Below are 230,687 nucleotides of genomic sequence, written 5' to 3' on the forward strand. Positions count from 1 at the left end.
GGAGCCAGCTTTCCGGGAAAGACCTCAGGATCCCTATGGAAATGCAAAGTAGCAGCCAGAACTCCTCCCACCACCCTCAGACTGTGTCCATGGGACCCCCTAGAGTCGCACAGAACCCGGGAGGGGTTCCAGCCCTGTCCTTGCCAGCTGTTGGCCTTGAACATTCATCTTCATGACTCTGTGCCTCAGTTTCTTGTCTGTGTATCACAATTCCTACCTGACAGGGTTGAGTGAGGGCAAAGTGAGTTATTGCATGGAAAGGACTCAGAACACAGTAGGTGCTCAATAAATGCCAGCTGTGGGTGTCAAGAGGCGGAGGGCTTTGGAGACCCTGGTGAATGTTTGCTGTGGGATGAGCTGATTATAGCCAGCCCTGGCCTACTTCCGGAAGCCAACCCACCCCCACCCAGAACCTGGGAGAGGTGCCCATGGGGGAGCTCCAGGGCCGGCCCAAGTAGGCCACCTACTGCCTTATCTAGGGCAGGAGCTGGCCCTGTTTCAGGCTGCTGAGCAGCCGTCACACACACGATTCCCACAGCTCGCATGCTCGGCCCCTGCCTGAATACTTTAGTTCTTCCCACAGCCCCACCCAACCCAACACCCCTGGGAGTTGGGGTAGGGGTGGGGATTTACCTGGGAATGTGATCCCACGGCCAGCTGCTTCCACTCTGGGGCCAGCCGCCTGACCTGGCAGCGACGTCAGGGCACGTTGCCTGGGCAACGTGCCGGGTAGACTGGGGCGTGGACAGATGGGGAGAATACCTGGCACACCCAAGCCAGGTGCAGGGCAAGAGACCACAACAACCAAAACCCTGGGAAGAAAGAGCAGGAAGGAGAGAAGCACGCAGCTGGCTATGCCACAGCCTTTCCAAAGTTTGGGATTTATTTCCACTGCAGGTTACCACGACTTGACACCACCTATGGGCCAGGCAGTGCTCGGTGCTATTTATAGCACCGATTTCCATCTCCTTCACCTTCACAGCGACCCTGTGTAGTCTATGTGATTATTATCCGCATCTTACAGCTGAGGAAGGCCACGTGACTTGCACAAGGTCACATAGTGACAGAACCGGATCCCAAACACCAGCCAGCACCCCTGACCTTGATTTATTGCACACAGCGCCAGCCACTAATTGACTGGGTGTGACCTTGAGGGCAAGTTTCTTCTCTCTGGACCTCAGTTTCCTCTGCTGTGAAATGGAGGGCGGGGCTCATAACCCAACCTACCAGTCGGACTCTGGAGCTGGCACCCCCCTCCCTGCCTTAGCCGTTTCCGAAGGCCCCCGTGTTATTTCAGCGTACAGCCGGGCCCCACTACCTCTGAAGTCTGAGAATCCATGATGTGTTAATAGTGGGATTTCAGGCAACAGCAGGTTCCAAGGTGGCTTTGTAGGTGGAGGGGTGCCCCTCCAGGCAGGTGAACACCACCCAAACATGCTCAGTCATGGGCCTTCACTTACATCCCACCCCATGCACTCACCCCCAATGACACCCCCCCACATGCCCGCCCCCTTCCCTTACTCCTACCCTCAATCCAGCCTTCCCTTGCTCTCGGTTGTGTCCAATAACTCTACTTTATGTGAATGGAGACAGTGTCGAGATGGATTTGCCACGGTCCACAGACTGATCAGGTGGGCGGGCTTCTGAACATTGGCTCTGGCCAGGGGTCCAAGAGGCCCCGAGGAGGCAGGGGACATAGGGCACCTGGTTCCTCACTGCCCCTGTACGCTCCCTACACATTAGCCTTGCTGAAATACCTGCACATCCTCTCAGGTGTCTCTTGGACTTCCAGCCCCATGCTGTCCCTCTCCACCCAGAATGTCTTCCCTCCAGGTAGTTGATTCTTGCTCTTCCTTCAGATTTCAGCTAGGGTGCCACCTCCTCTGGGAAGCCTTCCCTGACTGCCAGTCTCCAGGTTAGAGTGCTTCCCCATTTAAAGATACACTCAGTCTGTGTTATAATGGCCCACTTATTATTTGTCAGTCTTCCCCACCAACCTAGGGGCTGTGTGTGGGGAGGGGCTGCACTCACATTGTTTTATCCCTAGCACAGGCCTGGTGTACAGTCAGTGCCCAGTAAAGGTTTGTTGAATTAATCTCTGAATCAATGAATGAATATGCCCCTTCATTTAGTTTTAGTTTTGTTTTCTTGTAGGTAGGGAGGGCAGGGAGAGGATGAGGGGGAGAACCAGACTGACTGGTTTGAACCCTGAGTCTTCAGGTTATTAGCCATGTGCCTCATCTGCTCTACGTCTCAGTTTTCCCATCTGTGAAACGGGGTTAAACACCACCTAGCCACTGCTCAGGGGGCCTGGAGCCTGGAAATTTGCTTCTATGAACGTAAGGTCAGTCATGCCCTCACTCCGTGAGGCCTGCCCATTCATTCATTCATTCATTCATCATTTCTTAAGGGTCTGCCCTATGCCGGCCCCTAGGGATTCAGCAGTGACCCAGACACAGCCTCTGCCTTCACAGAACCCATGTTTTGTGGGGAACAGAGAAAGCAGCTAGCAGTTACTATCCAGGGTAACAGGGAAGGGAAAAGCCCAGAGCAGGCCCCTGACCCAGCAGCGGGGCTAGCGAGGATGAAAAGGCTGACCAGCCGCCCTGTGCAGCATGCGTAGGAAGTTACTAGGGGGAAAGGGAAAGGAGAGCATCTCAGGAGAGAAGACTGCTGTCTCGAAGGCCTAGTGTCCCAAGTGAGGGAGCTGGAAATGTCCCAAGAGTGGAGGGAGGTCAGAGGCTGAGCTGGGCTGGGCAGGGAGGCAGGGAGGCAGACGTTGAGCCTTTATGCTGGGGGGGGGGGGGCAGGCCTGCCCCAGCCTCCCTCCCCAGCCCCCAACTGCCTGCCTTACCTGCCCTCATTGCTGTAATCTAGGCCAGAGCCTAAAGGGAGCCGAGCCCCCATTGGTGCACACCACGTAGATTTTTCAGAGATAATTTAATCAGAGCTATTAATAAGCAGAAAAGAAAGAGCTCTTTATGTTCCTCCTGGAGAAAAGGGAAAAGAAGAAGCACGTGTAACCTTGTTATTCACCCAGCCTCCCCCCTACCCCGCCAGTACCTGGAGCCTCTCTCTGGGTCAGGCCTAGGGGGATGGGGCAAGGAGGCCAAAAGACAGGGGCCAAGGGAGCTCCGTCAGCCTCAGGGGCTGGCCCCTGCCAGGCTCTCTGACCGCAGTCCAAACTCACACCCCTTTAGACACCTTGGCCTCTTGGTTACTTGAAGGTGCCAAACCGTTCCCTACCTTGAGGACTTTGCACACACCGTTTCCTCGGCCCAGAACACCCTTCCTTCTGCTCTTTGCATGGCTGGCTCAGTAGCATACTTTAGGTCTCAGCTTAAATATCACCTCCTCAGAGAAGCCCTCCCTGACTACCCCATCTGAAGTTATTCTTTCCAAAGCATCATCTTTTTGCTTTTCCCTTCTCGGCATTTATCAATGTTGGCAACTCCCTGAGCACTTGTGGGTTGACTTGTTTATTTTCTGCCTCCCTTTCTAAACTGTCAGCTTTGGGAGGGAAGGGACTCTGTCGCCACTGCTGTGTCCCCAGCACCTTGCATAATCACTGACATAGAGCAGATTTTATGTCAATATTTGTTGATGGAGTTGGGAGGAGTTCAAGGGGCCTTAGTGGTTGGGATGGGAACCAGGAAGCGGTGGGGGTTCCTTCTACCTGGGAGAACCCTCAGAGAATCTGGGAACCGTGAAATGCCCCTCCGTGTTTCGCCACTGGGGATCAGAGGTCCAGAGAGGGGAATGCACTTGCCCAAAAGTTCTGTGGCGAGTTTGTGCCAGCGCCTGGACTTGAACCCAGAGCCCTTTCAGGAGTGCAGAGTTCCATACAAGTCTCATCTCAAACGCCAGCTGTGCGCCGTGAAGGGAAAGACGGCTGGGCTGTCATGGGTTAGTAATGTCAGCCGCCAGCTGGGGTTGGGGACTAACCACCCGGGCTGCTCCTGTGAATGGGGTCAGAGAGAGTGCTGGGCTGGAGCCAGAAGGCTCGCTTCCTTCCGTCAATGCCATCATCTTGTCACGTGACCCCCTAGACAAGTCAGCCCACTTCCCTGGGCCTCAGTTTCCTCGTCTGAGACTTGGGCCTGTCTACCCTAGGCCTGTCTATCTCAAGGACTATGGCGAGAAAATAATGTAACATTTCCCAGAGCCTAACACACGGGCTTTGCACATATGATCCATGATCATTTTGGCAAAACACAGCTACAAGAACACCAATAACACCCACCCAGTGGGGTCCCACTTTGGGCCAGGCAATACCCCAGGTGCTTCTCCTACGGGACCTGTGAACCTTGCAATCAGCCCACGAAGAGGGACCAGAGGTAGACCTTGAGCCTGGGGGTCAAGGTGGCACAGAGCTCCTGAGTGGGATGATAATCTGAGTCCTGGTGGATCTCTTTGCCATAGAGGGTTTCTGACTTAGCTGTCAGCCTTAAATAACAGGAAACAGTGACTAGAGGTGGGGGTGGTCCCCACGACCCCCCAAGGTCATCTTCCAGCCAGCTGGGCCTGGTGCTCCCAGGCTCTGAGCGGCAGGGAGATTTCCAGGGGATTAAACACAGCCCGCGCCGCCTCCCCTCTGGCCTGGAAAGGCCGGCAGGCAGGCCCCTCCGAGCCCGCCCGGCAGAGCTCCTTTTGTATGAAAAGTTATTGACTTATCAAGGTTAAAATACATTTGGTGCAGGCCAATGAAACAGGGATCCCGCCGCATCCCCGCTGTCATGTGCAGCCCGGTTTTCATGGCAACAGCCTCTTCTGCACACGCAACGGTTCAGTTGTGCAAAGTTCAGGCGTTACATAAACAGAGAGTTAACAACAGCAGCAGAAATCAATGTCTGGCCAGGCATGGCCTGGGGAGATAGCATTGATTGGGCCTTCGTCATCGATAGGCCGGGTCCTTGCTTCCTACCCGGTCACCTGGGGCTCCCTCCTGCCGCCCTTGCCCTTGGCTCAGACCCAGAGAGCTCCAGGAAGGTGCCTTCGCCCTTGCCCCAGAGCCCCTCTCTGGCTGGGAGCCAGCAGGGAGGGGGCTGCTCAGCTGTCTGCAGCTGTTTTTATAAACCGTTATTGCTCAGAGCCCCATTCCGTCACCTTAAAAAATGTTCGTGCCATTGTTCGTGGAGAAAGCATCCCTTTGCCTCTTGCGCTATTCTTGCGACGAGGACCAATCCCACTGCCTCTATGTTTAGCCATAAAAACCACCCACCCAGTAAGATGTGCCCCGATGAGGTCGGGTAGACCAGGATATGAAACCAGACTGGCTGTACGACCTTGGGTAAGTCACTCCACCTCTCTGAGACTCGGCTTCTTGTTTCCTGAAGTGGCAAGAATAATCGCCCGAACGCCACACGTGCAGGGAGGAAGCAATGAAAGGACACACGTGAAGCTCCCGGCTTAGGGCCTGTGTCAGGGAGGGAAGCTAACCCTCTGTGTCTCTCTTCCACTGCAGATTCCAACAGACACCCTCGTGGGACAGGAAAGAGCGGGGATCAAGGAAGTGCTGTTTGGGTCCAAATCCCTATCTGTGGACTTTCAACAATTTTCTAGGAAGCTGGGCAATTTAGGAAGACGCGCCAGGCACTGCCAGCTGTGGCGAGGGCGGGCGGAGGAAGCTCCGGTCCACTCTCTGCCCTCCACCTCGTCCACATTGACGTTCAGTTTCATCTCTTTTTCCCGGTAGAGCTCAGTGTGTGATTTACCTTGTAAAAGGGCCTCTGCTGTTCCAACAACAAAGGTTTGAAAACAACAGAGCTCAATTCTCTCCTGTTGCAGATGTGGAAACTGAGGTTCTGAGAAGGGAAGGGGCTTGTTCAGTCCCAGAACGAGCCAGTGGCTGGGCAGGGTTCCAAATGCCAGTCTCCTGGCCCCCAGGGCGGAGTTTGCCTCTGTGGTTTTGTAAAGCTTCTCTGGGGGTCTTTATGCTGGGGACTGCTGCAAGGCCAGGAGGTTGGGTCAGGCACCAGGCAGGACCCCCTCCCACCCTGCACCTTCCAGCCAGAATCTTCTGCCTTTGGCTGTCTTACAGGTTGAACTTCAAAGTGATTGGCCCAAAAGTTCTGCAGGTGGGGAATGGCCATGTGGGAGGTGATGGCAGGGGGGGTGGGGGGGCGTCACTGGAGAGGACGTCAGTGGGGCCAAGAGCTTCCTGGAGTGGGACCCCTCCTCCATGACAGCACCACCCCTTCTCTCTAGCTGTGGTGGAAGATGGATGGAGGGAGGCAGGGCTGGGACAGAGCACTCAGAAATGATGGATTTGGGCCCCGACGAGAAGCCTTTGGAGTCATCTGGGGTTGTGAGCAGAGGTGAGAGGTCACCTAGCTGGGGCAGGTGGGTCAGAAAGGGCCAGAGACAGAGTTAGTTTGGGGGCTGCAGGGCTGATGATGGAAAGGGTGGTGTGCGCCTAAGCCTGGCTCCCCTCTAGTACTAGCTGGCTCATTCATTCACTCATTCATTCATTCATTCATTCATTCCATGGCTCCTGTGTGCCAGGCCCTGGGCTGGGCACTGAAAAGGTCAGAATAAACGGGCACCATTCCTGCAGGTGAGGAGGAAGGGGAGAGTGAACAGTGCCCCCTCACCCCACCCAGCCAACAGCCAGCCTGTGACCTTGGGCAGGTCCCATCACCCCGCTGGGCTTCGGTTTCCCGGTCTGGAAATGAGGACACCTGCAGTTCCAGGCTGATGATGCATGTGACACATGCACGTGGCCCAGAGCCTGGTGTGGAGAAATGGTGGCTCTCTTCCCCAGGCTAATTAAAAGCGAAGAGAAGGGTCACGTGATGCCATCTAGACTGCTGGGGTTGAGGCAAGACAAAGGCATGAGTTCAAGTCTTGACCCCAGTTATAGCTGTGTGACCTTGAGTCAAATCACTCCCCCTCTCTGGGCTTTGGTTTTCTCCTCAGCAAAATAAGCCTGATAATAACGCTAACTGCTGTATCTGCTTGTTATGAGGTTTTAATGAGTTGGTCTATATGGAAGCATTTAGGATGGTGCCTGGCCCACAGCTAACACTCAAGCGAATGTTAACCTTGGCCGTGAGTGCTCTGATGAACTCTGAGCCTATGGTGGTAGTAGTAACTCAGTGAATATTGACGTTGTGCTAGAGGAGCATTGGCAGAACATCTAAAACCAGTCTGGTGCCTCTCTGTGCCAGCTGTAACCTATCTGGAGGGGCCTGGAGCTCTGGCTTTGATTGGTTTTGCTATCCCATCTGGGCTCAGTGAGTATAGTGCTGCAATCGATTAGCAATGCCTGCATGGGCAAGGGAGCTAAGCGTTACAGGAGGCATGCCATCTATTAGCCATTCTTGAGGCTAGCCTGAGCCCCCTCCTTGTACAGATGGGGAAATGCTGGCTCAGAAGAGGAAACAAGACCTGGTTAAGGCCACACAGGCAGTCACAGACAGGGCTCCTGCGCCAGCCTCCTTGATTCCTCACTGGGCCCTGGTCTGTGTCATTTAATCCTGTGGAGAAAAGTCATTATTGTGCCATTACATTTCCCAGCCCATTTTCTGGAAGGGAGTTAATTGATTTAAACTTTTCCAGGATGATTCTCCCTCCTCCTTCTCTCCCCTGGGCCTCCTGGAAATGAGCAGGTGGCATCTGTGAGGACAGGCATGGATGTTGCTAGGCAGGGCCTTCGGGCCGGTGTGGGGACTGCAGGCCTTGCCCGGGGCTGGGCCTCCTGGGGCTCCATGTTTAATGACGGTGGCTTCCAGAGCTCAAGCACGTGGTGTTGATAATCCTCAAGCAGCTACCTCTTGGGCTGCATGCTAGGCATGTCTCAGAGCATTCACTGGCTCTTCGCAACTACCCAAAATACAGAAGAGGAAACTGAGGCACAGGGATGGTTCTGGAGCTGGGATTCAAACCCAAGATGGCCTGGACCCGAATTCTCTGTGCTTTACTCTTCACAATCAAAACCCAGTTACCCCAAACGTCCTTTTCGATTCCGACCCCAGAGCTGTGAGCCTGGCTAAGAGGTGGTCATTGACACCCCATGTGATGGAGGAGGAAACTGAGGCCAAAAGGTGGGGAGTGACTGATCCTGGGCCACCCAGCAAGTGGGGCGAACGCTCTGTCCTTTGCCCCCACGGGGAAGAACAACAAGACAGGCTCAGAGCAGAGCCGGTCACCATAGTCCTCCTGGCCTATTCATCTTCCAGGCTGGAATATTTATCTACGCACCCCATTTAATCAGGATACGCCGTAATTAGCAGCAGCTTTGTGCCTCCCGCCCGTGGTATTATTTATTTCGGGTTCCGGGCAGCCACTTCCCAGGGCTGAGTGTGCACTGGGCCTGGGTTTCAATCAGACGGGGCCACAGCAGAGCTATCCCGGGGGACCTCACAGAGGCAATGCCCCCCTCGGAATGATAAATGAGCCCGCAGACAGCAGACATGCTGCCCAGCTGCTCTGGGGGGTCGGTGTGCACGGCGCGGAGAAGGGGGTGTTCTCACCAGTCCCAGGATCCTGCCGCCGAGGAACGCCCCCTCCCCCAGTGCCAGACAAATAGCCTGGCACTCCCCAAGCTGGGAAGAAACGTGCAGGAGAGGTGGCGCTGTGCAGGCCCCACTGCAGTCTCGTCTCTAGAATCCTAACGCGGCAAGGAACTCGGAAGGGCCGCCTGCCCCTGTGGCTGTCTCCAGACGGGTGTTTATCTCAGCATCTCTCAGCCTCGGCCGTGGGAAACACACACGCTCTTCTGCTCACAGCCCCCACGGCTGGGAAGTTCCTTCTGCAGTCTAACTTTACTCAAGGTACAAGCATGTGCAACTCTGCCCCCCAGGCGATTCCACAATGATACCCTCTGACCCTCCGTCGCTCGCTGGAAGGAGGCGGGACACAGGGGAAGGGCAGGGAGTGTGGGCCAGGGTTCTTTGGACACTGGAAGGAGCAGAGCAGGAATAAAAGCCAAACTTTATTGAGGCCTCCCGTGCCAAGGCCTTAACTGTGTGTGGGTGAGTTTCTCCACCTCTCGGCGCCTCTGTTTGCTCAACTGTAAAATGGGCATAATAGCCAGCATTCCTTCTCGAGGTTGATACGAGGATTAAAAAAGTTTCTACACACAGAGCCCCCCCTAAAAGTACCTGACACACAGTAGGTGCTCAATAACTGTGCACTTATTATTTGGTGGTTAATTCTCTTTTTTTAAGATTTTATTTATTTTTTTTTAGAGAGGGAAGGGAGGGAGAAAGAGAGAGAAACATCAATGTGCGATTGCTGGGGGTCATGGCCTGCAACCCAGGCATGTACCCTGACTGGGAATCGAACCTGTGACATTTTGGTTCGCAGCCTGAGCTCAATCCACTGAGGTACGCCAGCCAGGGCTGGTGGTTAATTCTTACGCTAACCTGCTAAGTCAGATCCATACCATTTTACAGATGAGGAGACTGAGGCCAGTGCTTTCCTTGCCCACAAAATGGGCCTCATCACCCCATTTTCTAGACGAGGGAACCAAGGCTCGGGGTGCCACCACATGGCAAGGGCTCTGGGAGAGGTTCCCCCTGCCGCCCCAGCTCCTCCTCTGGAAAGCGGGGACCTAAGTACTGACCTCACCAGGTGCTTTGGGCACCCAGCACGGGCACCCAGCACAGGCACCCAGCGTGGGCCGAGCAGGAAGCCACGTTCCGGCCACAGAGGAGCTGGGGCCTGGGACCAGCTCTAGGGAGCTCCAGGCGAGTGTCTCATGGGTCGAGAAGTGATCAGAGAGAAGCTGGCACAGCTCCCAGGGGTCCGCTGCCAATTAGGCCAGGTGCCCACAGGGGGATCCCATTGTCCCTGGCCTAGTTGGGACAGGGTTTGTGGTTGAGCCTTCCCCGGGGACTGCTGCTTCCAGGCCAACTTTCCTAATGAGGCCAGTGAGAGAGATGTGGCTGTTAACAGGTAGGGCGGGGGTGGGGGCTTCACCTGGGTCTCATTTTGCAGATGAGGAGACTGAGACTCAGCTAACTCACCGAGGGCACCAGCTGTAACCACGGAGGCTCCGGGAGGGCCCCTGATACACAGTTCCCCAATGCCCACACCCACCAAGCTGATCCAGATCCAGAGTACATTTGCTGTGTGGCCTTGGGCGAGTTACTCAACCTCTCTGAGCCTCCCTTGCCTTAGGTGTCATAATGGGAATAATGGGATGGGAGTGGAGGACACAGTGGATGTGAAGACCTCAGGGTGCTGGACACACCTGCCACTTAGAGGGTTCTGACCCTGAAACAGGACAAGGGAATGCTGCCAGGGGGAGGCCCCTTCCGTGTCCACAGCTGTGCCTTCTCACTTTCCCCGGGCTGCCGCCTCTGCCGGAAATGGCCTTCCAGGCCCCCTTTCCCAGGCTGGCTTGTCCTCATTGTTTGGGTCCCAGCTCTTGCTGACGCTCCTCCAAGTATGGGTTGAGCTCCACCTCTCCGCTCCCAGCCTTGCCCTGTGTCACCTGCTTCCTCTCTGCCAGCTCCATGGGGCAGGGGCCCTGGTGATCTGGTCTGCACTCGGTGATCAGCATGGGGCCTGGCACACGACAAGTGCCAATTCAGTGATGGACTCGTCCACTGAATGGGGCTGATGGGACCAATGGGTGGAATTCACCGGCGTGATGCCGTGGTCTGAATGTGTGTGTCCTCCCCACATGGTGAGAAGCTAACACCCAAAGCAATGGTATTTGGGGGTGGGCTCTTGTCATGAATGGGGTTAGTGCCCTTATAAAAGAGGCCCCAGGAGCTCCCCAGCCCCCCAGCCACGTGAGGACGCAGCGAGAAGTCTGCAGCCCGGAAGAGGGCCCTCACCCAACCACGCTGGCACCCTGATCTCAGACTCAGAGCCTCCAAAGTGGCAAACAATAAAGTCCCACTGTTCATAAGGCACCCAGTCCCTGGTCTCCTGTTAGAGCAGCCCAGACACACCAAGGACGACCCACGCCACCTCTCCGGGCCCCCCACCCCTCACTCCTCTTCACATAGAACCGGGAAGCTGGGGTGGCGACAGCTAAATCTGAATCCCCGGTAACAGGAGCTGAACAGATGGAAAGCCAGGTTCTCCGCTCTGGGACCTTGTTTGGTTTCTCTGGAGTGGCCAGTCAGGTGGATGCTGCTGGGCCCAAAGCCGCTTTGGGTCTCCCACCTTCGGCACCTACAGGTGCAGTGAAAAAGGCTGATCTGGAAGCAGCCAGGCCTGGGTTTGAATTCCAACCTTGACACAGTCTGGCCAGGCGGCCACAGGCAAAGACTTCCCTGTCCTGGGCCTCAGCTTTCTCATTTATGAAATGGGCTCACCACCATCCTGAAGCTGCCATGCCCACTTAGGGGGGCCTTTGACGGGGCAGGGTATAGCCTGTCTCACATCTTGACCTCCTCGTCCAAAGGACAGCCCAGGCCCCAGCTCCCCGGGGACTGGGTTTGAGGGACACTCATCATCCGCCAGTCCTATTCCTTCCTCTCCTTCTGCACGAATGCTGTGCGGTCCCTCTGGAAATTTCCACCATGAGGAGAGCCAAAAGTGTCCATGGTCATTTACCGAGCACCAACTACGTGCCAGGCATAAGATATTCCTGCCCTCATTGGCTCCTGCCCAGTGCCCCCATTTTATAGATGAGGAAACTGAGGCTCAGAGAGGGAGAACCGGGCGCGTGGCTGGGAAGTGCTGGGCACAGGCTTGCGCTCGCACCCCTCCCCACCCCACCAGTCCCCCGGCTCTGGAAACAGCCTTTCCTTGGGTAACCGCTCTTGGCCTCCATGACTTTGCAGAAAATGTAAACAAAACCCATTCCCAGTTGGGCCCCCTCCCCCCACCCCTGCAGACAGAAGGACAGAAGGGGAAGTTATCTGGGTGGAGTGGGAGCCAGCCAAAGGACAGAAGGCCTCTGGAGAGACCACTGATTAGGATATCTGCTGTCTGGTTAATAGTACTGATGGCCCACGTGTGAGCCTGAGCCACGTGCCATGTCCACTGAGGCCTAGTGATGACCCCCTTAGGACAGGTTCGAACTGTACCCCCATCATCCAGACAAGAGCACCGAGTCTCAGCGACGTGAGGTGGTTTTCTGTGTGTCACTCAGTTGGGAGGCGGCAGGGCTGCGATTCGAATACTCGGGATGCCCAGGCCTGGGCTCCTTGGCTGGGGGCCTTGCACAGGGAGGACATCGGGATGACTGACCGACTGAATGACTGAAAGAACAAGTTAAAGGCCAGCTCTAGGGTGCCTTTTGGGGACGGAGGGGGCCCAGAGGAGCCTTCAGATGCAAGCCAGGCCCTGCAGGCCTGCCCCCTGACCTCCCTCAGGGCGGGGCCTTCCGTCTTCTCCTGCTTTGGTGGAGAGGAAGAGTGGCCATCTGGTGGGCAGAGCACGGGCAGGAGCCAGACTCCCCCCGCCTGTCTCCGGCCCCTCAATGCTCACACTCTTTGTGACTTATTGTTTAACTTTACAAGCCCCTTGGCTTTTATGAGGGTTATTTATAAAGCTCTGGGCTTTGATCCGCAGCATAAAAAGCAAACTCCTGTGTCTGAAAATGTCACCAGGGATTAGGGGAGCCTTTGAAGTCCCCTCCTCACAGGCAGCACCGGCCCAGCTTCCCCCCTCTAAAGCACCTCCAAGCCTGGGGGCCCTGGCCGGGACCTACGGGCCCTCCCTTGGGGCAAAGTGGCCCCTGTCCACATGAGTGACGGGTAGGGGTTCCCTCCCCCTGCCGCACTGTTCCCAGCTGGGCGCTCTTCCCAGTTCCAGGCAGCGCTGGGCCTCCCTGGTCTCCAGATGTTGGCAACATCTGCCTCTCATGTTTATGCACAGCCACAGGCTGCTACATTGTGTCCCTGGGCCCAGCAGTGGGGACTGTGGGGCTTTTGAAAATGGATTACTAGTACTGGCTTATGGGGAGGGAGGCGGGCAGGGAATGTTAACAGGCAGGTAGGGTAGAGAGAACAGCTAGTAATGAGGCAGGGGGCCGTCCCCTGCTTCCTAACCCGGGGTCTAATTTGTGGCTCTGTGGGGTAGGGAGGGGCCCCTCATTTGTTTCTCCCCCTCTGTTCAGTCAGGCGGCAGCTGGAGGGGCCCAGGCGAGCTCACAGGGGCAGTGGAGAGAGGGGCCCAAGTGGACAGTGCCGGTAAGCAGCAGGGTCCCTGCTCCCAGGCTAATTCCCCGGCGGTGGGAGGCCGGAGGGATGGGCAGGCTTACCTTGTTCGCCCCAGGCAGATGAACACAGTGGCCTGAGGGTGTTTTCTCTCTCCCTCTCTCTGCATCTCACAGGACCTCTAGGCATGTCAGGTGCCCGTAGCAGGTGAAGAGGGGAAGTCGCCCCTTGTCCCCCTCCGAGTTGTGTGATCTTGGCAAGCCCTTGACCTCTCTGAGCGTCATCCCCTCTCCTATTTCCGGAACAGCAAGCTCGTGCGGAGGATGAAAGGGGGTCATTCCCGGGAGTGCGTGGGATGCTTGCTTGCCCTGGAAGGAGCCAGTGGGCGCACCTGCCTCCTTCCCCAGACCCAGCTCCCTTTCTCAAGGCCCAGAGGAGGAGAAGCTGGGAGCCCAGGGGAGAGAGGCCTCAGCCGAGGTCCCCTGTCTCTCCCTCAGACCTGGCCTCAGCTAGTGGAAGGAACAGTCACTAGCTGGCCTCACGCCACCATCTTCACTTACACCTTTTGAAGGTCACCGAGGAGGGATGGGGTTCTTCCCTTTATGGGGGGAAGGCAAGAAGGTGGCAGTGGGTGAGTGCGGGCCAGGGTGCTGAGTATGAGGGCGAAGGGGTGGTGGGCAGGACCTCGGGGAAGCCAGGATGGGAGGAGGCGGACCCCGTGAGCGGGTAAGTGGACAGGCACTCAAGGAGAGTGAACTGACGAACAAATCAACTAATTTTGATTCCCCCTTCCCACGGACAACGACTCAGCAACAGGAGGGAACGGACCCCAGATATAAGCAGCAACAGGCGTAGATCTAAAAAAAAAATTATATATTTGCACCTGCTTTGCCATCTGCCTGCAAAACTTCCTCCCTCTCTGTGCATGAAATTCTAGAAAGGGCAAACATGTATGATGGAAAGCAGCTTGGCGGCGGCCTGCAGGCCGGGTGGGGGATGGGACTTGCCCAGGAAAAGGCACGGGGAACATTCGGGGGTGATGAAAATGTTCCTTGTCTGTTTTTTTCTTTACCTTACATGAAATTGATTTAATGCACTGAGTCACTAAAAGAAGACAGTAAGGCAGGGACAAGAAAGGATGTGAGAGGGTTTATGCAGGAGATCCTACAAAAGAAAAGGTTCCGTGTCCTCACTGTGGGTTTGTGTACTCGGTCGTGTACATTTGGATGCAAGTGGCATGCATTTGCCTGCATCCGTGTACACACAGAGAAGGGCTTGTTCACAGGGTAAAGTCCTGTGGGTTAAAGAATCTTGACATTTCAAAATGGATAAGATTCGAAATGCAAGTCTCTCAAGTTGGCCCTCTCCTTGACATTTACGTGCATCCGCACTCCTCCCAGGAAATGGAACCAAATCCCCACCCACACGGACCAGCCCCGTGGTGCCAACCCCCCCCCCCCCCCACTCCTCCAGCTTCGGATAATGCCCTCTCTGCAAAGCTTCCTCCCTCCCCTGCCCCCTTCCCCTGACTAAACTCCCTCATTTTCAGAGTTCACCCTAGAGGAAACACTACTTCCCCCAGGGGGCCCTCCCTATTGCTCTGCCGGTCAGGCAACTCTGTTAGGGCTCCCCGAGACCCCGCCCCTGGCCCCACTGACTTCCTGCAGGGCACTGCTCTCCATTTATAAGGACATTCGCTTTTCCAGGGTCTTGTGAACCACGCCTTCGTCCCCACTAGACTGTGAGCTCCATGGGGCAGAGACGGGGTCTTGGGTTGGACCCTGGGACGAGGACCGGTGCACGAGGGGCTGTGGAAGGGAGTGACCCCCACAGGGGATGAGTAAGGGACAGTGGGAAGCAGGACGAGGAAGAGGAGGAAGCCAAACAGGGAGCAATTTCAGGCAAAGCCCCACGGAGGGCGGCTTGAGGCCGATCCCACACGGGAGCTCCAGCGCTATCCTGCCCTGCCCGGGCAGGTGGGTGGGGCTTAAACTACGCTCCCTGTCTCCCTGCACGTGCCAGCGAAGCAGCCCGAGGAGAGCTCTCTGAAGGAGTCACAGCTGGGGGCATTTGAAAGAAAAGTACCGGAATCTGGCGGAGGGACACAGAGAAATGGTCAAAGGGGCAGAGGGGCCCTGAGCGGGCGGGGGATGGGTCCCTCCCCCCCACCCCACCCCCCGCACCGCCCCCCACCCCACCCCGCTGGGATCAGGTCTGTTTTCTTCGCTGTCCCAAACACCTACCACGGGGCTTGGCGCGGAGCGGAAACTCAAGGAAGACTTGGTGAATCACTAACTAAGTGGATAAAGAAATAAACAGGAAGGCTGACGTGGCTCGTTGGTTGGCGTGTTATCCCGTAACCAGAGGGTCGCCAGTTTGACTCCCAGTCAGGGCACACGCCTGGGTCATGGGCTCGATCCCCGGCTGGGCGCGTGCAGGAGGCAGCAGATCCATGCTTCTCTCTCTCATGGGAACAAAATAAACCTTGAAACAAACAAACAAACAAACACGAGTGTAGGGCGGGCGTTTCGGCAGAGGGAACGGCACGCGCAGAGGCTCAGAAAGGGAACGAGGCGGTGGCATGTCTGCCGGTCCGATGACAGCCAGCGGTTACAGTTCGGGAACTGTGTGAGCCAGCCGTGAAACACAGCGCAGGAAGTCTCTACTGAACATCAGCAGTTAGGTTCTTGGAGCTGCAGAGAGGCGACCTACGACAAAGCCAATCTCGCCATAAGTTACATAATATAAATGCGAATTGAGTTCCAGCGGGGTCCCATCAACGTTGTAACAAAACATTGTGAACGAAACGATGCTATTCAAGGGCCTGCTAAGTCCGGACACCAGCGGGGGCCCCGCCCCCACGGTCGGCCTCAGACTCCGCAGGTGAAGGGGCACAGACCCCGCCCAGCAAGCCTGCCCTCGCTTCTGACAGTGGCTGCAAGTTCAGAGGTCCCTCCGCTTAGGACCAAATGGCTAGAAGTTCAGGGGTTCCCCTACTCCCCTCAGGTCTGATATTTACTAGCACAGATCACAGGACACAGGAAAGCACTACATTTGTGGTTATAATTTTATTATAAAGGATGAAATCAGGACCAGCCAAATGAAGAGAGACACAAGGGGAGGTGTGGGAGGGTCCGGAACTGAGCGCTTCCACGGCTCTCGCCTGTGGAGTCAGGGCACCTCACCCCGCCCCGCCCCTGCGGCAAACCAGTGTATTTGCCAACCAAAAAACTGCACCGAGCTTTAGTGACCAGAGTTTTGCTGGCGTGGCCGATTGGATCATTGCCCACGTGATTGAACTGAATCTCTGGCCTCACCCCTGCTTGAGGGGTGGAGGCCGGGGGTCGGGGGCAGTGTGTGCCCGCAAAGCCCCACCCTTGTAATCACCTTTCTGATAAACAGCACCCCCCTCACCGTCCTGAATCACCTCATCTCTGAGCATTAACTGAGGTGCGAATCCAGGGGCTCCTGGCTAACGAAGAGAACCCGATGGCTCCAGAAATCCCAGGTATTTAGAGTCTCCCTCCCGGGAACCAGGGACAAGAGCCAGGCACACTCTTTTCGTCCAGCACACAGTGATGACTGAAATTTAAATTATAGCAACGTACAGCCAAATAAATCAGAGCATAACAGTAATACTCCGAACTCATTATTTCATAATGTTTCACTGTGTTTTGCTATTATCTATGCTCTTGTGGTTACTTCCGTCCTCTGCATCTATACAGTAGGAATACTGCACGATGCTCTCTGTGTCTCTCTCCCCGGCTCCGCGTTCACCACGAAGTTGGTAAGTTTCAAGTCAGAGCGTGGACACCACGGAAACCGGCAGGTGCTGCAAACCCGGGCGGAACTTAGGAATGTGTCGCTGAGTGTCTAACCTTAGAAAGGAATGGGGGAAATGCTAATCACACAGATGAAACTTCAAAGTGTGTTGTGCTCATAGCCATTACCCGTGATTAGCACAAAAAAAATTGAGGCCATACTCTCCCAGTGTTCAAAAACCACTTTGCAGTTCAGCAAGGAAGTTGATCAGGTCGCTGACGAACGAGTGAGGTCCCGACGCATCCTCACGGCTTCCCCAGTAACACTTCGATGAGAGGATCAACCCGCATTCACGCCTGAACGAGACGTGCTCGTCAGTTCCAACCGTAGGTCGGCTATCTATACCGGAGTTTGGCAAAAATCAAGAAAGGCCCTTTATGAGAGTCAAATTGTCTCTATGGAACTTACTTGCTATAAAGACTATTGTAGATTTTACTATTATTTTTAAATGGTGGGCCACACGTTGATATCCATACTCTATATTTATCAGTAGAAGTTATAACCAGGCACACACATGTGCATATAATGTGCACACTTTTCTCCCCAGAGAGCGGGGGCTCAGCCACCATGGGAGGGCAGGTTGGATGGCATGGAGGGGACAGGGTGCCAGAGGAACTGGGCAGACAGGGCCCAGAGCAGGCCGTGCAGGGGCCCGAATGCCAGGCCCAGAGAGGCTCGCAGTCGCACAGCCAGGACGTGGCTGAGCTGAGTTCATCAGAGGGCTGTGGTAGGGCCTTCCCTTCTGTCCTTTGTCCCACGCCCACTCCCCCAAGGCTCCAGCTCACTGATCGCAGGTACCAGGGGGAGTGTGGGAAGTGAACCCATCCCAGCCCTGGATGGGTTGGGTCATTTGTCAGGTCTTGAAGTGCCAGTTATGGGGCACGGGCCTGATTAGTCACTGTGACACGGCAGATATAGGGGAATTAATCAGGCCGGAGGTGGTGGCAGAGACGGGGAGGAGCAGAAGAGGAGGGGGACAGGGGAGCACGGGGGCTGAGTGCTGGAGGCCCTGGGTGGCCAGTCCTTACAAGGGGCCATCAGACCTGCCTGGGAATGAGCAGCCGCTGCTCCTGGGAGATGCCAGTGGGGTGGGTGGGGGGACAGGAGGGCCTGTCCATCTTCCCTAGAAACCCAGTGTCAGTTTTTAGATCGATGTGGTTTTATAAATGACCACCGATGGGACCCTGTCTCTCGTGCTTGGACTTCAAGGGTTAGAGCCAGTGGGAGATGGGGGCTCGAAGGGGTAGGAGGAGGAGGCGCCCCAGGGCACCTGAGCAGAGTGGACAGGGCCCTAACCCCCCTCCTTCCTGGCCCTGGCTAGCCTGGGAAAATGTCAGGAACAGTCTCCCATCTGCTGGGGCGGAGCCGGCTGCTCGGGCACTCAGGCCCAGGGGACCCCACCTGGAAAGTGTCATCCTAGATGCTGGGCAGCGTTTCTTGGCTCAGGCCAACAAGCTGCCTTTTAAAACATGTTTCCACCAGGACTGCAGGGGGGCCATCTGCCGGCTTTGTTGGGATTAGGAAAAGGCATCCCCTCTGGGCAGGCCAATTAGGAAAAGGCCCCCCTCCGGGAGCAATCATCGCCCAAGGCTCCTCTTTCTTCCGGCCACTGAAGGCTCTTGGCACAGACCTCAGCTAATGGACGTGGAGCTGAATTTCGGATGCATTTCAGCCTTAATTGCACCCCATCCACCAGGTGCCCCTGGGCAGGGTACAACCTGAACAGCTACCTCTTGCGGTCCTCTTCCCATCTCTGGACCCCCAAGGGCTCCCGGGGGCCCCGTGACACAGTAGAAAGAACTCGGGGCTGCAGAATCAGCTAGCCAGGGTCCAGGTCCGCTCGGCTGATCGCTCTGTGTGTGCCCTCCTGCTCCCTCTCTGGGCCTCAGTTTCCTCATCTCTAGAGTGGGGATGATAAACTGCTCTTCCATCCCCGGGGCTCGGGACTCACAAAGATGACCTGTGCAGCCACGTGGGGCCCCTCCTATGTGCTCAGGACACTTTGGGCCTTTACTCCCCGGCCCCAGCCCAGGTCCCAGGCCACACCCTCCTGAGAACCAGGTCTGCCCATTTCCCTCCCTGTGGCTGAGGAAGACCCCGGGCTGTGGTCCAGTGACTAAGGGGGACTGGCAGATGACCTGAGGACTTGTGCCCGCAGTCTGGGGGCTGGGTGAGCCCATGACAGGAGGCTAGACCCAGCCCTCAAAGCAGTGATCCTTGGCTTTTGGGGGTCACAGACCCCTTGGGCATTTGATAGAAGCTATGGGCTCCCAACCCAGAAGAAAGCACCTGCACACAGTTTTTGCGTATTATTCAGGGGTTCGTGAACACAGCAAAGCCTGTCTGTGGACCCCAAAGAACCCCCACCCTGGGAGCAACAGGCTCTTCTCCCTCTCCCTGCAGGGGGGCCCTTGGGGCACTGGATTCTTCCACAGGACAAGGAGAAAGAGAGGGGGGGGAATCGGTGTCTGCTGAGCTGACTTCACACGTATTGCCTCACCTAAGGCCCTGCGCTCTCAGCAGCCCACGGGGTGGCGACTATTCCCATGCTGCACCGATAAGGAAACTGAGACTCAGAGAGGCTAAGAGGCTTGTCCAAGATTGCACAGCTGGTGACAGAGCCAGGCCTTGAGTCTTGGTTGTCTGATTTCCAAGCTGTTCTACTAGACCGGGCTGAGGCCTTTTCCTGGTGGGCAGATGCCCTGGTTGCACCTTTGCCAAGAGGAAGAGGGGAGTCAGAGGCTCGGTTTTGCTGGTGTGATCCTGACTGCCGGGAACCGTCAGTTCTCTGTGCCCGAGTCCTCACACACCCTCTCCTTGCTCCCACGGATGCCGGAGTCCCGTTGGCTGCTGCCACCGTGAGACATTCATCCTCTGTCCTCCAGATTATCCAGGCTTTGTCCCTGGATCAAGTCACATCAAATTATCCTTTTTTCCAGGGGAACCGTCCACCCAGAGCCGCAAAGCGATGGTGCCCTTGACAGTTCAGGGTTTATATGAGAAATAATCTCATGAGGGTCTCTCTGCAAAATTGGTATCAAGAAAGTGGTCTGTAACGTTGCCCATGGTCATTCTACGTAATATGTGTTCTAGAATGGCCCAGGGGGACACATCCTTCTCAGGATTCAGCCCCGAGAAAAGTCTCTCTCTGCACAACCCACAGTTTTACCTCCCTTAAACTTTGCTTTTGGTAGATAATGAGAACTAGGAAAACTAACTTGTTTGCCCTTTTGCCATGGCTGCTAGGAAGCTCAGAGCCAGGTTTAGATTCAATTGCCACCATTCACCTTACCCAAGGTTTTTCTGGTATAATTTGTTTCCTCACATACTATCCGGGGGAAAGGTGCCTTTTAAACAATTTCTAAGGGAATATGTGGACCTAGTAATTGCCTTGCAAGACTGTGGAAAACAGAGAGCGGGTAGGCAGAGAAGGGAGCCCTTTGTTGTACGTATCTCCCTGAGCCCCATTCAACAGCGCAGGCCTCCCCCCTGCCCACTCTCTCCGGTACCAGAACCTGGCTACCTCTCTCTGTTCCTGACTCTCTTTGTACCTGGCTCTTATATCTGATTTCCAGTTGCAACAGTGTAATTTTAACCAGGGGTGTTTTACATGGCAATCATTTTTTGGAAGCAACCCAGTTAGCTGTACAAGACACTACCCGTTTTTGAATGCACAGACACACACGTGCACAGAGACACATGCACACACCTAGGGTCTGAAGGCCTCCCTACGCTTGGCTCCTGGGACTCTGGTTCGTTTACACTCTGCCCTCCCTCCCCTGGAACATTCTGGAACCTGGTGCTGGACTGGAAGGTAAACCCCACGTGCTGCCCTTCCTCCCCTGGAACATTCTGGAACCTGGTGCCGGACTGGAAGGTAATCCTGCAGTGCCGCTTCTCTCTTCCCCAGGCCCCCGAAGGCCTCTCCCGTTTCCCCACTGGCCCGGGGTGGCACAGCAGAGGGAGTCAGAGCTGATCGCCGGCCTGTGGACTCGGGGAGTAAAGACACTTAGCTCTCAGCTCCAATTCCCGCTCCTCCACTGTTTACTGCCAGCGGACTCTGTCCAGGTTTCCTGACCTTCCTGATCCTCTGTTCCTCTCCTTGAATCGTGAGAAACAATGACACAGACTCTTCTGAGGAGGAGCGAGGATGGAAGGTGGCTGGCACGCAGTCAGGACGTAATAAACGGTCACGACTTTCCCTGTCCTCTGTCCACAGGGGGCAGTTGTCTCAAGCCCTGAGTCTGGAATCTCGCGGGTGACTGAGATGTGAGGGAACATTCTTAGTCCTAACCAAGGGAGCTACCAAAAGCAAAAGTCAATAGCTACCAGTCCACTCACGTACAAGTCTGTCTGTCCATCCATTCAGCCAGCCAGCCACCCATCCACCTACCAATCAACCCCCCATTCATCAATGCATGTACCGACCCCAAATCCTTGTGTCTTTATCTGTCCGTGTATCTGTCCGACCCACCCTTCCATCAGCTGGCGTTTCAGCGCCCATCCTTCCGCCTATCCGACTTCTTTTCCTTAGCGCCTGCTCAGTGCTAATTTCTAGCGATAGAGTAAAGTGTAATCGTCACTCTAAGAGCTTCTGGTCTCCAGGGAGAGACGGGATATGCCGATTATGCTCTCCTGCGTGTCTTCCCTGCCCCACCCCAGAGCTCGGGGAAAGAAACGTGGCAAATGCTGCCTCTCTGAGCCCCCGACCCCCCACTATTAGCTCATTAAAGGAGCTGACAGGTCCTGCAGCGGAGACCTACTTTGGGTCCTTCCCAGCCACCGTTACCCCGAATGACCTGCCTCTAGAAGCTGTCTGAAGATTGCCTGTTAACAAATCCCACGGAATGAGATCATCCTGGAAGAGATTTGGGGAAATGCTGAGGAACCAAGCGTCATTTTAAAAGCACAGAACAGTAGTGGGTTATCACCCACAGTGCAAAATAAAGATCCATGGGTTCATCCTGATACAAATAAATGACTGGATAGATAAACAAAAGGGAGAATACACAAACCTCCTGTGCAGAAGAATTCCAAATAATTGTTGGGGATACTCTGCGCTCAAGCAGGGTGAGCATGCCTCCCCACTCGTGAAGTGTGGGCTGTGCATGGTGGCGTCTTTCTAAAGAGGTCAGCATGGAAAGGAGAGAAGGAGCAACTGTGGTTCGCAGCCCGAGCTCAGTCCATTGAGCTACACCGGCTAGGGCAGAAAAAGCATCTTCATAGGAGAGAAGCCTGGCAAATGCTCCCCCAGCCCTGGGATCAAGGCTAAGGTCAACAGGGACATGTCCGATAGAGTATACAGCCTTCATGGGATGGGATGGGGGATGATGTGATGTGATGTGATGTGATGAGAATGGCACTTCACAGCTGGGGTCTTCTCCCCCAAGACCCAGACCCTCCGTTTAATGAGAAAAATGTCGGACAAAGGGACACTCGACACAGCACCTGACCGGTCTTCCTCAAAATCGCCAAGGTCGTCGAAGACTCGAAAAGCCTGAGGAACTGACCCAGACACGAGGAACCCAAGAAGAAGTGAGGACGAAATGTAATTTGGGATCTTGGAACAGAAGAGACACATTAGGTTAAAAAAAAAAGTCTGAATAAAGAATAGACTTAAGTTAATAATAATGTGTCAATATGAGTTCATTAACGGTGACAAACGTGTCACAGAAACGGAAGGCGTTAATAACGGGGAAACAGCACGGGACATACGGGAACTCTCTGTGCTCCCTACGTGTTTTTTCTGGAAGTCTAAACTTGTTCTGAGATGAACAGTTATTTAAAAACAGGTAAACAGACAAAAGAGTAAATAAAACAAAGTACAGTATGAGGCTTGGGGACCCACTCGGGGCATGCAGCGTGTCCTGGTCAGGAAGGGATTTCGGAAATCAGAGAGGCTGGCGTGGCCTTCAGAAAGATACTTCATCTTTCTGGGCTTCAGTCTCTTCGGCGGGAAAATGGGGATGTTATAATGCCAACTATTAGTCGATTTAGAATAAGTGAGGCAGTGCATATAAAGAATTATTCACCAATAAACACTCAGGGACTGTTGAATTGACCATGTCATTATTTTTGCCAGGTAAGTGGGGGGTCTTGGAAGGCTTCAGGGAATCGAGCTCCTGGGACCAAGCCTTGCAGAGCTGGTAGCAGATGAATGGGGTTGGGAGTGGGAAGTCCGCTTCCCCCAAAGCTAAGAGGTTCCTCCTTCAATCCTTCAGTCCTTCCCTTTGGTTTCAGGGCTAAGGGGCCTGGGAGGAGTTAGAGACCTCACAGATAGGCTCCTGGCTTCTCACCCGAGCCATGGCCCTGGCTGGCTCTCCGTCAGCCTGTCTGCCAGGGTCTCTGGGCTAAGTAAGCGCTAATCCCTCCCTGATGAAGCACCTGTATCTGTAAGCAAATGAGCTGGCAGGTGGTGGCCCGGATAAAATATGACCTGCTCAGCAGGGGATTTGCTTACCAGTCGGGAGGCAGCCCATCCTGCTGCCTGCAGCCCGGAGGCCTCCCGGATACAGCATAAATCACCCGTGCCCCCAGGGCAGGTGGGATGGCGGGAGGCACCCACAAGAGTGGAGAGTGAATGCCCCCTGCTCAGCCCCCTGCTGCAGGCCTACGGACACTCTCTCAATGGCTTGTGGGAAAGAACCAGGACTGGGGATCATTCTGGCTCCACCACATACTTGCTGGGGAGCCTTGGGCAAGTCACGTTCCCTCTCTGGGCGTAGTTCTCGACTGTCTCAAACATGATTCATGGTTCCTCTTGCCCTCAAGGGTTTGCTCTAAAGACCATAGGAGAAACTGTATGGAAACCCACAACGTTTGTTATAATCTTCATTACTAGTCTGTTGTTACTATGTCAGAAGTCCCAGTAAGCAAAGCTCAGGGGCTAGCAACTTTCTGGCGGGCTGGTAGCTTTAGGGAATTACCTTCAAGGCTAGAGTATCAATTGGCAGAACGCTGATCAGAGACTTTCCCGAGATGACGACATGATAGATGGCAATGTGCAGAACTTCGTTTGAACCCCACAACTGCCTCCTGTTAGCTGGAGGGACTTGGGCATGTCACCTTTCTGCTCTGAGCCTCAGTTAGCTCATCTATAAAGCAGAGAAGAGAATACAGTTTTGGGGGTTGTGATTACGAGGTTGAAATGAGAAGCTTCCTCCCGGCACATAAGAAGCTGCCTGAGGAAGGTTAGTTCTTCGAGGCTGAACCAGGTTTACCAATTGGATTTCCTAACTTGCTACTCAGCTCTTCGCTGCGACCTCAGAAAGCCTTGGGGGACTCTCCGGGCCTCCGTGAGCCAAATCACTGCCCACCCCCATCCCCCGCCAGGAGACTTCTGCAACCTGGACCTGGAAGAAGACCCCTCGGGAAGTGCTCCAGCCCGGGAGCTGCGGGGGACTGCATGATGAAGACAGAGACGTTTGCTAATGCCATGTGGCTGCTGTGACAGTCTGTTAATGCCATTTACAACGTGCCATAATTATGTCTCACACATGCTGGCGGCCCAGCCAGCAGGAACGTTCCCTGGGAGGGGCCTCGGAAAGATTCCTTTAGCAGGGCCGGGGGTTGGGCTTTCTCGGGAGGCTGGGGACTAGGGGGTTAGAAGCCTCCGTGAAGCAGATAGGATTCCTCCCCTTGCACAATCCTCTTGGCTGCCCTGGGCCCCTGAGACAGAGCTCACCCTTGCTTGCACAAGTGGAACCCATCCTGAATTGCGGTGGAACTTAGGACAAGTCATAGCTCCTCTCTGAGCCTCAGTATCCCCTTCTGTGAAATAAGGATGTGGGCCCTGGCCAGGTAGCTCAGTTGGTTAGAGTGTTGTTCCCAATACACCAAGGTGGCGGGTTCGATCCCTAGTCGGAGCATATACGAGAAGCAACCAATAAATGCATGAATGAGTGAAACAGCCAATCAACGTTTCTCTTTCTCTTTCTCTCTCCCCTCCTCCCTCTCTCTGAAAGCAATCTGAAAAAAATTAAGATAAGAATATGGAGAAAGAGGAGAGAAAACTGTATTAAAACATCTTCTGGAGCGTCACTCCAGAAAGATGCACATACTCACATCCAATCACAAAGGAGCCTACTTTTCGGGGGGCTCATGGGTCACTGAATTCCATCATAAAGCTCCAAGACCCCCAGGTCAAGCATGTCAGTCTAGGTTATTTCACGGACCTACCACCAATGTCTCCACCTGGATTCTGAGGCTGGTGTCTGCTGGATGTTGCTGCCATGTTGTTTGGGACGTAGGTGTTCACCACAATTAACCGCTCCCTCTGGATGGGGCTGCGCACCCTAAGTGCCCGGGCTAGCCTCCTAAGGTTTTTTTGCCTTGAACTTGCCCTAAGGCTTTCTGGGCCAGCTCATTTCTGTGATGCTGCTAAAACTCTGACATTCTAGGATCCTTGCAAGTTGGTGATGCTCATTATCCTTGGGGTTTGGTTTCTAAAAAGCCAGACAGCTTTAGAGCCGACAAGTCCGAGTTAGAATCTCACCCTCCTTCCGGCTCCCCCGAGCCTCAGTCTCCCCTTCCAGGAAGCGGGTTGTCACGAGGGTTAAACGCATCAAAGCCCCTCAGGTGCCTAGCACAGAGGAAGCACCCCGTCCCTGCCATTCTTCTGTCCCTGTCACCCCACCACCACACTGAGAGCCCCCCACTTTCCTGGAGGAAGCCGAGAAGTCTTGGGGAAACGCTCTCGGGAATGGAGAAGCCTATTTCCAAGTCATTAGTCCCCCAGCGTCGGGCTGCAGGATGGATTTTGATCACGAGTGGGGTGACATTTGGCAAAAGTTGCTGATGAGGGATTGAATGATTAATCGTCATGACAACCGGGCTGGAGTAATGACAGGGATGCGATGGCGCCCGAGTTAGACACAAAGCGGCCCCGCGAGCCGGGGCGGTAAATTACTAGGCATGTCACCGCTGCGCTTTTGGAGAAAGCGGCCGTGCGTTCCTAATGAGAGGTTAACTGTGTCCCCAAAGTAATTACAGCCGATTGAAGAGGTGGCTGGTAATTAGAGGATTAGCAGTGATGAGGCTCACCTGCATGGTTGCCATGGTGACAGAGGGTGGGTGGGGTAGGGAACGGACGAGGGTCCAGGCTCCTCCCCCAGGCAGGTGCCAGAGGCTTCTCTAGAGGCGCTAGCTATGGTGTCCACCACCCATGGGACAGGCCTCGGGGAGCCGGTGGGCAAGGCCCAAGCTTCTGCCTCGAATGGCTGGGCCTCAGTCTTCCCATCTGTGAAAGGAGGGCTTGAACCCATTCGAGAACATGGACTAGGGAAGCTGAAATTCTGGAAGGTGCTGGCTGAGTCGAGTGACTGCTCCTTCAGAATCCAAATAGTCTCAGTTTGCCACCTCGCCCACACCTAGCATTGCTGGGACCCAGGGAATCACCCACAATTCCCCTTCTTGGCTGCGTGACCCTGGTCAAGGATCTCAGCATGAGTCTCACTTTCCTCACCTCTTAAGTGGGAAAAACAATGGCTCCTACCGCCTGGGGTTGTCTGGAGAATACAGTGGGATCACAACTGCGGGGGCACCTCGGACAGGGCCGGGCCACAGCCAGGGCTCTGCGCGTGCCAGCGGCTACAACCCCCTTTATAGTCACCCCTTCTCTCCGCTAACCTCAGGGGGCTGAGGCCAAGGAGGCGACGGAGACCACGACCTCTTGTTGGGAAGTGGGCTGAGCCCTCCCACAGGCGACAGATGACAGAGCAAAGAGATGTCTACTTTGTTCACTTGCTGTGCATCCTTAGCCAAGAATCTTCGCGTCTCTGAGCCTCTGGTTCCTGCCCATCCGTCTGCTCTGCTGGGAGTAAGAAACGAAGAGCTGGATTTGTGGGGCCCTTGCTGTAAGCCAGACCCTCGCTCCATGCTTTGTAGTTATTATTTAATGCAACCCTCCATATGACCCATAAGACATATCATTTTGCCCATTTTTGGGAGGAGAACACCAGAGAAGGGAAGTGAGGACTCCAGAAGCACAGAGTGGTTCTATGGCGTGGGCGAGCCGAGAGGCGAACCCAGGTTAGTCCAAACGTCTCACACTTTCTACCACGTGAGGCGGCCTCTCTGCACCCCAAGGGGAAGACAGGCCCACCGCCTCCATCTGAGGGGACTGGGCATCACCCCCTGCAGGGGTGGGCCTTCCAGAGGGGTCTCACTGGGATTCGCCAGGGCAGAGCCCCCACGACCGCTGTGGGTGGAGTGCGCACACCCCAGGGCCTCGTTCGAGATGCTGGGAGTTCCGAGGGCGACAGCCAAGACCCCAAACTGGTCCCTGGCTCAGCTGCAGGTGACGCCTGGTGTCTGGGTACGGGCCTGGGTGAAGCGCCGAGCGCAGGGGCTTAATTATTCCATCCATAAATGATGAGCCCCGCTCATTTCCAGGCCTTCATGACAAATTTATGACCTTATTTAATGTGCTCGCTGCCCGACCTGCCTCGGGATCGCAGGGAAAGCGGGCGCCTTCTGGCGGGCGCGGCAGGTGGTTCCGGCTGCCATGGGTGGCCGCTGGACCAAGTGTCCCCTCGGAGCACCCCCGGGAGCAATTGAGGTCTTTGCCCTCCGGTCTGCTGGCCCTGTTGCCATTTGCAAGCCCATTTTTCTCCACTTTGTTTCTTTGCAGCTTAAGAAAGAGCAGGGGCTCAGGAGTCAGCGAAGCCTCGAGTTCAGGTCCCAACTCTGCTACTTCTGGGTGGCATGACCTTAAGCATGCTTCTCTGCGTCAGCTTCCTAATTAAGAGGATGAAATGAGATAAAGCAGACGCTTGGTGTGTAGTAAATACTCAGCATAGGCTAGTGGTATTCACTGCTACCATTTTATTATCTGGGGGAGCCCAGGCTCCCGACCTCCAGCGCCAGTCTCACCCCCAACTCTGGGCTGGCTGTGGTCATGCCCCGCCCCTCCAGTTTCCTCATTTGTTTGTCACAGGGCCTCCCGACACAGTGCTCGTAGTTGTCACACACTGGAGATTCCAGGAAAATCCAGGAAGCGCAGAATCACAGTTTCTGGAACTTATGCGAGGCCTCCCACCTGGGTGGCTGACAGGCTCTGAGTGGGGGTGGGTGCACCCCACAGAACCACAGGGCCTTGGAGCTGTCGGGGAGCTCCAAGAGCACCTCCTCTGGCCTCGCACTTCACGGATGAGGCTGCCATATATTAGAGGCTTACTGTATACCAGGCCCACGGCCTTAGCTCGTCACCTATTGCCCCAGCCAGTCCTCACCGCAACCAAGTATGGGCCCGGTCTGACTACTCCCGTTTCACAAAGGAGGAAAGCAGAGGCCCAGAGAGGTACAGAGACTCAAGCAAGGTCGCTCAACACTACCCACCTCCAGGTCCAGGCCCCTCCACATAGCTGCACCTTGTGTGTTTGCACACTCGTGCACATGGATGCATTCCTGTGTAAGTGCATATATGTGTGGAGGTGGTGACTACACACATGCAAGCATGTACACGCTCTCCCTGTGCATGTCATCCACGGAGCACATCTCCCAAGTCCCTGTCCAGGGCCTTTCAGCAAAGAGCTGGTTGGAGACTGGAGCCTTTCCACTTGGGGTGTGTCTGACTTCCCAGTCCTAGTGAATGGATTTAATTTGCATACTCATTTGCATAACAGTGTCGCCACACCCTCAGCAGGGCCCAGCCTGGCCCAGGCCCTACACTGCCTGTAACTCCACCATCAGCCACCCATTGGAGGGTCAGTTCCTGTGAGGTCATTTCTGTCACTGTCTCCATCGGGGAGATCATGAAACTGAGGCATAGAATTGTGGGGCACCAGGGTCATGCTACCAGCAGGTGGCCCAGCCCAGGTCTGGGCCTTGGTCTGGGGACACCACATTCAGTGCTCTGTCCCTAGGCCCATCCTGGCTGCAGCCTTGAGGGAGACAGACAGGAGGACTGCGAGGTCAGGAGAGGCTTCGGGGAGAAGGGGCACGAAGCCCCGGAGGCTGGGGAAGCAGGGATGGGGGAGGGCAGGAGGGGCCCCGTATGCGTGTTTGTGTTATTTGTGTTACAAGCGCAAGGGTGTGGAAGGGTGTGTTTAATCATCTTTCAACAAAGTGACTCAGAGCCCATTATGTCGCAGGCACATAAACAACGGTAATAATAATGCCAGCAAATCTGTATTTAGTACTTACAGCGCATCGGGCAAGCGAGTTCCACGGACTCATTAAATCCTCGCCACAACCTTATGAGATGGTGATGTCATCACCCCCATTTTACACGTGGGGACAGAGAAGCAGGGAGAGGTTTAGTCACCTGCTCAAGGTCACACAGCCGGTAAGTGGCAGAGCCTGGGTTTGAACCCAGGCCACCTGGACCCATGGGCGCACACCACTCTCAAGTCGGGAGACCCTGGCGAGCGGCTGTGCTGCTCCCAGCACGGTGTGACTGCCAGTGGGGTGTGTGTCTCAGTCAGCTGGGACTGCCCTGAAAACGCCGTGACCTGGGCAACTCCAACAACAGACACTTGTGTTCTCGGTTAGAGGCCGGGAAGCCCAGTTCAAGGCGCTGGCCAGTCCAGCTTCCCGAGAGAGCTATCTTCTTGGCTTAAAGACAGTCGCCTTTTTGCTGCGTGCTCACACTGCCTTTCCTCAGGTCATGGGCACAGAGAGGGATCTCTCTCTGGTGTCTCTTCCATCTAATAAGGGCACTAATCCCAGCAGGAGGCCCCACCCTTGTGACCCCACTGACCCCTGATTACTTCCCAAAGGCACATCTCCAAATACCACCACACTGAGGCTAGAGCTGCAACGCATGACATTTTTTGCAGGGGCACATGGACATTCAGTTTACGGCTGTATGCATGCCACACACACACGTGCACACGCACGGGTATGCATGTACACATGAGTGTGTTAACATGTTCACACATGCATTTCAGATATGTGTTTGTGTGAAGGTGCCTATGGGCATATAAGGATGTGGGTGTATGCACACATATGAGTGTGTGCATGTAGGCACACACTGTGCCTTACACATGTGCCTCTGAACATGCGTTCACACATCTATAAGAGGTCGGGAAACCTCGTCCCAGGTCAGCCCCTCTGCCAATTGGCCCAAGAGCCCCATGAAAACCAGGGGCACACGGAGCAGGGTAGGAGCTAGCGTTTCCTGGGTTGGGGGAGGGGGCTCCCCAGCTGCTCATGCCTGTCACATTGGCCTCCAGGAACCATTAATAATAGATCAGCAAATTCCAAATGTAAATAGGGCAATCAGGCCCGAAAACACAGACATTCATCACCCAGATACAAATTGCGCTGCTGGCCCTGATGCAATTACTGGAGTTCAGCTCGAGGCATTGAGCCTCCCCCAGCCTGCACCTCTGCACGCGGCTCTGTGCTGGTGCTCTTCCCGGCAGAGGCCCCCCAGGCCCCCTGGCGTCTCTGGCCACAGCCGAGGCCTCTGGCTGTCTTGAGCAGCTCGGAAGACAGAAGACCCGTGAGATCCTCACACTCTGGGGGCGGAGCTCCAGACCACAGATCTGCTCCAGTTCCGGCTCCAGGTTTGAAATGACTTGGTTTGTGGCCTGGGCACATCACTCACCCTTTCTGAGTCTCAGCTTCCTCCTCTGCCCAGAGGAGCTAACAGCATAGTATGTTGTTAGGGCTTTGGGCTTTGTAATCAGGGGGATGTGGGTTTACAACCCCAACCTTCCTGTTCTTGAGTTGAGAGACCTTAGGTGAGTTTCTTCCCCACACTGAGCCTCAGCTCCTTCATCAGCAAAGTGGGTATAAGCATGCCTATCTCAGGGGAGCCTGCGAGTAAAGAAGAAAATAATATTTTCTCTTTTACTTGGTAAATTTAACTCATTCACATTTATTGTGGTTATATTATAATATATATAAAATATATTATCACTGTATCAAAAATTTTATATCCATGTGTACAGAGATGATATAATTATGTGGTTACGTGGCTGGACTCTTCCTTGCCACACTTGTTTATGTTTTCTATTCATCGAGCTTTCTTACGTTTCTTTCTTTCCCACGGCTGTCTATTGTGCCAGGGCTTACTGGCTGCCCACAACAGCCACCGAGTCTCACAGTTTCTGTGGGTCAGACGCCTTGGGGGAGCTTAGTGGGGCGGCTCCGGCCCAGTGTCTCCCGGGAGGGTGCAGCCGTGATGTTGACCAGGGCCGCAGTCTCCTCTGAAGGCCTGAGCGGACTGGACCTTCCATTCCCCGAGGTGGATCCTCAGTCCCTCCCCATGTGGATCCCCCCACAGGGCTGCTGGGGAGTCCTCATCACGCGGCAGCTGGCTTCCCTTACAGCAAGCGACTGGAGGGAGCAAGGCAGAGGCTGCCACGTCTGTAACGAGCCCCGGAAGTCACAGACCGTCACTTCTGCAGGGTCGGTTACACAGGTCCGTCTCTGCCTGTGGGAGAGGACTATGCCACAGGAGAACAGCAGGAGGCAGGGGGCCACCTAGGAGCCTGTCTTGTATCGGACTGTGTGATAATGTACATAAGGCTCTTATCCCAGGCGCTGGGAGAAATTCATTAACCCCTGCGGACCCCAGTGCCCAGCATAGCATAGCGCCCGGCACCGAATGGGCATCAGCGGTAATGGCATGGCTGTAGCAGAATCTGGCCTCCTTTCCCCAAAGCCATTTCCCAGAGGCCAGCGGCCCAGGAGCTACTTGCAAGCCCACATCCTCCTTCCCCGCCACGGCCCGGGCCTTGGCTCGGGACAGGCTGCGCCTGGAGGACCAGGAGCTCCCACCTTCGCTGAGGCCGAACAGAGAGTCTAGACCGAAAGCTGTTCCCAGGCCTGTCTCGTCCCGACTTTACATTGATCAGTAATTAAACGCAGCCTCCAATTACTATAACGTTTGGCGAGGCACCAAGCTCGTGTGAAACCTTGCAATAAACATCTGCTTTATAAATTGGCTCTCAGCGCAGTGCACCAGCGGGGTTCTTGCGGGCTGGGGGGAGGGAGATTGGAGAGCCGGGGAAGAGAGGAGAGGCTGGGGAGGGAGAGAGACAAAAGGAGAGGTGGGCGGGGGAGAGGGGAGAGGCTGTCCTTCCGGGATCTGGTGGGATGGGGGGCAGGAAGGGCCCGATTGCCCTCCCTCAGCCCTCAGCGCCCTCTAAGGTGGAGGCCCAGAATCCACCCTAGAGCCGGGGAATCCTTGTCTCTTGAGATTTTGTCAAGCGCCACACACATATGTAATGCAAATCACTTTTCTGTTGCTTTTTATTTTTCCAAAACCTATAACATCCTACTCGCCTGCCATTTACATTTAGAGGGAGAAACATATAGATTTATATGCTATGTCAGCAGCCCTGTGAGGGGTGAGATTTTTCCGCAGGCTGCGGAGGAAGGGGGGCGGTCAGTGGGCTCCCACCAGAGGCCCGGAACTCCCTCCACCCTGCACTGTCCCCTGAGCCAGAAATGCGCTCACGCACGCCACTGTCTGTTTCAGGTCTTGCTCAGACAGGCCACCAGGAGAGGGGAACCCCCAGAACTGGAGGTCAGGTGACATTGGGCCAAGGTATGGCTCAGCTCCTGGGACACTTAGGGTAAGTGACTTTGCCTCTCGGGGCCTCTGTTTCTGTGCAATGGGCATACAATGACCCTGGCAGCTTTGGGGAGGATTCTGGGAGTTGTGGAAGCAGGGTGGCAGCGTGGGCAGAGAAGGAACCCAGAAGCCAGATGGGCCTGCTCCTTGGGTGAGACATTTTGCCCCTGGAGCCTCAGGCTTCTCATTTGAAAATGGGAAGATCAGCGCGTCACCTCACAGAGGTGCCAGGAAGACCACGCTGGGTGTGCCACACAGGAGCCACCTCACACGTGCTGGCTGTTGTCCTTGCTGCTCTTACTAGGCACACGGAGCATGTTCATGGATAGCGGTTTCACTCTGGTCCAGGGAGCGCACACTCTCCGGGGACTAGACTCCTGTCCCCCTGCCTTGTCTCCACCCCTTGCCTGATGCACAAAATGACAACGTGATTGATCTGCCATCCCTGCCCCTGGCACTGCCGTCTGCTCTCCAGCCTGCCTGCTTGTCCACCCAGTGCTGGAGGAGCTCACGATCTTCTAGGGGGTGGGGCTGGGGACAGAGGGGAGGACTGTCTGAGTCCAAACTGCCACCTGAGAGACCCCCAGGGCCAGCCGAAGGGAGATGAGATATCACGTGTCACATGTGTAGCCAGTCACATTGTTATGATTTGAACCCCCCTCCACCCTGGGAGGTGGTGGGGCATGTCCTTCTCTCTTAGTCCATGCACTTTGGTTATAAGGTGTGAGTCCCAGTGACTGGGGCCACCTACCGTCACTATGCCCGGTAAGCTGCCCAAGTGCCCTGAAGTCCACCCTCAGAAGCCCATCCCTTAGCATTAGCACTGACACTTGATCCTCTGCAAAAATGTAAACAGCCCCCCAAACTGGCCGAAGGCGTCCCTCCTACTTTAGCAAGAAATCACCTATAACATGACCTCATCGGAGAGCTAGCCGGGATTGTCAGCCAAGCTCCTGGCTGGTGGTAAATATTGGACGAGTGAATGAGTGAGTGAGGACTGTCTTCTGTCTGCAGCTGGCATTTCTGTCACGGTGCTCACCGCACGCCCTCCGCTCCCGCTGCCAATGCTCTCCCGACGCAGGAAGCTCCTCGCCTAGAGGGCAGCCTGGTCCGTCTCCAGACAACGCCAGGCACTGGCGCTTGCTCCGTACACTGAGCTCCGACTCAGTTCCCCAGAACTCCTCTAGAGACCCCTCCCCCCTGCGGCTGGGCTCCGAGGTCACTGTCCAGAAAACCCTAGGTCACAGGTGGTACACTGTTGCCAGTGAGTTCTGCAACCGCTTGCCCTTCTGTCTCAGGATGCTTGTCAGTGAAACCGACATAGCAGGCGGAGTTTTATTCCCGTGAAGCCGCGGGCCCGGGGCAGCGCACAGGTGCGCCAGGAGCGAGGATGTGGCAGAATGACAAGAGTGCACCCATGCCAGGTGGGAGGCACCATCTGAATGCTCCCACAGGCAGCGGCTCATCTGCTGCTCCCAACCCTCCCCTGAGGGCGGCCCTGGGGACCTGAGAGACGCAGCAGGGACAGGATGGCCCAAGTTCCCACAGCTGCTGAGCATCAGGCCAGGGGTCCTGACCCAGAGGGCCTTGCTCCAGAGCCTGGGCACCTAAGCCTTACCACAAACAGCTACAATACCTGCCTGTGAGTCAGGATTTTCTTGGTGCTGGGCAACCAAAGCCAAACACGGAAATAAACTGGATGCAGAACTGATACAGGCAGCGGCCGTGATCCCTAATTCCCGATTTCAAGTGTTCGCGTCTGTCAACGCGGCTCCGTGGCTCTTCCTAACTGGCTTTATGAATAAATGCATTGATCACTCAGCACTCCTCTGGTTACAAGCGACAGAAACCCCAGCTGGTGGAGAGTAATGGCTCCTGGGACAAAAGCCCTCCAGGGCTGGGCTGGCTTCAGGTACGGCGTGAGTCAGGGGCTCTTGGGATGCCACGCGGGCTCACGTTCTTTGCCATCTCTCAGCTCTGCCCATCACAGTATTGGCTTCATCAGTATAAGACTCTAAGGGAGTCTGGGACGGGCAGCTCTAGGCTCGTCCCAGCCCCGTCCGACGCTCAGATCCAGGAGAGGAAGGAAGCTTCTTTCCCTCTGCAGTTTGTGTGAACGTCAGGAGCTGGGGTGGCCCACCCTGGTCACCACCTGCTCCCTGGACCTTCCCCTGTGGCCGAGGGATGTCTCTGGCATTGGGTCTATGCCCGCCTCTGATGTGGGGGTACGGGTGGGGGAAGGTTTGACGGGGACTTTGAATGGGGAAAGGACAAACCTCCTGAAAGAAGGTCGGGGGCACTGTCACCAAAAGAAGAAAGGATGCAGGACAGCCAGAAGCTGCAAACGTCCACTGGGCACAGACGTCACACTCCGAATGCCACTAGGACGTTTCTGTTCCCATCTGACGCACGCCGAGCTTCCACCGGAGAGGCCACGTGACAATGAATTACGTACGGAAAAGCTGTTTGAGGCCGTCTGGCCTGCCACGGTTTGAATAGCTGCAGAGGGTGTGCTGCAGGGGCGGCTGCTAGTTCGCCAGCTGGGACGGCATGGGAGGGTTTGCCAGCTCTCGATGGGATAATACTAATTATTGTGGTAAAGCGACCATGCGCTGCATGCCGGCTCTATACGCTCTCGCCACAGCCAATACCGCTGGAGGGAACGGATACTCAGAGCGGTGAACGGGCTGCCTCACGCCACTCGGCTCACAAAGGGAAGGCTGAGAACGAGAACCAAGTCTCCTCACCACCACAGCCAGTATTTTCTTGTTTAAAAAACTTGTATTGCCCTGGCTGTTGTAGCTCAGTGGATTGACCATGGGCCGTGAACCAAAGTGTCACAGGTTCAATTCCCAGTCAGGGCACATGCCTGGGTTGCAGGCCATGACCCCCAGCAACTGCACATTGATGTTTCTCTCTCTCTTTCTCTCTCTCCCCCCCTTCTCCCTCTCTCTTTCTCCCTCCCTTCCCTCTCTAAAAATAAATAAATAAAATCTTTTAAAAAACCAAACTTGTATTATAGTTTATATTTACAGATATAATTGTTGTTGGGAAGAAAACCCCTCAAACAATAGAGGATATAAAGGAAAAAATTAAAACACCTTCTTAAGCAGAACATTTTAAAAGATTCTTAAATTTTTAAAATTATAAAAGTCATACCGCATACAGCAAAAAAGCCAATTAAACTAGCACGGAAGCGAATGAAATGAAGACCAAAAGTGGGGCGCCACCCCCGGTTCTTTAGTCTAACTTCCCAGAGAACCGTTGTGAACAGGTGTTCGTGTAACTCCTCCCCTACACGTTTAATGCGCATCGAGCACGGGAACGCTTTCTCTTACATAAGCGGCAGCACACTATACGCCGTCCTACCATTTGCTTTCCCAGTCAGACGTATGGGAAAGCGTAACAGCTCATGTCCATTCTTCTCTATTGGTCCACACGGAACCACCACATTCTTTTTCCTAGCTGCATAGTACTCCACTTAAGTGGGCGTGTTATCGTTTACGCTTACTCAGTCCCCTGTTCATGGACACTTAGGTCGTTTACAGTTTTACGCTCTTTTTTTTAAGATTGCCACGGACATCCCTGTACTTTTCTCTTGCCCATCTGGATGCACAGAGTCGTCTTCTGTGCTGTAACCACCAGCTACGCTGCCCTTGGGTGCTGGGCCCCCCTCCCCTCGGCCAAGTGTGGGTCTTCCTCGGGACTCAGCTTTGGGAAGGCCCCCAGCCCAGCTCCGCCCACCTATGGGTGGGGCGTGAAGGAGCCGCCCCTCCTCACGTTCCAGCCCGTCCCTGCGCTGTCTCCTCTGAAGGTCCAGCTCAGAGCTCTCAGCATCTCTCCATGATGACACAATTTACGTCTTCTGTTATTTTTCTTTTTCAGCAAAATAGGGAGTGCTTAAAGTGAAATACCTCTCGCCGCACCGCTAACAAGGACTCATAAAGGTGAACCGCTCGCCTTGTCTGCCAGTGGCGGCGATGGGAGTTCAAGAGCACACAGAAGGACCCCGTTCCTCCCATCCGGTGCTGTCTGTCCAGTGGTGTGGACAGCAGGGGCAGCCTGGCCTCCTCGAACGGGCCACTGGAAGCCTGGTGGGTCTGCACATGTGGGACCCCTGGGCCCGGGTGACAGACAGCCCAGATCAAAGGCCAACGCAAGTGACCTGTCATTTGGGGCAGAAAAAGCTGCCTGGCCCTACACCTTAACTGCTTTCTTCCCTTTGCCACCATGAGAGTATGGCTTGAATGTCACATCTTCTAGGAAACCGCTCCAGAGGGACGGGCTCACTCAGTCACTCAACAAACACACACTGGGGTCCCCTACTCTGAGGTCAGTCTGCGCTGGGTACCCAGAGGTGGCTCCACATGGGCCCTGCTTTCTACAGCAGTGAGGACAGACAAGTAAACAGGGGCTCACCAGAGAGACAAAGTGGAGTGTGCTTTAGCAGGGGATACTTGGGGACTTCTGGGGCTTGGAGGGGGGCCCTAGCCCAGCCTAAGGGGTGCGGGTGCTCACAGGAGGCTCCCCAGAGGGGCCTATATATCTGTGCTCAGAGCCCAGGGAGCCTGGGGGCCAGCCAGGCCGAGTACAGGAGGAGGGCCCTGCTGAGCTGGAGGAACAGCACGTGCAAAGGCCCAGAGGCAAGTGGAGGGAGGGTGAGCAGGTCCAGGGGTGTTAGAGGTTTGGTCCGACTGCAGCACATGGTCCAAGAGAGATGGGATGGGCAGATGGGCAGCAGCTGGCCGGGGAGACCCCACTGAGCAACGGGGACCTGATGGGGACTGACACCTCTGAGTGGTGGTATTTGCGGGTGGGTTTTAATTTGTGAAATTATCTCTAATTTCTTAATTTTTCTACAATGGCCATGTATTACCTTTTAAGTGCTAATAAAAATTACTACAGAAGGAAAAAAAGGAGAAGGCAGAGAGGTAGTAAGAGTGGTAATAGTAGCAGTAGTGGTAGGAAAAGCAGCAACAGTAATGGTAATAGTAATAGTGTCTTACTGGTAATAGTAATGGCAGTAGTAGTAACAGTAACAGTAGCGACAGAGGTAGCAGTAATGCTGGTGGTAATAATGATAAAAGTACTTAAAGTAATAGTGGAGGCAACAACAGCGGTGACCGTGACAGTGACAGTAGCATTAGTAGTGCTATCAGCAATAGTGGCCATGGTACTACTAATCTCACAGTGGTACTAATGGCAGTACTGGCAGCAACAGTGACAGTGGCAACGGTTGGGGCTCCGCCTTGTAGGCAGAGGAAGCCGCTGAAGGGAAGGATGAGAGCGGGAGGTCCGGGGAGACCCAGAAGGCGACCCGTGTGGAGGCAGCGTTGAGAGGGGCCCTGTCCCAGCTCCGTGAAGTCGGGGGCCCTACTTGCTGACCATCCCTCTTAGATGATGGACCTGAAGTGAGCTGTCTGGTCCCAGAACATCCCAGCACCCCACTGGCCGCTGGGCTGTGCAGCCCACCAGACTCGGCCGCGGCTGCGGGAAGCGGGGGCGAGGGTCCGGGCTGACAGGGCTCACACCATGCCGTCTCCAACACCCCGAGCCTTGCTTGTGTCCCTCTTCAACACTTGCAGTCCTCATCAGTCAGAATTAGGTTCTTCTTTTTGTTTTCTTCGTCTATCCGCCCACTACCCAGCTACCCATCCATCCATCCACCCATCCACCCACCCACCTGTCACCCAACATCCATCCATCCATCCTTCTATCTTTATTTTTTGGCGTAGCAAAATTCCTTGATTAAGGCCCACCAAATGTTAATTTCTAGATAGTTGAATTTTGAGTGTTTTTCTGTAATCTTGGCACTTTCCCTTACTGTTTGACTTTTGACACCACACATCCATCATTTGCATTTGTATAAAAACAAGGTATTCACAAACCCAAACAAGCCTACCAACATTAAAAAAACACAGACACCCACACAAGATTTCCAAATGCTTACTCTGAGGCAGGTCAGCAGCCACGTGAGAAGTCTGACTGCTCGCTTGGAGACGGCCATGCTGTGAGGGAGCCCAAGCGGGCTAAGTGGGGAGGCGCGTGGCGGGGAGGGGGAGATCCCGCCAGCACCCGCCGTCTCAGCCAGCGAGCCCAGGCCTCAGGCGTGAGAGTGCAAGGACCATCCCGGACACTGCAGCCCCAGGCCAGGCGCCTTGGGGAAGAACCAGGGAACTCCTCTGACAGCCAGAACTGAGGCCCTAGACGGATGTCCAGCTAGTTAAGCCTCCCCAAATGAGGGCCCAGTCATCGGTGAGCACACATGAGCTGTCCCCGTTACGCCCTGCATAAGTCCACGTGCTAAATAAGCACACGCACACGCACAGACCTGGCCTGATTAGAGTCAAAAGGGCGAGCAAGAGCCAGATTAAATATGTTGATTATGCAAACTTGCACGCCTGTTTATTTCTCATAAATAAGACATGAGCCCTACTTTCTACCCCTCAAAACACACACACACAGACTTCTTGGGGGTGATATTTATTTTATTTTGTGCAAATCAGAAATTGAACTGGGGAGAGAAGTCATCAGCTGCTTATCAGACGGCCTGTGCACCGGGCAGGCAGAGAATAATACCTCGGGGCAATGGCGCCACACCCGTCTGAAAGGCGGTGATGAAGACCCGTGTCTGGATTTACCGTACTCCGGACAAGTCAAGGGCTGGGCCCTCTGCGTGGTCACCTCAGCCAGGACCCCTCTGCTCATCCCAGTGGCATTTTCCTCTAACTGGCGGGAGGACAGCTCAGGGTTGGGGTCGGGAGGGGCAGCCACCTGCTGCCTGCCTGGACTGGGCCGCTGTGTGCAGGAAAGACGATGGGCCGCAGGCAGACCTGGTTCAGATGCAGGGTCTGTTGCTCCTAGCCGTGCGCCCTTGAACGTGCTGCTGCGCTGCTCTGGGCCTCCGTTTCTTCATCTGGGAAATGACAGCCGTGCTAATTCCAGTCTCGGAGGATGCTGGGAGCATGAGAAGACATGGGCCTGTCTGGAGCAGGGCACTGGGGGCCCCCAGAGATTCTTGTCTCTTCCTTCTCCGCCGGCTCTACCTCTGAAGCGTTGCTGGAATGTGCGCACTGCCCGGCACCCTGTAAGTGGCCGTGTCGTTGTCCCGTCATCACTGAGGTCTCACGGTCTCTCGCAGACCGATCACCTCGTGGGCTTCTCTCAATCTTCTATAATCTGTTCCTCACCCTGCAGAGCGGAGAGAGGACTCTTTCTGATGTCAGAATCCCAGCATCGCCTTGCTCCCCTGCTCCCAAGCCGGCTGCGGCTCCTCAGCGCCCTCCAGACGAGACCTCCACCCTCCTCCCTGCGTCCCGGGTGCACTCCTGGTCTGTGGTCTGCGTGCAGCCGACCTCGGCTGCCTCCTGGCTGCCTCCCGCACCACGCTCCAGCCTCTGGGGTCTTCTTCAGGTCCTTGGACATGCCGAGCTGGCTCCTGCCCAGGGCCTTTGCCCTTGTGTGCCCTTCATCTGCGACCTTCTGCCCCGGGCTCCTTTTCCACGAAGCCACTTAAATGTCACCTCCCCAGGGACACGGCTCCATCTGAATTAGGTCCCCTGCCGGCTATTCGTCCTCTCTGGGAACCTTGTCAGTTTCCTTCATGACACTGATCACAATCTGTCATGATGTTATTTGCTTGTGTTTGCTGGATTGGGGCTGTCTCTCCAGCAGTCTGTTTTGCTCACCACAGTAACCCCGTGAACTGGCGCACAGGTCACCGCTTCACGGGTACCCTTTGGAGCGTCAACTGGCAGGGGGACAGCCGGGGTGGGGGGTGGGTGCCCTGGGCTGGGGGCTGTGTGCCCTGGAGGAGAGGGGGCTGGGCAGCAGGCTCCTCGCCCCCGCCGCCCCAGCTCCCTGCCAACCCCAGGGCCCCCCGAGGAATGTTTTCCTGCCTTCCCCTAATGGCCTGACACACAGGGTCCCCGTGATAAAGCTCCCTCTGATAAAAGATGCAAAACTAACATCTGGCGGTTAATTAATAAAGAGCAGCGGTGGCTGGCTGGGGCACGCAGCTTGCTGACGCTGGCGTTTTCTTCACCTGCCCCAAGAGATGCTGACGCAGGGTACGGAAACGGCGGTGGGGGGAGATCGATTTGGAGTGGGTCCTTGCTGACAAGGCTCCCGAGGGGCAGGACACCCCTTTGTCCCTTCTGCAGGGGGCTGACTCTCAGGCCCTGCACCGGAGGGATCTCATTTATTGAGGACCTGTTACAGGGCAGGCCCCGAAGCTCATTCGTTCCTCCTGGGAGCCCCGAGAGGTGAGCGTTGGTTCCCATTTGCATACAAGGAAAGCCAGGCTCAGCCGCCTGCCCCAGAACCTAGGCTCCTCTGACTTCTCTGGGAGTCAGGGGTGCTGGACAGTGCCCGCTGGGGTGTCACTTGGGGCACCTGTCACAAATGCAGATTCCAGGGCCCCAGCACCCAGACAGGGCCCAGAAGTCTGTATTTTGTAACCAGTATCCCATATGCTTCTGGAGCAGGCAGAATGGGAATCTCGCCTCGGAAAATAATGGCCTTGTGAATATCATGAAACAGTTATGGAGCACCTACTGTGTGCCAGGCCCCTGGCTAATCTCAGTAACACCCTGAGGCGGGAAGGACGATGTCTCCAATGTACAGGCAAGGCCCAGAGAGCGGGAGAGACTTGATTAAAGGCACACAGCAATGCAGGCAACCTCCAGCCCAGACCCACCGAAGGCTCCTGGCCCCAGGGCTTCCCAGCTGGCTCCACACGGCTCCCTGGGGAGACAGAGGACCAGGCCCCGCAGAGGCGGGGACTTGCCTGCCAGCACTGGGCCACTGAGAAATGAATAGAGCTAATGTTTCAATTATCATCTGGGGCAGCTCAGCAGGGCTGGCCCCCAACCTCAGCGGAGGGCGGCCTTGAACAAGTGGGGCAGGGGAGGGGGGCTCACCTAGGAGCCTGTGGCTGGTTCCCTAGGCTTCTTGGGCCAGGCAAGCAGCTGCTGGAAGTTCTGTTTGAAGAGATCGGGTAAGTGGCATCTGAGCAGCTCTCTGCAGTGATCAGCAGGCCACAGGGGGTGGGGTGGGGGGGTTAGGGTCAAGGTGGTCCGCACGTGGGCTAGAGCATGGGAGGGTCTGGCACTCCGGAGAGGGGCAGGCAGAGGGATGCCTGAGACTTCCTCCTGAACCCCAGCTCCTTCCCCAGCTCTCTGCGGGTCTATGAGGGGTCACGCCTGGAGCCAGGACCCCTAAGAGACCTTCCAGTGTTGTGCTGGGGAGAAAGCAAGCCTCTGGCTGCAGACTGAGGCTTGGATACAGTGCGGGGTTTCTGCGAGAGGCTCGGGTTGCAGGCAGACAGGTTCAAACCCCAGCCTCACAGCACTCGGGCTACATAAACTAGCCTTCTCGCCGCTCTGGGCCTCTGTTTCCCCCTTGACCCTGATCACGGGGTTCTTAGGACAGTTTAAATGACATAAAATGCTCGGCACTGGGCCTGGTACCGAATAAAAGCCAGCAGGCACTATTGTGCTGATAAATCACCACTGTCCTGTAACTACTATTCTGTGATATTGAGGAGAGCTCACGAGGGCACGGCCCTTGTGTGATTGGGGTCTCCTGTCCCGGCCAAGTCCAGCCAGCGCTCCTGTGGCCTTCCTGCTCCAGGACACACACTCGCTTGTGTCTGCGGGGCCGTGTGGCCATCCGCCGTGGGAGGGGCGCCAGCCAGACCAGAATCTCTCCTCGTAATCGAATTGTTACTGACTTGCCCTTGTGACTCGCGCCCACAGACACAGCAACACTCACAAGCGGCCGAGGGGCCCCTCTCACAGACCTCCTGGCACCCCGGAGGGCGACAAGGTCAGTCTGGGAGTTGGGAGCCACAGGGATGATAGGACCCGTGTGTGCTTGGGGTCCCCGGCTCCACCACTGACTTGCTATGTCATCTTGGTCAAGCTCCTTCTCCTGCCTGTGACCCGGTCGCCACCCCGTACGTCAGCTTCTATGGCTATGACAGGGGCACGGAAGGGGAAAGGGGCCCCACGTGGGGCTCGAGGAGGTTTTCCTCCCACCTTTCCCAGCCATAGATGGTCTCCTTCCCTGGCCTGTTCTTAGTCTTGCTTCCCAGAACCCTTCCTTAATCACAGGGAAGGAGACGTTGGCATTAACCCCATTTCTCACGAGGGCAAACTGCAGCTCAGACAGTAAGGTGACATGCTCAAGGCCCATGGCCAGGGAGCGTCAGATCCTGGACTTGAACCCAGATCCTGGACTTGAACCCAGATCCTGGACTTGAACCCAGGTCTGTCTGACTTTTGAACACGTGTTCCTCCCTTCCCTACTGCCCTGCCCTCCTTTCTACCCCATCTTCTCCTTGGCTTGAACTAGAAGTTGGGGAGCCCTGCCCCCCCCCAACTTCCTGCTTTTCCCAGTTACCAACCTCCTCTCCCACCCCCTCCTGGGTCCTGCCCAGGGCAATCAGGTTCTTCAGCTATGATTTGGGATTCTAACGAACAGAATGATTTGGCATTTAAATAATTACCCACTCTCTAACTGTTAGCGCTGCTGAGTCGGGAGAAATTTCTGCATCTTATTTATGAATATGGTTTTTCCCCTCATCGGTGGAGATTCTGTAGCCCACCCCCTCCCAGCCTCCTCTCTTAAATGCCTTTTCAGCAAGCCTTCCCCGTGGCCCCCCCCAAGAACCCCTAAGTGCCTATTAACAACTTTTCCCTTCCGCTATCAGCACCCGTTCACGCCCCTCTTTATCTTTACATTTCAATATCATTACAAATCCTAGTGTTATTCAAATTGCATCAATTATTCAATTTCTCCTCCCCGAGTGGAGGCAGCGGCTTCCCAGTGGCTGAGCGGGGATACACCAAAGGTCTTTCAAGGAGGGTTTGAAATTCACGGGGGATTCGGCCAGGTTCCATTAACCACGAACCACGGGATTGATTAAGACACGCGCACAGTTTCGGCCGGGCTGGGGAGAAAGCCTGCTGCCGAGAAGCACTGAAGGGGCGGTTGGGGAGATAAAACGCTTTTGCGACCCTGTGATGTTCATTCGAGGAGCATGCATTTATTGAGTTCCGGCTGTAAGAAGAGCAGCCAGCATTTATTGAGCACTTACTGCATGCTAGATATCACTGCAAGCTCTTTCCAGAAGGCACCTCCGCAGTCCCCAAGACAACCTGATGAGGAGGCTGTCATTATAGCCACCCTCCCTTCTTACAGAGGACACTGAGGCTCAGAGAGGGGAAGGCCTTGCCCAAGTCTGCGTGCTGGTGGAGACTGGTTTTGTCTTAGGGTTGGGCTTTTTAACCACTGCACACCATCAGTCACAGTTATGGGGTTTGGCTGACTCCCCCACATAGTAGCTAGAGAAGGGGCTGAGGGAGTAGAAAGGGGAAAAAAATGAACATTTCTTCCCATAGGGCCCATTTTTGAAAAATCACATGAGAAATTGCTCACATCTCATTACCAGGAAAAGCTTTTCTTTTCCTTAAGAAACTAGGAGTTTCTTGGCTTATGGGCACCGGGAGTCACCTAACGGTCACGTTTCTGCTTGTTCTGGCTGCTGGGGACGCGGAGCCCGACGAGCAGCCCGCCCACCACTCACTGCTGCCCGGGACCTCAGCCCGTCGCCGTGCTGTCGGCCGGGCCCTCTCGGGCAGGGCCTCCTGGCTTCAGCGTTGCGGTGCGTGGTCGTGAACCGCTTCTCGGCCACTTTGAAATGAGTCCAGGCGTAAGTACCTTCTAAATGGCTTTGAAGCATCCATTCCGAACCTGGCATTTTTCACAGGTTCTCATTTCATCTTGGCCGAGGGTTTGTCCCCAATTTATAGATGAAGAAACTGAGGCCGAGGGAGGCTATGTGACTCACTCAAGAGGCAGAACCAGGATGGAAAGGCAGTCCGGAGGCCTCCAGCACCATCCCCTCCCCAGGGCCCAGCGGACACAGAAGGTCACCTACGTCCCTGCTCTGCCTCTCGGCCTGGCAGGAAGGTGTCGTGGAAAGAACACTCAATTGCGAGTCAGCGGGAACATGGGTCCCACCGCTTTGCTGTGTGACCTCCCTCTCTCTGGGCCTCAGTTTCCCCACTGAATACTATTGTGCTGCCCTTCCAGGCCCCATGAAGCTCTGGCCTGTTATCACTCCTTTTCTGCCGGTTGTACCCATGCAGCCACCAGCCTCTGACCTGGTGGCACCTCTGAGTCACAGCTGCCCCTCCCCGAGGCAGGTCATTGACCTCAGGGCATTGTCTTAACACGTTCCCAGGGTTTCCTGATTCCACAGACAGAAGGAGGGAGCAGCGTGGTGGTGACAGGGCTGCAACAAGCACCTCTTACACCAGCCACCCGTGTGCTTCATGGCCCTGGGTCCCCAGTCAGGTAGAACCTTCCTAGCAAGATGGGACCTCCAAGGATAGTAGGGACAGAGGAGGGGTGAGGATGGCCGGAGGCTCAGATATGGAGAGGGCTCAGCCCCTTCCTGAACTCGAGGGTTCTAGAACTTGGGTCCCAGACCCCAGCTAGTCTAGGAAGGTCTGAAGTCGAAGCGGCAGGTGGCTGCATAGAGACAGATGAGGGAGGGTCCTTGGAGACAGGCAGAGAGCAGCACCTCAGGCAAAAGGGACCTCGTCTATTGGGCACCTACTAAGTGCATTACCTTCTGCCAGAGGCGGAAAACTGAGAGCCCGCAGATCAAATCCAGCCACCCCCATGGCTTCTTTGACCAACCTGGTGGTTTCAAAGGGCTTGGATTAGTTCCTTACACTCACAAATAGGTAAATCCTACAGCCAATCAGGATTCAGGGTTCCCTTGAGGAGCTGGACTGCCAGGCAGGGCTGAGCCCCCTTTCCCACGTAGCCTTGCTGGGTGTGGCTGCCTCTCTCAACGGAGCTCGAATCGTCCTAGCCCCACAGGTCCCTCCCAGTCCTCTCATCTCCTTACCCCGCCTGCCCGGCCCCTGTGGGCACCCGAGTGTCCACTCCCTCTTATCACCACGAATGCCTTCTGGGGAGGTGTTATTATCCCCATTTTACAGATGAAGAAACTGAGTGCATCTACATTGCATCCATCACACCAAATAAATCCCACAATGGGTAAGTAACGTAGTCAGGACCTAACCCCACGTCTCCATCCCCCCAAACCCCTATTGTTTCCACTGCTGCACCCTCTTCCACCTGAGGAGGCCAGTGCAGGCAGCCTCAACGGCCCCCTTTACAGTGGATCTCTCTCAAGTCCCTGGTGCTCCTGTCTGGGGACTTTCATGTGAATGACTAAAATGAATGATTTCTGAGGTCCTCTTCAGCGTTAATGTGGGGCGTGGCAAATTGAATTTGGCCTCCCTTGGGTTGGAGTCAGGGATCTAATCAGTCATCACGCAAGCTTCGAACACACCATCTCGTTCTACTCGCCCACCTTTGCAGGAGGTAGGTTCTACCATCATGCCCATTTAACAGATTGGGAAGCAGAGGCTGTCCCGTCAGTCTCCATGGTCTGCCTCTGGCTTCCTTTTAGCTCTTTGATGGTGCCCTGCCCCCTTCCTACCGCAGGGCCTTTGCTCATGCAGTCCCCTCTGCTTGGAACATTTTATACCCTAGCCCATGCAAGCCTCTGTCTTCCCTCAGGTTTTCCCTGGACCCCTGAACAAAGTCTGGCTCTGCTATTGTATCTTAGGGTGCCCCGCACACTTCCTAGTATTAATAATGCCGGTAAAGCTAGCTAAGACTTATTGAGCACGTTCCACAAGCCAGGCACTGTTCCAAGCACTTTAATTACATGAGCTCACTTAATCCTCTCACAGCCCTCTGCAGTGGCTGTGGGTACTACCTTCCATTTACAGATCAGGCACCGAGGCACAGAGAGATTAAGTAACTGCCCAAGGCCACACGGCTAGTGGCTGGTGTTGAAAGTTTTACTTGAGGTTGTGTGATTATTTCATTGACATCTGCAGGAGCTACATCATGGGGAACTGTTCTCGATGAAGAAATACCCTTTAAATGAAGGAATACACCAGGACCATGGTCCCAAATGCCGTGCCCATAACCGCAAGGGTCTACAACCGTCTCCTCCCTCCACCTCCCCTACCAGGGTGTCTCACCACCAGAGCTGCCCCCCAGCTCCCCTCTGACTCCCAGGGTCATGCTGAGTTCATCAGCCACCCCCATCTCCACCCCCATTGTCCTCAGTGAAAAAGAAGGGGGCAGGTGGGGTTCAGCACCATGGACAGCGCCCCACACCTCACAGGGGACCACCTCTCCCCTCCCACCCAAGTCTTGGGGCCCTGAACTGGCCTTTGAGAAATCCCCAAGGAGACCCCCACCCCTCCGTGGTCCCCTCCTTTCTCACCACCCTCTCCCTCGCCAGTTTACTGCCAATGACATTCAGATAAATGGCTGCTGTCAGCCAGGCCGGTCCCACCGAAAGGCGTGTCGGGTGATGTATGGCACCATCTCCCAGAACCACAGGACTCACTGCTCGGGAGCTCCGAGGGGCTGCTCCCCCACCCCCATCAGCTTCCGACCCTGGGCCACATCTGGGCTTTGGGGTCCCCCTCCTCCCCAGCCCTGGGGATGGGTCCCCCGTCAGACACGATTACTAGGGTCTTTAATCACACGCTGGGAGCCCGGCCCACCCCTGCTCTCCGGGCTGCTCTGCAACCCCACCCAACCTCGCACGGTTCCTGTGGGCTCTGGGGAAGTTCTCCTGGACTACAGTGGGGCACGGGGGCTGCGTCAGCAGCGGCCTCCAGGCTATTAGCTTCTGGGTCCAGAGAGAGGAGACCTGTCCTCATACCTCAGAGGGCACCAAAATGCCCTCTCCAGCCCCTGGGCTTCTGCCACCTGCCAGCTCTGGCACCAGGTTTGTCCTCTTTAACAGGGGACTTGCGACAGTAATAGCTAATGCTCACACAGCACCGCTCGAACGCTTCACAGGCAGTAAAACCCTGCTGTCATATGTCACACTGGGGCCGAACTGCTCAGCTGCAACAGCAGAGTCACCTGTGACATTAACCAAACGACTGGGGCCAGCCGACGGGGAGCAGACCCTGTTACACCCAAACGCACACTGCCAGGTTTCGCATTTGGTCTTTGCCACCACAGCTGGAGCCCTTGTCACAGACAGGGTAGAATGAGGCCCAGAGAGCTGCAGAAACTTGGCGGAAGACACACAGACAGCAAGCTCCGGGGCTGGGATTTGAACCCAGGAGACAGAACTCCGGAGCCTCTGCTCTAGCCCCCACTCCAGGCCGCCTCCTGGAGCCCAGGGGACGATTTGGCAGGAACTAGCAGGCAGAGGGGTCTCTTCCTGTTCTCAGCACGGGCGCCAACATCACCAGCCCCTCTTAGGGGCATCGGCAGAGTCCTTGTCACTCTCTGGGGCTACCCAGCCTCTTTCTCCTCCTCCAACGCCTCTGGTAGACTCGGGTGCCCTTTGCACTTCCGGGTCCTGAACGGTGGGGGGTCTGCTTCCGCACCCCTCAGGAACCTGTCTGGTCACCCCTCCTAGCAGAGGGGGACATGGGAAAAAGCACTGCCATGGCTTTAAACTTTTGCGGGTGGAAAAACAAGGAAACCCTACCAGACTTGCAGGCAAATAAAGATAAATGCCCCCACAGACCCTGTTCTTCCTTTGTGATGATTTCTTGTGCACCTACTATGTGCCTGTACTCTGCTGAAGGGAAGGAGGGAACTCAAACAGCTTTGAAACGCTTTCGAGAGCATACAGTGTGTCTTCATCATTCGGGGCCGCCAAAACAAAATCCCGTTCACTAAGTGGCTTAAACAACAGAAACTGATTTTCTCATTAGTTCTAGAGGCTAGAGGTCCAAGGTCAAGGTGCCAGCAGGGCCAGGTTCCAGCGGGAGGCCCCTTTCTTGCTGTGTACTCACACGAGGGAGAAACGGAAAGCAAGCATCAGGGTTTTCTAAGAGTGTTAATCCCACCACGAGGGCTTCTCCCTCACGTGGCATCACGGCCCGAGTCAGGGCTTCGACAGAGGAATCTGGGGGCTGGGCCATTCAGCCAACAACAGTACCTGGGAGGCAAAACTCACATGGGGATCAGGGAGGTTGGGTTCCATTTCTGGACTCATGCTGGCTCGCCGACGTTGTGCGGAGCCCCGACAGGAACGTGACACCTCTGGGCGCTGAGGCCACAGCAGAAAACAAGACAAGCAAGGTTCCTGCCTCTGGTGGGAGGGGGCGGCAACACACACACACACACACACACACATACACACACACACACGGACCAGTGCTGGGCACAGAAGAAGACAAAATGCTTCCCTGGTTTCCTCTTCTTAAGCCTTCCCAGCAGCTCCACGCAACCAAGAGCGAAGGCGGGGTCAGGAAGGACCCCTGCCAGGAGAGACGGGTGCGCAGAGACGTGGGGGACGAGGAGCCAGCCCCGGGGTGATGCGGCGGTACAGCACTCCAGGTGGAGGAATGTCAGTGATCTAGGGGTGGAAAGGACCCCGGGGGAGCTTGGAGAACCCACAGGTGGCTGGGGCAGCTGGATTAAGAGCAGGGGACAAGCACAGTCTGTTGTCCCTTGGACTGGCCTCGTGACCCTTGCCAGGAAAGAGGGTGAAAGGCCTGAAGTGAGAGAAAGGAGGGGGTGGCCAGCGTGGCCTACTCTGTGGTGCCTGTATGAGTCCGCTCAGGCTGCCGTAACAAAATATAATGGGCTGGCTGACTTAAACAGCAGAAACACACTAAATATTGTCCTCACAACTCTGGAGGCTGGAAGTCCAATCCAAATTGGCAGGTTGGGGTGTTTTGGAACTTCTCTCGTTGGCACGTAGACAGCAGTCCTCTCCTCCCCGTGTCTTCCCACGGGCTCCACCCCCCGCCCCCCACACGTCTGCGTCCTGGTCCTTCTTATAAGGACACAGTCACACTGGAGTGGGTCCCGCCCATACAACGCATTTCCCCCTAGTTACCTCGTCAAAGACTGCCTCTAGGTGCCGTCCCATTCTGAGGTGCTGGGCGTTAGGACGCCAGCACGTTGTCATGAATTTGAGGGGGACACAATTCAGTCCTTCATGGCACCCCGATCCTATCCTCTGACGCTTCCCAGCTGGGGACACAGGAGTCCAGCCTCTAGCTGCCGGCACCTGCTTTTCTCTGCTCTGAGGGCTTTCTCCACAGCTAGCTTTGCCCCCTGCACCCAAGCCGGGATCCACGCCCCTGGGCCCGCCCCCGTGGTAGCGAGAGCTGGTCTGGAAGCACCCCGACGCCTGGCACCTGGAGCTGCAGCATGTTCCTTTCGCTGGCCGCCCCCCTCCCTGCCTCGCTGCCCCCCTCTCCTCCTGGGGTGAGTGGACGCCTGCGGACCTGCACTCAAACCCTTGTCCCGGGGTTTGCTGCCGGGAAGCCAGCAGCTGGAAGCGGATGACTTGTCCTTCCTTGCAGCCTGGGGATAATGAAGACTGCTGGAGGCCGTCCCGGGAAAGGGGCAGGCCAGCGTGCACGGGGAGCCGGTAATGAAGCAGTAACCGGAGCTCCCATTGATAAAACGTTTCCTCCGCTTAAGCCTTGCCAGCAGCTCTATGTGGAGCAGGTACTATTCTTAGCTCCCTCTTACAGATGGGGGAACGGGGCACAGAGAAGTTGAGCCACTTCCCTGAGGATGCAGAGCCAGGCTTTCCACCGACATTCCACCTGCTGCCCTGTAAGGTGGGGACCTCAGACGCCCTTTGTCCCAACTTCCCTGAGGTGGCAGCTGCCCAGGGCACCCCCCCCTCATGGAGCTCACCGGGGGGGGGCGGGCCTGGGACAACTCCCCGACCCACGCCCCCTCCCACACACACAGCCGGGACCGTTATCTGTTTTGCACACGGCCTGCGCCCGTCAGGGTAATGGACTGTGCTTGTCCTCGTGGAGGTGGCCTCTGGCAGGGATGATGTATGAGGCGCTATTGTTTGATATGAATGCATTAGGCGACATTCCCGATAAAGACTTCACCAGCGGAGCCGCACTCGCTGGCAGCAGCCCGGGCGGAGGGGAGGGGACGGAGGCGGAAGCCGGCATCCCCCTCAGGCCTGGAAGGGGGCATGCGGCCGCTTTCAGGGGGGCAGAGGCCCAGTCAGTCTCGCGCTCAAACTTCCGGTCCTGGCCCTGCGCCCCACGGCTCACACCTTTACGAGCAGCAGCGTGCAGACAGTGGGTGTCGCCGCTGGGAAACGATCAGAATCGGCTTGGGAGCTGAGAGAGCAGGGTCTTGGGTCCTCACTGGACTCATGAAAACAGGCTCCCCCCGGGGGACACCCTGGAGTGCCGCCTCTTCACACCAGCTCCCTTCAGGCCCCCGGCTAGGTGGCAGCTCTGGTGGGGCTGTTATGGCCCTAACTGGGTCACAGGTATTCCCAGTGTCCTCCCTCAGCGACTGGGTTCAATCACCAGTTTAACTACCGTCAAACTTGAATGGCAAAATGTGGGTGAGGCTGGATGATGGGCTCATGGAAGTTCCTGGGTCTAGACTTTCCACTTCTTCATGTGTTTAAGTTTCCATAATAAAAAAAAGAAAAAATCCTCAAAAAAAAAAAAAAAAGCCCTGCCAACAGAGGTTATTTGGGGCTCCATTCTGGGGACGAGACTGCAGAGAATCAGAGAGGTTAAGAAAGCTGCCTAGACTCGCCCAGCAAACACCTGAGTGTTCAGCCGGGATTCCCCCAGGCCCGTCTGAGTCTCAGGGATGTACCTTTTCCTCTCAGTCGAGCCTCCTCAAAGAGAGCTGTTCGCCTGAATATCTCAGTGCTTCCCCGCCTCTGTGCCGCTGGACCCTCAGCGAAGGTGGCCATCCACGCCCCTGCCCATCTTTCACCCAGCAGTCACTCAATAAACGTGTGTGGCACAACTGTGGTGCGCCTGCCACTGCTGGGAGTGGGGGTTCCGAGTGAGCCAGACAGGCACAGTCCCTGTGCTCAGGGAGCAGACCCCCAAACGCCACCTCCGCCAGAAAACCTGCCTCCCAGCAAGGCCGCCCTTAACCTCCTGGGGTGCCCACCACCGCCTGCGGCCAAGCTTGGCTGTTTCACATCTGCCTGCCCCACCGGACAGTGAGCACCCTGGGGACAGGGACTGCGTCTCACCCCTCTCATGTCCCCATTGCCTGATGTGGGGCCTGGCCTCTAGTAGGTGCTTAAGAAACAGCCTGTTCGATTGCACAAATGAATGGGTGAGGGTGAACATGCTGGCCCGATGTACAGTAGGTGCTCAGTACTGGGTGACTCTGACCCGCAGGGGCCCTGCTGATTGGGTCAGGAGCCTGAGAAGAGGTCCTTGTTCCCACATTTTGACGCTGGGTTCACACATATGCTCACACACAGACATGCATGTGCACACACATGTACCTTTACATACTTATTCACACGCCTACGCTCATGCATATACATGTGTGCACACATGTGCAACACCTTTCCTTGAGCAGGTGTGAGGTGAGACAAGGAGAGAGAAGGGCATCACAGCACCTGGCTCGGGGGCGGGCTCAGACACCTGTCAGTGGTGTGGTCTCAGCCCCTCCGTTTCCCCACCTGTGAAACGGGGGTGATGTTTACACGGACTACCCTCACAAGGACGTGGTCAAGACTGGATGGAGTGCAATGAGATGGTGCGGGGCCCCTTGCTTCCTCCCCACCCCAGCACGCAACCCCGCCCCCCGGGCTGGCTCTGGGACTCCCAAGCTGGTGTGGACGAGGGAGGGGGCATGGGGACGCGTGTGAAGCAGGCTCGGTGGCCACAGGACTCTGGCCTGTGCTCCTCCCCCACGTCCTCTTAGCCCTTGGTCCCACCTCACTTTCCTTCACCCCCAGGAGGTGCCCACTGCCACTCCTCCACCCCGCAAAGCCTGTCCTTTCTGTGTCCACAGCTCGTAACACCTGACTCTGCTGTCTGGGAGAAGAAGCCTAGGCCGTGTGTGTCACGAACACAAACACACTTTAGCAGAAGCTTCCGGGCACAGGGATGCTAACCTCAGGGTTTCAGGCACGTGTGGGCCCAGCTTCTGCCCTCTCACCCGCCCCACGCCCGCCCAGGGTTCTGCAGGAAACAGACTGCAGCGTGGCGGTTCCAGATGTGATTGTTAGAGCTAATTTATGCTCCGTTTACACAGGCTCCAGATGTCACGGCCCCTCTGTGGATTTATCCAAATGCCCGGGAAGGAGGGGGCAGGGCAGGGGGCGTGGCTACAGTGCCCTCCCCCCAGCCTGCCTCCTTTCCTAGCCCAGCTCTGAGGGCAGCATCCCAACACGTGCTCTTCCCCACGCCCCCAAACCCTCACCTGCCTGGCTGAGCCCTGGCCCTCTGCCCCAAAGCTCCCGCCGTGCATTCCGGCTGGTCATAGACGGTAAGCTCCGTGTAACCAGGAGCCCCACACCTGGGCCGGCTCTACGGGCAATGAATGGGGGCTTATCAAAGTAACGGGGTGGCAGGCAGTGTGACTGGCTGCAGTGGGTAGCATTGTGTCCCCCTCAAAAAATGTCTGCTGGCCCTGGATGGTGTGGCTCAGTGGATTGAGCACTGGTCTGTGAACCAAAGGGTTGCTGGTTCGATTCCCAGTCAGGGCACATACCTGAGTTGCAGGCCAGGTCCCCGGTAGGGGGGGCACGTGAGAGGCAACCACACATTGGTGGTTGCCTCTCGCCCTCTCTTTCTCCCTCCCTTCCCCTCTGTCTAAAAAGAAATAAAAATCTTTAAAAAAAATGCCTGCTGGAGTCCTAACCTCAGACCTGTGAGTGTGGCTGTATCTGGAGAAACGGGACTTTGCGGGTGTGATCACGTTAAGATGAGATCACCCTGGATTAGAGTGGGCACTAATCCAGTGACTGGTGTCCTTATACGCTGCGGGACATTTGGACACAGACACAGAGCGGAGAATGCCATGTCATGACAGGCAGAGACGGGGGTGATGCACACGCCAAGGGACAACAGCTTATAGCGGCCGCCGGAGACCAGGAGAAAAGCGGGCAATAGTTTTGACCACAGCGCCTCCAGAAGGAACCGGCGACGCTGGCACCTCGTTTCAGACTTCTGGCCTCTAGAACTTGGAGGCAATACCTTTCCGTTGTAGTGTAAGTCACTCGCTTTGTGACACATCCTTATGGCAGCCCTGGAAACTAATGCAGTGGCAACGAGGGTGAGCAGTCCAGCTGGCCAGTTCGGCCAAGGCTTCTTCCTTTGAGAACCCCAAGTCCTCTTCCCCCAGCCTCTGCCCCAGGCGGGCCTGCCACTGTCCCCTACCCAGAGGACTGCACCAGTCCCTCCCTAGCCTCCTTGGCTCAGGCTAGTCCCCTCCATCTGTTCTCCACTAAGCAAGCAGGGGAATCTCTCCAACTCCCAACCTGGTGCCTTGACTCCACTCCCACCTCCCACTCACTCCTCAGCCCACCGCAGTCTGCTGTGGCCCGCCGTCCCTGAGAATGACCTCCTCAACCCTGGACGTGCCCCAGCCCAACCACTCTGGGGCATCAGACGCTGTTCTGACTTCCTCATTGCAGCCCTCTCCTCTCCTGGGGCTGGGGTTGGGACGCCTTCTCTTCTCCTCCTGCTGCCCTAACCATTCCGGTTGGTTTTCTGCCTGTGCAGCCTCCTCATTTTCTGTTGGCCCCTTGCAGGCCGGGGTTCCCCAGGGCTCTGCTCTTCCCTGCCTTTGCTTCTCCTCCCACACACGGTGGTGGTCAGGGTGGTGATGCTGGTGGTGGTGGTGGTGGTGGTGGTGGTGATGATGGTGATGATGGTGATGGTGATGGTGATGATGGTGGTGATGGTGGTGATATGGTGGTGGTGATGGTGATTATGGTAATGATGATGATGATGGTAATGATGATTGTAATGATGGTGACAATGATGGTGTGATGATGGTGGTGGTGATTGTGGTGATAATAGTGGTGGTGATGATGGTGATGATGATGGTGGTGACAATGATGGTGATGATAATGGTGGTAATGATAGTGGTGGTGATGATGGTGGTGATAGTGATGGTGGTGGTGATTGTGGTGATGATAGTGGTGATGATGATGGTAGTGATGATGATGGTGACAATGATGGTGATGATGGTAATGATGATTGTAATGATGGTGACTGATGGTGATGATGGTGGTGGTGGTGGTGATGACTGTGGAGATGTTTTGCTGTTAAGAGACTCTGAACACGGAAAGTGCGCTAGGCCAGACTATGCTGAAGCCTCAGTTTCCCCATTCCATGCCCTACACCCACTGTCTTTCTGCACCTCCATTTCTCTGCTCTCATCCTTCTTTCTTTCACACGCACGTGTGCACACACACTATCTCAGTGTTCTAGGTCTTCCCTACCGAGCTCCACAAACTCAGAGGCTTAAAACAACAGACACGTGTTCTCTCCCGTCCTGGAGATCAAAGACCCACAGTCACCACATCAGCAGAGCCACCCTCCTTCGGAGACACTGGGTGGAAGGAACCCTTCCTTCCTCGCTCCTTCCAGCCTCGGGAGCAGGTGGCAGTCCGTGGCGCTCCTGGGCCTACAGCTGCATGCCTCCCGTCTCCGCCTCAGTTCCCCCGTGGCCTCTCCCCGTGTCTCTCCTCCGGTGAGCATGGCCCCCAGGGTGGATTTGGGCCCCCTCTAGTGACCTCACCTTAACTGGGCTGCACCTGCAAAGACTGTTTCCAGGTAGGGTCACGTGAACAGGCAGCAGGGTTAGGGCCTCACTTTCCTTTTCTGGGTTGGTGGGAGGGGAGACACAATTCACCCTACAGCACACTCGCGCACATGTCTTTTTCTCTGCGCCTGGCTCTCACGCTTACGTCACCCTCACGCGGGATGAGAGTGATGGGATGCGGATTCCCTGTACTGTGAAATGTTGGCCTCCGGTCACCTCTCACTTTGTCTCTCTGTGTCTCTGCCTTCTTTCTTTCTTGCATCTTTAAAGCATCTATTAAGCTTTACTCTCTGCCAAGCTCTGTCCTGAGGAACAGGACACACAGAGACAAAGGTGACAGGCATAGACTGTGTCTTCAAGGAGCTCACCGTCGAGAGAGGAGAGGGAGGCCGTGCAGGTCACCAGCCGAGCAGCCTCCTGAGGGCTTGGCCGAGGCTCGCGGCGTGTCTGTGCTCCTCTGTGGCCACGCCACCACCCAGGACATCTCGCCCGCCTCCTGCCCGCCTCCACCGCTCAACCACCCACCTGCCTGCGGGGTGGGTCCAGCCCCTCGGGCCAGCCAGCAGCGGCTCCTGCAGGCCGCGCTCCCCGCCTCTTGCTCCCGCGAACACCTCTCTGCTCCCACCCTCCCACTCCCTCCGCGCATCTCTCATTAAAGAGGCTGGAGATGGCCCAGCCTGTCTCTGGGTTGTGCACTGAAAAGGCTAAATGATATGCTGACACCTTAATTAGGGCCCATTGTCGCGAAACGCGCCGGGGAAATTGTCGGAGCGATCCGGGGAGAATGGGCGCTAACAGGCCCGTCAGAGCCTCTGATTCCTCCTGGCAGACTAGGGAGTGACACGGACGGTGGCTCCACCGCAGCGCCGGTGACATGTGTGGACCACCCCTTCACGCACACACACCTGTGCGGTTGTCGCAGGCGCGGGGGCCGCGGCGGGGGAGGGGGGGGGAGCACCAGCCCTCCCCAGCCTCTGCGCCAGGGGCCTCCCGCGGTTCCGTTCCCCGCTCCCCTTCACCTCCCTGGGCTCCCGCGAGGGGCCTCGAAGGCTGAAGGAAACATTTTTCATGTTTTCTGGGCCCTGCTCTGAGTCTGGCCCCGTGCACGCAACCCTGACACAGCCTCCCTGTGACCCAGGTGGGGGACCCTGACACAGCCTCCCTGTGACCCAGGTGGGGGACCCTGACACAGCCTCCCTGTGACCCAGGTGGGGGACCCTGACACAGCCTCCCTGTGACCCTGGGGGACCCCGACACAGCTTCCCTGCAACCCTGCTGGGGGACCCTGACACAGCTTCCCTGAGACCCCCCAGGGGACCCCGACACAGCTTTCCTGTGACCCAGCTGGGGGACAGATATTTTGCTCCCCTTCGCAAATGAGGGAATGGAGGCTCTGAGAGTTTAAGTCACCTGTCCCAGGTCCCCTGCCTGGGATGGGCACAGCAGGCAACCGGCTCCCAGGCTGGGCCTGGGCCACTCTGCAGACGGCAATTCAAGGCCCAGAGCGGTGGGGTTGGCTGAGGTCACTGGGCCACCCGCAGCAGAGAGGGGCCGGGACCCAGACCCTTCCCTCCCACTCCTTGACCAGGGCAGCAATCTGCAAAGTGCCTGTGTGGGGACGTTGACAGTAATAATGACACAGTAACAGCCGTGACCTGTCACTGAGGCTGACAAAGCGTGGGCTCTGGGTCTTGCAGCCCCAGGGGAATTTCAGCACCACAATCAATGGCGCTGCCTTGTGAGGACTGTGTGAGCCGGCCCGGGGAAAGGCCAGCAGCTGGGGACGGGAGGCCTCGCACCCCCTCCCCTCCCCTCCTCACTAGCCCACAGCCCACAGCCCACAGAGGGCGGGGGCCGGTCCCTGGCGGAGCAGCCCCTGGAGATGGCAGGGAGAAGCCACGGCCCCCTCCACGCCAGGCCTCTGAGCACCCTCACCTTGTGGACACCCTTCCCTGTGCTACCGTTTCTGGGAGAGCAGGGGGTGGGGACGCTGAGCCCCTAATAACTGGACCTGTAACATCCAGCTCTCATCATAAAACCACAGGTGAGAGGACCTCCTGACACCATCAATTGGCCCTGTCGGCTGGAAAATGAGTGGGGGCGCCTCTGTGCAGAGGAGACGCCCCCTGGATGGGCGGGGCTGCGGGGCCCAGTTAGGTGTGGGGGGGCTGATGGACAGCACCAGGGCTGGGAAGACGGACAGGGCAGTAGGAGAGGGCCAGGCGCCCCCGCAAACTCTGCTAGGGCAGGAGCTGCCACCGACCGCGACTGCCACCTGAGTGTCCCCAGGAGACCCAGACCTGGGGCGGGGGCTGGTCCCCCCTCCAACACCGTCCCCACGGGGAATAAGAGAGAGAAATGGGAACTCCAGCTGAGCAGCTCGGGCCATGCACCCTGGGCTTCCACAAACACCAGGGACCAGGTGTTACCCATCATGCACACTTTCGGTAAAATTACGAGCACCCGCTCTCTGCCAGGGCCTAATCAAAATGCCAAAGGTTAAAGGCAAAGGGAGAATCTTAAGAGCAGCAAGAGAAAGGGCAGTTAGCTACCTAGCAGGGAGCTCCCATAAGACTGTCAGCTGATTTCTCAACTGGGGCCACATTGAGGGACAAAAGGGACACATTCCCAGCCCTTGGAGGACGGGCACCCACACACGGCATCTGGCTTCTTGTTCAATCTCCTACGCAGCCAGGAGGAGGCAGGACCAGGCTGGGAGCAGGTCGAGGGAGGGGACTTAATCCGACAGGCTGCAGGCTGGCTCTGTGACCTCCAGCTTCCTAAGGCCTCGGTTTCCTCATCTGCAAAATGGGTGCCTTACAACTGCTCCTTCCCAGGGCCCCAGCGTCAGTGCTCAGAGAGCCGGACTCTTCCCACTCCAGCCGCTGCAGGCAGGAATGGCGGGGTTCGCAGCTGAGACAGCATTGCCAGCGAAGGAGAACGATTCCTAGCGCATCTCCCTCCGGCCTTGTCATTTCACGTGGGTCCCCAGCAGCTCCGGGAGGTTGTCCCGGGTTGGCAGATGGGGAGGCCAAGGCTCGGAGATGGGCCAACTCGCCCAGGCGCCATGCAGCCCAGAAATGCTGCTTCTCTCCTATTCCCCCCACCCTCCACCCCCGCACCATCTCTCAGCACAGGCCCCGCCCTCGCCAACCAGGAAAACCGCCAAAATGCCATCACGAAACAGGAGCATATGACCCAGCAATTCCCCTCCTCGGTATCTACCTCGAGGAATGAAAACACACGTCCACACCAAGCCTGGTATGTGAACGCTCGTCGCAGCATTCTTGCAAACAGCCTCTGAAGAGGACGGTTCCTACACGTCACTGGAGGAATGAATAAACGAAGTGTGGTCTCTCTCCACACGCCAGAGTGTCATTCAGCCGTAAAGAGGAGAAAGCAGTCAGACATGCTGGGTGGACTTTGGAAACGTCATGCTAAGTGAAAGAAGCCAGACGCAGAAGCCCACACAGTGTGATTCCATTCATAGAAAACTCTCAGGACAGACAAATCCATGAGACGAAAGATTAGTGGTTGCCAGGGGCTGTGTGTGTGTGTGTGTGTGTGTGTGTGTGTGTGTGTGTGTTTGGGGGGGGATGCTAATGAGAAGGGAGTTTCCTTTTGGCGGAAAATGATGAAAGTGTTCTAAAATTGTGGTGCTGGTCGCAAAACTCTGAATATACTAAAACCACCGAATGATCCATTTCAAATGTGTGAATTAGATGGACTGTGAATTATAGCACGCTAAAGTCGTTGCCGGAAACAGAAACCAGTGCGCACTGGTGAGTAAGCCTCTGTGACGGACCCTCAGCCCCCGAGCTGAGGGGAGAGCCCAGCTGGGGGGTCCCCCAGGCCTTCAGAAGCCCCGTGAAAGCCACATGGCCCAGCCCAGGAAGTAACATGGGGAACCGCTCTGGAGACCCACCCTACACCTCGCTGCCAATCAAAATTCATTCAATGTCCCAGACCCTTTGATGGAGCTGGGGTCTCTGTGGGGAGCAAGAAACATGCCCCAACTCCAGCAAGCCACGGACCGGTGGTGGGGAGGGGGAGGGGGCTGACAAGAGGGCAGGAACGACAGCCTGGTGTGACACAGCCACCACTGGGGCACACAGAGTGGCAGGGCCCCTAACCCCGTTCGGGAGAAGATATAAAGCATCTTGGGGCCAAAAAGTATTTTAGGCAGAGTGGGCAGCGGCCGCGCAGGCCTGGAGACTCAGGAGGGTGTAGCGCATTCGGAGGAGAAAAGGGAGGATGGAGGGGGGAGGGGATTCAGGACCACCCCCTGACTTGTGAAGAGGGGCCTGGGAAGGGATGAGAGAGAGAGAGAGAGAAAGAGAGAGAGAGAGAGAGTGCATGGCCCCCACAGTCAGGCCTGGCCTCTGAGCGTCCACTTCCCAGAGGCGGCGTCAACTCCAGGCCGCCTGCCCTGCCCTGCTGGCCCTTCTCAGGCTGGGGTACCTGACACCCCCACAAAGGAGGGTGTCCAGGCCCCCACATAGTGAGGGCCCCCCCCACTCCCCCTCTCCATGCCCTGTGAGCCGTCCTCATAGCGGACGGAAAGACGAGACAAAATTTTACTGAGTCCTCTACGGGAGGTCTTAAGCTGCATGTCAAAGCCCCTAAGCCTCCCCTGACAGGGGGCCCCGTGTGAGGCCAGGTAAGTATTTACAGCTGTCCACCTGAAGAGCCAGGCCCACTTCTCACGTGGGATTTTAACAATATAGATCAGGCCGAGAGAGAGACATAAATAGAGGGAAATGAAACCGTGGGCGGCCGCAGTGCTGGGGCCCTGAATTATGGATATGAACCTGTCCCCAACTTCTTGCTTTTAATTAAAAAGCCCTTTTCAGTAATTCCATTAAGAGGCGGCTGTGGTTTGTGAGTCTCTCGCTCGTTCTCTTTAAATTATGAACTGTTCCGTCGGCCCCTTCAGGACGCAGGGGCCAAGGGTGGGAGTCAGGGTGTACGAGAATGCAGGAGGCCACAGGCCAGGCCTAGAGGGGGGTGTCTGGGCCCCCAGCCCCCTCACTGCTACCCCGTTTCTCCCCTGCCCCACACTTCAGCCAGACCCGTTTCTGTGCACCTACTGTGTGCCGGGGCTTCCGGCTCCATCATCTGTGGCACCACCCTCAATACCAGCGAGAGGTCAGGACAAGGATGCTTAGTTTACAGAGGAGGAGAAGCCGCGTCTCAGAGAGGGAAAGGGCCAGGCCTGAGGTCACACAGCTGGTACATGGCAGAGCTGGAACTCAGACCCAGGGCCAGCTGACTCCAAGTCTCCTGCCTCTGGCCCCTCCACCAAGAATGGAGAAGGACTGGAGCCCTCGTCCCGTCCACTGGAAAGGTCTGGTGAGGGACAGGACACCCCGGGGCCTGGATCAGCGCAGGTGTGGGGTCCAGGGAAGGGGGTCCCTGTGCACCTGCTCCGTGTGGGAACCCAGGCCGGGAGCTGGGAGCTCAGAGCTGAGAGATGCACACGGCCTGCCCCTGAGGAGCACGCGGCATCCTTCTCTCTGCTCATCTGCAGCTCACCTCCTCCTGGGAGCCTTCCCTGCCTGCACCAGCCACCGTTCCTCCTCCCATCTTCAGTCCTCTTTCCGCCTGCTACCCAGACCCTCCCCTCATACTCACCCACCCATCCTTCCACTCATCCGTTGATCCATCCATCCACCGTCCATCCGACCATCCAGAAAAAAATACACAAACTAACTAAATGCATCTCAAGCCATTACTATATGTCAGCTTACGTGTCTCCCTCGTGGAGTTCTCATAGCACCTCTGCCAAGCAAGACCTGCCATCTCCACTTTACAGATGGAGAAACTGAGGCTCTGACGTGTTTAATTAAGTGGCTTGCCCAAAGTCAGGGGAATAGAGAGCTAGTTATACACTCTTAGGGTTGGTGACAGGACACTTAGGGTGCAGTAGTGGGGCCAGGAGAGAGAGACCATCCAAATCCTACCGTGTGGGTGGGCTCCTCATCCCCCCTCACTCAGCCCCTCCCCCCGGCTCCTAAGCAGGGCACTGGCTCCCAGGGCCATCTCTTGTCCCCAGAGTGGCGCAGGGAGGAGCAGGCCCCCAAACACAAGGTGCTTATTGTGCCCCTGCCGGCGGCACAGGCTGCCCATTGTGCGGGAGGCTGCAGGTGGGCTCCAGGCCGCCCCTGAAGCCCAGCACCCGACATCCGGCTTGGGCTGTCACCATTGTGTGGCCACAGCAGCCCTTTGTCTCAGACAGGCATTTTCTCTTCGCCTGCCCAGCCCTTCCCCGCCCCAGCCTCAGGATTTGCACTCAGCATGGCGGAGGGATCAGGGAGGGCTGGCAGAGAGCTCTGGCTAGTGAGTCCGGAGACCCCAGCGCCTCACATACCCTCTTTGAGCCTCAGTTCCCCCTCCCCCGCCCCCTGTAAAAGGGGAAATCACTCCTGCCGTGCCTCATCTGTGCTGGAGACAATGGCAGGGGGTGCAGGGGTTGTTCTGGGTACAGATCTGGTCCTAACTCGGTTAGTCTCATGCTGTGTGGCCTTGAGCAAGTCATTTGCCCTCTCTGAGCCTGTTTCCACATTTGCAAAGTCAGAATAAAAGAAAATAAAAGCCTGCCTCAAGGAGACAGAGCATGGAAGCACTGACCCAGGGCCTGTGCCGAGACAGGGTTGCCCTTTGCATCATCGCCCGCGGCGGCAGCCGCCCTCGGAACACAGCAGAGCTCGGTGCCACCTTGGAGGGCTACCTGCTGCCACCGCTGCCCTCCCGAACCCTCTGGCCCTTTCTCAGGTCATCTCAGGTCTCAGCCCAGAGAACTTAATAACATCTCTGCGGTCACAGAGCCAGGGGTCACTGTCAGGCTCACAGATCCCGTCCCGAGTTCCTTCTCCTCTAATACAGCCGCTCTCAGGCAAAAGCACCTTCTGGGCACCACAGAGTTACCCGACAGGAGGTGAGAAACAGAGAGATAGTGTCACCCAGACACCCACAGGTCATTCAGACAGTGACACAGGACGTGGACAGTGTCACACGACACGCCCAGGTCACCCAGGCTGTGTCACGAGACACAGATAGATGGCGTCACACACACAACTTGGAGTCACGCGGCTGTGTCCTAGAGTCGCGGACAAACACAGTGTAACTAGGATCGTGTCACCCCCACAGACACAGTGACCATGGCGTCGGCCGGCACATCATGACCCTTCCTGGAGGGGGGAGAATCTACCCGTGCCAGGGGGACGGGCCCTCTGGGAGCTCCTGCCTGTCACGTCCACACTCGGGAAGCCAGAATCCCGAATCCCCTCCTCCAACAGCCTTGAGTGGACTCCAAGGCCTGGGGAACCCTTTCCCAGAGTCCATCTGAGGTCCATCCTCCCAGGAGAAACCTGCCACCCCCATGAGCACCCCCAAGCCCCAGGGGTCAGGGGTGGCCATGGAGGGCGTTGGTGTGGACTGTGCTTGGCGGGGCAGGCTGGTGTCTGATGTGTGTGTGAGGCCCCTCCCGGTGGCCCGCGTTGGAAAGAGAAGCCCTGGCGGTCTGATGCTGGGGCTTCCGTTCGTGCCCTGATCTGTGCTCTCTCCAGCCTTAAAGCCACCAGGCTTGTGGGACCCCAGCCCTGCCACAGGGCCGCCTAAGGATCTGGGCATTACAAGCCGAGCTCTGGACTGAGCCTGTGATCCAGTCATGGACTCGAGCTCATCCAATCAGGGTCACCCGGAACGCCTCAGGGTTCTGTCTGGCCTGGGTTCCAATTCTGACTCTGATACCCGCTGTGGGACGTCTGGACAGCCACTGAAACTCTCGGAGCCTCAGTTTCCACTGAAAAAACTGGAGGTAGGACCTGCTTCCCGGGATGTTGCTGGGATCAAATCTAACCGCGGCTTTGAATTCTCCCTGTCCCCAAAGGCGACGCAGACGGCTTTAGCCAGTCCTGGGGAAGCGTTCATTGAATGAATGCTATTTCAAAGCAGTCTAAAAAGAGGGACGGAAGGAAGCCGGATATCCCTGCCCAGCCCCTAGCTGCGGAATCCCTCCCCCCTCACAGCTGCAGCCCCGCCCTGGCCGGGACCGCGCTCCCAGCCCCGCCCCAAGCCGCAGGAGGCCCAGACACATGTTCTGAGGGGGCATTATCTGTGCTCAGTTGGCTGTAAACGTTTAAGCGGAATTGACTGTGTACTCAGCCACTTTCAAACACAACTAATCTTCATCGGGGCGACGGGAAGTGAAATATGTTATTGTCGGCGGCAGTAAATTACCCGTGCCAGAGCTGGCTCGTGAGGCATTGCAGGCCGTGGCCGGCGCACTCCTTCACCGGGCCGCCGCCCGGCCGCAATCCATAATGGCAAACAGCCCTGGTCACCTCCTCACCAGCCCCCAGGCTGCGGGGCCAGCGGCCAGCGGCCAGCGGCCGGGGGCCCCGCCCACCCCGGGCTGCAGGCTGAGAAGCGGGCTGAGGGGCGGGGCCTGGCTTTGTTCCTACCCAGCTTCCCAGGTGCCTGGGCTCCCGTCGAGACCCTTGTCCAGTGGATGCATGGGGAGACTGAGGCCTAGACAGGGAACGGGATTTGGTCCAAGGCCTGCCTGAGCCTCAGTTGCTGCATCTGTAAAATGGGGGTTCATTCGCTGCTTTCCATTTTTGCAAATCTCTCTGACGCCTGGCTTAAGAGAAGACCTCTGGGTTCTCACAGCTGCTTCTGCGTTCAATCTGTTGAGACGTGTTTTGGCTGAGGTAGGTGGAGACTATAAGGCCCCACAAACACGCCCCTGGAAAGGGGAAGAGGATCCGTCACCTTCTCAGATCCCTACGGATGTGCTCCTTCGACATCACACCCAAACCCGCTGGGTAGTTTGCTACCAGCTACAGTGTGGTACCTGAGGCCACGTCCATCAGCTTTCATACTCCGCTCATTTCAAACCGGTCCGTCTATTCTGCACTTTGAATGGATCTTTTACTCATTTTGTAACACTATACACTGGCCATTGGGAAAACACTGGTTTACTGAGGTATGCAGCTCTTCCGAATGTTGATGTATTTTATTATACAACATCAAGAAAAAAAAGTCACCACCACGAATATCACTACCAGTCTCTTCGGGAAAGCCTTGCCGTAGGAAGCTGTCGCACTCACAGTGGCAGATTCAAGTTCCCCCCAATTCGAACTTTTGCTGCAGTCAGATGTGATCACCAGCCACACTTCCTGCCGGCTGACAGGCAGCTTTGTTCATTCTCGGGAAAGATCTGCCAGTAGCCAAGGCTGAAAGGCTACCACCAGCCTGTCAGTTAATATTTCCAGTAAAAATGGTGTTTCGTGGAGAGTGGCCGGTGCAGTTCAGCCATGTGGTGCTTTTCTTTCTTTTAAAAAAAAATTTCGAAAATATATTTGAAGGAGAGAGAAGAGTGGGCAGAGAGAGAATGAGAGGAAGAGAGAAATAGCGATTTGTTGTTCCACTTATCTGTGGATTCACTGGTTGTACGTGCCCTGACTGGGGATCGAACCCACGACCTCGGTGTACCAGGACGGCGCTCTAACCGACTGGACCACCTGGACGAGGCCACATGGGGCTTTTCTGACGCAATGAATCGTACAGCTGAGAGCCTTTAGGTAGGCACTTCCTGTTTGGTTCCCCGGAATATTTAAGAGATGTGTACCCGTAGGTTGAGATTTTAAAAAATAATTAATAATTTTTACTTTTTATCAAGAACTCCCTTAAGTGAAACGGGCTTTTACATCTTTCACTGAGAGTGTGTATTAAGGCAAAGAATGCAACCCCCTCTGTGACAGTTGGGAGCCACTGTCGGGCTCATGTGACGAGAGAGACCAGCAGCGTCATTCACCTGTGACTTCCACCCCCTCGGCTTCGTGGTGCAGGAGGCCAATTACGTCTCAGCGTCATTGTGGGAATGGTGTTAGCCTCCCCGACACCCTGCAAGGGACCTGGGCACCCCCAGAGGGCTGTGGAGTGCAGTTGGAGAGCCACCGCCTGGGGCGATCGTCCCGGGGTGCTGGGGGACGCGGATGGAATCTGATGGGTGAAAGGACCTTAATAAACTGCCCTCCATCATCGGGGGCCGCCATGCTTCTGCCCTCCTCGTGCAGGGCCTCCTCCCCATCCGGGGATGAAGGTCCCCGTCCCTCGGCTCAGCTCCCCCCCCAATCCCAACTGTACCTGAGGGACGACCTGAGGGGGCAGTGAGCACTTCCTGGTCCCTTCGAAACCCCGCTCCAAGTCCGCTTCTTCCGGAGGCTTTGCTGAGCGGAAGCTCTGAGCAGGGACCCGCCTCCTTCCTCTGCAGCCCCTGACCCCTCAGGGACCCCTGCAGCCTCACCTCATGCCCAACACCTGACTCAGACATAATCAGCCCTCAACAGGGCTGGAGGGGGGGGTCCAAATGAATGAGATGGAAAGGCCAATGGCTGCGGCTGATCGATGACACTGGCTAGTTGGTTAGCAGAGCAGAGGATTCTGGGATATTCTGCTATAAGACCCCAGAACATGGGCATCACCCCAAGATCTAAGTGCCAGGGACCAGTGCCCCCAGGGGACTGGGACAGGCGGGGCGTGCAGGAGAGGAGGGGTTACCAGTTCTCTGAAGACTGATCTGGGTAAGCCGTGACCTTGGTGAAACTTACATGCAGGATCCTTCTTGCTGTGTTACCTTTGGCAAATCACTTAACCTCTCTGGGCCTCCGTTTCCTCACCCATCAACGAAAGGGTTTGGACCAATCTCTCAGCTCCCAAATTCGAAGAGTCAATGCTAGTCACAGGCTAACCGTCCACAACGCTGACCCTGACTTCCCACGAGAAGAACATTCAGGCTTTCCGGTCCCCTGACGTTGGAACACAGCGTGACGTTGACATTCAAATGCTCTCTGACATCACCCAGCGATATTGACGTCACACAGTCTAGCGCTGACACGCGAAGAGACCCATCATGTGACGTTCAAGCCTGCTGTTGCTGACATGGAACACCCTGTGCCATCAGTGTTAACTGAGTGCCAGCTGTGTGCTGGATCACGCGCCAAAGCCCGGGAAACCTATGGGTCCATCACTGTCCCTTCTCAGAGCTCTGCTTTCTAGGAATTTAGACCCCCAGGGTGGCACTACAGAGTGGCTCAGGGGGGCCTTACCTGTCCCTCTGCCCCAAAGTCTCTTACATGAAGGATTGATGCAGCCTCGACATAAGGCAAATGCAGCTTTGACACAGTCCTATGATCCTTTTTCTAACCAGATCCCGCCCCCCAAGAATCCAGAGCATCATTGCTGTCAGATTTCCCTGTTCCCTGCTCTCTGTCCAGGGCCTCGCCAGCAGGAACATGCTGGTGGAGGGAACAGACACCGAGGAAAAGTCAAGGCTCCGGGCAGGACCCTCAAATTGCCACGGGAGGGGTGTCCTGGGACTGTGGCCCAGCCCCTCCTCCTGTCCCCTGATCTCTCTGGCTGTGCTGGTGGCTCCTGGGGGGCCTCCCAGAGCAGGGGAGGCCGTCACCATGGTGACACCTGCTCCCCCCACCCCCCAGGCCACTGCCCAGGCGAAGATTCCAAGCCCCAGATTTGGCTTTGCCTCTCTTAAAAAAAAAAAAAAAAGAAAGAAAAGAAATTCCTGCAAGTTGAACAATCCTTGTGTTGGATTTGGGAGATGTTATTCCTAGTGACAGACAAGGGCAATTATCTGCAATCCGCCAGCAGTTTTAGCCTAATTTCATTACTGCTGTGCAATTCTCCCCGAGCTGCTAGTCTATCAATGTCTTGCAGAACGGATTAGCGGGCACTTTCTTCATCTTCAAATGAATTTTAGCTGCCGTGCCCTTGATGAATAGAGCGGGGACAGGCGGCTGACCTGAGCCAGGGGAGTGGCCAGGGGGCGACAGGCAGGTGGCCTCGGGGCCTGGCAGGAGGTGAGGCGGTGAGGGGGGTTGCGGGGAGGCCAGGGCGTGAGTGGACAGGGAGGCACCTGAGCGATCCGGCCTTCCCAGCGCCCCCATGTCCAGGACTTAAGGCTGCTTGGCCTCACCGCCCAGGGCCTTGTGCACACTGTGCCCCCTTACGGAGGAGACAGCTTCCCAGGTCCTGAGCTAAGAATACAGGAAGGGGGCGCTCTGTCACCCTGCAGCCTTCTGGCCCCCCCCCCCCCCCCCACTGTGGCACCCAAACCTCTGGAAACTCCAGCTTCGGGTCTGCCTCCCTGAGCCACTGTGGACTTCACGAGAATGGAGGCCAGCACTGCCGTGTCACCGCGGTGTCCCCAGAGGGGACGCTCTGTCAGTTTCTGCTGTAGGACAAATGATTCTCAGTGTCACTGCACTTGGGTCAGGGCCTGGCGCGGGCCTGGCACATGGCAGGAGGCCAGTCACTATTGGCTGAGTGGGTGGAGCCACGGGAGGCTTATGAGAAAGAGGGTGGAGAGGAGAGGAAGCAAGTGCTTTATGAAGCACCTACTATGTGTCAAGCACTGTGCTAAGGGCTTTGCTGTTATGGCCTCATCCAGTCTCAGAGGTGAAGGGGCTGAGTCCAGGACAGGAGCCAGTTGGGGTCTGGCTGTCCTCTGCAGCTCCGGGGAGCACTGGATGCAAAATGAGCTTCTTATGGGCAGTGGGTCCCCGTGAAGAGGGAGGAGAAGGTTGGGGAGAACTGATGTGGGATTGGCGATACTGGGTGAAGTCCGTGTCTGCCTAGGACCCCCTTTCCCCCACTCCCACAGAGAAGCCCCCCCCTTGCCCTCCTGCTTATCCACGTCCAGGGAAGAGGGGCTGCGGTGGGTCTGTTTCTTGTACTCCCACCTGTCCAGGCCTTACCTTCCATCCAGCCCGGCTCTGTGCCCTGGGAAGCCAACCTCCACGAGCCGCCCCAGCCCCTGGCATCCAAAGGGACCATCCGATGGAAGGCTGGAGCAGGAGAGGGAGAGGCTGGGGCACCTCCGCCCGGCTCTGCCTGCCTCCACCTGGCACTGCCGGCAGCAGCCCGTGTCCCTTCCAGTCCACGGCTCCCACCTGGGGGTGCTCCTTCCCAGGTTCCCCATTGCTGGGCGCTCCTAGTGCGTTTCTGCTCTGTCCAGGGCTCAACGTCCCTGGCCGGCTTACCCCTCTCTGTAACTCCCTTACCTGAATTCTCTTCACCCGAAGCGTTCCGGTGGGATGCTGTGTCTCGCAGGACGCCGACGGAGGTGGGTGGTGTGGGAATCCAGGAGCTCACAGTGGCAGCAGCGGCCGCTCCTCCCCATCCCCCACCACTCTGTGCCTGCCATGGGCTGGCCCACAGGCCCCCTGGGAACTCCCGACCGCTCAGCGGGGTGTACAACCCGCAGAGGAGAGCAGTGAGGCTCAGAGAGGCCAGGGGACCAGCTGGGGCACGCAGTGGGCAGGAGGGCTGTGTCAGGATTTGAACCTTTGTTCACCTAACCCTCAGGCCTGTCACCTTAACCCCCACGCTGCGCACACTCGACTCTTTGCCTCGACCAGAAACCGGCGCCAGCGGAGAGCAATGTGGGGCTGTGTGCAGATGATGCTTTAGAAAGGACAGATGTTCTTCTCTGCCCTTGGAAGGCAGCCGGGGTGAATCCTTTGCACCTCCCCAGCCCCCAGCAGGCTGCCACGTGGGCAAAGGGCAGCCAAGCCCCAGAGAAGAGGGCTCCCTCCACAGCGGCTGCCCTGCTGGCCCGCAACCCCCAGGGGGGCTGCTCTCCTCCCGGAACTCGTGGGGGCAGGAGGAAGATCCCTGGCCCAAGGCAGCCCGGCCGCATTTTACATACGGGGAAACTGAGGCTCAGTGAGGCAAAGGGATGCGCTCGACGCCCACAGGATGTCACGCAGAGCTGCCCCGCCCCAGGAGGCTGGCCGGCCTTGCTCAGGCTGGACACGAGGGAGGCTCAGACCCGCCAACGCCGGGCTTCCCGCCCCACTTTCAGAGGGCAGAGTCATGGCCCCTCCGCAGGCACCTGGGAGACTCTCCCAAGGTTATCGATCGCCAGGGCGGCTTCAAGTCAATATGGTGCACTTTGCTAATTAATCTTTTCCAGATAATTGCAGGAAATGATTGGTTGGTGTGAAGTGAGGATGGAGCAGCGGCCTCGGTCCCCCCACCTGCCCAGAGCAGCGCCTGGCAGAGCCTCAGCCCAGCCTGTCGCCCTCGCGCCTCCCTCCTCCTGGAATCCAGGGCAGATGAGCCCCGCCTCCTCCTGCCCCTGCCCAGCCCCCTTCTGGGGTCCTCAGTCCAGGGCTCCCACCAGGCCGGTTCTCATGCTGCTCTGGGAAACGCTGGTCCCCGGTTCAAACCCCAGCTCGGCCAATGACGAGCTGCGCAACCTCGGATGAGTTGTTGAACGTCTCTGCGCCTCAGATCAAAGACGAAATAAGGGTTTACGATCTCTGCACCACTGGCTGCTTCCGAGCACAAAACAAAAGACGGCAGTGAAATACCGACTGACTGTGACCTCTTCGCCAGGTGGGAGCAGCCCGGGCAACAACAGCCAGCACTGGGCGAGGGCTTCGCCACGTGCCAGGCACCGCCCGGCGCGCCGGACGGGTGCCATCATGGTTCCCGTCCCGTGGAAAGGGAAGCGGAAGCGCTGAGCGGAAGGCGCGCAGACAGCGAGGGGCGGTGACTGAATCCCCGCTCAGCACCTGGATGCCGCCCTCCACCTCACGGGGTGTCACCACGCCCAGCACAGAGCCCCGCCACCAGGAATGAGCCCTTCATGCGCTCATTTCAGGAGCCGGGGGGCCCCAGCCCAGGGTGGGAAGGAAGTAGGGGTGCAATGCTAGGATGGGCACTGCGGCTCCCCCCCCCCCCGCAGGCGCCCGCACCCCAAACCCTGGCCCCACCTCAAAGGGCCCAAGGGAGGTCTTGACCCGGGGTGGGTGCACTCAGGGCTCCCGGGGCCTTCCCCAAGGCCCCGCCGTAATGAATCCGAACCGGGCCCCCCTGGATAAAGTTTCCACCCCTTTGGGGCCTCTCCCCCTCTCCCAGGCATCATTGAATGTCTCACCTCGCCGAGCTGTACATACCTGCTCCTAATAAACCCCTAAGACTTTAATGAACTAAATAGCAAATTACTTTTTTATTCAAGAATGAAATTTCATCATATTCATAATTCATATTTTATTTCAGACATCTGCTGCTGATTACATTACATTTAACTAAAATTAGATGATGCTCAGAATGCAATTAAGGCTCTGCCAAACTCTTCGGCCCACCAATGCCAGCGGAGCTCAGCGGGGGCCGCTAGGAACCTAATATGTAATTAGGAGCTATTTTCTAGCTGTTTTTAAAGTCTGAAAATTAGCTGCCTTTATTAATCACACAGACAAATATAAAGTGGAACCAACGCGCGCTGAAATTTCTAAAAGGGATTTTTTGTTTAATTATACGCCGCAGAGCGCAGCGACTCGTTTTGCATGTTGATTTGTTGTGCGCTGACATTTTGACAACTGGTTCTCAATTTGTCTGTCGTAGTTAGGCAACAACAAAGCCGACGGTAATACTTTAACTTTCAAAACCTTCCGTGTGCCAGGGAGAGGGGGAACGGCATCCCTTGCCGGGGGCCCCGGGGCTCAGGCACTGGGAGCCGCGGGGGGCCGGAGACTCAGGGAGAGGCCAGAAGAGGCCCCTGGGGGCCGGCGGGAGGCAGCCGGAGCTCGGCCCCAGGAGTGCAGAGGCTGGGGAGTGAGGGAAACCTCTCCCTCTCTGGGCCTCAGTTTCCTCCTGGGCATGTGGAGGGGCGTGGAGCCTGAGACCTTTAAGAAGCTTTCTGTGCGAACATTCTTTTCGCCTGTGTCAGACCCTGCTCTAGAGTGTTCCACATGCAGCCCCTCGACCCTCTGAGGAGGGCGGTCTTCTTTTAAAATCTCACTGAACAGAGGCTGAAACAGAGACTCGGTAAGGTTCGATGGCTTGTCACCGGCCAGCTGGCGGTCACACCAAAACCCAAACTGCGATCTTGCCGGCTCCAGAGGACCCTGGTGTGAACTCCGGGACTCAGCAGCCCGGCTCAGCAGCTCTGAGCAGGGCGGCTCTGGGGGCCTGGGTTCCCGCTGGTGCAGCTTAGATGGACGGGAGCAGCAGCCTGGTGAGGCCTCAGGCTGACGCTGTAACTGCAGGGCCTTGCCCCTGCCCGGTTGGTAACGCGGTGCCGCACCGGTGGCCCTGCTGGGGGCCGGGAAGGGGTGAGCAGAGGAAGCTGTGGTGTGGAGCAGGGCAGGCCCCCTGAGCAGGCCCTGGACCCTGGTGCAGTCCTAGCCCACTCCCTGCCCTCGGGGGCCTCTGTGATGTCTGGAGAGTGCGTGGGACGGTGGGGGGCGGTGCCAAGGGGCTCTGTCCCGACAACAACACGACAACAGCAGGAGCAGCAGACAGCTTCTCCCTGTGCGCCATGGCCGTGTGACACTTCGTCCCGTGCTCTCCCACAGACCTCACGAGGGAGGTTCTCAGCCAGGCCTCCGGGATCCGATGAGGACTGAGCAGGAAAATGGGTGCTCGACCCAGACGCAGCCTCGACCAGTGGGAGCTACCTGCTACCACCCCATTTGACAGATGGGATCACTGAGGCTCTGCAGGGCGAAGCACCTGCCCTGAGGTGCACATTGCTGAGCTGTGAACTGCACCCGGGCAGTCCGATTCCACAGCTTGTGATCTCATCCCAGCACCCCGCTGCCTCCCTAATGGCTACCAGGGAGGGCGGGAGAAGGGCCTGAGCAACCAGGGCGGGACCTGGGCTGCCCCGTGTGGCCACTGTCCCACCATCCTCACCTGTCTCCCACTTCCCGCCTGCCCGCTGGAGGGAGCGCCGAGCTGGGCGGGAGCCCCGGCCCCGGGGGAGGGCTCCCCATGGGGTCTCCACCACTGCCAGCCCCAGGCCACTGGAGCCAGCGCCCACCACCTGCCAAAACCTGTGTTCAGGGGCCCGCCCTGCATCCCCCTCCTGCCCCCAGACTCTCCTGATGAAAACGCCAACGGAGAAAAGGAGGTTTTTTTGGGTGACAATGAAACTGTCAATAAAATCTCAAACGCAAGGATAGGCAGTGACTATTTCACTTACTCTGACAGTTGAGATTGTGCCAGGGAAGGGAAGTGACAGGCATCTGCTGACATCAACACCACTTCTTTCGGAGAAGAACCCTCAGGCGGGGGGGAGGCGGCCCTGGAGACCTGCCTCACCCAGGTGCCACTCGGGCCTGGGCTGGCTGCGGTCGGCCATCGGGGCAGCCAGAGTCAGCCGGGGGGACAGGCGGGATGCCCGGACTCGGTCCGCTCCCTTGTTCACGCCTCGACTCCCCTCCGAGCATTGGTGGGCACCAGGCTCTGCGCCGGACCTGCAGAGGCAAAAACACGCCGGGAAAACCCTTCAGAGCATTTTGGGTTCTAATTGTGTCCCCACAGAAGAGATGTGGACGTTCTAAGCCCTGGTACCTGGGAATGGGAGACCTTGTTCAGAAACAGGGTCTTTGTGGACGTCAGCAAGTGAAGACGGGGTCGTGAGGGTGGGCCCTGATCGGACGTGACTTACACGAATGTGAAGGGAATGTGAAGACAGAGACCCAGGAGGAGACGGTGGCCATGCGGTGACAGGCAGGGACGGGAGGGATGCAGCTGTGAACCCAGGGACACCAAGGACCGCCAGCCACCACCAGGAGCCGGGAGGGGAAGGAAGGGTTCCACCCAGAGTCTTAGACGCAGGATGGCACTGCTGGTGTTTCTGTTGCAGACCTCTAGCCCCCAGGACTGTGAGGGGACGTTGTTTTGAGTCTCCTGGCTTGTGTGCTATGTCACAGCAGCCTGAGGAACTAATACAAGGGCTTTCGCACCCACCAGGGGGTCAACCGAGAAGCTGCCTTCCTCCCTCCCCCCAGCAGGGACCACTGAGAAAGGAGCACACCTGGTCCCTGAGCAGGGCAGACAAACTGGACTCCAAAACCAGAAGGTCCCTCCAGGCACCTGCAAAACCCTCCCCCGTTGCCTTCTCTCCATCCGTCCCTAAAGCCGCCAACCCATTCCTGCCCTTGCCGCCCCTCGCCTCCCCTTCCATCAGCCATGCCCCAGCCCGAGGACTTTCTCAAGCGCAACGGTGACCTGCCCTCATGTGTCTAACACCCTCTCTGGCTCCCCAGGGCCCTCTGGATAAAGCTTGTTCACGACGGCCCAGGCTCCGCCCCCAACAATAGGCGCCATCTGTGGCTTCTCTGCACCTGCTGCGGCGCTGCTCAGCTCAGTGACTTTGCGGCCTAGAATGCCCTCGTTTACCTCCTGGCTCAGTCAAAATTCCACCCAGGCACTTCCTCCTCCAGGAAGCCTTCCTGATTACCTTCCTACACTCCAGGCTGGCATATGCACCGCCCGCTCCCTGGGCTCCCATGGAAATTCGGAACCAGCAGTTCTATGCTGCCGTTGTCAGTTCGCTTAGCCAGCTCTGCCCTGCGAGCCCTGGAGGGCAGGGTCAGACTTTGTTGTTTATGTGTGACCCCAGTGCAGAGTTCAAACTCAGGTAGTATGTTCAGCTGCTACCTCGGCCCCAGCCAAACTCTGGCCTTGGCCAGGGAGCTGACTCTGAGAAAAAATGCTGGCTCAGCCACCTAGACCTGGGCCAGTCAGCCTCCTGCTCACGACCCTCTGAGAGGTTGCCCGGGGTCGGGGAAGAGCAGCTGGTTTGGGTGGGGCAGAGGGTCTGGGCTGGAGCCCCGCTTAGTAGCTGCCTGGTCTCGGGACACCACTCCATCTCTCTGGGCCTCAGCCTCCTCATTTGTGAAACAGGAACAGCAGCCCCTACAACACGGGGTCTCACTGTAGTCGTTATTAACGGGTTTTGTCATTATAATGATGATTGATTCATTGCAATGGTTACTGTGTGGATTCTGTTTCCAAAACCCACGTGTCTTTCAAGGCCAGCCTCCCTGACCGGCTCCTCAGAACTGTGGACCACACAAGCACCTTGCGAGAGCGCTCCAAGTTTCTGTTTGTTGTTTAATTCTTGTAACTCTTTACATATGAATCTATCAAGCCCCCACCTGGATGACATCTCCCTTCTCAGCAGGGCCTATGTCATACTTCAGGGGCTCTTGAGGGACCGCACAAATGCTGGCTGAGTGACCTGGCCCCTCAATGCCCACCTGGGGCCTAATAAAAATCAGCGACAGTCTGGGCCCCTGCGTTGAGGGGCAAGCCACAGGGCGGAGTGTGCCAGCTGGACCTGGGGCCAGGCAGACCCCAGTTTCCACGCGGCTCTGCCTCTTAACCGGCTGAGACCGAGGGCTGACCGCCTCACCTCCGAGTCACGGTTTCCCCTTTTGCAAAATGGGGGACAGAATATCCACTTTTCAGGATGTGGGGGCGGGGGCGATACACACAAAGGTGCCTGGCACGCAGTGGGGTGAGCTGCACGAGCAGCTTTAACCTCAGGGCCCTGGGCTGCGGCCCAGCTCCACTCCTCCTGGGCTGGGTGACGTCAGGCACGCCCTGCGTGACGTGGGGCTGTGATGTTACTGCACTGAGTTCTACAAACATCCAGACCTGCACTCCCGCAGGCCTAGGGCCCCCAAGGACTGGTAGATGGAGGGAGGAGGGGGTGCGGAGGGGTGTCGGCAGCATGGCTCCCTCTGCCAACAGCAGGACACTTCCTCCTCCTGGGGCCTTCCAGCCAGTCACTTCAGAGGACACCGGACACCCTGTCTGTCTCACCGGCCCACTGGTTGCTGGGAGAGGGAGGGTGTGCAGCGTGGGGGGGGGGGGACCTTTCTTTCTCTAAGGGAAGGAGGGAAAGACTCACCTTCTTGGTCGGTCTTTGGACTGAGACTCCCACCCTCACCCACTCCTAAGCCCAGGAAGGCGGCCTTGGGGCAGCCAGGGTTCCCGAGCTGAGCAGGGCGGCCCTGGTGCAGGCAGGAGGGGCCACTTTCTGTCTACTTTCATTCTCACTCATTTTTTCACTCACTCATTCAGAAAACCTCAGGCTCTTAGGTGCCAGGCCCCGTGCTAGCCCCAGGGAGACGGCAGCGAAGAAGACAGCCGCGGCGCCTGCCCTCGGGGAGCTGCCGTTTCCCGGGGGGACGGGCGAGGTAACGAAAAATGGCTGCACAGTCGGGAATAAAACAAAGGGGAGGAGGAGTGGGGAGGCTGTTTCAGGCCGAGGGAACAGCAGAGACAGAGGGACTTCGACGGCACCTAAAGGTGCCCGGTGTCATCCCCATCATCATCATCATCATCATCGTCATCACCATCATCTCTGCCCTCATCTGCTCTGCACCCCCACTCACTCAGCACCTCAAGTGGGGCCATGCTCATCTTCTGCCCCCCGCCCTGGAATATAAGCTTCCCCACTGATGGCAGCCCCCACATCTGCCGGGCCCCCGTCACTTCCTCGGTGGCTCAGACCGGAGCCTGGAGCGGGGTGGTCCCCTGGTCCCACTCGTTGGGTGAATAGGCCAAATAACCCCCAGGCACCGTGCAAAGTGCCCTGCGTTTGTTTCCTCACGTCATCCCCGCAGTCACCTTATAAGTCAGCTGTCTCCTCATTCCAGATGGAGACACTGAGGCTCAGAGAGGTGACGTCACTGGCCCAAGGCCACACAGCCAGCCAGTGGCAGAGCCGGGATTCAAACTCAGGGTGGTCTGGGCTCTGCTGCTCCACTGTCCAGGGCCACAGTGTGGTCGGGAGGTGGGTGGGGGTGCAGCAGACAGCAGACACCCCCCAGCCCCCGCGCCCAGCACCGCCCAGAGGAAGCAGATCGAGCAGGACGGTGCTGCGGGCTCCATAAATAACGTGGGCGCCTGGGCCCTGCTGGCGGGTTAGTAGCCTGCGAGTGCGCGTGTAATACAAACAGCTCTAATCTCCTGTCAGTTAAACTGGATATCAGAGGAGACAAGCTTCCGAGAGCGGGAGGCCTAATTGAATCGAATTGAAAAGGCGGAGTGGGCAGCCCGGCCGAGGAGGCGGGATGCGGGGCGAGCAGGTGCTGCGGGCAGCTGTATGGGCCTCCCTGGCCCCAGCCCTGGCCCCGGCCCCGGGTGGGGGGGGGACCGTGGCCCCTGCCCCAGGGAGCCGGGCTGGGGGCACACCTGAGCCCGGGCACTTCGCCTGCTCTGGCCTGCCCTTCGTGGCCGGCTCTGCCATTTTCTCTCCATCGCTGACCCTTCCTCTGTTCTGTTATCTCGAATAATGTCACTGCCTCTTTAGAATCTATTCATCAGAGCAGAAAGAAGCCACTGCTGACACTGATAAAAAAAAAATACCATCTGTGCCTCCCAGGGACGAGCTCTCACCCCGGCCTCTGGCGCCACCCCTGCCAGCCCCGCTGCCACCGCTAGGGGCAGGGCGCCCAGGGGTAATCAGATTCCCCGGGGCGGGGCGCCCTCCCACAGGTGGCGCCCCCGCTCCTGCGCTCACTCTGCAGAGCCGGGGAGACAGGCTCTGAAAGAGGTCTCAACCCTGGGAGGTTTTCTGCCTGCAGAAGAGCCTGATTTGGCCATTTTTGTTTAAACATTGAATTTTTAAAAACTGGTGGACAGTATTTAAAAACCATGGTATTTTAACAAAATATCCAGATTTCTGAATTCTCTTTTAAAACAAGGTAGGAAACAGTTGGGCGCGCTGGGGTCTATCACCCCACAGGGCAACAACTGGCCCGAGCTTGGGAGGGAGGCGTGGCCTGCCTCCTCCCGCCCCCAGCCTGACGGAGGCCCCGCCAGCCAGGCCACCCTTCAGCTTCTGCATCGGAGCATTCGCATGCCATCACCCTCCTGGGAGCGGGCTCCAGTCGGCACCCCCTGAGGGCACGGCAGACACACTGGCATCTCCAGGTCTGTGGCACCCAGCCTCCCTCCCCAGCCTTGGAGTGCCCCGACTGCACCCAGCCTCCCCAGCTGCTCACAGGAACTGAGCCTGAACCCCAGCTCTGAGGCAAACAGGTTGTGTGACCACTGGCAGGTCGCTTCCCTTCTCTGTGCCTCGGTTTCCCCATCCACAGAACACAGGTCTTTATGGCACTGTCAGGGAATGCTCTTGATGGAAGGACATCCCTTCTTAAGCAGAGGACCAGCCTCTCTGAGGCAGGTGGCAGACACGGGGACCTGGGGGTGAGTGAGAGCCCTCCTGTGCCTGCACGGACCAGGCTAGCGAGTGCCCTGATGGGTACCAGTGGGGGCTGCAACAGGGCCATCACACGCATTCCTTACCGCCCCCAGCTGGCTGCGGCACAGCTCCCTGGTGGACGCGGCCGGCTTGGCAACAGAGGGCCAGTGCTCAGGTCCAGGGGAGCTTCTTCCTCCGGGGTCCCATCCCCCGACCCCCAGACCCACGACCATCTGGGGCTGGCACTTGGGAACCAGTGTCTGAGGCAGCCAGCTTCACCCACCTCGTGACCTCAGGTCTTGCCCTGTCTTCTCCCTCCTGGGCCGGATGGACGGGTCTGCAACACCCAGCCCTGCCTGCTGAGAGGGAGGGGGCCCGGGCTTTGGAGCCAGACGCTGCTGGCTTCCCATCCCAGCTCGGACCCCAAAACACGCACAACAGCAATCACTGGGAAGATGAAATGAGGGCCGGAGGTCGAGCCTCTGGCACAGTGCACGGCACCAGCGTTTCTACGGATGGGGAAACCGAGGCCCAGAGAGGGCAGGAGACCTGCCTGAGGTTACACAGGAAGCTGCCTTTTGGGTTCCTCCTCAGAGTCGGGGTGCCGCGTGGACAGCACTGCACTTGGAGTCCAGAGACCCATAACAGGGCCCGGCGTCCGCCCCTGCTGGGGCGGGGACTTCCCTCTGGGTTTCGGTTCCCTCGCCTGTCGAACAGGGCTGACCGCACGTTCCTCCCGGGTTGCTGTGGGTGTGGGGAGAGCGAAGGGGTGTGGGAGCATCCAGAGCACAGGCCGGTGAGACCACAAGGGTAAACGTAGCCCCTCCACGCAGCTCACCTCCCCAGGGGCCAGCCCAGTTCCTGGTATGTAGTCGTTGCACAATTAATGTTTGCTGAACGAACAGCGACCGTGAGCTGAGGGGCCGGGATCTGCCTGCAGCCCTTGGCGATGGCGGGGAGGAGGGCAGCAGCCCCTTTCTCCCTGGGCAGGCGGGACACCCAGGAGGCCCCAGGGGGCCTTGTGCATCGTGCATCACAGCGAAGCCACCATGCCTGTCAGCATTCAGGGGGTACCTTGGCCTCAGCCAGTGCATTATGCAAATGCCTGGAAATGGATGTTTTCCTTATCAGATTCAAACATTGTGTGAGAACAGACCCAGCTAATCTCCTGAGCCGGGGAGGAGGGGGCGGGTGTTGGTAGAGCAGACTGTGAAAGAGGTCCATTCCGTCTCTTCTGTGTGAGCGTGTAATTAGGCGACTGCCCCTTCTGTTAGCCCACGAGGACGGTGGCAACGGATGCATTAGGGCTCACCACCCCTTCTGGCTGCTCGGAGGGAGTGGGGGCAGGCGGGAGAAGAGGGAGGCCCCTGCTCTCTCCCTCGGGCTGAGGCTCCCCATGCCTGCCCCAGTTTCCAGAGAGAAGCTGAAAACCCCCACGAGGGTCCAGTAGCTGGAGGTGTGGGGGAATCACTGGGCCATTTTCCTACAGTCTTGCCACAGTACAAGTTTTATGGTTGGAAAATAAATAAACAAGACGGATGATCCTGGTTTGACTTCCCAGCCTGAGCCGGTGCCCCTGGGGCCCTGCACCCCTTGCACCTCGGGCCTGCACGGTGCAGGGCAGCGTCCAGGCCCCTGTGCAGGTGCAGAGCCTTCCCGCCTCACTGCCCCACTGGGCGAAGGCAGGTCCCAGGCGGCCCCGGCAGCCTGGGGGGTCGTGTCCACCCTCATGGCTGGGGGTCAAGCCTGGGCTTCACCCCCTCTTAGCTCTGCTGTCTGGGACGAGGCCCTGAACTTCCCTGAGCAGCAGCATCGGTCTGCTTCTCTGCACAGCGGGAGAGCCGCTCGGGCCCACGGTCCACGACGCTCCGGAGCCCAGCAGCTTGGCATCAGAATGCCCTCGGCAGCAGATGCAGCACGGGCTGACATGCTATGTACAATCTTTGTACCTTTCGCCGCAGAGTCTGGGCCGGTGCTGCCCCGGAACACAGGGTCTCTATCCCTGAAACTGCAAGCTTCTGAATTCCACATCGCAGCTGGCCCCCAGGTGTCATGAGGGACTGTGGTTCTGTCCTACCTGCACCGGAGTTGCTATGGGGCCTGAATGTGACAACACCGGAGGTGTTGAGCACCCTGCCCGGCAGTGTTCACTTGGGGAAACTGAGGCCCAGAGGGGACTCCCTGCTCCAGGCCACAAGGTCCGCAGGTGCAGAAGCCGAGCTCTGAGATGGGCCTGTGGACTGAGTACAATGCTCCCTCTGGGACACCGTGGCTGTGAGAAAACCCAGAGGGAGCTTGTTGTGTGTGTGACCTTAGGCTGTGTGACCTCTCTGGGCCTCAGTTTCCCCATTAGCAGCAAATGAGACGTTGGACTGTGTGTGACCTCCAAGGGTCCCCCTGACCCTGACCCTGGCCCTGTTGGATTCTAATTACAAGCAACTGAAACACCTGTCCGGTTGACTCTGGAGACAACTGCCCTTGTCCGTCTCAGTTTTGAGGAGACACGGGGTGTGGGGCTCGTGCACTCCGGCACTGAGGTGTTCCCCTGGAGCGGGGAGACAATGGCTCAGGCAGTCTGTGGTCTTCGGCAGTTCCATCAGCTCGCCCATCTGTTGTGTCTGCAGGGCCGCGGGGGTGCAAGGTGTGGGCAGCAGTGACGATGGAGGGGGCTGGCGGGGTGGGCTGGGCAGGTGCCACCAGGAGGATGTGACAACTCAATTATGACAAATAGGCAGGGATGGGAGAGGGGGCTTTGGGAGTCACCAGCCATCCCCCAAACAGTACAAAATAGTGACTGGGAGCAGGGCTCTGCAGGCACACGGGCCTGGGTTCAAATCCCACTCTGCCACTTGCTTGCCTTGTGACCTTAGCCAAGTCCCTTCCCTGGGCCTCAGTTTACGCATCAACAGAATGGGCATCGGAACAATACTCATCTTACTGAACTGGGTACCCCTTCACAGGGAGAAGACACTTGGGGCCATGCTGGGCAGGTTAGCAACTCGAGGGCTAGCAAAGCCACAGGGAGGGTCTGGCTGAACCACCAGCACAGAAAATGGCTCACTCTACAGGGTGGCTGGCCAGGTCCCTTGAGTAAGTCACGTGGTGGAGGGAAAAAGGTGTGTGTGTGTATAGGTGTAGGGCTGCTGTGCACGGTTAAAAGAGAATTAGGGCTATGAAACCCAGACCTAAGACCCTGATCGGGATTCTGGACATTGCGGGGACAGGTGAGGTGGGACCAGATGGCATCCTGGGCACTACACGTGCAACCTACTCCAGGCACGTTGCTTGACCTCTCTGGGCTTTGGTCTCCTCGTCTAGGACGATGGCTGGGCCTGGTGTACAGCAGGTGCTAAGACAGCCAAGGAGCTGGTCCCAAATCAGCTGGGAGCCTGGCAGGGCTGGGCCTTGGCCGTGCCCGCTGACCTGCAGCCGGCGGTCCACGGGGACCTTCTCGGAGAGAAAAAGTCCTCACCCACAGGAAGAACAGCGGTGTGACCGTGGCAGCCGCTCTGTTTGGTGTCAGTCACAATTCTCGCCGCCTGCCTCCTACCCTGAGACCCCTGCCAGGCATTTACTGTGGACTTCAGGCCGTGAGCGTGGCCGCTCAACCCACCACTGGCTGCAGAGACCGGGGGCGGCTCCGAATGCCGACCGACTGGAGGAACTGCTGGCAAAGAGGCCGCCAGAGCTACGTGGCCACCTCTCCGGAGAGGAGGCTGGAGGTTGGAGAGCCAGTCGGCGTTAGCTGTGTTTCTCGAATATTGATTGACCCCAGGGATCCCAATCCAGGGGGTTTAGACACACTAGGCCGGGCGCTTCTAACTGGCTTTGTGCGCCATCCTGAAATTCCTGGGCTCTCAGACATGTAATTTTTCAGCACAGCGAGGGTATAAAACGGAGCATCTATCGAGTACTTATTATATGCCAGGCGCTGTGCCAAGGGCTCTACGTGCATTTTCTTACTCAATCTTCATGAAACCTCTGTAAGGTGGGTAGTATCATTATTTCCAGCTTCAGATGTAGAGACTTCAGCCTCCGGGGGTGGACTGGCTTGCCCAAGGTCATCACACGGGCAGTGGGTGGCAGAGCCGCATGAGAGCCCAGGCAGAGGCGAGCGCTGAAGCGCCGTAACGGCATGCGGAAATGACCTTCGGGCTCCCCTAGCTCAGTGCCCTCAGCCCTGGCTGTGCACTAGAATCCCCTGCGAGCCAGGAGTCCTGCTGAGATCAGGTAAATCAGACAGTCCCGGGTGGGGCCGGGCATCTGTGGGTGGTTCTGACGTGCCGCTGAGGGCAGGGACCACCGAGGCAGCCCATGAGAAAGGCTGGTGCTGCAAAGGCACACTGTCTGCAAATGTCCTATCACAGACAGGCGGCCGGTGGCAGTGGCTAGCCTGAGTGGCTCTGCTGGCCAAGGCGTGCAGGTGGCTGCTTTATGGGACAAGGTAATAGGTTGGCCTCTGCTCCAGGAGTGACACCCAGTGCCCAGGGAGTCAGGAAGAGGATCTTGGTGAGCAGATAGGTTCTGGGGGCCTGAGCCTCTGGACGCCCCCCGCCCTGGATTCTACAGCTGCCATGGGCACCTCTGGGAGCCCCAGGGAGGCTCCCAGGCCTACCTCCAATGGGCTGGAAACACTGCCAACCAGCATCGTCCCCAAGAAAGCACCTTTCAGCCTGGCTGCTCATTCAAATCATGTGGGGAACTTAAAAAAAAAAAACACCCCAGCCCACAACCCATTCTAAACAAATATATCAGAAGCCAGAGGAAGTGACCAGCCCGAATGGGGAAAGCAGCAAGAATCGCAACCAACCTGCATGCAGGCAGAAGCACGCAGGGGCTGAGGGCCGGTGCTGGAGTCGGGCTCTGAGACATGAGTCCTGTCTCTGATGCTGATTAGCGCTGTGTGGCCTTGGATGAGCTACTCAACCTCTCTGAGCTTCAGTCTCCTCATCTGTAAAATGGGGCTGAGACCAGCAACTACGATCCAAGGCTGGGGTAGATCCAAACAGATGATGTGTGTACTGTGCTCCTAACAGTGCCTAGCACATGGTAAGTGCTCTGTATTCATATTATCGTTTTATGCACTGTTTTAAAGGGTGGGGGCAGGGAACTCCCCATCAATGATCCTGGGGCCATTTCTGCAAGTTAAGCTGGGGCAGGTATCCTTCCTATCACCCTTACATTCCTGGCAGAGCCCGCAGAAGCCTGGCATGGGGGGTGGGGAAGGGAAGCTCAGATTCTGCTTTCAGGCCAGCTCACTCACCCCCTGTGCAAACGCTGGGAAAAGGTGCCAGCTGCCCCCTAGTGGCTGAGGGCAGAAGCACACTGAGCCATTTTCACCAAACCCTGAAACCCCTGTGATAGACCCCCGCTTCTTGCCCTAGGCCCCTTTCCTGCGGAGAGTCTCTCTCTCAGGTCTGGGACTCCTGGAGCTTCTCTGGTGGCGATGTGCTAGCTACATGGGGTTTTGATGGACTCTGCCATTCCAGAAAGAGCCTTGACTGGTATTATAAAGTTCAAATCCTGCCAGGTAGGTGCCGGGCACTGGGCTGTAAGCCCCACCCAGGTAATTTCAGAAAGAAAGGAATATTCCAGGACCTACAGCAGGTCTGTTTCCAACACTTACAAAAGTCTGTGAATCAGTGGGTGCTCGTGATTCTGGGAGCTAGGAAGCTTCAACTTCCCCGTTTTGGAAAAGCACACAGGAGCTGTGCCAGTAGACAGAGCTTCCAATGTCCTGGTGTCCAACCCCTGTCCGACCACCCTGCCCCCCCAGACACCCAACCAGGTGGCCCAGAGCCCTTCCTCCTTCAGCTCCTGGAGAGCGCCCCCGAGAAAGTGCCTGGAGAGGAGGGGAACAGGGGAGGCAGCTGTGGGTGGGCTGGAGGCTACTGGAGCCTCATCCTTCCTTCCAGACACACGGTGAAGCGCTGTTTACTCAGAACCTTTTTATTCCACCTTTGCCATCTTTTCTGCAAACCCCTCGGGCACAGACGGGAAGAAACTGCACAATGACCCTGCCGTTGGTCAACCCTCGGGCTGCAGGGCAGAAGGCAAAGACCACCACCTGGACGCTCCCTAGGGGAGCCCACAGTCCAGCCGGAGGGAGGAGCAGGCCTCACCAAGCGCTGAAGGTCTAAAAAGACCGAAGGTGTGAAAGGAGGGAGGAGACGAGGGTCACCCTGCCAGGGGTCAGGCAGGCGTGCAGAGGTGGAAGAGGGGCAAGGCACGCGGCTCCAGCAGCCAGACCTCTGCATCTGAGCGCTCTGCCAGGTCGGCCAGGGAGCTCGAGGTGAGGGCAGAGGCCCGAAGCAGAAGGGTCTGGGGGAGCCTCCGGGAGAGCCAGAAAGAGCACCTCACGTCACGGGCCAGCGGCCTCAGAGGGCCGTGCACAGCCCCGCCGACCAGCCGGCTCGTGGGAACGCAGAACACGGACCACATCTCCTGGGCAGCCCGGTCCACTGCTGGTTCAGGTCCCACTGGCAGGACCGCAGAGGCACAGCCAGCGGAAGCGACATCATAGAGGGCTGGAGGCCTCTGTCGGTGTCAGGAGCTGGGTGCCCACTGGCCGGCACAGAGGCCAACTCCAGCCCCCAGAACAGTCCAGGAAGGGGCTCCTTGGTGGGGCTGCGGCAGCACGGGCTCCTCTCAGAGGCCATCCAGGCCTCGCTGGACGGTGGTGTCCAGGGAGGCAGCCGAGTGGATGGAGATGCCAGGCGCACCGATGCTGGTTTCCCAGCAGTCGAACCCACAGCCGATCAGCGCCTGCTTCGTGGCCTCCACCTCCAGCTCCTCCAGATCTGAGGGGGAGGGGGGAAGCAGCTGGTCACCTCTGAAACGACTGTGTGCCTGCTGGGAGAAGGTCTGCCCCATCCGAGACAACGGTGGGCTTTCGAAGCACATAGGCCTGGCCTGGTCATGTCAGACATGATCCGCCCTGAGCCTCTGTCTCCTCGTCTGCTAAGGGTGCTAATAACACCTGGTCCTCAAGGGGTCCCCGTGAGGCTTCCACGGGATAATGCAGGTAAAGTGCCTGGCACGGTGCCTGGTACCATCCAGGCTCAGGAAATATTCCCTCCCACCATCACCGACCCTGAACAAGGAACCGCCAGGCAAGGTCTGCTGGTTGGGACGTGGTGGCCTGCTGAGGCCTGGGAGTCCCACTGAGGGTGACTGCAGGCTTCCTACAAAGCAAAGCGGGCAAGACGAGGGAAAAGAAAGGAAGGAGGAGACACAGTAGGGGAGGCCACCGGGAGCTGGCGAAGGGCACAGACGGACACGGAGGCGGGCAGGAGCATTCGGTTCCGGGTCCTGAGAGCAGCGCGGTGTGCGGGTGACTGAGCAGCAGCAGGAGCCCCGGCCAGCCTGCTCACCAGCACGGGGAGGGCTTCCGTAAGCCCAGTGCTTGCCTTGCTCTTTCCCCAAAGACTAGAGGGAAGGAAACCCCCTTGTTTGTAGCAAGGTCATCGCCATAACAGCCACGTCCAGAGGTGATGGGGGGGTGGGGCGCATGTGGGTGTAAGGCTGACACGGGTGGTGACCATGTCCTGGTTATTTCTCAAGCTTGTGGGAGGCTTGACAGGTCAGAAGGTGGGAGAAACAGCCATCACAACGTGAGCCCGGCCCTGTGCCAGGCTCTCTAAATGCATTCTTTCCTGGAATCTTACAAATTAGATGTTAGCATCCTTAGTTGACCAATATGAAAACAAAGGCCCAGAGAGGTTAATTAACTTGCCAAAGGCCACACAGCAGAGGTGAGATTTGTTTATAGACCTCTTCCTCCTCCCAAGGGAAATGCCCAGGTAGAACCTTTGTGTGAGCCCAGCTGGCAACCCTGCCTACCCCCAGTACCTGGCCTGAGGAGTGTGATGCCACAGCCACCGCCACCGGCGCCAGTGAGTTTGCTGTGCAGTCCGTGGGCCATGGTCACCTGGCAAAGCTGGTCCAGTGAGCTGTGGCCCGCACCGAGGGCATTCAGATGGTGCTGGTTCATATCGATGAGCTCCTGCAGGAGAAGGAGAAGATTCAGTCTGTTCCCATTGGGCCACGTGGCTTTGCCGGCCCAGCACACAGTCCCCCTCTGCTGGTAGAGGAGCCTCTCCTTCCTACAGGACTCCCCCTGGGGCTGGGATGGAGCTAGTAGGGAGCATGTCCCAGGCCTGGCCATGGACACTTTGGTCTTCCCAAGGTTTCCTCTGCCTCTTTCCACCGGACCTGCTAAAACTGGCTGATTTCAGAGGCAGGCCACCAAAGTTACCCACCCTGCACACGGTCAGAGATTACATGGAAGACAGATTTCCAACCAGGTTGTTTGGCCCCTGGATCCAGCTATGCCTGAAGCTGCTCTTGCTGGTGCTCTCAGTCATAAACCAATAAAAACTCCTCTTCTGCTAAAACCTGGTTGAGATGGATTTCTGTCATTTACAAAAGCCCCAAGTAGTTTGCCACCCTGCAGCTGCCTCAGATACCGATATTCACAACAAAACCTGGTTGGCACTTCCTACAGGCCTTGCACAAGTGGGGGAAACAGTCCCGCTTTCTTGGATTATGCACGCTAAAACTCCTTCTCTGTGAGGATCAAAGGAGGTGCGGGCTGAGGAAATAACAAAGCCCGCAGCCCCCACAGCCAGGGCAGCCCCTATTATGTCCCCTTCACTCCAAAGTGTTCGACAAACACGGTGCGCTGGGCTCCGTGCCGGGTGCTGGGCTCCCCGAATGAGCACTGGCTGGTTCCCTGCTGTCAGGAGTCACAGCATGGCAGCTGCGGTCGGGCGGGCCTGGGTCTGAGTGTCCGCTCTGCCACTTTGTGGCCGTGTGTGCTTGGGGGAGGCCTGTCACCCTGAGCCCCGGTTTCCCTCCTGCAACAGGGTGGGAAGAGGAGCTGCCTCGTTGCCATGGGGAGGAAAGGAGGTGAGACTTCCAGGCGACACCTGGCCCGAGGTCAGTGCTCAGCAAACACCAGCAGCCATTGGTACTTTTACGGTTACAGCACCATCACCCCCATTGTCCGAAGGGGCAAACTGAGGCCCAGAGAAGATGGTGACTTGCCTGGGGTCACTGAGCTAGGAAGGCACTGAGCTGGCCCTGGAAGCCAGGGCTGCCTGACACACAGAGCTCGTGCTTTCCCTGCCTGGGCGAGGGCCCTCGTGGTCCAGCTGCCGCCCACTCGCAGCCTGTGGCCTGGGCATGCAGCTCTGCTCCAGGGTACTGGGCGCCGGCTGTGGAGACCCACCTGGCTCTCCTGCCCAGCGCTGTCCGGCAGGGCGAGGTCAGTTCCACCGCCGCCGCCAGGCCCCCTCCCAGGCCCCAGCACTTCTGACAGAGCAGCAGACGGGCATGATGGCTGGGTGGCAGCCGCAGGTGCCTTGCACCGGGCCCGAGGGCTGGAAGAGAGAGGGAAAACTTCCGGGGGCCCCTCTCTGTGCCTGGGCTCCAGGCGTCATGTTGCTGAGGCAGGTTCCAGGCACCTGTCACATTCTGATCCAAAATCTGTCAAGGACTGCATGACAGGTTGTGACACAGGAGAACAGCTCGCTGGTTTGAGCGCAAAGCTGTCCGGGAGCCGAGCTACACATTTCAGCGGCTGCCACAGCCAAAAATACACACAGTGTATAATCAACGCGCCGTGCTGCGCTGGGGCATTCTCCAGGGGCTCGGCGGGGTGTATTTTAGGCAGTACTCTATCATTATTAATTTCCCACTCCGGAGGGCTGTGTTCCCTCCTTCCTACGTGAAAGGAATTGAGAGCCAGCCGGGCAGAGGCTCGGGAAATGAGGGCAAGAGCACAGGAGGCAGGTGGAGTCCTTGTGCCTGGCACAGAGTAGGTGCTCATTAAAGATCTATTGACTAAAGAAAGAAGTCAGTGTGACCCCAGGCTCAGCCACTTGCTAGCTGGAAAGCCTCGGAGGAAGGTGCTCCCTTCAGGCCTCAGTTTTTATACCTGTGAAATGGGGCAATGTACCCACTTCACAGGCAAGGTGCTATAGGGATCAAATGAGAAATCGTCTGTGAAAAGACTTAGGGAGTAGCAGCTTCCATTCATCACAGGGGCTGTAGACTCTAGTGCTCAGAGTAGGATAGGCAGGCACCAGGCAAAGACTATAGTGGCTGCGGGCAAACTTAGGGAGTGGTGGGGACTGCGGAGAAATGGACACCACAGGGGACCCCTTCTGCGCCTCTAACCACATCAGCTGGGGCTGTCTGATCCTGTGATTCTTCAAGGGGAGCCAGATGGGTTTTTAATGCCGGCCTGCATACACCAGGCCAGATGGACCGTGTCTGAGGATGAGCCCTGGCCCCCCGGCTTACTGAGCTGGTGGCTCATCCGGCATTGTCCTTGTGCGTCACCCATGAAAACTCACTGCATTCTCCAGACACGCCAGGGGGTGGGGCCGGGCTTCAGACCCGAGCCTGATTAAATCCAAAGCACGAGGTCTTAACCTCTACACTGGGATTATGCAAAAGGCCGTGGGGATGGGGTAACAATGACCAAAGAACAATGTTAGACTACATCTGATCCAAAGCACGTGGGTGATAATGAGTAACTGAATGAACCAAGGCAGTTACAGCAACAGCAGGAAAGAGACAGCCAGGGAAAAACTCTCTCCTGGACCCACAGACTGCTCAGAAAAGTCCTGGTGCTCCTCACGTAAACCTGGCCCATCGCGTTCAGCCCGCACCAGGCACCGCCCTCAGCATTTCCTGTGAGTCCCCTCACTTCATTGCTCCAGCCACCAGGGAGGAGGTCGAACACGAGGCACGCTTGCTGGCGCTGCACGGCTGCACGGGACCCCGGGCCCAGGCCTGGCCCCTGGGGGTTCCGAGCGCGGTCAGACTGGGGAGCCCCTGCCCAAGACAGCGGTGTGGGCGAGCGGCCCCGGATCCCACAGGCGGGCACTCACTTCCAGCACGAGGTAGTGCTCTGGGGCTGGGGCCGCCGCCGCCATCTCTCCCAGCACCCGCTCGCACTCCAGGGAAATGGCGTCGATGGAGGTCAGGAGGGGGCCCACGATCTCCGGGAACTGCAGAGAAAGGAAGCAACCGCCTGTGAGGCGCAGGAGTCGGCAGGCACTGGACGGCTGCCCCGGCAATGGGGCGGAAGGAGGTGGCGTCCCCACTGCCCACACCCACCCTCTGAGGACTCCTCCCCCCTGCTGGCCTGGTCTCTGCCTTGCCCAGGTGCCCTGTGTACTCGGGGGATTCTCGTGGCAAAGCCAGCAGGATGGGTGACCCCTGCCCACCCCCAGGCTGGAGTGTGAACCAGCAGCTCTTCCTGTTCCGCCACAACTGCCACCCCAGGTCCCCATCGCCCCATCCCACCCCTCCATTAACCCACGAGGCAGAGGCAGAGGGAGAGTCCCGACACATACACACGGCTGCTGAGGCCCTACTGGACCCCTGCCCATGGGGGGACCAGACGCACCTTGAGCAGTCTGTTCTTGACACTGAGCACGAGCGCCTTGGTGCTGCGAGGGACTTTGGTGTTGGTCAACAGGATCTTCAGAGCTGGCGGCCTGCAGGGTAAAGAGGGTCCACAGTGAGCTCAGGATGGAGGGGCTGGGTCGGGGCTGGGGGCACTGCTGGGCTCCCCCCTCGCCCCTCACTGAGGAGGAGGCAGAGGCCCGGGCAGGTGACACCCACAGCAGGGAGCACAAGCTCCCAACGCCCGGGCCAATGTGCCTCCGCTTCAGCCCGGGGACAGACAGACACCTCCCCTGGCTCATCCCTCACTCGTTCATCCATTCAACTTTGACTGGGCACCTATACAGGCACGCATGCGGGCTGAGCCCAGCCCGGAGGTGGCAGAGCGTGGCACAGTCACGGAGTCGGAAGTTCAGAGTCTCCACAGTGGAGACCACCGGTTCTGTCACATGAGCCGCGCCAGGGGGCTGGGGCGGAGGGTGCTGGGGCTTTAGACAGAAAAAGCGACGGGTCCTGGGCGGGTTGCACAGAGGGCGGGCAGGGAGGGAAGGCGCCCAGTTAGCTGGTCCAGTCAACACGGGGATGCGAGAGTGCATAGGCTGGAGGAGGCGGCGGTTCAGGCCCAAGAAGCCCACCTGAGCCTGGCTCCAAAACCGGGTGTGCTGCGGGGCATCAGCCGCCCCAAGTAAAGGAGGCCCCAGTGAGCTGGCTCTCCAGCACGACCCTGTTGTCCCCGCCTGCCCTCTGAGCTAATTCCTCCTAAAGCCACAGCCCCAACTGTCCTTGTGGTGAGCTGTCTCTGGGGACCCGAGCGCCCACTGCTTGTCACCCTAACCTGCCTTTTCGAGTGCGGCTGCCCAGGGACGGCAGGCCGAGAACCTGGACGTGCTCCGGCCGAGGCAGCTGCAGACGGGCAGACCCCTTGACACCTTTATTCACTTTTCTTCTCACAGCTCGAGACCATAAAAATCCAATAGGGCTGGAGAAGGCTGCCAGAGACCTGCTGGGTCTCACCGCCCACAAGCCCATGAAATTGGTATCGATTCTCAGCCTTGGAGGCTGGCTCTTCTATTTATTTTTTTTAACTTTACAAAAGACGAACATTCTATTTGGCTTTTCTCTTCCCTTTAAAGACAAGCCGTTCCTCACAGGGGCAGCATTCTGGGAAGCCGAATCTTGATCCACTTCGCAAACAATGCATTTTTTTTTTTTTTTACACAGAGAAGGGCCATGCGTGGTTTGGTGCGAAGCGCTCCCTGTCAGCCGTCGGCGGGGCTGGTGTGGCCCGGCCCCTCTGCTGCCCGGAGAGTCGGCCATCTGCTCTCCACGGCGCTCCACGGCCAGCGGCGAAGGCCGGTTTGCTGAGGCCCCACCCGTCGGGGAGGGAGGAGTTCAGGGACGGCCCTTCATCTTTCTTAGGTAAGCCCTCTCTCTGTAAATGGTCTCCTGCCAGCCCCCCAAAACTCAGGGCTCCCATGGAATCTGTGACCACACCTGGGGCTACACGGGGCAGCGATACACGTCCCTGGCCTGGCTGCCTCCCCACCTCATCTGGCCTCGTCCTTCCCTGGCCGCTCACTCCGTGCAGCCACGCTGGTCCCCGGGGTGCTGCTCAGCGCCCCAGGCACACTCCGTCCTGCTGCAGGGCCTCTGCACTCTCGAGTCCCCCGCCAGAGACCCTCCCCATCCTTGAGAGCCCCCGACTCACACTTGCATCTACTCCATCCGGGTATCTGCTCAGAGCTCATCTCATCAGACGCCCACCCCCCCCAGCACCCTGTCCACTAGCTCCCTCCTTCACCTCGAGCCCCTTGCCCTGCTCTCTGCTTCCCGAAGGCTCGTAGGACTGCCCGATGTGCTCTTGAAGAGCCATCTCTCTGTAGGCTGTGTCCTCCCGCGAAACGTGCGTTCCCTGAAGGCAGGACCTTTCATTCCTGCCCAGGGCCCAGCACCTGGCGCAGGAGTGGCTCCATAGAAACGTGTGGAGCGAACGCATGCCTTTGGTCAGGAAGAAGCTAAGGACTTCACAGACACTGTTCCTGATGTCCCACTCAGGACCCACTGTATGAATGAGGTGGCGAAGGCCTCGGGAGACACGACCCAGCCAAGGGCACCTGGCAGCAAGGGGCAGAAGGGGACTTCTGCCTGGGCCTCATCCACCTCACCACCGCCAGCTGGCCCTGAGCACGCCGGGGCCTCCCCCCTGCCTTGGACACACTCCACCCCTCACCTCCTGTTTCCCCCAGGAGGCTGTGCGCCTGAACAGACTCACTCTTAATTGGTTTTCCCTCCCTGGGGCAGAAACGCTGGGGGAATGCAACGCCACTGCCTCCACGAAGGACCCCAAGCCCTTGGCCTGACTTGCCTCGTCCCTCGCTGTCACCCACAGCAGACGGGAGCCCTCTGGCCGCCTTCGTTCTAATGATCACGGACGAGGCTGCCTCCTCTGTGCACTGTCACCCACAGCAGACCGCGAGCCCTGAAGGGGGAAGCGGGGCCCAGACGCCTCTGCGTCCCCCCGCCACCCTGCTCTCACTGCACGTGGACTCAGCAGACTGGGCAGAGCTGGCCGGCCAGCCAGAGGCCCCACTGCCATGATCCCACAGGCAGCCAGTGCAAGCTGTCCCTGCTCCTGAATGGCTGCGCTGCCTCCTCAGTGTAGATAGAGCAGAGGCGGTCACTAGGGGGGTGTCCCCCTCCAGGGGATGTGTGGCAATGTCAGGAAATGTTCTTGGTTGTCACCACTGGGAGATGGGGGAGGGGCTACTGGCATCGAGTGGGTAGAGCCCGGGTTGCTGCTCAGCCTCCTACGCTGCACAGGGCAGCTCCGCTGTGAAGGATTATTCAGCCCCGGCCAGTGCAGCTCAGTGGGTTGGAGCATCGTCCCGTAAACTGAAAGGTCATGGATTCGACTGCCAGTCAGGGGGCATGTGTGGGTTGCAGGCTTGATTTCTGGCCAGGGCACATGCCTAGGGTCCCTGGTCAGGGCAAGTGTGAGATGCAACCAATCGAAGTTTCTCTCTCTCTCTCTCTCTCTCTCCTCCTTCCCTTCTCTTGCTAAAGTCAGTGAGCGTGCCCTCGGGGGAAGGAGAAAAGAGACCTATCCAGCCCACAATGCCAACAGTATGAGGTGCAGAAACCCCAGTGCAGCGTCTCAGGAAGGCAGGCTTGGCTCCTGGAGGCCAACACGGCTTAACAGGTAGATCCCAGAGGTGCAGGAGAGCTGCCCCTTGTCACCCCAGGCCATTGTGCCACTAACGGAGTGGCCCAGCTGGCAAGGGCAGGGGTCCAGGACCTGCTGCCCGTCTACAAAGAGCACAGCCCTGGGACCCTCACGGCCGTGAAAAGGCCCACCGGGGCAGCCACGTGCCTGGGAACTAACACCCCATGCGACCTTCAGGGCTCAGGGAACAGCCACACATCACTGGCTCCGGCGTGCCCCAAATTGCACTGCCGGCACCGGACGCTGCCACTGAGCGCAGGCAGAACACAGGACTCAGAAATCTAACGTGCGTGCTTGTAATTTGGCCACTTCAGGAGAAGGGTAGAAAGAGACACACGAAACAGGCCCTAGGTTGCCAAATGCCACCTCTGCGCTAAGCTCCTCACGAGCTTCCCTCTCGCTCCCGCCCTGGCTGCCCCTGCACTGCGGCAACTCTCGCGTCGTCTTGGGGCGGCTCTTGTGCGCGTGTCTGTCCCCGCCAGCCCAAACCGTGTCCCAGATTCATCTTTCTATCCTCGTTCCCAGCAGTGTCATCAGGGTCACGGAAGGTATCAATTCTGTTTGCTGAGTGAATGAGTAACTAAACGAGCTGCCGCTCTGGACGGTGAACGGCACAGCCACGCACGGCTTCCCCTTTGATCTCTTGGCAACGGAACAGCTGACTCTAAAGAGCCGGGCTTTCTCATGGTGGTGGCCCGCAGGGGCTGCTGGGGGAAGGGAGAGCCCGGGGCCACCTGGGACACGTGTCACGTAACAAAGAAACAGGGCTCCCCCACTGGACAGCCAGGGCCCAAGGTGCCGTTCCACCCGGAGTTACCTCTTTAAGGATGAAATCTTTCCCTGTTGGTATCGGAGCGCTCCTCCTAAAGAGAAAAACCAACAGGTCAGCAAAGCAGATCTTTCCCTCTTGGGGAAGGTGTCAAGTTTGGGGGGTGGGTTTGAGTTTCGCCCCATCCGGGGAACAGACTGAACACCGTAACTACCAGCTCAGCTCAGCTCAGCTGCAGAGGCCCAGGAGGGCACGAAGGCGCCCCAGGCCCTGCCGGGCAGCTCGTGCCAGGCCCCAGGCGGCGGGGTCACTCCCCTGCTGGTAGGGTGCCCCACTCCGCTCTGACAGCTGCAAGGCGGCATGGTGAAGGTGGGGCCCAGGACTGCGTGTAGGTCCCATAAGCAACCACCCTCACCACAGGGGAGCTCCGTCGCGTGGTCTGCAGACGCCACTGCTGTGGCTCTGCAGCTGTAACCTCAGACACCCCCGGGGACTCCACTGGAGCTGGAGCTTCCTGGCACCACCCCCCCCCCGCCCCCGAGATCTGCGTCTAGGAGGCGCGAGGCTGAAATCCATTCCCTTCAAAACAGGAAAATGCTGTTTTCCCCCACAACCCACTGACTGTATTCATTCCAAACCGACAGGCTCTGGGCATCCACGGTTGCCACAGGAATGTTCAAAAGGACAAAAGTAAAGCAAACAAGCCCAAGGCAGCACCTACCCCAGGTGCTGACGGCGTTGTCCACTCCGGAGGGGTTCCCGTGAATCACCTTCTCGCCCTGGAAGGCCCACTTGTTAATTAATTCCAAATCCTCTGCTGTCCACCTGAAGGAGACACAGAGATTTGTCTTTAACACGGCGAGGAGTGGGGGCCAGGGGTGTCTGCAGGCAGCAGAGGCAGGGGCCCTGGGCTGGGCTTGGTGGGGACTGAAAGGCAAAGGGGCTTGGGCCCTTGAACTCTGAAAGAAGAAAAACCGCTCGGAACCTCTCCAGCTAAAGCACACGCCCTGCCTGCCCTTCCCTCCGAAACCCTGCTGCCTGGCGTGGCGGTGAGAGCCCCAGTGTGGGGTGCACGCAGTCTTACTTTGCCCCCTACCGGCTGAGTGACTCTGGGCCCCCCTCTCCTCATCCGCAGCCCCCAACACATACACAGACACACGGCCCACACAGGCCACCTCCCAGTCTGTGGCCTGTGGGCAGGTGTCACGCAGGGGCCCAGGGCAGCCAGGCCTCCACTGACCGGGGCTATAATCAGCAGTTCACACCTCATCATGACAGCTTTCTCGAAGCCTCTGTCTGGAATCACGAACTTACACAGGACCACCGAATGTCAAGGCTGGAGGGTCCCCCCGGGGATCATTCAGTGCAGCCCCAGACTTTCAGATAAGGGAAGAGAGCCCCAGAGAGAAAAAGGGGTTGCCTGTGGCCAACGGCGAGGTAGCAGGCAAACCTCACTGACATTCCCGAAAACCACTTCCTGGCACCTACAGGTGCCACACCTCGTTTCCTGCTGGATTTTGCCCGGGACTGGCAGCCGCTGCTACCCAGCCCCCGCCCCCCTTCTCCCCGCACGCGGGAACCATCTGATGCAACTCCGGGAGGCGCTGGCGGAGGTGAGACATCAGCAGCCCCCAGCTCCACCGTGGCCTCGAGGACCAAAGGGATCTTGGCTCAGTCTGAATTCACCTACATTTTAACTTCCCTGTCTCAGAAGAGGAATTACTGGCCGTGACGAAACTCAAACAGGCACAGCGTTTTCAGGGCAGAGGAAGAAAACCTCAATTCAAAGCCAGACTCAGGGAGGGGGGAGTTCCGCGGCCACGGGCCAGCACACCGCGTCTGGCACGGAGGGCATGTGAGCACGGCTCTGGGAGGGAAGAGCCAGCTGCGCCCACCCTGGCAGCCAGCCCTGTCTGAGCGGCCTTCTCTTCTGCCGGCTGCCCCAGAGACCGATGCGGCCAGCAGGCCGCCCAGCACAGCACAGCGGGGCCCCCAGGGCTGGCACCAGAGGCCCTGAAGCAGGAGGACTCCCCCAACTCCAGGGACAGGGACTCTATCTAGGCCCAGGGATAAGCCTCGACAAGAAGCTGCAGAACTGGCTTCTGGGATCTTGTCCCCAGATCCTGGGGCGAGGCCCAGGGCACACTGCCTCACCCCCGTGCGGAGGCAGTTTCTCGGGGCGCAGTCCCCAAGCACAGACGCGTCTACCGGCGGCCCTGTCCTGACAAGCCTCATATGGACGCACAGTGAGCGAGACGACGCACCCTCTGCGGAGACGGGTCAAGGCCCTGCAGGGGGAGAGATGCCCTCATCCGACAGACACGCCTCCTGTGCTTCTTTCTCGATGCACTGCCGCATTCCCCATGCCCAGCTGGTGTGGCCTGGTGCTGCCTGCCTCGGCATCGGCATTACTGTCCACAGGGGAGGACACCAAGGTGGCAAGGGGTGCCGCAGCCTGGCCACGGTCCCACCCATTGTGAGCCCACGGCAGGGGCGACCCAATGCCTCATCTACCCCAGGGCCCTCTACGTCTGGGCTCCGGTTCTTCCTGGGACCCGAGAGAGGCAGCTGGGTGAGGGGCAGGGGTTGGGGCGAAGAGCTCAGGCTCTGGGCGCAGAATGCCTGGGTTCCAATCCCACTCTGCTGCCACAGCCTCTCTGTTCGGCTTCTCTGTCCCTCAGCTTCTGTAAAATGCCACGGGACACCTCTCGCCTCCCAGAGTGGCAGTGAGTTCCTGGCGGGAGAACCCATGCTCAGGACAGGGGCCACGGGAAGGACACGAGCAGGGGAAGGGTCACGAATACCTGTTGGTGGCCTCCCCGTCCTTCAGCAGGTTTGGAATCTCCTCGCACAGGGTCAGGAGGGCAGCTGCGAGGCACACAGAGTAGGCGGCACTGGAGCCCAAGCCGGCCCCGGTGGGCAGCTCCGACCACACCGTGATGTCCAGGCTGGGCAGGGCCCTGAAACACACACAGCAGGGCGCTCCCTGAAAGTGCCTCACGGACCCCCAGCCATTCCTCTGAACTCCTTCCCGCGCCCCACGCAAGCGAGGCTCTTCCGAGGCCCTGCTCGCAGAACAGGCCGACCCCCGCCCGGGGCAGCTCTGCCCCTCTCCCCCGGAGACTCCCACCGCCCCGCAGGGCCCTTCTCAGATGACATTCCCACTGGGGAGCTCCCCCAGAAGGACACACAGGGGTTGGCCTCCCCCTGCCTTTTCAGGCTGCACGGGGCCACCCCACCCCACCAGGAGCCTCTGAAAGGCGCCCCCTCTTTCTCTGGAAGGGGACACACCCCCTTCAGGCTGAGAATCTGGCAATGGCCAGCACGTGCTGAGACATTTATCAATGTGTCCTCGGCACCACGCCTGGCACCCAGGGCCACCGAGTGCCCACTTAAGCTGCGCCTGCTGCACAAGCGAAGGAGGGTTCTGGACCGAAAAACTCATTGTGACAACTCGCTGCGCGCCAGGTCCCAGGCAAGCCCCCTTCATCTGCCGTCAACCATTGGACAAGGAGAGGGTTCGGGGCTCTGACCCCGCGCAGCTGAAAATCTGCACATAAATTAGGTTTGTCCTCCGCATCCCTGTACGTGAAACCTGAGAGCTGACGGTGTATTTGAAAAAAAAATCCATGTATAAGTGGACCTGCACAGTTCAACCCAGGTTGTTCAAGGGTCAACTGCAGAGTATTTCTAATCCTCCAATAGTTTTCTGAGGAAAATACAATAGTAATTATTATAATGGGCAACAGTTACCTAGCAACATGCCAGGCTCTATGTCAAGCCCTTTAGACACATCAACTCCTTGAACCTCCCAAGAACCCTGCGAGGTAGGTACTATTACCACCCCATTTTACAGATGAAAAAATTGAGACTCAGGATGGGTAAGAACCTCAAGCAAGCCCCTAGGTGGCCATGCTGGGATTTGAACCCATGCGGGTCAGACTCTCAGTCCATGCTCCCCATCGCCACGTGACACCTCCTCAACAGGACTGTCACCCTCTAGGAGCTGGCTCCCCCAAGGGCACATAACCCAGATTTCATCATAAGGTGCACTGTGGATACAGGTTTCACCCGACTAATCACAGTGTTCCCCTGGAGCCTGCGGGCTGTGGAACAGGGGTGCCCCTCTAGACAGGGTATGGGAGGAGCCACGCAATCGACCAGGAATGGAATCCGGGTTGGGTTCTACTGAATTGAGGAGGGCAGAGATGGCAGTATGGGGTTAAGAGTGTCAGCATGAGCGGCCTGCCTGGTGTGGCTCAGTGGACTGAGCTCCAGCCTGTGAACTGAAGTCACTGGTTCGATTCCCAGTCAGGACACATGCCTGGGTTGCAGGCCAGGTCCCCAGCTGGGGGTGTGTGACAGGCAACTGGCAGATCACATTTATGCTTCTCTCCTTCTCCTTCTTTTTCCCTCTCTCTAAAAATAAATTTTAAAAATCTCCTTTAAAAAAAGATTTTATTTACTTTTAGAGAGAGATAAGGGAAGGGAGGGAGAAAGAGGGGGAGAGAATCATCACTGTGTGGCTGCTTCTTGCACACCCCCAACTGGGGACCTGACCTGCAACCCATGCCTGTGCCCTGACTGGGAATCGAACCAGCGACCTTTGGTTTCTCAGGCTGGCACTCAATCCACTGAGCCACACTGGCCAGGGTTCTTCTTTTTTGTTGTTGTTGTTTTTTAATTTAGCATTAGGATGAAAGTGAACTAAGTTGAACCCCAGCTCTGCCACTTACTAACTAGCTGCATGGCCTTAAGTGACTTATCTCTCTGAATCTCAGTTTCTCCTGTGCAAAATGAGGACAGGGCCTCTCTCGCAGGGTTGCTGTGGGCATTAAAAGCAGCCCACATAGCAGTGTCCAGCACGGTGCCTGGCACGTGGTGGGGCAAGCTGGTGGCTGGGGGCACGTGCATTCTCCAGCAGCCAAAACTGGAGAAACCCTCACCCATGTTCCGGGGGAAGCCGAACCCGGACTCCTTCCCCGGGCCACGCACACACCTCTGCTTCCGGCAGATGGACAAGTACAGGAAAAGGAAGGCCAGCACGGCTGGTCGCTCGTGGCTGGTGCAGTCCACAGGGAAGTCTGCCACCTCCTTCAGCTTCTCCAGCATCTCTGGCGTGGGCGCCACGATGTCTTCTTGCTCTGTGGCGTGAGCAGACCAGCACACACAGACACGTCAGAGAGCCTCAGGCGCTTTCAGAGAGCACAGGACGCGGAGAGCCACGCGGTCACAGCGGCCGGAATCCGCGCGGACGCGGACTCGCGACCTGAGCACCCAGGCAGGCCTGCCAGCGGACTGCAGGCTTCGGAGGCAGGAAGACGGGATCTAGGTCCTGCCTGTGATCCCGCCTGGCTTTCTGTGACTTAACCTCCCTGCACCTCGGTTTCCCTCCTTGGTACACAGGGAAAACAACAGAACCTCCGCACAAGACTGTCATGAAATAAAGTAAAATAAGGCCCATACAATCCGTAAGGTCCACAGCTTCCGGCACATAGTAAGTGCTTCATTAACTGTAGCTTTAAAACATACATACACACACACACACACACACATACACACAAACTAAAAGCTAGCTCATTCACTCGAAGGCCTGGGTTTGACCTCCACTGCACAAAACCAGTACCAAAGGCAGCATTACATTATTCCCAAAATATTTCCCACTCTCAAAACATAATTAGTGAGAACAGGACACTGGGATAAAACCAGTGAACACACAATATGGAGGCCTGCTCGGGCAGGAGGGGAAGGCCACGTGGCAGCTTCTCCTCTCGTGCCTGCGAGCGGCTGGGGCACCTGCATGGAGAGGCTGAGCACGCAGAGCGAGTCAGAGCAAGTCCCACAGGCTCACCTTGACAAATCACTCCCTGTGTGGGAGTCGGCCTCTCGGGGCAAGAAACGGAGCTGGGTGTGCCTATGTCAGGAAACCTCAGGGTGGGGTGTGTATTAAGTGCTGCACAGTGACTGAGTTAATTACACATTAAAGGCAGCCAGGCCCACAACAGTGTCACTGAGACCCCAGGCACTTCAGAGCTCCGGGACGGAGAAGAAACGCTCATTAAGAGCCCGGGCCTCGGACTGTAGGAAGATCTGGGTCTGAATCCTTTGCATATCACCGACAAGCTGTGTGACCTGAGCGACTCGGCCCCTGAACCTCAGTGTTCTCATCCACAAAATGGGGATGAATAGCCCCACACACTTCCAGGGAAGGCTGGGATTCTAAGAGCGCTGGCCTACCTCGCTCCGTGCCTGGCACACGTGCAGGCCCAATACATGCTTGCTGTGTTTCTTCCTCCTAGGAGGGGGCTGAAGAATGCTGAAGGAAACACAGTGGCAGATCCTTGCAGCCAAGCAGAAAGGCTCAGATTCCCTTTGTCTCCTTGGAGAGTCAACTAACAAGCCCCCCGGTCCACACCACACTCTGCATCACGGCCCCAGGCCCAACTCTGATCTGCTGCATCCTCTCTGAGGCCCTCCCCGGCACCAGAGCTCACAGTGTTCAGTGACCTGCCCAGGGAGTCGGAAGCAGTCTGAGATGCGTCCCCCCACACCTGGCTGCTTCCATCTGTGCTGCAGACACGGAAAAGGAGCAGCCAGGTCTCAGGGCACGTTTCCGGCCTGGCTGGGCGGCGCTGTGCACCGTGAAGAGGAAGGCTCTGGTGCTCTGCGTGGCTGCTTTCTGAGGTGTGCTCCCAATAGTGGCTCCTCACTGAGGGGTCCCTGAGGCCACCCTGGGAGCCCCTTGCAATATACACACGCCTCTCAAGGCAGGACTGAGACTGAAAATAGTTGCTCGAAAACAGGGGTTTTCATCTCTTACTCCGTCTCCCTCTGGTATTTGAGAGCGGCCGCGTGGCTTGCTGGGGTCTGATTCTGATGGGGGACAGAAGGCGTTCGGGATGAACTCCCGGAGGATTCTCGCTTGCCCCACTCTGGCTGAGAGACTGTCCCCTACAACTAGGCATCAGTCCAGAGAGGAGACGGCGAACTGAGGACCGAACACACGCCCCAGCGCTGACACACGCGGTGACTCTGCAGATAAATAAACCCCTCCTGCCCATGAGCGGACGTGACGTTCCCGCAGCTCGAAGAAGCCAGCACGGAGGCCTGAGTGTCCCAGGAGACAGTCCCGACACACTGAAGAGGGGAAGACCTGCGAGTTTCTGAGGGGTTGATGTGGCCTGATCCAGTTTTAGCTAAAAAACAAGCTATCTCCCTGTCACAATCAATTTAACTATCAACAGAAAATAATCCAGAGGGATTAACACCAAAATGCTTAAGGTTGTCATAGGGGGGTGGTGATAATAGGTGACTTTTTTTTACTTGCAATGTTCCAGTATTGACTATATTTTCCAATAATAAGCCTAAGTTACTTTTAAGTGACTGGTTTTATGTTTGTTTACATGACTTTTAATTATACAAAGTGCCAATACATTCTCCTTGTTAAAACAACATGGTCCGCTCCTGGACCTCAGGACCCCCCTGGAGGTAACGGATCGCCGCTGTCAGTTGGAGGGTATCCTCCCGGCCTCTGCCGCTGCTCTTCCGTACACACCGACACCTGACCGGTGTCAGTCCTCATCATGCTGCACCTGCTGCTGTGTCACTTGTGCTGTTTCCCTCAACAGTAGGTCCTGCTGATCTGTCCACAGCAGCCCACAGAGGTCTAGCTAGTGCATCCTTTCATGCTTTGAATTTTAAAAAAATTAGTGACGCTAAGGTTATGGGGTGTGGAGAGAAAACACCCCCAGAGTGGCTGGCCTCTGGCGCCCTCAGAACAGCTTAGAGTAACTGCCCAGCCTCTTCTTTCCTTCCCCCTTCAGGCCCCAGGCTCTGTCCACCCCTGGTTCCTCCTCCCTGCACTTACCCAGAAAGCTCGTGTCCAGCTGCTCAAGTCTGGCCACATCCCAGGCCCTCTTGACACCAACGTTTGGTAAGTTGAGGCCCACTTTCCCATTGCTGTGGGGTTGAAGCCGGAGAAATGTTCTCAAGTTCAAGGCCACAGCCAGGGCTACCTGTAGAACAAAGGGCAAAGGCCATGAGCCTGAGGGTGGGTGGCAACAACCATGGCTCCCGTCTTAGGGAAAAGGGGATGATGTCACCACACTGAGAAGAGAGAGCACCACACAGGCCACTCCCACCCAGGCCCTTGGCAGACACTGCTGATCAACCTGACACGCCCTCCTGCTGAGCCTGGGCACAACCACCACCAATCAATTAGGAGTTAATATCTACTTACATATTTGCCTTTATATTTGCCTTCCCCGTGCAAACCTTCAGAGGTTCGCAACACCAAGGAATGGCTTCCCCATAAGCACCATGCTTTCAAAGAACAGAACGTAAAAAGTGACAAAGAGGGATGGAGAAAGCATGAGCTTTGGGTTCAGACGGACTTAGGTTCACTCCCTGCTCTACCAGGGTTTATGGGACCTTGGTCCAGTGGCCAGCCCTCTCCCGAGCCCCAATTTCCACACTGGTAAAACAGGGTAATAAAAGTCTGACCCCGAGAGGAAACTGTGAGAGTTTCAGGAGACCACGCTTATCTCAGACCCCTTTGCTGAACCCTGCTCATCTTCCCGACCTCTGCCTGTTGAAGTGGCCCCAGAATTCAACCCTCAAACCTCTTCTCTCCACCCAAGCTCGCTGCTTGAGTGATCTTCCCCCACTCGCAGGGCTGTGCATGTTGTCGTTTTGCTCTACCACTGAGTGAGCCAGAGAAGCCTTCGGTGGACACGAGACCCGTCTGGTCCTTGCCTGGCTGGGGAGAAACTGACCTCCTCTCTGCTCTACTAACAGGCTGAGCCCGAAGGCTTCCTTTCAGCGTTTAAGATCAGCATCAGGGAGAAATGCTGCCCGATCCTCGGAGGCTCGGGGGCCTTTTACCTTTCCATGGACCACGGCATGTTCTCCGTGAAGGATGACCTTCCCTGGAGCGGACACCAGCAGGACTTGTGACAACATGGCTCTGGAGAATCCTGAAAGGGCAAGCCAGAGGACAGATGGTTCCCGGATCATAGAGATCTTATAAAATGCCTAGTTCAATTTCATCGTTATAATCATACTAACAACAATAACAATAAAGGCAGCTCCAGTGCAGCAGCTATTAGCTGGGCACATCAGAAAGATCTGGGTTCAACCCCCAGCTCTTCTGCTCCCCAGGGATGTCATCACAGCTAACTCACTGAAATGACTTTGAACCTCAGCTTCCTCGCATGCTACATGGGGACAAGAAATGTACTCATCCCAGTAAGTTTGGGGGAGGTTAAAGTAAATAATGCCAGGGAAACACTTAGCAGTGTCTGGCAATTCGTAATCACTTGATTACTGACAGCTGCTTATTACTGGCTCTGTCTTTGGTCCCAGGTTTTATTACTACTGCTATTAAAGGCAGAGGGTTTGGGTTTTTTTAAAAGATTTTATTTATTTCTAGAGAGGGGAAGGGAGGGAGAAAGAGAGGGAGAGAAACATCACTGTGTGGTTGCCTCTTGCACGCCCCCCATTGGGGACCTGGCCTGCAACCCAGGCATGTGCCCTGACTGGGAATGGAACCAGCGACCCTTTGGTTCACAGGCCGGTGCTCAGTCCCCTGAGCCACACCAGCCAGGGCTAAAGGCAGAGATTTAAGTGAAGTCACGGACCAGAAAGAACTCTTTCCTGGACATTCAGCCGTTTCCAATGCATCAACCATAAAGAAGGCTGCAGAAAACAGCTATTATGCCCCTTTCTGCACCCGGGAGCAAGGATCTCTACCAACAGTCCTATAAAGTGAATGGCTGGGTCTACAGGTGTACGCATTTTTTAGAGTTTTATAAGTAATGCAAAATTACTCTCTATTCAAGGCTTTACGTGCATTAGTTACCTCGATATAATAAGACCTGAACCTCACTATGGGCTAAGTACTACCGTAATTTCCGTTCCTTCGCAGGGGAAACTGAGGCTGAGGGGGGAAACCAACTGCTATTTTCCGAAGCTCAAAATCACGTCTCTCAGATTCGAGGTCCCGACCCCTCAGGATGGATTCTCAGAGTTAGGGGGACAGCCAGAGACGCCGGGAGCCCGGCTTAGGGTCGTCTTAAGTGTCGACTACGGGCTCGCACATCCCGGCCCTGCAACCCCGGCCTCTCACCTGCCGCCGCTGCAGGCACCCAGCTCCCAAGTCCAGGTCACTCCGGGACTCCATCCCCGAGCCTACAAGCCTCTTCCTTCCGCCCAGCCAATCAGAGCGTCATGAGTTTCCCCGCCCAGCTCCCCTGTGAACCAATGGGAAACGAGACCCTGGGAGAGTTCCTCCCTGGGCTGAGAGCCACTGACCAATGGAAAATGAAGGTTGAGGTGGCGTGGCTGGCGGTAGGCGGAGTCACCCTGGGACCTGGACGGGAGCCTGGCGGGGTCAACCCCGACAAAGTGGCTTGACACTCGGCTATGTGGGCCCTGGGAGGCCGCCTTGGCCTTCGCGGGTGCCTCGGGGCCGGCAGGCTACTTTGTCCCCGTTTCCAGAGCCGCGGTTCCCCGGGCGCGGAAGACGGGGACAGGTAAGTGCCTGCCTGGGAGGGTAACTTGAACACCTGGAATTGTGTTCACCATAATTACATCACACCAATGTGAGGTCACCGTGCACCTACCAGGTGACGGCCTCCGTCCTGACGTCACCGTGAAAGTGTAGGCACCTAGAAGCCAGGAAACAAGATTTCATTGCACAAGAAAAGTCCGATCGAAGCTCAGGGCAGAGCATATCCCATGTGGGCCAGGAGGGCCGCCATGCCTGGCTTCACAGTCGGAAGGGGCCTCAATTCCGATTTTCATCTTTCCCCAAAGCAGTGTGTACTTTCAGACACAGAGACACCACGTGATCTAAACAAGGCTGTCATCATACACCTTGAAACTTGCACCCCATTCAGAACCTGCAGAGTACCGTGAATTAATAATGGAGTCATATATTATTCATAGATCCACTCATTTGCCCTATGAGTAATCTTGTAATGTCATATTATAATGTGGAACTCTGAATTTCTCCTACTTGAAAATGCCAGTTCTTGAACCTTGTTTTGGCAATTCTTTATTTCTGAGTATTTTGAAGTTTCATAGAATGTAAGCAGCCTATGTTTCTTTCCCTCCAAGAGGCCCTGACTTGGTGGAGTAGAGGGTAAAAGTTTGTGCAGAGTAGAAGCAACAGTTTGGGGTCCAGAGGAAGATGGTCTTACTTGGGCATGAGTCCCAGCCCTCCCTCCTTCTCCCTGGGAGACCTAGGAAGGTGGGTGAGCTACAGTTTTCTTAACGGTAAAATGAAGGTCACAGGCAGTGCCTACCTTTGGGTTGTGGAAAGGGCTAATTTCAGGAGGTAAGGCCGGTAATCTGCTTAGCACTGTGCAGGGATTGTGGAGAACTGATTGATAAATTCTTTCAGTGAATATTTATTGAGCTTCTGCTTTGAACAATGCACCATATCAGCTACTCTGCAGACACGGATGTGTCTTGCCCAGAAAGGGCTTACAGCAAAGGGATTGGAGGGGTGGGATGTCAACAGGGGACTTGAGCCTGGGGGTCAGGGGGCAGCAAGGGTTGCCCCTGAGGCCACGAGCAGCAAACTGGGACCCACAGAGGGAGGTGCCCCACTGTGTAACCCATCCCCACTCACCGCCTCTTGGTGCCTGTTTTCTCATTAGGCCACAGCCTTCCTCGAAGACACCCAAGATCCCCAAGATTTACACCAAAACAGGAGATAAAGGTAGGGTGTGGAACAGGTGGAAAATGCAAACAGAGACGTGGAAGACTCCATTTTAAAGTTCTTCCAAATCCTTTGCAACCATTAAAAAGTATGTGGCAGATCTCAGAATACGACACCAAGACGTAAGGTGATATGAAAGAGGCCCCCAATCCACCCAGTGATAAAAGCGAGTTGCAGAACGATCCAAACACTCAGAACCCCTGGGAGGGAGATTGAGTTGTGGGAGCAGGGGATGGGCAGGAGGGCTTTCACTGTTTACTGTACCTACTTTTAGCCCATTATTTTTTCTAACCAGCATGGATTGCTTTGGTGATATAAGAAGTAGCAGGACATATTGTCGCATAGGAAAAAAGGATGTATCAGTATAATACCATTTTCTAAAGTTAAAACCACGCAGATCACTAGTGTGCATTGTTTTGTGTACACACAGCAGGTCCTCCAGTATCGTCATGTCGTTCAGTGTCATTGATCAGGTTGATGAGATGCAGTGGACCTTAACTCTTGTATGGATTAATTAGCCTATGGTGAAATTGGTTTTGTTATACATCATTTCTGTGGTGTCAAGAACCTATCCGCTATGTTAAGTGAGACCTTCCTGCGTACTTACGTAGCAAAGGTATAAAACAAAGCATAGGATGTACTTAATGCCAAAGAACTGTACCCTTCAAAATGGTTAAAATGGGGGCCCTGGCTGGCGTAGCTCAGTGGATTGAGTGCGGGCTGCGAACCAAAGTATCACAGGTTCGATTTCCAGTCAGGGTACATGCCTGGGTTGCAGGCCATGACTCCCAGCAACCGCACATTGATGTTTCTCTCTCCCTCTCTTCCCTCTCTAAAAATAAATAAATAAAATATTTTAAAAAATGGTTAAAATGGTAAGTTTTATACATATATGTTACCACAGTTAAAACCAAGAAAATATGCATAGGAATGACAAAGAAGGTGGTTAGTGTTGATGCCCTCCAGGCAAAGACCTCCAGGGACAATCTGGTCAGAAAAAGTCGGTCAGTTGGCTCATTGCAACTGGAGGTGGGGCAGCTCGGTAAGAGGACCTGGAAAGGACTTTAGGACTGGGCTTGTGTTCGGTGATTTGGGGAAAGCATTGGAGTAAGTAGGGCTTTGCTCTGGATTGGGTGATGTCAGAAGCAAGGGTAATTCTGTGACTAGGTATCTCAGTCCTTTCAGTCTAGAAGGGGAGAGGGGCCAAGAGGGGCCAAGCGGTAACTGATAAAGAAGCGGCCGTCACATTAGCCAGGAGAGGGGGATGCTTGGTCGTCTTGGCAGTTGAGACAGTGTTCCCTGCTCACACGTGATAGCCGGCGTCCCGTTTTGGTCTCGATCTGTCGTAATCACAAGGCGGCTCATCTGACGGTGTTCTGTTCAACCAGAGAGTACGGCAGCCTACTCCTGAATGCCAGGCTGGTGCCAGGCCGGCACCTGGGAGCCCCAGAGCCTATCTGATGTTGCCAGTCCAGCTCCTGGTTGTCAGGAGTGGGTTTTGGGGGAGAAAGGTGGGAAATGTGACCCGTGCAGAGATACAGAGCCCTTTGGTTTCATGTGAAATATAATTGCAATGTATATGTAACATGCATATATATGCCTTATTTCATTTTAGGATGGTTAGTACATGGCTGTTAAGTTTAAAAGCACATCAAGGAAGAAGTGCGCATGGTGGTTACCCTTGAGTGGTTACCACCCCTGAAAGGGGGTGCACGTGGGCTTCTAGGGCACTGGTCGAGTTCTCTTCCCTGACACGAGTGCCCGTCGCAGAGGTATAGTCAGTCAGCAGCAGTCCATCCACTTGTGCACTTGTGATCTGAGCACTTTTCTGTGTGTGTGTTATACTGGAAATAGGAAGTTTTCCGAACAATGCATAGCAGGAAAAAAAATGTCCTATTTTAAGGCAGCTAACCTTGTTTTTCACAGGGTTTTCCAGCACCTTCACTGGAGAACGGCGGTCCAAAGACGACCAGGTGTTTGAAGCTTTGGGAACTACAGATGAATTAAGCTCAGCTATTGGGTAAGGCAGATGGGATTGGTCTTGAGGCCGAGATTGAACTGGGCAGCCGTGGATGTAATGATCATGCAGCCTTGAGATTGCATCTGGTCTCCGAGGCTGCCGACCCTTGCCAAGCAAGACAGAGCCTGGGGAGGCAAATTCTTTTTCCTTTTGCCTCATAGGTTTGCCATGGAATTAATTGCGGAAAAGGGCCACCCATTTGCTGAAGAGCTTGAGAAAGTGAGTAACATTGCCTCGCCCCAAGGTGGGTTTTTTTTTTTTTTTTTATCCCTGAGGCCTGGTGACTTGTAACCGGATTTGCCATTCAATTGTCACCTCCTCTCTGTGTCACTGGGACTAGTCACTCTTCCTCCGAGCCTCAGTTTCTCCGTCTGTAAAATGGGGACATGGAGATCCTCCTCCCTCCAGTACAAGAGAGGGCAATGGAAAGGCTAGTGCTCTCTGCGCCCCTGGGGACACCTGGGCATGTCTGGACACATGTTTGGTTGTCACAGGTGGAGGTGGACATTCTGGTGGGTAGAGGCCAGGGACACCGCTAGACATCCTACAGTGCACAGGACAGTCCCCACCACAGAATGACACGGCCCAAATGTCAGTAGCAAGGAGGTCAAGAAAGGCGAGCCCTCCGCCAGGGAGCTTTATGGTCCTGAGCATAACCGTTCTGCTCCTGGGCACCAGAGGCTCTGATCCACAGAGAGGAATCCGGAGATGGGGATGGGGACGGGGACAGTCTCCCTGGAACGCCCAGGACGTGTCCCAGGCTTCGGCCGCCTGCTGACCTGCACCTTTAGAAACAGCTCCCGGGACAGTCAGCCCTCAGCCCGCGTCAGTCCTCCGGGCCAGGCTGAGCAGATGGGGGGCAGGGAGGGGACTGCGAAGGACGGGAGGCCTCGATGGCTGGGACCTCCTGTGAACGAGGCACCTCCTGTGTGATGGAGGAGCATTTTCAGCCTGGTGATGGGGAACTGTCCACTCCCCCAGGGGTCATCTCTGCCCGCTGCGCGCATCTCTGAGCCGGGCTGGCAGAGGGAGAGCTGGGCTCTGATGTGATGAGCACCGCCAGGCTTTCGGCTCCTGTCCTTTGAGTCACGGCTCCAACATCACCGCACCCAGTGCCGCCCCGTTCCCTCTGCCTCCAGCTGGGCTGGGCGCCTCTCCTGGGGTCCACAGACCCCAAGCCTCCACTCCAATGGTGGACATCACCAGGAGTGTCAAACCGCCTGCTCCCAGCTGGGGCACCTGCGACTTGTTCCCCTGTGGGCCCAGTCTGTCCCCCACGGGCCGCCGGCTGGGCCTGCGGGAGATGGCCAGGCAGACGGGATCCCACCTGATCCTTGCAGGAGCCCAGGAAGGGCGACTTGCCCAAGACCCCCCAGCCGCAGATCAACGAAGCGGGGATCCGACCCCCACGCCAGGGCCGGCTCTCCCCAGCGTCCCCTGGGGGGATCGCCGCAGTCGCCAGCCCGTGGCTAGTACTGTTGCTCCCCACCCACCAAAGCCACAGGCGGCAGGCAGCCCGTGACTCACTCAGGGTCTGCTGATTGGCAGCCCAGGGAGTGTCCAGTCCGCTGCTGGGTTGCGGGGGCCTTGGTAATCGGCTGTGACCTGCTCCTGGCACACTGTCACAGTGGCCATCTTACCAGAGGTCACAGAGCTCCTCTTCTCACAGCCCACAGCCCACTACCCAGCTCGAGTGGACCCCGGCCAGGCACAGTCAGACGGGCGTGTGTGGGTCTCGTCCGCACAGGAGCCTGTGCGCCGTCTGCCACACGGGGGCCTTGGAGCCCTTTCAGCAGAGCTCAGTGGGCCATCTCTGTTGTACGTACCCCGCATCACCCCTCGGAGCACCGGCCTCACCCAGCCGCACTCCCCGCCCCTGAAACACCCTACACGCCTCCACGGACTGTGCTCTCCGTGGCCTTGTCCTTCGTAACTGAGAAGGCACTGTTGGGCATGGTCCCTTGACTCGGCTGTTACAGGTCAGAAAAAGCTGTCACTTTAGAGAAAAGAAAAACAAACGTCCCAGGGCCCAGGCTCCTGGGAGACACGAGGGTCAGGGTGAGAAGATCCCGGCTGACCATCACTGGGCCCTTGGCGCTCATTGTCTTTGGAACCCAGCATTACCCAGCTGTCCCCAAGGGAGCCAGGTCCCCTCTCAGCAGGGCTGGTGTCCAGACAGAGTTCGCTAACTAGCCTTTAAATCCAGCTAATCAAAGGTTCCGACAGCCCCCAACAGACCAGCCCCCACAGGCCTTGCTCAGTCACGTGGTGCCTTTGCACAGGGAACCGCCTGGCCTCTACTTGGCCCCCAACATCAAGCCTCATTCACGCCCTCTGTTGCCCTCCCAGATCCAGTGCTCCCTGCAGGATGTCGGCTCCGCCCTGGCGACCCCGCGCTCCTCGGCCAGGGAGGCCCACTTAAGTAATTCTGTCTGGACCCCTTGTGTGTGCTCAGAGGGCCCCGTGGGGGCCAGGGCGGAGGGCGAGGGCTCTCCTGGGTATCACCTGGGACCCTGGTCGGCTTGTCCCACAGCCCCTGAGTGGGAAGGAACCTTTCGAAATAGTGGGAGTGGCTTGGAGGGCATCGGGCAGATGGACCCGTGGGGTGGGCTCTTCAACGATCCTCGGGCCATGGGCCTCACGGCCATGTCCTGCTCCTTGACTCCCCAGAGCACACGGCGTTTGGGACGGGCCGCATCCTGGAGCTGGAGCAGTGGATCGACAGATACTCCAGCCAGCTGCCCCCCCTCACGGCTTTCATTCTGCCTGTAGGTACGGGGCAGCCTCAGCTGGGGGTGGGGTGCAGGGGGGGAGCTGCAGGCCAGTGTCCTGACAGAAACGCGTGGGCATTGATTAAGTCCCCCTCTTTAATGTTTTGCAGTGACAGCTCTCCCCCAGGTCCCCTGCAGACCCTCCCGGGTCCCTCCCAGCTCTGTCCACTCTTGGGGGGAGGTGGCCAGTGGCTGGCCCTGGCAGGGCACCCTGCATGCAGATCACTGCCTGCTGGGGTGCCGGGCCAGCTCCCCGCCCGAGGAGCTCCCTGCTGGCAGCGGGCACACCCGCCCAGCCCTCTGCCCCAGCCGACGCTCCCTTCTCCTTTCAGTCGGGAGGCAAGAGCAGCTCCGCGCTGCATTTGTGCCGGGCCATGTGCCGCCGAGCTGAGAGACGGTAAGGGGCCCAGGGAGAGGGAGCAGGAGCCTGGTCAGTGGGAGGAGGGCTGGTGGGGTGACCTCCATGCCACCCAGACACCCATCAGCACACCTCCTGGCTCCTTCACGGTGCCCGGTGGACGCCAGGCCAGACCACGTCCCTGCCCTGAGAGCCCTGCCCTGTGGAAGGCAGGTAAGGATCTATGACCAGACAGATGACACTCGAGGTAACTGCACGCCCAGACCAGAGCTTGCAGAGAAACAAGCAGTTACGGGGGACAGCGGTCCTCGTGGGTTTAGTTGGTCATTGTAGCACTCACATGGAATGACATTCCGAAGGGCATTCAGTGAATATTCCCTCCTGCGCCCCAGCTGCCCCATTCCTGGGGGGTTACCTTAGGGAGGCAGTGTGAGCTGAGCAGAAATGACTGCCGGGCCCACGCTGCGGTAGGGGCTGTGCAGGAGGCCGTGGGGTGCAGGGTGACCCAGCCCGGGCACGGGGAGGGTCTCTCTCAGTCGTGCTGTGGGAGCCAAGAGTGGGAGGGCTGGTGGGCGAGCCAGAGAGTCCAGGCAAGAGGACGGCGAGGGCAGAGGCAGCAGTCCACACTGAAAGCACGGAGAGGCGGCCGGGCGTCTGAACCAGAGTGAGGGCACGGTGTTCAGGGGGCCAGCGGCTGAGCCCAGGCCGGCCCACAGGGGCCTGCCTGTGCCCTGGGAGCAGCAAGCGGCCACTGGTGGGTCTTATTTAGGCCGTGGGGTGACATGAAGGGACCTTACTGGGTAGAGAAGGGCCCGGGGGACCCACGTGCCTGTGGGGGTGCCGGTGGAAGCTCTGAACAGACCAGCCACCTGCTACCCCAAGCCCTCAACTCAGAGCCCGGAAGAGGAGGGACCCCCAGAGCTACTGGCAGCCTTTTCAGTGAAACCAAAGGTTATTACAAAACCTGACACCACCCCTAGACCAGCCACCACTCAGCCTCCCAGAGAAATGGAAAATCCTGCTGTGAGACCACAGTCAGGGCTGTGCTGGACACCAATAGTCATTCTTTCATTGGTTCCCTGTGATGACCCTGGGAGAGGGGTTATGGCAGCCCCCACTTTACAGGGGCCAGGAAACTAGAGCTCAGAGAGGTGACATTAGGGCCTGGGTCCCCTGAGTGGTTCGTGGCAGGAGTGTGGAGTGGGGCCCAGGTGTGCTTGGTCCAAACCCAAGCTCTGTGCACGGCCCTCCACCACTAAGCTTCCATCCCCACGGAAGGCTCCTGGGCCCACACTGCTCTGAAAGGGATCCTGTGTAACAGAAAGAGCTTTGGCTTCCAAAGGAGAAAGTGGTCATTTGTACAAAGCCCCACCTCAGCCGTACTTACCGTAACAAACAATTGGAGACGACCCAAAGCCCCAACGTGGGGAATGGCCGAGCAGAGGAGGGGTCCCCAGTCCACCAGGCAGGAGACGTGTCCGTGGGACACCACAGGCGAAAAGCCCCCTGGGCAGGGGACACAAACTTCAGTCTGGGGACAGCATCTCCCAGCAAGGGTTACTCGGCAGACGTGACATGCACGAAGGGCCTGCCCCGTCGTCATTGGTGCTCAGCAGGCAGCGGTGCGCTGTCCAGAATGTCCACGTAGACGGGCAAGGACAGCAGGTCGAGTTGCAGCGGCTGCGACAGGCTGGCTTGGGACGCAGCCACGGATCCTGCAGTGCGCTGACCCCGTGTGATGCTGTGTGTCCTCGCTTTCCAGGGTGGTGCCTCTGGTCCAGATGGGTGAGACAGATGCAAACGTGGCCAAGTTCTTAAACAGGTACTTGGGTGGAATTTGGAGATGGCTCTCTCCCTGAAAAACAGGCCGCACTATGGGAAGGGACAGCAATGGAATGGTGTTACTTCCATTTCATTTCACTGCGTTTCATTATTTCATTTCCCTGAGGACCCTCTCACAGCCAGCCCCCTCCCCGCAAGGCCCCCAGGCAGTGCGAGCTGAGAGGGGACAGCCAGGCATAGCAAGCTCGGGACCACTTGGGCTCAAGGCCCCAGCACAGGACCCGGTGCACAGGCCAGCTCCAGTGGGGGGCCCTGCAGGCCTGCGCTTGGCCTCCACAGCAGGGCCGAGGCTGGCCCAAGGTCTGCCCCACTGGGTGCTGCTCCAGCCTGGGCTTGTGCAGTGTTAGCATGGGCAGGGCCAGTGCCCAGAGCAGGCCAAGAGCTGGGGACCCCTGGGAGCTGGCCTGGGTGTCCAGAAAGTGGCCTCGCAGCCAGGATCTGGCCTCTTATTGTGGCCACTCCTCCCACAGGGACATGGGCTGGACTGTGATGGGTCCGGACCCATTCCTTTCCGCTTGTGAGGGGGTGGGCCTCAGCGGGGCGAGGCACGTGGCATTCCTGGTCACAGCAGCGACTCCGTGGGGGAGCCCTCGTCACTGGAAAGGGACCCAGACCAAGGCGGGTCTGCCCCAGCACCGTCTGGAGTGTGTGGGCTCCGGGCTTCCTGCAGGAAAGGTTTTCCAGGTGATTTAGAGGGTGCATTTTACTAAAGCTGGGGTCAGGGAAACAAAGGAAGGCTTAAGACAGAGGGGGCGAGGCTAGGCGGAGGTGCTCGGACTCAGGAAAGGGTGGCACAGTGACAAAGGGGAGCCTCGTTGGGCGGCGTGGATGCAGGAAACGAGTCACAGAGGCCAAGGAGAGCCCCTGGAGACAGGTGCCGGGGATGAGTCCGGGAGGAGCTGCCGCCACCCACTGCTCCCCTGGTTGCAAGTGTTGGGGGGCCCCTTCCAGCGTAGGAGAAGGAAAGCGAAAGTACACGCCTGAGGAAGGGGCTGGCAGCCTTTGTCTTAAGGGATTTTATTTGTTTTCTAAAAGCTGGTGTTTTAGGGGAGGTCCCAGGGGAGGGTCTCGACAGAGTATTCAGCAGCTGTCCGGGTGTGGCCTGCCTTGTGCTGGTGTGTCCACACGGGTGCATTGTACTGGGGAGTTTCACATCCTTCTCTGGTCAGCTTTGCTCGTGTCTTGGGTTTGTCAGGTTCTAACTGGGCTTTTTAGTGACTCGTTCCCCTGACTCCGTCCGCTCTGGGGTTTGGCCAGCGCTCACGGTACCGACCGGCCCTCTATTATCTGTCCCCGTGACCGGGGCGGGTTGGGCCGCTCGCTCCGGCTGGGGAGGGAGGGGAGCTGTAAACCACCTGCCCCTCAGTGTCCTGGGTTCGGGAAGATAAGGTCCTGCCGTTCATTAGCAGGTGGTCAGTTGTGCGGTCTTGTATGTTCATTTACTTTTTTCCTGGCCTGGTTTAAGTATTTGTTTCAGTTTTCCTCATTCCACTGGCCAAGGAATTTTCCCAGCCTCTTCCTCTCCTGCCTCCCCGACAGCCCCGTAGTGTTCTGAGGGCTGGGTCAGTCCATTCCCCCTGCAAGGAAGGTGTCATGAGCACGTAAGAAACAGACACCTCGGGGCTGCCGGGCGTGGGGAGGGGAGAACCGGCCGGCCGGGGTGGGGAAGGTTCCTGCAGGACCCGCTGGAGCCGGCCTGTGGGGGGGAGTGGGGCAGGGGGAGATGGAGGAGGAGGTGCTCAGTGCCCTGCAAGAAAACAAGAAGTACAAGAGGCTCAGAGGTGGGGGCTGCTGAACTCACTGAAAGCACTCTCAAGGGGTCTCCTCTGGTGGTTTTCTCCACCCCAACTCCTGCGCTGAGGCCTCATCCCTGGGGTTCAAAGAAAGAAGGGGGAGAGGAGCTAGGCTCCAGCCACTAGAGCACTCCGGGCCAGTGCTTCTCAGCCGGGGCGCCTGGCAGTGTCTGGGGTCACGTTTGGTCGGGACAACTGGGTGGGGGCCAGGGATGCTGCCCAGCGTCCCACAGCGCACAGGACAGCCCCCTCCCCCCACCACAGAGGCATTCAGAAAGTCAGTAGCTCGGAGGCTGAGCACCCTGCTCTAGACGCCTCCACTCGGAGCAGAGCAGGCCCTCAGACCAGCAGCGCCCGCATCCCCTGGCGCGGGTCTGACTGGCAGAGTCCCAGGCCCGGCCCGGCTGCCCTGAGGCGGGGTCTGCAGGTGGCCAGCATCCCCGGGACCTGTGTGCATGCTCCAGTTTGGGAGGCACAGGTCCTGGTCACTGGGAGGTGCAGAAAGCAGCCTAGGAAGTGGTCCAAAGTCACCAGCCCTGTGGGGTTGGGTGGGAGCAGTGGCCTTGTCCTGTAGGAGCCCCCCAGCCCTGGCTCCAGAGCCAGGCACCGGCGCTCACCGAAGCCGGCCCCGAGTGCCATCCATCAAGTCCAAGCCGGCCGATACTCATGTCCCACCCGATGCTCTCGGGGGCCCGTGATTTATATTTCCTCCTCGAAGGCTAATAGGGGGAGGACCCGGTTAGCATTGATTGCTACTTTCGGATCATTCCGCCTGCTTCTCTCTGCCCCTGCAGGCTCAGCGACTATCTCTTCACCTTAGCCAGATACACGGCCATGAAGGAGGGGAACCGAGAAAAAATATACAAGAAAAACGACCCGTCGGACTGAATCTGAGGCACTTGGAAATAATGGAAAGAGGGAGCCTTGTAAACCCTTCCGGGGTGGCTCTCGGGAAAAGGGGGGTTTGCCTTCTGTGTCCTGGCTCCGGAGGCTGGTCTTTTGTCCAAACTCAGCCGCCTTTTAGACCCCCTGCCACCTCCCTCCAGGAGCTGGGGCTGCTGGGGAACCTGCACCCCCATCCCCAGGCTCTCCTTGGTCTTAGAGGCGGTGGGATTGACGTCAGTATTGCAGGAAAGAGAGGTAAAGTGATTGCTGTAATGAGAAGCAGCTGCCCCGAAAAAGAATAAAAGTGGGGAAGGTTTGTACTGAGTGTGTGTGTGAGACAGTGTGTGTGCGGAGGGGGGGGGCGGGGGGAGGCTCTCCCACCACCAGCTCGGCTTGTCCCAGGATTTGCAGCGGGACCCGAGGCCCTTGGAAATATAATTGTGACTCACCTGTGCCAAAGGGTCTTCAAATGTCACACTTATAAAGGGGAAGACAGACGGGGTTTGGGAGCTGAGCCGCCTGTCACCACCTAAATGTGGGCGAGGACAGCTGCGGGTCGACAGGTGTGGCCTTGAGCGCACTCTGCACGGGCAGAAGCGTGCGGTGGGGGTGCAGCCTGGAGAACCTTCTCCAAGGGGTGCCTCGCTCCATCCGGGGGGGAAGGCCCTGGGGACGGAGAAGCACCGCCACCCAAAGGAGGGCACGCCCTGCACAGGCGGACAGGGGCCAGAGGCTGAGGCGGGACATCGTCCGCTTGAGACAGTGAGATCTCGCGTTTCCGGCGAGGCCGACCCAGACGAGCCCTCCTTCCCCGATGCCGCACTTGGCGGGTTTACGCCTGAGATCCTCGCCACGGCTGTATTTCATCGCACTTGTCACCACCCCTCCCTCCCGCCAGGACACGACGCTGCCAGCGCCAGCTGTGTCCTTGGGAAGGGGGATATTTATGAAGCGCGAGGAGGCGGCCCTGAGACCCCGAAGGCCCCACGCTGCTAACTGCAGGAAATGACTTCAGAAGGGCTCACCGTCCATGGACATGTCCGTGGGCTCCCGGCAGCCGACTTGTATTTACTGGCTGCCCGGTCAGCATGGGGCAGCAGCGAGGCTCCGAGAGGCTCCGAGAGGCTGGGCGCTCCGCGGTCCTCTTGGCCGGCACATCAGCCCGTGTTGTTTTCTGGGTCCTTTAGTTCCCAGCAGGCTGCCGTGGCTGGACCGTGAGGGAAAGTGGAAGCCGTCGGGGACACAGCCCCGTCTGGCCGCCCCCCAGTCCGTGGTGAGCACTGGGTCTGGAGCGCGGCCGGGGCGTGGTGTCCAAGAGCAGAGCTGAGAACGGTGGCAGCACAGACATTTCCGGGGAGGCCCACGGGCGTGGACTGCCCCACCGTGCCGGCACGCAGGCTGCCCCGTGGAGGATGCTGTCCCAGGAGCTTGCCGCAAACAGCTCCCTGCACTCAGCCCCGCCCACCCCTCCGAATCTTCCAGGAAGGAGCAACATGGATACAGTGAAATGCGGGTCCCACACCGAGGGCCAAGCCTCGGGGAAACACACCCCACAAAGGACGGGAGAAGCTCTCCGGGTGAATATAGCACCCCAAAGCGACGCTCTTTGAAACAAGGCAGTTTGCCTGTCGCCGAATCCTGTCCCCACTGGCCCTTCCTGGGACGGACTGTCACAGGCCCAACCTTAACCCAGGTTCCCAGGACACCCTCTGCACCTGCCCTCCACCCGCAGAGTTCCCTGGGAGACACCCCCGGTGCGGGGCAGATGTGGCATCTCCGGAGGCGTGCCCTGTGCCCTGACCTGGGAAGAACAGGCATCCTGTCTCGGGGGCCGGGCGATGGGGTGGCTGGAACCCTTTCCTCACCTACAGCGCTTTACGAAGCCCCATAGGGGAGCCTGAGGCAAGGCAGATGCGCACCCCTCGCACACTCACCAAGATGCCCTCCCAGGTCCTGCACCCGGTCGGAAGAGGTAACGAGAGCCCCGCAGTGAAAACACGTGACTCCCCAGAAAGCCTGGTGCGCCCCGGCTGTGTGCACCCACTGCCGGCCCTCGTGAGTGATCGTCCCCGCCGCCCGGGAGAGTGGGGTTGGGAGAGGAACGCAGGCTTTTATTTAAAACCGGCACCTTGTTGATCATATTTTTTGTGCATAAATTTTTAAAATGCTGCATGAAAATATTACTTAATCTTGCTTCCTGGGGTTTGGGGCACTCCCGTACATTGTGCCCCCAGGGGAGTGCTCCCTGCCTCACCCGCGCTCAGGCCCCGCTCCCGGGAACAGGTTTGGTGCCGTCCTCGGAGGTGCGCTGGTGGTGGGACATCCCATCAGCTAGAACCCCACCGGCATCAGGCCAGGCCGGGCCTCACTGCAGCCCTGGAGGGGGCCCATCTACCTACCCTTGCTCTGCAGGTGAGGGACTGAAGCTCAGGGGAGCATGCCCCCTTGTCTCAGGGAGTCAGCACCACAACGTGGGCCCAGGGCGTGGCCTTGGGGCTCCTGGCCCAGTGCTCCTGGCCTCCCCCCACCCTGTGGCCACGTGACAGTCACGTTCATCACGGGCTGCCGAGAACAATGTCGGGCACTAATAGATTCCGCTGTCTCATTTCTCAACCCAGTTTCCCTTAACTGATATTTTTCACGGCTGTTGTTAATGCGCATTTATCACTGAGTAATTTCCACGGCCTGAACTTGTAACACATCCCAATGACAAACGTCTCCGGGCCCGAACCCCCCACCAGGTGCAATGTCACCCTGGCCGCCTCCCCGACACCTTCCGCCGACAGCCCATCCAGTTTTATGGTCACCCTGTCCCAGTTATCACTACTGAACCTTTGAGCATCCAGACACATTTCAAGTTTAATTGAATAAAATTCTTTGTATAATAAATCCTGCGTGAACGCTACATGCGTCAGTGCCTGGGAGGATTTGTGGCTGACCTCCCCCTTCAGACCAGCCCGGGAACCTCGCTGGCGAGACGGGACCCAGGCTGGTCCCATCTTCCTTATTGAGGGGACCAGACTCACCTTTGCAGCCCGCCTGGGGTGCAGCTTGCACGCACCTGGGCCTGTCGCTTGTCTTCTCCAGGAGTCCTTCAGGGAAGACAGCGGTCCAGCCCAAGCAGAGGCAGGGAACGGGCAGGCTGGGGACACCCAGGAACTTGGGGGAGGTCCCTTTGTTCTCGAACTCTACAGAATCCGAAACTCCTGATGAAGGCTACTCTCTCCCTGGGGAGAGGCGCACACACGCCCACAGTTCGAACACAAAACAAGGAATTGTGTGGAAGCCCTAGGTAAGAATCCGTGTTCTAGAATCACCAGGGCAGTCCCCTCTTCAGGAGAGAATCGGACTCACAAGGCTGCCTGCTCCGCCTTGAAGTATGAGGAGCATTTGGGGCTGGCAGGGGGCGCTGGGGGTGACCTTGGGTGCTTGTAAGACTGTGCGGGACAGGGAGCAACAGCCTCGGGCAGTTCAAGCTCAGCTCTGTCCCTTCCGAGCTCCGTACTCCGGCCAGGCCATCCCGTCTTCCTCAGACTTGCTTCCTCACCTGTGAAGAGGGAAGGGTAATACAGCCGCCCCCCTTTAACCACAGGAGACATGTGCTGAGGCCCCAGGTGGTGCCTGAAACCACGGGTGTGCCGAGTCCCAGGTGCACCTGGTTTTTCCAGCGCACACGTGTCTGTGATAAAGGTTCACTTACAAGCTAGGCACAGTATGAGAGTAACAGTAACTAGTAAGGGTTATAATGACAATATCCTGCAATAAAAGGGATGTGAACGTGGTCTCTCTCTCTGATCACTGAGACGCCCACCAAGTGACTGCTGGGCAGCGAGGGTCTGCCGTGTGGATGTGCTCAGGGTGGGACAGAGCGAGCAGGCACGTGATTCCATCCCACTCTGCACAATGATGCGCAGCTTAAAATTTATGGGTTAAATCTGGAATATTCCATTCAATATGTTTGGATCATGGTTGACCATTGGAAACCATGGAAAGTGAAACCACGGATGGGGGGGACTGCTGTAATACTACTCAACGGGGCCGTGGGGAGAGCTCAGTGAGGCCATTTCAAAGGACAGCACACCCCTGGCAACGTGAACAGCTATTATTATCGTTATTGTTACTATTATTATCATTAGAATGTAAGCTCTGGCCCTGCCACTTCTTTGCTGAGTCACCTTGAGGGAACAGTTTAACCACTGTGAGCTCAGTCCTCACCTTTCTTTCTTTTTTTTTTAAGATTTTATTTATTTATTTTTAGAGAGGAAAGGGAGGGAGAAAGAGAGAGAAAGAGAAACACAATGTGTGGTTGCTGGGGGCCGTGGCCTGCAACCCAGGTATGTGGCCTGACTGGGAATCAAACCTGCGACACTTTGGTTTGCAGCCCGAGCTCAATCCACTGAGCTACACTTAGCCAGGGCAGTCCTCACCTTTCATAACTGGTGATGCTATCAGCTTCCAAGGGTTCAGGGAGTAAACCCATGGGCCTGGCACATGGTAGCAGCTCAAAAAAAGCGCAGCTCTTGCTGTTGAATCGCATTCTATCCTTTTCAAAGCACTTCGAATGGCTCGGGCCCAGGAGAAGCCCAGAGGCCCATGAGCCATGCCTGTGGTTTGTCTGGACTTGCTGAGGGCAGGGGAGGCGGGTGGCCTCCAGGCAGTCTGGTCCCAGCCAGACGGGACAGGGCTCTAGGAACTCCGTGCCAAGGTGAAAGGGAGAAGCGACAGACGAGTTTGAGCGCCGGCAGGGACCTCAGAGACCAGCTCCCCACTTCACAGAGGAGGGAACCGGGGCCCAGAGAGGAGAAACGCCTCGCTTGAGGCCACGCGTCTCCAGGAGGCGGAGCGAGGCCTTGAATCCGGGCCCTGTGCCTCCACCCCCACGACTGGCGTCTGCTCGACTGCAGCACAATGCCGGGGTTCTGTCTCCTTCGTTCGCAGAACCCCACGAGGCACGCACAGTTATTCTCCCCCTTGCACAGGTGAGGAAGCTGAGATTCAGAGGGGCGCGGTCACGTGCTCAGAATCCCAGTGTCTACTGGGATGATGGTGATGGTTATGATGACGTAATAACCCGCTGACCTTTAATGAACTCTTCATAGGCGCGGAGCTTTGCAAACCGCATCACCATGGCAACACGGGGGCAGCCCCCACGTGCACTGCGCATGTGCACTGCGCCTGTCCTCCCACAGCGGCCCCATCGGGTGGCTGGTAGAGTCTGTTTCAGACACAGACACTGAGGCACAGGGAGATGGCACCTTGGCCAAACACAGTGAGAAAGAGGCCAAGCTCGGGTTTGAACTCGAGTGTGTCTACCTCCGGCACTTACCTCTTTGCAGTGACGCAGACTCCCCGACGTCACCCTGTGGGCAGCAGCAGAGCCTGGACAAGGATGCTGGTCTTCCGAGTCCCGTGGGGGCGGCCATCTTGGGACAGTGGTGATGAGGACGTAGCTGACAAGGAGGTGGGGCAGGGGAGAAGAGGGCACCGTGTACCCAGCAGGGCCCTCCTGACCCCACTACGAGCTACCTCTCTGAGAAGGGGGTGAGACGCAGCTGTCAGTTTGGGGACACGGGGGTAGAGACAGCCGGAGAACTGCTTAACTAAGTGGCAGAAAGGCACCTGGGACCTCGGGGTGGCTGGGGGTCTCTCCCCGGCCACCACATGCTCCCAAGGCTTGGATCCCGTGGCCCGCACCCCTCCCCAGCGAGCAGGCGCCGTTATTTACGATCACCTTGGAAGGGTCGAACAGACATATGTTGCTAAGGGTCGTTTATTCTTGTTTATAAAATTTATGGCTTCACCTCGATTACACACTGTCAACACGGGAAGGATTGGCCCCAAAGTCTCTTGCCGCATGACTGCCTCAGACGTGCGTACATCTGTTAACTCCGTGGGAGCTGTAGAGGGAAATAAGGCTGATGATAACTCAAAAGCTCGCCGTCCCGTCACAGGTGTGGCCGGCAGGCCCCGAGAAAAGACATCCAAGTGCCTGCGTGGGAACCGAGGTTAGGGTCTGCCGGTGGCCATGCCAGGCGGCACTGGGACCCTGCCGCCGCCTGGCAATGGACTCAGTCGGGGGACTTCGGGCTGGGGACTGGGAGAGCAGGAACTGGATTCCAGTGGCCCCCAGGGGTCCTGCCGCAGGCAGGACCCAGCAGCTGGAGAGAGTTCTAAGCCTGTGGCTCTCCCCCTGCAGACTTCGGCAGGGAGAGAGAAACGTGACTCTCGGCTGCTGGGGGCGTTGGAGGCAGGTACGACCTTTCAGGAGGGCAATCTGGCAACGCAGACACGAGTCCTAGAAGTGTGCATCCTTACGGCCCAGCATCTCCACGGCTGAGAAGTTCTCCAAAGGAAATAGATATATTGGTGGAGCTATTAAGATTTTTTTTTTCAGCGCAGTGCTGCTCATTACAGTGGAAATTTGCAAACAATTGTCCAACAATAAAGAGCTAGTTATTAAAAAAGTAAATATTTAACGATAAGGAACTATAAGAAATATCATAAAGCTATGGAAAATGATACTGCCTCCAGATTTATTACTATGGAAAATTACAATCTATTAAGTAAAAAAAAGAAACACCAAGTCAGCTCTGACCGGCGTGGCTCCGTGGAATGGTGGTGTCCTACAAACCGAAAGGTCACAGGTTTGATCCCTGGTTGGGGCACATGCCTGGGTCTCGGGCCTGGTCCCCCATAGGAGGTGTGGGGGGAGCAACCAATCGATGTTTCCCTCTCACATCGATGTTTCTCTCCCTCTCTTTCTCCTTCCCTTCCTCTCTCTCTAAAAATATAGAAAATCTTTTTTTAAAAAAAGAAAAACCAAGTTATAAAAAGACACTGGAGTGGGGGATGGCTGAATGTGGGAGTTAGGGGTGGGTAGGGCAGGGGAGAGTAATGGGGGGGAAACGGGGACAACTGTAATTGAACAATAAAAATTCCAAAAACAAAACCAAATGGTGTATTATGGATCTGACTCCTGTAAGAGAGGCATGTGTGAGTGTATGTACCACAGAAAAAATGCACAGAGCCGTTCCATGTGTTAACAATACTTATCTCTGATCATGGGGCTAGGGGTGTTTTAATTTTCATTTTTTGTTTGTATTTTCCATGTTTTTGGAAAGCAAGTTTGGGTTGGATTTGACCAAGGCTGATTGTGTAACACACATCAGTAAAGCAGAGGGAAGAAACTGACAAGCGCTTTTCCTGAAATCATCTGCGTCCCTGGGATGTGTTCAGATGAGAGGAGGGTGCCCCCCCGCAGCCAAAGCCACTGCCCCCCCCCCCCCCCCCCCCAGCGTCTGGAAGCCCAGAGAGCAGACGGGGGCTGGTCCTGCCAAAGACCGCTGGCTATCGCGAGTGCTGCCCCTGGGCAGCCTGAGCCTGGACACTTGGCTTCCAGCACCCCGGCCATTGGCTGGCATTCGAGGACGCTGGTGTTTTCCAGTCCTGCCTCCGGCCCAGTCCGCCGGTGCTCAGTACCTGCTAGTCAATTCCCTTCCTATCCACGGGAAGCAGAGCTGGTTTTGGCTGCTTACAGCTGAAGAACGGTGGTCGGGGCGGGGGTGGGGAGGGGGCACTGTTACAGCAAACCAAGAGGGACAACCAAGGACCTCTGGCCATGGCTGCGGAAGCAGCAGCAAGTTCACTGCCACTACTAAGGCAGTTTGGGGGCCCGAGGGACAGGGCCTTCATAAAGGAGACGCAGCAGTCCCGAATGGCTCCGGTGCCCAGCGCACGAAGGAGCGGCTCCACAGGCAGGCGCTGATCTAGTCCCACCTGGGTCCCTCCGTGGGGAGGAGAGGGAGGGGCTGCCGCTTGTTGGGACAGGAGTGTGGAGCTGTGCAAGTGGGGGGGGGGTCCCAACACTCCTGCAGCCACCTTCTGCCTGGGAGCTTCGGTAAAGTGGGGGGATGACCATAGAGCAGAGCGGGCCATCTTGTCCTCAGGTACCCCCTCCCCCAGTCCTCCTCTGCTTTTTAAAAAGCTCTGTAGCTGGGGACCAGTGCTGGATTGTCACCTCTCCTGGTGTTGCCAGGACCAGGGGAGACAGAACTCTGGGATCCTCGGAGAGTCCTTAAGAACGCTGCAGGCCTTGTTGGCAAAGTGGGCGCAGTGGGACAGGGAAGGGCAGCATGCACAGCAGGCCCTGCACAAGGGACAGAGCAGCCCCTGGGGCTCTGCTGGAGTCTGGCCTCTTTCCCTGGAAGGCCCTCCCAGCCCCCTCCTGCCTGCTGGTGCTGGGGGAGGCTCTGGAGTGTGCAGGCCGGGGTGTGGGTCTTGGCCTCCGTGTACGGACCCCGGGACCTTGGACAAGGGGCTTCCCATCTGGGAACTTCAGTTTTCCCAGCCACAAGGTGGCTTCCCCATCAGTGCGGCACTAGGCACTGGGGGCAAGTGGCCAGCATGTGACCACAGATCTGCTTGGATTAGTTCTGCCTCTACCCCCTCCCCCACCCCACAGTGAGCTCTGTAGGGCAGGGCGGTGTCCACGCCCTTCCTGTCTATACCCCAGCACCCACCCCGTAGACAGAGGTGGCTCCTGAGTGCCTACTTGCTGGATGAAAGGATGCGAGCCTTAACTTCCTGGCAGCCTGGCTTCCCGGGCCAGCTCCTGGCTGGGACACCTGCCAGCTGCCAGGCCCATCTGGCACCATCTGTGATTGTGACAAAGCCATCCGGGCTGCACGGCAGACTCCACACGGCCCCTCTCTCCTGCATGCAGGGTGAGGCTCCCTTCCCTGGCCAGCGTCCCCGGGTGGGACACAAGCAGGTCGGGGAGAGTTGGAGGGGCCCGTCCCTGTGGGGATGGGACCTCGGAGCCCGTGTCCGGTGCAGGCGCCCAGTGCACGGAACGGCCTGCCTCCCACAGTGTTCAGCTGCTCTCACCAGTTTAGGAAGTTCCAGGACACTCGTCTGAGGGCTGAAGGGGTCCTGGACCTACCCATCAGCCAAACTCAGAGGTGGTCCACCTGGCCAGGTGCTATCACACACTCCGGCAGGTGACATCGCTAGGCCACCAGGACGGAGGCAGGCTGACAGCGTCAGTACAGCCGGGAGCAGGGAGACCAGCGTTCCTCCTGCTGGGCTCTGCCCAGCCGCTCCAAGGCCCTCGCAAGTTGTCGGTGCGTTAAAATTGTCTTCGTTTTAATAATTACGTTACTTTTTCCTAGTTATAAACTTTACCTTTGGACAGAGAGCTTGTAATTACAAGCCACAATGTCATAGGGTGAGGCCTTAGATTTTAGGTGGGCGTGTCTCACACTGGAGGCTACCAATGTATTTTGGGGACCCCGAAGCATATTTTCCTTGGGGGGGTAGGGACGCTCGGTGTGTGAAGCCCTCCTGGGTGCCCCGGCTGGGTCCCAACTGCTACAAAAGGGCCTGTCGGGCTCTCAACGCCTCTGTCCCGGATCCCTGGGTTTCAAGGCCAGTGTCCTGCTCTGACCTTCAGGTGCCCCCAGGCCAGGGGGCGGGGCAGTGAGAGCTCCCAGGGGAGGGGAAGAGCCACCCACAGTGGAGTTGGGAATGCGGGCAGATGGGTTTTCTGCTGAGTGCAAAGCTGGGTGTGTTTAACAGGACGAGACACACTGTGTGCCCCGTGTGCCCCGCAATCCGACCCTCACTCCTGGCAAAGGGCTGGGCGTGTCCGGGCAAAGCTGCAGGGTTTGCCCCGAGCCCGTCTGAACGGTCTGGGTTCTTCGCCACAGGTACCTCTGCCACCTTCACACGTGACTCCCTGGAACGGGCACGGAGGGGTCACAGCTGCCTCTGGGAGGAGGGGGTGAGGTGAGGGGGGGAGCGTGGACGGCCCAGAGGTGACCTGAGCTGTATCTGAAGTGTGTGACTTCTCACAACAGAACTGGGTGCGAACGTGACAGACTGCCAACCGCCCTAACTCTGGTTGGGCGGCGGGACTCGGCCGCCACATCGCCCCTGTGTCTTCTTCCCACCTGGCGCCTGCCGCCTCCCACCCTGGGCTACGGGGCACAGGGTCGGGAAGCGCGCTTTTAGGTAGAAAGCAGGACAAAGCCACCGGGGGCTGAAGTACAAATTTAATAAAGCCTTTGATCGAGTTTAGTCCATAAGTTATCTGTGAAAACAAAACCCCCGTGACTTTTTAGAGCCATCAAGAGCCGTCGGGTGTCGCGGAACACCAGCTGTAGAAGCACAGATTTAGTGTTTTAAATAGTGCAATGTTTCCAGCTGCTTAAGAGAAGAACTTAAATGAAATCACAAACTACTCCTCCTCATCAAAAAAACAAAACCAAGGTGGATGTTGGTGCTTCGAAACCAGCCCCCCAGTCCCACACGCGGCTCCCGGGCACCGGGACTCGAGACGGACCACATCTCTGTGCGCAGGCCGGCGGTTACAAGGCCCCACATACACGCACGGACCTGCGTGGGCCGCGTACACGTGTGACCTGCGTGGGCTGCATACACGTGTGCACAAGAGACCTCGGAGGAACTGAGCATTTATAGAGAGCAGCAAGTCACAGAGTCAGAGGTTACTAACAAATCTTAAATAGTAAATTCCTGTCTGTCTTTAAATTCCTTGCTGTCTTGTCATGAAAATAAAAACACACGGTCCGTTCTCCCGAAGCCGGGGCACTCGTGCAGCCAGGCTCGGGCAAGGACGGACCCTGGCACCCAGCACACGCCCTCTGACATGGGCCACGGGCGCGGGAAGGCTCCTGCTGGACGGCGCTCTGCTGCTGGGGAGAGGGCCGCTCCTCCGGGCAGAGGGGGGGGACCGGGCGCCCCTGGCTTCTCCCTGGCTCAGGCTCCGTGGTGGGAGGCTGACGGGTGTGATGAGTGGGGCGGGGTGGGGGTGTGAACGCAGACCGCCCACACGGCCTCTGCCTCAACGCCCTGGAGCCAGAGTGAAGTTCTCGTGGTGAAGATGAAGGATGAGCACAGGCGAGCACAATGAGTTGAGAGGGAAAATGGAGAAAAACTTTTAAAACCACCACAACAAAGAAAACCAACCCAGAGGGCCGTGAGTTTCCTGAGCCTCGCGAGCTGAGTCAGTGCGAAGGGCTCCCGGGGCCCCTGTGCTAAGGAAGGGCGGGGCGAGGCCAAGGCTCTCGGGATTGTGCGGTCGAGGGCGAAGGGGTGGGTGCCTTCGGCTAACATTGGTTCCTTCCCAGGTAAGAGGTGGCAAATAGGAGGAAGGCGGCCGCACCTCGCTAATCAGCAGGCTTCGGGAGTAGCCAGCACTTTCTAGAAGCGCAGCTGCTCTGCGGGCCAACGGGTTCCCCTGGTACACCCAGGATGCCAGCGTGAGGGCGCAGAGCAAGCCAGGGGAGGCTCCCGGCAGCCCGGCCTGCTGACCGCTCAGGTCCCGGAGGCGAGAGCTGGGGAGGGGCTGCCACGTGGCTTCCCAGCGGGAGCCACCCGGACTTCCTGTGCTCCTGGCCTCCCCCGCCAGCGCCTTGGCCTCTCTGGGGAGCGGGTGCACTTGGCTGTCTGGAGAGAGGCTGCTGGGGGCAGGACGGAGGAGGCACAGGCTGTGCTGGGTGCATAGAGGCTGGGCAAGGCCTTACCTGAGTAGTTTTCAGAGAGGGAAGGAGAGTGTCTCACGCAAACTAGGCTCCGTGCCCTAAGGCCCGTCACGGAAACCTCCCCGAGTCTGCGAGTGCCTGGGCCTGGCCCACGCACGGCTCATGCAGGAGGTCGAGGAGAGAGAGACTCACGAGAAGACCCGACTACCACAAGACAGGCCCCTCGCAGTCACGGGCCGGGCTCCAGGCCGCGGGGGTGCGGGAGGGAAGGACCCACGCTGGCGGAACCCGGAGGTTTATTTCCGACGCCCCTTCCCGTCAGTGGAGAATGCTGTGTGGAGTCGACGTGTGCATCCGAAGTTCTGGGGCCACAGGGGCGTCTCATGGCTATAGAGAGGGTCTGGGGGCCGCTGTTACCCACACCCCCAGGGGAGGCCAGGGGTCCTGGAGGGCCGGCGGCCGGAAGCTAGGACAGCTCAAAGCCCGTGTTCATGCTGATGGCGTAGCGCAGCTTCTCGCGGAGCACGCTCTTCTTGCTGTAGTTGGGCAGCTTGAGCAGGTTGAAGCAGGTGGAGGAGGTGGGCAGACGGCCCCCAGGCTCCCGCTTGCGGATGGTGAAGAAGCCCCGCAGGACGCTGCCCAGGGTGTCCCCGGTGTCCTGCAAGCACACACCGCACCCGGGTTAGGAGATGCCTGGCGTGGGAGCCTGGGCCACTGCCCACCAGGAGGCCTGGGGAGAGGCCCTGGCCAGCGCCCTGCCTTGGCGCACCTGGGCCTGTGGGCGCGCCTACCACTGCCCAGGCCGGCCCCCAAACTGAGGACAACCCCCGACCCTCAAGCCTGGCACGGGGAATCCTGTGTCACATACACACTAGGAACCAGGGCCTTCCAAGTAGCCACCAATTAGCTTTCGGAGCCAGAGTACCGTAAAAACATGTTCGGTCTCAAAACATTTCCGAGTGCAGCCTGACATTCCCGCAGACCTTGCCGGTGCGGTGGCCCGTGGCAGACTGTGATTTGGGCAGCCTTCCTAAAGCGAGTGCCCTAGGGACCTGGACCCCTGGCTGCAGCCTCCTGGAACACAGGGACACTCACAGGCCACCAGGCTGTTAGGCGTGGGGGAGGGCGACAGTTTTAACAGGGGCCGACTGCTATTTGGGCACCAGCCCCACCGAGCACGCCAGCCCTACAGCGCTCACTGTTCCTTCATGGACCAGGGACCGGAACGGCTGCCCAGACGTGTGCCGCAGGTGGAGGTTTGGCATGGGGGCTGGTGCCTGCTTAGTGCCCAGGCCCACGTCCTCACCCCTACCTTCCACACTGCCCCTGACCGGGAGGCCTGACCAGACCAGCAGCTACTCGAACGCCCACAGCCACTCCTCCCCGAGGGAGTGACGAGAGAGGGACGGAGAGCTGAGCAGGCAGGGCTGGCCTGCCCTCCTGGCCGCTGCTGACCTGCGGGGCCCTCTCCCCTGGCTCTGCGGAGCTCAGCAGCCTACCCTGCAGGGTGGGCCCAGCAGAAAGCCTCCCCCCACACCCTCCCCCAGCCCCAGCAGTGGTACCTGGTCGTCCGACACTTCGACACAGCGAATGGAGAACGGAGGCTTGAGGTAGGCGAAGCCCAGGAGCGGTGGCCTGGAGCAGCTGGTCACAAACTGCAAGGCAAGGCGGGGTCAGGGGGCAGCGGGGCTCGAGGGCCCCGCCGTCAGCTGCGCTCTCTCCTTTCTCCAGCCACGAGTCACTAACTGCTGCCTGGCCAGCAGGAGGGCCACAGCGGCACACTAGGCCAGGAACGGGGACACACCTGACCCCTCCGCAGGGCTGCGCACGGGGGCTAAAGCACGTGAGCGCCACACCAGCAGACATGACTAGTCATCTGTGGGCGTCTGGAGGAGAGCGTGCGGCCGAAGAGTCCAGGAACGACGCCAACTCGCACTGGGGGAGTGGCCTCCAGGGCGACTGTCGTGCAGGTGGCAGGGAAAACCCGAGTTTTCTTTCCCACCACAAAACCCGTAGAACGGCTCCCATTTAGAAAGCACTGCTGAGTGTCCGCACCGCCGAGCACTCCGTGAACCCAGTCTCATCCCCTCACCCCACGATGCCGTGTGGGTCGGCCTGTTTGAGGAGGAGGAGACAGACCTGGAAGCATCTGCACATCTCAGTTCAGGCGCTCAGGCCTGCTGCCTGCCCCCAGCTGGGGCTGCCAGGGGGGAGGGGCACTCTGTCCCCCGGGACAGGAGGGGTAGTGGAGGGCCCGGGAAGCCCTCGGATGTGCCATCGTCACATTTAAAGAAAGCACAGTCACACCCACTCCCTTGCGACAGGGACTGCAGGTTTGGGGGCAGGCTCTCCAAAGACGCCCGCCCACTGCAGGGGCAGGATGCACGGTCAGGAGACACCGGCTTCCCTCTTTCCAGGCGAGGCCGACAGTTGTGCCCACAAGAGGCGCTACTGGAAAAACGAGTCGATTCTCTTGAGACTCAACTGTGGGACCTATGTCCACATGCCCACCCTGAGTCCCCTGAGATCTGTAGGGACGACCAGAGCAGGTCTGCTTCTGTGGACTGAGGTCATGGCCTCCCCCAGGGGAATGACCTCTGCTTGGGATGACAAACCAAGGAGAAAGAAATCCCATTGCCATTTCAACTGGTGATGGTTCTGTCCATGGGGTCATGTGAGACCAGTCCAGAAACCCAGATGTTGGCCAAAGAAAAATATTTCAAGGCACTTAAATTTAGCCCCAGAATACAACAAAATGTTGATGATGAAACAGCGTACAGAAGAGCAGATGGTCAAGTGATCTGATTCCGCTGTTACAAAAACACACACACACACAACACACAGACAGGCATGCCGTCCGGTGTCCTGCGAACACTTTGCTGGTGTCAGTACCAAACACAGCACGGTGGGCCCTGGGGGGACATTTCAACTTTAAAGACACCAGCCCAGGGGTCCTGCTCAATGTATCTGCCAAAGATACACTAATATCCGCCTACTTGATTGTGTGTGTTTTATCCGGACACTGTGCACGTGGAACTGATGTTCACACTCTTGAGAAAAAGGGCAGCACACAGAGGTGGTCCCTGGCAGGTAGAAACGGAGATTCTTAAAGTCCTACACCTTAGAAACAGAGATTGTCTGTCTGTCTCTATTTCCACACTGTTTACCTCTTTAATGACAGGAAGGAAAGGGGGAGGCATCAGCGAGGCCAGCACCAGCAGAGGGGCTGGGTGAGTGCTGAGCCCCACGCGCCCGAGCCCTATGCTTTCCACCTGACCCACCCTCTAGGTCTGCCCACGGGACAGGGCATATCATCACACTGATGATATGAGGTCCTCTCGATAATTTAATTTTTCCAGTGTAAATTACTACATCGCTGGCCTCCCACATTCATGGGGCCGTCTGTGCACGCACGCACGCATGTGTAGGTAACACATACAATACCTTCAGAAACATGGCTCGCTCGCTGGGCGTGAAGTCGGAGGCCAGAATGTCCCAAAGCCAGATGATGACCCTGTGACTTCCATGGAAACCACCGTAGTACACTGTGTGCTTCCTGAAAACAATCCAGACCGCGGGGTTCAGCCACTCGCAAACACAGGCGAGCACTGAACTCAGACGAGCAGCACTACTAACTGCTCAGCCCCCATACGGCCGGGGTTCGTCATGCCTTGTGTCCCCAGAGGCTACATGGGCAGGGAGCTCAAGAGCTAGCTGTGCTGTTCCCAACAGGAGGTCCTGCAGGACTATTTCCTAGACCTTTAGGAAGCCCCTGGGTCCTCAAGAGCTGCTTCTACTTCAGTGTCTAGGCAGACAAACGGTTGAACTTTTATTCCTAAGCACCTCGCCCCGGGATCAGCAAGGAGTGCATTTAGAGATGGGCTCCCGAAAGGACTTTCCAAAAGGAACCCGGCAAGGGAGCACCTTGCTCTGAAGGCAGCCTACGAATTTCACCCTTGCCCCCTCACTCACTCCTTACTTTAAATCTTCCAGATCAATCTCAGCATTGTCACCGGAGATGAGACGCTGTAGCTCAGGGGTTGAGAACATCCGGATCCACTCGGGTTTGATAATAGAACGGAATCCGCTAATGAGGGCAGCTGTCTGGTTTTTGATTTGCGTGTGCATTCGAAAATGCGCCATCAAATGGATGTAGCTAATTCTGTTGCCAAGAAAAGAAAACAATGGAAATTAGCGGGACAGGGCAGGCTGTTCCCAGCGGGCTGGAAGATGAGTTCAGACATTTCTGAACCATTCTGCAAAACACAAACAGCACCAGAACATTTTACCATAACAACGCAAATGACCATGATGAAAGCTCTCCTGAACAGCGGGACACTGTGTGCTGCCGTGGAGGCGTCAAACCTTCAAGGTCGTTACCTCATTCGCTTCTCAGAAACGAAAAACACAGTGGGTCATACATCAGGACAACACCCCCACATGTCAAGAATCACAGCAGGACCATCTCCAGGTAAGGAGAGGGACCTTCTTGGTGCCAACAGTATTTTCTGGACTTGTATTTAATTTCGTCCTTTTGGGCATATAAAGGAGGACGCCAAAAAAACCCCAAAATTTATTTTTATAAAAAATTGTGCATTTACTCTTACACATTTGAACTTCAGTCAGCTTCCAGGGCTCCCCATACGGGGCAGTGCACTTATCGGGGTGCTCTCTCCACTGCTCAAAGCAGTTCTCGAACTTGTCGATTTTAACACCTTTTAGTGCTTCTGCTGTTTTTTGTTTCGCCTCTTCCACATCAGCAAAACGTTTCCCTTTGAGGACTTTTTTCATCAGGGGAAACAAAAAAATGTCGCTCAGGGTAAGACTGGGTGAATACAGAGGGGGCACAGGGTTCATGCTGTTTTTGGTCAAAAACTACTGAACACTCAGTGTGGTGTGAGCAGTGTACTCGTAAATCATAAAACAGGCAAATATGTTGAAAAAAGTCTTAAAAAAAGCTCACTGAAGTCGAAAGCAGCCTCTCACAACAATGCCAGCTGGTACACTGACACTGATGGGTCCCTAGAACACTCACCTAGCAGGAAAGCCTGTACTACAAGGGGGCCCCCATTCTGGAAGATAATTCTGTATTTTGGGGGGTATCCCCTTGTATAACAAAATATAATTCAGTCCTCCAAAAAGCCTTAAAGCCAAGAAAAAGTGCTTCATGTGAAACTTCAATTGAAACTTGCTAATCTGGACCAAGCGTCTAGGCCGCGAGCAGGCCGGCCCGCCGGAAGCCCAGGTGGAGTGCGGCTGGGTTACGCTGAGCCCCAGCTGGGGAGTCGGAGCGCTGGCGACAGCTCCAGGCAGACGGCCTTCTGGGCCTGTGCTGCGAACACGACGGTCGCACCTACAACTGCACACTGCAGCACCGTTCTCTGGAACAGGCTGCATACATGCCAACAGGCGTGCCAGCATCGCTGGTTTCCTGGCGAACCATCCAACTCTCAGAGATGAAAGCACCCGAGCCCAGCCCAGGTACAACTCCTGCCATTCCGAGTCGGTACCGTCCCAATAAATCAGCTGCACCCACAGCACTCAGATCTGAGTCAATGACCTTGAAAACATCCTTCTTCTAAAAAATTGTCCAGCAGCAGACTTGCGTATTAATACAACCCAATATGACTTTTTCTATTATGGTTACTCCTTTCTCACATTCCCTGAAGCCAGTTACTAATACTGTCCCAATTTACCAAAAGAACTCAAGGGACTGTCCCGTTTAACACCTAGGAAGTGCAAAATCAAGTGCTGCCCTGAAGGAGGGAGAAACTGGCACTGCCAGGCCTTTAAGACAGCCCACAGAGCTGGACACCCTTGCTCTCACGCTGAGGCTCCATGCTGGGACCATGTCAGGGTTTCTACACAGCAGGCTCCCGGGCAGGGCAAGGAACCCACTCAACACGGGCCGCACTGACCCGCTCCCTCCGGCTGTCACACGCACGGCTCCTACCATCACCCGCGCCATCACGTCTGGCAAACACGCCAGACTGGGGGTAGCTGGCTGTGTGTGGCGGGTCACGTGTTTGATGGTGGTGACAACCGGCGCTCTCACTCCTTAGGGCCCTCCTCGGAGCCAGACTTCCCGGGAGGTGTTTCTCGCGCACCATCTCATGGGAAGCCCTCTGGAGGGCTGGCTGGAGGGTGCGTGGCTGGCAGAACAGGACCCACTGGCCCTGCTGCCTCCAGTCAGCCTCTCCCAAGCAGGCTCTCTGCTCTCTCGGCTGCCAAACGACGCTCCAGGCCCAGGAGTCAAACTGGTCTACTTGGATCCCGAGGAGAACTGCAGCCCTGCACTAGGCATTCCCCTTTTCTGACCATGCAGTCGGAACAAAAGCTCCCCAGCAGGCAGACCAACCGACCCGCCCGACCCGAGACAGACAGGGTGCTCAGGGGCACTGGGCTGCCGTGCGCGTCTGGTCCCAGCGACTCGCCAGTGGGACTGAGCTCTCACTTGTCACTGGAGAGAGGACCTGACACCCAGAGTACAGATCAGATGCTCGGCTGAGCCTGGCGGTGGGAGAAGGCTGACTGAGGAGAGGGCCAATACCTATTCCTTGGGCCAGGTCCCACTGTTCTAATTAGGTGAGAACAGGGCCGGGGGGGGCAGCGCACGGAAGGGTTTTGCTCCTGGGTACCAAAGAGGCTGACATTTATGATAGATTCCTAAGAGCCTATTATCTCTGACGACAGCTGCTGGGCCCCAGAATCTCCCGCGTCCAAGGGACCTGCCTGCTGCATGTGCACCCATCACCGTGCCTTCTCAAGAACAGTGTTTGATACAACTGCCACCTGCTGCCACTGCAAAGGGGTCCGCCCCTCCGTGGTGTCCCTCGGCCTCGGGGCCCCCCGGGATCAGGACGGCACGCCTGCACGGCTCAGAACCTGCCCGTCCACATCGGGAGCCACCATTAGGCCCTGGGATCACTGCACCTGGCTGCCTCTGACCTCAGAAGTGCTACTGCAAAAAATAAATTGTCAATTCTTATTTTGCAAATCGAATTTAATGCAATTTTGGCCTATGAACTGTAACCAGTAAATTCCATTATGATATTTATGGCCTCTTTCTCCTTCAATCTATCTTAATAAATTCTCAAAGTAAGCCCGGAGAGCCAGAATGAAGTCTTTCCAAGTGCTGACCTTAAAAATCAAATCGCTATACTCACTTATTTTCATTTGTAACAGGAATGGTCTTCCCCCCAGGAACCAGTTCATGGCAGACGAGCTGGGGGAGAAGAAGGGGGACAGTTACTTGGGAGAACTCTAAAGGGGGAAGAAAGCTCCCTGCACACGAGAGGGCCGACGCCCACGATCACGGCAGGGTGAAGACGGGGCATGTGTGCCCACAATCCCTTTCACAGAAGCCTGGGCTTGAGCATCAGCGAGCCGGCCCTGCGCGGTCAGCATGAGAGGCTTCTTCCCGTCTGATCCTTGTTCAAACGTGTATATTAAGGCTCTGGGATGGTGTGGAGGGGAGGGTGTTAGCATTCAGGAGCACAGTACGATGACTAAATAAATGTTGGTGCACTCACGCCCTGGAATCCTGCGCAGCTGTTAAGAAATGTGATGAAAATGTGTACTATTGAAGAGGTCGGGGAGGAGGGGAAGTGTGCATGGCGTTGTTTTACTTCTGAAAACAAACAAACAAACTGATGAGCGTGCCCAGGGAGAAAAATCCGGAAGGACACAGCCAAGGTAACAGTGGCACTGTCTGGGCATCACCAGCATTACAGGTGGTTTTCATTTTCATCTTTATGCTCATGTTATGGCTAATATTTCATTAGAAGTTTGCATCAATTTTACAGTTAGGAGGGAAAATTAAGGATGTCAGGAGGAAGACTCAAAATCTGATTAAAGACTTGGACACTGTGGAATCAACTGCTTTCCTCATCTTCAAGAACTTCTGTGGGTCACCTAAAAAACTCAAAGAGGGCTTTCATTGTTTCAAAGCTAATTTTAATAGAATTCTGTGACTGTAACTCTAAAGACGCAGAGACCTTGAAAAACAGCGCCCCCTAGTGCCACTGCTGTGTGCATGGTGGGGCACGCCAGAGGACTTGAAAGCTAAAAGGGCCCTTAGGAGTCTCCCAGCCTGGTGTTTCCCATAAAGGGTTCCCAGGAACACCCTGTCTGTGAGCTGTGACCTTCAGACTCGTTCTGTGCAAGGGGTTCTGTGACCAATGAGCTGGGAAAGCCGAGGCTACGTAACGACACTAGGCTTCTCGGAGCCCTTAGGCCAGCGTGCTTGGTGGCTCTTTGGCAGGACGGCAGGGCACGCAGGCATTTACAGAGCATCCGGCGACACTGGCCCATCAGGGGCTCACATTCGGCCAACAGTGCTCCTCTGAGGTAAGGGAACTGTGGCTTGGGGAGACCAAGTGACCTCTCTGGGGCGACAGGCAGGGCTCCGGGAGGCCAGCCCTGCACTGCGAGCTCATGGCGTGGTCTCTCCAGAGCAGCCCTTAGGCCCGTGCACACAGACCCTGTGCAGGTGTCCACTGGGGCCCAAGGGGAGGGGCCGAAGGGCACGTGCGAGAAGAGCTAAAAGGGAAACCTCGGGAGCAACGGCTCTGCCGCCCCGCTTCCAGGGGTCTTTTCCTTCTGCGCTGCTCTTCGTGACCAGTTGGGACAGACAGGATTCTGCTGGGGGCACTTCTGCTCAGTGCCTTCCCCCCCCTTTCTAAGTCCCAGTCCTCCCTGTGTGGCCGCTGGTCCTCACCGTGGTAACGGAAAGCAGTGTTACTAACAGGGAGGTGCGGTTCCCACCAGGAATGACCCAGAGTGCGACCTCGGCAGAGCGAGGGATCTCGGCAGAGCGAGGGACGGGCAGGCAACGGCCAAGTCAGCTGGGGCGGGAGGAGGAATGCCCTCCCTCCCGGCAAGGCGGGACAAGGGGGAAGGGGTGGGCACGAGAGGCAGAGGGAAGAGAGGCCGCACAGACAGGCCCTCTGTCTGTGGGCCTGCAGGGGACGGCACCGGAGCAGGGCAGGCCTCAGGAGGCCTGCGGAGGGAGAAAGAGGAGCCCAGACAGAGGCCGACCCACCTGACCCATGACGTCCTCGTCGTAGGACAGCGTCAGGCCCAGGTCAGCGATGTCCCCGTCGTAGCGCTAATGCAAGAGAGAGGGGAAGTGTCAGGAGCCAGGAGGGCCCGGTCCTTGAAGAACTGAACACTCCTGCCCACCGAGTCTGCTTGCGCACCAACTGCCGTGGCTGCTGTGTGGCCTGAAGCCAAGGCAAAGGCCACGCCGATCACCTCGAGGAAGGACGCCACGGGCGTCAGTCCTGACAGGCAACTCCCAGAGGGCACGTGGGGGCCTGCGGGGGCCGCAAAGTGGGTGTCTTCCCCACGGCAGGAAACCTCCTGCTGCCACAGCACACCCTGAGGGGTTCACTTCTGTCTTCCTGCCAGCACCCCACCAAATGCCCCCCACGCCTTTCCACACTGACCTTAATGGAGGTGAGGTTCTTATAGAATTCGGAGTCCAGGGAAGGCAGCTCGTCCACGGAGCTGTAGAAGACGCTGTGGTGGTGCCCGAGCAGCTGGCTCAGGAAGAAGGACGCGAAGGGCACGTCCACCACAATTCCCTGGGGGAGAGGAGACGGAGGCTCGCCACTGCCGTTTGCCCGGGCTTCTGTCTCCGTAACCATGCAGGGCCAACTCAGGCTCCAGCGGGCGCCAGGAGCATCCTGGGCACTTCCTGTACTTTCAACCTGGATGACACCTCCCCATCATGCATCAAACACAACCGAGTAGCTTCTGGGGACGTGAGGGTATGGTGGGTAAGGGCACAGCCTTTTGAGCTACGTGGCTCAGGGATCAAACCCCAGCTCTGCTGCTGCCTGGCCACAGGGCCTCGGGTTTTCCCTCTGGAAATGGGCAATAAATAGTGCAGCCACTGCAAGAATGAAAGGGGCGGGGCGTGGGGAGCACAGACGACAGGCTCTCACCCAGAGGCAGAGCGGGGGAAGCCCAGGAGGGGAAGATACCCTAGCTAGACCCGTGGAGCACAGGCCTTCCGTAGGAGGTCCACGGGCACGAACACGGATCTGTGGTCACAGCACAGTGTGAGAGGGGAGGGGAGGGATGAGGCCGGAGAGGCAGGCAGGCAGGCCGGATCAGAAAGGGCCTCCTAAGCCTCCTGGAGTCTGGATTCTGTCCAGAGGGCGGCAGGGAGTGCTGGGAGGGCTCTCAGCAGAGAGGTGCCGCGTTTGTAGGACGCCAGGAAAACTGCCCGCCGAGTGTACCAGGGCCCTGGCTGACAGGGTGGAGAGAGGTGTGTGCACTGGGGAGACTCTGAGGGGACAGTCAGTGAGACTGCATCATGGCCTGTCACAGCGGAGCAGGAGGGCTGTGTGAGCCACCGAGTGCTGCTCCCCACTTGGGGCCCAGCATGCCCTAGTTTCTTTCATCTGCACTATCATCATTCCTGTTGCTCTGGAGCCCACAGTGAAGGCCACGGAGACTAGCCACTGACAGGCTCCTGTGGCAGCTCCATTCCCTCCTGGGAGCAGGACTCGCAGGGCGCGGGGTTAAGGGCCGCCGGAGGGAGAGCTGCAGCTCAGCTCTCGGTGGAGGGGCCCAGGCCTCAGCAGGGGCTGCGGAAGCCCACACCGCCTGACCCCGTGGCACTCAGAAGAGGAAGTCCAGAAACCCTTCCAGGGATGGCAGCTCCACTCCCCCGAGGGCCAGGTAACAGGCAACACGGGTGTTTTACCTGTATTCCCTCATTTGCCACCTACGGTAACCCAATAACGCAGCTTCTATTCACTGCACTTCACGGTGAGAACGGCAATGTGAAGAAACGTGCAGTCCTGTGGCTAGTGGGGGAGACCAGGCTCGACCAGCCGCTGTGGGCTACCTCCCACCTCCATGCTCTAGTCTACAGGCATCTCCCAGGTACCTCCGGCCTACTCTGAAGCACTCGCTCAGATAACAGAAGACTTTTTAAACAATGGTAACAACTGTCAAACACCATAAAACGCGGCTCACCTAGAGCCGTGGAGCCCTGGCCCTGGCACACCACTCCCAACCCCTCAGGGAGGCGGATGGCTGGCCAGGGAGACTGAGGCTGGCCTGGGCTCAAGTCTGGGTTCTACCACTAGCTAGCAAGGAGACTCTGGACAAGTGACTCTGAAGCCACTGTCCTCTCTCCGTGTAGAAACACGACAGCTGCCGCCAAGCCACAGGAGCGCTGAGGGGACTGAATGAGATGACAGACGGAAAGCACTGAGTGTTCCCACACAGCGATCTCGTTCCGGCCTCCCTTTCCTCGGCCCTGCCCCAGAGAAAGGCAGTTCACCCGGTGGGCCCGGCCACACAATCGCACACAAGCCCACGGTACTGCTCACGCCTTTCTTCCTTTCCACTTCAGCGCTCCTTCCCATGCCTACCTCATACACGGCCTTGCCCAGCATCTTGCCCACAAACTCGAAGAGCTGCAGGTAATTCTCATGAATGTAAGATGTGGGCGAGGGGTAGAGCCTCTCGTCCCCATTGGTTGTCTGCAAGGTAAAGGGAAGGACAGAGGCAGAGAGGTTAAAAGCCTTGTAACGAGCAAACCCAGTCCCTCGCTTCTCATTCGTCACCTCAGATCTGGCTGCTGTCAACACTGCTCTCGCTCCCCTTAAATACCTTGAACAGGTTGAGTGCCGGGTCAAACACCCTCTTGATGATCTCTTCCAAGAACTCCTTAAAAACGCCGTCTTGGTCAATCCCCGCCTCGTCCACCCCGAGGTCGTTGACGAACTTCACGCGGATCACGCCCTTCATGGCGTGCTGGGAGAGCTGCCGGAGCTGCTCGTAGCCGTCCTGCCGGGCGGAACACAGCCCTTAGCACCTGAGGCCCGCTGTCCAGCTCAGGGCGCCCTCTGCACGTGCACCCATGTGCGAGCCAGGATGCACGGGTGCAGAGGAGCAGTCCTCATCTGCTCTGAAGTGACAGTGTGGTAAAAAGAAAGTCCGCTCGTGGGGACTCGACTTTCCCACTCTTTGGCGAGGGGAGGCTGCCCTCGAGAGGACGCAGGGCAGTGAGACAGGAAACTGGACGAGTCACGATAAGCTCTTGTCATCAGACGGGATGAAACCGGGACAAGACCCCACCCTCTCTATTTTAATGCTGAGAGTATCTTTCAGCTCACGGTAAAGATCAATCAATCAATCACACTTACAGGCTGCTAGAAGATGAAAACTAAAAATACGCTCCACCCTCAACTCCTGGTACCTTTCCCCAGATCAAGAAAGGCCTTGTGACTCACGCTGAGGAATTTCAATCATATCCCAAGGGCAATGGGGAGTTAAAGCAGCGTTTATGCAAGGAGCAGCAGGGCTGGCCTCTTTTAGAAGGATCTCTCTGGTGGCAGCAGAGCAGATGGATGAGGGGACAAGGCAGAAAGGAGGGGGACGGGGTGCGGGAGTGACGCTGGGCCTGGACGAGGGCAGGAGCAGGGGGAGAAGCCCCAGTGCACCTCCGGCTCACGTCCAGCTGTGCCAGCACACGCAGCCATTCAGCACATCCCCAGCCCCCCAGAACCCTGGACACAACTCCAGAGTTCTGCTAAATCGTCTCCTTGAGCTTGTCTCTGGACTACAGCCTGCTGAGGTCTTCCTGGCTCCTGAGTCTGTCTCCAATGTACGCACTTCCTGCATGTGCATGCCGGTGCGCAGCTGCCTAGGTCTTCATGTCAGTGATTGGAAAACACGGCACCCGAACAGGACAGGAACCAGGGAGGAGTCCTTCTGCCCAACACGAGGCCCGTTCACCAGGGTGAAACCTACGTCTTCCGACACTGTCGTGTAAGCAGCACATCAACCACAACATCCTCCTGAGACTACTCTGCATTTCCCCCTCAGCCCCAACCGCGGTGCTCTCAGGTATTTTGTTGACACAAGAGCCACCAGCTCCAAACCTCCACCCATCGGCCACTCTGGCCCCTTGTCACAAAGCAAATGAGGCCAGGCTGGCAAGACCTGTTTTGGAGAACCCTTGCTGGCTTCCTGCTGATCACACTTCTCTTGTGCTCGCTGGGTGATCCACAGGACTGTCCTACTGTGGCTCCCGGTCTTATTCAGGGCCAGGCTCCAAGGCTAGTGAGTGTGGAAAGAAGCACCTCTGAACTCTCCTAAGTCACCTGAAGGCACAGGAACACGATCTGACTGCACAGTCCTGAAAACTACCTCTGTGCATGTGAAGTCTGACTACCATCAAGTTAGATGGAAAGAAGGGAAAAACAGGAAGTCACCATGCAGCTGCTGCAGCATTTGCACTGTTCCGCCTAAGTTTAAAATAACCATTCTGGAACGGAACTGGGGACCAGTGGAGTATACAAACATGCCCTGCTTGCCTGCAGGATCTTCTCCACCTGCTTTACAATGACGCCGCCCTGACCTTTACACACGCCGGCAGGGTGCTCGGGCTATGCAGATTCAACGACAAGGTGCTTGTGAAAGCACTCAGCACACGGACAAGCACGTGGTGGGGCCCAAGGAATGTTTGCTGGACTCAGATTTCCACTCGACTCCATCGGACCCGTAGCAGCCTCCTCCCTGGAAAGTCGTGAAGAGGAACTGGCCGCCTGCCTCCTCTGACGCACTGCCCGCTGCGCCGCACTGCATGGTTGGAACAGGTGCCGTGGCTCGAGGATCAGAACTTGCCCCTTGGGGAGGTAAGCGGGAGTGAGGATTCCTCTTTCCTGCTGCCTCTCGAGGAGCGGACGCAGAGCCCTGACCTGGGGGCGGGAGAGCTGGTTTCGTCCTTCCAGGCCCGACGTCCGAGCGACCCTGATGGAGAATCTGAGCTTCTCCGGCCGGCGTTCTGCCACTGACAGGGGGAGGGGGAGGGGCTGGGCAAGAGTGTGTCTCTGGCTCCTCCCAGTTCTGAAACACTGCGTTCCAGGCCCGGTCCACCTTCTGTGAGGGGATGCCTTCCCGCAGGACTAGCGCCTGGACCCCTTACACAGAAGCACCGCCTTCAACACAAACCGCAGAGAAGGAAGCAGGAAAAAAGCCTCGGATGTCATGACTCTAACATCAGCTTTTGGATGCCCCCTTGTGTCCAAATCGAGCAAAGGCCACTGGGCTCCTGTTCTAATAATCAAACCACCAGGTTGTACCACCGATAACTGAATAAACGACCCTCTTCCTCTCCTAATTCAACAGGAACACCACCGGTCAGTTTCATGACAAGACACTTCCAATGGGACGGAAAGAGGAAAAGACTTTGCCCAAAGCCTGAGACAGACACCACTCCTCTGGTGTCCCTGCGTGATGTGTTTTAAAAAGCGGGCTTGGGTAGCCAAGACGTCAAGCGACTTTCCTACAAGCAATGACACGTGAGAAGGGGGTTGGGGACTCTGTCACTCTCAGGTGACGTCCGAGTCTCTACCAACCCAGACTTCCTGAGGGTGTTGGTCACACTGGAGGGGGTATGATGGGTGGTGGGACTGAGAACTTTAAGAGACAGGCAGGTGGCATCTGAAGAAAATGCTAGAGAAGTGAGTTTCTGTAATGCTGTAATTACAGAAACAATTCTGTAATTGCTGTAATGCAATTGGGCTTTTTCCTCTTTGGTCAAAGCTGAGGTTGTGAACTGGTGGCCCACAGGCTGAATTCGGTTGGAAGACAAGTGTTATCTGACTTTCTGGTACTTCATAAAGTTTCTTTAGCTCCCAACGTAGAGAATCTGGGGATTTTACACAAAGCCCCGAATTTTGGTCCTGTCTGAAACAATGAGAGCATCACAGAGCCGAAATCTCTGGTCGTCAGCTGGAGCTGAGGGTTTGGGGGGCACGTGTTCTCCCCTGCCCACTTCCTGCTGCTCGCCAGCACTGAAGCTGGACGCCTGTCGTCACCCATCAGCTCGTTTGTGAGGACGCTCCTCTCAGGCAGCCTCTGACCTCGACCGAGGGCTGTGTTTCAAGGAAACCGGGGAGAGCAGTGGAAGGGAAGACTATTCTATTTGTTTGGCACGCACACAGGATGCTCCGGCGCTGAGCCAGCTTTACGCATCCCTGCGGCCCGCAGGGTGCCTGGGGGCACCTGCATTCCTGGTCGCTGCTTCTAACAATGTCGAGCATCTCATCTGTTTACCCTGTCTCATCTGTCTCCCTTTCCCCGGCAGACCTTGGTGTCCATCGCCAGTGGCCAGGGGAACTCAGGCAAGCCCTGCAGGAAAGACGGGGGAAATGAAAGCACGTGGGGTGGAAAGGCTGCAGCCGTGGCCATCTGCTGGACATCTGGCTACCAGCTGTCCTGGGATCCCACGACAGCCCGACACTGCCCAGCCTTCGTATGAGGAACCGAGGCTGGAGTGTGACGAAAGGTCTAAGGAGCAGGCGTGGGCGAATGACTCGGGCCAAGCGTCCCTGGGCACGGGTCCTTGGGGCTCGGTCACGAATCCCCCCGCCGACGGGACCGGCACGCGCAGGCAGAACCCTGGACTCCGGAGGGTGTGGCACACATAAGGCAGACCGGTGCACACAGTTACTATGACAACGCTCCAGCCAGGGTTTTGTTCCAACGAGATCAATGTATTATAACAATTTTCTGACACACAGAAGTAAAGTGTTTTGAGGACAGGCGCCTATTCCTAATTCACACGAAGCTGCCACAGAGTGGTAACACTGGACAGTGGCTTTGGCTACGGTGGGCCCTCCCTTGCATCTCATGACTTTACGTCTACAGAGAACTTCTAGCTCTGTGACATGCATTTCCCAGTACGGCTCAGTCAACCTAACTCCCACACTCGGGCCTCCACAGCCGCAGCCGGGGTCTGGGCAGTGCCGGCCGGGACAAACGGAGTTTGCAGAGACGTGAGAACGCCTGCACGGTACACGTCCTGTTCTCCTTCCAGAGAGGGGTGTTTGACACGCTAACCTGGGGCCTCCCGTGAAAAGGGGAAGGAATGTTGCACTGCGGCCCCAGCACCGAGGACGTGCTTAATCAAGCAGCTCTTGGTGCACAAACAGGACCAACGGCCACTGCCCTGCCCCCAGAGCCTTGATTTCAGTGTCACTGGATCAGGGAGTGACAAGAACAGTCCAGAGGCAACAGACCGACCAGTGACACTCCTCCGTGTCCCAGAGCACAGTGCTGTGGGGGCTTCTCACCTCCAACATCCGGGACCGCCGGATAGTGATGTGCGTGACGTGCGGGGAGGCCGAGCTGGTTTCCACGAGCCCCAGCTTCTCCTTCTCCTTGGTGACCATGTTTCGGAACAGGAGCACCCTCTGCAGCGAACAAAGGGAAGACCGGAAACAGGGTCAGATCGAGGCCTCCCCGGAGCACACTGCACACACCCGGAACAGGGGCGCTTCCCCATGGGCTGCCAGGCAGAAGGGCCCTGGGGAACAGAAAACGGTCCCCAAACATGACTGGGAATCGGAACGACAGCGGAACTCGTGGCGAGGAAGAAAGGCTCCAGGGAGAGAGACCCGGCTGCAGCTCGGGTCCAGTTAGGAAGAGTTGAGCGGAAACCATCCTCCTGTCCAGTGAGTAGTCCGCCATGACAATCTGGCAGCGAGACAAGTGACAGAGATGGCTTTACACAGCCCTGCCTGCTTTAAAGGAAATCAATGTTATAAATGTAAAAAACAGAAACACTTCAAAGGTAATTTTTTTCACTGTCAGAATCCTTTGAAAACGATCCTACAGAATAAAGGTTCCCGACCTTTTATCAGCCTCCTCTGTGCCCGCAAGCACATCCTGGTCCCACTGGTGATATTTCTCAACGTCACTTAAAAAGCACCTCTCTCTCCCTTCTCCAGGTTCCACGTCCCTTTAGCGAGCACTAACCCTCCGCCCCGACCTGGTCTTGAAAGTCGCTGCCGTGAGCGCGTTCGAACAATGACGGGGGGGGGGGGGGCCTTGTTTTCCCAACGGGGGAGAAGGGAGAGTTTATGAGGCACGGACAGAAAGACTCAGTGGCAGCCTTAAGCAGGATTCCCCAAAGGAAAGAAACCCGGTGAGGACCGGGATACAGCCCGGGCTCACTGGCCACACACATGACTCTCCGAGGCACCCCGGTGGCTCAGCATTCCTTCCCGCGCTGCCAGGCCACGAGCAGTACTTACGGCTCCATGCAGTTGACCACTTAACTGTTCAGGTGCATTTACGTGCTAAGGAATGAATAGCTGTATTGTAAAAATACACATATACTGAAACATAAGATTTTTAAATTTCATTTTTAAAAGCCCGCTTAGCAAGCATGACATCACTGAAAAGTGCTGAAACTGATCTGGAGCTAGCACTTCACGTCGAGTGCAACAGACTTCACCGTGTCTCCCCCCAAAACTCACGATGTCCTGTGACAACCAGGCACCCCAGCACATGGTCTGAGAGCCACAGACAGCGCAGAGACCAGACCAGGGCTGTACGGTACAGGGACACCACAGCCCAGGGCTGACTTCCTGGACACACGGGCCCCGGCTACGGCGCTGTGTCAGACTCTACAAACCGTGCTAGGCCCAGGACACAAAGGCCGAAAACCACTTCAACTCGGAGGAGTAGTCGGGGCAGGCTGCTAACCCCTGACAACAGGAGGCTCAGAAGGCGAATCTCAGGAGAGGCGATTCCACCATTAGCGGCCACAGGGGAGAAGTTACACAGAAGTCGGCCAACTGAAGGCGAGGAGGGGCGCCCCATCCCTGGGCAGGGACGGCAGCAGGAGGGCCGCCTCCCACAGCTGCGCGCTCTCTCCCTGGGCGAGGGCAGGGAGACTGCTGACAGGCTCTCTCACAGAACACACGTGTGATGTCATCTCCACGCGGTCCCCCGCCTCTTAGAGGCTCTGCCGGCAAGCGCGATGAAAATTTAAACAGGAATGTCCACTCGTGAACCACTGCTGGAGGGTAAAGAATGACTACCATTCAGTGATACCATCAAGGTCAAAACCATGTCAGAGAGCCGTGAGGAGGGAGTGTCTCTGAAAAGCGAGATTTAATTTGTAAAAACATGACTTGTCCAATGGCCTCGAGGAGTCACGGACACCTCCCGTGCGACCTGCCCAAGGCTGACCTCGCCAGCACTTCCCAGACCTGCTCTTGCCACGTTCCTACCTTAGGGAAGGCAGGACCAGACCAGACACGGGAACATCATCTGAGCTACTCCTTCCCTTCCCCTCCGAATGTCCCTGTTGTCCACGGCCCGCGGTGCTGCCTCCTGACTTTATCGTCTTCCTATTGCCGTGGCCCCACCGAGCCCAGGCCAGACGGCCTCTAGCCAGGGCCTCCCACTACACCCACAAGGACTTGCGGAAGCACGGCTCTCACCAGGTGCCTCCAGAGCTGAAAACTCCCCAGTGGCTTTTGGAGAGAATCCAAGTTCCTGCCCTGGGCGGACAAGGCCCTCCTTACTCCAATTCCTACCGACCTCCTTAGCTTCTTCACTTCCTCCTTACATCCTCTCCCACGAGCACTGCACTCGCTCTCACCCGAGGCCTGTGAACACTGCCCACCGCTGCCCATGCCCCCGAACCCCTGCTGGGCTCCCACAGCATCCACCCCTGCGACACACACCCCACTCTGCCAGAGCTGCCAGTTCACATCGCCTTCGCCCTCTGTGCCCCACAGTTTTGTATGTGACGCGGAGTAAGACCCAGTCGCGACCGGTGCTGGCTCAGTGACTGATCTCACTTGTTTACTTCCAGTCTCTGTGGCAGAGATGGGAACCCCGGAACCACGTGGGGGAACAGAAAGACACACAAGGAGCCCAGCTCTGAGAGCGACTCACGTTTTTGTGTGGAATGACGTGAGGGATGTACTGCAGGACCAGCTGTGCCCGTTTTCGGTCCTTGTCCAGTTCTTGGAAGAGCACACTAGGTTTGAGATCCCTTTAAAAGACACGGGTTTGGAATAAATAAAACAAAAAACCCCATTCTTGGCAAACTACGCCCTCTGGGCCAAGCCTGCTGCCCGTTTTTGTAAATGAAGGTTCAAGGGAACACAACCACACCGATCCATTACTGTCTTTGGCTGTTTCCACGCTGCAACGGCAGCGCTGAGCAGCTGCAAGAGACAGTCTAGTCTGCAAAGCCTAAGACATTTACCGCCTGCCCTTTGCAGAAAAACCTTGCCAGCCCTGCTCCAGTGCCCTGACCTCAAGAGTTCCATAAGGGCTGACACGTCAGTGATGAAAAAACATGGACCTGATCTCGTGTTTAGCTGCTGCACGAGGGTTCCCTGACCCTGTCCCTGCAAAGACCTGGCTGTACTTTTTACCCCACTGACTCTTGTTGTGAAAAGCTGCCACCTAACTAACATTACCTGTTGCTCAGTTCAGCTGAAAACTTTTCTTCTTCCCGGTGTAGATAAGAAACATTTGTTACTGGGTTGGCCAAAAAAGTTCTTTTAGATTTTCCCTACAATGGCTCTAATAGTACTTAGTTGTCTTTAACTTCACTTGAAACAATTCTGTTAGACTGTATTGTGTCAGCTGTCATATCAGCGTGCATTTACAAAAAAAATCAAAATTTTAGTGCAGCCCTTTTAATATTGAAGATGGAAGAAAATACGTAACATTTTAGCACATTATGCTTTACTATTTCAAGAAAGGTAAAAACACAACTGAAACACACAGAAAGATTAACGCAGTGTGTGGAGAAGGTTGTGGGTCAAAAGTGATTTGCGAAGTTTCTTGGTATTACTGACAGTTTGGCCAAATAACTCTTTGCTGTGGGCTGTCTTATGCATTGGAAGATGTTTAGCAGCACCCCTGGCCTCCGCCCACTGGAAGCCAATAGTCGGAGATAGCCGACATACTTGAAGTATCCAAATCAATCAAGTTACTGGTAAAAATGAAAAAAATGTGTCTTTTAAGGAAAAAAACACATGGACTTTTTGGCCAACCCAATCAATGTGGCCTCGCTCTGCTGCTCTAACGAGCTCTACTCTCTTCGGTGTACACATACTTTAACAGAAGCGACGACGGCTAGGTGATCGATCCGTCCTGACAGGTGCTTCACCGAAACACCAGCTCTCCTCGCGCAGATACAAGATAAAGGAGAGCGACCAGTTCCCCTCCACCCTGGGACACGAGCACAGAGCACACGGGCAGCTCTGCTGCGCGAGGGCAGCCTGACGGAGGAGACTCTGGGCCCGTGAACCCGCTTCCCCACCCCCGCGCTCACTTGCGCAGCCAGTGGTCCTCGGAGGCGAAGCGCCGCCGACAGTCCCGCTCGTACAGCACCATCAGCCACCCGTGGACGGACTGGAACAGCTCCAAGGTCTCGCCCTTGGCGTTCTCTGGGGGCACACAAGACAGACAGTCACACTCCCGGAGCTGACCACAACTGGAGAGGAGCGGCAGGACAGCTCCTGCCACCCAGTCCCACGAAGGTCCTCCTCTCCTCGCTCTGCCTCCCGCGTGGAGCCGACGGGACTGAAGGGCACCCTGCGTGTGCTCAAGTGTCTACAGGGCACGCGCTCGTCCCACACGCAGTGGCTCCTGCTGCCTCCCGCTGGCGGGTCACCCCAGGACCCCGCTAACCTGAGCAGCTCTGTGACAGGCCACTGGGGACACACAAGAGGGGGGGGGCTCCCCTGAGTTGTGGCCTGGCCCACATTCTGTCTTCTCAGAGATAAAATCGACTCAAAGAATCAAAAGGAGACTTGGGGCAAAGTCAGTCCTCATTAATAATTCTTGACACACACAAGCAAATCTTGAGAAACACGTGGGGGAACAAAGCTTCTTTAACCACAGCACTATCTCAAGAAGTCACAGACGGAACAGGAAGAAATAAAACTTGTAACTAGACGAAGAAACGTGCACTTTCAGTCAATGCCAGAAGACAATGAGGTGGCGAGTCAGCTGTGGCCACCGACTCTGGCCTCCCCGCCTGCGGCATCGGCCGGCCGGCGGCCGCCACCTCTGCCTTACCTATGATGCCATCCCAGATCATCTTGAACACGAAGGAGTTCAGGAAGGAGGAGATGGTGACCAGCTCTTCCAGTTTGAATGAGATCTGTTCTTCATAAACTTCAATGTCATCAAGGATCCTGCATCAAACAGGAAGTTATTCACACTGCCCACTGAGAAGAAGGACAGAATGAGGTCTATGCGTCTGGAAAGACAGAGCAAGGTTAAGAAACAGGCTCTGTCCTTCAGAGACACTTACTGTGGAGTTCACAGGTAAGGTGGCAAGAGTCCAGGCTGGGCTCCCGAAGGAAGACAAGGGAGAGGAGAGAGAGCGTGGGGGCAGGCGGCGGGGCAGAGGGAGGGCAGAGGGAGCAGGACTGGCCGTGGGTCGCTGCTGTGGCTGGTGACGGACACACAGGACTCACTGCACTACATTCTCTCTGCTTTCAATTGACGTGAACTGCCCAGAGCGAAGAGTTCCGAGCACAGCTATGGCAATCAGTAAGCGCCACTCTATCTGTTTCCTTCCTCAGAAGGGTCTGACTGTGACACTTCCTTAACTCGTGCCTGAAGTCCTGCCCGAGTATCAAGGAGTCTGACTGAGAGCCAGTGCCTCCGAGGAAAGCTGGGACTCGCTCTGCGTCCACAGCAGGCGCCAGAGGCACTCAGTAGGTACCTGAGGGGCACTCATGAACAAGACGAACACAACAATGTCTGGAAGAACGGAGGAATAAATGAACTCTTTAAGATACATCTCCATCTGAAAAGACCCAATGCGGCTCCATCCACCTTAGGGTCTGCCTCACCCTTGGGTCACCCCGGACCCAGCGACTCAGGGCACCTGTGCCAGCAGCCGCGGAGCACCGCCCTGCCCCTGCCACTCCTGCCTCTGCGCTCGCCGGACCCTGTGCCCTCTGTGGTTCCTGCCCAACCTGCCAGCTACGAGGCCCTGATGCCCTCCGGCCAGCGTCTTCTGGCCTGAACATAACTGCCTGAGGTCTGTTCTATCTTACGACTCTTCCCCAACCTCTTGGGGAGAGGGGGAATTAAGAGAACACCAAGCACAGAAGTAGACACATAAGCCTAAGGAACAAAGGAACTGAACGGGACCAACACTTGTTAATCCCTCACCGTCAGCCGCTGTACAAGGACCTGACAGTCCTTTCCTCACTTGCTCCCTGCCACACTGGCGATGCTGTCTCCACTCCACTGATGTGGGAGCCGAGGCCCAGAGAGGCGTGGCCTCCTGCCCCACTGCCCAGGGTATCTTGGTCTTGCACCTGGGCTCCCTGGCTCAGAAATGTTCTAGCAAACCACCTGGCACAGGGAGTAAATGGCTGAAGTAACCTGGATGCAGACCCAGGAAACCCCAAAGCCCACCTTCGGTGGTACAGACCCGGCTCCCCTGAAAGGATGGCAACAACAGCTGAGCCCCTATTACGCGTCCCCCACTTGGTCAATGTTTCCTCATCTACTTCTTCTAAAACGTTCCTTACAAAAGCAAGCAGTGGGCGCTGCCGCCCGAAAGCTGGCAGTTACCGCATCGGCAGCTGCTTCCTCCCTGACATCGCGCTGTGGCTTCCCCACAGTCTAGGAAGGGAATTCAGGACCATGAGGTCTACCTACGTGACAAGGTGCCGGGAGCAGTCACAGAACAGCATCAGCATGGCCAAGAGCTGCTTCGACTCTTCGGTGTCGTTGCTGAGGCATTCCAGGAAGAGCTTTAACCCTCCGTGGGGCCCCAGCTCGCAGATGAACGCCCACAGCTTGGGCAGCAGGTCATCGAGGTAGGTGAGACCTGGAAGAGGCCGGAGAAACCCAAGCTGCAGACGGGGGCTCCGTCTGGTCCATCATCTCCCTGTCCGTCAGGGAGACAAAAGACACCTGGCAGCGAACCTTACTGTGCACGACAGAAAGCAGGTGCAATTTCTAAGGAAATCATTATCACCATGAGAATACCAACAGCTAGTGTTTGATGGGTGCTTCCTATATGTCAGATACCACTCCAAGTACCAGGCTGGCTGACAAGTTCGCTTGGTCTGTTCCACAGGACGGCTCTAGCAGCGCTCAGCTGTCTTTACTGTCGTTCGAAACAATTTGTTAGACTGTACTGTGACAGCTGTCACATTAGCGTGCATTAGAAAAAACTTATCAAAATTGGTGAATTTTTGTGTAGCCATTTCAATATTGCAGATGGAAGAGTATAAGCGACATGTTTAGCATATCATGCTTTATAATTTCCAGAAAGAAAAAAAATGCAGCTGAAACGCACAAAAAGATTTGTGCAGTGCATAGAGAAGGTGCTGTGACTAATGGTGCGTGTCAGAAATGGTTTGCGAAGTTTCGTGCTGGAGGTTTCTCGCTGGACGATGCTCCACGGTCGGGTGGACAAGTTGAAGGTGACAGCGATCAAATCGAGACATTAATTGAGAACAATCAGTGTTCTACCCCATGGGAGAGAGCCAACATACTCAAAATATCCACGTCAATCAAGTTATCGGTGAAAATGAAACAGGTCTTTTATTTTACAGAAAAAAACTACACGAATAGCTGGCCAAGCCAATAGCTGACATGCACGTGCATCTCCTTCCCAATGTGAAACCCGATGTCACCTCCACTTTTAGAGGGAGGACACTGAAGACCAGAGAGGTTAACTGGCTCAAAATCACACAGCCAATAAATGTCAGAATCAGTGATAGAACCCAGGTCTGGCTGACTCAGTGTTTATGTTTTAAATCAGAGATCGGCACTTTTCTGGGCCAGAAAAAAAGGGCCAGAGAGTCAGTATTTTCAGGCTTTGTGGGTCAATCTCTGTCACAACCACTCAGTGCAACCACTGTAGCACAAAAGCAGCTACAGACAACGTGAGCGTGGCTTTGTTCAAACAAAACTGTATTTACGAGAGCAGGTGGTGGGCTGGCCCTGGCCCTCGGGCAGCACCGTATCAAGTCTTGTTTAAACTGCCTCGCGGGCTCCCCCACATCCAGCACAGCTTTCCTCCCGTCTGCTTCCACTGCCCTGTGGTGAACGTGGGAGGGCGACGACTGCTCTCGGCAGAGACGCCCTTGGGAGCTACACAGGGGTCCCACCTTGGGTGAGGGCGGGGCGGGGCGAGTCGGCTTCCCAGTGGCTACAAGGCCTCAGACACACAGGCCACGTCGCTGTCTGGTCTATGTCTACTGACTACGCTGCTGACTTGGAGAGCCTGGCTCCGAAGTGCCACGTGTCGCTGAACATGCGATAATGGCGTGTTCCTCACCTTACTCCTCAGAGGAGGAGGAGCACCCTTACACCTGAGTCCTTACCATGCCTCTCGCTTTACGGCATTACTCCATCTCAAACAGAACTATCTGGGCAGCCAGAAGCCCGGGACGGGGCAGGGTGACCATCAGCGCTACTGACAGGTGTTTAGAGGGTGAACACAAGGACGACTGTAAAGGAGGTATCATCCCTGCGGTCTGACCCCAGCTTTCCAGGGGCAGGGGTGTGGTTATAAAAGGCAGCAATCTCACAATTTAAAACCAGACTAAAAAAGAAACAGACAAGAGGAAAAAAAAGAAACAGAACAGGTAGTTACATTGTGACGGTCATAAACACATGCCCACAGGACACACAGGGAAGGTGACCGCCCCCACACAGTGTGCTCGCTCGGGCCATCCGCTGGGACGAGGACACTCGCTGACAGCACTGGGCCTGGTTCAACAGGGGCCGAGTCCTGAGCCACCAAGACAGAAACAGACACCGTGCTCTGGACAGCCATGCAGAGGGGCGGCATGGGGCTGCAGGATCGTCACACATTTGTGAGGAGCACAAAGGTGCTTTGCAAATTATGAGTAGAGAAACAGCAGTATTTTTTAAATTAGTGTATTTTCCATAATCTAACGTGCACAGCACTAATAGACTGGGTATTATACAGACACTTTTAAACTAGTGTATCTTCATTCCTGTAAGTATGCACTGTCAAGTTGGCCATAAAACTTCTTTTTGGATTCTTTAACTGGGACAATGGGGGATGCTGCAAGCTGCGGTCACCTTATAAAGCTGCAGACGGGCAGCAAAACCATCCCCCACAGACCAACTCTGCTCACGGGGGGACTCTCCTCCTCGCTCACCCGGGGAGGAAAATGTTAGGCACATCCACACAAGGACGCTACACAGTCTCCATAAATGGGGTTTCCGGAGAATTTCTGACATGATCAAACGCTTATAAGGCGACTAATGGAAAGGGAAGGATAAAACTGTATTTCAATCTAAATATATATACAAGTAACACACTCAGGCACGGGGAGTTACGTCTAGATTGTGGGGTTCAGAGTGGCTTAAGTTTTCTTTCCCCTGCTTCCTTGTCTTTCCTAGTTTTCCATTCACAAAAAGTAGTAACTTTTAGAAAGTGAGTTGTACTTCATAATTAAAATAAGGGACCAGGTCACAGGGACAAACTGGAAGCGCTAGGATGGAGGTCAGTTTCGGCTATTTAACTAATCGGCCTCTAAAATGGCTCAAAAACACCCTCCCTCTCTTCCAAGAAGCCAGAGGAAAATCAACTCGTTCCGAGCAAAACTGCCAGCCAAACGTGAGAGACCGCGGGCGCCCCGGGCTCCGAACCTGTGAGAATCTGCAGCCGGATCTGGGTCAGCGTGGTCAGCGAGGTCTGGTAGAGGACGCAGATGTTGCAGACCTTCTGCACCTCCGCGGAGTCCACGCGCCTGCCCCCCACGGGCTTCAGGATGTTCCTCACTGACGCGGACTTCTGGAAGGCGCGCTTCAGGAGATCTGGCGGGGGACGGAGGGGGCGTGTGAGCAGCGGCGCAGCCATCTGCCGAGTCCCACCCTGGGGATAACTGCGAGCGCATTTCAACCCAGTTCCTAATTTACAGCCACGGCCTGACAGTGCGGCCGCTGCTTGATTCAACTCGTCTCTTTGGAATAAAGCAGAAACGCGTTAACAACAGGATTTCAGGTAAAACCCAAGACGTCTTCAGAATCAGAAAATTTCTCAGAAGCCAGACAATATCATTCTTACATGGGATCCTTTCATGTACCATGTAACTTCAGAACCCACAGAGGTAAAAATTCCAAGGACTATATTGGGGGAAGGGGAAAAAGATGGGGGACCTGGTTGATCCCCAACTTTCTGTGCTTTTAGGTGGAAGAAGGGGTGTAAGCCCCAAGTACTGACATTCACCTGGGTCATACTCTACTTTTGCTTTAAGCCTCCCCATCTGTGTCCTGCTGAGGGGACAGTCACTGAGCCCATGCGCACTGACAGCCACAGGACAGGACTCTGCCACACTCGGGGGCAGAGGAAGAGCCCCCCCTGACCCTGCACATCTGCTGCGGGCAGGTAATTCCACTGATTATGTGCTGGTGGCATTTCCTCCACCTTTCTCGGCGCGGGCAGTGAGACACCTCTCCGCAGAACCCGTCACTGCCCCTGCAATGGGACACCGCTGCGCCGGTGACCGAGTCCCCTTTACCAGGAGCCCTAGCCAGGAGGTTTCTTTTACAATTAGCCACGCAGAAAAGCTCTACCTCTCCTAAGAAACAGGTCTTCCTATTTGTGGGAAGAAAGGGTCCCAAGCCCCTTCCCATCTTGCCTGCTGGAAATTCAGAGCCAGCTGGAAGCTCAGAGAAAACTGCGGCCGCCCATGGAACGTGTATCAGTGGACGTTCTCTAGGCACGACCTTGATTTTGCTCACTATATCTATTTCCCAGGTCCCGTATTCTATCGCTAAGGATTCCCCCCCCCCCTTTCTGCTAAATGTAAAACTGACTCCAGCAGTCTCACAGTCTCTGTGGGAGAGGCAGACCGTCACACAGCAGAGGGGGACAGGCACCCTGGGACACCCAGACGGTGTTCCTTCTCAGCCCGGCAGAGGCTCGGCCAGCCTGCTCAGCCACTCACTCTTCACGGGAAGCACGTTCTGCGGGGATGCCGATGGCACGTGGGCTGCGGGCTCCGGGTTCTCCAGCAGCTTCTTGCTCAGGATGTCACTGAAGAAGATGCGGATCAGGGGCACCCCCCACAGGAACTGCAGCTGTTTGGTGATCAAGGGCATGGACTCGTTAAGGCTGGGAGAGAAAAGGAGACCAGGTGTGTCAGTTCCGCCTGGCGAAGGGCCAGGGAGGGCCTTACTCGGAGGTGCAGCTAGGATCTGCCGTTCCACAGGGTCAAGGAGATAACACTAATTGAAGAAGGGGGCTCCACAAATCCCGCTGAGGCCTGGGTGCGGAAGGCACTGGCCTCTCTACCTTCCCTGTCGCTCCACCCAGACTTCCTGGGCCGCCAGCAGCACCACTGCCCTCCCCAGGCACCAGGCTGCACGCGTCACTGCCATCTCCCAGACACCCTTCACCGCTCCTCACCCCGGTTCCGTCCAGTTTACCACTAAGGTGACAAGAGCCATCTCACGCCTGCTGTGCTGCCCTCCCCTTCACAGCCAGCCCTGAGGCCCGGCCCACAACCCTCGCCAGCTCTCTGGCCTCCCAGGAGTCTCGCTGCTGGCAGGCGTGGTTTCTCCACTCCACACCGCAGGCCCAGCATCGGACTCACACCCCGAAACCCGCCTTCACTGCCTCCCTGCTCGAGACCCAGCGCCACGCGGCAACAGCCACTACCCACTGGGCACCAGCTGGGCCTGGAGTGGACGCTGACGCGCCTCGTCTCAGTCAGTCCTCGGAGACACCCCTCCCGCCGAGCTCCAGATGAAGAAAGGGAGGTGAAGAGACTTGTCCAAGGCCCCCCCGAGAGACCGAGCTGTTCACCACTGTGCTTTCCGCCCCACACTCCGCCCACGACAGCCCGAAGCCCAGCACACGCTCCTCCGCCCTCCTCAGTGTGGGGCAGCACACTGGTCGCCAGCTGGCAATCTGATTTTTTCAATGGGGTGTCACTCGGGTACACGGAAAAGGGAGGAAACCTAGGGATTCCCTTCCCTGGCCCTCAGTTTTCTGCCTCAAGGGCACCCGCCAGGGCCCCGGGAATGAGGCTGAGCAGCACGGCCGCCTCAGACCTGAGACCCGCTGCAGCCCAGTCCAGGGCACGCCTTTGAAATGTGTGACAGCACCTTACTTAGTCTCTCTCTCCCAGCCCAGTGGTACTTCTTAAAAAACATTTTTAAGTTCTCGATTAAAACTTTTAAAATTTACATTCCACCTCTTGAAAAGGATCTGGAGGGGCCTCAATTCCCTTTGAATCATGTGTCTGATTTTAGTATCTCCAAAACACAGCAGCCAGGCAACCAAAATAGTGGTGCCGGAGAAGAAAAGGGCATTTACAGACACTGCGTGAACTGGACAGAAGACAAACCAGCGTGACCTCACTTCTGGGACCAGCTGTGAGGGACGAGGCTGAGAGGGCGTGCACATGGGCTGACTCTGGGTGGCAGCACCATGAGATGGTTTCAGTTCCCTCTTGTTCTTACCTGCACTTCACACAGTGGACACACACACACTGCTTCTGTGCTAAGAAGCGAACGACGTGAGCCCAAGCAAAGGGAGAGGGGGGAGCTGATGGGAGGGAGGCAGGAGGCAGCAGGAGGCGCAGGAGAGATGGCGATTCGCCTCCGGGACTCACCCATAGTCCACGGATTGGGAGAACCAGCCGAGGACGGGGTGCCAGTGGGTCAGGTTGGACTTCTTCTGCGACACGTACTTCTGGCAGTAGCACAGCATCTGGGTGAGCAGGCCCACAAACCCGTCCGTCTCCTCCTCCAACACGCGGGGGCTGAGGGAGCCCAGGTGCAGGAGGTTGCCTGCGGAGAGAGGAGAAGGAAGCTGAGCGCGCTGGGCCCAGGCAGATGTGCGTCGCCAGCTCCCTGCCCCGCTCTCTGCCCGGCGCTCTGCCCGGCGCTCGGGCAGCCACGTCGGCGCACAGAGAGCAACTCCACACCGAGGGCACCTGTCAGTGCTGGCGCTGCAGAGCGATGCAGGGCTCAGAAGTGGGCCAACCCGGCTTCCGGTCCCGGCTCTGCCCCAGAACGGCCGTGCGACCCTCACCCGCCTCTCGAACCCTGTCTCCTCATCGGGAAGACTGGAGTTATCGACCCCCACTCCCGGTGTGAGGCTGTATGACCCACAGGACATCTGGCACACAGAGGTTTGTGGTAGTCAGCTAGTGAGACATTTTAATATTATGCAAAGATGTTAAAACCAGAGATTAACATAAGAAATAATCTTCTGAAGAATATCTGAAATCCCTGGAAATCAGGTATTCCAAGGGCACTGAAGTTATTTAACATGCCTTGTGTGAGGACTCCCTTAAAACCTAGCCCCAAGAACCCTTTTCCATGTGAAACAAACCAGGCCACGAGAATCATGCATGTCTGCTGTTTGAATGCTTCTACCCACAAACCCTTCCATCTACAGTGAAAACACGGTGAAGCAGGCGATGCAGGTCCTACTCTGAGCCCCCGCAGCTGCCCCCCCGCCAAGATGGGAATTTTCCAGGCAGCTCATCACGTTTTCAATTTCCCCTGGGCTGGCAGGAAGTAAGGGCAGAAACTGAACATTCATTTACAGCCACCCAACCAGTTTGCCGAGCTGACAGATTTCCTACGTGATTTCCAGTTTCCCGTGTCCACTTCGACGGCCTCCCCGATTACGTGCTCTCACTGCGAGCACTGCTAACCGTTCCCCGACGTCCAGGGCGCAGTCACACTCCAGCCACAGATACTCACCCATCAGACACAGCGTGTGGCATCCTTCCAAACTTTCACAGACATCACGGCATCGATCTTTATCTCGTAAGAATGTGATGAATTTACGAAGCAAGTCATGGGATTCCAGAACAGCAAGGCGCTGCAAACAAGTGCAGACTGTTAAAGCGAAAGCTGACGGGAAGAATTTCCCACCAGAGCATGAACTTGACCACCTGCAGGTCACCCCCTAGTAGCCAAACATGCTACCGATCACCAAAAATAAAAGGAACAGAGGTGAGAACCTGTGTCTCTGGGGTATTAACCAAAGTGTGCCCAGAGTGGCTGCTGACTCAGAAGAACTCAGGGGAAGAGGTGAGAACTAGCAGAGAGACCATTTTACGCTCTAATTTCTAAGAAGAAAGGCAAGCGTGGAACTGGGGGGGACTCAGAGCCCACTCACCTCCGGGGTCACTATGCCGAGATGCGTCACGAGAGCGGGCACAGACATGATGTGGATGAGGAACGGCCGAAGCAGGTTGTCTGAAAACTGTGCAGCAACCACAGGGCTAGACACAGATAGGTCACCGCACTCAGGGGTCTGCGTGTGAACCTGGGACAAAACAGCAACGCTACCAAGGCCCCCAAGCCCCTGGAATAATGCTTCACCGGACTTCCAGAAAAACCAAGGGCCGAAAATGGGGCGATCCACTGAGGGAACGGCTGAGCCGAGGACAGTACAGCCACATGGCGCAGCCATGAAAAATCAGTTGTGAAGTGTTACTGACATGAAAAAATGCTCGCCCTGGCTGGCATAGCTCAGTGGATTGAGCGCGGGCTGCGAACCAGAGTGTCACAGGTTCAATTCCCAGTCAGGGCACATGCCTGGGTTGCAGGCCATGACCCCCAGCAACCGCACATTGATGTCTCTGTCTCTCTCCCTTCCCCCTCTTCCCTCTTTAAAAATAAATAAATCTTAAAAAAAAAAAGATACGAAGTCTTTAAAAAAAAAAAGAAAAAATGCTCAAAGTACATAGTAAACTTAAAAAAAAAAAAGGCAAAATAAAAAACTACATGGGGAGAGGTGAGGGGGTAGTGACTGGGAGGGAGGGAAATGAGGGATTTTGGAATGCATGTGCCCTGACCGGGAACTGAACCGGAGACCTCCCCCCTTTGTGGGACGACACCCAGCCAGCTGCGCCACGCCGGTCGGGGCTGGCCTTCCAAACATTCTAAACCCGTGTTTATAACACTGTTCCATCCGCTTAAGCCACCCTTTGCTGGCCGTCCTCCAGCTCATAGGTTTCCTTTATCAACTAAAAGCTCAAAAGGAGAAGGAATTTTATCTTGACCCGGGGCTGACTGAGAACCAACACATTCAGGGCTACAGACAGAAGATAAGAAAAGAACTGTCACAGTGACTCGCCTCCCCGGCCCTCCCCCAGACCAACACTTCCTGCCGACGCAGCGGGCAAACCTAGGCCCCACAGGAGTGACCAGAAGACGGGGAAGCGAGAGGGCGAGGCAGCCAGCCCCTCGGCTGCCCCCACTCACCGCAGTGCGAGAGAAAAGGCTGCTGTCAAAGTGCTCTTGGACAGACAGGGCCGGGGTCTCGCCAGGCCACGGGTTAACAGTATCTGAAAGGAACATTTCAACTGGTCAGGGGACGATGCCAACTCTGTATTCCTTTGGTCATAAAAAAAAAAAAAGAGACAAAAATGTAAAATGAGTACCTCAGATAAAAACTAAATTGGAATGTTTTTAAAAATGAAAGGAGAGAAAAGTGATGGGTATAGAGGTTCATTACACCCTCCTCACCTCTAAATGGTATGTTTAACTTTTAAAATAATAGACAGTTAAAAAATTAACAGCTGACAAAAACACCAGACTTAGAATTTTAAGACAAGCAGCCCCCAGTTACGGGGTCACGCAGAGGCCTCCTTGCTGGGGGGCGCTCTGGCCGTCACACCGCCCCCCGGGGCTGCGGAGCGGAGAGAGCGAGGCTGCGTCTGCACGGACCCCATCCCGGTGCCAGGCAGAGGGACGGGCCCGACCCACGCCACTGCTCACGCTGAAGAGTTCCGAAGAGTTACTTCAACTCTTCGCTACCCCCGCTACACGGGCTGGCACGGAAGGTGCAGCATGGACAGAAGGCTTTTGAGGACACAGAGCTACCAAGTTCATTCCAGACGCCAACCGAGAAGGAGCCAGAGGGAGCGAGCCCTGAGGCCTCCCCCTGCCCCTGCCCGAGTTTCAATTTCAAGTGACTGGATTACACCTGCAGCCGAAGACACAGCACATTAAAGGGATCCTAGTGCCACGGTCTCCCTTCACCCAAACCGCAAGTGACCCAAGCGACCCAAGGCCGGGGGAGGGAGGAGAGGACACTGAACATTCAGCTCTTTCTGTAAAGTGTTTCCGGGAGGAGGGCACCGGATATGCCAAAACCAAACACAACAATCCAAGCTCAGGTTTGGGGAGTAAGGTCACGTACTAGGGGACTGGGCCACAGACCTGCAGCACGGAATAAAACCCACGCTGGTTGAGATGTCCCATTATATTTGCACAGATGTGGGTCATGGCTGGTCGAAGACTCTCACCTAAACAAAGAAAGAAGTCCGAGACACAAAAAATGCATCTGACCATACGTGAACAGTTTAGGTGGGACAGAAAGCCACACCCCGCGCCCAGGGCCCCAGGAAACGAGACACTTTCTGGCTTGCCCTCCTGCTCCCCTGGGCCTGGGACCCGGGTTCACGGAGACGCTGCACATCCAGGACCCTCTGTCTCCTGGAAGGCCCGGGTCACGTGTCATCCTCAGGTGACGGGGGCCGTCATCCCCAGTCAGGAGTGATGCCCCCCGGCTGAGCTCCTGCAGCAGCTTCTCTACTTCCCTCCGAGGGTCAGGCACTGTATTCTCTGCGGCTGCCTCCTCTCTCCAACAAGATCGAAGCTCCCTGGCAGGGCCCAGGGCTCACCATGTTTTAAATCCTGCCCAGAGTCCAGGACAGTGCCTTAAAATAAACCCTCCCCCTGACCCGGGGCCTTTGAATGCTGGCTTTCTCTGCTTTCCGAGTTGTCCCTCCTCTTTATCCTGCAACCTCTAACTCGCCCACCTGCTCCCAGCTCAGATGGCACTTCTCCAGGGAGGCCTGACCGCTGACAAAGCGAGGCCAGGCTGGCCCTACCCCATGCAACTCCCACGTCTCCTGTACTCTCCCTTCCCAGCACCAGGGCACAGGACACGCATGTGACCTGTCTGCAATGTCTGTCTCCCCCACGAGGCTCTCGGGTCTGTGGGCAGGAGTGGCCACAGAGCAGCGTCTGCACAGCGTCGTAGTCTGCACGGTGTGCGGCACAGAGCAGGCTGTTTGCTGCACAGACGGGTGAAGTGACTGAATGAAAAGCATAAAGCTGAGTGTAATATTCCCTGAGTATTCAGGGAAGTAGGCAGCTTTACAATGCAAATGTTATGGTCAAAGATTATTTGCTGCTGAATGATTCACCCAATGAAACGACAAGGCTTAATGTGAGCAAATATTGTCACTGGGTGCTGCAGAGGTAATAAAAAATAAGATCAGAGGAACCATAGCTTTAAGCATAAATTCCAAAACCGGAGACTATAACACACAACACTGAACACGTTCTGGACACTACAGTGCCGCCTGCTGGGAAGTGTGAAGGGCACCTTTGCCGGTATGGTCTCGGGCCTCCCCTGAGGCTTGAGATGGCAAAACTGCTTCTTAAAAAGGTGGAAAGGGCCCTGGCCGGGTAGCTCAGTTGGTTAGAGCATCGTCCTGATTTGCCAAGGTTGTGGGTTCGATCTCCAGTCAAGGCACATATAGGAATCAACCAAAGAATACATGAGTAAGTGGAACAAATCAATGTCTCTCTCTCTAAATGAATAAATTAAAAAACTTAAAAAAAAATTAAAGGTGAAAAGGTGCCCAAGCTCTGCCCTTAGGAAAGATTTTGAAGCAAGTCCCACAGACCTTTTCCCCGGAAAATTTTCCACGTTGAAGTGTCTGTGAAGGTGACAAGCATCGTGAGGTACAGTGTGACGAGTCTGGAGTCTTGTAAGATTTCAGGCTGCAGACAAAGAAGGGAGTGAGTGAGATAAGACACACGCCCTCCGGTCCCAGACAGTGAAGCAACATTGTACAACTTGTCTAAGTGCACTCTGCCTGAACAAGTGAGTCAGCGATACAAGCAAGTGTTCTTTTTCTCTTGGGGAATGACCACCTTAGGAGTTAAATGACAGGGATTTTGACCCCTTAGTCACTAACTACAGAATCTGAAGTACTTCTGAGAATGGAGAACTGAGACTTCTGGGAAACAGCTGCTACCTGAGCCCTTGCAAAGCCTCTGTCCCCGAAACTCCTCCCTCCTCCATATGCACGAAGTGGACGTGGCTGCTGTTTGCACCGCCTCACACCTCTGTCCACCTTCTCCCAACACAGAAGTGGGCACGAGACCAGGCTGGGCCAGTGGTAGTACCCCACCCGCTCACTACTGTGACCAGATAAGGGTTGAGACCAGGGCCCCACTGGGTCACTGAGGTCTCCCAGATTTTTAACGGGTGGGGACGTCACCCTTTTCTCTTTGGTCAAGACAGAATATGAGGCCAGAACTGCTAGCTGCCAGGATCACAGCAGAAGCAGCCAAGGTGACTCCAAAAGGCTCCAGAGATGAGAGAGAAGAATGAGGGGAGAACCCAGCAGTCCCGGCTCTGATCATCCCCAGCTGCCACGTGACAGAACACACTCTCCGACAAAAGGTTCTTTCTTGCTTAGCTTGTGTATGTTATTTCTGTGCTCGTGTTGGATTCCTGCACTGATAAAAGAAGCCTGACTAGGGTAGCAATATAAACGATAAAGCATCCATTACAGGAAAACCATGGGGAGGAAGATGGGACTCCCTGGCATCGACACTGCGGCAAGCACACGTCGATGTTCAAAATACGTAAATCAAAGGAGGGCTGAAATGGACAAGGGAACCTAACTCACTCTCTCCTAGAACGGGGGCTCTGATAACTCTTTACTGGATCCTGACTGACAAATCTGACAGCTGTAACCTATGAGGGAAGCACGAGGGCTCTGAAAATATATATGAAAGGCCCCAGACGGGAAGGACACATTTCCAGTGTTTCACTTTTACCTTGAGCTGCTTAAGAAACTCACAGCAATACCAGAGGATGTCCTTGATCTGTTTGATCCACAAGAGGGTGAGATCCTTGGAGAGAGCCAGGGACACATACCACACCTACAAGGAGGGCAGAGAGAAACGCCACGGGCGGTTACAGGGGTCAAGCGAGTATGTGCTGGCTCGAGTATCAGCTCGGTTCGGTGCCGCGTAAGGCGGTGAGGATCGATGGGCAAACAAGCAGACAATGAGACTGACTTTAACCCTCAACCTCCCACTCACCTTGGGTTCATTCTCAGCATCCATACTGCTCAGGATGCAGCGGCACAACTTTTCAAATCTCTGCAAAGAGGCAGAATGGGGGCGTTAAGTTCCTGGAAGCAATGAAAAATGGGAAGCAGCAAATGTCTGGTGGACACCCGGCGGAGGCATGCCTGTCATGCCAAAGACTCACACCCATGATCATTTTAAGTTCCTTCCCACAGACACGGGAACTGAGGGTCAGAGAGGCTAAAGAAAGGCTTTCAAACCGGCAGCCTTGTGGGTTGACGGGCCCTGTGTTTCTTTTGGGAGCTGGTACATTTCATATAAAATCCAGATGGGGGCTCCCTTCGAGAACGAAGTTAATCCGGCAAACTCAGCTTGGACTCCTGCAGACCAGCAGCGACCTGCTGAAGCAGGCTCTCACTTGCCATTTTGTGAGATTCATGGATACTTTTGCCTCAGACTGCTGTATCATCACTTCTTATCTTCAAATGCAAAAGGAAGGAGAGGGGAAGCTGGACGCCAGACTACACTGTGGCGACACCAGTCCTGGGTCCGCCCTTAAACTCGGTGTGGTCCTGGGTGGCTGCCCCATTGCTGTCAACTCTAGTTCCTTCCTCCGTAAATGGGCCCACCTCGCTGAGCCTGTTTGTCCTCGTCTACGTGACCGAGTGTTCCTGGCCAGCGAACTCCTCCCTGTCCTGCTGGGCTCTGAGCTCTCCAGAGTAGAGACCTTGCCCGCCTTGTCGCCTTCTGGAGCCCGGGGGCCTAGCAGAGGGTCTGGCACAACAGGAGACTCGGCGATAATGAAGGCATCATCCCTGATCCCCCAGAGGCATGCCTCAATGGTACCGTAAGTACTGTTACAGACAACTTAGCTGTTTCCTGGAATCGTATTTTCTGGGCTAATTCTAATCCCAAACATATAACCGACATGTTTTCTTTGGTTTGCAGGATTTAAAAGAAATTTGAAATTAACTACCGATTTTTATAAATTAGAAAACTGAGCATAAAGAAGTCCAGCATCTCTTTAAAAAATCAGAGTCCGCCACTGGATGAAGCTGAGCGGAGGCCGTCCCCTTCGGGTGGGCGTGCCCCGATGCCATCACTCCCTCTGGTGTCCTTGCGGTCACTGAGCGCTTCCAGCTGTGACGGCTGGTACTGTGTGTGGTCTCATAAATGGCTTCTTGCACTCCCTCACCTAACTCGCCTGGCTCCTGTGTGCACCTGAGTCCACCGAGTACTGTGATACTTGGTGGGGAGAGAATTGTGAGGAGGCCCAGAGGCACAGGGTGTAATCCCTGCAACACAGGTCCTAAGGAGACCACGGGGCAGGATGTGGGAGTACCCCAGAGCTGCCAGCTCAGGGGGTTGCTTTAAGGACCGAATGACCTCACATTTATAAAACACCTGGCAGACGGTAAGTACAACGTATATGTGCTATTATTTTACCTCATTATCCTCTTTAATTCTGAACAAGAACAGCAGTTTCCTGGCGATCTTAAAAATACACAGTGCACTTCTTTTACTGGACCCAGAATCATCTGCTTTAAAAAACTCATCGATCTCTCTCCTAAGGAACGGAAGGGTAAACAAAAAAGACATTTTTAATTAGGCGCTCACAGCAGCTGGAAGGCTTTTGAAGCACTGTGAGAGAAGGCGCCATCTTTTCTTGCCGTAAAATTGGGAGCAAGAGAAAACGCGCTGCGGGCGTCGGCACCCACCTGATTTCTCTCTGCAGTCGGCTCCGACAGAGGAAGCTCCGGACGTGGGCCTGGATCCCCACGGCTGCGCGCTCCCGCTCCTTCTGCACGAGCCTCTCCTCCCGAGCCTGGCGGGCTCTGTCGATGAACCACGCTCGCGAGGTCTGAGAAACGGTGAACATGCTTGCACACCTGCACAAACCCTGCAAGGAAGATGGCGACTGGTCAGTGCAGATCACTGAACGGAAAACACACACGGAAGGCGGCTCGAGAGCGGCGGGTGGGCAGGGACGCGGGTGGCGGCAGCAGAGAGCTGCCCCGGCCCTCCAGCGCCTTCCAGAGTGCTAATAGCTCTCCTGGCACAAGTCCCAGCTTCCCATCGGCTCTCTTCACGCAACTCACTAAGAGCAGAGACTCTTCTCTTGTATTAAACAATCCCATTTTCTTAAGAAAAAGAGCACCGCGCCCCGCACAGGGTGTGGGCCCTCTAACTGTAACGAACAAGCAAAGCAGGACTCGATGCCTTCGTTCAACTCCGTAACAGCTAAGGAGCAGTTCCACGTAGGCAGCCCTAGAATTATTTCGGCCCTTTGAAGGCAACCTCGAGGCTGGTGTGGCCCCCGGTGAAAATGAGTTTGACACCGCTGCACTAAATCGAACAGGTTTTGTTTTATGTGAAACTTATCCGTTGTTCTTACTGATCCCACTCTTCAAGGGGCAATAAAGCACTCAGAGCAGGCTGGTCTGCTCCCACCAGCTGACTGGTACCCGTGGAGAGAGGCTCTGCGTTATCCATTACGCACTTTCACCTCCATCACCAGCCACTCTTTTCCCACCGGGACGGCTTTGGCTAGCAGCCTGCAGCGCACAGCGCCAGTCCAGGGAGCGTCTGGTGCTGAGATGATCTCTCTAGATGCGCATTAGCTTTGTCATTCTATCCAGAGAAATGTAATCAGTCCAGCTGGCAAAAGCGCTGAAATGCTATTCATAAGTCCAAACGTCTAGAAAAGGATTTCTTTACTGGGCTACTTCACTCGAAGCATCGAAGCAGCACGCACACAGAGACCTCACCCACATGGAAAGGCTCACGGGAGGCCCTGCCCATGCACCATGCCGGCACGCGGAGGGGCCTCTGCGGCCCCCTTTCGGCACTGCTTCACATCTGTTAGACTGAAGTCTCTGCCAACACATGCGTCTCTCCCCTGCAGTTCTCAAAACAAATCAACCGAGTCCGCCTGACCACGGGAGCGGGGTGAGAAGACTGCAGATAAACAGGCCTTCCGAGTCGCTCCCTCTCCCCACCCGGCAGCGGGCGCCCCGAGCGCGCACCCGAGGGCCTGCCTGTGTCGCCGAAGTGCCAAGCGATCATCGGTGGTCGTGCAGAGGACTCACCGCCGGGGGCAGCTTCGCAGTTCAGTGCTGCTTCTCTTCTCTGCAGAAGCGGAAGAAAAAAAACCCAGATTTAGGGTTAGAGTCTTTTGTTTTTAATCCTCACCAACAGATACAGTAATTGACTTTAGAGAGAGAGGAAGGGTGGTGGGGAGAGAGAAACGTCGATGTGAGAGAAACACAGACAGGTTGCTTCCTCTACGTGCCGGTCCTCGAACCAAACCTGAGAACTGTGTCCTGAGAACTGACCCTTGACCCTTCAGTGTATGGCTGGATACTCCAACCATCACCGGCCAAGGTGAGGGTTAAGCTTTATAGCTAGAGTATCATACAGCTTCCTCCCTGAGTAAAAGCAATAAATACAGTGCCTCTGGTTTAAACAATGACAACACTGTGTTCTCTTTAGTTCATGTCTGGTCTAAATGTTAAACTTCATCTCCACAGGCCTCACAGTTTAAGGGAACTGGTTGAAATACAGCTGACCTTGAACATGGGTTTGAACTGCATAGGTCCACTTATACATGGATTTTTTTTTTCTTTTTTTTTAATATATTTTATTGATTATGCTATTACAGTTGTCCCATTTCCCCCCTTCTCTCCCCTCCCCCCTCTACCCCCCTCCCACCCACATTTCCCCCTTTAGTTCATGTCCATGTGTCATACTTATGAGTTCCTTAGTTTCTACATTTCCCGTACTATTCTTGCCCTCCCCCTATCTATTTTCAACCTACATTCTATGCTACTTATTCTCTATACCTTTTCCCCCTCTCTCCTCCTCCCACCCCCCTGCTGCTAACCCTCCATGTGCCCTCCATTTCTGTGGTTCTGTTCCTGTTCTAATTGTTTACTTAGTTTCTTTTGGTTTTGCTTTAGGTGTGGTTGTTGATATTTGTGAGTTTGCTGTCCTTTTACTATACATGTCTTTTCTTTATCTTCTTTTCTTAGATAAGTCCCTTTAGCATTTCATAAAATAAGGGCTTGGTGATGATGAACTCCTTTAACTTGACCTTATCTGAGAAGCACTTTATCTGCCCTTCCATTCTAAATGAGAGCTTTGCTGGATAGAGCAATCTGGGATGTAGGTCCTTGTCTTTCATGACTTGGAATATTTCTTTCCAGCCCCTTCTTGCCTGTAAGGTCTCTTTGGAGAAATCAGCTGACAGTCTGATGGGAACTCCTTTGTAGGTTACTGTCCCCTTACCTCTTGCTGCTTCTAGGATTCTCTCCTTCGTTTTTACCTTGGCTAATGTAATTATGATGTGCCTTGGTGTGTTTCTTCTTGGGTCCAACTTCTTTGGGGCTCTTTGAGCTTCTTGGATTTCTTGGAAGACTGTTCCCTTTGCCAGATTGGGGAAGTTCTCCTTTATTATTTGTTCAAATACGTGCTCAATCTGTTGCTTTTCCCCTTCCGATTCTGGTACCCCTATAATTCGGATATTGGAACGTTTAAAGGTGTCTTGGATGCTCTTAATCTTTTCCTCAATTTTTTGAATTCTTATTTCATCATGCTTTCCTGCTTGGTTGATTCTATCTTCCTTCTGGTCCACTGTATTGTTTTGAGACTCATATTCCTTCCTTTCACTATTGGCTCTCCTCCGCGTGTCTTCCTGCATCTGTTTTATGGTAATCTGCATTCTTTCATCTAGATTTCGTCCAAAATCCACCAGTTCCGTGAGCTTTCTGATCACCAGTGTTTTGAACTGCGCATCTGATAGATTGGCTAATTCTTGGTCGCTCAAAAGGATGAGTCCTGAGGGACTGATCTGCTCTGTTGAAAACATGGTTTCGTTTTTTTCCCCCTGTCTCCCCCCTCCCCCCCCCCGCCCCGTCTGGTTGCTCTTGTTACGGTGGGGGGCGGAGCCTTAGGTGCTCACCGGGGCTGGACACCGCGGTCGCTATATTGTGACGTTATATGTGGGGGCGGGAGAAAACAATGGCGGTAGTTCCGCTCCCCTGGACTCAGACCCTTGTCTGGGCTTCCGGGCCGCGAGTTCTGCCCTGGTCCACAATCGCTGCCCCTCTGGGTCTGCCAGCCGCAGCTTGCGTACTCAGGGATCACCGCTGCCTTCTTACGCGCCGGATGGCTTTTGCGCCGATTTCGTGCCAAACCTTCCTCCGACCTCTGCACGCCGCCGACCCGAGCCAGCCCCGCGCCCGCCGGCTCGTCTTCTCCTACCAGTCCGGATGAACGCATCTACTTCAACTTCTTGGCTGCCCAACTTCCATTCAGATAAATCCTCTGCCGGATCTGGGTGTTATTCTGATAGTAAATTATTGTTGTAAATTATTGTTTTTCTAATCTTGGTTGTACGAGGAGGTACGGTGCGTCCACCTATTCCTCCATCTTGCCGGAAGTCGGATTTTTTTTTCAATGAATACTGTAAATGTATTTCCTCTTCCTTAGGATTTTCTCAATGTTTTTCTCTAGCTTACTTTATTGTAGGAAGACAGTAAATAAAACAGGCAAAATATGTTAATCAACTGCTTCTGTTACCAGTGAGGTTTCCAGTGAACAAGCAGGCTGCCAGTAGTTCAGTCTGGGGGGAATCAAAAGTTATACGTGGATTTTCACGTGCACGGCGGGGGGGGGGGGCGGTCAGTGATACAATCTGGGCCTGTTCAAGGGTCAACTATGATGCCAAAGAAGTTATTGGATTAAAGCTTTGTGATGTAAACAAGAATAACTCAGGGGATAGCATGTGAAAAAGCCACTGATAATACTGTTTAACATTTTTAACAATATTGAAAAATGTTTACCCCCAAGAACCCTGTGAAGCAACATGACCTCGATTAGACGGGAAAGAACAGTGCCCGTGTACACGGAGGCCCGATGCTGGGGGACGCTCTGGCACGTTAAGTGAGAGGGGCTGCTCCCGGAGAGGGGAATCTCGGGGAGCTGTGCTCGCTAGCTGGTCTGTCCTCTGGGCTTCGCACAGCAAGCTCACGGAAAGGCGGCACGGCACTGAGAGGCGCTGCCCTCGCTCTACCGCGTGCAGCAGGGCGGGCGAGGTCTCGGAGCCCTTCTGTCTTCCTCTGCTCTGAGCTCTGAGGCCGACCTTGAGGCCGAAACAAGCTGACATGCGTCAAGTACCTACTGAGGTGGCCAACCTAGCGCAGTCTGTAAGTCTGATGTGTTATTTCTACAGATACAAAGCTTTTCTTCTTTTAAACAAGTCTTTAGCAGAGGCTCCCATCTGTCACTAAGGTTCTTGGGATAAGAAATAATGTTGGGACCCTCACATTCCTCAGATGAGATGTTTTCCTGTCCCTGGGTGCACTAACATTCATCAGTCCTGTCATGTGGGCCACACAGCCCTGGCCCTGTTTAGGTTGGCTAATGGCTTCAGGCTCCTGAGTGCTGCGAGAGAGCTGGGCCCGTGCCATGAGCGGAGTAGTTTGCTTTTTCCTCAACATGTACAGCCCTTCACATGTGGGGGAGGGGAGGCAAAGCAGGAGAAGCAGGGGCCCGATTCCAGTGGAAAACAGGAGGCTGCACACACACTGTAAGCGCCTGCGGGAGCATAGCAAGTCCTTGGTTAACATCTTCTACAGGTTATTGGAGCCGGGGCAAAACACAAGTAATGAAATAAATTCTACCACAGGCTAGTTGACATAAACAAGAGTTAAGATCCTACAGCATCTCATCAATGTTAATGTGAAGCAACACTAATGAAACAAAGTTTTTTGTGGACCTGCTGTATCTCATACGTTCACTTCTCCCAGGGGACTGCTCAGGATACCATCCCCTCAGCAACATTGTATGTTGGTTTCCATTTAGCACACACGAGTCTATAGTCTGCAGTTTTTCTAATTCTTATATACCTTCCCTACCTGTACTGTGTCTACTATAATACAATTTATCTATAAAATAAAACACATCATAAAGTATTTAAGTGCTTCCTTTGCTAAATACCATGGAGGATCAAAGAAAAGGCTGTAACAGAAAAAGTTTTGGATCAGACAAAATAGCCCTTGGTTCTTTTCAGTTCTGATTCTACCTCATTTGGCCAAATTACCCTGTTTGGGCCTCAGTTTCCTTATCTGTAAGCCGAGTATAATCTTAATAATGCACCTACTTCCTAGGGTTGCCGAAAGGGTTAAATTAAGAATTCAATGAGAGATTTACCCTTCTTATACCTCAATTTAGTCATCATGACACTGTAATTAGCATTACATGAGAAAATATTAATAAAAGCATCGGGAAGCAAAGAGTACATAAGCAAGCTTTTCTGTACTGTCCTTAAGCAGCTTACAATTGAGTTAGGGAAACACCAGTGATAAAGGTGGGAAGATGAGGAAAAAAGAGGTTGGTAATGACCAAGGTCACATGAAAAGGAAAACAAAAACACGTTGCTTGAGCACCCACCATGGGCCAAGTCCTCTCTAAGCCATCTCTAATAAGAACAGCAACCCTGTGAGATCATTGGGTGTCTCCCATAACCCACATCAGACCGCCAGTTAGGGTCAGAGCCATGATTTCTATTCAAACAAACAGGACTCAGTCTCTCCTTCACTTAAATATTTCCATGAGACGTGCTCAAAAATCAGTCTTTTCTGGAGAGGGCCAACTTCAAGGGGAATGATGAAAGAGCAAGAGAATCCAAAGAGTATTGTTCAAAGGCAGAGCAACATGCATACCAACTGCTGACTGAGCCCAGAAGGATTCTCCCTAGGTGATGCGAATAGGTGGGCTGACAGGTTTAATGACTACCTCCGTCTAGGTGTGTGCTACTATCAGTACCGCCTTCACAGGAAGAAAATGAAATAGAGAGATGGGGACAGGGCTCGACGGAGGTCACTAGACTCCTGAATCTGAACTCAAGTCTAACTCCAAAGCAATTATTTCCTTGTAAATGAAACACACGAGACCCAGAGAGTCCCCCATCCACAGAAGAGCAAAGAAAAGCTGAGAAGGCAAGGCTGCCCGTGGAGCTAGGTTACAGTCAAATTTTGAACAAGCTTTTCTTTACTGTTTCACTAACTCCAGCTGCCTTTATTGACAGTGGAGTGTCTGGCCCGGTACTAAAACTTGCATTATACAATATCCTCTGTGAAACGAGATAATTACGCCATTTCACAGTGGAGGAAACTGAGTCTCAGAGAGGTGAGGGAACTCACCCAAGGTCACACAGCGAGAAAAGAGGATTTGAACCCCGGTTTCGGTGACTCCTAAGACCCGGCGTCTTGCCTTGGCATCAACAGCCACAATAACAAATCTTTTCCACCCACGTTAGTACGTTTATGAAGGCCCAGAAATGACAAGAGATGGAAAAGGCTACGGAGAAACCACCCTTAAGCGTAAAAGCCAGCCGCTGGCACCTGCCCCTCGGACCAGGTGAGGCAGGGACCCCGGCCCAGGGCCACCTCCCTTAAAGTCCCCGGCCCCAACACCCAGTGAATCCACAACCCTGGCCCCACTCGCTACCGGTAGGACGTAGACCTTTCTCCGCTCGAGGCCCCAGCGCTCGGGGTCGGAGCCGCAGGTACTGTCGCCTCAACCGAATACACTTGAAAGCTGGTGGACCCGGGGCAGCGACCAAGACTCCGCCGCCATCTTGCCCCGGGTGTTCCTTTTCAGAGCTCCGCCGAGCAACAGCTATCCAGTTCCGGACAACGACAGTTCCGCAGAGCTTCTCCGCCCAGGAATGACAACCTTTGAATCGTTTCCTTCTCTCTTGAAGCTGAAAATCGGAGAACTCAGGAACGGGATAAATGCCTGACCCAGCAGAGAGAAGATGCAACCTTTCCAGCCAGGCATGTTTGAAGGAAAGCGGCTAATGTGTGGGAGTACATCGGATCGTTTAGGAAGGGGCCCTCTGCGGGGCGGAAGTGGGATACGGGCGGCGGAAGTTTCCGCCCCTGCCCCGCCTCCGCCCCTGGCTCATGCGAGCTGGGTGTTTCCTGCCTCTCTCAGTCCGGGTTTGGAGACTCCGGAGTCCTCCAACTTTTCATGGTACGGAGGGCGGTTCCCGCCGACTGGGGGTTCTGGGCGGCTGAGAGAGCAGGGCACAGCCAGAGTAGAGGGGGAAGGGACAGACAGGAGGGGGTGCGAAGGCGGCTGTCGCGATAGGGAAGAGGCATTTGGGGGATAGGATGGGGGCGAGGCCGAGGGTGGGGGAAGGGCATTAGGTGGAGAATTTGAGGACGGGGGCGAACCCTGGCTGTTGGGAATCCAGGAAAGGGCATTTGGGCTTGGAAAGTAGATATGTGTGTGGGTGGACGGGGCAGGGGGTGGGGGTCTGTGAGTCTTGAGTGCTTGTTAGGAATGGGAATTAGTGATTGTGAAAAGAACAAAGAGATGTCAATTAAAGACCGACATTTGGGGTGGAAAATTAGGGTTTGGGGAATTGTGAAAGAGAATAAGTAGGTTATGAGAGGGCGAAGTGGGATTCCTTGGGACGAAGAGTTTGGGGTTTTTGGAAGTTGTGATAGGTTTCGCTGGGTTTGGGGGAAGTGGGGAGCGGCTTGCTCCCAGGTGCCTCTGGACACGGGCAAGCGGATGCGAGTGTAGAAGAAATCGGCCGGCGGGTGTGCGTTCGGTGCTTAGAACTCCGCGGAAGGATGCCAGGGGTCTGAGGTCAGGGTACCTTCGCCGCGGAGTCCGGCGCCTTATCTGAGCCTGGGTACCTATGTAGGCACTTCCGTTGAGGCCCGAGGTAGCTGCATTTAAGGAGTTGGGGATGTCTTACAGTGTCCCAGCTGTGGGGAGTTTCTGTGTGTTCGGGTTCCTCAGAAGTTTATTCCTTGAACAGCTCTTTATCCTTGGATAAGAATGAGTGGAGTTCAGCCCAGACCCTCCTTTTACTTGTCTGCCAGTGTCTCTTCCCTCCAAAGTGCAGCCTTTAAAGGGAGGACCAGCCCCAGGGACACTGCTGAAGGAAAAGGAGCCAACCTGTATCTGAGTTTGGTCTGGCCCATTTCGTGTAAAATCAGGACCACCTCAGGGGAAGAAGGCATAAACCAGTGCTTCTCACACTGTGGTCCCCAGACCAGCAGCATCAGCTGGAACTTTTTCAGCCAAGTTTTCAAGTCCTATGACTGTTGAATCAGTCTGGGGTGAGGCCCAGCAATCTGTTTTACAAGCCCTGCAGGAGATTAGAACAATGATTTTTGATTCAGGCTATATGATGAAAAGGATGAGTGGGAATCTGAGGATCTTAATGGTTCTGATTCTTAATTGTCTCCCCTAAAAAGTGGGATTGGTGACAACATTTTCCTTGCTAGATAGTTATTTGCCTGCTGAACACAGGAAGAGAATGTCGTTCTGCAGAACACTTGGAAATGGCAGTAGCTGTCCTGTAGGTTTTGCATCAGAATAATGCCGCACTTAGGTGGCTGATTGAACTTACCGTATTTTGCCGCGTATTGTGCACATTCATGGTTTTTGTGCGCAGCATGCCCGGGATTATACCTATGGTACGTGGTCATTATGCCCATGTATAATGCGCCTCCTTTTTTTTCCCTAAAAATTTGGGCACAAAGGTGCACACTATACACGGCAAAATATGGTAGTTGGGTTGAAGCAGAACCACAGACTTTTGTAGAAATGCCCTCAATTCAGGGGAAGTTGTATAATTAGCCCCAAGGCAGGGACTCTTAGATCTAGCTGGTTAAAAAAGCAACTTTGTGGTTTTCAGCTCTGGCCACACATTAGAATCACCTGAGGAGCTTTTTCCATTTTATTTATTTTTAGAGAGGAGAAAGAAGGGAGAAAGAGGGAGAGAAACATTGATTGGTTGCCTTTTGCACACCCCCAACTGAGGACCTGGCCTGCAACCTAGGCTTGTATCCTGGTTGGGAACCGAACCAGTGACCTTTTGGTCTGTAGGCAGGTACTCAACCCACTGAGCTATGCCAGCCAGTACTGAAGAGCTTTTTTAAACTCTGGTTTCTGAGCTGCCACGCTCCTCGTCTCCCCTCCCCAAATTTGACGACTTATTCTGGGGCAAAGCCCAGGCATTAATACTTGCTAAGCATCCGCAGGTGCTTCCAGTACAGCAGGGCTGCCATCTCTGGTTTTAGGGAAACCTCGAGGGACGAAGGAAAAGTACACTAAGAACCAGGTGGCGAGTACTTTAGCATCTGTTCCCTGGGGGTTGGTTGTTAGGAGGAGTGTGGCTTTATCTTCCTTTTACAAGTTAGGAAGCCCAGGCTGGGCGAAATAGCTTGTCTGAGCAGCACGTAGGAAGTCGTGAAACTGGGCTGTAGTCCAGGTTGACCACACTCCTGATTCAGCCTTCCACGCGTCTCCCCCGACACACGCACAAGGCAGACAGTTCTTCGGAGAAGTGTATAGAAAACGTGTGGTCGACAGGTGCTGCGCCTTTTCTCCTGCTGTACTTGCTTCAGGTAGCATTCTAACCCCTTCAGCTGACTTTCAGTTTTTTAAGCATGCATACAATTGCTTTCTGTTTGTGGCTCTGAAGCTGTGAAGCAGGGGCAGGCTTTTATCTTTGATGCTTCGTTTTTATGCACGGTCAGGAATTCGGTGAGCCAATAGAGCAAAAGGTCCAGGGATTTCTCTTAAGGCCACAATGATAATTATAGCCTAATTAAGGCATGCGGAACTTTTTAGAACAGTGGGTTGCTATCCCAGCTGCACGTTGTAATTACCTGGGGGACTTCTAAAAATCCTGTTGCCCATGCCACAACTCCAGACCAGTTACATCAGAATTTCCATGGCTAGGACCCAGGCACCAGCATTATTTTAAGCTCCCCAGGGGATTCTAATGGGCAACCAAGTGGAGGGCCACTGTTCAGAATCAGCAACACTATACCAGACGGGGAGATGGAAAGGAGAGAAGCCTTGACTTATCCATCCATCTTACTGGAAGAAACTTCTTTTCCTGATGGAATGGAATCAGTAACCAATACTCCCACTCTTAATCACCTCTCTTTCCTTTAATCAGTTTTGCTCTCTCCCGTCCCACCTCCCTAACCTCGTGAAAAGTGAAGTCAAACCTTTGAAACAAGTTGGAAAGCGGGATGGCTGGGGACTCCTCTGTGGAGAGGTTTGCTGTGAGAGACTTACTGTCTCCTGCTTTGTGTCCTCAGCTCACTGGGACTTGGGCCCTGAGACACGAACAGAGCCAGAGTCTTTTCTCCTTACGGTCCCTCCCAGGAAGGGGGCGGCCGACCTGTGGAGGAGTGGGCTCCAGAGAGGGTCGGAGCTTGCTTTGTCTGTTCTGGAGTCGCCATCTAGATCAGGATGCTTTCTGCCTTTATCTCTGGGAAATTCAGTCGGGTGTCAGCGAGCTGGGATCGGTCTCCAAAGAGAGGATAACCTGAGACTTTGAGAGCGTTCTCAAGTCGTCGTCATTGGGGTGTTCCATGTCCTAGTGTCTGCGCTGAGCCAGGGACCGGGCTGAGTGCTCTGTGGCGTCCCTCACAGCGGGCCTGGGGGCTGGCGCCGCTCTTGTCCCCGTTTGACAGACGGGACTGAATTCCGGCAGGTGACTCCCCCAGTTGGTGAATGGCAAGGCTGGGGGTTTAATTCTGCTCTGACTTCCAAACCCAAGCCCACAGCCACACATCGCCTCCCAGCTTTTCAGAGCTTGTCTGGACTTTCTAAAGAAGGGGGTGGGCCCCCCTCTGTCAGTTTATTTGCCATTGCTCTATACAGGCTGAGCATGACCACTGGTAAAGTCCTGGGCTCAAGACAGGACTTGCTCACGCCCTTTGTCACAAACTCACTTTGGGAAGTGATCAAGTTGTGGGCCGGGGGTCCGCGCTCACAAAATGGCAATCACGATAGCTGTCTTCTGGCGCTGTTTGGGTTTTGAGTGGTTGTGTGTGGAGGTACGAATGAAAACCAAGGTACCTTCTGTGGAGGGGGGGTGGCAGAGGGGCTCCCCGGAGCCACAGAAGTGTCTCTGGGTTGGAGTATGCGGCGGCTCTGGCGCAGCCACTAACCAACACTCATGCAACTGTATACTCCAAATACACGCGACTGTGTGCAGGTTATCTTTAAAGTACTGGACAGCAAGGAAATACATAAGGTATACTTTATGCCTTTTTTGTCTGCTTCACGGTAGGTGCCTGACAAAATGCTAGACCATATCCCCAAAACTTATTTTTTGGGGGGTAAGTTACTTCTGTCGTCCCATGGACTAGGAGTTTTCCTGGGGAAGGGTTAGTGTCTGGTCTCTGGGGACTGGTTTCAAAGGCAAGCTGGGAGCGAGGGGGCACCACTTCCTCTGGCCTCTTTCACGTCTGGCCTCCGGCCACAGCCACAGCCACAGCCACAGCCCCAGGCGAGCAAAGCTCAGATACCCCGAGCTTTCGAAAACTTACCTTTCTGTGGCGTTTTTACTGGATGAAGCAGAACCTGTTTCTTGAGGCACCACTTGTCTCTCCAGAGGCCATCCTTTGCCAGGCTGCGAGGCTGTGACGTGAGGCTGCCCCTGGGTGATTTCCAGGCCTCTCCTTGGGGGGACCGAGGTGGAGAGGACTGGCCATCGCCCCGCTCTCCCTGGTGAAAGGCGGGCCGCCACCTGTCAGTTCCTTATTCCAGTGAAAAATGACGTCTGTGTTTTAACACTTGTAAGTGCGACCCAGGTTTGTTGTGGGAGATCTGCAAAAGACAGAAAGGCGTGAGGAACTTACTAGCAAAGAACAATTCTTTTTCAGTATCAGCATTTTTAAAAGTTTCGTGTGGCAGCCAGTACCACCAGGAGCGCACCTGTAGTCAGAGTTGTTTATTTCCGTGATGTGTCAAGGGACAGCTGCTGGGCGTCTCGGAGGTTTGCAACCTGCCGGGAGTGGTTTGGGAAGGGTTCAGGGAATGGGGCTCTGTCCTGCGCTGGATGCTGTCGGGACGCAGAGCTGGTTCTGGGGTGGGGCCCCGGTGGCTCCTGGTTTGGAGGCGGGAAGAGTGGCGTGGGGCTAAAGCTCTCCTCGGTGATGCCGCAGTGGGATATTAGCCTTGATGAGGGGGTGTTCAGTGACTTTCATGTTTTGGACGGTGTTGCTCTTCTTGTCTTTGTTCAGACGGGTACGGGGCGGTCTCACTTGTGTCTGTGACCCATCAGTGGCCAAGCGGCCTCGTCTTTGCCATGGAATCATCCACGTCCAGGTGACGTCAGGCCGGGCCCGGCTTTCTCGATGCCGTGCCCCAGATTTGGTAAAGGCTCGGCCCACTCTTGGGCGTCTTCTCTGGCTATAGAATTCTACTCACTAAGTCAAGAAATGTCTTTCTTCCTGGCTGGATGGCTCAGTTGGTCGGAGCATCGTCCAAACCCGGACACCAAAATGTTCTGGGTTCGATTCCAGTCGGGGCTCATACAAAAGGCAACCAATTTGTGTCTGTCTGTCTCTGTCTCTGTCTCTCTCTCTCTCTTCCTCCCCCTCTCTCCCCTTCTCTCTCTCCCTTTCCCCTTTCTCTCTTCCTCCTCCTCCTCCTCTCCTTTCTCCCTCTCTCCCTTCCCCACCTTCTAAAATCAATAAACATATCTGCTGGTGAGGATTTAAAAAAAGAAAAAGAAAAGGGAAATGTTTTCTTTGAGTGCACATGTGCCAGGCACCGGCCCGAGCTGCGCCTGCTCAATCTGAACTCTGCATTCCTCTCTCGGCTGCGTCTGTGAGGGCTGGTGCCGCCGCAGCGTCATGCAGAGACCGTTATCAGATCCTGCAGTTTGGGGCGATGCTAGCACAGGAAGTCTCTAGTTTTGCAATAGCTTGCTTCCAAGAGTTTTTACACCTGCCCTTTAGCTCTCAGAAATACCTCTTTTCTGTAGAAGGTTTTAGGAATGGTGGTTGGAATCCTACCTTCATAAAAGCTCATTTAATCTGTCATGCAGCTGAAAGGTGGCACTTGTGGCTGCTCCGTGTGCGTGGCAATAAGGAAAGAGAGACCCGGGCAGCGCTTCAGGCTGCAGCCAGTGCATCTGTTTGCATGGGGAGTGGGGCAGTGGAAGCCCTCCTAACACAGGAGTCAGTGGCAAAGCGGTCCCTGCAGGGTCAGTAGGTGAGGTCAGTGTGTGAGGCCTTTGGGTGGAGTTTGCAGCGGATTGGGGAAAACATGCCCCTCACCGGGGGACAGCCTACACCCCAGCTCCCACCAGTTGTTGCCCTGCTGGCCAAGTTGGCCTCTGGTTTTAAGAGAAGCCAGAAATCCACATTTTTCTGTGAACTCTTCCTGAGTTGTCAACATTGAAAGTAAAGCTTGTTTTAAAAGCAGCATACACTTGGACTAAGCCACCTGGAGACCAGGTTCAGCTCAGTGGCTGTAGGAAGTAAACCAGGCCTGGTGCCATGACCCTGGTGACCCCGTGTCTTCTCCCTGGCAGGAAGAGATGTCAGGAGAAAGTGTGGTGAGCTCAGCGGTGCCAGCGGCTGCTACCCGCACCACCTCCTTCAAGGGCGCAAGCCCCAGCTCCAAGTACGTGAAGCTGAACGTGGGTGGCGCCCTCTACTACACCACCATGCAGACGCTGACCAAGCAGGACACCATGCTGAAGGCCATGTTCAGTGGGCGCATGGAAGTGCTCACCGACAGTGAAGGTAAGCCCGCCTTCCAGGTGGGGTGGGGGGGGCATGCTGTAGTTGAGGGCTTCACTGAGCTCAGAAGACCAGTGTGAAATGCACAGTCCCCACAGCTACAGACCTCCTGTTGTGCTCAGCGTTGTCATGGTGTGCAGGGAGTCTTGCGAATGAATAACAGGGAGACTGGATCTAGTCTGGGGTGTGTGGTCAAGGAGGGCTTCCTGGAGTAAGTGACATTTAAGCTGAGACCTGAAGATGACTAGGAGCCAGCTGGACAGGGACTCACAGTCTTGTCTTTGTTGCTCTTGCCACGAGAAGTTGTTGATTGGCTAAGTCACCTTCCCACTCCAGGCCTCAGCTCTGTAAAACAGAGGCTGGACTAGCCACCCCGGTTGGTTCCCTTCCTGTTCCCTCCGCAGTGAGCCTCTGACTTCACAGTGGAACTCGTGTGAGTCACAGCATCATCTCTCGTCACTTGCCTCCTGGATGGGGTCCTGACAAAGAGTCACAGACCCGGAACTGAGTCACAGCTCCCCATTTAGTAGCTGGTGACCGTAAGCAAGGCATTTACCCTGTCATTCTCATTTCCCCTCTGGTGAAGTGGGCACAGTGATCCCCACCTCCTGGGGCTGTTCGCACATAGTAGGTATTCAGTATGTGTATTTTCAGTACTTCTGCCCCCCCCCTTTTTGTGGAAAGTCATGTCAGTAAAAGGCAAAGAAGTGGTTAAAGTCATCTTACCGTAACTACTTCCTGTCCACCGGCAACAAAGAGCCCCTGAGAAACGGGAGTGACCTCACCTGGGCGGGTTTAGGGGGCAGGATGCCTGAGGTTTAAACGTGGCCCCGTCCCGAATTCCTTGGCCTGAGGTTGCTTGTGACCAGGCCAGACGCACCGCAGCCTGGCTTGACCCAGCCGGCCTGCATCTGAGGCCGGCCTCAGTGCCCACACCCCTGCCTTGGGGGGGTGGGGGGGGTTTCCTGAGAGGGTGGGGGAGTTCTGACGCAGCAGCTGGGCTCAGGGTGACTAAGCCCGGTGTGCACAGCACATCCCGCGACCCTGAGAGGGCTGCCACCACATGGGGTGTCCCTCTCTGCGGCCTGGAGGATGCCAGGCTGCAGGGCTGCAGTTCCGTGCCTTTGGGCTTCCCTCGAACTGGGCTGTCCAGAACCGCCGCCTGTCTGACTCAAAAAAAAAAAAAAAGCTTTCTGTGAGTGGGAGGATCTGCTTCGCTGTGCCACACCCAGCACTGCCCGGAGTGTTGGTGGAAACCAAGACAATGGCACCCCAGCTGCAGGAAGGAGCAGGCCTTATCTGAGAACCCAGGACTGCTGGGCTTTTCTTCTGCCCTGCCCTGCCCTGCCTCTGGTGGGTACAGGAAAAGCAGAGCCGCCTCAGAAGCAAAGAGGGAGCCCCATCTCCTTGAAAGCCCTCGCCTTGGTGGCCTGACACTTGTCCCAGAAGAGACAGAGTCCTGAGACTCCCCTGTCCCCAGACTTGGAGCGGTACCTGGGGCTGCTGGGGGACGTCCTGACCCGTTGCTTCCTGGAGCACCCAGCCCTCTGGGGATGCTGCGCTGTCTGTGACACCCCAGCCTCAGCTGTTTGCATCTCACTAGGGCTCCGGCCGCCTCCGCACCCTTGTGGAAAGCCCCACAAGGATGGCATTTTAGTGTCGTTGCATTCATTCCTCACCCTAACCCCTTGAGGGGTGGGTACCTTTCCGTTGTCACAGTGTGAGAAGTAGAAAGCCACTTCTCACGGGAAATGCTTTTCCAAAAGCTCCTGAACCCAGGACTTGCTGGCTCTTACCGTCTGCTCTCCGTGGTTTGATGTGGCCCCGCAGCCCTGTCCAGGTCGCCTTGGTGTGGCAGCTGTTGTGTTCAACTACTGGCTTAGGGCTGCGGCCCTTTTGGCACCCTGTGAGGGCCTGGGCTGGCGGGCCAGGCATCGGGGCCTCTGGCCTGCGCCCTGGCCAGCTCAGCGGTCCTGTCGGTGAGGGCACGGCACAGCCTGACCCGGGGCCCAACTGTTGTCTCCAGGACACCGCTGGGTCCGCAGTTTGGGAAAACTCCCTGCCTCTCACAGCTTCACCCGGGAAGGCTGGCAGCGGCAGTGAAGTTCTCCACAGACGGGCTGAAACGCCAGGGGCAGCTCACCCAGACAAGTGAACCCAGCAGTGGAGCCTGCTGGCTGAAGGACAGGGGCTCTGAAGGCACAGGACAGAGCACCTTTTCTGTCGCCAGAAACCTCTGGGGGGTGCCTGAGACGCTGGTCTCTTCAGGGTTGGGGGCCTCGCACCAAGGGTGCTGGCAAGCTGTCTCGTGCCCGTGCCCTGCTGCCTGTCTGGGTCGTGCACCGTGTGCGCGTCACTCCTGAACAGGGAGGAGCCCGGGCGTCGGAGACACGCGGGCCTGGGTCTGAGCGCTGCCGGCAGTCAGTCCCGGCTGAGTCACGGCTGGCCCGCGTGGAGTGGTTTCTGTGCATCCAGCGTTGTGTTAATGCAGGCTGACTTGCTGCTCACTGGTAATGCAACAGTGGGCAAGCGATTTTTTTCCTCTGAGCCCGTTTTCCTCCTTTTGGAGCTGTGGGTTAGGTAATATTTTCAGACTACAACGGGGATTAAATGAGGAAATTGGAAAGCACTTGCTAGAAGGCCTGACACATTGGGAGACTCACCAATGGCAAGTGTTCGTGGTGGTCTTAGTCCTGCTTGGGGTGGGGTGGGGGTGGGGGGTTGTGGAGGTGCGGGACAGAGCGCTGGGAGGAGCGGGGGTGAGACCGGTCTTAGCAGCGTGCAGCGGAGCAGTGGTCACCTTGGCCTTGAGGGAGTGAGCTGCAGTCCCATGGTGCCCCATGGGGTAGCTTTCCTGAGACGCCGAGGACACGGGCAGTGAGCAGGCCACCGCCAGACTCCTTCCCAGAAAGGCGCCGCTCTCACCAAGCTAGGGTTTTTACCTGCACCTGCATCAGTGTCACCATCCGCCAGTGGTCTCCAGGTCGATTTTCTGAATGAGAGTCCCGTGTCACTCTCACCGGTGTTGCCCATGTCATCCCTGTTGCTTGGTACAGTGCTTCCCCCCTTGAATGGTCTCCGGGCGCTTGCTGACGTTGTCGGGATGAGGGAGTACGTGAACGGGATGGGAGAAGAGAGCCCTGCCCCTTACCTGCACATGTTCCCCAGAATACCCAGTGCTAATCTGTTGTTTTGCATTTCAGTTGCGTTTTTACCTTTTTGAAATAATGAAGCATAATACGCCGGAAATGTTGCATGTTTTCTTCCACCTTCAATATTAAAATGGCTGCACAAAAATTCACCAGCTTTGATAAGGCTTTTTTAAAAACACACAGTGATGTGACAGCTGTCACAGAACAATCTAATCAGATTGTTTCAAGTGAAGGTCAGGACAGCTGAGCGCCGCCGCTGGAGCCGTCCTGCAGCGGAGAAACCCCAGTGAACATGTCGGCCCGCCCAGTGTTCGGGTGCCTCCCTGCCCTGGGCGCTCGAGTGTTCGCAAGATCGTGTCCTTCCATCGGGTCGACCCTTTTCTCGTTACGTGGTGTCCTCTGTGTCTCTCATCACAGCCTTCGTTGTGAAGTGCGTTTGTCTGTCTGGTGTTTGTCTGGTGTAAGAACCGCTACCCAGCTTTTTTTTTAATTTGCATTTGCATGAAATACCCTTTTCCAGCCCTGTCCTTGCAGTCTACGTTTGTCTTTTGACCTGAAACGGGTGGCTTGTAGACAGCATGTGTGAGTGTGTGGGTCTTGTTTTCCTACCCATTTACCTGCCCTGTGTCTTTTCGTTAGAGCATTTAATCCATTTTCACTTAAACTGATTATTGATAGGTATATTTTTATTGCCATCTTATTATTCATATTTATGTTCTTTTTTTTTCTTCTTAAAGAAGTCCCTTTGACATCTCTTGTAACACTGGTTTGGTGGTGATGAACCCCTTTAGTATTTTTTCTTAACCGAGAAGTTCTTTTTTTCCCCTTCAATTTTAAATGATAGCCTTGGTGGGAAGAATAGCCTTGGTTGTAGGTCCTTGCTTTTTTCACCACTCTGAATACTTCGTGCGCATCCCTTCTGGCCCGAAAAGTTTCTGCTGAGAAGTCAGCTGACAGTCTTATGAGCGTTCCCTTGTGGGCAGCTGTCTTTCTCTTGCTGCTTTTAAGATTCTCTCGTTGTCTTTAACCTTTGCCATTTCAGTGATGATGTGTCTCGGTGTGGGCCTGTCCCATGTCATCTTGTTTGGGACTCTGAGCATCCTGGACTTGTGTGTTTTTTTTTATCACCAAATTAGTGAAGTTTTCAGTCATTATTTCTTCAAATAGATTCTCAATCTCTTGCTTTCTCCCTTCTCCTTCTGGTACCCAGAGGTCCCTTAAATTATCCTCATTTTTTTTTTAATTTCTTTTTTCTTTTTGTTGCTATGATTGCTTGTTTTCTGCTACCTTGTTTTCCAGATTGCTGATCGGGTCCTCTGCTTCATCCAGTCCACCGTTGCTTCCTTCTGGTGTATTCTTCATTTCAGATATTGTGTTCTTCATTTCTCACTTTTTAAAAATGGTTTCTGATGGGTTTTTTTTAATGCTTACTCTCTCTCTGTTGAAGTTATCACTGAGCTCATTCATTTTTCTCCTCTGAGTTTTTTGAGCATCCTTATAACCGCCGTTTTTGAACCTGTGTCTGGGAGATTGCTTGCCTCCATTTCCCTTACTTCTTCATCTGGGCTTTCTCCTGGCCTTCCCGGTTTGGCTGCCACTCTGTGTTTGTTTCTGTGCCTTAGGTAGACCTGCTATATTTTCCATGTGGTTTGTGTCTGTAAACATTATATAAATGGTGTTACATTGTGTGTAACCTTTCTGCTTTTGCTTTACTTAGCTTTTTGCTGGTAATGTCAAGCCATTACTAAATCTAGTTCAAACAGTCCCCTGACCCAGAATGTTCCATCCCAGGAAGATACTGCAGACGTTGGGTTCATGTTCTGTTGATGGTGTTCACCGATAGGAGTATTAATCATTCTGGAAAACTCCCTGGCGCGTGTGTTTCCCCAGGGCAGTGCCTCCCAGCCTCGGTCACACCGCGGCACACCCAGAAAATCACGTTTTCGCTTTGGCAAAGGAAGGCCCCTGACTCTCCAGACCCTGCCTGGCCGCCTCGGGCTGCAGCATTGAGGGCCCACACGCCTTTGGGAGCTCGGTGCTAGAGTTTATTCCCAGGAGAAGAGTCGGGGGCGGTGTCTTCAGCTCAACTGGATATTAACAGTTGTGGCAATTTACGCGCCCCTCAGAGGCACTGCCACGCCTTTTCGCCTTTTCGTTGTTGCCAGTTTGGTGGTTCCCACTGGTCCTCTGCTGTTTCAGGCAACATGTCCTCCTTTCCAGCCTTTCCAGCGGGCTGAGCATCTTTTCCTGTTCGCGCTTCATCGCATGGCTGCCCAATTGCTTCTGACTTAGGCGTTCTCCCATGTTTGCTCTGTAGAAAGAAGTGTCTGTTCTGGATTTTATTCTTTCATGGTTTTATGTCATTAATATGAACAACGTAAGTCTGACTTGTTACTGCTTTTTTAAAGGTGCCTCAGTATTTACATCTTTTTTTTTTTTTAAGTCTCCTAGTTACCTCAGTGGTGGTCAGCCAGGGGCGGTGTGGATCCCCAGGGGACATTGGCATTGTCCACAGGCATTTCTGGTTGTCACGGTTTGGGGGCGGGAGCGCCCTTGGCATCCAGTGGGTGGGGGCTGGGATGCTGGTGAATACATCGTGATGCGCAGGAGAGTCCCTTCGCAGCAGAGACACATCCAACCCAGAACGTCAGGAGTGCTGAGGCTTAGAGACCCTGCCCCCGAGGTTCTGATTCAGGAGCAAGGCCAAGGCCGCCTCCTGGTATCCGAAATTGTAACACGTACCCCAGATGACTTACGATCAGGCAAGTTTGGGAGCCACAAAAATGCAGAGTGCAAACACCCCCACGTGGGCAGGAGAGGTCAGGGACGGCTCCCTGGAGGAAGAGGCGGAGGGAAAGGAGAGAGGAAGTACAGGGTGTGCTGGTGGGTGGGAGAGAAGGCGGGGCTGGCGGCCCAGTCCCTCTGACCCTGACAGCAGCCTCCGAGGTACCTGCAGGTCACACAGATTCCCTCCTGGGGGCTGGGATGTGCCTCCCCGGGATGCTGCCGCGGCTCCCTTCTCAGGCAGTGTTGATGAAATGTGCGAAGGGTTCATTGTCAGAGACCCAATTTGAGTTCCACCAATAGACTCGGCCTTGTGCTGTCACTACTTCCCGTGTTTCTCCTCCTGCACCTTCACGCCAGCCCTGCAAGGCACCACGTTTAGAAGAGGAGAGTGCTGGACACAGAGGTGAAGTGAAAGGCTCGAGTCGTCCAGCAAATACGCAGAGCTGGGTTTCCAGCACGGGCCGCGCTCTTAAGCCCTGTGCTGTGATGCGTCCCACACTGTCCCCGAGCCACTGGTCTGCACTCTGCCTGTCCTCTCCGCCTTGTCGAAGGGACCGCCCCCGCCCTGCCCCCTGTCCTGGCAAGTCCAGCTTTCCTAAATGGGCTCCATGGGGGCAGGAAAGATGCCCCATGGGCTCGGCTTCTTCTGCTTTTCTACATGCGAAGCTGTTTCGAAGGGATGGATTCCTGCTTTGAAAGCAACTGAAATGCCTTAAAGTTGGAACGCTAATTGAAACCTCATGGAAAGTCCGCCTGGCTCCTTTGCCCTTATTTGTCCAAAGCAGGATTCCTTCACCACAAGCATTTCCTGACGGCATTCTTGAGCCGGAGCCAGTGTCACGGTCCGCCTATCCGCCTGTCCGTGCCCGGAGTCGCTGAGATCCCTGGAGTGATTGATTTCAGGGCCCTCGCCCCCGCCAGGCGCCTGAGCTGCCCGTGTGTCAGAGACAGAACGTGGACGTTTTCTTCCCGGAGCAGCTGTGTGGAGACGGGGGCGGCTTCTTTTAAAGACCGAGCTTCTGCTTGCCTCTTCTCCGGTCTTCTCAACTCCCGTGAAAGGAGTCCTCCTGTTTCCCCTTGTTCTCTGCGATGTGGCTCTGCCTGCCCGACGTGGGGATGTCCCCGAACCTCCCTGAGCCTCTGTGTCCATCTGTGGGAAAGGCAGTGGGTGAGACTCCCCACAGAGGACGGGGGATGGTGATGCCACCTTTCCGTACCCTGTCAGCTGCCGAAGAACGGCACTAGGCCCGGGGCCACACGGGGGTTGCAGCTCGTGGCCCCCAGCCCAGTGCAGCCTGCAGCTGTGCTTGGGTTGCCCCGTAGTGGGTTCATGGCAGGTTCTTAAAAAATTAGCTTACCATTCTTTAAAAACCAGGAGATACCACAGAAAGTTGCATTTTTGCCTTTGTTTGGAGCATCAGAGGCTGCCGCAGCCGTGGGCCCACATTTCTGTCTGGCCACTCTCGGCTGGAGCGTGAAGGCCCTTCCTTCCCCAGCACCTTGGCCCCCTGCACTTGCTCCTCCTGCCCGCTCCAGGCCCGTAGGCCTCCGAGCCACGTGACAGACACCAAGTCCATACTTTGTCGTCTCAGTTGTAGAAAGAAGCGGTGGGACAGTGTCCAGCAGACACTGTCAGGGACTTGGAATATACCTCTCCTTCCTCCAAGCCTGGGTCTGACTGCAGGCTGCACGTCTGCATTGTGTCTGCCCCTGTGGGGGGTCATCTTCCCACGTAGGAGGCCAGAGCTGTGTGGAAGCACAAACGGAAGGCTCCGGAGAGACGAGACCAAGGCCCGGGAAGCTCGGGCTGAGGAGTACTTGCAGGAGGGGTGTGTGGAAGTGGCCTGCTTACCAACCCCTCTGGTGATCCTTGCGGAGAGTACCCACCTGCCCGCTGAAACCACGGAGGGCTTGGGCAGGGCTGGGTCGGGGGCACCGAGCGTGCGGCCCCGTGACCCCGGGGTCTGAGGAGGGCGGGGCGGGGCGCAGTGGTGTCAGGGGTGGGAAGCGGGGGCATCAGAGCACCAGTTTCTGCGCAGACCCCCAGCTGCGCCGTGCGTTGGTGTTCCCTCGCCTGTGACTCGGGACGGGAGACCTGGGGAGGCCCTTGCCCGAGGCGGCCCTGCCGGTCGGAAGGCCGGGGCTGTCTGGCTTCTTTCTAGTGCTTCACGTTTTCTGTCCAGACACGCGTGGTGTCGTCCGTTCCTGCCCCCGTCGGTGCCCTCTTCTCCGCCCAGGCTCCCGTCATGCCCTCCCCTAGACACACTCCCAGGGACACTGGCCTCTCAGGAGAGGAACCCTGCAGGCCCAGCGCATCTTTGGCGGAGCACCGGCAGGCCAGTGCCGAGGTACAGAGGGCACCGAGTGGCGTGAGGGCTTGTCTTCCTGGCCATGCCCCTCAGGACTTCTTCCTGTACCTGGTTCTGGGCAGCGGGGGGGGGGGGGGGGGGGGGGGGGGGTTCCGTGTTTCATAAAAGCAAGTTCCGTTTCCCACGTGAGACTGCCCTGCTCACGGGCCGGGCCCGTCTTTCCGATCGCCGTCTCCGGCACCATTTTGTCTCCGGTCGGCCGCTGTCCCTGGCCAGTAAGTGTGAGTTTGGGGGTTGGGGTGGACTTTCCCTGGGCGGTGCTGGCGAGTGTCTGGGGATCACGCTCAGGACCCAGAGGTCAAAGTCTGTGGGAGGAGTCCTCTGCTTCCTTAGAAATGCCGTTATTTCAAAGTCTGAAAATGTCTTGCAGAGAGAGGGGGTAGATAGTTTTCCCCCAGAGGCCTTTTCCTGTTGTTGGGGTCATTTGGATGCATTTTGTCCAGGGGTGGTGGGCTGGGCCGCTGTGAGATGGTCTTGTCCGAGGGATTTTCGAGGGTACTTTAGAAACGTGCTTTAGGCCTCGGGGGGCCGTGGCGTCCAAAGAGCCCGAGACCAGAGGAGTCCGGGGTGTGGTGGTTTCCGGCCACAGGGTCTGAAGGCCGTGACAGCGCTGTGTAGGCCGGGCCTGGCTGGCCCTTTGCTGGTGACTCTGTGTGGTCCCCTCTCCCCAGGGCTGGGGAGACAGGAGCCACCTGGGTTCTCCTTGGGGCCTTCCTTCCGAGAGAGGTGCGCCCGTGTGACGAGTCCTCCCTGCCTCCTCCCTCCCCTGCAGGCTGGATCCTCATTGACCGCTGCGGGAAGCACTTCGGTACGATCCTCAACTACCTGCGTGACGGGGCAGTCCCCTTGCCCGAGAGCCGCCGGGAGATTGAGGAGCTGCTCGCAGAAGCCAAGTACTACCTGGTCCAGGGCCTGGTGGAGGAGTGCCAGGCAGCCCTGCAAGTAGGCACCGCCCATTCTCCCCCCTGCCTCCCTCCCCCCTCCCCTCTGCAGGTGGGGGTGCCTCCCACCTCCCTGACCTCTCCTGAGGGGGGACGAGCTGACCCTGGAGCCTCTCCCCTGTGGTCAGAGTGACCCGGAAGGGCTTTTCTGTCCTGTTTAAGCCACCTGCCTCCTTTCTGGCTGACTTCAGTCTCCACGGCATTGGGTCACCTCATGTGTAGATTGAGACCTTTGGTACTGAACCATGGGTCACGACAGTGCAACAGTTTCCTGAACGCATCGTGGGGCTTACTCCTACCCCATGGGGCGCCGCTGGGAGCCTGGCGTGACCTCTGCAGACACAGACACCCTCCCTCCTCACCCAGAGTTGGGGCAGGAACACCAGGGTCCGGTCTCGTGACAGCAAAATCCCTGTAAAACCAAAACGCTTCTAGGTGTAGCCAGTGGCCGTCGGCATCAGACAGAGTTCCGGCCTGGCCCAGGGTCAGAGGAGCCCCTTTGGGTCGTCACAGGAGTTGGCTCTGTGTCCATGAGGCTCTTGTTGGGGCCTCTCCCAAGCCACGTGTCTGTCTGGCCCGGGCTGGAGCAGCACCCACAATGCCCAGCTCCTCGGGGACTCTGCACGCCCCCACCTGAGAGTCTGTGAGCTCACCGTTCCTCTGACCCAGGGTCTCGGGCTTTACTTCGGTGTTTTTATTTCACGTTTATTTTGTTCCGGAAGCACGCGTACATCACTTAGGAAGTCGTGTGTGATAGTGTCGTCAGAAATGCCACCAAGTGCCCTCCCTCCTCACCCCTGCGCCCCCGGCAGCCTCCTCTGCTGCCCTCAGCGTCACCCACTTCCATGTCTCCGCGCCGCTCTCTGCTGACGCCCCGTCTTCGGCGCCACCTGCGGGGTCACTGTGGGGCACGCACATCTTGGCTCTGCGCCGCCTCGTCCCGGCCAGCACCAGACTCACACGCCTCTTCCCCTGCTCTCTCAGCGCAGGCTGACCCACGTTTGGTTTACGTCGGGGCGTGAGCCGCTGAGCCACAGGGTACATAGGGACCCCTCCCTCCCTCCCTCCCTCCCTCCATGATTGTGTTTAATTTTGGCAGAAAGGGAGAGAAACATCCATCGGTTGCCTCTCACACGCCCCCAGCTGGGGACCTGGCCTGCAACCCAGGCATGTGCCCTGACTGGGCATCGAACCGGCGACCTTTCAGTCCCCAGGGTGATGTCCAGCCCGCTGAACCACACCAGTCAGGGCGTCTGTTTTCTTTCTCACCCAACTTTTCAGTTTGCCAGACTTAGGGATTGCTTCGTTGTTTTGTTTGCTTGGTTTTCTGAATACACATCCCCAATGCAGCCCTGAACTCTCGGGGAGGCCGGTCTCCCGTTGGTGGGGTCAGACCGCAGTGGCGCTGTGGTCCCTCTTGTCTTGGAGACACACCCTTCGGGTTACCGTCCTGTGGTTTCCGTCAGTCTGAGGTCCGGCTTCCAGGACTGGCCTCCTCCCAGCTTCTGTCGCTTGTTTCTTCCCGTTCCACTTTCTCAGAGGTTTGTTGTTCTCTTCCCTCAGCTTTATCTTTTCAGCCCTTTCCCTGAATTTTTTGCTTCTCCTCTCACGTTCCTCGCTTCCCAGAGCCCCTCCCCGCTCCCCGAGCGCCCTTCTTCTCACAGGGCGGCCGACCCTGCGGCGCCTGCCCTCGCCTGTTTGGTGCCGCTGGCGTTCCCCGTTCTCTCCCCGCCACCCAGGTCGTCTGACCCCGCCTCCTGCTCGCTCTCTCTCTCTTTCTCCCCCCGCCCGCCCCTCCCGTGTGGTCTCATGTTCCAGAGGCTTCCCACGTATCCTCCGATGACCATGGCTTGTTGAAGTTAGAGTGAGGCTCTGAAAAGCTGTGTGTGCGGGTGGTCCTTGCTGTCCAGTGGGCTTCAGTGGCGAAATGACAGGCTGAAAGGGGGTCCCACTGGGGGTCTCTCCGGTGCTTCTGCCACCCAGCAGGTGACCCTCTCCTTTTGCCCCGTGCCCACCCGCTGTGGGGGCTGCTCTTTGAGAATCTCCAGGTTTCTTTCCCATCTGCTGGCTTAGGTTCCAGCTTTCTCCTCCGCCTCGGCCGTCACTCATCTGCCATCTCTTCTCCGGCCTCAAATTTCTTAGTATCTTTTGTCTTCTGACTTCACGTCTCTTATTCTTTTTTTTTTTTTACCCTTGTCACGGCCTTATACTCTTTTTATTCTTTTTCGTTATCGCCACGGGCTTTGGGAGCTTTGATGCAGTCTCATTTCATCTGTCACATTTAGGGTCTCTCTCTGAGCGGCTCCCTAGGCTGCGGAAGTGTGGCGCATTGTTAGTATTCGCTGAGCGCCTGGCACGGTGGAGGACTCGGCTCCTGGTCGTGCCCCCATGCTACTCCCCTGGTGGTGAGAGTCCTCCTCTCTGCCCACCCACGACTGCCCACCTGCCCCCCTGGGGCCTGTCTCTGCCCGGCAGGCCGGCTTAAATAATCCCGCGTGGGGCACGCCTCCTAGGCTGAAAGCAAGTTTTGTTCCAGCAGAACAAAGATGCTTATGAGCCGTTCTGCAAAGTTCCTGTCATCACCTCATCCAAAGAAGAACAGAAACTTATAGCAACGTCGAATAAGGTGTGTTGGAGGCACCCTCGTGGCATTCTGTTTGCTGTCAGAGACGGGGGTGGGGGGGTCCTTCCGAGTGAGCTTTGAAATGAAAACCCGAGGAAGACCTGAGAAGGGGTAGGGAGGGGAACCCGTGGCTCATCTCGTGTCCCTGCTGTGGGGTCAGCGTCTCCATCTGGAGCCCCAGCCCAGCCGGCAGGCTGTGCCGTGTGCCTGTTGGGCCTGGCGGCAGGCCCCGCCCCGTGGGAAGCCAGCCGTGCACTGCGTCTGCACTCCCAGTAACGCTCCTCTTTCTCCGAAACAACCCGCAGCCAGCCGTGAAGCTGCTCTACAACAGAAGCAACAACAAGTACTCCTACACCAGGTAAGGCGGCAGCCAGAGGAGACACCAGTGCTTGCTAAGAAAGCCTCCGCTCCCACCAGCCAGGCCCGGCTCCCCTCAGTCCCTTCAGGTAGGGGTGGGGTGGGCCCCCCCCAGCACACCCACGTGGGTGGGAGGGAAGAAAGGCAGGTGATAGATGGGAGACGTAATTCACACGCGCCGTCAGATTCACCCTTGTCGAGTGTATAACTCAGTAGTTTCTAGTGTATTGCAGAGTTGTGCAGCCATCACCGAGCTTTTGAATATTCTGTCACCTCCGAAGGAAGCCCTGTGTCTGTCAGCACTCGGTCTGCACTTCCCGCTCCACTCCCCCCCCCACCCCCCCCACCCCCAGTGCTCGGCAACCCCCGTGCGCTTCCTGTCTCTGTCAAGTTGCCTGCACTGACGTTTCATGTGCGTTGATCAGGCAGTGTGTGGCCTCCTGTGACTGGCTTCTCTCACTTAGTATCGTGTTTCCAAGGGGACCCCTGTCGTAACCTGGGTCAGAGCTTCCTTCTGTTTTATGCCTGAGTAACATTCCGTTGCGTGCATAGACCAGATCTTTTTTATCCATCCACCAGCTGAGGACAGTGAGGGTTGCTTCCCCTTTTGTGGCTATCGTGAATGCTGGTGCTGTGCACATTCGTGTGCCTGGTTGTGTGTGGGCATGTTTTTTTTTTCTTTTGGATGCACACCTAGGGATGGAGTGGCTCAGTCCCGTGTTAACTTAGGGCCAGCCACCCGGGGAACTGCCCAGCTGTTTTCCGTACTGGCTGCACCGTCTTACGTTCCCACTAGCAGTATTTGCTGGTTCGTAGAATGCCTTGTGACTCCTGGGACTTTTCAGTTCTTAAGTCAGGAACATGAGGGATGTAGGGGGACTTGTAAGATTACCGAAGATCCATCATCTGACCAGGATAAAAATTCCCCTCTGGCAGTTCCATTCAGCCGATTCTGTGGCTGGCAGGGCTCTCCCTGTCCCCGCCTGGTGCCCTGCCCCGCAAGCCCTGTGTCCCCAGCCTTCCGTCTCTGGCTGGGGCACCCGCACCACCACATTGGTTAGGGGGTACCGGCTGAGCGGCTAGAGCTGTCTGGTTTGAGGTCTTGGCTCTGCCATTTATTGGTTTTTGACCTCAGGCAGTTACCTGATCGCTCTGACCTTCACTTTCCCTCTCTGAGCAGTGGGGGCTGTGGCGCCTTTCTCGGGGGACTTTGTGAGGTTGGGAGGGGACAGTGGAGGTGACGGGCCGGCACGCGGAAATGGCCCGTGGCGGCGGTTGCTCCCGGCTTGTGGTCACCTTATCAACTGCTCTCTTGCAGCAACTCTGACGACAACATGTTGAAAAACATTGAACTTTTTGATAAGCTGTCTCTGCGCTTTAACGGAAGGGTCCTGTTCATAAAGGACGTCATTGGGGACGAGATCTGCTGCTGGTCCTTCTACGGCCAGGGCCGGAAGATCGCCGAAGTCTGCTGCACCTCCATCGTCTATGCCACCGAGAAGAAACAGACCAAGGTGAGGGCTTGGAGGGGGTGCTCCGGGTGGCCAGTCTGACACTGGTGCTCCTACGGCTTCCGTTCCCTTTCGGGTCCTGGCAGCGTCCAGGTGTAGGTCTCAGAGAGCCGGAGTGGCCTTCCCTTTGTGGGGCTCACTCAGCAAGGAGAGGCAGTCACACTGCGTCTCCACTCCTTCCCCCCAAACGCTGGTTCAGACGTAGCCTCGTGCCCGCGTGCAGCCGCCCGCCCCTCCCCCGTCTGCAGTGGTCTGATGCAGCCTGTGCGCGTCCTCGCCGCCACGCAACTTCGTTTCCCGCCAGCGTGGCCATCCCGTCCTGGTTGTCAGGGGGACGGTGCTACCTTCCAGATCCTGACCTTGGCTTTCTAGTCATGACCTCTCACTGCCATCTGACCGCCCTCCTCTTACCCGCTGACCTAGAACGGCTCTCCACCCACACGGGCCCGCTTGGCGCTCCTCACCTCTCACCCTCGTTGGCTTCCTCCCAAGCACAGGACTCCCTGAGTGACCTGGATTCTGTGGGCCCAAACCAATACACTTGACCCCTCCCTCTGCTTCTGTCTCTGCCGTCCCGTGAGGCTGAAGCATGCTGTAAAGTGCTGTTCAGACCTGGTCCCCTGTTCATGGAACTGTACTGCCGTTAGGTGTTCTGCTTGCTCGTTCTCCTTGGGCCTGAATGGAACCCCAGGGCCTGATTCACCCTGGGCGGTGGTAGAGGTGGTAGGCTGTGTTTGATGCTCACTTACCTGCCCTGTATTTCGGGGGGATGCAGGTGGAGTTCCCTGAAGCTCGGATTTATGAGGAGACGCTGAATATTCTGCTGTATGAGGCCCAGGATGGGCGGGGACCTGATAATGCGCTCCTGGAGGCCACAGGTGGGGCGGCCGGGCGCTCCCACCACCTGGACGAAGATGAGGAGCGGGAGCGTGAGCGCATCGAGCGCGTGCGGCGGATCCACATCAAGCGGCCTGACGACCGTGCCCACCTGCACCAGTGAGCGGTCCGGCAGCCGAGCCCTCCTCCCGCGCTCCTCCACCTCCCTGCTCTGCACTCAGATCCCGTGCAGGCTCCGGCGCCTCCCACTTCCCCTGGGGTCCAGAGATACTTTTGTAATAGCCAGATGATTATTTTGATACTTCTCGACAAGGTGAATTGGTTTTTACCCAGGTGAATGCCCCCTGTTGCTGACAAGCTGGGTCCAGGGGCCCTGCTTTCTTTGGGGAGCTTTGGAGCCAGGCTTGCTGGGCTCTCAAAGGAAAAGTGTGACTGAGTGTGAAGTGTACGTGAGAACTTTTGTTTGCAGTATTTATTTTAGTGGATGTTGACTACCTATGTGAGCTGCTTGGGTTCGGTTTGACAGCTCTGAGAGGGATCCTGCAGCTGGTGGCCACCGGGGGTGTCGTCAGGTTGTGTCTTTCCTGTCCTCCAGCCTAGCACCCTGGCCCCGGGTCCTGTGCACTGCGCCGGGCTCGGTTTCCAGACCGGCTTTGCTCTGTCCCGCAGCAGGATTTCGTGCCTAGAGCTTATTGGTGAGTAATTGCAGCCTGCAGCAGTGCAGATAGGACCTGGTGTGCTTTGTGCTTCTAAATTGTCCCTGTGTAGCTCTGGGTGCCCGTGCTCTGGTGCTCGGTGGGCCCCCGCGCATCTGGCTGAGGGCAGCTGTCCTGGGGGTGAGTGCTCAGCTCCGTGCCTGGCTCCTCCCCCTTCCGGCTGCCCTCCTGCAGACTCACTGCATTCCAGGGAGGCCCTCTGGCCCGGCTACCGGCATAGCTCATCAGCCAAGGGACCCATTCCCCCTCGGCCTCCTTCCCTGTCAAGCTGAGCTCACTGCTGCAAGGAGATGCCCTGCCCTTCGCTCAGAAACTCAGGGTGGCCCTGCCACTCCCACCAGCAGCCTTGGGGCAGTTTCCCTGCCGTCAGTGGAGCCAGCACCTGGCGATCGATTGCCTTGCGGTTTCTGCCTCTGACTTGGACACAGTACGGGGTGGCCACCAGTGAGAGGCTGTGCAGATCCCTTCGGGGCCGGTTAGTGTCCGTGATAGTGTGTTTAAGGGACGTGTGTGAGTGTTGGGGGATGTGTGCTCGTGGGGAGCTCGCGGGTGCTCGGCGGTGTGGGCGTTCTCGGTTACCTACCTCCCAGTCTCCTCCGCGCCCGCCCCGGGCAGGAGCGAGCTGTGACGCGTGCGCGCGGCTGAGACTAGACTAGGTAGAGTAGTTACAAGGCGATAGGAATGTGTACGTGGTAATGGATGGGTTGTGTCTGCTTTCCAAGGGAAATGTTACTGTTTATACCAAAGGTATTAATACGGGCAGCCTCCGACACAGGGTATTCCAAAAAAACGAGTTTATATTTTGAAATGGTTTTTACAGCTTCGACTGTGTGCGTTCTGCTCTCCCTGCGACAGTTTATGCCTTTATTTTTGTGCCCAGCAGCAAAGCCCCCGGTAAGCCTGTAAAGCTGTTGCGACGGAGCCCAAAGTCGGGTAGATCCTTTTTAAACTGCTGTGTGGGAAACTTTCATGTGAGGCCACTTGGACTTTATTAACTGCTAAGGAAAGGGGGTGCTTAAAAAACGTTTCTTAACTATTTTATACTGTTTGAGTTTCAAACCACCAACCCCGCCGTTTGGGTTGGACTTTTTTAGAAAGCTAAAGTGAATGTCAGTACTGACGTTTTCTGTGGGAATGGAAAAGCCATCAAATATCTTGTTCTTTAAACATGTTTACACGAAGAGTCCGTTCGTGGAGCAGTCTGATGTGTCTGGGCTTCTGCTCCTCATGACCTAACGTGTCTGGCAGTCCCTCCCTCTCCCTGCACTTTCGTTCCACCTGCGCACTTGTAGTTTCGAGTCTCTGCTTCCCTGGGACACGAGCGGTCCCAAAAACATTCCAGGTCCAGGACGCCGCGCCCGGCCCCGAGCTGACAGGGCGCAGGCTGGCCCGCTGCCGTCCGGTGTATCCTGCGGGACCCGGTCTTCCCTCAGCTGGCTGTACGGGCGCATGGAAGTCAGTATTCCACTTAAGAGCTGTCCCAGTAGGCACTGGCCTGAGATTTGGTAAAGGGTACAATTTTATTACATTGGGACAGCTCTTGGTCCCCTGGAACCCCGTTGTTTTTGCAAACACGCCAGCTGTCTGTGGTGACCGGGCCTGGGCCCGAGACCGCCCCTGGTGTAGCTGTGACCATCGCCCTCCCGCAGGGGCGGAGCCCTGTCGTCGGGCAGGTGTGTGTGTCCTCACAGCAGCCGCCCTCTGCACACCCGTGTGTCGCTGACCCCTCTGTCTCCTTGTGCTGTGAGAAAAGACGCTGTACACTTTCAAAGCAGTCGCTGTGTGTTGTACGAGCATTTGTGGACACGTGTAAAATAAAAGTGACGTGATGCTTCCACCTAAACTGTTCTCCGGCTCTTCTCAGAAACACCCGAGCGCAGTCCCGCCCCTGAAGGGCAGCGTTCGGCCAAGAGCGCGGGGCGGAGACACGGCCTCCCGCTTCGTCACCGGAAGCTGCTCCGGGCCAAGACGAGCCTGGCGCAGTGGCACTTGGGCGCGCACTGGGGGACACCTCAGGCAGAAACACTGTCGGGCTTCCGAAAAAGCAGAGTCAGTCAGCTGCGGTGCCCCCCATTGAGTGCTGGGGAGGTGGGGCGTGGGGGGACACAGCTCCCCCTCTGGAACCTAAAGCACCTCGCAGAAATGGTGAGGGAGCCAATACATTTCTAAGTTCCACTTACGTAAGGCCAGATCCAAATTTTGCAGCCCTGTGACACTTCCTTTCCTCACTCAGCCTCAGACCACGTACGGCACGTCGCTGTGCCTTGGCGGTGGCTGGACAAAGGCCGAGAGTCGGCTGCCTACCTTACAGCGACAGGTTCAAGTGCCCGCTGCGCACGCATCCTGCGGGGGACAGTCAGCCACCCTCTCGGGTAACTTGGCTCCCTGAAGAGGGCGCTATGATGCAGTGCCCCGGGCGCCCGAGCAGCTGGGGCTGGGCGCCGGCCCAGGCTGCCACTCCGTGTCTTCAGAGGGAAGTCTTGTCCTGGAGCCGCTGTCACCTTCCTGGATCAAACCCCGCCTCCCGAGTCCGCTCCTCCGTCAGACGTGCTCCTCTATCAGGACTTCGTGCGGACGGACACCTGGAAGGGGGTCCACACTTAGGGTCCGAGGCCTCTCCCTCCCCAGCGTCACCCGGGTGGGTGCGGAGGAGCTTCGAGAAGCCGAGTTTAGAAATGGGTTCGCTGAGACCTGTTGGCCTCTTCAGCCCGGGCCAGGCCGGGAGAAAGGTGGGCTGTGGGACTCCGAGGGGGAGAGAGGCGCGACCTCTGGGCTTGGGGCAACACCAGCTCTGTGTCCCACGTGCCCCGGGGGGCAGAGCGCACACAGGCCCTCGACGTCGTCCTGAGACGGCCGTGGCTCCTATACCTCTGCGCCTCACACCGGGCGTGGCGTGCACTCCACCACCCGGGGCCCCTCCCCGGCCCACCGCGTCCCGGCATCCGGGTGAGACGCAGATATGGGGACTCCGGTTGGGCGTCTGAGAACCGCGGTGATGAGGCCTAACACCCTCGCCATCCGGTGACAGGTTTGCCTTCTCACTGAAAACCGAGGGGGGTTTAATGCCATCTTCTGGTTCACAATAGATACACTAAGTCACCTCTTTTCCCTTTTCATTCACTGTTTGCATCTGCTGCCCTGTTCTCCAGATGTAGGATCAGACTAGAAAGAGGTAGACTCGCTCCTGATTTCAGTCCGTCCACAGAGACACTGACACTGATGGAGCTGCAATCTTTACTCCCGTCTAAAGGGGGCGCAGCCACTCACCACTGTTAACTGCCCGTTCTTATCCTTATAGATTTGCTCTTCTGGCCCCGTGTCGAAAACTATGGTGCCTTCTCTTCCAGGGCTGATATAAAACTGTAAACTTAAAATAAAATACACGAAGCAAGAATTACTGACATAGTTATTTTCTCTTCCTCTCAGCCTTTGGTCTGCAGAGGAGATTTAGGAACGAAGTTTTACGGGTTTCAGGATTGAACTCCTGTTGTAGTACAGAGTTTTATTCCATACGGCATGTTCAGTTCTTCCAGGGCCGGCTCGGAGTCTGAAGAACCACTTACCGCCTTCACACGACAGCCCTCGTGGTGGGCTGGGTCTGCCCCAGAGGGAGAGCCAGACGGAAACGCCACTTTCCGCAGTGCCCGCCTCTCCTGCTCCCACGGGTGGGTCTGCTCCTCGGGCCGTGAAGGCCAGGACGCGGTGGGAGCAGGAGCCTGAGGGGGCAGCCCGCTCCCCCGGGGGCTCCAGGAGCAGGCTCGGGGGTGCGGTGCCAGACTGAGCCCGAGGAGGAGGAGGAGCGTGGCCTTGGGAAACCGAGCACCGTCCCTGACCGGCTGTGCGACAGTCCACACGCTGCTGTGTAACCACCTGGCGCCTGTCAGGTGGCAAAGGTGGCGCCTCCTCCAGTTGTGGAGGGAACTGCATTACGTACTCCACATGCCCCGTACTGTTCCTTCCTTCCCGAAAGAGACTAGCGTTTCCCCTAAGCGGTCTGCAGGCAGCCTGCAAAGTCGAGGCCCACTGCGCTTAAACAGTGTCCCCTCAAAACAGGCTCCAACCACACAGGTGTGGCTGTCACTTGCTCTGGCCCCAAGACAGCGTCCCTCGGGCACATGAGCCCCTCCGGTGGGACCCCGGTTCCTACAGGTCGGGGAGTGAGCACCGACTTCTTCATTCCTCCGGAGCCCCAGTCGCAGGGGTGAGGGAGGAAGTTCTTTGTCAGCAGGGCCAGGGGACCCCGCTAGAGGCCCCCTGCGCGCCCCCCGCTGGGAGGCAGGATGAGTGAAATGATTCTCGTGCCCGTCTTCCTTGAGGCATCAATACATGTTCTCACATCGAACTGCCTCCTCGGCCAGAGGTGGAACCGCCTACCTGCCTTGAATGACGTGGACGATGTTCTCCTTTTTAACCAGCATGGCGAGTTTCGTGACCGCCTCGAAGACGTGCTCGCACTGTAAGATGGCGTCCCCCTGCGGTGGGGGGGACAGGGCAGGGCAGGACCGCTTCAGAGGCGACCCCTTGCGGGAGCGTGCTCCCCGGCACGCGGTCTCTCCGTGGTCCGCGGAACCTCTCAGCAGTGTGCCCCCTCCCTGTGTCGGCGGCGCCTGGTGGCCATCAGTTACCTTTTGCCTGTTGGCTTCTGGTGACACGTGAATGACTACGATCCCGTCACTCAGGCTGCTGGTGGAGATGCCTTGAGACAGACTCAAAGTTAGGAGCCAGGAGCCAGGCAGCTTGGCGTTAGCACAGATGGAAGAGGAGGTGCGGCTGCCTAGGGGCTCCCCAACCCCACACCTCTTCCCCCCCTCCCCGCCCCAAACTGGGCCCAGTCTGCGTGCCGCTGGGCTACAGAGGGGGCACCCTGAGTAAAAAACAAGTCACCGTTTTTGTGACCACTGTCCAGCCTGCAGACTAAAGTCAGGGGACACCACTGGTACTTGCACCAGAATAACAGGCCCAGGCCGGCCCCCCCCCCCCTACTAACACACTGATGTCTTCCCTCGGGGGCGACACCCCTGCACTGCCGGGGGGGGCCCAGGACCCAAGTCCACCCAGCGAACTGTCGGAGGCTTGCCTGCGGCCTACCCTTGAGCGCCGAGTACTCGATCTTCTGCTTGATCTTGGCCAGCTCCACCACGTAAGCCGCTTTCTGAGTGAGGAGCAGTTGCCGGGGTCGTGCCTTGAAGCCTTTCCTGTCGTATTTAATGACCGGGATGCCGTACTGCAAGGAGGTTACCATCACTACGAGGGGGGGGTTCCTTTGTGGGGGACGGGGCAAAGCTCCGGGCTCCTGGCCGCTCGGACTCTGGCTCTGGCACCGGCACCGGAACCTTCCGTCCACGTGCCCAGACAGAGGCTCAGCCAGGTTCGCGTCAACGGGTTTTCCCGGCACCCTGGCTCCCAGCCAGGTAGGTTTCTGTCCCTAGCTTTGCCTGCCGCGTGGCCCTTCTCGGGGAGGCGAAGTGGCGGCCACCTGCCTCACGGGTCTCCTCTGTGAGGTCAACAACGATGACCTCTCTAGAACACTCCGTTTGCATGAAAGGCCTCAGCCAGGGCATGATCCACTCTAGCCACTCAGGTTTCTGATCCCCGGGGGACCAGAAGTGACAGAGCAGCCAGGAGGGCCACCGAGAGCTCCTTGAGCCTGCCCGGGGTCACAGAGCTGCTCGGTGCTCCGGCACCCTGCCGCCCTGCTCACCGCTAGGGCACGTGCAGTGATGAAGTTCATGGCCGTAGTTCCCTCAGCTTCCTAGAAGACCCAGCACTTCCTAGGGTGACTGATAGGGACCGTAAGGACAGCAACAGGTATCTGATGGTCATGGTCCCCAACTCTTAGTGTGCACCCAGGGCGTCGCAGTCCAGAGCCCGGCCCCCCCCCCCCCCCCCCCCCCCCCCCCCCACTCCACAGGTACACGCAACGTGTCTGGACTCCGAGCAGAAAGCAGACCCCGCCCCGATGCCATCAGGAACCCTGGTGGAGGCCACGCCCGCCCCCTCCCTCCTCACCTGGATTTTCTCGTTGCTGAGGAGCTGGAGCACTTTGGGGTTGATGTCTCCTTCATCTAGGGAGGGGACCAGAACACAGTGAGTCATCGCTAAGCACCACCCTCGGCAGGGGCCCTTGGCATCCGCCGGCCTGGTGTCCCTCTGTGGCCAGGACCTCAGCCGATGGGGAAGAGGCATCGGGAAAAGCTGCGGAGCTGAAGGTCGTCCTTTGACTTCTTCTGAAACAGGACAGTGAGGGCACGGGCGGAAACGCGAGCTCACCTATCCGGCTGTCGGCAAAGGGCTGATTGAGACTCTCCGCGTAGCCTGCCTTCTTCCCCCTGAACACTGCACTGGTGACCACCTTTTGCTGCATCTGGTGACACACAATTCAAGGGACAGACGTGGTGGCCGCGGGCCCCTGGGACAGCAGGGTTGGTCCCAGGTGCAGGCACTGCACACGTCCCTGGACAAGCTGTGGGAACTTTGTCACGCCCCCCCCCCCCCCCCGGGACACAGTGCTGACTTTGGCCAGTGCCCTGAAGGGTGCACTCGTGAACCGGGCTTGATAGTAATGCCCGTTCCTTCCACCTGCACTGGCTTCCCGGGAGTGGAACTGTCAGAATTTCAGGGAGTGGCGTCTTCTAGGTCAGAGGTCGATCGGCCAGCTCCAGCCCGCGGCCCGGCCCCGCCTCCTGCCGGGGCGTGTGCAAGTCCAGTTTTACTGGAGCAGACTACGATTCGGTTACACATCGCCGTCTCCGGCTGCTCCGGGGCTGCTACAGCGGGGCTAAGTAACTGTGACAGGTCCTGCGGCCCACAAAGCCTAAAACCTTTCCTCTTGAGCCCTTTTTGGGAAAAGCCTGCTGACCTGCGGAGGAGCACAAACAAAAGCAGGCCTCCGGCAGAGAGGGGTCCTGCATTCTCCCTGTGGGCACCGTCTGGACTGTTGCCCACGGCAACGGCGTGAGTGATGCTGGTGATAACAGCCACCCCCCACCAGGGGTGCTGTGCTGAGTGGTCTGCGTGTTTAGTCCTCCACACGTGCACGAGGCGGGGCCCAGCGTGACCCCTGACTTCCGGGCAGAACGGCGGCTGCGGACGGCTCACAGCCGGGTTGTGGGGCCAGTGCCCGCCCCTCGGCCGTCCGGTCCCCACACGCAGCCCACGTGCCTACCAGCGCCTTCCTCTCGGCCGAGATCCCACGGCAGTACTTCCGCACCAGGTTCCGCGTGCACATCCTCCGGAGCAGTTCCGACGCCTGCGCGAAGGACATGGACACACTGCTGTCCCTCGCGCCCCCCCACCCACGCCCCACCCACGCCCAGACGGAAGCTTCGAGAACACAGCTGAATTCAGTTCCCCCTGTGAGCTGGCTTCGCTACCGCTGAGCTAGTGGGTCTTGAGTGTATTTGAGGCCCCAATAGCCGTCTGAAACGAGGTTCCTACGATGCTGACTTAGTGGGTCCAGGTTAGGGCTCAAGAATCTTACAGCACACAGAGGGTCCTCGGGCCACCCTTGAGACAAACACTGTTGGAGCTGACAGTCACCTGACCCTCCTGGAAGGCCACGTGGAGGACAGACGCCATGTAAAAGGGCTGTGTATAAACAGACCTTCAATGGCTATATACGTCCAGTAAGGCCACTGCAGATTCTGAGGAGTGAGACTGCTCATGCCACACCCTTGCAAGGCCGTGCTTTGTGACGGCAGCCCCCCCCCCCCATGCTGGGGAGGCAGCAAAGAAACGCTGAAGCTCCCCCCGGGCCCGGGGCACGTGCAACTTGAGTCGCAGTGGAGTGGAGTCCTTACGTTTTCCAAGATGCCAGGAGGCGTCAGCCAGCTCTTGTCCAAGACGTTCTTGGGGACGTGATACCGAAGGTTCAAGATGTAATTCTTTCGCATGAACACGATGAACTCCTCGTTGTCGGGACAGAGGGGCCTGTCTCGGTGGATGAACCCCTTTATGAACCTAAGTAGGAGAGTGGTTTGTTGGTTTTCTGACCTGTTGCTCCACGGGGCTCGTTCTCTCCATCTATCTGGCTCAGAGGACACCAAACGGTAGAGGTTGTGTGTCCAACCGTGGCCTGCGGGCCTCATGCAGCCAGGATGGCTCTGAATGCGGCCCAACACAACATCGTAAATTTACTTAAAACCTTTTTTTTTTTGCTCATCATGTTGTCGTTAGCATTTGTGTATTTAACGTGTGGCCCAGAGACGCCAAAAGATTCCGTCAGTCTTGTCGGCCACAGCCAGGAATGTCGCCCACAAGCCAGATCTGCCCCAGGACTGGTTCCGTTTCGCCCACGCTATTTTTGTTTTGTTTGGGATAGCTTGAATTAGTTGCCAACGACAACAAAGAGGAGGTATTACATGGAAGCCAGGTTTTCGGCTTCCCTTGAAAAATCAGAAGGTCTGGCAGTGCTGGCCTGGCATTTCTCTGCAGTAGCCTGTCATCCGAGGCGAAGTGAGCTTTCCAGTTTGCCGCAGTCTCCGCCATGCCTTATTGCCTTATTCCAGCTCACGAAATTCGCCTCCTTTACCTGCCTGGCATTTGACTCTGACTTCTGAACTGGACTCAGAGAAACTACAAATGCACTCAGCTGTGACCAGCATTCAGGGTGCTCTGAGGAAAGAGAACTGAGTTCCTAAGGGTTGACATCCCAAAAGGAAGGTTACCTTTCTGCACAAATCCAAGACACTCAGCCCAGAACGTGACCCCCTCTGCAGCACCCCAGCACGGAGCAGCCCCTCCTCCTGCCTGTCCCCGAGGACACACCTCCTTACAATGAACACGGCCCACTTTCTCCTTTCGGCCTTCTTCCGGGCCAGGACTCGACGCCAGTGGGTCTCCAGTTTGATGGCTGAAAGAGTTCACGGCCGGCATTAGAAGGTGGGGCACGATCGTATTTAGATGCAGAAGGCTTTTTCAGAATTAGTCATCCACATGCCCGCAACGGCTCTCAGCTAGGACCCCAACATGGAAGTCAGGCGAACACCATCAGTTCTTACTGGGGAGGCACACGCTCAGAGGGACACAGCACTAGAAAGACAGAGGGACACGGGGTGCTATGGGGAGCCCCAAAATTACACAAAGGAACTACATTTTCCCAAGATCCTTTTCAGGGACAAGACGGCTGACACTTCTCACTGTGCACGTCTGTCTGCTGACGTGTTTTGTCTGTTTCACTGCATTCACTTCGATCGTCCACATTTAAAAACTGAGCTACCTAAGCAAATTGGGGCACAAAAATTAGATTTCTGGCTTGTCTCCCAATTTTTAAATGCTTTTCATATTATTCTCAGTTAATCTAGATTTTTTATGCTTTTTATTTTTTTATCTCATTACAAAAAAAAAAAACCACAACCAGCTGGAAACAACCCACATGTCCACCAACAGAACAGCTAAATTGTGTACATTCCGATGGCACAGGGAGAAGCAGAACACAGCCCTCGGGCTGGCCGCCTGTGTATAAATGAAGTTGAACTGCAACACTTCCGTGCCCGTGAATTTATGTATTTGCATAAAGCTACCGTCACTCTACGGGAGCAGAGTTGAGTAGCTGCCAGAGAAACTGTGTGACCCACGGGTCTCAAATACTATGTGTTCCTTCAAGAAAAAGCTTCTTGGACCTCTGATACAGTGCATGGCTATTCGAGGATCAAAGTAACTATAAACGTTTACTGACTGAATCTGCAAAACAATCTGGAGTGCAAAAATGTTGCAAAAAATACAGTGTAGCTTGATTAAGCTCAAACCATGCCAGCCTATGATTACACCGCGTGGTGCATCCACGCATGGGAGAGCTATTTTTAAAACCCCAAGGGGATTATAAATGCAAAATTCAGAAGACGGGGGATGGGCATGAGAAGGGATCAGGGAGGAACAGAGGAAAGGGACTCCGAGGGTACTCATGGGGTTAGTGACCTTTAAGAAGTTTTTCTTTAAACGTGCAGATGTTGTGGGTCACACAAACTGTGTCCATGGGACAAAGGAGTCCCACCGTGTCGTCATCTCTGGTCAGTAGAGGAGAGAGGAGAACAGGCCCCAGTACGGGATCCCGAGGCCGCCCCACCCCCGGGTTCCAGGACAGGTTGGTGGGGAGGATGCACACGGGAGCCTGCGTCTCCGGGACGGGCCCACTGCAGACCAGCGAGTCCCCGTCTGGCTCTCACCTGCTTGTCTCTTCTTCACGTAGGCTCTCCTTTCTAGGCAGGCTCTGTACGTGGCTTGGATCCTCGCAACTTAAAACAAAACAAGAGTCTTGGTGAAGTGACCCTCCTGTGTGCATCGCTGCAGTCGTGACCTTTGGGGCACGCAGCACCGAGGGGACAGGAAGCCCATTCAGCAGGGCCAGGCTCGGCCTGGCTGTCGGAGCTGCCCAACCACTGGAGCTCTGTCTGCCTTCCTCTGCGTTTCCCCCCAGGGGAGAAGGGCCGGAGCCGCCATTTAGCGGTGCTGCCGCACCCTGGTTCCGTGTCAGGAATGACATTTCATCCTCACCCCCCCACACACCTCCCACAAGGCGGGCACCAGCACGTTTTACTAACGAGCATGCAGGTCAGGTGGCAGAGGAACTTGCTAACTCGCTAGCTGCAAGGCAGTGCGGCTGCCAAGGCCGGGTATGACCCCAGGGCTGCGGGACCACACACCCTGCCCCTGTAGCTTCTCCTGTCTCCATCCACCTCCTCCTCCCAGTGACAGGTCCCACCACAAGCTCCTCCAGGCTCCTGCAAACCATTCATGTCCCCTCCCCTGGGAGCTGGGGCGAGACGCCGGCTCAGGCATTCCACAGCGCCGGCACCTGCCCGCTGACCAGATGCCAGTGATTGGTGCCCTCTGCTGCGTAGGGGTCAAAAAAATGAGACCACTCAATACGGCAGTTCAGAATCTAGGACCTGAAGCCAGAGACCCCCGTTCAAACCCCAGCTCTGCTGCTCACTAGCTGTGTGGCCTCCAGCAAGTGACCCTGACTGGGAAGTGGAGGGGACACTCTCCCCCCAGGTGTACACTGAGGACAGAATGAGGTCACAAGGACAGAGAACTCAGGACGCAGCACACACAGCGAGCACCCAGACCGCTCTCGCGGCACCGTCCTCGGCGGGCTGGCGTCAAGGGAGGAGCCCCCCCACCTGCTGTAGTTTTAGTTTTTCATCATTTGCATTTTCCCGCCACTCGCTCTTCTCCTCTACCACTCACAACACACGCCCTGGCTGTAGGCTCTGAAGCTACACCATCCAACACCAGGTAGTTGCACAAACGGAGTCTTTAAATCCACTTAAGGGGGGGTGGACTCCCGAGGGACAACGGAGCTCGATCCCAGCTGGAATCGGGCGGCACCACGGTGCTTGCTTCCGTGTGCATCCGTGACGACCTCCAAACACTCACCAAAGCATAAACTCGCATGCATTTCACCGTAATCCCGTATCTTGTTCCTGCTTCCCCAAGCCAGTGCTGCTACCATTGTAGCCAACACCACGTTTAAGATGTATCCCAAGCTAAGCTTGTTCATTTCACGTTCTATTGAAGTAAGGTGAGGAAAAAAAATTCATACCTAATTGATGTTTACTAAATTCAAAGGCATCTTCTGTAGCAAATAGAGTTCTGGGGAAACGAATGAATATTTTGGTTCTGGAAGCGGGAAAAAAAAAGAGTGTGTGTTAATTATGAATTGGGCCGTTACCATCTGTAGCGGGTTGAATAGGGTTCCCCCAAACCCACACCCACTCGGCACTTCAGGATGGGATTCTTACTCGGAAAGAACGGCCTTTGCAGATGTAATTAAGGTAAGGAGGTCCTCAGGGTGGGACCTAAATCCAACTGTGCCCTTAAAGGGACAGGAAGGAACACAGAGACCCAGGGAAGGGGCCCCTGCGAAGATGCGGGCAGAGACTGCAGTGACGCGGCCACAAGCCAAGGAACGTGAGGAGCCCCTGGGAGCTGAAAGAAGTAGGGAAGGGCCCTCCCGTAAAGCCTCAGAGGGAGCAGCCTCTGAGGGAGCCAACACCGTGAGTTTGGACTTGAGCCTCTGGAACTGTGAGAGAATACATTTCTTTTGGTTTAAGTCAACTCGTCGGTGCTCAGTTTTTATGCAGCCCTCGAAAACTAATGCACCATCCTCACCTGCGGTTGCTCCCCTGGGCTTTAAAAAGTGATGACAAAGAATATGCATCTAACTAGCAGAGATAAATTGTAAATAGGGACCTGGCATGCCTGCCCCACCCACTTACCCTGGGGGGGGGACTTCCCAGGACAGCCACCGGGGGCAGCAGTGTGCCAACCCACAGGACCCACCTCCTCATGGCAGGTGATGACGGAGCAGGGATGGATCCCACCCACCCTCTGACCTCCCTGGCCTGCCTCCCTCAGGCTCTCAGGGATCTGGCTTGGAAAAACAACTGCCTGCTGGAGCAGGGCCCAGAATAGAAGTGTGAGGATGGACAGCGGGCAGAGTGGCTGCAGACGGCTTTGCGCAAGCAGGAGCGGGTGTCGACAGGGCAAGCCCACTGGTAGGTTGAAAGGCAGAGAGGTCCCTGAAGCTGGGATCTCAGTGGTCTGGGAACGGACCCCCTTCGGGCTTGGGCACCATTCCTGCAACCACATTAACCAAAATGACTGGCAGAACAGGCGCAAATCTTCCAGCCTCGCCCTGATGCATGTTGCCTCAAAGCTTTCGATGTATGCAAAAGCCGTCCTGCTCAGGACCCCTGCAGCTGAAGGAACCTTCACATCACAGAGGCTCTAATGCCCCCTCTGAGAGGCCTGCATACATCTATCTGAACAGTGAAATCTATCTGAACAGTGAAAGACTCTAGACACACAGAGGTGAGAGGGTCCACCCTGGGCCCCTCCTCATTTTCCAAGCAAACAGGTTCATCTTCCAGGCCCCTGTGAGGTTTCGAACCCAGGGCTCCCGTATAAATCTTCTCCAGCTAGCCACAATATTGCCCCTTTGAGCACTTGGAGCCTGTGATATTAGAGTTTCCAAGAAATGCGTATTTGGTCTTTGTCCCAAACCAGTGCCACCGCTCGCAAAACTCTTGTAATAAAAACCCCAGAAGGACAAGGTTTGCAGAGGAGCTGGGTGCACCTGGAGAGGGTGTGGGAGCTCCGCCCCTCCCCATGCACCTTGTTCTGTGCAGCTCTTCCACCCAGCCGCACCTTTGTAATGAGTCAGGAACCCACTAAGTGAAATGTTTCCCTGAGTTCTGTCAGCTGCTCTGGCAAGTAATTCAAACCCAAGGCCTGGACTGGGGATTAGCTTCTGCTGTGGGGAAGGCACTGCCTTGTAGGACCGGGCCTTCACCTGCGGGCGGACACCAGCTCCGGGTGGACGGTGTCAGAACTGAGTGAAACCGCAGGACCCCCCGCTGGTGTCAGAAGTGCCGTGGGGTGTTGTGAGTGAGTTGAGCATGGAGAGTGAAGGAGACACATGGGAGAGTTTTTCCTGTAAAGAGCTGCATTTAAATTGAGTGGATGGACGAATCCACTGGCAAATCTACGTGACATCCTGAAAAAGGAATCCCTGGGCTCCAGATGGATATGGCTCAGCGGCCGAAACATGGTGACAGTGACTTGCCCGCCGCTTACCTGCCTAACTTGTACTCTTCCGGTTTGTAGCCAATGTATTTGATCAGCCGCTCGACGCCCTCTGCTGGAGGCCCGCGCCAGTGCGGCCAGGTGTCTGGGCACAAGGACTTGTACCTGCGGAGGGCAGAGGCACACCCCGGGAGCCAGGCTGTGAACCACCCCTGTTGTCCAGCGCCCCCACGCTGTCCACCCTGCCGGCCCCTTAGCCACTCAGGAGCCCTCTGAGTTGTCACGTCACTGTCACAGCGCTTGTGTTCAAGTCACCCTTGTGTTACGTGGTAATGGCCCCAGAGCACGAGGGTAATGCTGATGGCAATTCCGACGTGTCACGGAGAAGCCATGAGATGTCTCCTCTAAGTGAAAACGCGAGAGTTCTTAACTAAGGCGTGCAATCGTCTCACATCGTCACAGGGAGAAGGACGAGTACGGTATAATCAGGAAGTTTGGGAGAAACCACGTTCACGTAACTTTTATTGTGTATGTTGTTCTCATTGTCCTATCCTACTATTAGTCATCGTTAATCTCTCACTGTGCCTAACTGGTGAGTTAAACTTGTTCATGCGCATGTATGACTAGGAAAAAAACAGTGAAATAAATAGGGTTCAGCACTGTGTGTGGTTTCAGGCATCCGCTGGGGGTCCTGGCACCTGCCCTCCATGGATGAGGGGGGACAACTCTAGGTGTCTGGCTTTACTGGCCTCAGATCAACAAAACACACTTTACCTTTGCAAGAAATGCTCGTATTTGCGCCGGTAGGCAAAGCCGGCCCGTCTCACCCGCAGGTGCTCCATCAGCCCCAGGTACTTGACCTGGTGCCTTATGAGGAAGTCGTCAAACTTGCCTGTGGAAACACGGAAGGGAGAGGGACAGGGAAGGACACCCCAGGGCTCCATTTCAACCACGAGGGCCCGGAGGAGAGGCTGCAAGCTGACGACCTCATGACAACAATAGCTGGAAGGGAGGAGCGCTGTCCCTTAATGGAGCATGCCCTCTGCAGTTTGCCGCAGTCCCCTCCACTCCCTATTGCCTTATGCCCAGTCTGCGTCACTCATCTGCACTCCCTGCCTGGCCCCTGTGAGCCTCTGACTGTGTGACTCTGTTAGAGACCATGGCGTGAGTGCAGAAAACAGCCCAGTCACAGACCGTTTTGAAACCCTGTTCACTAGCTGGCTGAGCTGCGTAGCTCCTGAAATGGGCCAAAATCTGGGCAATGCTCACCCAGAACCACGAACATCCCGCCATTTCTTTACCTCCTATCATGAAAAATGAAAACGATTTACGTCCGCAGGCCAAGCACGAGCCTGTGGTGTTGTGGGGGTTTTCCTCCCAGCCTCACGGCCCTGAGCTCATGTTCAGAACGATTCACAACTCACTGGGTTCTTTCTTCTCATTGGGCTTGATGCAGCGGATGTACGAAGGTTCCTTGGAGATGAGGATTTCCAGCAGGCTGCTCAGGCTGTTCTTGAACTGCGTCCCCACCTGCAGGGGCAGAGAACGAGCTAAGGAGACATGGCTGCTCCCAATTAATGCCAAAAAGAGACGGGTTAGGGCACAAGACTCTGGCCCTTTAGACCCAGACTCTCGACAGACTGTTCCGCCTGTTACATTGTCCCCCATTGGGAGAAGGCTCTGGAGGTCCTGGCCGGGAAGCCCGGGCTCAGCCTGGTTAAGCAGGGGTGAGATGAGCATCCATCCAGAATGCTGCGCTCACTCAGCAGGTGCACAGTTAGAGCCTGGTAGGGCCAGCAATGCTGCCACACCCGCCCGCCCGCCACCCCCACATTCCCGTTCCCTCCTTCCGAGCTTCCTTTACGGCACTCACACCCCTTCGGTTGGCCTTTCCCTATACCCTCCCCCACTAGATCACGAGCCCCAGGAGCTCGGGGACCTTGTCTGTGTTGTTCTTGCTGACTCCCCTGTGCTCAGCCCAGTCCGTGCCTGACTCGGCAGGTGTTCAGAGAATGCCCGCACGTGACCACATCGCTTGCTAACCTTGGAAAGTGTGTATCTAATAGAACCCACTGGAGAGGGATACTTAAGGGAAAACAGAGGACTCAAAAAGGACAGGAGGCCGGGAAGAACTGTAGGCGCCCTCTGGGTGGTCTCTGCTGCCTTTCCGACTTCACAGGGGCGTCTTTTCAACGGTCTCCACTCACCGTTGGCGACCGTCGCCGGTTGTCCAGCTCGGCCGCCAGGAAGCACTCCTTCAGGATGCCGTTTTGGGAGCTGCACAGCACCTGCAGCAGACAGCAGTGAGTGCCCCGCGTGCGCGCTGCTTCAGACAGCACCGAGGGGCCGCCAGTCAGGCGGGCGCAGGTCAGTGTGCGCGGAGGACTGGAGCCGTTTGCTCCAGGAGCGCTTGGAGAAGAGGGGGAAGCCACAGTCGAGTGTGGAAGGAAATGTGCAGATACTATATGTATATATATTCTCTCTGCTTGGGGAGGCCATGTGACTGTTCTTCCTGTGACACAAGGAGCCATCACTGCTCCCAGTCCAACCCACTGCTCCAGAATAAATGGGCTCTTTAAGAGGGATCTCCAAAGACGCCCAGAGGGCCGACAGATGTATGAGAAGATGCTCGACATCACCAGTTAGAGAAATGCAGACCAAAACCACAGTGAGAGGCCACCTCACACTGGTTAGAATGGCCGTCATCAACAAGACAAGAAACCACAAGTGCCGTGGAGGGCGCGGAGAGAGAGGACCTCCCTCTCACACCGCTGCTGGGAACTCAGGTCGGTGCGGCCACAATGGAGAACAGTACGGAGGTTCCTCAGAAGATTAAGGGTAGAGCGACCACGTGACCCAGCAATCCCCCTGCTGGGTGTCTGTCTGAAACACACTGGCAACGGTTATTTGTAAAGATGCACGTGCCCCCATGTCCACTGCAGCGGTGTTCACCGGGGCCAAGACAGGAAAATGACCTGTGTGTGCTCCAGCCCACGAGTGGACAGAGGAGACGTGGTGCACACCTACACACGAGGAAATGCTGCCGTTCGCCACGACGTGGGTGGATCCTGAGGGTGTCGTGCTGAGCGAAGTGAGTCCGACAGAGAGGGGTGAGAACCGTGTGATTTCATTCATATGTGGGGTATGAAACAACAACGACAACACATGGATAAAGAAAACAAAGAAACCAGACTTGCAGACACAGACAGTAAGATGGTGGTCACCCGAGGGAAGCAGGGAGGGGAGGATGAGGAGGGAGAAGGGGCCGCACACACACTGACGAGAGGAGCCTGGACCTCGGGTGGCGGGTGCACCACAAGTGTGCAGGTGCTGTGTTATACAGTTGGGCACCTCCTGGCTGGCGTAGCTCAGTGGATTGAGCTTGGGCTGTGAACCAAAGTGTCGCAGGTTCAATTCCCAGCCAAGGTACATGCCTAGGTTGCAGGCCATAACCCCCAGCAACCACACATTGATGTTTTTCTCTCTCTCCCTCCCTTCCCTCTCTAAAAATAAATAAAATCTTAAAAAAACTTTACATTTAAAAGAAAAATAAAAAATAAAGCTGGACACCTGAAATATGTATATCGTGTGCATGCTAAGGTCTAAGGTTTTTTATAAACCAAGCTAATTAAATAAAGCACAATTTATTTTGTATTAAATAAAATATACTCAGGTACAAAACAGTTAACTATTTCATAAATAAAAGCTTTAAAAGCCTAAGGGCTCTCCTGCCGGTACAGTATATGGAGGGAGCCTGGGACTTAGCCCCAGGGCTACTCCTGGCTGTAGCCGCATCCCAAGATGTGACCTGGAGCGCGTCACAACCTCTCTGGGTCTCCGTTTCCGTATCCGCAGAGTTCATGGCACCCCAGCATATGATCACAGCAGCGGAACAAAATCTCTGCTCCTCCCTGGGGACCTCAGCCTGCGGAGCTCTGGGCCCCCTCCCTTCACACTACCCCTCACCGAACGCCCTGAGCTCGTCTGCGCCTCAGGGCCCTTGCACATGCCGGCCCTGCTCCCCGGAAGGACCCTGATCCTTCCATGGCCATGACCACTCCCGTTCAGGTTGCAGCTCAAAGCCACCCTCACAGGGGCGTTTCCTCTGATCCTCTGAACTAAATTAAAGATGTCCCTTCAATCACGGTCCCTTGCTTATGTTCTTCGTAGCACTTTCCCCTGGTGGGTAACTTCCTTGTGTATGTGTATATGTATTCCTGGCCACTGTTCTGCCTCCCACCCTGAAACTCCAGTGCTAACACCGTGCCTGGCACACGGGAGGGGCGCCACGCACACTTGGATGGGGTTATTAAGTGATGAGTTCACACAGTCATCTTAACTGTCTGCTCCAGCACACTGGAGTTCCGACACAATGCCCAGAGAGGAGAATCCGGAAGAGCAAATCGACCCGAAATCAGGGCCATAGGTGATAGCTCGTATCCATCAGAAACATGTATAGCTACATTTCAGACTTACCTCTTTCAGATGTCTGTAGAGGACATCATTGTTTTTTTCCAAGAATCCTACAAAATATCGAGTAAAAAAATTTTGGAATCAATGGCTTTGCCTCAAAATGCAATTCCATCCTCATTAATTGAAAAAGGAAATCCTAAAAAGAATCTCTTATGATCAGACAAGAGCTCTCAGCCTTGGCATTATGACATTTGAAGCTGAACAATTCTTTTTTTTTTAATACTCTTAGTTATCATTTTATATCATTAATTTTCATTAAATATTCAGTTTTCTTTTTCTTTTTTTTAAAGATTTTATTTATTTATTTTTAGAGAGGGGAGGGAGGGAGAGAGAGAGAGAAACTTCAATGTGCAGTTGCTGGGGGCCGTGGCCTGCAACCCAGGCATGTACCCTGACTGGGAATCGAACCTGCGACACTTTGGTTCACAGCCCGAGTTCAATCCACTGAGCTACACCAGCCAGGGCTGAACAATTCTTTGTGGTGGGGACCATCTGGTACATTGTAGGACACCGAGCCACATCCTGGCCTCTACCCACTGGACGCCAGTAGCATCTTCTCCTGTGGGGACGACCGAATGTGTCTCCAGGCATTGCCAGGGGTCCCCAGGGGAGACGACTGGAGAACGGGGTGTTTGCAGTCGAGCTTACGACGCATGCTCTGCTCTGAGTCCCAATGGGCCGCACGAACGCACCGTCCTGCACACACGCCCTGGTCCGGCAATAATGGACAGGAATAACGAACAACAGAGGGGGCGCGGAACTTCAAGGGCCGCCCTGGGAGACTGCGGAGGGGGATGAGAAGACCGGCCCCACCACCGAGAAAAGTCAACACCCAGACGCCGGGGCTGGTGGTGACCAGTGGCACCTTCGTACAAAGGAAGACACACACCACCTCCGATTTATTTAAGAGTTGGTGTGTGTCCCTTAAGACCCAATCAGTTAATAATCAAATTAGTAGCTAAGTATCCTTATCAAGCCAAAACCAACTTAAAAAGACAAGCATCAGAAATAAAGACAAGGCATGCATCAGAAATGTCTCAGATCCAACCTTCCCAGACGACACCGGGGAGGTGCCGAAACTAACATTTTCACTGGGATACAACACACATAACGTGACTCCACTTTCACTGTTTTTAAGTACTCAGTCCGGTGGCACTAAGTACATTCACATGATTGTGGTCAGATTGGCGAAAAATATATTTCTGACCATACAAGAGTTCTAGTCAAAATTTAAATTTTAATAATGAGCTCCTGTGTGCCATGAGATGAAAAGGGTTGAAAATCGCTGTCCTGCATTAAATTACACCGGACACGGAAGATGCCCAGTTGTGTGGCCCCGTGTATGTGAAACGTGCAGGACAGGCAAACACAGAGACACAGAGGACAACAGACTAGTCTGCTGTCCAGGGCTGCGGGGAGACGGGGCCCAGGGAAGGGGGGGACAGCTGCTGTGCACAGGGCTTCTTTGGCCGGTGATGGGGCGTTCTAAAACTGACCGTGGCGGTAGCTGCACCTGCACCGCTACAAAGTGAATACACTAAAAACTGCTGAGTTGCACACTTAGAGTGGGTGAAATATACGATATGTGAATTACCTCGAAGTGGATACGCACACATATATATAGTAATATATATGGTAAATAAATGAAGATTTCTCACGTGGCGTGCTTACGTGGGGGGCTGGGGAACATTTGAGATGGGTGTGTGGCGTTTCTTTGGGGGACACAGAGCTGTGACCTGGGCCCCAGGGACACTCACCTTTGGTGCAGTAGGTGACCTCTCCCGCGTAGTGGAACAGACGGAACTCCATCCAGCCAATCCTCTTTCGGCCCATGGGACCCGCCAGCTTCCTGCTACAAGAGGGAAACAGACACGAGCTGAACCTTCCTGCTTCGTGGCAACAAAACACACCAGCAGAGAGAGCAGAGAGAGAGAGAGAGAGAGAGAGAGAAGTCCCCTGGGAGGGTGTGGGACTGTGGGACCCTCACCCGCAGGCCAGCGCTGGACGCTGACCACACGGGGTGGCAGCCAGGGAGCCCTGCTGCCTATCTCATCTCGGCTCGAGAGCAAGGCCCACGGTCCCCCTTCCTTCTCAAGGGCACTGAGGAATGGAAACCATACACGGACCACAGAAGTGTGTTAGCTTTTACAATGGAGTGACTTCCGTTTTTCCGGGCGGCAGCAAAGAAACAGTCTCACTCCCTTCCATCCTTATGATGTCGAGAGACGAAAACACTCATGAGATGCTATTTTTCAGGTGCTGGCTATTCATACTTTTTAAAGGACTTTCTCTTGAAATGTCTACACATCCACACTGACACACACCTCTCCCGAGTGAGTGCAGCTCAGTGGTGTCTCCGACTTCTGTGCGTGTGGCCTCCCACGTCACCGCGTGGAGTCAGAGACTGTTCATTCCAAAACCACGTTTCATTCACGTGTGAGTATACCCGTTTATTTTTCCATTCTGGATTCACTTACTTATCCAATTCCATCGAGGTATCCTTTCAATATTCTACAGCTGGTTTGAGACAGCCACTACCGTTTACCGAATTCTTACTGTCTGGTCAGAACTGCACAAGGTGACTGATGCTGTCATTGACAATTCCACGTGGCGGCAGCACAATGTACAGTAAAAATGATTTTACATGGGCTGTGCACCAGCATCCCCGTCTCGCAGGACAGAAAACACGGATGCAGGAGTGTTGCTTGCCCGAGGTCCAGTGTCTAATAAATGGCTGAACCGGGACTCAAAGCAAGGCCTTCGTGACTCCAGAGCGTTCGTTCTTAACTTCTCTCCTCATCTCAGAGACGAAGTTAAATTTCTGGTCAATTTTTCCGGGGTGCTGCAAATTCTCTACGTCTGGATCTGTGTGGTGGGCATGTGGGTGCACACAGGTACAAAAGGTCGCCAGGTGGTACACTTCCGATCTACACACGTCACCGTGTGTAGGTTGTACCTGATCTTTTTGAAAGAAAAGACTATTTCACATGCATGTGGACAGGTCCCAAATGAAGTGATCATGAACAAAACAAGATACAAAAATCTTTTTAAACTTGACTTGGAATCTGAGCGTGATTTTCACTAACAAAAGGTATGCATATACAGCGAGCCCTCGCCTAACACAGTCAGTAGGTTCTGGGAATGACGGCAAAACGACATATAATAAAACCAGTTTTACTGTCGGCGAATTGATGTGAACAAGAGTCAAGTTCCTACGGCATCTCATCAACCTTACAACAAAACAATGGTACTCAGGACCCGCTATGCCTGATACGGTGCATCGTAACGGGATTCCCATGATGAAGACGGAGCTGCACTCTTGGGGAGCACTGCCCCCACCCCCAAGAAAATGGACATGCACCGATCTTCCTCTGTGCGACAGCCTGTCAAATGAGATACGTACGTCTGGAAGTGCGCGTGCTTCCCCACCTTCTCTTCCAGTTTCTCCAGGAAACTCAAGTCAGTAGCAGGGCCAGGGCGCATACATTCCTCATCCTGCAAGAGGAAAAGAGAAGCCTCGGTGCACAGCCCCACACTCCCCCAAGTCCAAGGTGAACTGCTTTCACCAGCTGTGGCAGAATGTGCTGGACTAACAAACTGTCTGTCGTCTCACACAAGTTCAGGCGAACATGTCAGGGTAGCGTGGCTAACCTGTCACCAGTGCTCGGCTTCTCGGACTTGACTATGACACCATGGAACCAGAGAGACTGGAAACCACACACACACACACACCCCAACTCTGCCGCCCCCCTGATGCTCATTTCCCAAGTCCCCCTGAGGACACTCCCGGCTCCCAGGCCCAGCAGTCTTGGACACTCAGCCTCATCTCGTCTCCACGCCACACTGCTGGCCAAGAACATGCGTGTCCCCTTTCACTCGGGGCGCAGCCTCCACGGAAAGCCTGCTGTAAGACCCCCTGAGCCTAACCTTTCATGTTTCTCAAGCTATGCCTTTCTACTTCCTGTTTCGGGTCTTCAACGTGGATGACATTTAATTGACCGCCTGAAAAATGAAGGATGAATTGACCCTGGAGCTTTCATTAAAACAATAAAAGCACCACCAAAAACCTGGTTGAAGCTGGCAAGGCAACTCTTACAAAGCAGCATTTCTATGCTGTCTGATTCCATCTATGGAAAACCACACAGAAAGAAGTATTTTTTACTAAAATATCATAAAAGGCTAGTCTGGCAATCCGTGTGAGCAGTGAGTGTGCATTTACCAGCTCACGCCCATCCACGCCTCCTGGAACGTGCTTCCCAGGTGTGCACGTGGCGGGTGCCCGCACCTCCTCCGGGTGGTCTCTGCTCACACGTCACCTCCTCAGTGAGCCCTCCTCGACCACCTGACCTAAGATGGAGCCCCTTCCCCAGCACAGCCGATCGTATCTTTTCCTCGCCATTGCGCAATCTACAGAGTCTGCCCATTCATTCGCCTGTTTGCTGTCAGCCTCTCCACACCAGCATGTGCAGCCTCCTGAGTGCGGGGGCTCTGATCCGGTCTGTGCGCTGCTGTGTCCCAAAGCACAGGGCGCAACCCTGGCACGAAGCAAGCAGTCGACAGGTGTTTGCCGAGTGGATGAGGTCAGAGTGCTCTCCATGGAACGGGCACAGCTCTGAGCCCTCTGCGCACAGCCTCACGCTGAACGTGTCCTGACAGCCCCTCTCTGAGGTGAGCGCTGTACCCACTGCCAGATGACGACACTGGAGCTCAGAGAGGTTAAGACACCTGGCTAAGGTTACACAGGCAGCAAGCAAAGGGGCTGGGATGTGAACCCAGGCGGTGCCCATGCTCCTGGCCACCAGAGTCACCACTCACTAATGTCCCTGCTGTGCTCCTCCATGCTGGGTTCCCACAGCACTTAGGTTGGGCAGTGGAGGTGCGGGGGCTGGGGGGCTGAAAGGTGCCGGTTATTTCCTTAAAAGGGAGGCAAAGAGTGGTGTAGGTGATCCTGAATGAAAAGCAAGGCAAGGACATCATTTCTCATTGGTCTTTAGAGTTTGTTTTAAAAATTGATATTTGAAGCCCTGGCTGGTGTAGCTCAGTGGATTGAGCTTGGGCTGCAAACCAAAGTGTTGCAGGTTCAAGTCCCAGTCAGGGCACATTCCTGGTTTGCAGGCCACGGCCCCCAGCAACCGCACATTGATGTTTCTCTCTCTCTCTTTCTCCCTCCATTCTCTCTCTAAAAATAAATTTTAAAAAATCTTTTAAAAAAGCCTTCAGAACTTGGGAAGTCGATTGAAAAAAAAATTGATATTCGGAAATTGGAATAATTGTGGATTTGAGGACGCTGATGTTCTCAGAAGACCCAACAGTCCAAAACAAGGTCACAGGCCCACCCCTTGGAGCCTCAGCTCAGATTCAATGGATTTTTTAAAAAAAATAAAGCCTTCCTTCATGTTTTCTGGCTTCCTGCTCGATGCTAAGCACGAAAGCAGCCGCCCTGCAGCTGCCACCAGACACCTGCCCCCACGGGCCCCCAGATTGCTGGCCCGCCCTGCCCTGTCTGTGGCAGACAGATGCACAGGCTCTCCTTGCAGAGGCCTTTCCGCGCCACCTCCCCGGGGCCTGCATTGTGCAGGTCTCTGCATCGAAAGGAGAGGGGAGAGCGCAGCTTAGAGCTCCGAGCAAGAATTCGGCAGAACGGCTCAGCCTGTACACGTCAGTCGTCGGTGGGTTCCACCCTCAGCCCTTTCTGGTCGTGGGAGAAGTTCGGCCATGCATCCTAAACACCGTACGAATAGGTTCGAAGGTCAGCGTTTAATGTTCTCACCAGAATAGAGATGATTCCTCTGTGTCTCTCTTCAACCAAGTCGCAGATGATCTTGTTGTTGAAGTACTGGATTGGCTCCCACTAAAACGACAAAGAGGGAAGAAGTCTCCAGGAAGGACTTAGAGAGACAGAACATGTATTTCTTTTAAGTGGATTTTCCCACATTTTCCCCAGAAATCTGATTTTCATCTCTAATATTACCAAAAAAAAATAATACTTCCTGAGTATCAAAATAATTTCCCGGCCCTGGCTGGCGTAGCTCAGTGGATTGAGTGCGGGCTGGGAACCAAAGTGTCCCAGGTTCGATTCCCAGCCAGGGTACATGCCTGGGTTGCAGGCCATAACCCCCAGCAACCACACATTGATGTTTCTCTCTCTCTCTCTCTCTCTATCTCCCTCCCTTCCCTCTCTAAAAATAAATAAATAAAGTTAAAAAATAATAATAATTTCCCAGAAAATAAGCAGAGGAGGAGTGAAAAACAACCCTTAGTACTAATCAGGGAAAATCAGCGATGAAACCACATTTCTCAGGGGAATATCTGTCACTGGATTAAGAAGTCGAATGAGGAGAAAACATCAAAGTGTTTACCTCTATTCCTTCCATTTCATATTCTGCCTGCTCCGCCTTCAGGGTGTTCTCGATGAGGAGCTGCTGAAGCTTCTCATTGCAGTAATTTATGCAAAACTGTTCAAAACTAGAGAGGCGAAAGATTTAAATAACTAAAGCTATGCAAGTAGACCAATTTTTTTTTAATTCTATTTACTTTTTTTTAAATGCTCTGGCTGGTGCGACTCGGTGGGGTGAGCGCTGGCCTGCCAACTGAAAGGTCGCCAGTTTGGTTCTTGGTGGGGACACGGGCCTGGGGTGCAGGCCGAGGGGCTGGGTGGGTGGGAGAGGCCACTGACTGAAGTTTCTCTCCCTCTCTTTCTCCCTCCCTTCCACTCTCTCAAAAATAAATATGTAAAATCTCTTTCAAATTGTTGAAAATTGTATTTATTTTTTAATTCAATTTTTTGGCGTAACATTGTTTACTAACTGAGTTTCACGTGTGCAGGTCTACACACACCATCTGTGTGTCGCACTGGGTGCCCCCCACCAGAACTCTGGTCCCCTCCACGTCACCATACGTTTGCTCCCTTTGCCCTCTTCATTTTCCCTGGCCCCCCACCCCCTCTGGTAACCCCCACCCTGCTGTCCGTGTCAATAAGTTTGTCCGTTTGTTTGTATTACTTGTGGCTTTCGGTTCTATCGTGTTTGCTCATTTTAAAAGATGTTTTTTAACATAGAAGAACCAAAACCTTTATGGAGCAACTAAGTTACTAAATAGATCACAAGAGTCAAGCTCAAAGACGTTTGCCTTTTTTATGGTTACTCGACTTCTACAACAACCTGTGCCGATCTGGAGGCTTCCTAGGAATGGGAAAATCAACTCCGATATGGTTCAAGATGCTTTGCACCAGACTCGGGTCTTGAGGAGGAACAGGGGGCCTCACCCGTTCTTGTCGAAGACTTCAAACCCATAGATGTCCACCAGTCCGATCACGGTTTTCTTGGTGAACTCCTAGTCAAAACAACACACGTGGTTCATTGTCAGCTCTCTTACTTGGAGACGCTCAAAACCTGGGGGCTGCCCCCAGCTGGGCCTTGGCTATAAAGGTCACCCCTCCTTTCTCCAGCCAGGGCTCACGGAAGAACCTCAGGGTGGAAACCATCTCCCCAGCCCGCTCCCATCTGGCTTCCACATCCACCGCCCAAGCAGACAGACCTTCCCCTCCCGCCTCACTCCCTCACTTAACCCGCCTCAGCCCCCCAAGCCCACACCCCACCCGGAAGGGAGAAAGAAAAGTGCGGAGGCAGGCAGGGAGGGACCCTACAGCCAGCCCGCCCAGGGGAGGCCTATCCAGCAGAGAAGACAGGCGGTACGGATGTCATTTTAAACAAAGGGCCAAGCGCTGTCAGGAGAGGATGGATGTTTAAGGGAGCATGTGCCTGATTTTAAAAAGGGCACCATTTGACCTTATGTAGGGTGTACGGGCACGCTTCCCGTTATTGTGCCCAGGATTACACTTCACAGATGTTGCGTCTTTACACACCGAAGGGAAGACCCTCCACCTACGAAAAGGTTACGACTTGCTCCGCTCTACTGCGGCGGGCTGGAATGGAACCCCCAAGGTTTCCAAGGACGCCTGTGCTGAGTGGACGTCTCCCACACCTGCCCTTGGCACGCTGACCTCCTGAGTTGAACCACACCCACGCCACTTCAGCCCTTGCACCGTTTCTTTAATGTCTAGGTTTGAGTCAATTCCCTTTTTATGTAAATACTTCCACGTCTAAAGGAAGTGTGTATGCAGGGTGACTTCCGCGGAGTCCTGTTTTGTCTGACATGTGTTAAAGACACTACGGTTGACATTAAGAGTTTCTGTGTATACCTAAAGCCAGCTGGCGTGCTTCAAATGCTTTGGGGCACACTGGAAGCCGCATTCAGCAGGCATTTTTGTGAGCCTACCCATGAGGAGCTGAAGGTCAATTCTCACGACCTGTTTAGGTAACACTGTAAGTTAATAAAGCATGACCACGTTAGTGAGGGCAAGTCATCCAACACGTGTGGGCTGACCTTGCTCGCTAAGGAGGAATTGATTTTGTTGACCAGCCACGTGAACGTGCGCCCGTACACGGCCTTCGCCATTGCGTCTCTAGCGTACACAGAGAGCTCCAGCGTCAGTGGACACATCACCTGGAAACAACAACAGGTGCGTCGTTACAGAGGTTTAAAAAAAAAAAGTCCCCTGAGTTTTCAAATTACCCTGTAATGATGACCCCCAGGGAAGATGCCCCCCCCCCCCCCCCCCCGTCACCTGTGCACAGAGTTGCTATTTGTTGGCTGCCAGCCACCGTGCTGAGCTAATGAGACACAACCACGACCAAGACAAACAGTTCCGTCCTGGCCGGGTAGGTCAGCTGGTTAGATCATTGTCCCTACAGGACAAGGTTGTGAGTTCGATCCCCAGTCAGGGCACATACAAGCAAACAATGTATGCATAAATAAGTAGAACAACAAATTGATGTCTCTCTCTCTCAATCTAAAAAAAAAGAGAGACACACAGTTCCAACCTTTGTGAGCTGGGCTCACATTTGGGGTGATGGTGAGGCATTCAATGAGCCACACAAAGGACTCATGCTGCTCTTTAAGCTGAGAGAGACAAGTGCTGTAAGAAGATACAAGACACAGACGATGCTGTGGGGGAGGGGGAGGTAAACAGCGAAGGCTCCTTCAGGAAATGGCCCTGGGAACTGAGGGACAGGGAGCCGACTAGGTGAAGCATAGGGAAGAGTGTTCTGGCACAGGGAACGGCGCATGCGGAGACGCTGTGGAGGGAAGGCCTGGCGACTGGGAGGCAGGGAGAGCGAGTGATGATGCGATGTGGGGCAATGAGGAAGCTAAGGCAGGAGACACCGGCAGGAGCTGGGTCGTGCAGAACCAGGGGGGCAGTGTCTGGGGGTCTGCCCGCCCCGGGGCCACCGTCCTGCTGGCAGCAGCAGAAGGGACGACAGGTGCATTCCCACCCAGAGCCATTGTTACCTCCTCGGTTTGGGCTTCGATCTTTCTATGGGTGAGACCTTCCAGAAGGGCTGATGGCTGGACCCCCAGGAGCTGCATGAAAGAAAACCAAAATGCCATTCAGTGACCTGATTTTCACCACTAGCTTCTGAAGAGCTCGTGGAGTTTCCAAGCTCAGGGTCATCCGCCCTGACGGATAACTGTGCTTTAATACAAAACAGACCACCTTAGTTCTTTCAACCGACTGGCTTTTCGCCACACTCTGCTACCCCTACGCTCTTTACATCTCCTAACTGGGAAGCACATGGCACCAGCCATGTCCTTTGGGGACGTGAGTGTCCAGCTGTCTGGCTCCCCACTGTCCCCTGACCCCCGCCACCTCCGAGAGTGAACGTCACCTTGGCGATCCACTTGATCTCGTGGATGACGGGTATGGTCGAGCAGCCTCGGTGGTTCTCTCGAAAACAAATGTTGCCCAGGTGTAGGATGCTGGCAATGATTCCAAAGAGATTCTAGGAATTCGGGAAGTGATGAGAGAGGGACAGGGAGAGAAGACGGCAGCTGCCTGATTGATACATGTCATCGGGGGTGGGAGGGACACCCGAGGGAAAACTGCCCCCCCCACTTCCAGCCCCGCACTCACATACCCAAATTTCTCTCATCCACTTCAGATACTGAGGCTGGGGCGGGTAAGAGCCTCAGTGGAGGAGGGGAGGGAGAGAGATGTCTCACTCAATCTCCCACACAGGACGCTCTTATTTTTATATTGCCCCCCACCCAATGAACCATGTAATGTTCAAACGCCATGGTCCCAGCTGTGTGTGTGTGTGAGCGAATCATATTGTCCTAGAACGACCAATAGTTTAATAATAAAAGACCAAAAGATGTAAAAAAAAAAGTTTGCACATCCTACGATTTGTTCCAGTTGGTTTCAAAATAGAAGAGTAAATAATTCTGTGAGAATCCATTATCTACAAGATTCTGGGAGACTGGACTTGAGGGGAAGCGAAACCACCTCCTCCTCTCACACAACGCCGGGAAACCCTAAGGCTGCCAGGAAAACGCAGAGCACCCAGTTAACATTTGAATTTCAAATGAGCGACGAGGAATGTTTTAGTGGAGATCGGTCCCGTGCCATGTCGGGATAGACTTATACTAGAAAAAAAAAATCAGTCATTGCTTATTTGAAATGAAAACATGACTAGGCATCCTGCATTGTCGTCGGCTGAATCTAGCAAGTCTACCACGCAATCACCAAGAAACCAGGATCAGCCCGGACGTTGGTTGGGCACTGTCCCACAAACCAAAGGGTCGCAGGTTCTATTTCCAGTTGGGGCATAGGCCTAGGTTGCAGGTTCGGTCCCCGGTTGGGGCACATACGAAAGGAAACCAACTGGCATTTCTCTCCTTCTCTTTCTCCTTCCCTTCCCCTTCCTCAAATGAATGAGTTCCTTGAACACAATGAAACAAAACAGTATTGTCCGCTCAACCCCAGACCTCACCAGGGCCCATACCTCCAGGTCATCGTCCGTGAAATCGATGACAGAAAAGGCACTGGAGACCGTGTGCCAGTCGTTCTTGTCATTAACGGATGACTCGTTGGCACCGTGACCCTGTCGACAAAAACTGGGTTGCTACTGGCGCTGCTGTAAGGACAGTGAGTCACGGGAACATCTAGTCAGTCCTACATGGAAATAAATGGTTTTCCCCACGAGCATGCAAGAGCCAGTTCTATAGGATGTTCTGAATGGCGAAAAAATGTATTTTACTCTGATCATCTGGCGTAGGGCAATTCGCCCACTGTCGCTTTATTCAAATTTATTTGGAAGTTTATTTAAAAAGCTTTGCCCTGGGAAAACTTGTGAAATTACATATTAGTGGTATATCTTGTTGTGTATTTCTAAAAAGAGGTTTTCTTGCCATTTTTTGTTCTAAAAAATTGAAGACGCATCTCAATAAGTATCTGCTGAAACACAGGGGGAAATGACAGCTTGAATTCTGAAAACAGTCTGGACGCACTTAGCAACCACCAGCCAAAACTCGATGCGAGGGGACCGTCGCTCAAGGAGAGTTTGGCGTTTGGAGAGAAACACAGACTATGTGAAAATGATCACAGCGGAAGTGTGATGAGACCTCACCCACTAACCCTAGAAGTGGTCTTTTAAATAAGTATCGGATCAACCAACGTCACAATTTAAAGAGAAAAATTCTAGGTGAGGGTTTCTTGATTATTTTGATTTTGGAGAATGGGGTATTCTTTGTTTCCTGGTTCTCTGAAGATTCATTGGCTTACACGATTTCCTTGTTGCAAAGGGAACTGGCTAGTGTGAAATTTACGGCACCCCCCCCTCCCCAATATCCCTTCCCACACACCCAGCAGCCTCTGCTCCGCTCCCCCGCCCCCAAGGCCCAGGGGCTGTGGAGTCGGCCCTTCGAGTGCACCTGGTGGTTTGGGAGCAATGCGAATGCACAGCAAAGTAAAGCCACGGAGTTTGCCAAAGTTACAGAGGTCGTGAAATGAATCAAAATAATGCAAACTCTGGAATCGTCAAAGCCGCTAAGGCGTGAGGGGCTGGCTGAACTAACCTGGTCAGAACAAACTTACAAGGATGAAGCCGTGGCTCTGCACTCCCAGAGGGAATGACTGGGTTATGGAAGGTTGGGAGGAGCCCTTAGGAAAATGAGTGAAACCCTTACATATGTTTAGAAATTGCTCTTCTTTGATCACGCTATGCAAAGCCGAACATGATGCCATCACACAGCTTTGTTGGGAAAATTAGGTGCTCAAAAAGAAAAATATAACTGTTTAATTTATTCTTTGTCCTGAGAATTAGTGCCAAGCTTGTTAAAAAGATCGTAACATTCTTTTATCCTCATTATTTAGGTTTATTTTTCCAGACAAATCTCTATCATCCTTTCCTCCCTGATTTACTGTGATATGTTGCTGGTTTTGGAGATTCATTTTGTAAGACCGTGTTTCCTTTCTCAAGTGACATCCCTGTATGCCTCCTGCCAGGTGACCTCCTCCGGTCAAAGCCGGGCCCTGTAAGAAGACAAAGATCCAAAAATCTTGGGGCAAAAAGGTGCTAATGACATCAAATGCTGACAGGTGCTATGCATTCTGGGCATTCAGGCGTCCTAGAGCTGGCTGGGAAAAAAAAATCAATGATGGGGAGTTAAACTGTGAGTCGGTTTTGTAACACTAGATCTCAGGATTGCTTATAGGAAGGGCCTGAAGTGTTGTTTTTTTTTAAGGGTGCGTGTTCATTCTGCAGCTAACAGATCTCAGAATGGAAGGCAGGCAGGTGCGAGAGGTCGTTTCCACGCTAGATTTGGAGGCGGACAATGTAGCAGCATCAGCCAGGGACACCGCCTGTCAGCGAGTCTCCGCCTCGCCTAGACCAGCAGCGCTCACCTGGCTGAGCGTGAGGCTCACAGGGGATTTGTCTAATCGCATCTGTAACCACAGGGCAGTGTTGAATACAGCCCTGATGTCCAGGTCCCACCCGAGACCAATTACATCTGAATCTCGGGGGGGCAGAACCCAGGCATTCAGAAAGCTCCTTGGGTGCCCTGCCGGGGCAGCTCCGCTGGCGGAAGCGTCACCCTGAGCACCGTAAGGTTGTTGGTTTGATCCCGGTCAGGGCGCGTGGGGGAGGCATCCAACCGATGTTTCTCTCTCACGTCGATGGATGTCTGTCTCTCTCTCTCCACTCCCCCCTTCACCTCTCTCTAAAAATCAAACATATCATCCTTGGGTGAAGATTAAAAAAAACTTTTTTTAAAGCTCCTTGGGCGGTTCTAATTGCAGCCGGGACTGAGAACCACTCGTCCAGATGCTGGAGAGTTTGCCGAGACACCTGCCAGGCGCAGGAGGAGGTTTTGAGAGGTGTCGGGACCCCGGTGGGCAGCAGGCCTCCCGAGTGGGCTGACAAAGCCCTCAGGACCCCCCCGCAGAGGCCCCTCGGACCACCCCCCCACCCCCCTCCGTGGGGCCGCCCAGGCCAGGGGCTGGTCCCTCCAACCTGTGAGAGGTATCTGTACAGCTGGGGGTCTCGCTCCAGCCCCAGGTAAGCGAGGAGCTCCTCTCCGCCACCTTCCAGAAGCTGGTAGAAGATGTGGAAATTCCGCTCCCCCTGGTTCTGATGGACGACTCGCGACTTTTCTATCAAGTAACTGATGACGTGCCCTCCTATGGGGATGCCCTTCAAAACAGGACAGAACAATGGGCAGCACGGCAACAACCAAGCCCTCGCCTCCTGCTGTTTCCAGGGAACGGAAATGCAGAAGGGCGGAAGGGCTTCGGGCCTGTCAACCTCCTGGGGGCAGTGTTTGTTTGTTGTTGTTTGTTTGCTTGTTTGTTTGTTTCTGGGCTCTGTTTAGAAAGATCTTTGCCCCAAGGTCATGAAGATGTTTTCTCTGTTTTTGTCTAGAAGCATGATTGTTGTACCGCTCGTGTTTAGGACTGTAACTGATTACTATTTAATTTTTGTATCCTAAGTGAGGTAGGGGGTCACAGGTCTTTTTATCCACAGGAGTTTCCAGTTGGTTGGCACCATCTGCTAGAGAGACAGTCCTGTCCCTGCTGAGCCACTGTGGTGCTTCTGTCGTCAGTCAGGTGACCTGTACGTGGGGGTCTTTCTGGACTCTGTTCTGGTCCATCGGCCTGTTTGTATGCCCTTGTGCCAATACCACACTGTCTTAATATCATTCTTAATACCACATCCCACAGAGGATTTGTATTCCAGAACATATATAGAACTCTCACAAATCAATGAGGAAAAAACAAAGCCCAATTAAACATGGGCAAAAGACTTCAACAATGACCAAAGCTTCATCGATCGTCAGGAACATACAAACTTAAATCACAGTGAGCACTGTCCCCCACCAGGCTGCCTGCGGTGGGAAGGACCGACATACCAAATGGTGGCAAAGGTGCAGAGCAGCTGGGCCCGTCATTAATTATTGCAGCATCGCTGGCATGAGCCCGGCAATGCCCCTGCTGGTATGTGCCCCCTACTTTGTGGAAGCACCCCACAATTTAACGAGCCACTCTCCCATCGGCGGACATTCAGTCCTCGCCGGTGGTGTCGGTTGTTCCCAGCGCTTTTGCTGCCAGGGACGGTGCTGCTGTGGGCGTGCTCGCACGTCTGCGGGACTAGCCTCGGGGGTGGAGTGTCTCCACCTTAGATTGTGTGACTTCAACTTCACAAGGTGATACGGGGTGCGGGGGCGGGGGCAGAAGGAGGTTGGCAGCTGTGAGTTCGCAAAACAGAGTTTGCTCTCGTATTGTTACTTATTAATTGTTGTACTGCTATCCATACGAACAACTGCAAACCTCCTTTTGCCCCGCCCTGGATATTGTTTTCCGAGTGGGTTGCACCGACGTAGCCCCAGCCGGCTACGTGTGAGAGCTCCCAATGACCCACATCTTTGCCAACACCTGGGATTCTCAGACTTCTTAATTTCTACCCGCCTAGGAGGTACAAAATGGTATTTCACTGTGGTCTTTATTTGCATTTCCTAAAATGAGGACTGATCCTGGAGTTCTCAGCTACCTGAGCCAATAAATGCCTTATCTCCCTGAGGGTGACCTGGATGGGGTGTCTGTGGCTGGTAAGGGAAGGGGTGCCCGCCAACCCATAAGAGGAGCTTAGTGTACCTTAAAGTCAAACTGTATGTCCATGTATTTCCCAAATCGGCTGGAGTTGTCATTCCGGAGCGTTTTGGCATTTCCAAAAGCCTTGGAATACAAAGTGGGGGAGAGGGGAGGGGCTGAACCAAACTGTCACTCACTGTCATTTAAACTCACTGTAGTCCTGACCCCAAATGACATGCATATTATTTTTAAAAGGCAATAGGAGGGGGAAGCCAGGGATGAAAGCTATCATTTATCTTCTAGGAAGAAATCACTAACTACAGAGAATTTGCTGCCAACTTACTAGGGTTGGGCCCAAAGAAAAACAGGGGAAAGTATCGTCTCCCCGGAATCCGATCCAGAAGATTAGACAGGGCCTAGGGAGGGGTATGGGGGCCCTCAGCCCTTCCCTGCTGTTCTCGAAGGCAGACTTGGCGGCCCCCTCACCAGGCCCCTTCTTCTTACACCACAGAGATAAACCAACCGTTCAGCCCAAAGGTCCCCTGGGAAATCCCTTCCAGCTAAACGTCTTTTATACAAAGGACAACACAACCACAGGAGAAAATAACTTGTTCAAAATTATCCAGCAAGTCAGTGAATTGCAGGAGTAGAAATAACCACCCGAATGATTTTAATTAATAATAAAAACATGAGCCCTGGCTGGCATAGCTCAGTGGGTTGAGCTCGGGCTTCGAACCAGGCATCGCAGGTTCGATTCCCAGTCAGGGCACATGCCTAGGTTGCAGGCCACGGCCCCCAGCAATTGCACATTGATGTTTCTCTCTCTCTCTCTCCTTCCCTTCCCTCTCTAAAAATAAATAAATAAATAAATAAATCTTAAAAAAATGAACAAATAATTGAGCATTATTTCAGTGCTTCTGAATTGTGTTGTGTGCTTTTAATGCGCTTGTCCTGTTTAATCCTCAAAGCCTCCTAAGAGGCAGGCACACGAGCAGACCCAGTCCACAGAGCAGAAAAACAGGCCCCAGTTTGGGAAGTGGCCTGCTGGAGCCTGCTGGTGCGTGGCTGCCTGGGACCATCATCACGCTTGCTGGACTTCAGGGTCATGCCCTTAGTTGCAATGCTACCCCGGAGACCCCTCTTCTGAATTCCCAGACAGTGAGTGACCCACCTGCCCAAACAGGGGACTCTCTTTACTCAGCGACCTTCCCGCAACTACCCCCCGCCCCGCCTCCCCGCAGCAGGCCCTGAAAGGTTGCTCACCTCCAGCACTGGGTTGGAGAGCAGCAGTCTGTCCCGGACTATTTCCAGGGAGTCAGTCATTGGGCAGGTCATGGCAAAGTACTGCAGAATCTTCTTGGAGGCCTCCGTCTTCCCTGCCCCGCTCTCTCCAGAAATGAGGATGAGGTGGTTGGTTAGCTCCGAGCACATCATGCGGTAAGCGTTGTCGGCTATGGCGTAGCTGGAGAAGCGGAACGGAAACGGTGGCGGTGGGGAGCGGCCGTGACGCTCCTGCCCTTGGCTCGCCACTCACAAGGACGGAAGGACAAAGCCCCCTGCCTCCAGGAAGCCACGTGCAGACTGTGGTGCAAGGACAGTGAGCTCAGACGGAGCTCAAACCCTGCCACAACCTGGCCACGGATCACACTTAACATGTATGAGGCAGCAAAGCTCAAGTAGTGCATGAGATCAGGTGAAGAGCTGGAATGGTCACAGAAATAATTTTTTAATCTAACAAAATTATTTTTTAAAACCTATAAACATTTCTTCTAAATTATGCCAGATACTAAATTATTAGTTGTAGATGGAAATAACATCTTGTCTAAATGTTAAATAATTCAACAGATACAATAAGGTCAATCTCACCTTTTCTCTCAAAACCTAGGGAATTAGAAGCATTAGAGACAGGAAATCAAAAAAGATTTTAAAACCTCGGTGATATCTTTAGGACAACAGCTAAAACTCCTAAGGGATTTATCTCCAAGGGCAGAAACCAAAGCATGAAGGTCTCCCGAGTTTATGAGCTTCGCCTGTGGCTGACTTTGCACACTGCATGCTGTTTCAGAGGTCTTCGGTGGCAGTGACACAGAAAGTTTATAAATGCCTTGGGAGGTGAAGAGATGAGTCACACAGAAAAACAGAGGGAGAACATAAATATTAGCCCAGAAATCAACCAGGGAGGAGAATACGAAGTTTATCAGTCCAAATCACACAGGAAATGGCTCTTCTTAATGGATCTGCAGCCTTGGTAAGCTCCTCCCAACCGGGCTTCTCCTTAGCTGCCCTGATACCAGGCACCAGGGGGATGCGGCAGCGGCAGCCTGCTTTGCAGAGAAGGCGCCTCTCTAGCCACTCATACACTTCTCAGCCGTTTCAACAGATTCCGCCTCTCATCACATCTCAGCTGAGATTCGACAAGGATTTGCTATCGTTTTCTACTGTGTTCAGAGACTTATTTTGCAAGGCATGGAAGACTTATTTTACAAGGCAGCAGCAGTTTGAGTGAGACAGGGCACCTCATGAGTATGCATCCAGGGTCTGGACGGAAGGATGGGTGGTTATATGGTTGGTTGAATGAATGGATGGGTGGATTCATGGGTGAATGGATGCGTGCATGGATGAGGGGGTCAATGGATAGAAGGACAGACGGATGAGTGAATGCATGGGTGGGTGGGTGTGACTAAAGGAGAGAGGGAGGGGGAAAAGGAGATGAAGGAAAGAAAGAGGAAAACACCCCTGTTGGTGACCTGATGGGCGCTACTTACACGTGAGGTGGCAGTTCAAAGAAATTGACCCCTTGATAAAGTTCCATCTGGCTCAGGGTGTAGATGCCGAGCTCCTGGTACGGATTCACAGACACGAGCAGGGTGCCAATGTAAGTCTAGGGGAACGGGCCAAAGCACCAGTGAGGAGCCCCGCAGTGTGCGTGGCCACAGAAAGAGACCGTCACGTGCTAGGACCCCCACGCATTCATGCAGTGCGGGTGCCATAACACGATGAACGAGACAGGCAGGGAGGGGTGCATAAGCCACCAAGGGATTGGACTGTTTCATTAGGAATAAATAAGAAAGATGTAAGTAGGGTAATTAGAGAGTGAACGACTAAGGAAGGCCACTCAGCTAGGGGGCTAAGGGAAGCCAAGCCTTCTTTAAGGAGCTGACCTCTGAGCTAAGACCTGAGGGACGAGGAACAAAGCCTTGAAAAAGTCAGCAGGAAGGGCGTGGCAGGCTGGCTGCTAAGGAGACTGGTGATGGAGGGGACAAAGGAAAACCGTGAGAGGTGATTAGGTCAAGACATGGCCCCAGGCCCTAGATCTAGCCACAGACCTTAAAGTTACATAGGTCAATGGACACTTTTTTGGTGCTGCGACCAGCCTCATTTGGGTTTCTGTCACCGGCCGCCATGAAGGCTCAACCCACATGGGTCAAAGCCCAGTGGGCAGTGGCCCCGAGAGGTCTCCTTCCGCTGGCTAACCTAACAGAGTGATGCTCTTCGCAGACGCCGAAGCTGTGAAGGCAGGGAGGGAACCGCCCCCAGAGGAGAACACCGAGGAAGGGGTTACGTTACATAGATGAGGTTCTCGCTGAAACGCTTGCGAAGATTGTCCAGAAAAGCAGCCTCGCTGGTGTACGCGTCCAACAGCACGAAATCCTGCACCCCGACCTTGTCCCGGGCGGTCAGCGCACCCTCCATGTGCAGACGGATGTGCCTCCGCCGCACTTCTTCTTTCTGCAGGAAACAGAACGGGCCTCGGCAGCTCGTTTATTCTGACTTTTTTTTTTTTTTTTTTTGCACATCTCATGTGGAAATAGCAAGATGCTAAGCCCCGGGGATGGTAGAGAGCCAAGACGGCGTTATGCTATCTTCATTAAGAGCCTGCTGGATGGCAGAGGACCTCAAGGGGTTACCAGGGAGAGAGCTAGTCTATGGTCACCACGCAGAACAACTCTCCCGGACACAGGCCAGCAAACGGGGTCAGGCCACTGCTGGGCAGGAGACCTGGCGCTGCACCATTGGAGCTGGGAAGACCCCGGGAAACCGCGGTCCAGGACTCAGGCCATCCAAGGCTGGAGGCTGGAGCTTGTGCACACAGAGCAGGGTCACAGCCACAGCAAGAGCTCTGGCGTGTGCGATGTCTGTTTTGGGAAGACTGCAGCAAAGTAGCCACCAATGCCTGGTCACCACCATGAGGTCTCCGAGGGACGCTGTGCTCTGGGACCACAGTTAGTGCACGTCCCACCCACCCACCCACCACTGTGTGTGCGGCTGAAAAGCAAGGAAAAGCAAAACATTAGCAAAGGGAGCCAAGAAGAGAGAGCTCCTGCTGCTGCAATGTCCCTCCAGCGCCCTCTGCTGACACTTCTCACATCAGGGAGAAAGGCTTGGGGTGGGGCTTCATCATCACAGAGGGACTGAAGGGCGGATCTGGGTTTGAAAGAGGACAAATGAACGGTTGGCACATGCAGATATGCAAAGGTTCTAGAATAGGTGAAACGACCTTGAAAAGGAAAAGCAAGGTTAGAAGACTCCCACTCCTTTGCTTCAGGTAACCAAGAGTGTGTGTCAATTGATTTTTTGACAACTGACAATTGTCTAAACAATTCAGTGCAGAAAAGAAAAATCTTTCCAACCAATAGTGCAAGAACAAGTAGATAGCCATAAGGAAAAAAAACGCATTTCAACCCCTACTTCGCACTATACACATAATATATATTAAATATATAACATATTACATGTAGTAGTTGCATAACACATAATTTTATACTGTATTATGTATAGTTAATATATATTGAGTTGGATCTCAGACCTGAATGTAAATGCAAAAATCTGTATAAAGCTATTAGGAAAAAACAGGGCAAAATATGTTTGCACCCAGAGGAAGGCAAAGTTTTCTTAGAACATAGGAAGAAACTATAAAAAAAATTAGACTTCATCAAATATATAACTTCTCATCAAAAGACACTGTTTAAAAAAAACAACAGGCAAACCACAGGCTGGCAGAAAATATCCACAAAATATATACCTGCAGAGGATTTGTGTCCAGAATGAAACACTCCTTCAGCTCAATATAAAAGTCAAAATCAATTTAAAAAATTGGACAAAAAAACTTGACTAGCTCACAGAGGAAGACAGACAGATGGTCAAGAAGCACATAGGAAAGTGCTCAACGTCATCAGTCGGCAGGAAGATGTGGACTGAAGCCGCAGCGAGACACCCCCAGAACAGTCTAAAGGCAGCGGACTGACGTCATCGGACAGCAGCACGGACGTGGGGCAGACGCAACTCCCACGCGCCGCCGGCAGGGACGCGGAGTGACAGAATCCCTTCGGGAGAAAGCCTGGTGGTGTCTAATGAAGTGAACCGTGCCCCTGCCCTTTGATCCGGCGATGCCACGCCTAGGTGTTTACATAGGAGAAATGTAAACACATACCCACAAAAAGAGGCTCGAACATAAAAGTCCACATCGACTTTATTTGGAGTGGCCCCAAACTGGACACGGTCCAGATTTCCATCTGCTGGAGAGTGGACACGGGCCATCAACATAATAGAATGGGCGCGGAGAGAAAAAGAAATGCCTGGAAGGCACAGCGACTCGGATGACTCCCACAGACATTACGCCTCGGGAAAGGGCTCAGGCACAAAAGACTGTGTGCCGCAGGGTTCTGCTGATACAAATTCTGGGACGAGCAAAACTGATCCACGGTGCAAATCAGAACAATGGTGGCCCGGTTAGAGGGCATTGTCTGGCAGAGGACACTTTTCGGAGCGATGGAAACGTTCTTGAACTCGGTAGGGCTGTGAGTCATGCAGGTGTGTATCTATTGGTCAAGATGTTTGTTAAGATGGTGTGCATTTTGACATACGCAAACTTTATTTTAAAACGAACCCTAAAAGTAATCAGCTGGGGAGGGGATGGCGAGTGGGTGGAGGGATCAAGGAAAACAGAATGGTGGGGTTGACTGCTGAAGCAGGGCATGGTAGGGATTTATTATACTGTTCAGTTCCCTTTGTATGCAATTGAAATTTCCCACGGTAACTGTTTCTACAAAACAGAACGGCCACCAGGTGTCTCCCTACACTCGCCAAAGGGAGCGAGAATAAACAATCACCCGTTCTTCGAGGTTGAAAACAGTGCATTTAGATCAAACAGTATTTCAGTGATTCCAAATATCCTCATCAGAAAGTTTTGTTTCGTTCTGTTTGGTTTTTGTAAGAGAGGCAGTGTGGCACAGGGACTGGGCACAAGGACTTTGGCGCACAAGCCTGTGCAGGTTCAAATCCCACTTCTGTCTCTTCCTGGTGACGCAACCTGGGGAAAGCCTCTCCAACTGTCTGCGTCCCCGGGTCTGTTCCTTGTCCGTCAAAGGGAGTCCATTGCACCTACTTCCCAGGGTTGTTGGTTTGAACACAACCATGGGAAGCACTTGGAATAGCGCCAGACAGAACGTCTAAGCAATTGCTTCTGTCTTCATATTAATAATATGATGATCGGAAACAAGACTATAATGAAGCAAAAATCTATCGGTTAGCAGCCAACAAGACTCTACTGGGAACAGGCTGGAGTCTGGAATGGTATGCAGGGCTACGCCCCCAACATCAGAGAGG

At 55.7% G+C, this 230,687-nt stretch overlaps 5 protein-coding genes across 13 annotated transcripts; 2 read left to right on the forward strand and 3 right to left on the reverse strand.

The window, feature by feature from the left end:
- Window positions 1–83,001: 83,001 nt before the first annotated feature.
- MVK (mevalonate kinase) lies at window positions 83,002–102,715 on the reverse strand. Its single transcript, XM_028527999.2, has 11 exons — window positions 102,608–102,715; window positions 101,365–101,456; window positions 100,349–100,496; window positions 97,481–97,625; window positions 95,286–95,441; window positions 93,203–93,306; window positions 92,530–92,575; window positions 88,491–88,581; window positions 87,970–88,089; window positions 84,920–85,073; window positions 83,002–83,868 (listed from the first exon to the last, which is right to left on the reverse strand). The coding sequence occupies exons 2-11, from the start codon at window positions 101,440–101,442 to the stop codon at window positions 83,717–83,719; spliced, it is 1,194 nt and encodes a 397-aa protein (XP_028383800.1). The 5' UTR covers window positions 101,443–101,456; window positions 102,608–102,715; the 3' UTR covers window positions 83,002–83,716.
- Window positions 102,716–102,826: 111 nt separating this feature from the next.
- MMAB (metabolism of cobalamin associated B) lies at window positions 102,827–114,195 on the forward strand. 5 transcript variants are annotated; one of them, XM_028528291.2, is made up of 9 exons: window positions 102,830–103,013; window positions 104,145–104,206; window positions 106,133–106,226; window positions 106,388–106,445; window positions 108,576–108,648; window positions 108,897–108,994; window positions 109,330–109,394; window positions 111,118–111,177; window positions 113,785–113,973. In XM_028528291.2, the coding sequence occupies exons 1-9, from the start codon at window positions 102,904–102,906 to the stop codon at window positions 113,876–113,878; spliced, it is 714 nt and encodes a 237-aa protein (XP_028384092.1). In that variant the 5' UTR covers window positions 102,830–102,903; the 3' UTR covers window positions 113,879–113,973. The 5 variants fall into 5 exon arrangements, with proteins under 5 accessions (XP_035870748.1, XP_035870750.1, XP_035870751.1 ...); XM_036014857.1 differs by lacking the exon at window positions 111,118–111,177 and having other exon boundaries at window positions 102,828–103,013; XM_036014855.1 differs by lacking the exons at window positions 109,330–109,394; window positions 111,118–111,177 and having other exon boundaries at window positions 102,827–103,013; window positions 113,785–114,195.
- An 11,245-nt stretch (window positions 114,196–125,440) lies between these two features.
- Window positions 125,441–169,187, reverse strand: UBE3B (ubiquitin protein ligase E3B). Of its 3 annotated transcripts, none has more exons than XM_028527394.2 (28): window positions 168,787–169,187; window positions 163,302–163,404; window positions 161,994–162,175; window positions 161,722–161,842; window positions 160,288–160,347; window positions 160,021–160,125; window positions 158,856–158,952; window positions 157,378–157,463; window positions 156,418–156,500; window positions 155,327–155,432; window positions 154,906–155,026; window positions 153,804–153,981; window positions 152,133–152,299; window positions 150,832–150,999; window positions 147,853–148,024; window positions 146,248–146,366; window positions 145,499–145,613; window positions 144,103–144,202; window positions 141,483–141,602; window positions 137,011–137,187; window positions 136,770–136,880; window positions 134,826–134,963; window positions 134,420–134,485; window positions 132,543–132,601; window positions 129,356–129,538; window positions 128,821–128,932; window positions 126,939–127,031; window positions 125,441–126,034 (listed from the first exon to the last, which is right to left on the reverse strand). In XM_028527394.2, the coding sequence occupies exons 3-28, from the start codon at window positions 162,152–162,154 to the stop codon at window positions 125,843–125,845; spliced, it is 3,210 nt and encodes a 1,069-aa protein (XP_028383195.1). In that variant the 5' UTR covers window positions 162,155–162,175; window positions 163,302–163,404; window positions 168,787–169,187; the 3' UTR covers window positions 125,441–125,842. The 3 variants fall into 3 exon arrangements, with proteins under 3 accessions (XP_028383195.1, XP_028383197.1, XP_035870745.1); XM_028527396.2 differs by having other exon boundaries at window positions 168,802–169,145; XM_036014852.1 differs by lacking the exon at window positions 168,787–169,187 and adding an exon at window positions 162,782–162,945.
- A 26-nt stretch (window positions 169,188–169,213) lies between these two features.
- KCTD10 (potassium channel tetramerization domain containing 10) lies at window positions 169,214–192,987 on the forward strand. Of its 2 annotated transcripts, none has more exons than XM_028527400.2 (7): window positions 169,214–169,314; window positions 175,649–175,862; window positions 184,940–185,109; window positions 187,645–187,734; window positions 188,037–188,089; window positions 189,407–189,602; window positions 190,375–192,987. In XM_028527400.2, the coding sequence occupies exons 1-7, from the start codon at window positions 169,312–169,314 to the stop codon at window positions 190,597–190,599; spliced, it is 951 nt and encodes a 316-aa protein (XP_028383201.1). In that variant the 5' UTR covers window positions 169,214–169,311; the 3' UTR covers window positions 190,600–192,987. The 2 variants fall into 2 exon arrangements, with proteins under 2 accessions (XP_028383201.1, XP_028383200.1); XM_028527399.1 differs by having other exon boundaries at window positions 169,225–169,314; window positions 187,648–187,734.
- Window positions 192,721–227,846, reverse strand: MYO1H (myosin IH). 2 transcript variants are annotated; one of them, XM_036014853.1, is made up of 31 exons: window positions 227,649–227,846; window positions 226,847–226,962; window positions 225,345–225,543; window positions 224,145–224,225; window positions 222,508–222,687; window positions 219,997–220,095; window positions 218,881–218,994; window positions 218,504–218,575; window positions 217,538–217,657; window positions 216,417–216,484; window positions 215,512–215,617; window positions 214,923–215,003; window positions 212,556–212,647; window positions 210,910–211,004; window positions 209,156–209,202; window positions 206,887–206,967; window positions 206,104–206,209; window positions 205,454–205,571; window positions 204,731–204,844; window positions 202,695–202,771; window positions 201,316–201,384; window positions 199,919–200,003; window positions 198,952–199,111; window positions 198,318–198,401; window positions 197,423–197,516; window positions 197,162–197,217; window positions 196,241–196,376; window positions 195,778–195,848; window positions 195,527–195,624; window positions 194,420–194,519; window positions 192,721–193,734 (listed from the first exon to the last, which is right to left on the reverse strand). In XM_036014853.1, exons 1-31 carry the CDS (start codon window positions 227,772–227,774, stop codon window positions 193,711–193,713), a joined length of 3,069 nt encoding a protein of 1,022 aa, XP_035870746.1. In that variant the 5' UTR covers window positions 227,775–227,846; the 3' UTR covers window positions 192,721–193,710. The 2 variants fall into 2 exon arrangements, with proteins under 2 accessions (XP_035870746.1, XP_035870747.1); XM_036014854.1 differs by lacking the exons at window positions 192,721–193,734; window positions 194,420–194,519; window positions 195,527–195,624; window positions 195,778–195,848 and having other exon boundaries at window positions 196,318–196,396.
- Window positions 227,847–230,687: the final 2,841 nt, after the last annotated feature.

Source organism: Phyllostomus discolor, chromosome 13 (genome assembly GCF_004126475.2).
Source record: "Phyllostomus discolor isolate MPI-MPIP mPhyDis1 chromosome 13, mPhyDis1.pri.v3, whole genome shotgun sequence".
NCBI lineage: Eukaryota > Metazoa > Chordata > Mammalia > Chiroptera > Phyllostomidae > Phyllostomus > Phyllostomus discolor.

What these genes read in the sequence shown, in the direction of transcription:
- UBE3B (XM_036014852.1), bottom strand. An exon ending in AGTTTCTTAAGCAGCTCAAG is followed by an intron (nt 158,953 to 160,020) that starts GTAAAAGTGAAA and finishes CTTTGTCTGCAG; the next exon opens with CCTGAAATCTTACAAGACTC. An exon ending in AGAACCTCACCTCCATTAAG is followed by an intron (nt 134,486 to 134,825) that starts GTCAGTGTGGAA and finishes CTCTTGCATTAG; the next exon opens with CGCTACGACGGGGACATCGC.
- MYO1H (XM_036014853.1), bottom strand. Translation starts at nt 227,774, where the DNA reads ATGGAGGGTGCGCTGACCGCCCGGGACAAGGTCGGGGTGCAGGATTTC. An exon ending in TCTACAGACATCTGAAAGAG is followed by an intron (nt 206,968 to 209,155) that starts GTAAGTCTGAAA and finishes TGTCTGCTGCAG; the next exon opens with GTGCTGTGCAGCTCCCAAAA. An exon ending in ATTTAGTAAACATCAATTAG is followed by an intron (nt 201,385 to 202,694) that starts GTATGAATTTTT and finishes TTTTGTTTTAAG; the next exon opens with TTGCGAGGATCCAAGCCACG.
- MMAB (XM_036014855.1), top strand. Translation starts at nt 102,904, where the DNA reads ATGTGGGCCCTGGGAGGCCGCCTTGGCCTTCGCGGGTGCCTCGGGGCC. An exon ending in GGCGCGGAAGACGGGGACAG is followed by an intron (nt 103,014 to 104,144) that starts GTAAGTGCCTGC and finishes TTTTCTCATTAG; the next exon opens with GCCACAGCCTTCCTCGAAGA. An exon ending in CACCAAAACAGGAGATAAAG is followed by an intron (nt 104,207 to 106,132) that starts GTAGGGTGTGGA and finishes TGTTTTTCACAG; the next exon opens with GGTTTTCCAGCACCTTCACT.
- KCTD10 (XM_028527400.2), top strand. An exon ending in TTATAGCAACGTCGAATAAG is followed by an intron (nt 187,735 to 188,036) that starts GTGTGTTGGAGG and finishes AACAACCCGCAG; the next exon opens with CCAGCCGTGAAGCTGCTCTA. An exon ending in AACAAGTACTCCTACACCAG is followed by an intron (nt 188,090 to 189,406) that starts GTAAGGCGGCAG and finishes GCTCTCTTGCAG; the next exon opens with CAACTCTGACGACAACATGT.
- MVK (XM_028527999.2), bottom strand. Translation starts at nt 101,442, where the DNA reads ATGTTGTCACAAGTCCTGCTGGTGTCCGCTCCAGGGAAGGTCATCCTT. An exon ending in ATGCCGTGGTCCATGGAAAG is followed by an intron (nt 100,497 to 101,364) that starts GTAAAAGGCCCC and finishes TTTGTTCTACAG; the next exon opens with GTAGCCCTGGCTGTGGCCTT. An exon ending in TCCATCTGCCGGAAGCAGAG is followed by an intron (nt 95,442 to 97,480) that starts GTGTGTGCGTGG and finishes TGTGTGTTTCAG; the next exon opens with GGCCCTGCCCAGCCTGGACA.